We start from the raw sequence: 226298 nt of genomic DNA, 5'->3' as shown, positions 1-226298 counted from the left end.
TGAGGAAAAACTTCTGCATGGTGTTATACCTATAGAATAGGAAAAGTTAACACACAACTATTAATGAAATAGTACAGAATGACTGATAACATTGAAAATAATATGGCAAGGTTTGTGGAAATAGTAATGAATCTATGTTTTATGGAGCTTAGAAGAAATGGATTATATGGATCCTTTTCAATCAAGACTCAGGCCTGGTCATGAGGCAGAAATGGCATTGAAGGTGCTGGTGGATTATCTTCATTGGGAACTTGATATGGGGAGCACATCCCTCTTGGTCCTATTAGACATCTCAGTAGCATTTGATATCATCAACCATGATGTCCTTTTGGATCACCTGGAAGCAGTGGGAATTGGAGACATAATTTTACAATGATTCTACTTCTATCTGAATGGCTGGCTCCACTTGGTGGTTATGCAAGAGAAGTGCTCACGCCCTTGGGTTAATTAATTAAATAATTAATTAAATTTCAAGGCTGCCTGACTTTTTAATGACACTGGGCAGTTTACAATTACAAGAGATAAAATGACATACATCAGAAGAAAACACAACCTACCAGAAGGCTAACTCAATACCAAAAGAATCAAAATCATAGGGACTCCACAACTATCCTTCCTCCATTTTGGAGAACTCTCCCTCTGGAGATACATGAAACCCTTCTTCTCCTTGCATTTCAGAAGCAAATTAAAACAGTCCTTTTCCATTATGTCTTTGACCTGGGCTGATTGGGAGATGCCCTCTTAAATATAGAATGTTATATGCAATATACAGTGGTACCTCGGGATACAAACTTAATCCGTTCCGTGACTCTGGGCGTATCCCGAGTTGGTCGTAACCCGAAGGAAATTTCCCCATAAATGTAAATCCGGTTAATCCGTTCCGCCCTCCGAATTTGGTTGCACCCCGAAGCAAATTTTCCCATAAGGTTCAGTGTAATTACCATTAATCCATTCTGGCATCCGTGTCCACGGACCACGCGTTAGGGGCGGGAAAACGGCCGGGCGTGGCGCGGCGCGTGTGGCGCGAAAACGGCCTGGCGCGGCGCGGTGCGGTGGGAAGACGGCCGGGCGTGGCGTGGCGCGGCGTGAAAACGGCCGGGCGCAGCGCAGCGCAAAAACGGCCGGGCGCGGCGTGGCGTGGCGGAAAAATGGCCGCGGACCATGTGTCAGGGGCGGAAAAATGGCCGTACCCCGAGGCGGAGTTCGCACATCGAGGTAAATTTTTGCGGCCGGAGCTGGTCATAACCCGAAAAATTCGTTAGTAGAGGTGTTCGTATCCCGAGGTACCACTGTATTAGTTTTTATTTGTTATATTGTATTTTCAATTTTATTTTCAATTTTATTTTCTGATGTTGTACATCACCCAGAGTCCAACAGTATTGGGGAAGATTAAAATTCTGCCTCAAATTGCCTTCCTGTTAGAGATGGTATAATAAATATATAAATACATTTACTAAACTAGATGGTGGCTCTGAAATGCCCTTTCACTTCCATGAACAAAACCCAATTAGATGGGCAATGGAGTCTAAACTTCCAATACTGGCAATAAGATAGGGTTGTCCAGCAAACGTGAGGGTAGTAGGCCAGGTCACCAACAAGTTATGTGGCACATACAGTTCTCTCTTCAAGGTACCGTGCTGAGACAGAAATCACAGAAATCACAATGACCTCAGCAAAGGCTGCCTAAGGCTGTTGCTTCATTCTGCCTACCTCTTTTACACCTACCCACTGTAGCCAACAATGCTGTTGATTAGAGTTGTACTGATGTTAACTGCAAGAGAAATGATGCACTGTGTCTATAAAACTCTTCTCCCGTTGCTGCAGCTTCTGTGCTTTACTGCACTGAAACCGTGATCACAGCAACTGAATATGAGACTGTAAAAGCAATAGATCAGTTGTGTTGTCTCTGAAGGTTAGCAGAAGTATTAAAGTTTCACTATGTATCCTGTAGTACATTCCTGATTCTTTGTGTCAAACATGAGTTCTCCAGAGTTTTGCAAGTGTCATTCCTTCTTCCTTTCCCATGAGCCTTTTCTCACTTTTCTTTTTCCTCCTCCTTCTCCTCCTGCTAGTCATAGTAATATGTCCAGAAAGGGTTAAGGAGAGGGGAGTAAATAACATTGGGATGAACAGATAAAAAAAAAAAAATCCCCTTAAGCTAGAGTTTAATTCTTACGCAAGGAAAAACTTTCCAGGCTGGCTGGCAACTCTTACAATTTTATCTACTGAGTTATATATTAACTTTATTACTATTAACCACTATTTTCATTATTTCAAGTTGTTATCTGTACTGTTCTCCCTCAGTGCAAGCTTAGTACCTGATCGGGAATGATACTTTAATGTATGAGGTTGTCCCAGTGAAATAACATCTTGGTTCTGAATTGGAAATTTTCAGTCTGTAGCATGGGGTATCTTTTGAAAAAATTAAGAAGGATATAATATTATTTCTGCTGCATTAATTTAAGGGAAATCCAAAATTCAGATGCAATACCAATAATAATGTGGGCAATATTTAATATTAAATAATAATATTTATTTTTAGTACTTCTCTTGTTTTAACCATGATTTAAAGTTAAAAAGATGATTTCCAGTGAGATCAGGCTCACATGTTTCTTTCCCCCAACTTTTACATTTTAGATAATTGCTGGTTACCATGCACACTCTATACTATGTATTTGTTAAAAACAAATCAGTTTATAAATTATGGCTTGATGTTGGCTTGTTTCAGCATGCAATATTTAAGATTAACTCTCTTTATTGGGGTTTTGATGTCACAGCCAGTGATATTTGGTAAGGTAAAAAAAAAATGGTGGTCATAACTGTGGGATCAAAACCCTGCTTCTTTGTACATTGTGGTGCTGATGCACATACAAAAGGTGGGGGGTTGATCACAGGATTATGATGCCCATCTTGACTTTTTTGATGTCTCAACCATAGATGCTCCTGTTTGCAGGAACTGGAAGCAAACATTTATAAACTTCATCTCATAGCCATGCTGAGAGGAGAGAGAAGTAATTGAGCCTCACTCTTCTTTATCTTTATAGCAATAAGTCATGTTTAGTGTTATGTCCAATGCTGCCAAATTCATTTATATGTATCTACTTATCCAGGCTGATGTGCATTCAACTGAATTCAAGAACTGAAGAACAGGCATGATGAACAGAAAAGTTGAAAATGCTCCAAGATATCATGGTCTTCCATGTTAAGAATTTATGGGTTAGCATGCAGGGTGAACCTCATTTATATCTTTTGCAACTGGTTTTGGTTGGTGGATTTGGGGGTTTTATTAAAATTAGATCTGACAAGTCTGTCCATTACTGTTCTAGAGCAAGTAAGAGCCAAAGTAGAGTCTTTGTTTAACTGTGAAGATGACAAATCATCTTCCTTGGGCTTTTTCTTCTTCTTTTTAACAGCATTACTACATCTTATATGGAGCACTGTGGGTCGTCCCCCCCACCCCCCACCCCAATGCATTGTTTTAGAAGAAATCTTGGGTAGGCTGTGAGTCAGAATAGTTGAAGAAACTAGAGAGACTGTTAAATGTTTGTTCCCCTTTGGTCATATGTGCCCCCAGTCTTTTTAAAAGCCCCTCACAGAAAGAATATATGAGGAAGCTGAAGGATAGAATTAAACAGTTTTCTCTGCCTCAGTCCTTCTCTGTTCTGACACACAAGTAGATTTGCTGATTTCCGTCTCTTCTTTTATAGTAGGCTGGGCCAGACAAGAATGAATTAAAAAAGTTGGGACTCAGCTTACATGAGATAATCACAAGATGATGATGATGATGATGATGATGATGATGATGATGATGATGATGATGATTTATTTATAATAATAACTATCATATTCATATTATATGATTATGATTATGATTGTGATTCCACATGTGTCCTGAAATAAATATGGTCATAGGATTTGGGTACCTAAGTTATTTCAAAAGCAATATGTATATTTATAAAAATGAAAGATGACCCCTCCTTTCCAGTGTTATGCCATATTCATATATGTAAGCTGTGAGTCTGTCAAACCAGGGTGAATTCCATTTGACTCATTCCTTGTAATTTAAGCAATATCTCAGTGGCCAGCCTTAAAGATTCACTTTTTTGCTTGGATATTTGTTTTAAAAATACCCACTGTCATACTTCCAGCACTTCTGCAGAAGATTTGACCTGCCAGTAACATCATAGAACAGGCAGTACTACAGCAAAAATGAAGCAATAACTTGTTCTTGCAAACCTTCCAACTTGAAATTGCACCCTTTTAGAATAGTCAGGTCAGGAAGGAAAATATTTTTTTTACCTTTCTCATAACTGACCCCCCAAATGAGTGGACATAATGCTACCCTAGATATTACACATGGCCATGTCTCTGCAGTATACAGATGGGTGCCATCACATTCTTCATAGAGGGTAAAAATACCAGTGTCAAAAATCTTTCCTTGTTTTCTGTGTGAAATGGAGCTTTTACAGAAAAAATATTTTAAAAGAGCTATAGAGAGCAATCACACTTTAGATGGCTTTCAGGTCTGAGAGGGATACACTGAGAGAGTTTTAGGACACTGCTGCTCATGTAGTTTTCTACATTTGTACTTTGACCCAACAGTAACAAATCATGTGGCAGAAGTCCATATGGATGTGCGTGTCTGCATTTAACTTGGAAATTGCAGTTGATTGATCATTATATGTATTATTTAATTTTAATATAAAGTGATGCAATATTTCAGTTTTGAGACCACCCGGTTCCACAATTACTCTGGGCAGTTTAAGATTAAAAGAGAATTAAAAAGAAAACAACATACAGTATAGCAAAGAAAAGGGCATACAACTGACTGTGAAACCAACCCCATATCACAAAAATGTCAAAAGGATACTAAAAGCCAAAGGGGCTCAGCCATCATCCTAACCCAAGGCCTGGGAGAACAACCAGGTTTTTAACATTTTGCAAAAAATCAACAAAGTGGAAACAGTATGGATTTCTGGGAGCATATCATTTGAGAGCAGGAAGAATCAGGAACAAAAGGTACATTGACTTCCACTTCTTTCCTGGTAAGTAGATCAATCAGGCTTGTGCACCATCCCATCCATGAATTCCAGAGGTTATCTAGGTTGAAAAACTTCTATGTGGATGATGCCACATGAGCCCCATTATGTATCTTATCATACCTGTCAAGATGTCAGGACCAGAAATTGGGACATGATTTATTCAATGTTCTCCACACATTATAACATGCAAATGTGTCCTTATTTATTCAGTCCATCATCTCCTCTCCCTTCTCTGCCAGGATGTATTTTGGGTCCTAAACCATAAAGGGATAGATCAAGCAAAACATTAGTAGGAGGTAGAAGTAATGTTTGGTGGTCTTCCCATAAGACGAGCCAAGATGAGACAGGATACGAAGCTTTGTTTAGTATTGTAGGAATAATCTTCTCCTGTCCCCAAATCAAGAAGTATGATGCATAATGAGTTAAAGCAAAATGGCTTTAACTAGGGTAAGGGCTAGGGTAAGTCCTAAATCAGAGGGGGGTTCCCCCCCCCCAATATTTTCAGTATCTGCAAAGTTTACTTTCAGCTTGTAAATCCTAATTGAACCCTGAGATTTTTCAAAGGTGATTAGTTCTGAGAATCTGACATTTTGGTCAGAACTGTAATCCATCATCAATAAAAAGAGGGGGAAGGGGATTGGTGTTGTTTTTTCAAGCACCAGAATGCTGGATAATAGCTTGTAAGATGCACCTATCCTTTCTTTTCCATTGCAGTGAAAAATAATGAATGCAGAAAAGGCGTTCAGCTTCATAGTTTACTGAATTGGTCAGTTACAGCAAATAGCAAATTGTGCTGCGCTGAAAAACCTTGGAAAAGCGGTTCTCTGGTCACTGCTCTGACTGCAGGTAGGCTATATGGATTGGTTCAAGGATGCATCACTGCTTGAGACAATTCAGGTTTTTGACTTTCTTCACTTGTCTGATGTTTAACTGTACCCATATGTCTGTTTACATCATGAATATCAGGTCATAAAGTGCAATGTTGTATGACTGCATTGCTTACTGACAGCAATCCCAGCACTCCCCATTGCCATCATTAAGCGAGTCCCAGGTGGAGATCAGTGGCTGCTGCCAGGTGGGGGAGGCTGCATGGCTGGCTGGGGAGGTGCAGCACGAGTGCGCCTGGGCCAGGGGTGGCTGTTACTGGGTAAGGGAGAGCGCAAGCGACTTATTGGAGCAACCTGCAACCTTCTCTGCCAGCTTCCCCATCGACTTTGCTTGTGGGAAGCCAGCAGGGAAGGTCACAAATGGCAATCATGTGACCGCGGAATGCTGCAACCATGATAAGTGTGAGCCAGTTGTCAAGCACCCAGTTCATAATTACATGACAGCTAGAGTGCTCAGACGGCCAGAACTTCAAGGACCAGTCTTAAGTACCACTCATTCAGCACCATTGTAACTTCAGTTGCTGAACGAGAGGTCATTAAATGAGAACTACCTGAACTGATTTTTTAAGATTCTGATCTGTGTTGAGGCTATGGGCAGAATCAGGAATTAATGCAAGGGTAAAGCCAGGATGGACATTTGCAGGTCAAAATTAGACCAACCTTAGACCCAATGGATTCTGAGGAACCTTGAAGAATCTAGCATTATTCTGTATAAATTATACACATATAAACTCTATGCCAAGGGTTCTTAAAATAGATTTCAGTGGGTCAATGAACTTGGATGGGAAAAATTACAACTTTATATTCACTAATTTCTAATGGGCATTTAGCTTTTCAGTCAATATGGAGTGTAGGCAACAAAGTAATTTATGGCCTCTAGACTCCAAAATGCTTGTTAATTTCAGCATTTGAAATTATTTGACATTAAAAAAAATATTTTTATAATGTATTTGAGCATAATTGCTTTCCTTTTTAATACAATCTATATCTATGTATTTTACTTATGCATTTAAATAATCTTCTTTTTTTTCCTGAGAAGGCATCTGTGGGTTTCCTGTAGCCTTCATCAAACTTTCAAAGAAATCCATGGCACAAAATTGCTTAAGAACCTTTGTGTTACATAGACCTTCAATTGACCCTGTGAGGATTGACAGCAAGTTCAGCCTACATGCTGAATCACACATCAGAGGAAAGAAGGTCTGACTAGTGCAAGAAAAAGCCTACAACCAGTAGAAAGCCACTGACTACCCATCTTTCCAAGTGATTCTGGATGAGCTGCTTATCTCATTAACATCAAAAATCAATTTGAGCGAATTACAATGTAACCGTTTCTGAAAATAGTTTTAACTTGCTCTGCTGCATCATGAGCAAAAGAAAAGAAAGCCTGAAAGAATACCTTTCTTAAAAAAAAAGCTTCTGAAATTCATCTTACCATCATCCTAAATTAAGTGGATTATAGCATGGCCAGATGTTCCTTTAGAACGCATATATGCGATGTGAGAGTTGGGAAAAAAAATCTTTAAGTGAGGAAGTTGGAAGCTGGATTGAAGTTGTGACACACATAGTGTACCAGGAAAAACTGGTAGCTTTTGCACTATGAGGCAGAGATTTCTCAGAAGAAATACTCACTGATGGGGTCTGCGCTATTCAAGAGAAGTTTCTGAGGGGTATGATGAAAATGTCCCAATGAAAATGTCGAGCCTGCTGTATGGCTGCTGACAGATTACACATTGGAGTGGGGGTGGAATCTTTTAGAAAATTAAAATTCGTAGTATCATAATGTCTTTATACAAATCTGTAGTGCAACTATATGATTTTTTTTTATTGAATATGGATGGCTTTTTTGTTTGTATGTTGGTTTTTAACTTGTTTTTATTAGATTGTTTTTTACTTGTTGTGAGCATCCCAGAGTTGCTTAGATGAGATGAGTGGCCGTGCAAATCGAATTAGTAACCACCACCACCACCACCGCTCTTAGAATATTATACCCAGTTCTGGTCTCCATGCTTGTTATAGCACTAGAGAAGATGCAGAAAACAAGCAACAAAATCAACTCACATATGAAGAAAGCATACAGTCTTTGAGCTTTATATACAATAAAGTGTGCAAAATTATAATGTGAAGAAATAAAGAGTCAGTTTTCCCTGTCTTTCATAATACTACCTCACAATAGTCATTTTATGAAACTCAGTGCAGGAGGTCAGATAAAGGCAGGACTTTTTAACAAAGGGCATACTTAAGGTACAAAAGTGACAACCACAAGATAGCTTGGACATCTCTGAAAGGGTATTACACAAATTCATGGAGAATATCAGAAGCAGAGAATTCCCTCTTTCTTTCTCTCTTCTGCTGTTCTACTTTCTCATCAGATGATGACTTATACTCTGGCCTGCCCTTCGGTCTGTGCACTACAGGAAGAACAAAGTACTTCTTTTATTTTCTGTTTTCTCACAATCAGGACAGAAAAGTGAAAAACGCAGGCTTCCAGTTTCCTTAATAAACATGTTGTTTTGGACTTTAATTATATATCTCAAAAGCTCTTAATGGACTTGGTTCTGTTCTCAAAGTATACTCAGATCCTAGAAAATATGTTGAAGGATTCTTATGTTCTGATATTTTTGTATGATATAAGAAAATCAAATGCAAATTCTTAGCATTTCTGCTGGGATTCCTACTCTATGTTAAAAGCAGATTTCTTCTTATGCTAATATTTCTAACAATACAAATATAGGGAGTCCCCAGTTTAAGAACAAGTTCCATTCCAAAGGTCTGTCCTTAAGTCGAATTTGTATGTAAGCTGGAACAGTATTATTGTATAATACTGTATAAGTAGTATTGTGTAATGAACTCAAACTGTTTATTTAAACTTGAATCACTGTGTATTTAACTCAAATTTTGCTACAATAGGCTCCATATTTAACTATGAGTCATCCTTAAACCAGGTGTTCTTTTTTATATATATATAAGTATGTGTCTATACATCCCTCCCAAACACTTGTCCAATGCCCACAAGGAGACATGCAGGTGCATAAAATGATTAATTTTAATCCCTCATGTGTCCTACTCTTGCATTCAGCATGATTTTGTAACTTAACTTTCAAATGATTCAAACTAGTCTGCAGTGAACATTTTACTAATATTTAATTGAAAAAGTCACTTTTTATCTCCTCAAACTTTTCTTCAGGGGCTTAATTTTTAGTTGTTGCTTAGGCTGCGCCATAAATTTGCCTGGAAGCTCCAAAATGACTGGACTTGTGTGAGTTGAGAAGGTGTTTCAGGATTGTTACCTTTAATAATAATTTTGTGCTTCTCTGCTCCAACCAGTGGCCCATACAAGGCAGACCAACCAATGTCAAAGGGCAGAGCTTCAATGTTTTCATGATAAAACAGAAGTTATAAATATTCATATCAAGAAGAAAAAGTTGTGCTAGATTCAGTATACGTATATATTACTCAAATTAGAATTTATGTAACTTCAACTTTCACAAAGAAATGGGGAATGAAGATGAACATACCCTCCACACATCTCTTTTTGTATTCCTTACTTTTCTGTGCTAGCTTACTGCAGAAAATACATGCACATTCTTGCTTTGGCTGTGACTCAGAATGTAGAAAATGTTCACCGCTTTGTAAGATCTAGTGCTCGGCCCCAGAGTTCAGCAAGTTGAAGCATGGGTGGACAATCCTTAGGGTTGCAGGATCTATTTGGTGTTGACTGGAAGCAATCAGTCAAAGCCTGGTCTCAGATCTGAATGTTGTATTACTCCACACAAAATCCCACTCCTGTTTATCTCATTGATCAACTTCCTTCATTTCAGCAGTATATTTTGGGACAGGGAAAAGCCATTTTTGTTAATACTGGGCTATGCAAATCCTTGAAAGAGGTGCTCTGGATTGTATGTGAGGATGTTCGAGTACTGCTTTTTGAAGTTTTGAAGCAGAGGTATCATTTTCCATGTTCATGAGGCTGCTTCAGAAGTTGCTCCCACTTCCCATTTCCAGATATTCTGAAGCGTCTCTTTCCCCAAGTATCCCTTTCAAAGGGTTTGCACAGCCCAAAATATTTTTAAAGAAAGAGTCAGATATCTTTACTGATGTGCTGTCAGGATACTATCTCTTTCTGCCTGTTATAAACTAAAGGAACACCCATATAATTCATTCTAATTCTCCAAGATACTGATTCAAATTTCAGTTATGGAGGGAAAAGAGATTTCTCAGCTGGGGGAGATTCTTAGTATATTTTAAAAATCTCAGGATAGAACGAAAAACCATGTTGGATCAGGCCAAGAGCCTATCTAGACCAGAATTCTGTGCCACAGAAAGCATTCTCAAGGCTCACAAACATAGATAAAAAGATTGCAACCTTTTCCATAGTTATTTCCTGGCAACTGGAATTTAATGTATGCTGCCTGCGATTCAGGAGGTAAACAGTATAATTAAGATTTGTAACCATTGCCCAAAACTTCATGAATTTGTCCAATCCACTTTTAAAGCTACAGCATCTAACTTGGTGGCTATCATCACATCTAGGCAATTAATTTCACAGTTTAACTGTATGTTTTGCAAAGTACTTCCTTTTATCAATCTTGAATCTCTATGCCTTTACCTTCTAGTGCTAGTGAGTGTGGGGTTTGCTTCCTGTTTATATACAGTAGTTTGCTCTGCCAGTGTTGGTGGGGGTGTGATTTTCTCCTTGGTAGTTCCTTGATTAGAGTATTTTTTTTTCTGCTTGATTGTTTGTCTGGTGTTAATCCCTGCTTATCTCGGTATAAGCTGCTGGAGATGATGTGTTCTGGTCTTTTTGTCTGCTTCTTAGCTTTCTTATTGTCTCTCTTGAATGGCATGTAAATGTGGTTTATCTCTATTGATGGCTGTGTCTGAGTGTCAAACGTCCAGGAATTCCCTAGTATTTTTGGATTTCGCTTGGTCTAAGACACTGACAGTTTCCCAGTTGGAACTATGGTTGTGTCTGTCCATGTGTTGTGAGATTAAGGAGTTTTCTGACTGCTAGCTGGCATTCATGGATGCGCTCTGCTAGTCTTCTGCCTCTCTGACCTACATAGTGGCTGTTACAGTCCTTACACTGTATGTTGTAGATGACTCCTGTTTTTTCTCCTTGGGCTACTGGGTCATTTGGTTTATATAAGATGTTTTGGAGGGCTTTAGTTGGTTTGTCTGCTACAGTGATGCTATGTGGTTGTAATAGTCTGTTGGTTGTTTCTGAGATGTTTTCGATGTATGGCAGGGTTATCCTTTTCATAGCTTGTGTTGGTTGTGCTGTAATAGATTGAGTGGTCAGGCACTTTTTAATAAAGTTGCATGGGTATCCATTTTGTTGGAAGAGGTTGTATAGGCAATCTGTTTTCTTTTTCTGGTGTTCTGGGTTGCTGCAGTGCGTTTGTACTTGTCTGAATAATGTTCTTATACAGCTCCTCTTGTGGGAGGTTGGGTTGTTACTTTGGTAAGAGCACTAGGCTAGTGTGGGTTGTTTTTTGATAGACTTGCATTTCTAAATTGCCATCATTTCCTCTGCTGATAAGGATATCCAGGAGGGGTAGTGTGTTTTTGTTTTCTTCTTCCCTTGTAAATTTTATTCCTCTGAAGATGCTGTTGATACTTTCATGTGTTTTCCCTAGTTGTTCCTTTTTTATTATGATGAAGGTGTTGTCTACATACTGGATCCATACTCCCAACTTGGAATTGCAGGTAAAATTCACTCTCCTATTGTTCTTTTACTGGAAAGAAAGGTAAGGTTCAAACACCTACTATTAGTTAATCTTTGTACAACTAGAAGTCGTGATGATGTTAGCTAGAACGCCATGCAGGAATATCTGGCTAATGGCAGAATGTTGACCTCTTGTTTGAAAATGATATTTATTCTCTCTCTTTCGCTCTCTCTCTCAACACACACACACACACACTTGAATTTACTCAATTTTATTCTTTTTAGCCCTGAATTGAGAATCAGTTTAGTGGTCACATAAGGACAAAGAAAGGAATCATTCTTTTCAAAATCATTTGACATATTACATATATCTTGCATTTGAATTATCATCAGGAGAAACATCCAGGCAGCAGTTTCCAATGACAGAAAAGAAGAGAATTTATAGAGTGGGGTGACATATCTTTACTGAGATAATAGAAGCTCTGGCCTGCAAAGGGAAAGGAAATAATACGCTGATACTCAGAACTCACCAAGGAAATTTGGCTATCTAAGGTAAAGGACAAGATGATATCCCCACTCTTCATGCAATATCTGACAGGAAGGCAGAAGACCACACATCGCTGGAAAGGCTGTCATAGCCTGATTTCTTGATATTCAAAATCTGGTTTGATTATGCTGTTTTAATTTCCCTTAAAATCAAAACCCCAGCATTACACAGTCATTTTCTCCCAGTGCTCTTGTTATTTCCACATCTTAAATTAGCGCTTCCTATTTATTTAGCATCAAGTCAAGGATATCTGATCTTCCTGTGCCTTCATCTACCCTCTGAAAGAGAAATCAGGAAAACAAGTAAAGAGGTTCCTGGAAGAACCATTCTTGGCAGAGTTTGTTTCCCAAAGGATGTTGGGGTAATTAACATCTCCCATTGCTATGATTGCATGCTTCTTTGAAAGATCTTCAGTTGGAGGTATCATCCACATCTTCTCCTTGGTAGGAAGAACAATAGTAAATACCAACAATAGTTTTGCTTTTATTTGTTTTTCCATTTATTTTAACTCAGATGCACTGTACAGCACTGCCAATTTAATTCATTTGGAGTACGGAGCAGAAATGGATATTTCTAATGTACAGCCCAACACCACTCTTTCTATCGCTTCTGTTTCTTTTGAGCATTAATGAACAGTCAACTCTAATGTTGAATAATCATTTAAATAACATTTAGCTAACCTCAAACAGCAATGAATATCAACATTAATGTAATAGAAATGCACAATTTAATTTATCAGCAGCTGTTACATGAAATCTGATAACCTAATAATATATTTCCAAACTATGGCTAGGTGCTATACAATATACTATATGCATCTAAACTGTACTTATTCATCACTTTGAATTTAATAATCCTGGATCCCTGAATGAAGACCTTCTGGAACAGTTATATACAAAGGTAAAGTCTTGTATAGCATGTAAGTGTAAGTCTCCTAACCTGTGGATGTGTGTGTGATACAAATGCATACATATATACACAAACTTTCACAAGATAAAGAGCTCCTCTTATTGCTTTATTCTAGCTGTCACCCAAAATACCCAAGCTAGCATAATAATTAAGATTAATAAGTTTCTTTATTTCTTAAGCAGCCTTTTGCATCATAATGCAGGTTCCTTATTGTTGTTGTCTGCATGCTAACTCTATTTCAAAATGAAATGGAACTCCAGCAGGGAAGTACTGCTGCTGATTGCAACCGCTTGTGAGTCATGGCATTTAACATTTCCAGTATTGCTACATTATTTATTGCTTCATCTGTATTTCCATTCTTCTTCCACTACCTGACACTGCTGGTGTAGATGTCTTGGCAGAATGCGTGAAATTTTGTTATACTTTTTTGGAGTCAGAACTGGACTAGAGGTTAATAGGAGTCCTTCTGTCATCTAAACTTCAGTCTTTGAGCGGGCTGGGCAAGATCCCTTCCATCTCTTGTTCTTTCTCATCTGCTTTTAGCTTACTATACTTTTGCTACTGTATCTTTGCTGCCCATCCATTTGCCTCCTAATGCACACTAAATGAATACAGGTAGTCCTCAGCTTAAGACCACAATTGGGATTGGAAATTCCATCGCTAAGCAATGTGGTCATTAAGTGAGTTGTACCCGATTTTATGACCTTTTTTGCTGTGGTTGTTAAGTGAATCCGGCTTCCCCCACTGACTTTGCTTACTGGAAGCTCCCTGGGAAGATCACAAATGGTTATTATGTGACTTTGGGAAGCTGCAACCATCATAAATACATGCTGGTTGCAAAGCGCCCGAATTCTGACCACATGATTGTGAGGATGCTGCAACAGTCATAAGTGCAAGGACCAGTGGTAAGTCACTTTTTTCAGTGCCGTGGTGTAATGGAAGGAATAGGCGAGGAGGAGACTGGTATGAGAGATCAAGGCTATCAGGAGGGAGGGGGTGCATTCCAGAGGAAGGGGCAAGGCAAGCACTTTCTCAGCCTGCAGCAGGACCGTGAGGAGCAGAAGAGGCTGAGGCTAGCCCCTCCCTAGACTCTCATGGGATATATCCGCTAGTAGCTCTGGATAGGTTTAGTCTGGCAAGATTCTGTCTATAGTGTGTAAGCAATAAAGGAACTACACTGTACTGTACTGTATTGTTGTTGTTCTTGGGTTGAACCTGACACATGGTAACTTCAAACAGTCATTAAATGGATGGCCGTAAGTCGAGAACTACCTGTACTATCCCAACCAACTAGTTCTGGCTGCAGTCACATACATGCACTATGCAGTATTTTGATAATCTAGTGGCATACCCAGTTATTTGCTGCCTTGAAGTAAGCAATGAGGGGCATGAAGAGGTGAGAGACTCTCAATGCTTCAGCATTTCTAAAAACATAGAGTTGGAAGAGACTATTTAGACTATTGAGCCCAGTCTCCTACTGACCAAAAAAAGTTCAAATCAAAAATCACTGATAGATGGCTGTCCAACCTCTTTGAATGCATCCAACAAGAGACTCCATCACATCCTTAGGTTGATGACTAAGTCCACTCTCAAATTATTCTTACTGTTAAGATGTTTTTCCTAATATTCAGCTAGAATCTATATTTCTGTAATTTAAGACCCTTACTTGTGAGGATAAGAAAGATTACCATGATGGACATATGCAGGAATCATTACATAGGCAAAAGGGGCTGAAATATTTTTTAAGTCCAGAACAATGAGATAACATCTGGAAGCAGCTCAGACAGATGCCTCCCTAATTCACTGGTGTATAAGAAGGGGTGGAGCGATAGCACAATGAGACTTGCAAGATTGATGTCAGCCCTACCAGGTAGACCAGACCAGGAAATCAACTCCTCAGGAAAGCTAAAACTACTTTTATTGAGATTGGCTATAATAATAGAATCTTGCAAAAACCATATTCTGGGAAAGGGAAAGGCCAGAAAAAAGCAGTTACTTAAATTAATAACTCATAATTAAAATTAATTGCCTGTAAAATAAGTTCATAAAATTAACTGATTCCCCATCTACATATATCATCCATTCCCTGTCTCAAACACAAACCACTCACACCCAACAATACACCATTTCCCTCCCTCCTTCCAACAGCAGAAAAAGAACATCACAAGGATGGAGAGGGGTGAGGAAGAGGGATTGATACACTGGGTGGAGAAAGAAAGAAAAAGGAAGGAATTATTAGCCCACCAAATGAAGCTAACATTTGTAAGTGAGGGCAAAAAACGAAGCATGCACAATGATGCAGACTCCTCTTCTTATGTACCTGTAAGCAATGTTGTGACAATTACAAAAGGGCAGAACTTGTATCATGATGTCACAGCATGTTTAATCATTTTGGCATCATCATGGATAGGAACAGATGCATATGCAAACAATGTTCCTGTGTTCTTTTCTGTAATAGCAGAGAGACATTAAATGATAAATAATTGCTGTTTTTAGCCAAGGAGGCCTGCCAAATTGTCAAGCCAATTTGACAAATTGTTTCGATTTATTGAAGTAGGTTGTTTTCTCCTTGGATCTGATGAGACCCAGTTGCTGTTTATAGATAGGCTGTGTCTCATATCTTTTTCCATTATTACACAATATCTCTGATTTTAAAAGAAAAATTTAACACTTCTCCAAAGAACGGTTAATGTTGTGTTTGTGGTGTGTGCAATTTTTATATTAGTTTCAATAAGTTACTAAAAAACACAACCAGCATAACTAAACTGCTGAATACAAAATGTATGGGATTTTAGAAGAAGAGAAAAAAAGGAACACCCAGCAGAATAAAAAATAACAATAATTATGAAAAAGCAAATCATATAATAGTTTTTAGTCATTATTTATCAAACAGATGAATTTAATCATGCACATTCTCTGGCTAAATTCAGGGCATCTGTATGCTGCAATTCTATGAAAATATACAAAAGTGTAAAATAAGGAGAATTGATGCAAAATTCGACCTCCATGCTTTTGTTTTTTAGAAAGTCATTTGTTATCATAGTTGTGAATAAGACATAAATGCACTTGAAATGTACTGTATAAAAAAAGGAAAATATCATCAGAAAAGAAAACAAAAGATCTTGGATTGTATAAAAAGTTGCATATGATAATTTTTATATAGAGGTGATAAGGTAAAAGTAGTTCTTACATTTAAATAAAAATAGAATAAATCTCACCCAAAAAAGGAAGACTGTGTTCAGTGGCAGAGGCAGGCTATATGTGCCAGTTTCAGGTGGGGTCCTGCCTTGCTGGATCGTTTCAAAGCCCCTGTTCTCTTTTTTTACCTTCTTATAAAGCACCTTCAAAGAGTGGCTTGTCATAATTATGTAGGACATATGGCTATTGTGCAATAAGAGAAACAGTGCCTGCTGAAATCTGAGAAAACAAGCCTTTTGCAGAAGTTATGGAACCATCAAAGCAGGACAAATCCAGGGCCCTACTTAATAAACATAGCAAATTGATTTACACATTTTTGAAGCAGTACATAGTATCATCTGGAAAAAGGTCCCTCTGTGTGTGTGTGTGTGTGTGTGTGTGTGTGTGTTTAAAATTACCTAACTGGATAGATTCAGACTCTGTACTTTGCACATTCATCTGGCTGTTTTCTAGTGTCTAAAAAGAACTAAAGGAATGGTTGGGTGAGATGTTCAATCAATGGCTACCTCCTACAAGTACCCATCTTCTCACCACTGTCATCAAGGAGACATCTCTTTGGCTCTGCCTCTCAGTTCAGTTCTCATAGCTGCCCCCAAACAGAAGATAAGCTGGGCAGAAGTCATCTCTGCTCAAGGTCCTCTCACTATTCACTCAAAAAGACCAGGTAAAAAGGCACTGGCAGGAAGGAGAAAGCTCTGTGAGGGATTGTTGGGGTGGCCAGGATCCTCTTGCTGAGGGGCAGCATTTGATATTGGCCTGATGGTGGCAGCTTTTGATACTGATTTGTGTAGCACCTTGCCCCACCTTCCCTTTCCATATTTCCACCAAGTAGAATAACCTACGAAAACAAATAGATATAGAAATAAATAGAGGTGCAGTTAAGAGGCTTTATTGGTCTACTTTATACAGGTTAAATTCTTGCTGCAGGATTTTAATGTTATTTTTGGAAGGGATAGCACAAGAATACTGCTTCAAGCTAATTTATTTAGATCGTAATACCAATGATTTAAGGGCAGGACTTTGAGTTTTGTTTCAATACTCTAGTTTAAATCTTGGAACTGTTCTTCAAAGAATTCTAGCTGGCCTCATTTCTCTGTGACATGATCCAAAAGCAGGTCAGAATTTTGGTTGTACAATAAGTAGTTGTTGGGGATAATGTGTTAGACCGGAGGGCATGTCACTCTCTGTTGTTGCTTTAATGTGAAAAGAACACGTCTGTTTTCCTTGACTCATAGCAGTATTTTTCCACTCTCCTAAGCTTGTATTGTGACACAATTTTGCTCTACGTGCTTCCCAAAAAGGATGCTACTTTAAGGAAGGCTGAGATGTGTGGAAATTGATTCCATCACAAACTAGATGTAAAGCAAAGGTCAACTGTTTCTCCTCCCCAATAACTTAATGCAACACTTGTTATTATAATTTTTCTTTGCTGTACTTTTGCATGAAAATAATAGTACTTTTATCATGAAGATGGAGGCAGAGATCAGTCCAGCCTTTCTTAACTTGGTGCCTTCTTGGATATGTGGGACTACAATTCCCATCATGACCATTGAAATACATCATATCTAGATGGAACCAATGTGGGGACAACTGGATATATGGATTCATGTTGCTTTTCCCAACCTGTTGCCTCTAGCCAGGAGAGCTGGGAATTTGGGAATTGGTCCCAACACAACAGGCATGTGGTAGAAGGTAGCATTCAATGTTTTTTGTCAGCACTTGCTCTTTTATAAATCCAAGTGAGGCAGCCTCTGCCAACTGGCAGTTGACATTCATTTCAGTTCTGTGTAGGAAACTTCCATGATGAATGGTTTTCTGTTTCTACTTTTAGAAAGTGGAGGGAGGACATTTAGATTTTTTTATCTAGAACGGCACACATGAGGACCTGCCCCAGAACCTTGTTCAACAAAAGTCACCTAATGTAGCTTTCTTTGTTTGCAAGGATCATAACAGTGGTAACATCAACAATAACAAAAGACTTCCTGACATTTCTGATGCTAACCCAGTAATTTTCTTGGATATAAAATGCCACCTGCCTGTATTGTATATGGGCTTGTGATCCATTTTATGAAACTTTTTCTGTCTCTGTCTATCTTCTGCATAAGCTTATAAAAATGCTGAACAACCTTTAATTACAACTGGTAAGTTTAGATTCAAGGAACTACATGGTGACTTGGGTGATATGCAAGTTCTATTTTCTGAATATAGGAAAAATATCTATTGAGCAGGACAGTAGGGACTGTTTAGGTAAGCAGAAAATGAGCCTTAAAATGCATGTAACCCATTTACAATTATTAATAGTAAACTGAAATTTTCAGTGTTCAGAATAGGTTAGGCAGATAAGGTTGAACCCAGATTTACTTAAAGATGGACCATTAAATTTAATTGAAGTTAATTATGATTCTAAAGCTGTGGTTCTTAAACTGGGGTTACTTACTCCCTTGGGGGTAATTTGGCCATATCCTGGGGATAATGGACAATTTGTAATTGCTTGTTCTGAGTTGAGGATCCAGTTTGGGACTGCCGCTGCTAAGATGCTTATGCAAAACAACAGAGTCTGTTATTTTGTCGGGATAATGATATTATTTGAGACTGGGAAAAGGGGTAATTAGGTCAGATAGTTTAAGAACCACTGCTCCACAGTCTAAAACAGACAAATCTACTTCCAACCAATTTTCAGGGCAGCAGCATGTAAAGGCAAATAATAGCTTGCCTGAAGACAGAATGAAGGGATTGAAGAAAATGGTATCTATGAAGTTTCTTTTAAACTCCAAGTCTCTGGACTGACCAGTGAACAGGTGGGGAAGGAATCAGTTTGGACAAGCAGATAGTTGTTTGCTTGTTTGCTTGTTTGTTTTGCACTCCAGTCTCTACTGGCTAAACCCAATGTTGAGAGGACTGAATTGACTGGAAGTGCTTGCTCTATTTTTAATAAATCTAACTGTATTGTAGAGCAGTATACATTGGGAGCAATGTACTTATCATTAAACATTTATTTGTGCCACATTTAACAAATCCTTAGATCATTTTGATTATCTATCTATCTATCATCATCATCATCATCATCATCATCATCTATATCAATCTATCATCTATCTATCATCTCTTCAAACAATTAATTAGGAATCTGCCAGAAGAAGAATTACCATGATCTTTCATGCAGTGATGGCAAACCATATGCCAACTTTCTACTTGGTATTTTGAACCACAATTCTTATCATTTTCAACCAGCAAGACCCCAACAAAAGAGTTGTGATCCATATTCTGTAAACTCATCTTATAATAAATGTGCTAAGCATTAACACTTTATGTTTCTATAATAGGTTGTATAACTCCTTGAAAAGAGACAGCAGCTCAGGGAGCTCCCATGAAAGCTTGGGATCTGGATTCTGGGAAAGCACAGCGGGTGAGCAAACTGAGGGATAGGAAAATGTTAGCTACTAGGGGCATGCAAATCCTTTGAAAAATCACAAAACTCCTTCACAATTCAAAGGGCATGTACCAAGCACCTCTCTTCAACTACTTATCATAGAATCACAGAGGTGGAAGGGATTGTGAGAAGAAGTTCTGCCACTTACCTGTCATGAAACTTCTACCATTAGCTTTATTGGCCAACTGAAAAGTGCAGATTTACGTGGACATTCTTATTTTTACGCAAGTTGCACTTCATCCACCCAGGAAGAAAAGTATCCTGAAATAAGTTTGGAGCCTCCCCTTATGGACATTTCAAGATGGAGTAGCAGGAGGTGGGAGAAGTGAGCAGTGATGAGTAGCAAGCACATCATGAAGAGCAGTGATGAGTAGAAAGCACATCATGTACTTTCTGTAAAAAATCTACCCTGCTACTTTCTGCCATGCTGGCTAAGAATTCTGTGATTGATACTCCCCAGTATATCTAAAAAGTACCAGATTGGGGATCTGTTCTAATTTTATTAATATTAGAACAAGATTAGCATAAGAACATGAGAAGAACCCTACTGGGTTGAGCTACAGTACATGTTTCAATGATTTCAAGTATTAACAGAGTGGGAGAAAACTTATTCCTCTCCATGTTATCTATGCCATTAATAATTTGATATCATTTGATCACATCTCCTCTTACTGTTCTTCAGTCCAAACAAAGTTGCTCTAATTGCTGCAGTCTGCTGATAGGGGAGCTATCTCAGCCTACTAAACATTTTGGAGCCTTTTCCTGATCATTCACTGTCAATTCAGAATCCATTAATATATAAATGAAGTTTTGATTTTTGTGTATGTGTGCCAAAGTACATCATTTTACATTTGTTTATGTTGAAGTGAATTTATCATTTTGAAACAGTTACCAGTCTGGAGAGCTGCTCTTTATCATCTTTTTTTAAAAAATTCTACCAACCTTAACAATTTGATATAATCAACAAACATGGCCACCTCACTGCTCAGCCCTAACTTGAGATCATTGATATACAAGTTAAAAAACTCTCCTCCCAAGACAGATCCCTGGAAGATGTCACTGTGCACATCTTACCAGTGCAAGAATTGATGATATATTTCCTATCTTCTTATCCCATGGTAGCTCAGTTTACTCAGGAACTTTTGGTGATAAATTCTGTCAAAAGCTTTTGAAAGTCCAAGTATGCTATATCTGTTGGATAAATCTTGTCTAGAATGCTTTCTGACATCTTCAGATTTCCCTTTGTAGAGCCAAGGTGGTTCCTTTTTAAAAAGGCTTTTATTTCTAGGTATTTGCTTATTTTCTCTTTAATAACACTAACCATTTTCCCTGAAACAAATGTTAAGCTAATTGATCTAAGCCCTCAATCCCTTTTTAAAAATCACAATCGCTTTGGCAATTTTGTCCTCCTTGGGAACAGATGCCAGTGTTAAAAAGAAGTTGCATGTATTTGGAGAAATATCAGCCATTTCTTATTTAAGTTCGTTAAGAATTCTTGGATAACAGCTGGACCCAGGATTTACTTATTTTTTAGTTTCTCAATTTGGACTGATTATAACTATCTCTCATTAACTCTATCTCAGTTCATCCAGGCTTTCTCCTGAAAAAGCCAATTTGAGTAGGGGCATCTCTCCTATGTCTTCAGCAGTGAGGAAGAAGCAAAAAGAACCCAGATCACTCAGTTTCTCTACCACTGACATATTCTTCTTTAACTTACCTTTAGCATCCCATTGCCCCATCTTCCAACAGCCACTGTGATTGATTTGATAATCCAAATACCAATAGAAGATGTCATAAAGTCTAGTTTTGCCCACAGATGACAAAATCAGATGCACACTACGAACAGTGGCAGGTATAATAATGTCATCATCTGCATGTTTTACTGAGTGCTATCTCTTGATTAGTTCCTTCAGTTACAGGTGCTGAAGCAGGGAATCTGCTATCCCCACCCCAAAAGATAGATCATAAGTGACTACCTTGCATTCAACACTTTTTTTTCCTTGTTGTTTTTGTTTCCTAAGCACAGGACTGATTTCTCAGTCAAGATGTTGGGATAGGAGATAAAGGCTAAAGTCAGGAATAAAGTTAAGCAGAACAACTGCTGGGAGACATGTTTATTCAAAGAGATAAACTATGTTTTATTTATTTATTTAATTAATTCAATTTGGATACCACTCAACTCCAACTGACTCTGGGTCAGTTGATAAATAACACAATGATAAAATGATAAATGATAAAATGATAACACAAATGATAACATAAAAAATCAATGTAAACCAAAACATCTTGAACTGCACACAGAAGCAGACTGGCAACTAGTGCAGCTCACAGAGCAGAGGTGTCACATGGGCATACTGAGAAATGCCCATCACTGCCCATGTTGTCTCACTTATGTAGGTTGAATACGCAGCAGATGTGACTTTTCAGCCAGGATGAAAAACTTGTTCAGTGTCTCCATTCCACACATAAACATGCCCTGTTCTGCCATCCATGTGGCTATCCTAACTACTGTATTCTTGTTTGCATTGAAACTGATAATTCATATGAAAATTCATTGTCACATAGCAAGAAATGGACCTAAATGGACAGCCAAAGTGTTATAATAGTTGAGATGATGAACCAGAACTAGAGAACCCCAGGACAGTTCAGGTCTACTGTCAGCCATGGAAGCTCACTCAAACTTTGGATCAGTCCCTATCTCTTAGCCCAAATTATCTCACAGAATTCTTATGAGAGAAAACTAGCGGAGGAAGTATGTCCATCACCTTGAGCTCCTGGGGAAAGAAACAAATAAAAAAATAAGATTTAGACCAGTTTCCTTACAGTGAAAGCCAATTGGGCAGAATCTGTCAATGGCTAGATTTTATAGCATCATTCACTTCTAACTTAGGGTTAGTGTTCAGCCTAAACCTGATCCATACAAATATCATAAGTATCAACATATTATTCATACTGTCACATTTCTACCAGAAAATATGTAATATATATTGTTGTATGAAATTTCCCCAAATACATGCATTTGATAGACAACGTTTGCATACACACATACTCCTAATGTATGTTTTGTATGCAACTTTCCCCTCTGCTTTTCTTTGGACACACCTTCCCAAAATATACATTGTTTTACATAAATTTTGGGAGGAGGAGGATGTACATTAGCAAATCCATACTTCACCGCTTTTCCATAGCATGGTAGACTCAGATTTCTGATCCAAAGAAACATGTTGGATTTCTTTGATGTCTCTCATCTGTTCCCTGCTTTTAGAACAATGAATTGTTCTAAAGCCAGAGGTTTTTATTGTCAAGCTGAAAAGAAAAAATAACTAATTCCTAATCTGTAAGGTGATAAAATACATGGAGAGAAATTAAACTGACAGTTTAATTGTCTATGTTGAAAAGATGCAAAAGATGACAAAGGAGTTGAACTCTCAGCTCTTCTGAGAAAAATGAAGTTGCTGACTAAAAAGATTTTTGTAATAGCAGTTGGTTTCCACTCCAATTATTCAAATATCCCATCAGGATACCAGTAATTATTATGTTCCCTAAGATGAAACAAAGCTACACAATCTGCCTGTTGCTCCACTGCCTTAAACTAGAAATGGGAGCAAACATCAGAGTGTTACCAGTCACAATGAATCACCATAGTTTTATTTATATTGTTTTATTTAAATAGGTTTTATCCTACAGCTGACAAGATAATGCAAATTCAACAATGATTTATAAGGTTTTAAGGACATGGGAAATTCTGGCATCAAAATGATATCCCAGCAGCCTTCAGATAAGCTTGTGGATATCATAACCAGCTTTTTGTACCAATATTTGCAGGTTTGCAGAAATTGTTGGGCATGCTAGAGCCATTATGCAAAAAAAAAAAAAGTTCTGGTAGTGTGCCTGTTATGACTATTCCTAGGATAGCAGGCAAGGATAGCAGGCAAGGGTAGCAGTTACTCATGCCCTTGTTACCTTACAACTGGACTATTCTAACTCACTACTGCCTTTGAAGACTACTTGGAAACTTTAGCTGGTACAAAATGCACTGCTGATGTACTAACAGGAATGTCCCAATACTGTCCTATAGCACCAGTACTATAAGAGCTGCCAGTTTGGTTTGGTATGGTTGCCAGTTTGCTTCTGGGTACAATTCAAGGTGCTGCTAATAACCTATAAAGTTTTTCACGACTTGAGACCTGCTCCAAGTAGAACCTGCCAATTCATGGTGTGCTAGTAGAATGTGTGCTTAGAGTACCACTCCTTGCAAGCTGCAGTGGAAGGGGGCTCACATGTGAGCATACTTTACTGGGAATCCTTTCCTGTGGAAGAGTTACCTTCCAAAAATAAGATCAGCTGTTCATATTTAGAAAGCTTACGGTTTACACGGGCATTTGTGGATTGAGAAGATGATGAAATCTACATCTGGGATATGCAAGACTGCTGTTTGTTTTATTTATTTATTTTTTTTTATAAATTTTTTATTTTTTACAACAAACACAAACAAACAATAACATAAAAAACATAAAAAAAACCATCTTCCATTTTAAACCGTGTGTCAGCCAGTTACCAATCATTTGTGCCATCCTTTCATAGTCTTCACTCATCATTTATATAGAATCTCATGTCATCTATCTAACACATATTTATATATTTATCAATTATCAATTATTATTCATTTGTTACTAGTCTATAACACCAGCTTTCATAATAGGATTTATATCATTTTTATCCATTGATTTTATATATATATATATATATATATATATATATATATATATATAGTAATTTATATCAGTTTGTCAAGTTTCTATTATATAATTTGCTGATCTATTACATTACTATATCTTTTCATCCAACCATTGATAAAACAGATCCCATATCATATAGAATTGTTTATCTTCTTGCTCTCTAATTTCAAATGTTAATTTACTCATCTCTGCACATTCCATAATTTTCTTAATGACTTCCTCCTGCATAGGTACTTTTTCATTTTTCCAATTTTTAGCAAATACAATTCTAGCCGCTGTCAGAACATTTACAATCAAATATTTCAGTTCTTTACTATATGTTTCAGGTATAATTCCTAATAGGAATATCTCTGGTTTAAAGTCTATATGTTGTTTTATCATTTTTTCCAACCATGTGTGGATTTTAATCCAATATCTTTTAGCTTCTGGGCATGTCCACCACATATGGTAGTATGTACCGGGCTTCTGATGGCACTTCCAACATTTATCAGACTTGTTCTTGTACATTCTCGCAATCCTTGCTGGAGGTAAATGCCACCTATAAAACATCTTATACAAGTTTTCTTTATATGCAGTTGACATTGTCATTTTATAGTTTTGAGACCATAATTTTTGCCACTTCTCTAAATCAATTCCGTATCCAAAATTTTTCCCCCATGCGATCATTGTATCTTTAACCTGTTCTTCCTCCATCTTAAATTCTAGTAAATGTCCATAAAGATTTTAATCACCTTTTCATCAGTGCCCATCAAAATTTTGTCTAAAACAGTCAGCTCATCATAAATACCTTCTGCTTTAAAATCTTTATCGAATCTAGATTGTATTTGCAAATATGAGAACCAGTTCATTTTTATACCTTGTTCTTCCAACGCTTGCATAGTTTTAAGTTCACCCTTTTCATTCAATATCTCAGTATATCTAACTGTTTGTTCCTTTTTATATGTTATTGAATAAGAAAAGGCTTCAATAGTGGATATCCATCGTGGAACTTTTAAATAATATTGTCTTCTTGTCTTCTCCCAGTTTAAAAACAATGCCTCTCGAATATAGTGCCTTCTAAAATAGCCCTGTGTTTTCGTTCCCTTATACCATAAGAAAGCATGCCAGCCCAACAACAGGTCATGTCCCTCTAAGGTCAATAGTCTATTATTTCTTAAAGTTATCCAGTCCTTTACCCACATCAGATTTGTCGCCTGGTAGTATAATTCCCAGTTAGGCAAGGCAAACCCACCTCTTACTCTTGCATCTTGTAGTAATTTAAGCTTTATTCTTGCCTTTTTACCCTGCCAGATGTATTTCAATACAATTTTATTTAAATCATCAAAAAACTCTTTCCCTAAACGAATTGGAATTGTCTGGAATAGATATAAGATCCTAGGCAATATATTCATCTTAATAGTGGATATTCTCCCAATCATTGATAATTGTAAATTCTCCCATTTTGTCAGATCTATTGCAATCTGTCGTTTAAGTTTAACATAATTATCCTCCTTCAATGTACTACATCTTGGTGTAATATATATCCCTAGGTATTTAACCCTGTTTGTGACCTGTATTTCCAAGACTTCTTCCAATTCTTTCTTTTGCCTTGCTAACATATTCTTTGTTAATATCTTTGTTTTATCTTTGTTTATTTTTAATCCTGCTACTTTTCCATATTCTTCTATCTTTTCAATTAATTTAGGTGCTGTTTCCAGTGGGTCCTCTAGTATAAATACTAGGTCATCTGCGAAGGCTTGCAATTTGTACTCTTCCTTTTTGATCTTCATTCCTTTTATTTCTTTCTCTTCTCTTATATTCCTGTTCAACACTTCTAATGTTAAGACAAACAATAAGGGCGATAGTGGACAACCTTGTCTCGTCCCTTTTGTTATGTCTATCTGTTCTGTTAAATCTCCATTTATCATAATTTTTGCAGTCTGCTTATGATATATTGTTTCAATGGCTTGGGTAAATTTTCTACCAAAGCCCATTTGTTCCAATTGCAGTAGCATAAATCGCCAATTCACGTTGTCAAAGGCTTTTTGTGCATCTAAAAATATCAAGGCCATTTGCTTTTCAGGGTGTGCCTCATAGTATTCCAATGTGTCGAGAATTACTCTCATGTTGTCTTTAATTTGTCTCTTTGGCAAAAATCCGTTTTGATCAGCATGGATAAAGTTATTCAAATATCTTTTTAGTCTTTCTGCCAATATTGAAGCAAAAATTTTATAATCTGAATTTAATAAGGATATAGGTCTATAATTTTTAACCTGCTGTGGGTCAGTGTCCTCCTTTGGTATAAGTGTAATATATGCTTCGGTCCATGTTTGGGGTATCCTCTTCTTTGTCATAACCTCATTCATAACTTCCAATAGTTGAAGGCTCAATATGTCCTGGAAGGTTTTGTAAAATTCCACTGGCAGTCCATCTGGACCCGGGGCTTTCCCGACATTCTGCTTTTTTAGAGCTTCTGTTAATTCCATCATAGTTATATTCCCCTCTAACATTATTTCAATGTCTTTAGGTATCTGAGGCAATTTCGCTTTCTGTAAATATTGTCTTACTTCTTCTTCTTGTACATTCTCTTGATAATACAATTTTCCATAGTAGTCTTGTATAATTTTTTTCTTGTCCTCATTACCAAAGCAGATCTGTCCTTCTTCATTTATCAATTGATTAATCCTTTTTAATTCTCTCTCTTTTCTCAGTTTATAGGCTAGCCATCTACCTGGTTTATTTGCATCTTCAAAGTAATTCTGTTTAGCACTTCTAATTTTTTGTGCCAGTTCCTCCTTTTCCATTAATCCCATTTTATGTTTAATTAAATCCATTTTCGCTTTAATATCTTTTTTTTGCGGGGATTTCTGTAACTCTTCTTCCAATTTTTTATGATCATTCTCCAGTAGTTTAAAAGTCTTTTTCTGCGTTATGTTTCTTTTCCTTGTATAATCAATTATTAAACCTCTTGTATAAGCCTTCATTGTATCCCAAAGATTCTGTAATGATGTATCCTCTTTTTTATTTTCATTAAAAAAGAAGGTAAGTTCTTTCTCTATTTTTTGTTTGAAATCTTTTTCTTTTAGTATCCTATTATTTAAAGTCCATCTAAATCTCTTCCGTTGTCCTTTCCAAATAACTACCATTGGGTTGTGGTCGGCCCAAGTACTTGTTTGTATTTCAATTTCTCGAATGTTAGCAAATAAGTCCGCTGACATCCATATCATGTCAATTCTAGACCAAGATGTATGTCTGTCTGAATAAAAAGTATGTTGTTTATTTGCCGGATTTCTTTCTCTCCATGCATCTTTCAAGTCTATTTCTTCTATCATTCGAAGGAAGGATTTTGGCAATGTCTTCCTAGTTCTCTTTGTCAATTTCTGTGTTTTATAGTCCAATTGATCATTCATTATTCCATTAAAATCTCCCATCATACAGATGTTAACATAGTCCAATTCAGCTATTTTCATATGTAATTTCCTATAAAATTCTTCTTGATTGTCATTGGGAGCATAAATTGCAATTAAAAGAATTTTAACATTATTATCTATTATTTCAACCATCAAAATCCTTCCATCATCATCCGCATAGATTTGTTCTGCTGGCATTGTATCTCTAATATATAGGACCACTCCTCTTTTTTTACATTGTGTCAAGGAAGTAAATAATTTACCCAGTTTTTTTTGCTGCAACAAATATTCGTGTTGTTTTTTGATATGTACTTCTTGCAGACAAATTATATCAAACTTTAACTTCTCTAATTTATGAAATACTTTCCTTCTTTTAATAGCCAGATTAAGTCCATTTATATTGATCGTAATCAATTTTCTTTCCTCCATGTTAGGCTTTATACGAGGGTTTAATTGCTCTAGTAGATCTTACTTCTCGTTGTTCTCTGGGAACACCTTCTCCCCACTTTCTTCTTTTTCTTTTCCAGTTGCTGCTGCACCTTCTTCTTAAAACTCAATTAACGATTCTTCCTTTTGTGTGTCTTCTTCTTTTCCTTTAAAGAATTCTGAATAGAATAGCTCTGCTTTTTGGACTGTATCAACTCTTTGTCTTTGTTCCTGCCAAGTGAACTGAAGACCTTCTGGAATCAACCATCTGTAGTTTACTCCTCTTCTAAGTAGCTCTTTAGTCAGGAATGAATATTGCCTTCTTATATCTCTTACTTTTCTTGGCACCTGCTTCAGGACTACGATTTCTTTATCTTTGTACTTTAGTGTTTTCTCTCTTGCCACCTGGAGTATCTGTGCCTTAATAGTTTTTTTAGTAAATCTTATGTGTACTTCTCTTGGTAGTTTATTTCTCATTGCATATCTCGTATAGACACGAAAGATTTCATCCATCCCATCTGACATCTTCTCTGTGGTTATCTCCAATGCTTCTGCCAGTATTTCTGTCATTATTTCCGCAAGGTTTTCACCTTTTCCTTCCTCTATGTTTTGAAATCTCAAATAGTATTCTGATTTATCAATTTCCCATCCTAGCAAGTCACTCCTGGCTTTTTCGACTTCACTCAGTCGAGTATCGATATCTCCAATTTTCTTATCTCTTTGTATGTCTTCATCTTCAATTTTCTTAAATCTCTCCTCATATTTTGTCATCATCTGTTGTATACTTTCATCTGTCTTTTCAATTCTATGCTCAATATTCTCCGTCCTCTTTCCAATCTTCTGAATTTCTTGCAATTTCGTTCAATTCAGACAATGATACAATATGAAAAAGAGAAGGAAGTGACATTACAGGCAATTATGTTTGTTTTATTTTGTTTACTATTAATATTGATGCTGAATTGGCCATTGGCTAGACATACAAATATGTACTGTACACACACAGATACATACAGCACAGGGCCAGAAAAAGAAATTGGTGGGGCCCAAACAAAGTTAAATTTAAAATTAAAATGTAATTACAAGTATATTAAATTAACTATATACAATGAATATGATTGCTCCCTATATATTTCCTAGTTTTTTCCTTCAATAGGATTACAAATTATAATTTGCTACATGTTTGGAGGGCTCTGATGGCTACACCTTAGGGCTTTCTGGAACCACATGGTCTTGGGGCTTCAGGATGTACGCTGCTGCTATACTGCACAAAAGTCAGCCCAAGAATGGCTCACTGAAGACCACCAAGGAGATTCATAGCAAAATGAGATCTAAATCTGGAGGGTTTCCACTTTGCAATTTGGACTCATATCACATAATTCTATTTATTTTTTATTTATGTTATATTTCACATTTGTCACCGCCCACCTCACTGCAGAGTGACTCTGGGCGGTTTACAGCAAAAACAGAACAAACATGAATTAAAATAGATAAATATTAATTAAATAATTCAAATATGCTACAATAACAAACTTCCTATATAATACTTCCAAGAAGCTGGTGTTAATTAGATGTTAATAAACTCAGGAAGTGTCTTCAAGGCGCCAGCCATCCCCAGGGTCGGTTGTATCTTTCCTCATTGCATGCAAGTTGCAGAGCCAAGTCTTCAATTCCCTCTGGAAAATTGGGAGGATAGGGACCTGCCTCACCTCTGGGGGGAGAGTATTTCCTATGCCCATTGTTCCAAAATAAAGCCTACTGACTTCACTTGTTAAAGGAAATAGGTATGATAAGTATGAAGTAGAAGAATTGCTTACCACTTGGTGCCACTTAGTTTACAGTATGTGGCACCACTGAGATAAAAGCAGGGCAAGCTCTTCCTAACTCATACCATCCCCATATGCAAGAGACAAAGAAAGAGAAGCACAATATGTTTACATAGACTACTGTATATCCATTGATAGATTCAAGAATAAGGAATAAGGAGGGATAAATAGATAAGATTCATTGTATGTAATATCTGTTGATGTTTGGGGATTCTGAAGAGATCTGTGAAACAAGGTCTCTTTCTCTCTGCCCCACTACAGGTTTTATCTGAGCATCAGGGAGTGAGAGACATATTATTTATTATCTTGACAAATGAAAGGTTGTGGGTATTAATAATAAAATTACTGGTATTCATGTCTATTCACAAAATTAGTAATAGGGAAAATGTCTTTGATTGGCTTTTGCCAAAATATTAATAGGATTACATTGGCTTCAAAAAGATTTATGGCAATGAATGCTAGTTGGGTTTCAGGCTTGGGTATAGCACTGAAATGACACTAATCACATGTGTTGACTTATGGTAGGACTGGAATGGGGTTAGTGTGTCCATTTTGGCCTTTCTTGACCTTTTGGCCTGCCTTTGGTACCATTGAACATAGTATTCTTCTGGACCAGCTCAGGGAGGTGAGAGTGGGAGTCACAGTGATGTGGTAGTTTTCTTCAGCGTCAGTTCCAGCTGGTGTTGTTGAAGTCTAGTTCCAGGTCCTTGTTTTGTTCAACAGCTCTTCCCTCTTCTATTTAACATCTATATGATGCTGACTAGAGGAGGTCATCCAGCAACATGAGATTAGGTATCATCAGTGTACTGTACTGATATACTAACTGTATATCTCAATTGTGGGTCACCCAAGGAATAACATCAAGGTTCTGTCTCAGTGTCTGGAGGCTGTGGGGATCTGGATGGGGAAAAACAGGCTTAGGCTCAATCCTAGCAAAACTGAGTGGATGGGGGTCTTTGGGCCCCTGGAACTCGGTGATTTTCCAACTTTAGTTCTGGATCTAACAGTCAGAACTGGTTGCAGTCAGGAGGTCCTCCTGGCCATATGGCTCCTGCATGAAATGGCAGCCAAGGCCAGGAGTGCCTTTGCACAAATTCATCTTATGCAGCAATTGCACATGTTCCTGGATCAGAAGGTCCTGCTCAAGGTAACTCATCCCTTGGTGACTGCTTATTTGGATTTCTGCAGTGTGCTTTATATGGAAATGCCCTTGAAGACCACCTGGAAACTACCACAGGTCACCATGCAGCAACATGGATAGTTATAGGTACATCTAATACACCTGCTACTGCATTAGCTACATTGGTTATTGGTAGGCTTCTGGATGCAATTCAAAGCACTGATTGTCACCTACAAAGGCCTTCATGGCATATGGCCAGGATATTTGAGGGACTGCCTTTCTCTGATTGTCTCTGGCCCTCAAACAAGATCAGACAGAGTTTGCATGCTCCAGGTCCTGACTATTAAATTGTTCCTTTGGTGAGACCAGGAAATGTGCCTTTTCTATCACTGTGCCAATCCTATGAATAGCCTTCCCCAAGACCTAGATGTCTTTGACTCTTCTGGACTTTCAAAAAGCCCTGGAAACCTGATTTTTCTCTCAGACATTGGGCTAAGGGGCTACATGTCAATACAGGTAGTCCTCACTTAACAATTGTTCATTTAGCAACCGTTTGAAGTTATGATGATGCTAAAAAAAAGTGACTTATGACCAGTGCCCAAAGTTACAACCATCACAGCGCCCCCGCGGTCATGTGATTGCAGTCCAGGTACTTGGCAACCAACCCACGCTTACAACAGTTGTAGCATCCCGGGGTCACATGATTGCTGTTGCGACCTTCCCAACTGGCTTCTGGCAAACAAAATCAAAGGGGAACTATGTGATTCACTTAACAACCACCACAAAAAAGGTCGTAAAATCAGATCCAGTCATGTGATGATTCGCTTAACAACTGCACTGCTTACCAACCTAAATTCCAGTCCCAATTGTGGTCATTAAGCGAGGACTACCTGTATATGGAAATATATAAGAAGAGAATTTTGACCCTGTCATTATAGATATCTGTGTTCTTTTGTTCATTTTTCTTTTCTGTTTTTTTCTATTTGTATTACTTTAGCAGTTTTTATTGTTATTAATCACTTGTAAGTGGACAATCGTGTAAATCAAATAAATAAATAATAATTGCAGAACTTGCTTACAAAGATATGAAAAACCTGAAATCAATTATTTGCATCTATTTTTTCCAGCCCTTGTACCAAATATTCAAAGTAGCTTGCCATAAAAAAAACAAATAAAAACAAATGCCTTAAAAATACGGAGCACATGACAAATTATAAACTAAGACATATTATAAAAGATAACCACCGCACAAATTCATATTAGAGCAATATTCTGTAAAAAAGAGAAGCAGAGATAAAATCAAACCATCTCCAGCGCTTGACTAAAAAAGTTTATGAAGCTAGACAGAAGTCTGAGATTCTGGATTCCACAAGAGAAAAGGAATTGCCCTCAGTGTTTCCCACCAAATGTCTAATGCAGGGTTTCTCAACTTTGGCAGCTTTAAGATATATGGACCATCTCCCAGAATTCCCCAGCTAGCATACAAATCTGCGCATCTTAGAGTTGCCAAGGTTGAGAAACCCTGATCTAATGGCAGGAGGGACCCAAAATAGAGGTTTACAAGTTGCACAACGTTTCTCAACACCATCATTGGAGTGCGAGAGTGCTCTTGAACCATCTAGTGCTCCTCATTTCTCCATGTGGGGTACACGCCAAGCTAGATTGACCACAGCCTACTGAAAAGTAGCACTTTCTGTGCCAGAGTTAGTTATTATTGTCCAAGCCTTAAACACTCTGGCTTTTGTACTGTAGGAACATGCAAATTTTTAGAACATGCTAAGAGCCATACTTAAAAAAATTGGTTAAAGTCAGAACACAAACTAAATTTAGCTTTACTAAGATTTCATTATATTAAATCATGTAATCATTTCTCCTTTCTTACACATTAAAAGTTACAATTCAAATACAATACCAGTACAGATACAATACAAATAAATGTTTGAGTAGGCTCCTAGAACCAAATTCAAGACTTTTGCAGTCCCTGTTGTGTATCCCTATTATATTTGTTCATCTATTCTCCACAAGCTCTAACCTTCTTTTTCAGATACACATTGGATTAGGACATAGAATAGCATTCAGCTTCTGTAACTGCAGCCTCATAGAAGGTTTAGAGAAGACTCAGCCTTATTTGTCACAAAATATAGAACAAAACTGGGGCACTGATTTGCAAAAACATTGTGCATGGCAATATATATGTAGAGAGCAAATGTAATAATACCCATAATTTAACTGTAATAATAATCACAATAGTGTGGCCTGAATACCTGTCCAATCTGTTGTCCAGATATTAACTGTTAATGTACATGTTCAAGGCTCTCCTTTCATCAGGTTCTTTCACATTAAACATACTTAACAAAGGGAGAACTTTGAATAAAAAGCCACCTTCAAACAGAGGAGTCTCTGGCAGCTTTTCAGATAGAGAAGTGTGATCTTTAAAGGAGGACACATGTCATCCTAGTCAGGAAGCTAAACAATTATCTCTTAAAAAAAAAAAAAGATGTATTCAACTCCAACCAAGTACAGTATTATATCGCTAAATAACCTAAGCTAGAGCTACTAGATTCAGGGTGCAAAAGCTCAGGGGACCACTAGGTGGCACCAAATTTCCCTTATCTCTTTGCTGGCATCTAGATGTGGTCTGGAGATTTGCCCCTTCAGCCCTGGAAGCATTAGGCGAAGCTTGAGGAAACCACTGTCCACCTACTGCCTATGCCTTCCACCTGAAAATAAGGTGAACATACACAAACTTATCTTTGTGTATAACTGCACTGCATGTTATTGAAATACAGATAGAACTGCCTGCTTTAGTTCTTAGATGTAAAGTTTTTTTTATAGTTTGATATTGTACTTTATAGTGTTGCAGCTTGTTTTTGATATACAGTAACTTGTGCTCTTTCTTCTTCATGCTGTAGTTGTCGTTTCTACTTTATGCTTTGATCATTTATTATTCAGAAATCATAACTTTCTGAATAATAAAAGGTTGTTTATAAAATAAATGAAGCCATGTCCAGAAAGGTAGTATCAGCATCTCTGGAATCGTAGAACACAAACGTAGAACAGATTTCTCTTTCACTGTTTATTTAGGGTCATTCAGTAGGAGGTTGGGACACATCACAAAAGCTCAGCCAGAAACATTAGACATCTGCCAAGCTTCATGCGCATAAAAAGATCATTGCTTTGCATTACAGAAGAGATCAGTACCAAAGTATTATGTTTATTTATTTAAACCTGGTTGTTGGGCAATCATGCAAATTTGGTATGACTATGTCCATATTGTTCCTATGCAACCTCTCCAGTTGCACCAATCCCAGGATGTATCTTGGTACCCTGGCCAGCTGCAATAGATGAAATGCATGAATGATGCCTAGAGGAAGATGAAGAGTGAATCCAACCGAACCCAAATAAGTACCCATATTAGGGCTTATGCTGTGGTAATAAGGGCAGAGAAACAACTGTCAGCCTTGTGAGATAGACCAGTCAGAAACAGGGCCGGATGAGTTAATTCTACTCTATTGTAAGATTACATTAACAGATTCTTGCAAGTCTGAAAGTACATTTCTCTACCCACCCCCCCTGGCCCACTGCTGCCTCTTTATAGCCCAGTCCCTTCTGAACCGCTTGCCCTGCTCACATTCCTGCTGCAGGCTAAGCTGTATTTTGTCTGACTGTTCCCTTGGCTGCGTCTCTTTGCCCTGTCTCCCAAGGTCATTCCAACATGTCATTGCATCAACATTATTTCTCCACCCTCATCATGTCTGCCATTAGCCACTTGGCAGCCCTGCTTAAGGTGAACTGATCCCTACTGGGGAGAGATGGATCACAGAACTATCTATTATATTTGGCTTTATCTGTCAAATAGTAAGACTCAGCCACCTATATGTTAGATCCAGGGCCCTCTTGGATGCTTAAAGCCTCCCCTATGGTGATTTATGGTTGAGTCCATATGGTGGTGTCTGCTCCTCTATGGGAGGGGGTTGTTCCCTCAGCTTTGAAGGAGTCTGTGATGCACTGTCTTCTTAAGAGGCCATTACTGGATCTAACCATACTGGACAATTTCCATCCAGTTACTAACCTCCTCTCTCTGAGGAGGGTGGTAGAGAGGGTGGTCCAGCTTCAGCTTCAGAGGACTCTGGGGAAAGGCAATGTGCTAGATCCATTTCAGCTGGATTTCAGGTTGGATTTCAGTATGGAGATAATATTGGTTGTGCTTGTTGATGACCTATGGCAGAGTTGGGATGGGAGTGGTGCTTCTTGGTCTAAGCAGCTTTCGATACTGTTGGCCATGGTATCTGATTCAGCCAGCTTCAGGGAGTGACAGTGGGAAGCACTATTTTGAAATGGGTCTCCTCCTTTCCCTGTGGCTGGTTCCAATTAGTGTTGACAGACGGTGAAAGGTCAGGCCAACCAAGTGATGCTATCAAAGTCCTAACCCAGTACCTGGAGGGTATGCAGGCCTGGATGGGGAAGAACAGACTTGGGCTCAATCCCAAAAAGACAAAGTCACTTTGTTTGACCTCCTTGGCTCCAGGGAACTTCCATCTTTAATACTTAATGGAACTGGACTTCGCATGTGAGACTGGTATGCAACCTGGGAATGTTCTTGGACTCAGAGTTCCTGTTTGAAAAGCAGGTGGCAGCTGTGGCTAAGAGGGCCTTTGCACAAGTTCAACTTGTAGGCCAGTTGTGCCCATTCCTGGCTTGTGAAAATCTTTAGACAATCACTCATGTCTTGGTCACCTCTCTACTGGATTAATGTGATGCACTCTGCATGGAGTTGCTCTTAAAGATGCAGCACTGTGGGCAGTGATGGTTGAGTCACAGGATGCACACATGTCCCAACTGCTGCACAAGCTGAACTAGTTGCCAGCTGGCTTCAGGTACAATTCAGGATGCTGCATGGCACAGAGCCTGGTTACTTGAGGGACTGCCTGTCTCCATTTGTTTCTGCCTGTCCAGTCAAGTCAGCTATAGTGGGTACACTCCAGGTCCTGTCTATTAAGCCGTGTCATCTTATGGGACCTAGGAAGCAGGCCTTTTTGCTCCTAGGAAACTGTGGAAAGATCTCCCTGGAGATTTATACTGCTCCCACCTTTCTGGCTTTTCATAAACTGCTTAAAAACTGGTTGTTTCCCAGACCCTGAGCAAGGATGGGAATTGAGCCCTTTTGGTTGGTTATTGGTTGCTTGGCTTTTTGGGTTTTGGTTTCTAGTCGGCTGTCTTCTTTTTTTTTCTTGATATATTTTGTTTTATTTAAATTTTTATCTATAAACCACCCAGAGTTACAGTAGAGTTAGATGGCCTTGAAATTGAATGAATTAATGTCATGAGCATAGCAGGACCAGGACTTTCTGGCTTTGGTGGGAATTTGGGAAAATTTTCTTTGTTTCTTTACTTGAGCCTTTTCTAAAGTCATTTTTGTGTTTCTTACTCTTATAAGGAGGAAACTATGCCACCCACAAAAGTTGTCAGTGGGGATATATACCTTGGGGATGAGGGGAACATTTCAAATTGCCCATTTATTGGATTCAAATATGGATAAGTGTTAGTCCTAACACTAAACTTTAGGGGGGAAAAACTATACATTACACAGTGCACACCCAAAGACCATTTGCAAGAGTGCAGCAGATGACATCACAAGTGTCTCTAGGCCTTCATGAATTCTTGAGCCCCAGATCAGAGGCTGCTTCTACATACTTTGTACATAAATAGGAAAAAATCAAGAAAAACAGCTTAAGGAACAATCAGTTCATCTCAGGAATGTAATTATTGTTTGCTGATGCCAGGTGATGCTGAAGGACAGACAAAACATTCTTTAAAGAAGGGTCAGCTGTTATGATATGCATTCCTCAGTGCCTTCATGGCTTTTCCAGTTTTCCAGTTACAGGAACTGTTTATTTAAAAAAAAAAATCTTTTGCTTTCTTACTATTTCTCAAGGAAAGGCTGGAGGACACTCCTCTGCTAGACACATTCAATGATAGCTTACCGACACAGTCTAAACTAAAATTGGGAAAAAACTGTGCAATCCAAACATGAAAGGCCTGCACCTAAAGATGATTCAGGATGTCTAAAAAATTATTTTGATTGCTTTTTCTCTTCATGATATAAGAAATAAAATCCACTCAGAATAACTGGCAGATAGAACCTACTGTATATGTAATCTCAGCTCTGATTCATAAAAAAAGAAGTGGGTAGGATAAAGGACAAAAACATAAATTTGAGTTAACTTAAATTTGAGTTAAATTAATTTATCCAGCTAATATGATTCTTTCCCAGTTTTTCTCTTATGTCCCATTAAAACTATAATCTGGTAACAACTTTTAGAGAGCTGTGGGCCCCACCTTTGAAGAGCTGCCAGTGGTCAGAAATGTGGGTGAAAGGTTCAAATGCTTTGGGAGTTCATTAGATCTGGCACTGCCCACGAAATTACATGGTACCTATGCCCATGAGTAAGATTTCTCTTATCTTTGGCTAGGCCCATGCATTCTTGCCTGGAAGAGAAATGCCTGCCAACCGTTATCCATGTATTTTAGTCTTCAGAGCCACTTGCTGAAATATTCCATTCTATCTAATATAGAATACAGCAACATGGACTATATCTTAATGGAAGCAGAAGTAATGGGAACATATCTACCCTGTATTGTAGCAACTGCACTAGCTACTGATGAGTTTCTGATACAGTTCAAGAAACCACAGATGAATCCAGCATATTTAAGGAGTATCTGTCCACTATGGACATTCCTCTTTAGATATTTAGAGATTCCCATGCTTCATATTCCAACATCTCATAAAATCAGCTGGGATTGCAAGATTTGCTCCTTGTTTTAGGAGAGAGAACTGTTGATAGAAATGCCTAAAATACTTATGTGATCATTTTATACAAATATATTTCAGATCACCCAGGTGATTTGCAGATGGACAGGCCCACCAATATTCACACTTTTCAGCATGTTATTACATTCACAATCAAAACATACAAACAAAAATGCATATGTCGTTGGTAACTATAAATCAAAATATGTATTATAGGGGGAAAACTGTAAAATGGCATTTGCAATATGCCCATGGGGAAAGTACATAAGTACAAAAATGTGTAGATTAGAAGTGTACCTGAACCCATTTTCGAATATTTTTCTTCCGTGTTCATAAAAAGTAGAGCTGAATAGAACTTGTGATCAGCAAAATTATCATTTTGGCTTACTGAAAAAAGGCTATTATCCTACTGATAAATTATTTCAGAGGAAATTCTTGGTTTTACTTTCTTTTCTTTTAAACAAATGTCTCTCCCTGGGAGAATATTGGAAAGGTCATGGGGTAGAAAGCAGCAGATCCATAGCTTCATATTACACATTCCTTCCCCAGGCTCCACTTTGACTCTTCTTGATCCTAACATCGGTATTTCCAGGAGTGACTGGAAAGGACTTCCAGCATCAAATTTTCCTCTTCAAGGCTGCATCCCTAATTCTAGCTTTGGAATGGAAATTATGAATCCAACACATCCAGAGACATGGCGCTACAGCCTTACTAAGTGACCACAAAATGTTTGCTTGTTTGTTTATATCCCTTTATACGTCTGCCCATGTCACAACAGCAACTCTGGATGGCCAAAGTGGGATCAAAAACTTAAACAATATTAAATGTACATAATGGAAACTGAGGACAACAATTGTCATAAATAACACATGTGTCACATTAACACATCTGTGTGTTTATGATATATATATAATTGTCTTCTTCTTTTAGTCTGTTTAACCACAAACTACAACTCCATGCACCCAGGTTAGGAATTCCCTGCCCAGAGAAGGGTTCATAGATATTGCTCTTAGAACTCCACTGGAGCCATTAATTGGCTTATGGCTAACACTCCTGCTTGTTGCTTTTACTGTTCTAAGGGCAGCCAGACTTCAAAATCAGACAGACAAACAAGCAGACAAAACAATTCTAGATCAAGGTCCCAGGTAATACAAGTGGATTGAACTGCCTGTCTTTAGGGTAGGCTTCCCATTCATAAGGGATTTCACATGGCATAGAGTAGAACAGCTTTTTACCTTCTTTTGTTTTCGTTTATAGCTTCTGCAGACACGGTGCAAAGCTGATGTAACTAGGCGGCAGCACGTTTATTTACACGGTGGCGTCTGCCTCTGCAGGGAAGAAAGCAAGAAAAAATGGACATGTGGCCAACAGAGCTATGTGATAGGCAAAACCAGAACCATTTCTTTTTTCAATCTAGTTGTTGTTGTATCCTTTGTTAATGTGAGGTTACAAAGCCGTATAATTCTTGCCTGCTTTTAAAAATAAAAATGTTCTAAACCAAACAGAATATTGAGGTAGAAAAAAACTAAGCACTAGCAAAGAACCCATCATATTCTCAAGAGCCCGTCCAAGTAACTTGTTAATCTCTACATCAGAATTGCAGAGCATGTATCTACACACATTACTGAAGTATTTAAAGTATTTTGATAATTGTTTCTTGTCATGAACAATCTTGACACACATGTATAATGAATATTATTTAAACCCAGCAGCTCCCAGCCTTTTTCTTTGTATGAACGTGCTTATATGATATGGGATTTTGAGATCATGTTATGGACATTCTCACAGAAATAACCCCCATGGTGGGCATGACCACTCATAAAACACTGATTTACCAGAAGGCAAACTGGTGAGACTGCCTCCCATCACCGTGTCTGAACTCCCAAGATGCTCCCTACCATCTCAGCTTACCTCAGGCTTAGTATTGATGGAGCAGGTGATCACACAGCCAAATGAAGCACTGGGTTACAGCTTCCTACCATTTTTATTTGCCATGAATAGCTCCAGAGCCCAAGAAACCTTCTCAGAAAAAGAGATTATGAGTGAGACTCATGCTTTGCTTTGCAGCACATTAAACTTCCCATTTAATTTTTTAAAGTTAAAATATATATATTTTTTATCAAATCTGGTGAGAAAGCAGGCTAATAGGTTCAAAAATAGGTATCTGTGGGACAACTTTGGGGACCCAGATCTTAATGTAACACTGAATTTGATTTAAATAATACATTGCATACAAATAACACAAAATTATGTTATATTCAGAAAATAGAAGATGATTGTGGTAATAGAAAACAATCTCTGGATATGCTGGAGGGACAGTGGTTTCTCCATCAAAGTTGACACTAGAATCACAGCTGGTGTTTTGTTTTTGTTTGTTTTTGTTTTAAAAGAAACTGTAGAATAAGGACAACTGGCAAGGCATACAGTATTATTATATGTACTTATATTATAAGTTATTCTTTCCTATGGCAAGCTAGATTTTAATTTTGTGTAAATATGTTCAGGATCAGGGAAGCATAAACAAACCATATTTTATAAATGGTTGAGCACCTTCATTGTTGAAAAAATGTAGCAGCCATTCCGATCCTAAACAGATCAAAATTCAGAATTATCAATTCATCAAAATCAGGGTTGGATTGTGTTCAGTCTGCACACTGAGGGATTCGTGCATTACAATAAATTAAGAAGTACCAAGCTTTGGATGCAAGAGTGTACAGGTAGTCCTCACTTACCAACTGCCTCATTTAACAACTGTTCAAAGTTACGGTGGTGTTTAAAAAACAGCTTTATGACTTGTCCTTGCATTTACAACTGTTGCAGTGTCCCACAGTCACTTGATTGCCTTTCAGGTACTTTACAACCACCATGCATTTATGACTGTTGCGGCATTCCATAGTCATGTGATTGCCATTCTTGTGCTTCACAACCAGCTTCTGACAAGCAGAGTTAATGGAGAACACAGTAGTAAAATCGCAAGTCATGATCATGTGATGTCTCACTTAACAACCATGGTGATTAGCTTAATGACCAAATGGGAAGTGAAGTCGTAAGTCCGTTGTGGTCATGTGATTTTCTGCTTAGTGATCGCAGCGCTTAGCAAGGACTACCTCTAATGTGCCTAATTTCCCCATCCCAATATACATCTAGTGAAAATGACATGCCTTCTCTTAGAAAAACAGACAAAAATGAATGGATGAATTAATGTAGAAATTAGTCTCTTCTAGTTGTTACTAGCAGGTAAACGCGGACAAAATGTATTTTCTCTTCCTTAGTTGTAGTCAAAACATAGAGGTCCTTTTTTCTATTGATAAATTGTACTTTACAAGGTTGCTCAAGCCAACTCTTTGGTTTTGGGATGCTTGAAGCAAGCCAACAGGGGAAAGGCACACATGTCACATGTAGGCATGGCTAGAATTAGAAAAGATTTTTCTAAGATTATACCATAAGTATCCAATAGTCTTCTCCTTTCCGTGCTCTCCAGATATTGTTCCATGGATGGATGGACGGATGGATGGATGGATGATGATATTTTTATATCCTTGGGAGCTCAAGGTTGCATACTTAGCATTTCTTCCTCTATTCTTTCTTTACACAAAAACTCTGAAGTAGATTGGGGAAAGAGAGCATAACTAGCCCAAAATCAGCCACTGAAGTTCTGTAGCTAAGAGCAGATTTGAATGTGGATCTCCTCAGTGCTTTTCCAGCACCATAACCACTACACCACAATGCCTTGAATACAAATTTATCTAGTTTAACACTTTTGAACCAAAACATGAACCAATAACTGATTATTATTCTCCAATTTGCAATCTGCCAATGTATGCAAAATGACACATGTTCATGAAAATATTGTACAAAAATGCACTAAAAGGAGAAAATGTCTGTAAAAATGTTTGCCTTAGGTAAAATTACAAAGAAAAATGTACACAGTATACAGTATCTGAAATATGTGCATCATACAAATTTCAATGCGAACTTCAAAAACAAAATCTCACTTTCAGTAATCCAGATGTAAGATATTCACAAAAATGAGAAACAGAAAAATTGAAGTTTGTGGGACTGTCTCTCCCTGAGGGTATCTCCCTATCCAACTAGGTTAGATAAAGTGGGTGTGCTCAGGTCCCTTCCGTTAGATCTGATGGGACCTCGGAGGTGTCCCTTCTCGGTGGCTGCCCCAGCCTTCTGAACAGCCTCCCACCAGAGATCAGAGGGACCCCTACCCTTTTAGCCTTCCAGAAGACTGTGAAGACCTGGCTCTTCCCCCAAAATTGGGCTAGGGGGTTTTGCTGTGAGGATGTTTGGTCTGGTGCCTGGGGGGAAGGGTATGTTTTTAACTATGTTTTATGGATTGATGTGAGCCACCTAGGGTCATTGTATGAGGTAGGCGGCCATGTAAGTCCTGTAAATAAATAAATTGACAGGTTCACCCATTCCTGTTCCAGTTATTCCAATGCAACAACTCCCAGAATCCTAGCCAACATCCTATTTGGGAATTCAGGGAGTTGCGGTCCCAGCATACTTGGGAAAGGTTGGGAAAGCTGCCGCCTGGTTTTCATGCATCCTCATGCAACTGCAATGGGCAGCCCTTGCTTCGGGCAGTATTCTGCCTGCCTTACAGCTGCCACCAAAGGGAGAGAGCTTTATATTAACATCAGAGCCATTTTCAAGAGCTGCTCTGACACAGCAGCTTTATTTCTTTGCCTAGTGATGGTTTCAGTCCTGCAGGCCAGAGGAATCAGGTTCTAAGCAAACATCTCATTCCAGCTATCAACATCTCAAAGATTGCTTGACAAGCCTTCTTTCCCAGGAGGAGAAAAAAAAACACAATCAAAACCACACTGTTTGGCATTAATTATATTACTGACTTGGACATCCTCACTGAGTTCTATATTAGCCCTGCCAAAATTCTTTCATGAGATGAATGGCAGAAAGTTACCAGCAATTTCTTGGAAATGCAGATATATCACAATGATTTCCATTTGTTGGGTTTTTCTAATGCTTCTTATTTAAAATTAATGTTACTTTAAAACCCTCCAAAATCCACTTTTTCAATAATCTTCTTGCTCAAAGAAAACATTTCACTATGCAATCCTACATCTTTTGACTCTGAAAAGTAGGGCTGTAGTTCAGTGATGAAATATCTTCTCCAAGACTCTGGAAAGCATTTCCATGCAAAATAAGTAATACTGAGGTAGATGGACCAGTGACTGGATTTATTTTAAGAACAATATCCTCTCTTTATAGAAGTACTGTAAAGCCGTTGAATTCAATAAAGCTTATTTATTTATTTATTTATTTGTTTGTTTGTTTGTTTAATTGTTTATTTATTTATATCAATTTGTAAGGCTGCCCATCTCACTAATATGACTCTGGGCAGCTAACAAATGTTTAAAACTACAATATAAAAATACATATTGTGACAAACTAAAAACACAAATTGGCTACTGAAGAAACCACACACATGCAATGTGGGCTCAAGTCCTTTCCTGACCCCCATGCCTAGGAAAAATAGCCAGGTCTTCAGGGCTTTCCAAAATGTGAGCTAATAGCTATCGGCACGCAGCCTCCAAGGCAAATCCCAGGCTGAGGTATGAGCAAAAAAGGCAATTGAAAAGCAGACTGCCCATTGAATAGGTACTAGCTTGGGCTTGTCATGGGTTTCATTAAAGTCACTTTTCTGGGTGTTAGATACCATCTATGCAGCAATTCCAGTGAACTTTCTGTAATTTTAGCTGACACAGTTTTAAATGGGAGGGGGGATTGCCCATACAGAAATCCAAACATTATACAGATCAATATTTAAATCTGTTTGAATACAGATAGTCCCCAATTTAAGAGCATGTTCCATTCCCAAGGTCTGTCCTTAAATCGAATTTGTATGTAAGCTGGAACAGTATTATTGTATAATACTGTATAAATAGTATTGTGTAATCAACTCAAACCACTGTGTATTTAACTCAAATCATTGTGTATTTAACTCAGATTTTGCTACAATAGGCTCGGTACTTAACTATGAGTACTTAAACCAGGCATTCTTAACCCAGGGACTACCTGAACGTTAAAAATTATACCCCACAAATATTTTTTGAGTATCAGAACTGAATGTATGCAATTCTTCCATACAGTAATCAGCTCCTTGTTACAATAGGCTGCCCTTTTCAGAGTATACAAGGAGCTGTGTTGTTATTGCTAATGTTACATTATTTTCTTGCCATTACACTTTTAGATCAACAAACCTCTGTCAGTAAAACCTGATCTACTTTTGGCCAATCCCAACTTTAAATAGTACTAGAGACAAATAGGAGAGAAGAAATGTACTAATACTTGATGATAAATGAAAGAATCTCCATGCTCAGAAGCAGCATTTCTCTAAAGGTCAGTATAGAGGTAGCATGCAATTTTGGACAAATATTACTGTTATTTTTATTATTATTACTATATTTCAATGATATATAGAATAAGAGATGGGAAACATTACTACAAAATATAAAACAGTATATTAAAATAAGAAAATAATAGAAGAAAACGATGATGATGATGATGATGATGATGATGATGATGATGATGATGATGATGATAATACAACAGCAACTCGGTTTGTAGATAACAAGTGAAACCTTGAACACATGGAACAATTTCATTTAGTCTTTCCATTATACTGGCAAAAAGTCAGTTCATAGGCAAAGAGTGAATACATGTCTTCAGCCCAGGATTTTAAATGTGAAACAGCAGTATATTTCCACTGAAGCAGAACAATCTTTTTAGCTACATTCCATACATCCATAGTGGGAGTGGTGCAAGGAGGACAGATGATGACATGTGCATCAGATGCTAGGAGACAAGTATATAATGGCGGCTTTTGCATGATGATGTCATTGCATTCATGACATCATTCTGGCATCATAGAGGTTTGCTGCAGACAGTGCTGACTCTATCCTTGATAATTCCAAAGTTCTTTAAAAAATCAATAGTTGTCAGTATCACATTATTGCTCTTTCCCAAATTATATGAATATTAAATCAAAACAGGACAACCCTAGTAGCAGGCTGTTTTGCATGCGAACTTCATGGATGATCCAGCTGTCTAACGCGGAAAATAGGATGTTTTAGTCTCTTTTTGTAAATTGGCTACTGCAGCCTCTGGATTATGGAACTCTCCTCCTTGAGAAATCCCCCTCTTTTAAGCTTTCAATACGCTGCCAGGAGTTATTGTTTATTCCTCCAGACCTTTAATGTGATTTAATGTTTGTTTCTCTGCTATGGTATATTTTGCTTCTCAGCTACTTCTCCGCTATTGGATATTTATTTTATATTTCTTGCCTCTTTTGAGTTTTTTTATTAAGAGGAATAGGGAAGAAGATTTTAAATGAACAATGTGCTGAGTGCATAATCCAATCCTATTGTTAACAGTCAGAATTGCACTTTGCACTAAGCCAGGGTTCCTCAAACTCTGTTTTGCAGACCCCCAGGGTTCTGCAAGAACCTGATGGGGTTCCATGAGAGACTAAGGGCAAAAAAAAAAAAAAAGGTCACTCCAATACAACCAATTTTTAGAGTTTTGCCTCTTGATAACTAACAGCTTCAGTGGTCTGAAAAAAATTGAAAACCCCTGCACTAAGCCACAAGATGTTTAGCCACAGCTTACTGAATAAAGCACATGACTGCCTGGATTTGCACAATCTGCTAAACTGTAGTCCATAGTTTTTTTTAAAAAGTACCATGCCTAGATTCACATGGTATACTAAGATGAAATCAAGCAATCCAAATTATGATTTAGCACCAGTCTCAAAAATCACTAGGAGAATAAGCACTTCTTCCAGAATACTTTATTGATCTCAAAACTGCTGTCACCCATGGAAAAGCTGGATGATCTTTCATGGAAATGGGAAATTATTCCCTCCAATCAGTTGTGTACATGCATAGCGTTTTCCAGTTCCACTGCTAGGTATTTTTGCATAGTCCATAGTCCAAAAGAGCAAGTACTCAGTGGGAAAAGGAGGAGAACTAGAGTTTCTGGAGATATTGACTTGCCAGGTGCTTGGTTAGTATCACCTGGCTTTGGTTTACAGTGTCTATTACTGTACAGCTTACCTTGCATGTCCCCATCCACACACCCTGTAATAGGAAAGTTACACGTCACGGTTTCTTCCATTCAGGATATGGCTAATAGCTTGTTGTCCTTTCCAGGGATCAGAGTCCTGTTTCTCAGTCAGCTGCATCTGCAATTTCCATCTGTTGCATTTCCCAATGATTTTTTTTTATTAAATCAAATGTTAATTTAAAGAAAAAAGAAATCCTCAATTGTTATGTGGAGCACAATCATCTATGTGTTTTCATCTTCACTGCAGCCATTATGTTTCTCCTTTCAGGTTCCCACATTCATCCAGCCACTCACATACCAAGAAAGGAATGGAAGGTAATCACTCACTTGGCGCAGAGGTAAAGCTGATAGCTGCAGTCTTCCTGCACAGCACTACTTGTGAAAGAAGTGTCTCTGACAGTTCATAAAAATGGTGACATTCCTGGAAATTTTACCCATAGTGTACCAACTTTTAACTTTCTGAGAATGTGGAGGGCCCTTAGTGACTGTTCTCCTGAAATGACCTTAGAACAAAGCCACAATTCTTTGGATAGTTATTTAAATCAGTGCCAGTTTTTTTCTGACAATGCTTCTATGCTTTTGATACTGTACTTGCAAATGATGGATTTTAACTTGTGAAATATTTTCTACCATTGCCTCTCTCTGCCAAGAAAAAAAAAGTTAACATTTTCTTAATGCATTTAGTACATCCCATCCTGGCTTCCTTCTGTCATGGAAGTCAAGCTGATATGAATAAGAATTCCAGACTTCTCACAACCTATCCTCCGATTTCTATCTGTTTAATTTCAGCAAAGTAGCTGGGTTATTTATCCACAGATTATGCCATATATATGCCGTGTTAAGTTCCATTGTAGGACCAAAGAGAATCATCAGAACATAATTTGCTTGGGTTCATGCACTGGTCTCAGTCATAGTGTGGTTAGCTTGGTTTTGGCTTGTCATTTTGCATAAACCCAGCCAATTTGGGCTTTGTCAACAAAGCATGGTTAAACAAATGTGAAAGTTATGTCGCTCAGAGATAAGCCTCTTTGAACTCAAATAGACCTACTTCTAAATCAGGGGAAAGCTACCTGATGCCTTCACAAAGCTCCCATCAGCTCTAGTGAATATAGCCAATGGCAAAGGATTGTGGGGGTTGTAGTTAAAATCATTTGGAGGGCAGCCTAATGCTATTCAGGTCCAATGTGCATCAAATCATGCCGCATGACTTCTTCATATTAGGCTTCATTGTACTTTAGTTTCATAAATAAGTAAAATGAAAATACAGGACTCAAACCTGATCTAGCCTGAGCGTATGTTTGTGTGTATGCATGTGTGTGTACATAAGAGAAAGAGAGAGAATGTACTATGCATTTTCTATTTATCTCTATCAGTATCATCTCTCCAATGGAAAAGCTATTATTCAGCTGATTCCAACTGCTCTTTGCAATTACCCCTACATGAGGGACATACCCCACAAACCTACTTTTAATTGTTTCCCCTCAGGAGAATGCTGAAGAGAAATGTTGTAAAGGGGCTGGACCCTGCCTAGCTGGGTGGCTACTTGTCAGAAGGATAATTCTCTGGACACTGAACAGGACAGGACCAAATTTGGTGTGGGGGAAAGCAGCTTGCAACAAGAAAGATCAAGTAAAACAAATAAGCCAGTTCCAGTTGGGGTCAGCAGAGAAAAACATCCCCAATGCATTCCCCAGTGAAAGGAAGTTGGGCAGCAGCTTAGAATGCTGTTCCCGCCTCCATTCTAAGCCCCTCCCTCCCTGTCACATGACTCAGATCAGACCTATTATTGAGGGGTTAGAAAGAACCAGAGGTCATGTTCTGCATGTTTCCTAGCTTGTTTCACGTTTAACATGCTCACTCATCTTACATCTCTCCTCTGTGTTACTCCTGCCATTTAAAACTTGACAACAAATTGATGGCACATAATCAATCAATCAATCAATCAATCAATCAATCAATCACGGAATCTTAAAACCCTGCCAGAGTTTCTTCCTGGCCCCTCTTCTATCAAACTGAATCAAGGCTGGGTTATTTTGATTTCTTTCTTACACCTTCCACTTTCCTAGGACTGAGTTGTCATTTTTCTTGTAATGATTCATTCATTTCATCATGAAAGTTATCTCCATAATCCTGCACAATAAGATTGTCCATTATTCGTGCTTCATCTATTGCATTCTTAGGTAGGTAACTGCTATTCCCCATTAATGGAATTCAAGTAGTTGCTTAAAATTGTTCATAGGTGTTAGAATTGGTATTAGTGGAAGCCAGGAACACTTCACATGCAATTTACATTGCTCCCAGATCAGCTATGTCCCTGTCTATTCTCATGATCTGCACTCAACATTTTGTGACTCCACACCAGCTTATCTGAAACCAAAGCACAGTTGGTGCTATTTTATTTTATTTTATTTTATTTTATTTTATTTTTATCTTTTGTTTTTTTGCAATGTTGGAGCTTGTTGGATTTTCAATTAGCTTTGCTCCGGTTTATCACACAACCAACCTCCTGGATGCAGGGAAGGAATACAGACAACCTCATCAAATGAACCAGTATAAATCTTTCTAGTGAATTTCTAATCAATTTCATAATCTCTCTAAAAAGAAAAAAATCTTAGTTTGATTTTTCCTGCTTATATGAGAGCATTAAAATCTTTCATAATCCTCTGGACTTGGAAAAAACATTGCTATCTTCCTGCTTCTCCTCCACCCCAAGTACAGAGCATCAACATAGCAACCAGTAACCATGTTTAGAACTAATGTGGAAAATGCCTAGTTACAGAAATGATGTCTTCAGTATCACAGCTAGTAGAAGGAAAGAAGGAACAGTACCTTCACAACAGGGTGCTGTCTCTCTATTACAGTTGCTTTAGTCTTCTTTAAATGGTTAAACAAACACACACAACACGCACTGGAAAAGTGGAGGAAGGTGCTTTCAATTTCTTTTCTTTTGGGGGGGGTGTGGGGGGGGTATACTTTGTGTGGTGGTATCTGGCTGTTCTTGTTTGGCTTCAGAAGCTAAGCAGGACCAGATTCATTTTATCCTTAGATGGGAGACCACCAGGAAATCACCAGGACTAGACTGGGAAATTTAAAAAAACCCAGAAGATCGTCCCAGAAGGTAATGACTTACATATTGTTGCCAAAAAAACTATGCAAATATGTCTATGAAGTTACCAGGAGCCAAACTCAACTTTAGTGAGATTTTAAGGTAATTTGTGTGTAATAGGGTACTCAGGAAGTTGTAACCCCTCATGAAACAAACATTGTTTCAATCCATGTCAGCTGGAAAGAAAATTGATCATTTTGTGGTGTCCTCTGCCTGTTCTCAGCCTTTTAAGTTTGTTAGAAATTAAGATGATTGAAAGTTAATTTCAACCTGGTTGATGACAGAGCAGGTGATGGATTGACAATGTGGTTTCCATGTGCTTGGGTGTGTGGGAGAGAGAGTCATAGAAAACCAGAAGATCATAGAGTTGGAGAACCTTATGCTTAATCCTGTTCTCTGCTCAATTCAGAAAATAGTGCTAGGGCATTCCCAACAGATGGCTCACCAGCTTCTGCTTGGACCTCAGGTAAGAAAGTTCCTGCTGAATCACTAGATAATAGTCCTATTATTATCTAATTTCTCCCAATGTTTTGTGGTTGTATTCACTAAGAATTATGGCCTATTAGACTGAGTCCTGTTCTCTGGAGACCAGAGAACAAATAAGTGATCTTATATGACAAGATTTCAGGCATTTGAAGAGTATAATTACATTTTCCTTCAATTAGAACATCCTGTGAGGATGCTCTACTTTTTTTTTTTAATCATTATTGTTAGACGACCTTGTGGATTCATTATGGATGGAAAAGTAAAGTACAAAATATGAATAAATAATCTGATATTCTGTGAAACTGGAGAAGTAAACCTGGGCAGTGGGATATGGCTGTATTATTCCATTGCAGGTACTCATTTTTTCATCTTCAGTGATATTTTTTTCTTGGGCTGAAGTGGAAAATAACTATCCTTGGGAATGTGTATACAATCAGCAATACCCCAGTATCTTACTTACTTTATTACTCTGTTCTGGTGCATTATCATCTCATAAAGTGTGTGTATGAAAGTGAAGTCTAGCATTACCCTTCATTCCAATTAGTTACTCTCATGCTGTTTCCATCATGCATGGGAAAGACCAACCATGATGGCAATGGGTCTCTCTTTAAATGCAAGAATTCTTACTGAATAGTAATAAAGTTGCAGAAGAATGGGTGGAATGCCAACAGCAGACAAGAGACAGGGTGAGTGAAGAAGACATTGGAAACTTTTCTCAACCACTACTGGCCCTCCTTTGGTCAGAACCACAGCTAAGATCATTCTGGACCTGGACTCTGCTGAAGTGACAGATCATAGGAAAGGGGCAGGAAACTGGAGAAGGATTCAGGCCCCCACTTTACCCACCATCACTCTGCCCCCTGAGTTCTAGAAAGCCTGAACAGAACTTAAATTACTTCTACACATGGTGCTAAGAATGCCTTTTAATTTGGAATGTATTCTTGTGACTCTTATTCACTGCAGTATTGTAGGTGATGTCTTTTTTTACATATATAAGAAAAGCATCATTGCTTTCAGTGTGAAAATACTTGGTGAGCTCAAAATTGCAGTTCTTTTGCTTGCTCACCCAAATACTGTAACCAGTGTTTGACTGATGCAGGTTAATAAGAATGAAATGTGTCTTTTTACAGGATCAGGCAAGCTCATTCTTGGTCTAAGCATAAGCTACTTATGCAGCATCTGGAAGGCAACCCAAGTTATCTAATCTCTTGATGATATATATTAGGTCTCCCTTTCAACCAGCCATAGAAAAATAGAAAGAAAGATGCTTTGAGTCTTCTTGCCCAAAGTCCAGAAATACAGATCTTTAACAACCACCCATATATTCACAAAGCTGCTTTGTGGGGAATCTCTAGATCTCCAGAGTAGATTTTGAGGGCACACAAAGAAGAAAAAATCCTATTATAGGATGGAATTCTACTTGCTGTGGCCTTTGTTCATTATGGAAGAAGGATTAGCAGGGGATGTTTCAATTTCCACTTATTTTTCATGTTCTTTAGCCGAAAAACTTAATACACTGAAGTTTGTTTTATCTGTTTCAAAGAAACTGGCCAATTGCCAGCAAGGAATATTAGTTAGTGGGATTATTTTTAATGAAATAAACATTGCTGTACTTGGGGGCATATATGCTCTTTTATCATACGAGTAAGAAGAAAAGAAAGGACTTTTCAGTGGCCACATACCTAAACTGTAGAAATCCTTAGTTCCAGGTTCAATTTGGCATCCTTTTACATAGCACTTCAGCATATGGGAACAAACCTATTTATCCAAGCATTTGATTTATTACATGCATAAGTTTTTCATGCTCTGTATTTTATCTGCTGCATCTGCTTATTTTTGCCATGGTATTTTCTTTCTTTGTTTTGAAACTACATTATACGTTACAGTTAGATTTCATTATGCCTAGCTGTCATGAACAGTGCATGAGTTCTAAAACAGCAGACTACATTTCTGGTTTTGTTTATGATATAAATGTCCCTATTTGTTTGTTTGTTTGTTTAATTTATAAGTCACCCAACTCCATCCTGATTCTGGACAGTATAAAAAAATGCCAACACTACCAAACCAAACATACCACAAACGGCCCACCATCTACTCTAGCCCCAGGCCTGGGGGAAGAACTAGGTTTTAAGGGCCATGGTGAGCAGTGTATGAATCTCTGGGGGAAAATCATTTCTGGGGCAAGTGATGCAACAGAGGCGGCCTGCTTCCTGGATCCCATCAAGTGACACTCTCTAATTAACGGGACATAAGGCATGTCAGCTCTGCCCAGTTGTATAGGATGGGCAGAAGCTACAGAAGATAGAGTGTCCTTCAAATAACCAGGTCCCATGTCAGGAAGAACTTTATATAAGTCCTTTATATAAGTGATAATCAGTGCAGCTCATGAAGCAGTGGTGTTACATAGGCATACCAGGGCATTTCCATAATTGCTTGTGATGCTGTATTCTGGACCAGCTGCAGCTTATGAGTGGTCTTTAAGGGCAACCCTGTGTAGACTGCATTGCAATAGTCCAAACATCAGCTGACAAAAGCATGAATGACTGTCCTAAGGTCTTCTCAGTCCAGATATGGATGTAATTGGCACACTTAGAGGAATTTGTGCAAAGGCCTTCCTTGAGATAGCTGCTCTTTGAAGGGGAGCTGTGAATAGAAGGTCTACAAATTGTGCACCAGTCCCACCCCCATTCTACCAATACTGACTGAATCCGGTTACAGAGAAAGGGAGAGAACTACCACAGAAACATTGTGCTTCCCACTCCCAATCCCCATTGGTGATACAGAAGGATCATGGACAATAGAAACAAAAGCTGCTGAGAGATTAAGGAAAACCAGAGTTGTTCCGCTACCCCTATCCTGGTTTCTCCAGTGGTCATCAACAAGCATAACCAATGCCACCTCAGCACTATGTCCCATCAGGAACCTGACTACAAAGAGTCTAGATAACCTGTTTTCTACAGTGCCTGTAACGCTACCACTTGCTCAGCAACCTTCCGTAAAACAGGAAGGTTGGAGGGTGGATGAAAGTTGTCAGAAAGGTTGGGTCCAGTTTTATTTGTTTATATTCTTAATTGTTAGTTTAGATTATTTTGTTTCTCAGTATCTATACAATATTGACAGATGAATTGATATTTTTGTTTTGTTTGCACCATTATGTTGTCATAATTATTTATGTTTCTTTAGTAGAACAGAAAACATGATATATATTTAAGTATATATAATTATTTTAACAGAAAAAGTATCCATCCCTGATCTGTCTGATTCCATGGAAAGCACATAATTTTTGGCCAAAAGCAGAAATCAAAAGACATTTCAGTCTTCATTTTTCATGTACCAATATGGCTATGATTACTTTTTATGTACTTGGAATAATACCAGAGTTCACAACTCAGGATAGAGTCTGACTCTGAAAGAAGAGCATTTTCTTTAATTTAGGAAGAGGGATTATATAAACTGAGGGTGATTGATCTCCTCCAATCATTAAGTTATACTACCTAATTTGGCTCAAATATTTTTTCCCTAGTGAAATCCCAAAATTGTTGTCTGGCTTTATTTTTATAAAGGCTGTAAAGGCCTTTGATATCTGCCGTCTACTAGGTTAAAGCTATGGTTTATTGGACCACTGTTTACTGAATTAATCAAATTGGCTGGGTTTACACAGTACACCACACCACTGGCTAAATTCCCCATTCACTCACCACCTCAAATAAATCAACCTAGCAGATTGTGTGAACCTAGCCTCTAATTTTCAGTTTCAATTTTTCAGTTTCTAATTTTTGATCACCAGAATCATTGGTCTAAAAGCCAGAAATCCATACAGAGAATCCCTGCCCCCCCACCCCCCATAATAAAATTGCTGAATTGGCAGGCTAGCAGCATACTGGATTGCTTACGTGTGGTTTCACAAGATGCTTCATGAAGGGATAAAACATTCTGAAAACTTCATACTAGCAACGTATCGTATAGGTCTACCAGGTCAGCAGAAATGGTGCTACATTTCTTCATTGCTTCCAGCTCTGCTCAAAAACTGGCAGGCTTGGGACAAAAGGTTCACTGTGATGTGAAGCAAATGTTACTTTACCTTTCTTGACCAGCAAATAGAATAATATTTCTTTAAGGTTAGCTATTTTTTTTTCACCAGTGTTCTGAACTGGCTAATTCAAAAATTTCCCTCATGAATGTTAGTAGCTACGTACATTGTTTTCAGTCTAAACACGGAGAATACATGCTCCTCTTGAAGTCAGTCAGTCATGGCGATACATGAAGAATTATCATTACAATTCTTGCACCTGACAAGTCCATCAGCTACTTAGCTAGACTATCTTCGCTGAAATAAAATGAAAACTCTGATCCAAGGTGACTGGTAAAGTCTAAGGAACACGGAAGTGTCAGAATTCCCGAGTTTCTCTGTAGTGGGGAAGGAAGTAAGGGGGTGCTCTTACTAGAATTAGTAACTGTGAACAGCCTTTTCTCATTGTCATTCTGTTAACCAGTATATCCTGTTAATATTTGCTGCAGAGGCCTGTGACATTGTTCAAGGTCAGATAAGGAAGAAATACCCTTTCCTTCTAAATTTCTTCCTCCTAAGCTTGTTCTCAATTTATATCCTGGTAATCCAGTTTTTTAGTATGACTCTTTCCCTCCCATCATACTGATATTTCTGAGGTTTCATTCACTTTCCCCCACCTCTTTCAGATATGTCAGATTGCCATTTTCCCCCCACGCTTTCAGTCATTTGCCTTGAAATGTTTGCAGGTGTTCCAACACAAACACAGTGAAAGGTTATGCTGGCATAGCTTAGAGCGTGCATTGTTCTGTTCTCCTTTTTGAGTGTCAGTAAAGCAGAATGTTACCAGGAGCACAAAAGCTGGGGCAGAAGAATCTCAACTAGAAAAATAGTTGTAAGAGGTGTGCCCACTGTAAACTAGCACCAGACCCTTTGCTCAGTTTCAGGCACTCTGCTGGGGTTTGTGTGAAAAAGGGCAAATACCAAATATAAAGAAGAGAAGGTATTTGCATGAAGAAAGCATGTCATTCTCCTAGTCGTTAAAAACATCTCTTTCTCCGGTCTGTCACATCTGTTGCCTTCACCGAGGAGGCACCATAGTGATGCTTCCCTCCCACCAAAGTCTCCTCCTGGTTTGGATTTTGTTGTTCTCCTGAGTCAGCACTTTGGTTCTACAGTAAGAGACGACCTTCAGGAACCCGCCTTGCATCCATAACCAGGAACTAGACTGGCACAATTTCCTGTTCCTTTGCATGCAGCCAGGCTTCACTTCCACAGCTGCTGGAGAAAGACCCCTCTGCAGCAAGCAGAGGTGGCTGTAGCTCCAAGCAGCAGCAGTAGCAAGTTGACCCAGGGAAGGGCATTCCCAGGACGGAAGGCTGCAGGGATGCCGTTGCAGGGAGGCAGGCAAGCAGAACAGCTCCACCTTCTAGGGGGGTGAACAAGAACGGGAGGAAAGCACGGGGCACACGGTATGTTTGAAAGGATGAATTCTGGCTCCGGACATGAAGGTCAATCCTCATCTTGTCCACAGCCTGTTTTTGCAGACAAACGATCTCGGCACGGAAGATTCAATTACGGCCAGAGCTTAACTGCTACACTGCCTCTTGGCTGTGCCAGGCGCGCGAAGTCTCCCTTACGCACCACACTGATCACTATTTGTTAATGCCCTTTGGCAGTTCATGAATGTCAGCCTAACGCAACAACCGGGAAACATCGCAGACGCAACCAAACGGGCGAGGAGATGCTGCAAGCAGTTTCTCCCCGGCCACGTTTCCGATCCTCCCTGCGGCTGCTTTTGGAGGGGGCTCTCTTCGCCTCCCCTATTTCTCTCCTTCGGCTGTTTGTCTGGTTGCGCCCAGGTGTGCAGCGCGCGCCGGCCTCTCTCTGGGCGGGCAGCTCAGTTTCTTGGCCAAGCGGCGCGTCTTCGCAGGCAATGAGAGCTCCCTTTCTGGTCTCAGCCCCGGAGCCTGACCGCCAGGCCGCCGCCTCGGTGACTTGACTGGAAGCGGCCACCTTCTGCTTCCATTCCCTGCCTCCCGCCCGCCGCTTTGGGGCCGCCGAGTTCCCGTTTGGAGCTGTTAATCTGGAGAGATCAAACTCGCTTCGGTTCCGGACTCTGTCCTCCACTCACCCACCCCTTTATGCGCAGGACTCCCTCTGCCTCCCCCTCTGCTCTAAGAAGGAATTACAGGTGGATTTTCTCGTCTCTTCTGTCTTCTCTGCCTGCGCGCAACAGTGTGGTACGAAGCAGATGCCGAGGCGGCAAGGAGGAAGCCCGGCAGAAAAGGGGAAGAGGGTACCGGAGGAGAGGGAAGGGGGGAACCTGCCGCAGGGGCTGCCCCGCCAATCCACCCGGCCCCCTAGTCTCCCGCGGCTCGCGCCCTTGTTCTCTTCCCCTCCCTCCCCTCCTCCCCTCCCCTCGCCTCCCAAGCTTCGCTCCCTCGCCCGCCTGGCCACAATTCTTATTGGCTACCGGCATTTGGACAGGCGGAGCTCGCCCCAGGAGGTGGACAATATATCCAGCACGAGTGGGAGGGGACAGAGGTAATTTCTCTCCCTGGGCAGAGCCCCGTTTTCTTTTTCCCACCCCTTGGCTTCTACACACACAGACACGCTCGCTTGCTCGCTCTTCCTCTCTACTGCCTCCTCGCCACCCCCTTTCCTTGTTTTCCCTTTGGGGAGAGCGTCTACTCGACCAAGTGAGCCAGAGATACGAGTATACCTCTCTCTCTCTCTCCCTTCCTCACTTTCTCTCTCTCTCTCTCCTGACAAGGATTATTCTGAGGTTCGCGCCCCTGTCAGGGTGGGACGCTAGCCCGGCACACAAAAGACCGTCGCTTTTCCGCCCAGCGCCTGCCGGCAGTTCAGGGGCTGCGAACATCTCTACTCTGGATTAGTGGCGGGCACTGAGGATCTCGGAGGGGCAGCGGAATCCCCCCTCTTTCTCATCGTCTTTTCCCTGCGTAGTTCTTGCTAAGGCAACAGAGAGGAGATTCTGATTCATGGCTCGCGGGAAAGCCAAAGAAGGGGATGGCAACTGGAAGAAATTCATCTGGAACTCGGAGAAGAAGGAATTTCTAGGGAGGACCGGAGGCAGTTGGTGTGAGTATCTTCCTAGTCGGGGTTTGTCTCTATCATTTGTGGTGCGTTAAAACACAGACGCACAGGCTCGAGGCGATTTGCGTGTGCTTGTGTGTGCGTGTGCGTAGTGTTAATTGACTGCGTGGGAGGGGAAAGTCCTCCGTTTCGCGTGCCCGCATGTTTCGCAAGATCGTCGGTCTGAGCACCTGGCTCGCGGCAGCCGCTTTCCTTACCAGGCTGGCAGGGCAGGGATGCCGTCGCCGGGTGTAAATCTTGCGGATCACTTTTCTTCTTCGGGTGGCTGGCTCGCTTCCCCCGCTCCCCGCCCATCTCCCGTGCTGTCGGATTTAAAAATACACACCAAGCCTCCTCCTTGCCAGCTTTCAAAAATCAACCGTCCAGGACGCTTTGTATGGGAGGCGAGAGAGATGAGCAATGGTCTTGTGCCGCCAGCGAGACTTTCCAGTATGGCAGTGCCTTTCAGGAACTATGACAAACCAGGGAGGGCTGATGGTTATTTTTAAGCCGCAGATGTGTGAGTCAATGGCTGAGTTCATGGAACATGCCAACCGCCCCCCCCCAGGCAAACCAAGGCTAACTATGCTTAGCATGTTGTACAAACTGTTGTCTAAATCCTGCCATCATTTGCTGCTTGTGCATTGTGCATGTAAAAAGATCAGATTGATTTCTTTTTGCGGAATTGCCCCAGTGGCGTTGCTATGGCCGGCTTTCCCAGGGGAAACCTGCAACTCTGATTGCCTCTCCACTTTCCCCAGCCTGGGGCCCTCCAGATGTGATGCCCACATCCCCAGGCAGGTTGGACAGGGTGCTCAGGACTGACATTCAGAATATTTGGAGGGCCTTGGGATTGGGGGAGGCTGGCTGCTTTGTCACCTTGGCAGAGTGGACTTTCATCTCTGCGCTGCAGCCTGTTGCCACTGCACTAGAAAGAGCAGCCTCCTTTTCTTTTCCCTCCTCTCTTTCCCCGCCACCTGAAAGGTCACCCTGAAGGGCACTGATACACCCAAATGCATCGTGACTGCAGGCAGGGCAGGGCAGAGCGGGTGGGTGCCAGGAGAGAGGGGGCGCCCTGCTCCCCCTCCTCCCACTATGCTCCTTGTCAGCACAGCAGCCACTGCGGCTGCCTTTCCCTTGCTCAGGAAGGGCACCACACAGGGAGAAGGACATACCAGGGAAGGGGCCTGGTGTTTCCTTTTGCTCCTCTAAAATGGCCACCAGAAACCTTGGGAATTGGGCTTGGAGAAAAAGAGAAGGCTTGGACTGCTTTCTAGCCCATCAACTCCAAAGGGTTAATAATGCATCAGAGCTCAAGGTTAGTCAAGGTGATACCTTCTGAGCAAAGAGGTAATGGCAGATGTGTTTGGGATCCCTGGGGAAACAGAGTGACTGCCGTCAAGGAGAATCCTGAGTTGATCTAAAGGAGGACCTTTTGGATGGACCAACATCTCTTGGAAATCTGACTTGCTGGCTGTCCACACACCTTCACTGAGGGAGGGAGGCCTAAGGAGCTGCAGAGGTAGGAGAATGAGACAGAGAGAAAGGTCAGGTTGGAAGGCAAAAGGAAGTTTAGAAATAATAAAGTCCTTGAAGGCTGTCTCTTAGCAACTAAACCTAACTTGGATGAGATGGTTCAGAGCACGCGCAGGCAAAAACTATTTAATTTTCCACCTTTCCTCTCTACCACCCACTCCATTTGCTGCTTGGTTTAGACATCCTTGCCCCAACTCAACTCTAGGAGTGAGGCCCTATTCATGGGCTCATCACTGATTCCATGTTGCACAAGCCAGCTCAAATGCAAAAGTCACTGTAGATCTTCAGAAACTTACCATCCAATGGTTCCCCTACTCCTCTGTCACTTTGACAGATTGTAAAACAGTATTAACTTCAGAACACGTGCTACTGTCTTTTCTTGACTCCCCGGCTTTATTTTGAATAGGCTTTTTGTGCCAGCCAAGAAGCACTAAATGCAATTTATTTTCTCGTCCTTTCTGAGGGAAAAAGTGTGACAAATTCCATGTGGATTGTACAGAGCACATTCAGGGCCTCTTACATGAATGTGCTAGATATGACTGCCCTTGAAGGAAAGGATAGGTTGCCCTTGAATCTCATCCTACCACTGCTGGAGTTTGAATCTTAAATCTCTCTGTAGATCCCTGCAGAGTACTGTTTCTAGAACTTTCTATTCTCTTCTAAAGTTTTTGTGCAAATTAGAAATATCAACTATACTCAGAGCAACAAATAGTTCGAAGGAGGAAAAAAATGTTTGTAACGAATGAGACTGGCTCTATGAAATAAGAGCTTAGAGATAAGAGAGAAAAGAGTTAAGGTGCATTTCAAAATAATTCACATATTAGTCTAAGAGTTCTGGTTAGAGAGTTGCTTCCAGCTGCAGTTGTTGGCCCAATGCCATTGAATCTAACCAATGTCATCTTGGAAGTGGCATATTCAACGTTTTCAAGCTTAAATCCTTGAATCCGCATAGAGGGCAGATGCAAATGGCTTGGATTACGACTCTCATCATCCCAAGCCAACATAGTTATGGCATAGTTCTGACTAGGTTGATGAGGGTTGTAGTCCAATTAATCTGAGGGTACTGGGCTGTCATGTATTGAAACACCTTTAGAAACAAGATGGCCAATTACTGAGTGGACAGTAAAATGTCCCCTAAATCCCTTTCAGAATAGCTAGACCAATGGAGGATCTTGTCTCTGTACTAGATAGCACACTGTTCTGTTGCTTTAAAAATGCAAAGTCTCTATGCTCTTTCTTTTTAGAACAGATTTCTTCTGTAGCGTAGGGAAGTCTACTATTAAGATCCAGATCAGGAATGTCATTTAAATACATGTCCCTTCACTGCCCTTCCATATACACCACCCGTAGCACCCTGCTGTCAGCAGGTTTTCTCTAGTTCATTTCAACAGCACCTCCTATGACTGTACTCTGGAAAAAATGCTCAAATCTCTCTGACGTCACAGTTATTTGCCTACTGCTGCCTGGTTACTAAAGAGTGTGTTAAACCCAGGAGTGCCCAAACTATTGTGCTGCTAGTCTCTCTGGATAACTTTCATTTTTCCCTTCATTTGGTGGAAAAACACCTTATTTTAATAGGACTTATCTCTTGCCCTGACTTACTTGTAAAGGAGAAACTTTTCTGTATTTATGTTACTTATCTCTCCTCCCTTTACAGTCATTCCATACTAATGTTGGTTCCAAAGATCACTGCTTTTACAATATAATTTGTAGCTTAACCGCCCCTTTTCATTTTGAAGTTGGGTTGCTAGTAGGTTTGCACTAGGAGGCTTTAGTACAGCATGTAACATTGCTGCTAATCAGTTGAGATAATCCCTGTAAACTAAAAACTGATAAAACCAGATTTCAAAAACTGCAGTTCCTTGAAGCAGTACTACAAATAAAGTTTTACTCCTCTTCCTTGAAGAACAGCAACAACCCCCTTTCCTATTATTCTCTTACAATATTTGAGCATTAATCTGGCTGATTACAACTTGGTGTAGCCCAAATGGGTGACTAATATGAAATGGCTTTCTTAATAGATTATATAATCTATTATATAATTATAATTATATAATCTGAACCCTGGCAAGACTACGTGGCTTTGGGTTTTGGGGCTTACCAGTTCTAGGACTATGCCATCTTTGGTGCTGCATGGAGTGGCATTGTCTGTCTGGGGTGCAATCTGGGGGCCTTCCTGGACTCATGACTCCTGCTCGAAGAGCAGGTGGCAGTCATGGCTAGGAGGGCCTTTGCACAGCTTTGTATTGTGCGCTAGTTGTGCCCATTCCTAGATAAGGAGACTCTGCTCATCGTCACTCATGCCTTGGTCACCTCCTGATTGGAGTACTGTAATGCGCTCTATGTGGGGCTGCCCTTGAAGAGTATCCTGAAGTTTCAGCTGGTGCAGAATGCAGCAGTGTGGGCAGTTATATGTGCTTCCAGAACAGCATGTGTTACAGCTCTGCTCCACAAGCTGCATTAGTTGTCAGTTTGCTTCTGGGTCCAATTCAAGGTGCTGTTTTTAACCTTTAAAGCCCTTCATGGCATGGGACCAGAACAATCTCCCCCCGAAAGTGAGGTTAGCTCCATCCCTGCTAATTTTCAGGAAATCCCTCAAGACCTGGTTATGTCATCAGGCCTGGGGGGGTCCCAGGGGACCAGTGAAATTCTAGTTAGCTCCATTACTGTGGCTGATATTTACTCTCTCCTGTGCTGTGTGGTTTTATTTTTTAATAATGATTATTGTATATATTTTAACAATGACTGTTTTATATATTTATTGTTTTAATTGATTGTTGTATGCCACCTAGAGTCACATTTGGTGAGATGGGCGGCCATATAAATTTGATAAATAAAATAAATAAATATAAAAGCAAAGTATGAGGGAGCTGTTGAGAACTGAGTCTGCATAAGAGGATCTAAGTTCAAATAAATCTGGGGGAGAGACTTCAAAATCTTGGAAACATGGAGTTTAATCAAGATAACTATTATAGTGAGCTGGGTTTTTATGCAACTTCAGATATGGATATAATTCCAAAAGCATATTTGAAGGTTACTAGGTAAGAAACATCCACAATCATATGTGTAGATTCTAGATCCATCTGTAACAAAATGGGGTGTGAGTTGAATGTGATTAATGTCCATAGTTGTCTCCTATTCATTTATTTATTGGATTTATGTCCTGCCTTCTGTATAGAGGCTCAAGTGCTCTGTCCTTTTATGTTTCTCCACAACAGCAACCCCACGGGATAGGTTGGACTGAGAGAGAATTGCTGGCCCAAAGTCACTTAGTAAGCTTCCTGAATCTCTCCAATCCTGGTCCAACATCCTAACCACTACATCACCTTATTACCATATTTACGGTCTATATCCCTTATATCTCAGTGGTCCAGCTTTGGAGTATAAGCCAACTTATTGACACTGAGTTTGCTAGTAGGAGGAGTTATGTTGAAGCTGGAAATGGACTGCTCCTGAATCCCATTAAGGGCCCAGAGATTCAACTAGGTACGTTCTAATTCTAACAATATCAGCCAGTTTTCCCCAACATGATACTTTCTAGGTGTGTTGGATTATAATTATCACAACCTGCAGCAAGCAAGTCCATCCTAAGTAAATGTATTTAGGATTGCAGTGTTTATGAGAACTCACAACTTTAAAAAATTGCTCTGTTCTGATCTCTTATTTTAGATCCCATTGCTTGAGTTTACTATCCTTCCTTCATAGCAATTGGCTTTAATGTTGACTTTAATGTGACTTGTACTGGTAATCTTGAAAAACTGCTATGTATTCTGATGGCCTATTAACCCCTTGTCCTTAATAGCAGTATTTGTTCTCTCTTGTCACAGTTAAGATCTTCCTCTTCTACCTGATCTTCTATGGCTGCCTGGCAGGCATCTTCATTGGGACCATTCAAGTCTTGCTGCTCACTATCAGCGAATTCGAGCCCAAATATCAGGACCGAATAGCACCCCCAGGTAACTATGAGGATAGCTGGGTAGGCTAATTACATGCCCCATTGCAGTGGGATGGATATGGGCTTGCCTTTGGAGCTGTAGAGATATGGCAATCACCTTTTAACTGCCTCTTTCAATTTTTTTCTGTCATTCTTTACTGAGAGAGAGAGAAAAAAAATTCATCAGAACTGTTAAAACTGCTAAAACAATCATCCCCAAACTTGTGTTGTGTACACATATTGGACTACAATCCTATCATGATCATATTTGGTGGGAAAGCTGGGAGTTGAAGTCCAATATGTCTGAAGGTGAGGAGGGCTGGTTTAAGGTCAGGCAGGTCAGGCAAATTATTTAGCAAACCTGGAAATGTTACATTACCTTCTGCATCGTAAGGTAAGTTATCCTTCCAGTTCTACATTTTCATCTCTCATATTATTATCTAATTCACCCCCAGCCAATGTTTTAAACAGTTTTAAATTATGTTATCACAGTTAAGAAATATATGAATGACTTCCAACCTTCTTTTCAACGAATAATTGCAGCCCTGTCTCTCTTAAAAGTTATACAAGTCCCTTCAGCCCCTCATTTAATCCATATCTTTCTTAATCTTCAAATCCATAAATCTTCAATTCATTTCCATATAAGGTTTTCAGTCTTTCAGAAAAGTTTCTGTTGCTTTTTCTCTGCCCAAACAGGTCAATTTTGCCATTTCTGCAAATTGTGACATTTTCACAATCCATTCCTCTACTGTGGGAATTTCATTATTCTTCCATTGTTTTGCATGCAATAATCCTGGTGCAGTTACCATATACAAAACCAATCTACTGTAAGATTTCTTTCCTAGCATTTGCTTCCTTAATTCATGTGTGCTTTAAAAAAAAAAACAACTATGTTCCCTCTATAGACATCACCTTCCTGCTCCTCATTTCTGAAATCAGCTTCTATCCAGGCTTCCAACCATATTAAGCAGAGGAAGATAATTCCATTGCTTTATCTGTGGAAGGAAAAGGGCATATTTTCAAAAATCAGTAGTTACACAACTCTAAAGTGGCAGTGTTTTTCCTCACTGCAGCATCCTGCAAAGAACGAGAGATATCAAACTGCGCCTGTGTTTATAATTTGCCAGGTTCCTGTATTTTTCCATTTTAAACACTTTCCATTGGTGAAGTAAGATAGAAGATTGCCCAGAGGCTGGTCAGTTACTGTTATCTAGCTCTACAGGGCCTAGGTATTTTTACAATCAGGGAACATTTGTCTTTGTCTCTTCTCTGGAGCTACTTCTGTTCTGGTGTCCCCTAGATAGTATATCTAATTATATCTGTCTGAATTAGAATCTGTTTGGTGCAGCTCAGTTAATTTAAAAAACACATAATGTAAGCTTATGATTAGGAATCATCTTCCCATTATTTTCTTTTCATATTATTAATTTGTACAATGCCTACACGTCAGAAACTGGCAATGATGTCAGACCCACTCCATTCTTGCTGCACTACTCTGGTTCATGGAAGTTTTCCACCTGCTTGGTAAAGTGAAGGGGATGGCAACAAAGCCAGAGAGTGCCTGCAATGATTGACGTATCTACACATTTAGACAATGGATTTGGGCAGGGAGTTTCAACAGAAGCAAAAGAGGGGTTTATAATGTAGACAGCCAATTGAACAGTAACATTGGTTTGTAATGGCATATGCAGAGGTGAATGGCGGTTTAAATCAGTAGTGAGAAATGACTTTGCATGGCAATCTGTCTGTACTAAAATTCTCTTTTCCACATAACAGTTAAAGATGAAATGCTCTCAGCTCTTCCTTTCATCTGTCCCTCCTAGAATGTAAAGGACAAAGACAGGAAGACACAGAAAACAATTTACATAGGAACCTAGGTTGCAAGAAGGAAAGTGATGCCTTCACCCAACTTTTTAAAATTATTTATATCTTCTGGGTATAGTATAGATTTCTTCAGGAGTGGCTTGATCATAACTTAAAAAAAAAAAGTTGTGGACAAGATACTGCATTAAGAAAGGGCAGGGAGAAAAGAGAATAATAGATTGCTTGATATAAATAGTATCTATTCTAGAAAATACTGAGTGTAGGGTATTTATCAGATTTTAAGATGAAATTAAAACTTATAAATAACTGTAACTCTGGGATGGAATATCTAGCAGACCCTGGGAACACAGAGGAAGGAACTGGACCATTACAGAAAAGATTCATTAGTCCAGAGATGGGGAAAATTTGAGAAAGAGACTCAATAAATATGCTTTAATCATGCTACGTCTAAGTTCATGTGGAGATTTGCTCTGGCAGGCTTTTAAGAAGGATTCTCCTACATTTTTCTACTAGCAATAATGATCATTGTAGAAGTCCAAGTGGTTCTTGTTTCCAGAGTTTGCCAGCCTTAAAGGACTTGACAGGCTGACATAAAGTCCTCAAATTTTAAAGAAGTCAGAAAATAAATGAGGAAAGAAAGCTTTTTCATTGAATCCAATATAGGCATGCTTAGCATAGTCATGCCTCATCTTCCCCATTGATTTCAATGGGTTTCTCTCAAGTTTGACTAAATTCAGGTCAAGTCTATTGAGTTGAACAGTCCTAAGTGCAACAGCATTGCATGAAGGAAAAGCTGTTATGTCACTGGATTTGAAATCAGCCCTGATTCCAATTCAATATATGACTTGTTGCCATGTAACACATGGGGTTATTGTGTGAACCACCAGAGCTTCAATGGAAGTGGCTGCTTGAAACATCTGGATTTCAATGTAAGCTGCACAAACCGCCCAGAGTTGCTGTGAATTAGGTGGCATATAAATTTAATTAATAATAATAATAATAAATTAACATCTGGAAAGGTGTTTCAGGGGACTTCTGGGGAAGAAATGGTAAACTGAAGATGGCTCCACTAAAATCAGAGCCGATGACTGCAGCAGAATGAAGAGCCGGCAAATAGACTGACACTTTGTAATTCCTCTCTGGACAAGGAGAGAACTTGAGATCACCCACAAATGTTCCATACAGTTGCTCCTCACAAGGAGAACGCATCGCAGCTGTCTCTGGCAGGTTTAGAGCTCTGGGAGACAAGGGAATGCTCATCTTTTTTCTCAAAACGTGGTCAGTAACTTTAAAAAGGACACTGGGTTCACATACTTCCTTTTCTAATCACTTTCAGAAGTTGCTTGTTAACTGCTTTTCAGCTATTAGGAATCTTTGGATTGACATGCTTTACAGCACTGGATGAGTTTCCTTCAATCCTTAGTGAAAGAAGTTTTAAATAAAAGTTTAAGGATTTTTTTTAAAATTCTTTTGGCACAAACAGCAAAAGGGGATTAGAACTTTGATTCTGGAAAGTTACAAATGGACTAAGGGCCCAGTTGTATTTGAAATAAGATTTTGGAATTAATTATAAGAGTCCTACCTGTTGGAAAATGGTTTTGTTTTGCATTCTCTTTAACAAAAAAAAACATGGTAGGATGAGAATTTGAAGGTTGGACACTAGAGGGAACCAGAATGAACTAAAGTTTACAATTAAAGGAGAAGAACACTTAAATTTGACTTACTAGTACAGAATGGAGCAAAATATTTTAACATTAAACATATTGAAGGATATTTTTGACAATGGATCCAGCAGTTAATTTTAAGAGTGTCTGCCTCTATAGATAGACTGTGTTTAAAAGTTGTTATGGAAGAGGAACAAGTTTTACCAGGCAAGACTGAGACTGACCTGAAAGTGGATTTAAAAATGACAGGGTACAAGAATGATATGGAAAAAGATGCTGCACTGGACATACAAAAGAAGCCGGCTGATGTCTTAATAATTAAAAGGGATATACAAACAACAAACCAAAAAAGTCACCTGGATAACTTTCCTACATTGGATTTACAAAGGAGACTTCTTCAAACTTTGAAGAATTTTGTGAGAAAGGATAAAGAAAAAATTAAAAGAAATCAAGTTCTAGGACATTATTTGAAGGGATTAAAGATCAAGATTGTTAAAAGGAAGGAATATAATGTTGGTTCATTTGATCAAGGTTAAAATAGATATGTTGTTATCTGGTAACCCTTAATGGATTTTTGCTAATCAGGACTGAACAATGAGGCTTTAAGGATAAGAGATGGGATATGGGAAGAAGAGATTATTTGTTGTATTTTAAGAAAAGGTGATAAGTTACTAAAATTGTTTATACTTGTTATGAAGGGGGAAGTCTTCTCTTTTTTTCTCTACTATATTCTTATTTTTTCTTTCTTTTCTATTTTTCTTTCTCTTATTTTCTGCACTTTCTATTTTTTCTTTTTATTCTTTTATCTTTTTAGTTTATATTCGTTTTCATCTTTTTAATTGTAATTTTTAATAAAATTACTGTAAAAAAGGGGGGTGTTTCACAATGCACAAGAGCATGAATACACCACCTTTCAATCACTAGTTAAAGCAGTTAGATGTCTTTGTAGGATCATGCAACCGGCCTTGGGAGGCTTCTGCTAATATGTTATTCTGCAAACAGATGCAGCTGCTTTAATGAGTCACAGAGAGGTCATACATGTGTCAGTGATATCTGTAACAAACCAGGATGATTTTTAAAAAGTGATAATGTCATCAGGCTAATACTGCCACTATGTACGTGTGTCCTAATGTCTGACACAAGTATGTATGTTATGACATTTTTATGATAACATCACTAAGGATGCCCCCTATGGATAATCATGCTTGGTTTTCCATCCTCCTAGGAAAAAGAGAAAGATAAACAGGGGTGCTAGGGAAGGGGTAGCAAATAGCACATCGGTAAATTGGTGTGACATGTGGTTTTATCCCTATGGTAGCTATTTAATGAATACAACAGAAATTGTACTTGTTTTTATATTCTGTATAGTATATTCAAATTGTATTTTAAACTATTACTAATACTTCTCTTGACAATATATATAGTCATATATTATAGTCATTGACACTGTAAAGTTTACAATATCAATGCTCATGAAAGGAAATAATATTCAAGATAGAATTCAGTTTTCTTATAATATCAACACTCATGTTTATGAGTTCTAAGTTAAACTTACTCACCAAAATGATATATGACATAATTTTATTAACTTTCCTCAAGTTGGTATGGATAGTTAGTAACCCACCAATCTGGAGATGTGATTAGTTTGGACATAGGAGCTTGATTTTTCAGTAGTGTCTAAATTCTCCATTCACAGGGAGATCAGCCTTATCACATTCAGTGATTACAATGATTGTTGCGTTCCATCAGAGATGTGTCTGCTGCTTTATAAAATGTTCCAAGCACTCTAGAATTTCAAGTTTTCTTTTACCTGATGCTTTCTTCCTTCCTTCCTTCCTTCCTTCCTTCCTTCCTTCCTTCCTTCCTTCCTTCCTTCCTTCCTTCCTTCCTTCCTTCCTTCCTTCTTTTTTCTAATCTGTTTCAGATTTTGATGTGGAGCAAGTAAATAGACAGTCTGGTAAAATATTGTACTAAATAAAGGGGTTAGAGTTAATTCAGTCAGGACTAACTGGTTCCTTTGATATTTGTGGAATTAAGTATCATTCACTTTAGCCAAATTTGGGTCACTGCACACTAGTGATAGCCATACAATTAGTTTCCATGTTATCTGCAACTTTTCCCAACCATATGTTTCCATATGTTTTAGACTACAACTCCCATCAATGCCAGATGTTCAAGGATATAAATATTATTGACTTAATTGTTTGTTACTGTAATTTACTATTTTATGTTTTAAATATATTGTTTATTATGGATTTTTATATTAACATTTTCAGTAATGTTATCTAGACTCAGTATTATAATTTGTTGTTATAAACTGTTTTGGGAGGAATTTGTCTAGAAAAGTGGCCTAAAAATGAGAGAAAGGCAGAGCATGCTAAAATGTTGTTTGCCTTATGATTTTCATTAACTAATCTATTGTACTTATACAGGTACAGTTACCTAAAGCTTGTATCTACTCTCTTTACTTGGAATCAGTCAATTCGTGCTTTTAACCGTGGCATGTATTAATAGAATTACCCATTGGAAACTTTTCACTTGGCTTTATGTGTGACTTGTATGGTTCTTGAAACCACTGGAAAGACAAATACTCTAATCCAAAGATGAAACTCAGGGAGGACCCATCAGTTCCTTATTCTAATACATGCATATAAAAGTTGTCAAGTTAAACAGAGCCTTGAGAGAAGGAGGAGTCTTTTGTTAGTAGGACCAGCCTGCTGCCATCCCATCTGAGAAATTTTCTTTTATTAACTGGGCCTTCAAGGACAAAGTGTGCCTTACACACTCTGTTGTGTAAGCTGCCAGCTCCAGTCATATGGAAACTAATTTAGGCAAGACTCACATGAAATATGTGATAATGTGTTATTAATTTCCCTCTGAAATAGTCCTACAATTTGGAACAGTCAATATGTGGTCTCTGTGTGTAAATGTACTGTATATACTGATCTGCACTGATTTGAATGAGCTATTGGCACAATATTTATTTCCTGAATTCTTTCTCAGCATTAGGGCAACTTTCTCATCCTGTTTCCTGACCACATGCCCATACTGCATTGTTGGGTTCAGGTTACAGAGAAGGGCAGGGTTGCTAGAAGGAAGTATTCTTGTTTGCCCTTTAGTGAAAGCCAAGGGAGAATTATTTATTTTGTAGAGGTAACCATATAATGCAAACTTATGGAACTGTGGAGTCCTTGGGGTTCTCTGAGCTTGGTTGTTTTCTTGCACCGAAGATGTTACCTAGCCGGGTAATGAAACGTTTGCAAGAAAACAACCAAGCTCAGAGAACCCCAAGTACTCCACAGTTCAACCCTGAGCTACACATATCCTCTTCTATTAAAACTTATGGAAGGTAAGAAATGAAAAACAACTAAGTTGCTAAGTTTTATTGTAAGATCACCTGAGACAAATAAATTACATATGACTACTCTTCTATGTTTAGTAGTCAGGACTTTGTCAAGCACTCAATTTGTGCAAATACAATCCATTGTTAGCAAAGCATCAGTGCTATGGTAATGTGTGAATCATGGAATGAATATTTTTACATCAAAGACAGCTGCCCCAGTCTTGGCATAATATTAAATATGCTACATGTTGAGAACATGTAGAAAAAATGTAACAGTTGAGTGGCAGAGTTGGCAATAATATAGTCTTTTGGCTATCAGTACTGTAATCTCCCAGGTATAAGGACTGTCTATTTTTAGTGGGAAAAGCTGCTGTTTAATCACCCACCGGTGTACTTAGCTCAGTATTATGTAGACTACCTCGAGGTGACTGTCTATGCAGGTGTTTTTCCAGGGCTACCTAGAGATGCTGTGAATTGTATCTGGGATCTTTTGCAAAAGATATCCTTTATCATGTAGCTGTAGCCATGTGCTACATTTCATTAATTTAATTTAAATTTAATTTAATTACACACAGAAACTGGCCAGTACCAATAAGAGTTCTGAAAGATGAATGAGTTTTCTTAGACAGATACCCATCCGTCTTCCTTCCTTCCTTCCTTCCTTCCTTCCTTCCTTCCTTCCTTCCTTCCTTCCTTCCTTCCTTCTTTCTTCACGTATAAATATTCAGAAAGCTTGGGGATGATGGACAGAGAAGACAAAGGCATCCTCCTTCAAGCTTTTGACTCAAAATGATACAATTTGTAGCCTAACACATCTGGGGAACACATTTTAGAAATGGCTAGGATAAGACAACCCCTTCTATTCTGAAAATGGAACTGTCTTGAAACCACTTTTGTCCTCCATGTATGTCCCCCAATACTGATTGATAAAAACAACAATTTTATTGTAATTGTTACAATGTAATTGGCTTCAAAATTATGTTGTCTTCAATTCAGTGCACTGATTGCTGCCTGGAGGGGCTAGGGTTAATGAAATGCTTAATCTGATATTGTAATGCATGTTCTATTGTAAAATATCCATGGCAAGGTATGTATATACTTTGAAAGGAGGTACAGTTACAATTATAGGCAAGATGATTGGGGCAACTTTGGCGGGGGGAGGGTTGGTGGTTTGTTTGTTTGTTTTTTTGGTGCCTTTAGGTCAGTGCTGACTCCTAGCGACTGCCTGGACAAGTCCCTGCACTTTTCTTGGCAAGGTTTTCTGGAAGTGGTTTGCCATTGCCAACTTCTTAGCCTGAGAGAGAGTGACTGGCCCAAGGTCACCCAGCTGGCTTTGTGCCTAAGGCGGGGCTAGAACTCACAGTTTCCCAGTTTCTAGCCTGATGCCTTAACCACTACATTAAACTGGCTCTCAACTTTTGGTTTGGGAGAAAAAAATGCCTGTAGACCAGCTTTCTGAAAATTACATGATTAGTAAAAGTTGTAAAATATGAAAGCTTACCCTTCACAACGTTTAGAAAAGGTGCCTGGCTTCAACAAAGGTTTGTGAAAATCTACCTATCAAAGGTGCTTTGCAAAGCAATGCAGCCCCCCTCTCTTTGTGCAGACCTCAAAGTATGTAGCTGTTCGGTTTCATACTTGTCTGGCAATTCTAATAGCCAGAAAAGGCTTTTGCACATGTACAGAGGTTTCTTCTAACTCCTCTGTTCAGCTACTGGAATTACTGGTCAAGACCCCAAGTCCATGATAAGTGCCTTGTTGAGGAGGACTGTATTACGTATTCACCTCAGTAAGAACTGCATCATCTCCATGGTACAAATCACCTTATCAAGACAAAGACAAACCACTTTGTAAAGGTTTAGAAATGGCTGATTTTAGACCCTTCCTGCACAAGTTTTCAATATAGAATTGTACCCCTGTGTTGCTTGCTCACTCTGGGGTGGATGTCCCAACATGAAACAGAACTTCCACCTAACTAAATGTAATGTGTGGTAGAATCAATCAGAGCCGCAACATGAATTTAATCTCCCCTTAGCGTTAAACATGCATCAGGCATTTCAATTAAATTTTAATCAACTTTCTCAAAAACACTGTTGCAGTTGGAGTTAAAAACAACAACATTGTGTTCAGTTATTGTTGCTTCTAGACCCAGTTGCTTTCAATACTCTCTAATCTGTGTTGAGAAACAAAATGCAAGGTTTCAAAAAATCCAACAGTTTGATAGCTCAGTGTTATGTGTTCCACAACCAAGCCTCTTCAATTATCATTTGTATTCACACCAAGACAGAGCTGTGTTTGTAGGTCAAGGATGCTAATATGCACTGACCTGGGTAGATTTTTCTTCCCTTAAGGCAATAAATACAGATTTAGCTAAAGTGGCTAAATCTGTATTTATTGTATTATATTCTGAGAAAAAGAAGGAGAATATAAAGCAGCTTTCTCCAGTCTGGTGTCATTCATATATATCGCATATACAACTCTCATAACCTCCAGCCCTGGAAATAATGGGAGTTGTACTCCACACATGAGGAATTAGTAAAACAAGTATGAAAAGAGTAAGCAGGTTAGATTAATCCCTGAATGGAGCCATGTACGTGGTGTTTTTCCCCTTCCCAAATAGGAGCCACGAGTCCTAGACAATACAGAGTATCCAGTGGACTGACAGACTGGACAAACAATACTACATTTGTATCTGGCCACCATCCCAAACAATCCAAGAATAAAGATGAGGTTGTCTAGTTTCAGCCTCCCCCTCCCCTCCAGCTGTCCAGGTGCTTGGCATGCAAAATCCTGAGTTGCATCAGGTGCCCTCCTAGCTGGAACAAGGAATCAGTTCCGTTTAAAGAATGCCATTCAGAGCCACCCACTATGCCAGTAGCAATGCGCAAACTGTCCCCTGCTCCATCCCATACTTCCAAAGAAATTAGCAGTTAAAAGGAAAGTTATACACAGGGAGAAATAATATGTAAGAAAAGGTAGCCAGAGGATCCTTTTTCACTGTGTGCTGGAATTTCAGTTCAAACTAGTTTTCACTGCCTATTGGTGATGAACATTTTAGTTTTCTGAATAGACAGATATTTGGCTGGGACAGGATGGGAGCTATGTTGTGAGTGTACTGAAGTGCTAGGGGCTGAAATGTCATTGGCTTTTGTGCAATATGAGCAGGATTAGAAGGCAGTCAACTCAGTAATAAACTAAATCATTTTACTGGAAGTCCCTAGGATTGAATCAGAAGTCAGTGATGTGGGAAGCTGCTTGTAAAGCACTATTTCTATCCTATGTTCTACTATATAGCATTCAAATATGTTTATATCAAACTAAATGCGTTAGGGGAATGCATATAAAATTAATATGAATGTTTGTGCTTTTTCATGTGTTTTTTATGTGTTTTTTTTAAAAAAAACATAATAAAACTGAAGCTGATGTGGAAACAGAGCCTGATAGACATAAACTTAGGAAAGTGAGAAACTGGGAAACTGAAATTCATAATTGATTTATTCCTCCCATCACCCGTCTGAAGCTTCAGATATTAGCAAAGGCTGGCTGGCTAACTAAATTACTGGCACTGATTGTACTATCTGAAACTGTTTGGAGACAATGTGAGAAGTCAGTGATATACTAACCTTTCTCCAGCCTGTAAAATATGCTAATTGGAACCTAGAATGTTGTCGCTGTGGATTATAATTTGAACTACAACACTGTTTAGTGTTGTATCATCTACATCTCTTAGAGTATCTGTAGAGTGGTGGTTCACACATACAGGTAGTCCTCACTTAACGACTGCCCTGTTTAGCATCTGTTTGAAGTTGTGACAGTGCTAAAAAAGTAACTTTATGACCGGCCCTTGCATTTATGACCACCGCAGCACCCCTGCAGTCACATGATCGAGATTTGGGTGCTTTGCAACTGGAGGGCATTTACAACCATCATATTGTCCCACAGTCATGCAGTCATCATTTGAGAGCTTCACAGCCAGCTTCCAACAAGCAGAGTCAATGGAGAAGCCAGCAGTAAAACTGCAAGTTGCGGTCACATGATGTCTCGCTTAATGACAGATAGTTTTACAGATAATTTTTGTGTTACACCCTGTCAATTTGCACAACTTATATTATCCGTACTGAAGCCAATGAGAATTGAACTCCAAAGCAACTAATTGCCTACCTCTACATTCACCCATAAATAACTAACACTGAAGCCCCATCCAGAATACCTAATACTTAGTGCAATGGTCTGCAGGAGGAAAGACTTCATGTGTAAGGCTGCACGTGCATTGGCCAGGACCCTATATACTCACATGGGAACCAATATTTATGTAGCTGAACTCACAATTGTCTGTGGGAGAAAAATGTCATATTAATGCTAGCAAGGGGAGGACTTCTCCAGAATGCTAAAATGGTTAGCACTCTAGGTAGAAAAAGGACTTGAATGAATGACTTGACCAGGGTTTGAATACTTTCCTCGTCTGTACTGTTATTGTGAACACAGGTTTTCATATGGTTCTACTTACTCAAAAATAGGTTATTACTGAATGTTTGATGATCACAAGAGGTTCTCCACACATCTCACTAACAGGAGATTATGCTAATGTATCAGGTAAATGAACAGTCTTAGATACAGTTGGCACAGAATACTGGCCAGAATACTGGTGTATACCGGCACAGAAAAGTGCCAGAATATTGTATTTTTAATATATCTGAACAATTATCAAAGACATGGGAAGTAATCATATTAATTCATTCTGATTAATATAATTTAAATGCCATTACATTTAAATACAAATGAAAGTACATTTTGTTTCTGCCCTGGCTGTATTTCTCTACTCAGTTCTCTTCCAACTATTTTTTTTTTTTTTAAAATATGGCCCTGTGGAATGGCTTGGAGGCCTAAGTTCAAGTCCCCATTTAACCCAGCCATAAAACTTGCTGTGTGACTGAATCCCTCTCAGCCTCACAGAGTTGCTGCAATGATATGGTAGAATCCCATCTTGATATCCTTGGAATAAATGGTAGCTTTTAAACGGGGTTTAAACGGGGTTGAAAGCGCTGAACAACTTGGCAAACTACTTGGGAGGCAGCTATTTGTAGAGTGCTGATAATCAGGTCCAAGATAATGTGACACTTTTCCGTGACAAGCCACAAGTAGGAGGCTTGCAGCTTTTTAAGAAATTATCAATTAAACTCCAAGCAACATGTGAAGCTCAGTCCTTTCTAGCTACAGCCTCTCTTCCTCAAGGTCTTGCCCCTTCTCACAATTTCCCTTGTGCACCCATGCCTCAGCAGAGATCTCCCAGTCTCCCTAGAGTGCTGGTGCCCCCCAGATGTGTTAGGATTGCAACTCTACGGATTCTCGGCCAGCATGGCCTTCAACAGTCCTCAAATTTAGTGTGTGTGGGTGGTTGTATACAAACGCAGAGCTTTCTAGAACAGGTTTGCTGGTTAACTGCAATACCGAAAAGACATTAATGGGGCGGGAGGAGCAGCAGGAATCAGTAAATAAGGTAGGGGTTGTTGTAATTATTATTGGAACTGTGAGGAAAATAAGTTTTCAGATGGGAACACATAAATTCAATTGCAACGTAAGGAATTTGCAATAGCCTTGGAGTTGGCTTACACCAATTTTATCAGAGCATTCCCATGACAACTCATGATCCTGTCCTGGCATTTTGGCACTCTAAACTGCCCCCTCCCTTTGATTTGTTTCTTTTCTCTTAGAACAATAGTTTTCTTTGAAACTGATAGCAGAGGGAGAAAGTAATTCGAGATCTATTATTTACGTATGTATGCCTGCATCATCATATGAATATGTATGTATGCATCATTTTTCCCTTCCCCTTTTCTGAAATGTATAAATGTTAGTGCATCTATTTTGTTTGTAGGGGTGTCTCTCACTATCCCTTGGTAAGGTCCCCCTCCAGTAGTACTGTCTGATAAACACTGCAGTGAAGCTTTGATTATTTGCTTTTTGATCCTATGTTTTGATTCGATGTTAGTCTATTTTCCTCCATAATCCTTTTGATAATGCTTCCTTCCCCCCACTCAAACCCCAGTCTACTAGTTGCTGTTCTTCATGGTTTATTTGCAGACGTATTCAGTGTTCGAATGCATGTACAAAAGGCTGTGGGGTTTTTGGGGGGGGGGTCATTTTTGACATTGTGGTTTATATCAGATGCCTATATTCATAGAGAGACTTCAATTGTAAAAAAATAAGATTTAAAAAACTTCATATATAACTTTTTCCATGCATACAGCAACCTAGTCAAAATGCAAAGAATATTATGCCTCTTTTCAAATTTTCCTTTTGTATAAGGACATTTGCCTGAAGCATGACACACATTTCTGAATCATAGGCCATGTGGCTAAAGTCTGTGTCAGGACTTTGTAGCTAGGAACAAAAAAGCAGTTTTGCTAAGGGAGAAGAGCAGCAAGTAATTTTAAACACTGAATCGTCATGAACTTCCTGGTCATCAATCAGTTGATAGCACAGAGTTTTCACCTTTCTCTCCTGAGTTAGCACTGTTCTCGGAAATGCTTCATTGTCACAAGCCCTATTAGTTGGCTTATCTTCCTGTAAGTTAACTGCTATTTTCCTTTTCCTTCCAGGATTGACAAATGTTCCCCAAGTCCTTAAAATGGAGATTTCTTTCAACCCTTCTGATCCTAACTCATATAAGACATACACAGACCTACTTGAGAAATTCTTGAAGGATTATGAGAAAGAAAAACAGCAAGACATCCATTTTGAGAACTGTGGCAGTGAGTAGATTTGATTTTGTTGGCAAATATTTTAATTTATTTTTAATTTGATTCATCTGAAAGTTTGTTGATGGTCTTAAAGCTAGCAGTCTCTTGTATATCTAATATCCCAAGACTGACCTTGGACAGGCTTCTTTGTAAAGAGACAAGGTTCCTATAATCTTCAAGCTGCTTATTTCTACATGCAATCATTTTTAAACATACTCAGATTAAGAAAAATGTATGGTCAGGAGGATTGTATGTTTTGGTATCAGTGTGTGTTGGGATGTAATCACTGTAAAAAATTATCTTATACCAGTTAGAGGAACAGCAGTGATGCAAAACTGTAAAATACATATTACACTCTTATTCTGCTTAAAAATAAAGTGGAACAGGAAATTTGTTGCTCTCTGGATCTTAAGTTAATAAGCACTACATGTAAATTTTAAAAAATGTGGTGTTGACTAAAATGTATATAAGTAATATTGACCTCTTCTTCTGTCTTCCCTGATGCATACCATCAGCTGAACCTTCTCCTCCCAAAAACAGAGGACCCTTTGATGGCTCTCAAGGTGGCCTGCCATCTTGCAAGTTCTATCGCAGTTGGCTGGAAAATTGCTCTGGGATAGAAGATCCTACTTTTGGTTACCAAGATGGCAAGCCATGTGTCATCATCAAACTCAACAGAGTTCTGGGATTTGTACCTAAGGCAAGTATTGTTTTTCTTTTCATAAGGTATGAAATAAAAGTAGGCAACATGATTTCATAGGGAAATTTATTTATTTATTTATTTATTTATTTATTTGCTTATTTATTTATCAAATTTGTATGGCCGCCCATCTCACAAAAAAGTGACTCTGGGCAGCATACAACACTTAATTAAAAAACCAAGAAATATATTTAAAACATTCATTATTAAAAACTATAAAAAGCACACAAACAAGAAAGGATGATGTTAGCCGCAGTAAGGGAGCCATTGCAAGATCTCCCAGGTCCCCTGGGACCACAGGCCTGATGGCATAGCCAGGTCTTGAGCGACTTGCAGAGAAGGCCAGTCTCCTGGGACCCACCAAGTGTAATTCCCTGACAGACGGGACCCACAGCATGCCTTTTCTGCCAGATCTGATGGGACAGGGGGGAGTAATCAGGGAGAGGTGGTCCCTCAGATAATCCAGCCCCATGTCATGAAGGGCTTTAAAGGTGAAAACCAGCACCTTGAATTGGACCCGGAAGCAAATTGGCAACCAATGCAGCTCGTGGAGCAGGGGTGTAATGTGCACTGTTCTAGGGGCACACATAACTGCCCATGCTGCTGCATTTTGCAGTAGCTGAAGCTTCCAGATACTCTTCAAGGGCAACCCCATGTAGAGCGCATTACAGAAGTCCAAATGGGAGGTGACTAGGGTATGAGTGATAGTGAACAGAGCCCCCTGATCCATTAATGGGTGCAACTGGTGCACAATATGAAGCTGGGCAAAGGCCCTCCTAGCCACAATTGCCACCTGCTCTTTGAGCAGGAGTCATGAGTCCAGGATGGCCCCCAAGTTGCATACCGGGTCTGTCTGGGGCAGCGCCACCCCATCCAGCATCAAAGATGGCATAGTCCTAGAACCGCTAGGCCCCAAAACCCAAAGCCACTCAGTCTTGCCAGGGTTCAGTTGAAGCCTGTTCCCTATCCAGACCCTCACAGCCTCCAGGCACAGGGATAAGGTGTTCACAGCGTTGGTTAATTCGTCAGGGGCAGAGATATATAATTGGGTATTATCAATGTACTGATGATATCTCACCCCATAGCGATGGATGAGCTCAGCTAGCGGCCTCGTGTAGATGTTAAATAGGAGAGGGGAGAGTACCAAATCCTGTGGCACCCCACATAGTAGGGGCTCAGGGCAGGATCGTTCCTCCCCAACTACCACCAACTAGAAACTGCCCCGGAGAAAGGAGGTAAACAGCAAAGCACCATGCCATCTACTCGCAATCTTCTGAGCCAATCCAGAAGGATACCACGGTTGATGGTATCAAAAGCTGCCAAGAGGTCAAGTAGGGCAAGGATGGATGCAGAACCCTGATCCCACCCTCACCAGAGATCACCCAAAAGTGCAAAATGGTGTTTGTCTCAGCTTGGAGAAGCTTGCTTCTTTCTATCTCTCAATGGAGAACTGTTCATCTACTGGTCATCCAGTGAAGTGATAATACAGTCCTGGAAGAACGTAGAAATCTTGACAAATGAAATGGTGGTGATTGTATACGGTATTTTCAGTGATCATTCTAAATCCAAAAAAGCAGTGAAATACCTCTGGAAATAACTGCACCCATATTCTTGTTTGAATCTTTAAAACATTTCTACAAATTTTAATATGTGCTCTAATACAACCAAATATTCTGATACTCAGTTAAAACAAAATCAGCATATTCTGAGAAGGGAGGAATGATTTATTTCATCCTAAGGCCATGTAAGACACTGGGTTGTATCCAGACTTAGCCCTGGACTATTATTTTTATCATCTCCTACCGGAATGTTCTGCATGGGGTGATGAAAATTGTAATCCAGAATAGGAAAGAGGCAGAAATAAGATATTGAAAATATTTAGCAACTCCAGCTCTGGGTTTCTCTATTTCCCTCTTTTCCCAACTGAACCCTTCCCTCCAATGGTGCTTCCTGATGAGGCATTTTTATCTCATTGCTCTGTCTTGTCCTCTGAATTTTAAACCAGTTCTGGAGGTCTGCTTCTACCTGTAATGCTTTTAAATATTTCAACTGCTGCTTATCATATTTTTAATTCTTAAAAAAAAACCCTGTTAAGTTGGAGAAATATGTTGCATATAATGAGGTTTAATTAATGCTGCTGGGAGTATTATTATTATTATTATTATTATTATTATTATTATTATTATTATTATATTTGTATGCGGCCCATCTCCCCCCAATGGGTGACTCTGGGCAGCTCACAGTTAAAATCAGAAACCCCATCAACAATTAAAAATCCCCCATAAATAGTTAAAATAAATTAATCCATTAAAAATCAAATATTGATAACAGACTGTACATAAATATTAAAACATTCAAGATGATGGGGGCGGCAAGGTCAATCACCTCACAAGCCACCTCCACTGGTGCGAGTCCCCATCCGGCCCCCAGGCTTTCTGGCACAGCCAGAATTTCACTCCTTTCCTGAAGGCCATGAGAGTGGGGGCACACTGGACCTCGGGAGGCAGATTGTTCCATAGGGTGGGGGCCACAGCAGAAAAGGCCCTCTGCTTAGACCCCACCAGTCGAAATTTCTTGACCGGTGAGGTCTGCAACATGCCCCTTCTGCTGGACCGAGTGGGGCAGGCTGAAGTAACCGGGGCGAGACGGCTCCTCAGATAACCTGGTCCTGTGCCATGAAGGGCTTTAAAGGTGATGACCAATACCTTGAATTGGACCCAGAAGCAGACTGGCAACCAATGCAGCTCGCGTAACAGCGGTGTTATATGTGCCCTCCTAGGGGCATTCAGAATTGTCTGTGCCACCACATTCTGCACCAGCTGTAGCTTCTGGATACTCTTCGAGGGTAGCCCCATGTAGAGTGTGTTACTGTAATCCAACCAGGAGGTGACCAGGGCATGAGTGACTGTGCAGAGGGCCTCCTGACTGAGGAAGGGGTGTAACTGTAAAATATACTCGTCTTGGCTTTCACAGCTAGTATTTGTTGGGCAATACTGGGCTTCAAGGTTTAGTGACTGTGGTTTAGACAACAGATTTCCTAATGTTTCGCTGGCAACTGTGGCTGGTGTCTTCAGAGGCAAGGTGGTCTATGTAGCAGATGACAGTTACTGGTGAAACATTAGGAAATCTGTTGTCTAGACCATGGTCATTAAACCCTGAAGACCAACGCTGCCCAACTGCTGGGAGCCTTTCAGCTAAAACCACCCTTAGTCTTGAACACTTGATTTCTGATTTCTTCAAATGCCCTCTTAGCTCCCTACGCAACTTCTCTCAGATAGAAGTGAGAGCTGCCCACACAGAACAACAGAGAACATCAGGTTTGTCCACAAAATAGCAGTGATTAGGGAGCAGCAAATGCAGAAGTTGTAGTTTTGCTGAATGTAAGTTCACAATTTCATTAATGAATTACACTAATATTTTTTTTCTTGCCTTCACAGATCACATGTGTGTATGTGTGATATATTCATTTGTAAAATATATGTATATACACACAGACACACCTATCCCTATATACCTTTCTTTCTTCAGCCTCATATAGATATTCTTTTTTTCTTTTCTTTTCTTTCCTTTTCAAGGCTGCTCTGCTTCACTTCCAAACTGATAGGCAGTTAGTTAACCAACTGCTATTAGAGAATATAATATATGGGAAACAAACATATTGGAAATAGGAGTTATTTATTAGCAGCAGTTTGGAAGTTTGTTGAAATCTTTTTGAAATGTGTTTCTTTCCTCAGCTTCCACTAAATGACTCCCTCCCACCTGAGCTGAAGGCAAAATATAATCAGAATGTCATTCCCATTTATTGCACTGCTAAGGTAAAACAATTAATCCTGTTACTCGAATGTGTTGTCTGTAGGATCTGTCTTAAAGACTGTCTTGGAACTGTTAGTTCAATATACTACTACTAGCTAGGATCAGGCATTGGGATCCCATCTGCTATTAGTGCTTAAAAGACTGTGATAGCTCCTGACTTGTGCCTTAGCCCATGTCATGTACGTATTCTTAACTTTGGAACCCTTTTTGAGTTGGAACTGAGGTAAGAAAGAACTTCACATTTCACCTTCGTAGGCATTATGGTAATTGTCATATAAGAGCTGCAATCCAACACAACTGGAGGCTACCATGTTGACTGGTTCTAGGAGGTTCTCCTCTGGATGCATGCATCATCTAAGGCACAGAAGCCATAAAAAGACATTTTCTGTAGTGGCATCAGATACGAGAAATATTGTCTCTAGGAAGGTATACAGGTAGTCCTTGCTTAACAACCATTCATTCAACAACCATTTGAAGTTATAACAGCGCTGAACAAATGGTAGTAACAACTGGTCCTTGAAGTTATGGCCGTTGTAGTGCCCCTGAAGTCACATGATCAAATTTTGGGGGCTTGGCAGCCTGCCTGCATTTACAACCGCAGTGTGCGCTTCAACACACCCACCCACCTATCTTCCCCACTTCTCTGTCCTTTTGGCTGCCTTGCACTCTACCACCACTGCCTACCCCTACTGCCCCCAGTTGACCTTCTCCATCTTCTTCCTCCCACTGCCTTGTCAGTGCACCTTGTCAGCAGTGGGAGGAAGAAGATGGTGAAGGTCAGTTGGGGGTGGTGGGGGGCAGCAGGGGTAGGAGGCAGTGGCGGAGTGCAGGGTGGCCAAAAGGACAGAGCTGGGGAGGGGATAGGTGGGTGGGGGGAGTTGAAGCAAGGTTACCTAATGACAGTGAGGTCCTCACCTAATGACCACAATCTGGACTACTGGAATGGCCATCACTAAGCGGTGTGGTCACGTGATGTTTCACCTAAAAACTGCTTTGCTTAGTGACAGACATTCTGGTCCCAATTTAGGTCGTTAAGCGAGGACTACTTGTATGACATCTATTTTGCTACCTTTCTGAAACTGGATATCTTCTTTATCTCAGCCTTTTAATAGTTTGGTTGATGCAATCTTATTTAAAGATGATATCGTCTTTATTGATTGACTGCATCTTGGTTTAATGCAAAGTTATCCTGGTAAAAGAACTAGCATAAAATAAAAGTAAAATCCTCCATAAAGGCTTTTGGTGCACACCAGAGAGGAATTGCAAATTGGAAAAATAATCTCTACTCAAATCCTACTGAAATGAATGGAAGTTGCTGTGCAGAAATATTTGAGGGCTCTCCTCTTCATTCTGCATAAGGGTAACTCTCAACTGACTATCTTCTGTTGTTTGCTTTTGGAGTTACAAAGTAATGTCACTTTGCACCAAAATAAAAAAAGGCATTGTTTTTCTTCAAGAAGAATCTATGGAGAAAATTTTAATTTGTTTTCCTAAATAGAGGAATGGTATTAGAAGTGGCAACAACTTTTAAACCAAGATATATCACTTCTTCACTCCCATGACCAAAAAGACTCAAAAAGAAATGATTAAACAGTCTGACAATCTCCAACATGCAGAAAAGAATGGAGAAAAGTGGTGAAAGGAGGAGATTACAGACTGTTGGGTGGCCTAGAGAATTCACAAGGCAACCATGGAAACATCTACCAAAAAGCATGATCTTTTTGTGAATACTATTTATCAGGGACTTGCAATGCTCAGGTTTGATCCCAAAAAGATCTTTCAAAATACATAGGAGAGCAAAAGTAATACCTCTCTACAATATCTTAAAAGAGCTGTGCTACCTTGGGAGAAGGCACAACTGCTTTAAGATGTTGCAAACAGGTGCCAGATTTTTGCTTCTTTGTGCTCCAAAACTCCTTTTGGAGAGTGAAACCAAAGAACTCAGCCTTATTAGTTATGAATTCCTTTTGTAAGGTTAGAATGCTAACCCAACTGAAGCTCCATCACTGGCCATCAGTGTCTCTGTGACAAATCTAAATTAAAAAGCTTTACATTAATGAAAAATAGAACTATCAGTGGCTACTATCAGAATGGTTATCTACAACTTCCAGCATTAGATTTTACCTTGCCAATGAAAACTCTAGGGAACAATAGCAAGAGACAGCTGTTGCCAGCATGATGTACTTGTGGGTTTCCTATAAGCTTATGACTAGCCACTGGGAAGCAGAATGATGGCTAAGGCTTTGATCTATCTAGCAGTTTCTTCTTATGCTTACATTACAGGTTCATCTGTTTTAGTAGCAGTGTGCAGAATGTTTTGAACACTTTTGAAGTTGAAAGTTACAGATGGGAGTAAAAGCAACAGCCCTCCCCCATTGTTTATCCTAGAACATGGTTTTTAGAAACATGTTGCCTGTTAAGCTGGAAATTTCATTTAGTTAATGACTGCTAGATTTTGAAATTCTGCATAGTTCTTCAAATTCCTTTTGAAATTAAGCTACATTCTAATAACAAATTCACATTCACTGAATGGAGAAGGAGCAGGCTCTTACTTCTGGTTCTATGGATAGCCAGAGTGTTCAATTCAGTTTCTGCATAAACTGTCCCTTCCTTCAGATACTTTGAATTTCATTTCCTAGCTAGATTTGCCCCTTGGAGTTCAAGTCCAACAATTCTAGAAGGAATCAGATTGTGGGTGGCTAGGGAATATATGTTGATAGGGCTGTATCTGCACAATCAAAAACTAATGTTATATTTTATGAATATACATTCTAGGTTTAATGGTCTTACAGGAGACAAGCTATGTTGCAGTGGGAAGTTGCTGTATTAAGTTCTACACTGACTGTGGTTCTGGATTTATGCTCGTTAGTCTAAAAAATCTGGAACAACAGGGACTCTAATGGCACAAAAAGTTCTCCATATGTTGATTGCAGGCAGGCATTCAATTTGGTATGTGGGGTTTGAAGAAGGGAGGGAGAGGAGATGTTTTTCACCTTTTTGCATCACTCACATTATTGCAACGTGTGATAAGGATGTAAAATTTTTAGCTATTTGATACTTATATAACCATAATCTAAGGCAATTACAGTTGATGGAGACATGACTATTTTCATTGTCTGAACTCACTAAAGAATATTGGAAAGATGCATAACTGGAGTAACTTTTTGATGTTCACTATAATAGAAAACAATTCAAGGTGGCATACAGGACAAGAATGTTGTTTTTTTTAAAGTATGCTTCCTATGTTTCTTCAGAAAACAGATGAAATTAACAAAATTGGCCCTGTGGAATACTACGGCTTTGGTGGTTTTGGTGGCTTTCCTCTACAATACTACCCATATTATGGCAGGATTGTTCAGAAGGAATACCTTCAACCCCTTGTAGCAGTACAATTCACCAACCTGACTACTGATATGGAGCTGCGTATCGAGTGCAAGGCCTATGGTCAAAATATTGGCTACAGTGACAAAGATCGTTTCCAGGGACGTTTTGATATGAAAATTGAGATAAAAAGCAGCTGATCACAAGCAGAGTTTGGTTCTTCTTTTTTCCTCTTAGCCATTTAAAAAGTATAAAGAGAGACAAAAAACTACTAGTCTTGAACAAAACTCATACATATGGGACCTACACATAACCTATATGCTTTACACTAGCTTTCTGCATTTAAATAGATTAGAATGTAAACCTAAAAGTGTAGCAATAGTGACAAAGATATTTATTCTACTGTAAATGATGAAAAACAGAATTAATTGAGCCTTGGGACATGCCCATTTCTACTGTAAATTATGATTCCATAACTGACTTGTAGTAAGCAGTGTTTCTGCCCCCTAAGTATTGCTGCCATGTGAATTTTATTTAGTGTACAGTACTTTAGGTGCATTACTCTGGTCATTTTTCAAGCCATGTATTATTGTACCTGTTTTCTACTTTCCGTGAGCACAGATTTGCTGTACAAGGTGTAAATACTCAGTGGGATTAAAACTGGCACAGTACTTTTTAGTTTTTTCATTTTGTTTTCAAAAGGTAAAGGCCCATCTGTGATTATTCAATAGCACTCCATGAAGCCTACCCCAACCCCCATCCCTCAGTAGTCTACTAAACTTAGTGTGGTGGCAGGGAAAAATTACTTTAACTTTGAAACAAAGCTATGGAGAGTAGGTGATCACGTACTGTGCTTTGTAGCAATTGGTGTCTTTTTCTTTTCCCTTCATTCTACTATGTTTTGAGATTGTGTGAGAGACCTATGTCAGCCTACTACTCTCATCAGTGATAGAAATAATTATTTTGCTTTGTATATTTTCTTCTTTTCCTGTGAGAAGCATCACATGCTGTGGTGCTGTCTTTATTGAATGTTTTAACCATTTTCATGGTGGAAGAATTTTATATTTATGCAGTTGTACAATTTTTTTTCTGCAAGAAAAAGGTGTAATGTATAAAAATAAACCAAAGCCACATGTCTGAAAATAAATCTTTATTTTGAACTTTGAGAAGCAATGCAGTTACCCCATCAATTGGTGTTAAATGTTGTCTAAAGTGCAAAACTCTATGTTCTAATATATGTAATAGCCAGAAGTTCAGTGCTCTTGTTGGCCTTGTATTTCATTCAGGTTAAACACTGGACAATAAATGGATAAACATACATTTCCCATTCTGCAGTTTGTTCTTTCTAAGCAGTTTTGCTCCACAATGTTCTGTTAGTTGTCTAAGATACTGAAAAAGTATTGGATCTGCAAAAGAAACCAAAACAGTACAAGGTAATTTTAGAGTACATGACATGTTGATAGAATCATAATTTGGTTCTAGCAAGCTTCCATTCTGTCCATACCTAAGTTTGCTCAGGAAAAAACAGTGAACAGGAAGGACTGGCTGACAATGAACCCCTTTACAAGTTCTACCTGAACACTGCCGAACTTATAATTTTGATTCATAATAGTCTGGGAAAAATAGATTTTTTAAAAGTTTATTATATTGGATGGATTCACATATCATGCTAAGCTGCACATATGGGTGATGGTCTACACCAGAGCCACATCAGAACTTTTAAGAGCCAAGGAGGACTTTTTGGCAAGAAGCACACTGTTAGTACACATGTTTATGGGCAAAATTCCTACTTGTCCAATTGTCCCACACTTCCCAAGGCTGCCTCAGCAATCTCTGAGAATACCTCAGAATGGAGGCATCTGTTGGGATTGAGGCAAGGTTGTATAAGTATAGAGTGACCACTTGAAGAACCACAGCAACTGCTCTTGTTCTTGTACTCTCTGTGCATCACATCCACGGTTGAATAGCAGGTAGGGGCAGATACCCTATTACATGAAGTCAGAAAATGACACACTTTTCCCAAATGTATTCCTTCACAGCTCTGATATTTAACTGCAATGCTACATTGCAACATAGAAGACTATGACCAAGTATATGAGCTTTGCATAAATCATGCAAAACTACAGCCATCAAAAAGATCATTGAGGAGACTGCAGAGCAGGACCTGACCTGTGATGGAGGATCCTTTTTTTCAATATTTATTTAATTAATAACAAAAAAAGAAACAAAAGACCAAACCACAAAGATAATAATGATGGAGATACATTGTTAAAAAGAGAAGAAAAAAAAAAGCACATAAAAAGTGTTTTAACAAAAAAGTGAAAAAAACAACAAAGAAAAAACATGTTAATATGTCATTATAACTGTAAACGACAATTCTATATATAATGCAAATATTATTCAAGTATGTATATGTTTCTAATACATTCATATGACCATCGTGTTTTTTTTTATCCTACCGTATTTTGTATGGATGAGTCCCATATTTCATTATACTTGTCCACACAAAGTCTGTGTCTATAGGCAATCTGCTCATAAGGACAAGTGCAGTCAGGTCTTCAACCAATGAATAAATGGGGCCATACATTTATCTTTCCAATGCTGCAATATCAGTCTTTTGGTCATAGTAAGAGCATGGAGAATCCATTTACATTGTCTGGTTGTCAAGTCCATGTACTATGTATATAGTTCAAAAGAATATTATCCTCTGAAAATTTTAGCTTTTGTCACACAATCATATTTATATAGTCCACTACTTTATCCCAAAACTTGGTAAGTATAAGACATTGTAGAAACATATGTTTTAAAGAAGTATTATCCTTATTACATCTCCAACAAAATGCTGTTTTTGACAATCCTTTTCTATATAAATGTAATGGAGTCCAATAAATTCTAAATATTATTTTTGTTGCATAAGTCATAATTTAAGATCCATTGACACTCTTGCTACGGAAGTTAAAACACTCTCTCATTTTCTAGACAATATAGGAACCTTTAGTTCTTTATTCCACTCATTTCTTAACATCTGCATATCAAATTAATGTATTGATAACATATATAAAAACTAATAGATTTTTTTAGTTTTAAAGGATTTAACAAGTTGTTCTAATCTCTCAGGTATCTCAGAAGCTGGAAATGCTGCTGGCCAAACAATGTTGTTAACAAATGTTGTAACTGTAAATGTTCTGATGGAGGATCCTTAACTGACAATGAAATAGGCAAAGTGCATCAAGGCAGAGATCCAACTTGCAAATCTCTGATTGGAAGTCCCTTCGTTTGGAGAATAGTTGTTTTCTCTCCAAGAGGATGGCCATGACATTTACGAATATCCAAATCATGGAAACAATGCTACAGTGATGTAGCAAAATGTAGGCAATACTAAAGACAGACTGAGGTGAAATGCCATCACAATTTTTAGAAAAATGTAATTATTTTGTGCAAAACCTCTCTTGTCTTTATGTAGTAACAGGAAAGGAAAGTTAGGCATAAGGACAGAGATCACCACCCCCAAGGGCTGAAGTGATAACCAAAAAGCTAACTTTAAAAAAACAATAAATAGAGGTCTATAGTAGCTACAGGGTTAATAGCCTTGTTGGACAAAGAAGAACAAGCGCTGGGGTTAGGGCAGTAACAATTTCACTGGGTGCCACAAGTTCAAAAGCTTCTTAAGGAAGCATTTTATATAGGGACAAGAGAAAACACAGTAACATGCACATGCAATTCCAAAGCAGCAGCCAAACTCATTCACAACTAAGAGAAGGACTAAGGCTAACACACATTCCAATAGTAGTGAAAGAGGACAGGTAATAGGGTTCACATCCTGGTTAAAAATGATAACAGAGTATCTGTTCTGTTTCACCTTACAGCATGTGTACAGCTTGCCTGGTATTAGCATCTATTTCTTCTTTAGAGAAGCTGAAAATAGGTCTGGTTGAAGTATCTGACCTCAATTCCAAGAAAGTAGAAGTTGGTGAAATAGAAGGCAAGTAGGCTATCAGCCATTTTAGGCCATCATGGTTGATCAAAAACAGGCTTGATTCCCCAATCAAGGGGGATTTGGATACAGTACTCAGGTACAGCACAGTAATACTAACCATAAAGTATCCTGCTTAGGAATGGGAATGGAGGGAAGCATAAAGGGTTTGATCCAGAAAAGGAGGAAGACATTTCCCAGCTCTGTTGAAAAAGACATGACTACTACCCATTCTCCTATGATGCATAAAGTTCTATTGTCAAGGAACCCCACTGCATGAATAGGGACCAAATTACTGTGGGGAGCACCATCTACTTATGGGACATTGTAGAGGTGCAACTCAAGAGAGTCTGCAATATTGTTGTCCATTTTTGGAAATGGGGAGTTATTTGGTGGTACATATACTGGTTTTACAAGTACAGGTTTAAATTTATGAATCACCAAGAATGTGTCCGTCTTTGCTTGATCATGCAAAATGCTACCATACTGTTGGACAATTCAATTATTTAGTATTGATTTGAAAGTTCTGACAGACTTAACAAATGCTAAGTCCTCTAGAATGTTGATATGATTAATGCATTCCAAAAAGAAATCAAGAACCATTAATCTGAAATGTTGAATGGCATTCCAATCATCAAGGAAGTGATAGTAGGTGTGCAAAGTTTGTGTGTGAAAGGAAACCTTTGAAATAGATTTTGCAGGTTCTGTCAGGCTCCCCAAACCAGGACTCAGCAATAAATTTCAATCCCCTGACTTCACATGCCATAACTTGGCTCCTAAGCATGAATTCAGCAGAAATCTCTCAAACACATGACATAGTGTGACTAGGTAAGCACCTTCCTGCAAGCTATAACAAAGCCATATTGAACAGATGACTGCCATCAGATGAAAGTGCAGTTCTTTTTGTCACCCATGACAGTTTAGGCCTGTTGTTTCTTCCCACCTTTCCAGATTCTTGGCCTGAATGTTATTTGTGGCCTTGAAGCCAAGCATTTGTTGGTTACTGACATAACTGACATCTCTGCCTTAGGAATTGTTGGCCCTCACAAGTTCCCACCAACTGCTGAAGATGTGTGGGTAGAAAGGAGCCATCTCTGGAAAATAGGCATGTGGGATCTTGCATCTGACGTCAATGTAGCAAATCCAATAACTGCTGTACAAGAAGCTGTGGTCTTTAGACTGAGTGCCAGCAGCCAATCTGGACAGGTAGAACATTTTGTCACTAGGCAGAAATGTCCCATTTCAGATACAATCCAGGACTTCTCCGATAAAAAAGAATAGATTGTGTTTGATCCAAGTGTGACTTTTTCAAGTTGACGCTTTCAGAGCTGAAGCTGCTTGAAAAACGATGAATGGTTGTTTTCATGGCTCAGGGGTGTTTATAGAACTGTGCCACAATAAATTAATCTTGTCTATATGGGTAAAGTGACAGATTCTTTGGGGGAAAGTGATGCATAATACTGACAAAGGAAGGTTTGTCTCCCTTTATTGCAGGGAAGTATTTACTGTACAAAAATGATGTCTTTTCATACATAATTGAGGATATCGGCTTATTTTCTAAACCTCATCTCTCTCTAAATCTTATCTCCTATGCATCTTATTTCCTATTCATATTTTCCATAAGCTTCTTCTCCTCCTTCCCCCCTTTACAGGCAGGCTTAAATTGCCCACACCTGTGTTAATTATCAGGGCTTAGGGAGCCCTGTGCTTGGCCACTTGGGAGTGCAGAGAAACTAAGTCTCTCTTCTTCTCAGCCTGAGATCTAACCATCCTTTAAACACCCCAGCTTTGGCTGCCTTGGTGGCTGGCTGACATTTTCTAGGCTTTTTCAGCAAGTGTCTGTTGCCTCTGGCTTATACAGCCACTAGACGTTGATGTCTCTCAGTTTCTGGCTAAAAGGGGGAAAGTGCTGGCTGGCTGTGGATGGAGTTGTAGAAGTTGACATAGCTGCTGGGCATGGGTTCTCTGCTCAGTTTGTGGCTGTGCACGCTCCTGAACCTACTTCTTCCCCACCTCTGCACTGCATTTCTGCATGCTAGCTCTAGCCCCAATGATCCCCAAGTCATTGTCATAATTGTCTTTTGCTCAGCTCTCACCTGCAACTTTTGCTTGCAGCACTGTCTTTTGTCCTCTCTAATACAGTGTCGCCTCCAAATACTTCTTTTTGTAGCTGAAGCACAGGCTTGGTCCAGCTAATTCTAACTCAGCTGCCTCCAAGTCCCAGAGGAAAAGAAAAGAAAAAGGAAGGAAGGAAGGCCTTGCACTACCTGCTGTACAGTTCTTCTCCCAGAGATAGATATGAATTTGCCAAAGACAAACTGGCCACTACAGTGACATGCATATTGTGAAGAAACTGGGTATATGTTGGACATGCCAAAGGGAAAAGCACATTACTGATAAGCCTGGCCATTAATCACAATTTCATGATTGGATGCATGAAAATAAGCATCAGAAAGATAATTGCTCTAAACCAGTCCCTTCTGTGAGATAATGGCAAAATGTTGACAAATCTAACCATACATAATACCTTTGTTCTTATACAGGAATGCAAGCTTTATGGGTCTAGAACTAGGCGAATACCCTAACATTTCTTTTTGACTAGGAAGTACCTGGAATAAAAGACACAGGATGGAGGACCTATTGGGGAACTGGTTCAGCTCCTTCTTTTTACAGGAGCTGTACTACCTCAGTGCAGAGTAACAGGGAAGACCAAAGAAGTCCTAGAAGTGAATGTGCATGACATTTTATGAAATATCTTAGGTTAATGATAGTAAACAGTCAGAAACCTGGCAATGTTCTCCCAGGCACTAAGATGAGAATGCAAATTGAAGGCTAAGGAAGGTCCATTATGTAAAAAAGAATACCTTTGATTTCAATTTTTATTTTTCTTGCTGCTGAAGATAGGAATAGGGTAGTGCCTTGATCTGGAGTACCGACACTCCATTCTGTGGCAATGCCTCAAAAGCAGCAAGGAAGCTCTGGTGGTAGCCCATATAAAGTTCTGAAATCAAAGGAAAATGCTAAACTCTGAATTGGAGAGTCAGGACAGTGGTGATTATAGTGATGCAAACAATTTCAAGCATAAAATGAGCCTATCAGGTCTGGTGCTGATTTAAAATCTCCCTTCTGATTGCAACACTGCAGTTGTGACTCTGATAAATGGATCAGCTAAAGGGGTAACAGATGATATAGGCTGTCTCTATTGCTTGATTCCTAAGCTGTTCCAACTGAGAGGCTATAGACTTGAAGGCACTTGGCGACAGGTGACTGTTCACAATGGCAGTACTTCAAAGAATGGCTAATTTGCCCTTTGCTTTTTTTTTTTTTTTTAAATGAAGATAGGCTATACTTCCCTCCAGCGTCAAAGGAGTTTGTTCTGGAACAATGGAAGTCATAAGAGCAACTATAACCTTTATATTTCAAGAGACCTTTTTAAGTGACTTTGGTACTAAGGTAAATGGGATCAAGTGTAACAGACTGAAGGAGACTGAGAAAAACCCAGCTTGCATAGCTCCATCAAAGAAAAGCATTTTCACAGACCAGCTAGTCACTGGCATAAAGAAAACAACTTAGTTGTAAATCCAAAAATCTAAGTATGGTTGTACTTGAAAAGTCATAAATCGTGCTTTAGCCTTTTCTCTGGATTGCAAGGGGGTCAGGCATCAGCAGTGCCTGAGACAGTCTAAGGGTCAAAACTCCAACAAGCAGTCCAAGTGTGGCTGATTTCTATAGGGAATCAGTTGCATCTGTCAAGTCTAAATGGAGTCAGGAATCCAAATAAAAAGCACAAAGTGTGATTTCAAGGTAGGCTGTCACCAAAGTTATTCCAGCTGAGATTTTTGCCTTCTGAGGGGACCTTTAATATCCACTTAGGCAAAATTAAAACTGAGCAAACCTGATTTATTGGGGTTAGATTGTGCAAAGTTTCAGTTCCCATTAGAAGGTTTCCCCTGCAAGTAGCCATCCCCTTGTCACTTTTTGACTCTCCACACATTGCCACCAACATTCCTGAAAGCTGGAGAGCCTTACCTCAATTTCCAAGTCACAATTCCCTCTAGCAGGCTAGGGAGTAGCAGGGCCTACATCTGTCCTTTCTCTGCTGGTCCCAGGGCTCAGTTCCTTAGTTTCTGAGTATTTATTGACATGCTCATCTTCCAAGGAAGATGAAGTGCTCGGCTGAGCACTACCAAGCAGGAAACTGAAAAATTAGTTCCTATGAGGGTTTTGAGAACTGCTGACAGTATGAGCATTTATCCATTATAGCTCCCAAGCACACTAATTATAGGAAATGACCATCCATAAAAAGCCACTTAATACAGCATTTTGCAAATTTCCTAAAGTTATCTTTGATACCATGTTTATAAGTATTCCAAAAGAAAGGGCAGAGAAGGGGAAGAAAAAACAATATGGAGATGTAATAAAAATACTTTTGTAAAATAAGGGAAGATGAAGCCATAAATCAGAAAATTCACATTCTCACCAAAAAACAACAACAAAGAAACCCCACACACCATGAGGAAGACAGTGGCTATTGCTATTGCTACTGCTGCTACTGCACAATCAAACTGAAAGTGACAGGACAGGTAGGAAGCACATATAGGCACATGCTTGGAAGTTTTATGTTTAAAATTTTCCACAGCTCTACATGTAATCCTTGCCTAATGTCCACTCGTTCAGAGACTGCTTGAATTTATGTCAGTGCTGAATGAGTGGTACCTACAAACAGTCCTTGAAGTTCCAGCCATCACAGTGCCCCCGTGGTCATGTGATCGTGATCCAGATGCTCGGCAACTGGCCCTGATTTCCGACTGACGCAGCATCCTGTGGTCACGTGATCATGATTTGTGACCTTCCCTATCAGCTGCCCACAAGCAAAGACAATGGGGAAGCTGGCAGGAAGATGTTGGAAGCTGTGATCACACGAATTCCTCACTTAATGACCCGTGCAGCCCTTGATTAATGACAGGAACCTGGGACTGCCAGAACTGCTGTTGCTAAGTGGCACGGTCATGGGACATCATGCTTTACAACCACATCACTTAGTGAAGGAAATTTTGGTCCCAATTACTGTCATTAAGTGAGGACTACCTGTAAAAGTTTCTAATAGAGTTTTGTTCAGGTGCATCAACCTATGAAGAAGAAACTTAGATTTATAAACCATGTCCAGTTCCACACTGATTGCAAAATCACAAACAAGACCACCACATTATATATTAGCATCACACAAACACCATGTCATAACATGTTCAACATACAATGTCAAAATAGATCACGTTTTAGTGTAACATGTGAACTCAGCCACTAAATTTGAGTCAGGTACAGGTAGTCCTTGCTTTTTAATGAAGCATGCTGTTTGGAGAACAGCACGAGTGGCCTCGGGAAGATGGCCTGGTGTGTCCAGCAGCTGCCTCTCATAGGCCCAGGCGTGCCTCATCAGCAGCAAGAGGAAGACAGTAAAGGTCAGCTGGGGGCGGCAGGGTGGCAGGGCCAGCAAGCACAGGGCCTGCAGGGCAGCAGACCCAGTGAGGGCAGGGTGAGCGGACCACAGGGTGGAAGGCCGGCAGGGTGAGTGGAGCACAGGGTGGTAAGGCCAGAAAAGGTGGTGGAGTGCAAGGAGGCCAAAAGGGCAGAGATGGGGGGGGGGGGGAGATAGGCGGGAGTTCAAGAAGAGGCAAAGGAAGCAGTTCCTTACCTTACCAATGCTCGGGGCTGGGAGGGACCAAGCTGGGAGTGGCTTGGATCAGGGTGGGTCCTTGCCTAAGAACTGGTGGGATTTTAATGATGGCAATGGGAAGTGCCGGGATTGTTGTTCCTAACCAATGTGATCAAGTGATATCATGCTTTACAACTGCATTGCTTAGAGACAGAAATTCTGGTCCCAATTACAGTCGTAACTTGAGGACTACCTGTAACTGAGCTATGGGTTGATGTCTTCCTCTCACAATTTGCAGGTGGAAAAAGAGGAGGAAGAAAATGCATATCTATGAGATTTTCTGACATGAAGTTATGAACCACAATTCAAGAGCAAAAAAAAAAAAAAAAAAAGAGAGAGAGAGAGAGAGAGAAAGAAACCTGTACTACTGCTGCTGCTGCTGCTGCTACTAGCTGAGTACTTTAGGGCAGGGGCAAGGTTTGTGGTTTGATGATCCATTTGATCCTTGATGCTCTAGTACACCCTCTTACGTGCCTGGAGACTTCTCATTCCTACTACTGAGCAGAAATCCTAGCTTGCTGGTTTCTTCTTTAGCACATTTAAAATATTCAGCAAGCAGAAACAACTGGTTTCTATTTAACTCATAATCCTTTGCAAAGCCCAAAGGAAGAAGTGTAGGGACTAGGGAGAAAATACTCCTCAGAGAAAATTAAGTCACTACCTTCTTTAGGAACATAGCTATTATAATTTATTTCACATGCTTAAAACAAACCCAGGTCCTTTATGGTTTTCTTTTCCTAGCTAATAAATCTAGGTATTTGATACAGCAGTCTGAAATTGAAGGTTTTCTCCCATAAATATCTCCTAAAGCCTTTCATATACAATGCTATATTGATAGTATGTTATATTAGTCTACCATTAAGCTTTTGAACTACTCAAGTGTAGATAGATCGTAGGTATGCTTAACCAGGTTAAATCTTACTGCAATAGTAATTAATTACTAACTACTATGTAATTATCTCTGGCTCCACTGACTACAGGTAGTCCTCGGGTTAAGAATGCCCAGTTTATGGATGACCCATAGTTAAGAAGGGAGCCTACTGTAGCAAAATTTGAGTTAAATACACAATAATTTGAGTTAAATGCACAATGGTTCGAGTTCATTATACAATACTACTTCTACAGTATTATACAATAATACTGTTCTGGCTTACATACAAATTCAACTTAAGGACAGGACTTGGGAATGGAACTCATTCTTAAACTGGGGACTACCTGTATTAGGTCAGACACATACATTACAAAAATAACCTGGAGTTTCCAACTTTGAAAGGCAAATGCAAAGTTAGAATCTGACAGAAAGAGGTGCTTAATTTGCATGCTGACATTCTTCTACATTTGTCATTACTTGTAATGGGAGGAACAGAGGGGTGATATTAAGCATCCCCTTCCCTCTATTGATTCTTCCTCTACAAATGTTCCTTTGATAACACAAACACTCAGAGTTATATTGTTTCAGATGAATCTGTGAGGCCAGACTGATTTAAAAAGAGAGACAGAATAGTATCTGTTAACAAAATAGCAGATGTGATGAACTGGGTATCATGCCTAACTACTGTTTAGATATGGTAGCTCAACTTTCCTTTCATCATCATCCCCTTTTCTTCTTTCCCCCATTTCCCAGAACTATACATCATGCATCTGATGAGGTACACTGGTATCTACAAAGGGTTGATTAAAAAGAAATATTTAAAGTGCTTACACAACTCTTTTTGCTGCAAAAATACTAACACAGCCACCCTTCTGGAAACAAATCAAAGAAACTAGTTTTGTAGTTAAAACAACTTTGTAATTCCACAAAACAAAGTTCCCACCATGCAAGAATCCACTTTCTTCCAAAACCTGTAACAGAGACTTCTTTTTACTTGCTCTCCATATCAGATAGGGGTTTCTCTCCCTTCAACTCACCCAACAGAACACAGGTTGATTGGTGACACTGCTTTGCAGCATAAGGATTACTATAATTATCATACTCTTTGCCCTCTAGTCATTTGAAGACATTTACATACTTGTGCAATCCATAGTCCTAAGCATACTATTGTTGCAAATAATTATTTTCTGAACAGTATGGTATGTACTCTGAAAGCAGCAAGAGTCACATGCAAGCTTCAAAGAAAAGTAAACACTACAGAAAAGTAGAGACATCGTCTTAGTACAATATAGAGTTAATTTAGAAAACATTCTGTAATGAATAGTGGGAAAAATTAATTATTAGCAATTTTCCCCAAAGAATTTATAGACTTTTCTTAATAAAGTAAGTGGGGAACAGGGGACTGCCAAAACAATGGTATTTTATGTCCTTGAGAGGTGAAACAGGACCACTTGTCTCAATCTTCTAATCATGAAATCACGTTATCACATTTTGGTACATAGTCGATAGCTAATGACCGAAGGCAGCCATGTAACACAGCTTTCATCCAATGCAGGTTGACGGCCTCACTTTACGTGTTCTTACCTGCTTCTATAGACTATGAAATATCCTTCGCAAACCTGCTTGTCATCAGAAGTATAGACTTCTAGTATATACTCCCAACACATCTGGAAGTCTTCAAATTGAATTTAAAGCAATCACTCCCAATTTTCAAATACATGCAGCTTTTTAAAAAAATATATTGTGAGCTGTCTTGAGTTTTATACAAACACAAAGGCAGGATATAAATTTGATGAATAAATAAAAAATGGAGTTCTACTAAACTCTGACCTTTCATCAGCAATTTGCACTAGCCCAGAGATGGTACCTTTGGCCTCTGTGGCTCTTTTCAGGCTCCCCCAAGTCACAATCAATGACAATAATTGAAAACTGACAGCGTGGTTCCTACCATTTTGAGAAAGAGAATATACAAAAAGCCCAGAACTTGTGTCTGAAGGCTGTGAAGAACTTTGTTGTTGTTGTTCAGTCATTAAGTCGTGTCCGACTCTTTGTGACCCCATAAACCATATCGCGCCAAGCCTTCCTGTCCTTCACTGCCTCCCTGAGTTTGCTCAGTTTCATGCTCATTGCTTCAGTGATGCTATCTAACCACCTCATCCTCTGCCATCCCCTTCTCCTTTTGCCTTCAATCTTTCCCAGCATCAGGGTCTTTTCCAAAGACTCCTCTCTTCGCATTAGGTGACCAAAGTATCTGAGCTTGAGCTTTATTATCAATCCTTCCAATGAACAATCAGGGTTGATTTCCTTTAAGATTGACTGGTTTGACCTCCTAGCAGTCCAGGGGACTCTTAAGAGTCTTCTCCAACACCACAGTTCAAAGGCATCAATTCTTTGGCACTCAGCCTTCTTAATGGTCCAGCTCTCATAGCCATACATTACTATTGGAAAAACCATAGCTTTGATTATGCGGATCTTTGTCGGCAAGGTGACATCTCTGCTTTTTAATATGCTATCTAGGCTTGCCATAGCTTTCCTCCCAAGGAGCAAGCGTCTTTTAATTTCATGGCTGCAGTCTCCGTCTGTGGTGATCTTGGAGCCCAAATAAATAAAGTCTGTACTGCTTCCATTTTTACCCCTTCTATTTGCCAGGAATTGATGGGTCCAGATGACATGATCTTAGTTTTTTTAATGTTGAGTTTCAAGCCAGCTTTCGCACTCTCCTCTTTCACCCTCATCAAGAGGCTCTTTAGTTCTTCTTCACTTTCTGCCATTAGGGTAGTATTATCTGCATATCTGAGGTTATTCATGTTTCTCCCTGCAATCTTAATTCCGGCTTGTGATTCTTCCAGCCTGGCATTTCTCATGATGTACTCTGCATATAGGTTAAATAAGCAGGATGACAGTATACAGCCTTGTCATACTCCTTTCCCTATTTTGAACCAATTGGTTGTTCCATGACTGGTTCTAACTGTTGCTTCTTGGCCCGCATACAGATTTCTCAGGAGACAGGTAAGGTGGTCTGGTACCCCCATCTCTTTAAGAATTTGTCACAATTTGTTGTGAACCACACAATCAAAGGCTTTTGCATAGTCAATAAAGCAGAGGTAGATATTTTTCTGGAACTCTTGTACTTTCTCCACGATCCAGCGAATGTTGGCAATTTGATCTCTAGTTCCTCTGCCTCTTCAAAACCCAGCTTGTACATCCGGTAGTTCTCGGTTCACGTACTGCTGAAGCCTAGCTTGTAGGATTTTGAGCATAACCTTGCTAGCATGTGAAATGAGCACAACTGTGCAATAGTTTGAGCATTCTTTGGCATTGCCTTTCTTAAACTGACCTTTTCCAATCCCATGGCCACTGTTGCGCTTTCCAAACTTGCTGGCATATTGAGTGCAGCACTTTAACAGCATCATCTTTTAGTATTTTAAATAACTCAGCTGGAATACTGTCATCTCTGCTAGCTTTGTTGTTAGTAATGCTTCCTAAGGCCCACTTGACTTTGCTTTCTAGGATGTCCGGCTCAAGGTCAGTGATCACACCAGCATGGACATCAGGGACATTAAGATCTTTCTTGCCACCTCTTCTTAGTCTCTTCTGCTTCTGTTAGGTCCCTGCCTTTTTTGTCCTTTATCATGCCCATCTTTGCACTAAACGCTCCTTTAATATCTCCAATTTTCTTGAAGAGATCTCTAGTCTTCCCCATTCTATTGGTTTCCTTGATTTCTTTGCATTGTTCATTTAAGAAGGCCTTCTTATCTCTCCTTGTTATTCTCTGGAAATCTGCATTCAGTTGCTTATATCTTTCCCTTTCACCCTTGCTTTTCACATCCCTTCTTTCCACAGCTATTTGTAAAGCCTCATCAGACAGCCATTTTGCTTTCTTGCATTTCTTTTTCTTTGGGATGGTTTTAGTTGCTGCCTCCTGTACAATGTTACGGACCTCCGTCCATAGTTCTTCAGGCACTCTGTCTACCAAACCTAATCCCCTAAATCTATTCATCAACTTCACTGTGTACTCACAAGGAATATGATCTAAGTCATACCTGAGTGGTCTAGTGGTTTTCCCTACATTCTTCAATTTAAGCCTAAATTTTGCAGTAAGCAGCTCATCATCTGAGCCACCGTCACCTCCTGGTCTTGTTTTTGCTGTCTGTATAAAGCTTCTCCATCTTTGGCTGCAAAGTATATAATCAATCTGGTTTCGGTATTGACCATCTAGTGATGTCCATGTGTGGAGTCATCTCTTGTGTTGTTGGAAAAGAGTGTTTGCTATGACTAGCTTGTTCTCTTGACAGAACTCTATTAGCCTTTGCCCTGCTTCATTTTGTACTCCAAGGCCAAACTTGCCTGTTATTCCGATTATTCCTTGACTTCCTACTTTAGCATTCCAATCCCCTATGATGAAAAGGACATCTTTTTTTGGTGCTAGTTCTAGAAGGTGTTGTCGGTCTTCATAGAACCAGTCAACTTCAGCTTCTTCGGCATCAGTGGTTGGGGCACAGATTTAGATTACTGTGATGTTGAATGGTTTGCCTTGGATTCGCACAGAGATCATTCTGTCATTTTTGAGGTTGTACCCCATTACTGCCTTTCCCACTCTCTTACTGACCATGAGGGCTACTCCATTTCTTCTAAGGGTTTCTTGCCCACAGTAGTAGATATAATGGTCACCTGAATTAAGTTCACCCATTCCCATCCATTTTAATTCGCTGATTCCCAAGATGTCGACGTTCAATCTTGTCATCTCATGTTTGACCACATCCAGCTTGCCTTGGTTCATAGATCTTACATTCCAGGTTCCTATACAATATTGTTCTTTACAGCATCGGACCATCTTTTTGCTTCCAGATACATCCACAGCTGAATGTCCTTTCAGCTTTGGCCCAGCCGCTTCACTCTTTCTGGACCTACTTGGAATTGCCCTCCGCTCTTCCCCAGTAGCATACTGGACACCTTCCGACCTGAGGGGCTCATCTTCCGGCGTCATATCTTTTAGCCTTTTGACATTGTCCATGGGGTTTTCTCGGCAAGGATACTGGAGTGGGTTGCCATTTCCTTCTCCAGTGGACCACATTTTGTCAGAACTCTCTGTCATGACCTGTCCGTCTTGGGTGGCCATGCACGGTATAGCTCATGGCTTTACTGAGTTATGCAAGCCCCTTCGCCACGACAAGGCAGTGATCCATGAAGGGGTGTGAAGAACTAGATGGGCCAAAACAACTCAAAATAAATCTCAGTGTTATTGTTTATACAGAAACAGTTGACTCTGTGATGATCTCAGTGCATTTGATGGGGTCATCCTCTCCCTGAAGAAGCAGGCTTGTGGAAGTTCTCCTGGACTCACAGCTCACTGCTGGAACAACATGGGAAAAGCCAGGGCCTTTGCTCAGCATACCCTGATACACCAGTTGTGCCCCTACCTGGACTGAGAAACTCTGGTGACCCCAGTGTATGTTTTTATCATCATGTAGACTACTGTAATACATTCTACATGGGGCTGCCTTTAAACCAACCCAGAAAATGCAATTGCTACAAAATGAGGTTGTTAGATTGTTAACAGATGAGAACTGATACCCAAATTTAACAGCAATTCTCTAGTTGCTGCACTGGTTACTAACAAGCTTCTGATTTTTTTGAACTATAAAGCCCTATACCATTAGGGATACTGGCTCTTGAAATCATTCCAAGCCATATACACGTATAAGGAATGGATTCTTAAAGTCCTGTCCCTACAAGAAATCAAGGGACATGGGTCCAAAGGCAAATCTTTCATGATGGTCCCTACACTGTGAAATACCTTGTCCCCAGAGGTACACCTGGCATCCTACTTACTGAACTTGTGTGGTTGGGAAGACTGTCCTCTTTAGACAGGTGTTCGATTTTTCTATTACTTGATTTTTAGTATTGCTGTAGAGATTTTATGATGACAAGACTCCTGTTTCTTTTTTCAGTTGGATTGGATTCCAATGGCTTTTGGGGAGGGGGGTTGATTGTTTTAATCTTGTATTGTAAACTGCCTAGAGTCTTGAGAGTTGGGTGGCATATAAATATGAAATCTGTAGCATAAGCCCTAAGGTAAGTTTGTAAATCAAATTTAACTCTTGGTGACTATATGGACATACCTATGTTGTGTTCTTGGCAATAATACAAAAGTGGTTTTCCAAAAATATTTAAGATTTTTTAACTTCAACTTCCCAGTCTAGCCTACAGCCCTCAGATTTCTTGGTAGACTTCCATCCAAGATGCAATCTGTTTCATCCTGCTTAGCTTTTTGAATCAGCTAAGGTCAGCTAGGTTTTTCTACCTGTTCTGATAAAAACAGAAAATGTTTCAGCAATTTGGGGGAAAGCAAGAGCCTCAGTATATGCAGTGATAGTGCAAAGTGGAGAGAGTCATTCCATATACATTAGCAAAGGCTGAATTAATCACAGGAATTGTAACATTTACAGTAAGTCTAATTTAAATTTTTATCTCTTGTATGGTTTACAAAAACAAGGATTTTATTTACTTTAAGTTCCAACTACCAAGATTAGACATTATGATACAGTATACGAAATAACTGCATAAACAGACACCATCTCTGCCGACTTGGCTGCTTTTACATTTTTCTAAAAATCAAATGCAATTTTTTCTACTTGAACTACACAAAGCAGTTCACAATAATAAATCAAAATTGATATAAAAAAAAGATTGCATTATAATCACAACAACACAAACAGAAATGCAAAAAACAAATGCCATAATGAAATGGAAATCACAGAAGCAATTAGCAAAAACAATAAAATAGAATAGGAAAAAGTTTAATAATAGGGATATTGAGAAGGAGAGTTGGTCTGACACTGCCTTCATCAGCACCCAAAGCATTTTCTTTTCCCTCTGAACATTTAAAGCATCTGACATAGAATTATACCACCCAGTTTTAGCCCTTAATGAAAGGCTGTATTGCAACATCACCAGATGTCTAGGAAATACAATGGCCTTGTTATTAATTACTTAAAGGCCTCTGAAAGGGGAAATGTGGTACGAAGGAAGAGCCCATGACAGACCGGGCATTGCTTCACTTCAGATGATTGATTCTCTTGTTTTACGAATAAGAATGCACTGCTGAGAAAAGGAGAATAAATTCCAAATTACTAAAAGACTCAGTTGCATACTTGCTCAGAAGTTAATATGTAACAGCACCCTTCAGCTGCAATCCTAGACCCACTTACCTGGGCATAAGCCTCACTGAATTCACTGGAGCTTACATCTGAACAGACACACAGCACAGCACTAAGAGACCTTTGTTCAGGATATGACATAATGGAATGCTAGGCAAAGAAAGTGTAGGCTTTTAGCCAGTTGAAACTTTGTAGAGTTATTCATTTACATACTTTGCTATCTTTGCATCAAAGAAAATTTCAGGAAACAAAAATGATTTCAATGTTTCTTTTAATATAGTTGAATTTGCTGAATCTTCATTTTACATTAGAGTTTAGAATCATAATAAAATTATGTCTAGCAAAAGTTATGATTCTAGTTTAATCTGAAAAAGTCTTGCTATCTGTCTAATTGGTGCAGAGAGAGGGCTGGATCGAATATAATGCAAACAGATTTCTGCTCATGGAGCAAGGAAAGACTTTTGCTTCCTTTGCTCTCTTTCCCCCCTGGAGATCTGAACCTTTCCCCTTCAAATCTGTTCAAAATTAGAAATGTTGCTCAGAATCCTTTAAACAATTTCTGATAGCTCATTATGGAACATGATTTTCCCCTTCTGAAAAGTTGTTCCAACTTTTTTTTTTTGCAAGCTGCTTTTGAAATTCCCTTCAGTTTTAAAAGCAGTTGCCATTTTCCATGCCAGGCCGCTGTGAAAGTCTAAAAAAGCCTAAACAAGTTTTGGATTTACATGGAAAATTGTACAGTTCTTGGATTCCAACTATAATTTTCATTTAAATTTGCATTTAAAAGGCTTTTTCCCAAAAGATTTACAATTCCACTTTGCAAGCAAGACCACACACAATCATACCATGCTGGTATCTTGGGTTCAATTCCCTGCCTTTCCACTTAAAGTTCTTATACATGGTGACTTAGAAGTTTGCCCTGCAGACTTCAACAGAAGTTATCTTCAAATACGTATGTAGAGCAGGTATGAGGAACTTAACTTTCTTTCTTAACAGTAAATATAAGTGCCAATACCAAGCTAATGAAAGAATGCATGCAGGATGCCCTTCTACAACAAATATTGAAACTAAATGTTTCACCACTTTTCCAAAATAACACAAGGGACTACAGACATGTGACAAGGTTGACATTTTTTCTAACAAAGCTCCTTATTCTTCCACAAACATTACAGTTCCTAGAGGTCCACAACTGGGATTCTGGATTGTTAAACAGTTTTGAAACTAAATCATGTATACCAAAAGCTCCTTGGAGAAGAGTCATGTTTTATACTTTGTTCATGTTTGTCAAGAATCATATAGACAATTTTTAAAACAGGGCAAGAGGATGCCACAGATTCCTCCCCACTGACACCTGCATATCCCCCAGACTAACATGGAACTGAGAGCATAATTGGAAAATACCTTGAAGTGGAGAGCCACAGGGAAAACCCCAGATTGTGACAGGAAGCCAACTAGCTTGCTTGCATTGGTACAGACATTGGGAGAGTGGCAGCTTTTGGCAGGGGCCCAGAGAATCCTTGGTGTATTTTATATCCTAATAAATCCGAGGCTTACAAATCAGCTTCAAAATTTTATAAGATATCTCTATACAGGAATATTCAACTGTAAATCCCATTGATCCCATCAAAGCTTACACCCACAAAAACGGGGTAAGATTATACCTGAAACTGACCCCCCCAAAAAAGCTTATTGTTTAAAAAACTTAACATTAAACAAAATATATATTCTTGTCAAGAGAGTTGATCCAGTAAATGTATAAACTTAAAAATGTTTACTAAAAGTAAATAGTTAATACTAAAGAAATCAAAGAAACTAGGCCAAAGCACCATCAAATATTACTAATAAACACTGAAAAATTGTAAAGTATAAAAATTATGAAGCGTTCTCTTCTTCACACATGCATGCCTCAGATGCTAAATATCTATTCTAGTATTGCAAAAAATGAGCACTTTTCACAGTAACAATTAATTACGTTTTGGCATTTGTGCCTTTCAGCACATTTCCATTTGCGTTTTCTCTAATCTTCCTGCTTCTGTTCATGCTACAAAACACCAGACCCTCTGAGTGACTCTGACATTGAATGCACCGATTCCTCATTTTATTTTGAATGACTGAGCAGATGACAATAAGCTAATGTACTTGGAACTTCAGCCTGAGCTTCAGCCATAATTCAGGTGGACATCTGATGCTGTCTTGGACCAAGTTGTATTTAGCATTCATTCTGAGAAAGTATGTACAAAAATTGTGGTCGCCGTATCAAAGTAACAATGTTAATGATATCTGTCTTTTTTCCTGGAAGTGTATCATAAAACTAGAAGTGGCCATTTAGGCCATCGAATCCAAGCCCCTGCTCAGGGTAGGAATCTAAATTTAAAGCTTCTGCAAGAGAGGACTATTTAGTCATTATCTGAACACATCCAGTGAAGGTGAGTAACCCTCCCTGGGTTACTGGTTCTACTACCAACTAACCTTGCTGTTGGGACATTTTTTTTTCTTATATTTAATTCAAATCTTTTTTCCTGTAACTTCAGAATTCTGACTCTGTGGGCTGTAATAATACTTATTACAGTTTCATAACTCAAACCAATCAATCAGTTTATTACAGTCATAGACCAGTACAACTAAAAATGCACATAACATGTCTAATTAAAAATCTTAGATACAATATCAAGTAAAACCTATATCATAATTATAATTTGGCCACCTAAATGTCATTTATACATGCAGTCAAGCAGCCTATACTGTAGTGTAATTATTACTCTTTAAATTATGATATCCTACAATTATTGATCGGTAACTATAATAAAGGTGATGATAAAATAATATCTAAAATTGAAGTGTGTTGATTATATAAAACTATTTACAATAAGATATTCGTCAGATTCTGACAAATATTTAACGCTGCTGCACAGAATCTAGGTACCTGCGCTGTGACTGTAGTCTGTTCGTCTTTAAGCAGGATCTGTAGATAGTCGGTATCAGAGTGGCCTGGATACCTATTAATCATTGGATGAATAAATTTTGTTCAAATGTCTTTATAGAATGAGCATCGAAGAAGGACGTGGTGTGATGGACTGGAATGGAGGAAGGGGGGTGAAAACAGTGCTCTTGTCTCCAGAGCAACGCTCTGGAGATAAGCGGAGAAAGCTGGCGCATCCCTAAACATTCCAGAAGATAGTAGAGACTTGTCCCTGGGAACTACTGGTCAGTCTGAGAAGATTCTGTAAATAAGCGCTAGCTAATAAACCTTGCTGATTGAACCTGCACGGTCTCCAGGAGTTCCTTGGGCTAGGCCTGACACGTGGCCAGTGGTTTCTACCTCTCCAGAATCACAGGGATAGAGCCTTTTGGTCAATGGTATCTTTTTGTATATGCCATCCAGAACAGCTGAGGGGAGCGCATGGCGTCGTGCAAGCGAAAAGGCTTTCTGATGGTTCGCAGTCTCTAACTGGCTAAGATACAGTATCTGGCAGGGTTGACAATGTATCTAGTATAGTCTGGAGACAGGAATGATGGAACTTTCTCTAAGTCCGTTTGTCTCTCTATCTCCTCTACCCTTAATCTCAAATTTTGTTTTGCCTGTTCATAGTCCAAGTACTGAGTAGGAGAAAAACCTAGTTTTGCAAGGTTAGACTCTACAGCCTTGATCCATGAAGAGGAGAATTTGTCTTGAAGGATTAATGGTGCAAGGCCTTGAGGAAAAAAATTAAGCTTTAGCCAGAGGTATAAGAAAGCTGTAGAGATTCTTGATTCTACTTTTGTCAGCCCAGTCTCCAACCGTAGGTGTGCATTTGAAACACAATAGGGCATCTGGAGAATTGCTCTAATAAATTTTGACTGTATCCTTTCCAAGGGTGTAAAACAGGAAGCTGGGGGTCTGAGCTGGGTCCCATATAGAAGCTGTGCTAGTGGCTTGGCCTGAAAAAGCTTAATTGCAGCAGGAACATAATGTCCCCCCTGTGAGTGAAAGAATTTGAGAATGGCGTTGGCTGATCTTTGGCCAGTAGCAGCTGCATATTCACAATGCGCTTTCCTTGAACCGGAGGCATGTATGACCACACCTAGGTACTTAAAGGTGGTCACTTGTTCTATATTATGACCGTTAAGATACCATGAGCGAATTCTTGACCTTTTAGCAAAGGCCATAACCTTGGCATAACTCAAACATTACTACCCCTTTGGATATTCCAATTTTTAAATCATCAGTCATTTCTGGAATACTGCACTGAGGTTGAAGTGCAATTAATGATTTTTAATTGAAAATGTTATCCTAAAGATATTAAGATGCATATTAATGATAGCTTTTGATTCATTAAACTAAAGATAACGTAGAAATACCTGAAACATTATTAGTGTAATGCCACTAGAAAAAAAAGAAATAGAATAGCAATTCTACTTTTATGAATGAAAATGGGTTCAATTACAAGAGAGCCAATAATTCCTGCTCCTATTTCCTGGCTCAAATCAGTCATGTGAGAGTTATTTATTAACTTTGCTATGCTAAATGAAATCATTTGCAGAAGGAAAAAGCCAAAAGTTCAGGGTCAGACTATAATGAGCGACTCGCTGATGATGAATGTGTGTGTGTGTGTAGGATACATGCACTCACATAAACATACTCTTGAAGTATACTTTCTTTTTGTCTAGGCACCCACCATACTTGCATATTTTAACTGAGTTGCAAGATTGATCCAGAATGATGTTCAAAATAATTCTCCTGAACCTAGAACTACTTTGCTCAACTATGACACACAGTCCATATTTTCAGACCACAGTCCTCCACTTGCCCAGACCTGTCCATGTATCTTAATTTATTCTGAACCTGACTGCCCAGAGTGTTTCACTTGCACTGATTATCCAATGAGAAAATCTGAATGTCTAGTGAGGGCTATGGTAAATCCATTACCTGATACCATATATGCTGTGACAAAAACTGTAGCTTCCAACTTGCTGTCTTGCAATTTGAATTGCTAATTTTGAGGCCAGTGATTGTGGTGGTCCATTAAGAAATTCAGTACATTTGGAGAAGTTAACCCTAAATCTCCTGAGCCAAACACAATCACTTAATCACCTCTTATATACCTCTTGTACAAAACTGTTATGGCTTTCCTATTCTTGTTAAGAAAAAAACACTTCCATCAGTCTCCCCATCATTACTGAGAATAGCACAAGCTTGCCTAATCTTAGGCATTTAATAAATAAATAAAATTAATAATTAGTTTATCTTAATTAATTAAATTTAATTAATTTAATATTATAATTGATCAAATTACAATTAATTAAATTACAATTATAAATTAATATAATTATTAATTAACAAATTACACAATTTAATTAATTAATTTAATTAGACATACTTGACTTTCTAATGCATAATCACAAGCTGGAAGATGATAGCCAGTGCCACAATGTATTTTAACTATGCATGACCACTCCTGAAGTGTCTGGGTTTAACACAATCCAGTGATGTTTGCCTGAAGTCAAAGCCAGGGAAAAGCATTGCATATTTATTGCAGCAAAGGATCTCAGATAATGAGTTGCAATTGCCAAGAAATCTGAAGAGTATTCAATACATTTTTATGCAATGCTGATAAGTCACCTATTGCCACTGTTGGATGAGGTCCAATTGCAAGATGAGAAGTACAGTAAGTAGTATATAAAGCACCTTTTTGGTGTTAGCTGAATAAGGCAACATACATTACATCATGCTTAAAGCAGAATGCAAAGCAAAGAATTAGGAAGCTTGAAAAATCCACCTGTACCATGCTAACCACATTAGAAGTTATGGTAGCATATCAAGTCATGACATTTTCCTTGGGGATCAGTTATCCAGAAAACCGGCTGCATAATAAAATTTGGGGACATTTGGCCTATTTTAGACAGACAATAATGCTATGGTATAAATCCTACAATATCAACCAAAGTTAATTTATTTTAAGTTCTAATTAATGTAGCAATATTGTTATGTATATATACAGTATATGTGTGTGTGTGTGTGTACCTTTTGAATTAAGCAACATTATGCAAAGTGCGAAAAAAAAAGAAATAGGACAAGAAATCTGGCATGAGATAAGGAAAAAGAAAAGGAAATATAGCACTGTATGCCATGGTTATCATAAGATTGACCCATAGGTATCCATGGTTTTGGTTAATCAAGGCTTTCTTATAATGCTTTTCAGAAATATATAGAAGGTGTAGACTAGGTTACCAGCCTTAGTCATATACAGCATTTCCTGCTAATGATAAGGACAGCAGTAGTCATTTTTGAAATATTTTGGCCAGCATTTTGGTAGCACAAGTTTTACCTCATGAATAGTCACACTGTTCTATGCAAGATCTCTAATCTAGAGACTAACTTACAAGCCAATATACCGTTCTCTATATCCCACCAACTAGAAGGTACATGGAGCATACTGACACATTCTAGAGTAATAGGAACATGCAGTGTGCTGATACATTCAGGATAATTAACTATACATAATGCTAATTACAAGTAGAACTCCCTTTTCCAGCTAATTGTAATCTATACATGAAGAGAGGATTTTTTAAAAAAAAATGTTTATCGTGTTAAATATAAACTCAAACAATTTTCTATGTACATTTTAATTTTAAAAAACCCTGCAATCTAGTATAATTTAAAAAATGCACTTCTTAGCCTTACCTCCAAAAGACCATCCTCTGGTAAATCTGTACAATGAACAGCATTTTGGATCTTGTTTTTACCAAACAGAGCACGGAGGGTGCCAGGACGGAGATAACGGGCTATTTCCTGCATAAAATAGAAATTGTAAGATGTGAAAGAAAAGATTGCATACTTGAAGGAAAATAGAGATGATTTATCTAATAAATTATTTTTGTAGAAGGACTATTTCAAATATAAAGTTACCTCAAAAATAAAAGGATTCCATTTTGGTCTGAGCGTCATACAAGGAATTCAGTATAAAATTAGGAAGAAAAATAGTTTGGTACTAATAAGTAAGAAAGAATTAAAACTGGATGCCATCTGCTCAGTTGAACTCATGACACAATTGCTGAAAGATATTTCACATATGATTAATAATTACAGTTTGTTTGGCTAAACTTATCCAAAGACTCCAGTGTTAGTTGGCTGGGATTGCTGAAATGTACTGACACTGTGTCTTTAGAAAAGTCTGCAAGAAACCTCTAGGCTCTCCATTTTGCCAACCACAGCTGAATTTCTTAACAAGGATGAAGAAGGAAGCTACTTTTTAGAGATACTTTAGGCAATGCCTCCCCCAAGTTAGCTAGAAGGAATCATTCAAGGAGTCATTACAATTTTTTAAGCATCTGGAGATCATGGATTTTTAAAAATAATTTTGTAAATAGTCTATCTATTGAAAATACAGTTCAAGTATTCTGGTCTGTGATTGACTGAAATACAGTTCAAGTATATTTTTCATTTCCTGATGCATTTATCAGAGAGAAAGAAATAGACTTTCAGCTACAATGAAATTGGAAGTTTGCTTCAGATGTTACCTACTGAGTACTAGAACTCTATGCATACATATTCAGTCAAAAGTAACACTTAAGGCTGTGGGGCCATGAAAGAGGAACCGCCTCCAATACATTCACTAATTAAGAATCACATGCACAGAGACTTGTTTGGAACCTTACAGTGCTTATAGAAATATTTGGTGGGAGGCTGCTGAGACAGACAAATGACACAACTCTGAACATCCCCAAGGAATAAAGGATGGTCCAGAGAAGTAGATCTCAAGAGGGATCTTATCTTGAAGCTCTCGTCAAGAATGACTCCTGATCCTGAAGAGGAAAAACAATACAAAATGGGGAATGGATTTGTAGAAATGAAATTTGTAGAAATGGATTTGCAGAAAGTCACAGGTAGAGTATACCACCAAAGCCAGGATTAGGGACACACTAGGGCCTTTATCCCCTGCCTCCCTCCATTCTTTCTCTGACTGGAATCATGCAGGGCAAACTTCTTGGAAGGGTTTGAGTCAATGAAAAATTTCCTCAGAGCTGATAATGGTGCAGCAGATCTAAAGGTCCTCTGTGGATGAATGGGATTCTGACTAGCCTCTTGAAGAGACAAATTATCTGCTGTACAATTTCTGGGACACGGTCAAAAGCTTATGTAAGGAACCTACAATATTTTTGATTTTGCAATCTTTACAGCTTGTTCCAAACGAGTGGCTCATAAGTAGGAGATACAACTATGGCAAACCAGCTTCATAAATGCTAATTACAGTTTTCTGCACAACCTTTGCCAAGGCAAAAAAGGCACAGATTATGTTTACCCAAAGTGGGAAATTTGGTCCTTCACTGCTGACACTTGTGAAATTCATCTCTAAGGGCCATAAGGCCAGATGCCTGAAAGAGGAAAAACAAGTGGGAATGCGGTATATGCCAGACATAGGACCTACTGTACCAATCTTTCTACAGGCTCTAGAAGACTCCAAATGGGTGCTGGCACATAATTTTAGTATGAATAATAGATAACACAATGAAGAATTAATATTCATACATTTTAATTATAATATATAGTTTGCTAACCATTTGGTTTAGCTGGCCTGATAACCGAATAGCCCTAGAGTAACTTGAGGAATTTTTATGAAATCAACAACTTGATTTTTCTAGATAGATGCATTTATGTCATCTTTTCCCACACACTCTTAAACAGAGGCAAATCTCTCAACATTCCCCATCATGTGGCATTCTAGATGATACTAATGGATTCCAACATTTGGAAGTTAAAAATAGTAGATAAGAATCTCAAACTCTCCCTACCTCCACGAACATTTTTTTTTCCTGTTTTTGCCTTATGAAAAACTGCGGAGGACTCAAAAGCTATTGGATATTTCCTTTAGATGGATTTTGGAATTTGACTTACAGCTAACAGTGCTATTGTGGATTGATACTGAATATTAAACTTGCCAAAAATATATTTTTTGAGGCTTATGCTGAATAATCTCACTCTGGTATCTTACTTATATTTATTCAGTTGTAAATGGAAAGTAAGATGTATAGCAAAAAAAGCAGAATATCATCAGCAAAGCTCATAGCCATCAAATGAAAGCCAGTTAATCTGAGATCTTCTCACATTATAAGATCTGCAATATCATGCTGCATTTGAATTTTGTAAATACATGCTGAATCTGTCATAGTATACTCATAGTGTCCCTTCTAAACTTTTTAATAATCTAGTCCCTTCTTAATTAATACATTTAACAGAAAGAGAATAAAAGCATTTACAGTACGTTGTCATCTCTCTTCATTCTAGAAAATAAACCTATGCATATTGTCTAGATATAACTGCAATTCTAAATCCAAGTATTAAGTTCTATTTAGCATAAACACACTTATTATATACATAAAGTATGTATAAGGTTGGAGTTATGGAAGAAATGTTCATTGGAATTCAACTTTATACGCATTGGCTTCCTGCACCTATAAAATTACTACTGGAAATAAATGTAGAGACAGTTAGCAGAGGGATTCTGCATTTTTATCTCTTTTCTTGTCTAAAAGACTTGCTTGGTAATGATTCAAGATAAAATGCCCCTTATTCATTTCATTATCATCACCTATACTTTCTTCTCCTTCTCAGTTCTTCTGTATTGTCCAGGACAGTTCGCTTGCTTTTGTTCCAACAATGGAAGAAAACACAATGCAGTCTCTGAGCTGTAGTCAAACTAAATAACCCAGGCTTTGCTATTGCTATGTTATTTCATAAACAAAACCTTTTTTTTTTGTAAGCACCAGCCTCCAGGATAGTTTCAACCAAAGAAATATTCCTAACTTTAGTGTTTCTCACTACATGCATTCTTTCCGCTGTGCAAAGCTGCCTGCTAACCAATGCTTATCACATTATCATTTCTACACTTCCCAAGATTGAGGTATCAGAAATAAGACAAAAAATTCTCTTTCTCATGCTGATCGTTTTAAACACACACACACACTTTTTAAAATCCTTATCCCCACCTTGAAAAAAAAAGATTAATGACACATGTCTCTGAATAGTTCTGCAAGAAAACAAACTGATCAAAATTCTGCTCAGGTTGCCCTGCAGTAGGAAGGAGAAGACCAGTGAGTAAATTTTAAATTATTCATCTACCAAACATTCATTTAGTCACCTACATTTCTCCTTCGGTTGTTTGAGGCTTGTAAAAAAAGTATTTGTTTAATTAATGGTTCAAAGGACAATAAGAAAATTGCCAGAGAGTGAAATTCACAGTGCAGTTGCAGCCACAGCATTTTTTTTTAAAGGAATGCTTCTTTAGTGCAGAATACATAACAGATGCATCCACTTGCTTTTTAAAAAACCCTGGCAATGTAAGGTCACTGGAACCACACCCACTCTTAAAATAAAGTACATCACTAAGAGAAGAGTATCTAGTCACACAGATGACGAAAACAACAGATGCAAAACACTATGAACTATAGCAATAGTTTTTAAAGGGTTCCAATTTGGTATTTACAGTATTTTGGGGATTCAATTATTGGGAACTGTTTCAGGATTTAACTTACTCTATGGGGCCATACATTCTTTTATTTCTAAGGTGTCCACATAGCAAAACCTGATCAATTTCTTCTCATATGAAGCTGTACTTCAAGGAATATGGCTGTTGTTGTTCAGTCTTTCAAATACATTTCTGAGAAATTTATTGAATTAATTTACAGCCACTCTTCATTTAGTGACTACCTTGGTAATAAAGAGAAATTTTTAAAAAATCATTTTCTGACCAATGCATGCATTTATGACCAAATGTCATATGCCTGATAACAACACACACCAGAGTGAGATCTACATACAGTTGGCGTAGCTGTACGAGATAATTTTATCTGAATGAGACAGCAGCAACCAGTGATCTTCACAGCATCTCCCTCTGTCACGTGTTTGTTTAGTGACCATTTCGCTTAACAACTAAGTCACTAGAACGGAATATGGTCACTAAATGAGGAGCGGGTACAGTATATTCCCAAAAAATATCTGAATTATCAGGCAGGTAGTAAGATACTCATCATAAAGACTGACTTTACAGATCTGTTCCCCTCCTACTTGCATGAATCATGCTATGAATCTACATAGTTTATAGTAATATACATTTTATTTTATTTTTTGCAGGAAAGTTTCTCTTTTGATCACATTTTGGGATCACTTTTGAAACCTAGCAATGTTCTAAGTTAAAAAAAAATCATGCCTGAAGAAGAAAGAAAAATAAACTTTTATCTCATACATGTTGCTACTCATTCTTTTATTTACAGATGAAGCAATGAGAGGAGTTTCTGGGTCTTGATAAAATCCTCTTTTTCAAGGTATGTCCTATTGGGCAATTTAATTATTATCATCATAAATATCACAGCTTTATATAGAGAACAACATTCAGCCCACAAAGCAATCAAAACCAATAATTGCCTAATGCCATGTGAATTTCTGAAGGAGATAATAAGTCCCCAAATATATAAAAATACTTCTCTAAATAAAATCTTCCTCAACTGCTTTTAATGAAGCTTATATAACTGTAAGTTTGAAGAGTGGTAAAGCTTCTCCTAGCTCTACAAGCTATTGCCTGGTTTTTATGTTAAATGATACTATAATTTTGACAGCAAGTTTGACATATAGATTACAGAAAATATTGCTTTTGTACTTACAGTAGCGCTTAAAAGTTTGTGAACCCTTTTGAATTTTCAGTATTTCTGCATAATTATGATCTAAAATATGATTCGTACTCCACAAGTCCTAAAACTAGATAAAGAGAACCCAATTAAACAACTAAATCAAAAACATTATACTTGTTCATTGATTTATTGTGGAAAATCATCCAAAGCTACATATTTGTGTGCAGCAGAAGTATATGAACCTTTGCTTTCAGTAACTGGTGTGCTCCCCCTTGGAGAGCAATAACTGCAACTAAATGTTTCCGATATCTATTGATCAATCCTGCACATCGACTTGGAGGAATTTTAGTCCATTCCTCCTTACAGAACAGCTTCAACTCAGGGATATTGGTGGGCTTCCTCACATGAACTGCCCGCTTCAGGTCCTTCTGCAACATTTCTATAGGATTAAGGTCAGGACTCTGACATGGCCATTCCAAAACATTAACTTTCTTCTGCTTTAACCATTCTTTGGTTGTACAACTTGTGTGTTTGGGGTCATTGTCTTGCTCCATAACCCACTTTCTCTTAAGCTTCAATTCATGGAGATACCCTGACATTTACCTGTAGAACTGGCTGAAACAATTCAGAATTCATAGCTGAATTCTGTCCAGAGGCAGCAAGGGAGGCTCAAACCATGATACTGTCACCACCATGTTTCACAGATGGGATAAGGTTCTTGTGCTGGAATTTAGTGTTTGTCTTTCACCAAACATAATGCTTTTCATTCAAGCCAAAAAAAGTTCTATTTTGGTCTCATTGTCCACAGAACATTCTTCCAATAGTTTTCAGGCTTATCAATTCATTTGACTGATGCCAGCCCTTCAAGGTAGTCCAGACCAGGAAACCAAAATTATGAATGCTAATACGTTTATTATAAGGTTACAGTAACAGAATCTTGCAAGTCTGAATATGCCTCTCCCTTCCCTGCCTTTATATTCCAGGGAACTAGGGGGTCAATTCTGAAATCCTTACAGTACTCAAATTACATTCCTGCTTTGGACTCAAGATTTCGTTTATCAGACCGTTATCTTGGCTGCGGTTCTTCCTCCTGCCTCTCAAGGTTACTCTCACAGCCTATTACATCTTTATGCATAAATACTGAAAATTCAAAAGGGCTCACAAACTTTTAAGTATCACTGTAGAAGAATATTTATGTTAATACTATTAAATATTTTAAAGAGATTGATAATTTAAGAATTTTTTTATGGCAAAGACAAACTACCAGATTATCTTGAACAGAATTAAGACTTTTGTGTGATAATGGGGGCTTTAACTTTCCTGATTCTCAACTTTCTCACTGATACACACGTATATTTCCACTTCCATTTCTTTATGAACTCCAAGTGATCAAAATCATAAACTATTACAGGCACAATGAGAAAGCTATTATATATTTCTGATACCTGGCAGGGGCTTTGTTCTTTTTTCCTTTATTTTAGTAAAAATTCAGTGATATTTCTATCACTATAAGCTGCAACACATATTTGGAAGTTGTTAGGGTGAAAATACAATTTTATCCCCTATTTTCATGATAATATTTACATTGTGGGATAACCCCATTTTAAAAATTGTGTATAAATCCTTTTTCATGGAGTTCATGGGCAAACAGATTATCAGTACTTTAGATCAGCCTATTGTTAATTTACTTTATTTTTTAAAATTGGGGCACTGCAAGAAGAATTTGAATTGCTAAAAACTCCAGAATGGCAGTACAGCAAACTAGTTTTTGATCTCACAATTTGATTCAGGTATGTTAACACCTTCTAGAATGCCTGAATTATTATCAGTACTGTGATGTGATGCATGATTCCAAACGTTCAATGCTTTTATGTCAATTAAAATGTATTACTAAAGTGAATATTGATCATTTGCAAGAACTTTGGAATCCCACGTTAATAAATCAAAGGTTGAGAGTTTTAACAATATTATCTATGATTTTATGATATTAGAATGAAATTAATTCAACAAAAGATTTTTCATGTCTATTAGATACCTCAGAGAGTGTTAAGAAAAGACTGGTTATCAATATCATTATGGAAGTGCAACATGACAGAGATATAATATGGACTTGTCCTACTGTGCATTTATTTATTTGCTTCATATGATGCTTTCATTCAGAATACAAGGTAGTATTCATAGCAGTGCCTCCTAATTTTCCCCACATCAAGAAATCTATGAGGTAAGTTGGGTATTGTCCCATTTTGGCTTAGTATATATAAGTTTGCTAATATGGTTTTGGATAAAAGATGTTAATGTGATGTTGAATTATATGTCCCAAATCTAGAATTTATCAATTCATGAAGAACATGGGATTTAACAAACATAAAGTATAGCAAGTCTTTTTGTTACAGTGAAAGGATAGCATCACCCCAGCTTTACAATCTTGGACTTGGATGTGTTTGATTTCTGCTCATGAACTACCTCTATATAGGCATAATGGAATGACTAATCAGTATTACTCCATGTGGTCAAGGTTTAATGCTGCATTTTTTTTTTAAAAAAATGCTTTTTATATCCTGTTTCTTTTCTCCTTTGTTTTTGTTTCCTTTCTTTGCACTTTTTTTGTATCTTAAAGTATATGTGTGTGTGCATATCTCTATATCTCTATATCTCAACATAAATGCCAAATGGTTTTAATCTTGAAGACTCTTGGAAATCAAAATGATGCAGCTGATCTACTGTCATAAGTAAGAGCTTGCAACTGTGACCATAATAAAACAAGGGGGAAAAAACCTACTAGACACTTTGTTAATTAAATAAATGCAAAGAATTCTCCACATTTTAGGTCACTTAGGCAATAGAATTTCAAAGCAATCCTTTATGTTGCTCTTATTTCTGCCTTTTCTAAATTGAGGCAGAAATTGCCCCAAGGCTGATTATAATAGTCTTCCACGGTGTTCTCCATCCCCCAAAGAATAAGAAAAAGCTGATATATGTAGTGTACAAGTTCCTTTGTTCCTAACTTAGTACCTTATCACAAACAGAAAGCAGAATTTTGTAAGAAGCAATATTTCTCGGAATTTATAGAAAAAACTGTTTTGCTTGTTTGCTTTAAAAGGAATATGTAGATGGCAGCCAGAAATGAAAACAAATTTGATTAATAAATAAATCTCAGCAAAATATGCCTTCAGGAAAAATGGAAACCTGTGAGGCAATATCTGTGGATCTTATCAATCGGCTCTATGTACTTCACAACTCTGGGCAAAAAAAATCTTGGAAATACCGTATTGCAGCCTGCTCTACCTGGTGCCTTCCTGATATATTGGACTATAGCCAACAGCAATCTCAATGAGCTAAATTTTTAGCTATGTTTACCAAGAAATGAAAAGAATTGTAGTTTAATATGCAAGTGAGATGTCAGACAACTTGGGAAGCTTAGATAGTATCATTGTACACAAATATGAAATTAGTTTTCATAGTTTTAATAGAAGATTTTGTAGCCTATGTGGCTGCAGAGTACAACAATTAAATTGTCTATGACAATTGACAAAACTATACTTTCTAGTAGGTGTCCAAAATCTAGTATGTGTGTGTATATGTGATACTGATGATGTCTGACCCTTTAGACAATCCAATCACATCCTTTTCAACAGAGACAGACAGAATGACATACTAATTGCAGCCTCATATTGATCTGTTTTCTACGCTGGCCTACAATAGCCTTGTCACTGGATAAAAATCCTTTACTTCTTTTGCTTTGCATTACTTCATGCTATCTAAAAAGCTACCTAATTACTGTAGTTGTAATCACAAAAACTTCTTCCTTCAAATTTGCAAATATCTGCAACAAAGAACAGTTATTAAATTAAAGTTCTGAAACTCATATAAATAAGATAGTCAATAGAAAACAATTGTTTGTATTGTTATTAATGTAGCTATATTTTTAATAGTTGTATGATTTCTATAACTTGTTAATAAGAACTGTTTTAATTGTACTTGGCATAGACCTTTGAAGACAAATAATATACAAGCTTTAATATTCACAAGAAAGATCAGTTTCCTCATCCTTTTGGTACTTGAATACTGAGGTTGAAGTTGAGATATACTGTATTTTTCCATGTATAAGATGATACTTTTTTCTAAAATCATTACACTAAAAATTGAAGGTCGTCTTATGCAAGGCAGTAAGCCAAGGAGAGAACCGCGCGGTTGCGAAACTGCCCATACTTTGTCTCTGCAAACAGGCTTCCTCCAATCACGAGCCTTATGTAACTGATGTCAGCTGATGCTGAACAAAGCAATTGGAACACATCCCGTTGGAGGTGGAGAGCGTGTAGGCAGTGCGCAGATGCGACAGGGGCTGGTAACGTCAGAGCATTCTGAGCCCATAAAGATGTCGGAAAATAAAAAAATAAATAGGCGAATGTCTTACTCTGCGAAATTCAAACTGAATGTAATCAGTTATGCAAAAGAGCATGGAAACAGAGCTGCAGAGAGACAGTTTGGACCTCCTCCCACTGAGTGTATCATGTAAATGTTACCTAATTACTAAATAAAAATACGTTCTGCTTTATCTTTAAAATATTGATTTCTTAATTTTGGGTTGGAAAAGTGGGGGTCATCTTATACATGGGGGCATCTTATTCATGGAAAAATATGGTAAATACTAGCTAAAGGTCACTTAAGTAGTTCATAGCAGAACTGACATTAGAAACTTTTCTGCCGCAGCTCACCACATATCAGTAATTGATTTAAGGCTGCAATCCTATAATATTCAGTTACAGCCAGCAGCATCCACAACAAGCCACAACACTGTCAGAAGGATGACACATACATCATGATGTCATTGCATAAATTGCATAATTATGTAATGACATCATGACATCTGATGGAAATATGTACATTGTGAAATATGCGTGATAATACAGGTTCCCATGTATCATCATTTGCTTCCCCATGCCTCTCCCATGATTACAGTATAACCTTATGCATGTCTACTCAGATGGAAGTCCTACTAAATTTAATGGTATTTAAGCTGACATAAATGGGTTTAGGACTGCAGTCTAAACAGATACAGATGAGCTCACTTTTAAAAAATGACATGGTTGTTGCTTAAGCAATATGATTATATCATCTTGATTATTCCTAGCATTTTTAATATTCAACATTTTACCACTGATATTTAGTGTTTCAATACCTAAATCTTTAATTTATAATTTTGGAAGGCAAGTTATTTATTTCAGAAATTGCAAAACTGGACCAACAAATAGTTATTGGATAGGGAAGACATATAAATGCAACAAATACATAAAGCAAAATTATGAAAATCATCCATGGATTACATATCAAAAGGATTAGTTTCGGATTAGCACAGTTAGTCAGTGAAAACTGTAATTGTTGATACAAGCATGAACTACACAATCCTGCCTAGTCTAGAATAATGGTAAAAAATTCTAAAAATTAGCAGCAGCAGAAATATAAGGATACCTGCATGTTCTCTGGAAAACCAAAGGATTATAATTTTCTCATCTCAAGCTGTTGTCTCAATTTACATGCTCCACATGCATACATTTCACTTTATCAATAGCAAAATAAATCTGTCATGCTCATTTTTATAAATCAGCTTTCCTCCAAACTGGCACCGACCAGATATATAGAATAACAAATTCCATCATCCCTGTACATACATATATTTGATGGTGCCAGGCTGGAGGGAAGTCTCTCCTAAGTGCATTGAAAGTGTATACAAATTATAGCAGGCCATGCATAAAATATGCTTTCTGCTAAATATGTTTGTTCCCTATACCTGCAGCTATTTCCTTGAGGCAATTAAAAACTACAGTTCAGAAGTTATCATCAATTAGAATCTCCCTATTGAAACAACTATATAAAAGATTTCAGCTGTATACACAGCAGTCACTGGAATGCTTTCATAATTCTTCACAAAAGCTTCTTGGCCTTTGTACATAAATCAGAAATTCTTGTATCCTTGTAGGCCTGATTATCTGTTGAGTTTGCTACGGATGTCTCATAATCTTATTATACAATTCAACATGCTATGTCACAATTACATCAACTCCCAAGAGCACCTACCAAGTTTTTTAAAATGTTAAAGTCATGATTGCAAGGCCCTAATTTTGACTGGAAAAGCTGCATTAGGATACTTAATGCTAACATGTGCTTGAAACTAGGATGTGCAAGATATTTTGGGATGCAGGGGGCTGTTTTGTTTTGGATCTGGACCAAAATTTCTGTTCTGAGTAGAAGTAATTTGGGTGGGAACATTGAGAATAGTTATGGGTATTGATGGTGGTGGCGGAGACTAAGAGCAGGTAGGAAGGAAAGGAAGGGGAAAGTCTTGGGGGAACAGGGAGACATGCTGTGCTGGGAGCCTGTTCCCTACTGTTGAGACCATCACAGTAAGGAACGGGCACACTGGCCAGAACATTTGTGGTGACAATTGAGGATAGAGACAGAAGGAAGATTAGGGAGATGGGCCCCAGTGGGTCATGCCATGGTGGGAGTGGTTGAGGGGAGGACTGAAGAGAAGGGATGAAACACACGAATCAAGTTTTATTTGCCTCTTAAAATTCTTTGCAACTCCTCCAAATTTTGTTTTGTTCAAAACCCTGAACTACCAAAACATTCTAGATTTTATTTCTCCTAAAGTGCAACCAACATGATATTCCTGAACTTCTGGAATGCATTCTTTTCTGGATTCAAAACATAACATATATTTCATTTTGTTCACACCTCTACTACATACATATGCAATTTGCCATATTTGTTCCCTGCCCTTTAATAGCTTGGGAAGGAGGGGAAAATATAAGTACCTTTATTATGCCTGTATATATTTTTCAAATAGGAAGGGAAATTTTGACCCAACAAAAGGGATGAGTGAACTGCTCTGTACAATATTACAATCTAACTTAAACTGGACCTCCTCTCCAAGCTGCTTTAAAGGTGAAAATAAAGGGATATACTGTACATTCTCAGACCTCACTCATCAGTTCTATTTTGGTATGATGTAAATTACTCAGTCAGTTACTTACAGGATCAGAAGGCCCACAGTAGTCTCTGAACACTTTTTCAGGATCTACCTGCCGAATCTCCAGAGCTATACAAGGTCCTGAGCAGAGTTCTACAACCATCTCCTGTAACCAGAAAAACAACAGATGTTTAAATTGTTCTGAAGGCACATTACTGAAAATGTTATACCCCTTCTAACCATGTTTATTATTTTATAGAAAACCAAGTGATCAAAAAGCAGGAAAAATAAATAAAGAAATCTACAAAAATTCCTCTGGGACTAGACTTGGGGTTTTCATCCTAGATGATTTTGGGATAAATAAATGTTAGCCACAAGCAAAGTCCCTCCCCAATATCTGAGAAGTTGAATTTATTTTTATAAAAATGTATGAAGTGGTAAGAGTGATCTCTTTCAGCTTGTTTTATTTTTTGAACAGCGCAGCACATTATAAGCTGCACATCTTTTCATACTGTGCAGGAGAAGGCAATGGTAAACCACTCTAGTATTTTACCAAGAAAACCACACGGATAGGAAATATAAAATGATTGATGATATAGTGACAGATAATGAACCCATCAAGTAAATGGCACTCAACACACTATTGAGGAAGAGTTGAGGATCTTTTGGAGTACTAATGGTGTTTATGATGTGGCTAGATTATAGCAGGACCCCTAGTTGCTGAGGTTGCCATGCAGGAAAAGAAAATCCAAAGCTTTGGGAAAGCTCAACACAGTAAAAGATGAAAATGAATTGACTATACTGTACATTGTTATCTTAGGCATCAGCAAATTGAGAGGGACTGGAATTGGACACTTTCAGTCAGAAGATCACACTGTTTATTACTCAGGAGATACAAAACAAAGAAGGAACAGTGTTGCTTTCATAGTTAAGAAGGCTACAGCAAGAACAATACTTGGCTACAATGCAATAGGTGACCAAATATCATCAATTAGACTTCATTGACAATACTATGATTATCCAAGTCTATGCTCCAAATATGGATGCAGAAAAGGAGATGGATGACTTTTATGATCAAGTTCAATTTGAAATCGACAGAACATGCAAGATATGCTGCTTGTGACAGGAGCCTGGAATGCCAAAGTTGGAAATATTAAGGAGGAAAATATAGTTGGACTGTATGGCCTAGAAAATCAAAGTGAAGACAATGACTTATCAATTTCTGCCCATCCAATGTTTTCTTCATTGCTAACAAAGTCTCCAAACAACCAAAATGATGCCTATATACAGTACATGGACATCACCAGATGGAATACACATAAATCAAATGGACTATATTATTGGTACAAGGAGGTGGAACAGCTCAGTTATAACAGCAATGATGTGCCACTAGCTGACCATGGAATAGATCATGAACTACTCATGTGCAAGTTCCAAGGTAAGCTAAAGCAGCAGAAGAAAGCCAAACAATTTCCACAATATGATCTTGAGCATATACCCACTATTTTCAAGGAGAACATCAGAAATTGTTTTGAAGTTCTAAACCTTATTGATAAAGAACCAGGACAACTGTGGAACGAAAACTAAGAAGTTGTTCAGCATGAATGTGAAAAAAGACTGCCAAAGACCAAAAAGCAGAAGAAAGCAAGTGGATGTTAGAACAAATGGTATGTATAAATTGTCAAGAAAAGAACCAAAGCCAAAGTCAAGAAAGACAAAGATTTTAGGAAACAACAAAGAATTTCAGAACGGCGTTAGAAGAGACAAGAGACAGTATTACCTGCAGGGGGGTTATTTGCATTGGTTATCAATACTTCATTGTAGGACAGATTCCATCCAACATCCTTGAAAGAGGCTGTGATGCACCATGTCTTAATGAGGCTCTCCCTGGAGCCAACTGTTTTGGACTACTATAATTCAGTCTCCAATATTCTGTTTTTAGGGAAGACTGTTGAGCCAGTGGTAGAGATCAGCATAAAGCACCCTAGAAGGAGGTAATTATCTGGACCATTCTCAGTCATGATTCAGGCCTGAGTGTAGGATGGAAATAGCATTGGTTGTTCTGGTGAATACCTTTGTTAGGACCTGGAACTCCTGGTTCTTTTGGGCATGCAGCTGCCTTTCATACTATTGACTGTGGTATTCTTTTGGACCACCTGCAACGGTTGGGTATATTGGAGGGTTGGGTATATTGGAGACACTGTTTTATAGCACTGCCACTCTTTCCTCAATCCAGTTGGTTGTATAGGAGAGGAGGTCAGCTCAGTGGCTCTTCCTTTGTGGGTTGTCACATGAATTGTTCCTCCCCACTTACTTTTTTGTCATTTACACAAAAGCTACTGGGAGTTCAGAGTGCAGTATCACCAACATGCTGATCATACCCAGGTTTAAACACTATCCCAGGCAGCTCTAAATATACTGTGAATGTCTTGTCCCAGTGCCTGAGGGCTCTCTATCACCACCAATGTTGTATCTTGAGGGGGAAGCACTATTTCTAAAGAAGATCTACAACAACCTACAACCTTGACTCACAATTTCTGCTAGAGTAACAGGTAGAGACCACAGTTACGTGGGGCCTTTGCCTAGCTTCAGCAGGTATACCAGTTGCAGCCCTACCTGGAACAGAAGGACCTTGCCCCAATAACATGCTCTCATCACAACTTGACTACAGCATTTTACATGGGGCTGACTTTAAAAACCACTTGGGGCTGCAGCCAGTCTTTAACTCCTGCGTCTTAATTAGCACATCACCGGGAATATATAATATCGGTGCTAGGGGGTCAGGTTTCTGGCAGGCTTCTAGGTACAATTTAAAGTGCTGATTTTGACCTATAAATGTAATTTGGCATCTAGTTACTTCAAGGAAGTCATAATTGAACTAGATTTGTCATTGCTCTGTGATATTTCAGGAGAAAGAGCTGCCATTTCTAAGGCTAAAGCTAGGAGACTGTGTTTTTCAAGATTCATTCTCTGGAACACCTCACAATGGAAATTAGACTGGCACCCTTCCTGTTTTCATTTAGGAAGATGCTGAAAACTGACCTTTTTCTTAGAGTGGTTACACTATGAAATAACACAATTTATTGAGTTTATTGGTTCTTAATAGAGAAGGATTAATTCAAGTTGTTATATTTCATTATTAACTTATTAGCATTATTTTTATTGAATTTACCATGGGTATTTTAACTCTGGATGTTTTAAATGTTATGTGTATTTTGTTAACAGCTAAGAGTCATACTGAACTGTGGTAGTATAAAAATGGAAATATAAATAAATAAAACTGTTGTAAAGCAAAGTGTGTAAAGTGGCATTTCAGCAAATATTATGAAGTATGGCATTCCTGCAAATTCTGCAAGTGTAGCATACTAACAAAATTTGCATTTGAGGGTTTTTCCCCAATTGCGAAGTTATAATGCCATGCTATTAAACTGAAGTAAGATCTGGGAGGCAGAAGGCACACCAGGCAGTCCCTCCAATCGGAAAAAAGGTCCACAAAAAGGATTAACTTGCTAGATTGTGGATTTGATCCATTTTTAAAGTGAGGCAGAAAGACGCAAGGAAGGTTTGGCAGGAAGATGGACAAGGTGGCAAGGAAATGGACATTTTGGAAATTTGTCTTTATTTCAAAAATTAAGAAATCAATTTTGATATATTGTTCAAAAACAATGTAATGTTATCAATGGGGGTAATATTATTACCCTGGATACCAAAAAAAATAACCATCTGAAAGTACACACAGACAAGTTTTATATGTGTCACACTGTTGATTCAAAGCTAAAAATTATTTGTACAGTTTGTTTTTCCAATAAATTATTAATGGTTTACTTTTTGGCAAAAATTAAAACAATCCATAACTATGAGTAGTAATACTGACCACTACTATACCAAAAAAGTTGGAGGATAAGATAGTATCCAAAGCGCATCAAAAAGAAAAAAAAAAGGCTTTATACTATTTACTTACAGAATATTCAGCAACAACACCTTTGTAGACTGCATAGAATTCTTCTGTATTTGCACGGTCCATATAGAACTGCATACAAAATAGGAAGGAAAAGTCTAATTCTTGAGTTTCTATGGAGCAGAATTGTGAAGCTGGTATTATCTCACAAACATTTAAAAACTATCTAACAATTATAGTTGCCCTTTTTCTGTATAAGCACAATCCTGACAGGGATTGTGTGGTTTCTCAATTAATTACTCAGAGGCTATTTACTGTTTGGCAAATAAGCTGATAAGGCAACATGTGTGCGCACACTACTCATCAAAACCACACACAGGGTAAAAAGTCAAGCACACACAAAATTAAGTTACTCCAAAATAGTAATAATAAATTTAGGCACCACAAAATTCTGGGCTTGCAGCTCGCAAGCAGCCCTAATGCAGACTCAGCAGGAGTCCCTGGGGGAGGAATCTTTTGCCTGGGATAGCAGGCAGACAGTTCTTTCCCAGCCTTGCAGTTGCAGCCATCCTAGTCTGGAGTACAGACACACCAGTTACAAACCCAGAGCCTCCTGCACATGAAGAAGCGCCTCCCTCCACAAAAGGTTTACTTACTTTCCCTCCACCCTCCAAGAAAAGTTTTTGTCAAGTTTCAGATTGAACAAGGTCCATGATAGTTGTTAACTTTATAAATAATTCAGTTATTTATAATAAAGTTTAAGTAAGTTCACAATACATCCAGAGAAGAAAAGAACGGGGTGGAAGAAAGAGAGGCGGCGCTCTAAATGCTTTTTCTATAATGCTTTTGCTTCTTTTTACTTTTTTTTTAATTCCTTCATTCCAATGTCAAATCAATTTTAAATGCTTATAAAATATTGATTACAATTATCAGTTATCAGTGACTAGTGAGTTTTATTATAATATGTAAGCATTTATTTGTAGAGTCAGTATGGCGTAGTGGTTAAGGCATTAGGCCAGAAACCAGGAGACCATGAGTACTAGTCCTGCCTTAGGCACAAAGTCAGCTAGGTGACTTTGGGCCAGTCATCTCTCTCAGCCCTAGGAAAGAGGCAATGGCAAAGATGCTGCGGAACTGCAGGAGCCCAAATGTAACACTTGTCTGGAAAGCTTTAAAAGAGCCAGATGATTCCCTAGGAAAGTGTGGCTGTTCTTTGCCCTGCCATGTGATCCTGAGAAAAGATGTGGTTGCAAAGAAGAGCCACATTCATGCTTCAGAGCACCCTTCCAGAATTGAATCTGAAACACTGCACAGCCGTTTTATATATATAGTAAAAAAGAAAACCAGCCATCTTGCACAAAACAATATATTAATGACAATCACTGCAGAACAGCAGATAAGATCTCACTAAAAGCAGCTGTCCCTAAAATGCTAATAAGCATAACTAACATTAAAAGAATCATAACAAAGCCACCAGGCAAACTTCTCTAGGAAAGGTGTTCTACCAATAAGGCATCACTACTAAAAAGGTTCTTTCTCTTATATCTATACAATATCTCATTGATTGGGGGAACCTGGAGAAGGCTGCTAATGAAGGTTTTAGTGTCCAAGTATGCAAGTATAGGGTTCTTCAGCCTACATGCCCAGGTAAATCCTAGTAGTATTTCTATGTAGATATCCAAAACACAAAGGATAAACTAGAGCTGTGAGGAACCTCACATTATTCCATTGGGCAGAGCAGTTATTCTCAGCCCTAACTTCTGGAACTGGCCATTTAAAACATTAGCAGATCCACTGAAATGCAGTATCTCATATCCCCCTGACAACCTATTCATAAGAACCTGATGATTTATAACAAAAGCCAATAAGAGATCAAAGAGAAGCAACAAGTTCTCTCCCCGCCCCCCCCAACAAAAGTTATTTCACAGGTTGATCAAAGTCATTTTTATTCCAAACCAGGCCTGCAGTTGCCCTGAATAGATCAAGAAAACCAGTTTCACCTAAGAGTGTCTAAAACTGATCAATAACTACCTGCTCAAGTACTTTGTCTAAGAAAGTGAGGTTAACTACTGGCTAATTCCAATTATCATTTTCTGAATTAAGATTAACTTTCTTCAGAACCAATCTGATCATTGCCTCTTAAAAAGCTAACCATGATTAATTAGGGTTGGCTATGGGTCCCTTTGTGAGAAGTTATCTACTGGCTAATTCTGGCTGTCATGTTCTGGATCAAGATTAGCCTTCCTCAGAACCAACCTGATCACTGCCTCTTATAAAAGTTAACCTCAATTTAGGTTGGTTATCAATCCTTTTGTGAGAACTCGTTAACTCATGTGTTCTGAACTGCACTATTGTAGATTTGCATTATGTGAGTACGGACTGACACTAAGGCACCAAAAATGAATAGGTGGGAGAAAAACAGTAATTCAAATGTACCTGTTCTCTTCTGGAGGAGAAGTAGCCAGATGCTTCTCAACATATATTATTTACATCAAGACTCTATTGATTTGTATCCAACAAATTCAGTGGGTATCATTCCCAACCTTAAAGGTTTGTCTCCATAGCCAGTGGTGTTGGAAAAGCATAATGAAAGGCCACATGGAAGGTAGATCAGCATCTATAAACTGGGCTTCAAGTAAATTGCAATAGGTGAGCAAGCAGTTCTGATTTTGAAATGCTTAGCAGCAGCAACAAAAAATACTTTCTTCTGCCTAAATTAACTGCTGCAACAAACAAACTTGGGATTTGTGCATGAAAACAACAAATGTGAGCTCAGTTTAGCTTTGCTAGTTTGCTGACTCAGAATATGTTCAGAAACAACCTGATCCAATTTTAAGTAATCTCCATCTTTCTTTGGCTGACAATCTGGGAGTTCTAACAAAAAACAAAATAAATCCAGTGAACTTGAAGTCTGTCCACTTTTGGTATAACTGAACTGAAAAGGGCTGATTTCCTTTGTTTAACAAGATAACATTTTGAAAACCTGATACAAGACACCACTTTCAACTAAGCTGAAGGAAGCCATACATTTCTGGCTGCAGCTGTTTCAGCTGAAAAGAAACCATTGGAACCTGAGGAGACATGTTATTCCCAGGTGCACTGCATTAAGGTGTGGTTATAGAGAAGAAACAGAAGGTGGTAAATGTTGAATTTTCTCTCCACCTCCTAATTCCACAAGAGTTGAACAAAAAGAAAATAAGTTACCATCTGCAAGGCTGAGATGTCAAACCCTCCATTAAGAATTGCTTTTATAATCTTCCCAGTCAGACCTGCATTAAAAAAAAAAAAAGGTGGAGGAGGAATGGTCAGACATCCTAAGAGTAGTTTTTTAAGTATTAAATGCTTGAGAGTTGGGGATGCCTTTTTATCATAGTATATCATATAAGAAGAATTCTTTAAAAAATACCAATATATAGTTGGAGTAATAGGTATACATCTGACACCTGTACAAAGATAAATTTGATACCTATTCAGAAACTTCTAGAGCTGAGGTGCTCAACTGGGATTTCTTCTCTGCTTAAAGCAAAACAAAAATCTGTATGTGTAATTTACAGCAATTAGGAAGAACATGAATGATTTACACCTAAAGATATAGCACAAGCATGCTTGGGATAAAACTTGGCTTTGGTTGCAATTGTGGCATACTAGCCACAGTGTGCCAAATCTGGCAGGTATTGTTCTGTTAGCTGGGAATGCCACATGTGGCATAGGTACTACTTAGCACTCATCTACACAGCCACTCTTACTATGCTTCCCTCCTGTCCCAGAACCAGGAGGGACTCCTATCACTCTAATCTTGCTGCCACCATGATGTGCCCTTAATGGCATTCAAAACAGCCCCTGTCTTTCTGCTGCCCCTACAGTTGTGACATGCTATTGGTTTCTCCTGGCTGAAACTTGAACTTCTCCAACCATTGCCTCCATCAATCACCATAAACTATATGTCGCTGATGTGATGCTTGTACAGTCCAGGCACACTGTCCTATTACAAGTTTTTCCTTTCTTTCAAAGGACAGTTAGCCTACCAACCATTATGTAGCAGCAAAGAGTTCATCTCTCTGAACAAAGTGGTTGCACTGATCTGTGCTGCCCAGAATCAGCCACTGCATAAATGTTCTTGAGTTTGGTGTGTATGAGAGACCTGCTAAGCTGTGTGGGATTTTTAATACATCTACATAATTTTTCCAAAATGGTTATTGTTGTGTCAACTGGTTGACCTATCAATCACTAAATGGCAGCAAAGTGTTAAGAGGTTTTGAATCTTTTGGCTGCCATCTAGTAGTCATCCAGATTTGGGCTGAGATATGGGTGACTGGGTATGTGTTGGAAAAAGGGTTTTGTTGTGGCTGTGTAACTAGATAGGTTGATGTACCCTTCAAAACACAGTAAAAGGAGATCATGTTAGTCTATAGTGGCCAACAATCAGAAGTCTGGTAGCACCCTTTCTGACTAACAAATGTTATTAAAAGACATAAGCTTACATGACCTACAGCTCAGATTTATAGAGTGACTAGACCAGGGTTTCTCAGCCAGGGTTCCATGGAACCCTAGGGTTCTGCAAGAGGTCACTAGGGGTTTCCTGGGAGATAATGATTTATTTAATAAAGAATTTCAAGTTTGGGCAACATGTTCTCACAGTGATGAGCAGAGACTGAACAAAAATCTAGTTACAACTCTTTCTGAGTTCTCTGGTAGTGTGCTGTAGGAGTGTGTTTATTTGGTTGGTTCCATTCTTAATTTCTGACACAAGATAGGAAAGACCATTCATAACAAGTGAACATTATATTGCAGGAAGGGAGGAATATATTGCAGGAAGGGGAGGGAGAGAAGTGCATTTTTCAAGAAATTAATGGAATCCAACTTAGTCTGTGACGTCAGTCTCTCCCTCCTGCATCTTTTCCCTGCGGTTTTCCTGTAGTTATTTTATCCCATTATTTCAAATAAATTTCATACACGTTTATTCAGTCATGTCTGAGGGTCCAATGTAGTGATTTTTGAAGAGGAGGTGTGAGAGAGGAGGATTCCAGAACAGACAATACCAATGTTTAATGATGATAATGAAGAATTTAAATCTTCTCAAGCATTTCCCTGCAGTGGTACATCAACGGACTCAAAAAAAGTCCATTTTTACAATGAAAGCTATTTATCAATGGGTTTTACATGGACTGGTGATCCAAGTTGTCCTATTCCGTTGTGCCTCATCTGTGGCAAACAACTTACAAATGCAGCAATGGCTCCAGGAAATTAAAAAAGACACTTAACTACAAATCACAGCCATATGACAGATAAAGGTTCTGATTATTTTAAACGGCTATTGGAATCACAGAACAAACAGAGTAAAGCTTTTGTTAATAAAATGACAGTCATTAAAAAAGCACAAGAAGCAAGTTATTTAGTTGGAGAACTTATTACACAGCAAAGTAAAAGTCATGCTTTGGGTGAGAAAGTAATCATGCCAGCATGTAAAATAGTGGGAAAAATGCTAGGACCAAATGCAGTACAAAAATGGAAAAGGTTCCACTGTCAAACAGTACAGTAAGTCTCTTGTAAGAAAGGAAAATCCTGATGTTGTTACAACACACTGCTTTCTTCACAAAGAGGTGTTGGTGCCAAAAACTCTTGGAGATGAAATGAAAAAAGTTCTGGATGATGCTAAAAAATGGTTAATTTTATTAAACAAAGACCAGTTCACTCAAGAACGTTTAAAAAATTGTGTGAAAACCTGGGCAAAGAGCACATAAGTCTCCTGTTAGTCCAGAAATACGGTATCTCAGCAGAGAAAGAGTTCTCAATAGGGTGTTTGAGCTGAAGGCAGAATTGCAAGAGTATTTTTGAGAAAATAATATTCCACATTTTGCTGAGTGGTTTGAAGATGGAGAATGGTTGCAGAAACTAGCATACTTTCATCACATGAACCAGCTGAACAAATCTCTGCAAGGCACTAGAGAAAATATTTTGACTTCAAGTGGCAAGATTCTTGGATTTAAAAGAAAACTGAATATTTGGAAAAATCATGTTGCAAAAGGAAATACTGAAATGTTTCCACTGCTGCTTGGCTTGAGAGTGAGGAAGGATACAGAAAGTCTCAAATCTAGCTGAAAACCACCTGGAAGTACTGCAGAACAAAATTGATCAGTATTTTCCCTCCCTTTCAACACAAACGTATGACTGGGTGAAGGATCCTTTCTCTGCATCTGCTCCGCCTGAGAACTTCATTTTGAAGGAAGACGAAGAACTTTGTGGGTTACAGTCTGATCATACGCTCAAGATAAGATTCATTGATCTGCCCATGGACAAGTTCTGGATTTCTGTGAAAGGGTATCCTGCCATTCATAGGAAGACATTGAACATTTTGCTGCAGTTTTCAACTTTTTACATGTGTGAGCAAGCTTTTTCTTATTTAAGAAGCATCAAAAGCAAAGACAGAAATTGTCATTTCAGTTGAAGATGAAATCAGTGTGTGCTTATCTCAAGTTCAGCCCAGAACTGAGTATTGGGTTGTGCAATATGGAATGTGAAGGTTGTGTTTTATGTGTGTTACGTGTTTTATGGTTTTTATATTTTTAAAGCTGTACTGGGGTGGCATTAATTTCATTGTACAAGTTGTACAATGACAATAAAGATTTCTATTCTATTCTATTCTATTCTATTCTATTCTATTCTATTCTATTCTAAGTTTTTGACTTATAAGTTATCTTAAAGTAAGACAAGTGTTTGAAAGCATCCACTACTCTGATATGCTGTCTGATGTTAACTTTTGTACTGAAGGCTTATACTGATATATTCTGAGGGAGAAGCAACTGTCATATTCTAACCATTATCACTCTATCCCTTGAGGACCTACTAGAAGCAGTATCAAAACATGAAGGTCAAAGTGGTTTTGCATAGCATTCTCTTGCCAATATCTCTGCTGAACCTGCTAACCCAAATAATTCTCTATGTAGTTTATGCACTTTAATTGCAAGCAGGTCAGCTGGAAATCATCTGAGCCTAACTGCTAAACAATCTTTTTCAAAGAAATAAAAAAATAAAGAGTAGCAATAGGAAGAAAGGTCTTTATCTCTGAAATTACAAGTACTGGCATTCACAATAAAGAACCATCACTTGTTACAACCAGACTAAGATAGCTACCACTCTGGAAATAATTTGTATGGATACTGGCTAGATAAAAAGAGGACCAGCATGTACTTTTTACTGACTCTGCAAGGTATATAACTAACCTTCTTTAATTGCATGAGGTTTAATAACACAACAGGTACAATGTGTGTACTTTGCAGTGCCTGCAGGTCCACGACCTCCATTGGAAGGAAAGAATAATTCCAGTTCCTGAAAATAATAGGAATTAAATATATATTTAATAGTGTCTCAAAGCACTCAGGTTATAATTCTGATAGTCAGACTAACTGGTTTTCATTCCATTCATTTCTTCCATTCCTTATTTTTTTAATATATTTTTGAAAGTGCCTCATGTGACTGTTCTATCAAACAACAAAGAGAATAAACTCCAAACACAGACTAAGGTTCAAAACAATACTGGTTTTCAAGAAATTCTCAACTACCCCAAGAAAAAGATACAAAAAGCCTTTCTCAGGAAAAAAAAAACCCCTGAGAAATTGCAAGGCAAATTTCAGCACTCCGTTACTATGAACAGATGGAACTGGGGGGAAGAAAACCATAAAACACATCCTATGTCACCACAACATCTCCTTCAATATCCATGGTGTTATAACCATGAGATGAATTCATTATTTTATCACATCACCATTCAATCATTCCCAATAAGCTATGTAAAACTTGATTTCCCTACTAGTTGCTCATACCTTGGAAACAAAGAACTTTCTAACCTGAATGCCATGTGACTGCTGGCTGAGTTGAAAGAGTTTTATGCTATCAGAGTGAATCAGGTGGCCCAGAAGAAGCAAAAGAACAGTAAGCTGAACCAGGTAATTTAACAGCCTAGCAGATGAATAAAAGCCTCAAATCCAAGTCAGTAAAGACACAAAAATCCAAATCCCAAAGCAAGCTGAATAAATATATTAATAAGAGGGAGAGAGAGAGAGAGACTTTCAACTAGAGCAGGGTTCCTCAACCTTGGCAATTTTAAGACGGCTGGGGAATTCTGGGAGTTGAAGTCCACCCATCTTAAAGTTGCCAAGGTTGAGGAACCCTGAACTAGAGGAAAAGAGACAGAGAACAAACAGAACTAGTGACTTAAAGAAGAAAAAAAACAGCAGGCAGAATCAACAACATAAATAGAGAAAGAGAAGGAAGAAAAGAGCAAAAAAGCAACCAAATTACAAAAAAAAAGCTTGAAACCTCAGTTCCACATCCTATTTATCTGTTACTGCACAGATACTCTTTTGTTTGTTTCCCTATCTGCTTACTCTTAGAAAACAGAGGGCCTTCTTACAGGGCTGGCTGCTCACTGGGGAAGAAAACGTCAGCATCAACAACAGCAGAAGCTCTCTTCCTGATGAGGTGAGATCCTTCTCCTAGATTTTTTTTTTTTTTTGAAACTGCAGCCTGGATTGGGTGCTAGAATCTCTCTCCAACAGCTACAGAAAATCTTATGCCCATGGATTTCAAAAATTCAATCAGCAGAAATCATCTCTGTCTGAAATGCATGAAACTATGTGAACTGCTAGGTTGGAGAGTATATACATATTTTGAATCTATTCTCAAACCTGCATTTTTAATACATATTTAGAGATATTAATCTCCAGTTCTCTCTCCCTAAGTTTGTCTTCACAACCAACCAACTAATTGGTCTTCTACTTTACCAACACAGCTTCTGCAGACTATATATACTGCTCTTTCTAGAGGCCTCATTTTTCTCCCATGAGTAGTCTGTTCTCTCATGAACAGGACACTGAGACAAAATCTCAGGCTAGCAAGGGCATCTGTGAATTAGATCACCTGTTATTTCACCTAGATATGCCACTACCTGGATTCAGTCCTGACAGATGTTTAACTTATCTGCAATAGTAAGAACAATGCCTGCTGCCTAACAGTACAGTTGTCCCTAAGGCCATGTACAATGATCCTGGGTTGCTAAGTAACCTCAATATAAATATTTCCTTTTCTCCAAGCAAAACAAAACAAGGAGGAAGCTAGAGAAGATAAGAAAATTAGGGGAGGAAGGAGATCAGAAGCAAGGAAAAAAGCATTTCTTCCTGATCAGTTGCAAAGGTGGATGGTAAATTCAAGTGCCAAGGACTGGTCCTCCTTTTTTGCCATCATAATTTATAATCTCTTAAGAAGCTTAATATTTTTCAGTGGTATGAGCATGTGTTATACCATTTTACAGTTGTATAAAATTCAATAATGTGCAAATTAAAGAACTGATTCTTTAACTCCTCACATATCGATAATCCCACACTTAAATACATAATGCTACATTTAAATACTTTTAACGTTGCATAGCAGGGGACAAATCAGAGAGTAATTAAGACACTGCCAGCAGCACTATTCTAAGCTCCTCTAACCAATGTCAAGAAACATGTTTCCATAGAAAGAAAAGCAGGTATCAAAAAGTAAAATGCAAAAACAATATGTTGTCCAATCTGTTTTCTAATAGCTTGGGAAGATACATATGAAAGTTTGCCTTCAGATGAACCTCCAATTAATCTGTTTAAAATTATTTAATCCACCCCAATGTATAGTTCGGAAACAATCAAAAATTTCTAGGTGGCTATGCATTATCGATTATAGTTTCAACTATAACAAGATACATGAAAATGAAATATACATTATATCTTATTTTATCATGTAAGATTAACTACTTAATTTATTTAGAATATTATCATGCAACTACTCCCTTAACAGCTCAGGGTAGTATCTGATTGAAATCATACTACTACTATTCAACATGACAACAATGTGGGGGGGGAGGCTTTACAGTGAAAAAAATGTGATGAAGTGATAGAAACATAATTAGTTACACAATACAGTAGCTTTCCTGTACAGACTCTTCCAGAATCAGGAGATTCTCACTTCAGATAAGTGAAGAAGAGAACTGGACTGGAGAATAATCTGATTCCTAGAGGAGACCTTGATAACAAATCACTAAAACTTTTTCTAAAAATCAAACATTTTGTACCAATGCTAAGAAGTTTGTGCTGGTGATAAAATATGCCTTAGGATCTGCTATACAGAATAGAGTCTTAGCAGATTGCCTTGTTTGATCAAATAGAACTTGGGGTCAAAAGCAGTAACTTAAACTGGGTTCAGACAGAAAGAGGAAGGGAGTGTTCAGTCTACATATTTATCTGCATCATTTGGAATAGACTTAACTGAGAGGTATGAAAACATAATTCTTATGGTATGCTAACAGAAACCAAGTCATGTGCAGAAAGGCACAGCATATCAATTGTATATTTGAGAAACTTACACTAGCAGCAGAGGCAAGGGAATCAGGGCCATGAGCCACATTTCTTATGTTGTCAGTTCCAAAACATGCTCTAATGCTGCCTGGAGCATCAGTTCGGGCCACAACTGAGTTTGCAGGTCCTAATAATTGTTTCCATCTACTTATGGCATCATCTCCCAAAATTTCCATGGCAACAACAGGACCACTTGTAATAAACTCAAGAAGCTCACTGAAAGTAAAAAATAGAATAGTCAGGATTCATTGGAAACCAAATGCTCCATCAGGATTCTCCTGTCCTAAGCAGAACAATCCCAACAAAATTGGCTACACAGTACAAATATTAAGCTACTATAGTAAAAACAGTAACTTGCAGAAAAATCTGATTGGAAAGAATAATTTCACATTATTATTTCCAGAAGAATACTTTGTTCATTCTGTTATCTTTTGGCAACATCTGAAACTATTTTAATATTTAATATTTTAAAAGAGGCAGAACTGAAAAAACATGAAAATAGACTCACTGAATACTCAAGAACTCTGATCTCCTGTTTAATTGCAGATTAAGCAGTTACATAAATCCTAAACTCTTGGCTCCTTAAGAATTGGCAGCTTAGAGGCCAAATGAAGCTTGCCAAGTCTATCAAGCCAGGCATCTCTCTTTATGTAGAACTCCATCTATTATTCCTGTACATATATGGGCAACCATGTTCAATCACAAATGTGCATACCAAGAAAACAAAATACATGTCTAAGAGTGTATGTAAAACATTACAAAATAAAATTAGCACTCATCAGTACAGCTACCAGAACCAGCAAGTACATAATTAAATGTAAAGTCAGGGATGAGTATAGATCACTGAATTGCCTAACATTACTCTTATAATATAGGAACATGCACATCTGACTCCCATGCTCCACACAATATATTTTAAACAAAAGAGCAGTTTCCTTGCCCCTGTGAGCTGGAACACAGAGAGGCAGCTTGTGAAGTTGCAAGACTATCTTGCTCATTCCTGGTCTCTTGGAAAGGAGGAACTGATTATCTTTTGCAGTGATAAGAACAAGAACACCTTTTATATATATATACATACACACACATACACGCACACCAGGATATCATTTTTTGGCAGCAACCACCAAGGAAATTGCTATAAATAAACTATTGTCCTTCAACCCTTAATCTGTCTATGCTGACTAATAGTAGCTTTCCATTGGTTTACTAGATGTTCCAGAGATTGAATCATTGAATCTTTCGCATGATTTTGCAGAACATGCACTGTACTACAAAGTCAATTTGCTTGATGATAAGGAAAATGAAAAGGATAGAGTCCATTCTGATATAAAAACACATTGCAAAAAAAAAAAAACCCTTGAGCATGCAATACCACCACAATAAAATGTTGAATGAAATGTATGTATTAAGATCTGTATAAAAACTAACATAGACAGTTAGGACCATGTATACTCTTACAAGAAAGTTCCAAAGATGAGAAAGTGATGAAAACATATTTTAATATTGTTAGAATGTATTTAGTTTATTAGAATGCAAGTGTCAGAGCAGGTGGCAGGACCTAGCTGATCTTGAAAAACCTAAACAAAGTCAGACCTGATGAGCACTTGGATAGAAGACCACAGGGATATTTGAATGCTGAAATCAAAAATACAGTTTAGAAGGCAGAAATGGCAAATGACTTCTGTATTGTTACCAAGAAAACAACATGGATGTGTCCATGAAGTCACCAGGAGTTGATTCTGACTTGACTACAAACCTGATAGAATGCAAGTCAAGATTAACCAGCCACTTCCTTACCAGGAAAACAGGTGTCAAATTAAGAGAACTCAGGTTTTTCTATGCTTATCAAATACTAACTGCAGTATGTTCATGTAAATAACTCAAATGACGTGAATAGAAAGCAACATGGTAAGGCTTTTTATTTCAAGGAATGTAACATACAAATTAAACTACCCTGTACACCAAAGTATATACCCACTTGTAATAAGGTTTAGCTTGATGGCTTGCGTGTAAATCCATTGCTTCTCCCCTATAAAAGATATATTTAAGAAGTCTTAATTAATGTGTACATGATAATATCTCTAACACTTTTCTTAATAACAGATTGGATTCAAACTCTACAGGGAAGATTCCCTTTGTCTTTATCATTCATTCATTCATTCGTTTGTTTGTTCGTTCATTCATTCAATTTATATAGCCACCCACCAAACATGCAATTCAGAGAGGTGTACATAACTGAAAACAACAAATAAAATATAGTAAAACTTACTACAGTTAGTCTTCTACTTACGACGGCAATTGGGACCAGAATTTCCATCACTATGCAATGCAGTCGTAAAGCATGACTGCATTGCTTAGCAATGGCAATCCCTGCAGTCCTGGTTGCCATTGGTAACCAAATCTCATGGTTGTTAAGCAAGGCAACTTCCTGCCAGCTTCCCACAACCAAAGCCAATAGGGAAGCTGGCAAGAAGTTGCAAGTCCCAGACCAGCAGGCAGATAAGTGGCTGCTGCCGGGTGGTGGAGGGAGTGAGGAAGTGCATGGGGGTGCAGGGGAGGTGTGGCAAGTGTCAGGGAGGTTGTGAAGGGCGCAGGGGAGTGCACAAGAGGTGTGTGAGGATTGGGGAGAGGGCGCAAAGGTGTGAGGGGGTACACAAGAGGTGTGGGTCAGGGAAGGTGCGTGAAGGTGTGATGCAGGTCGGGGAGTGTAAGAGTGTGAGAGTCAGGGAAGGTGTGGCGCAGGCTGGGGAAGGTGCAAAAGGGTGCATGACAGGCATGGGTCGGGGAGGGGGCACGAGGGTGTGTGTGACAGGCGCAGCTTGGGTCGGGAAGGTTACACGGGAGTGTGGCATGGCTTGGGGAGGGTACGTGAGGATGCTGAGTGGCCGGCGTGGTGTGAGCACAGAGGGGCTGGGGGAGGGTGCACAGGTGGGAGAGACTTACCCCAGCGACTTGTGACCTTCCCTGCTGGCTTCCCCATTGATTTCTGGGGAAACTGGCAAGGAAGATTGCAAATGGCAATCACATGATCGCAGGGCACTGCAACCAGTCACAAGTGCGAACCTGTTGCCAAGCTCTCAGATTGCAATCACATGACTGTGGAGGTGCTGGAATGGCCAGAACTCTGAAGACCGGTTGTAACCACCATTCGTTCTGTGCCGTCATAACTTCAAATGATCGCTGAACAAATGGCTGTTAGGTTGAGGACTACGTACATACCAAAGGCAATTCAAGCAACCAGGGAAAATCAAGACAGGTTCACAAAACCTCCTGACCTAGTGCCTTACAGAAAATTATATCAAGCCAAGAAATCTGATTCAGTATTATTTAAATTGACTGGCAATGGTTTTTAAGATTTAGTCCCTGTCCTACCTAGAGACATCAGTGGATAAACTGGGATTTCTGAGATCAGACTATTTAGCCACAGTTCTCTTCCTGCTGATAAACCTTCTGCATTATTCAGAATCAGACACCCTCTAGAACATAAATATATTATTTGAGGCCTCAAGGTTGCATGTGCCCCCTTCACTTCTGGTGTGGTTTCCAGAGATCTCCAAAAGTACTTACAAAATTGTAATGTTTAATGTAGAAGAAAATAAAATGTATTAAATACATGCCCAGAGACCAATATTAACTGAATTTAATTTTAAGTCAACGTATTGTATTGTGTGCCAGGGCCTCATTCCAAAATGTGGCTGCCATTATGGAATAGAACCTGAGTTTGATTTCATTTAGCCTGAATTAAATTTAAATGCATTTAATATCACTGTCCAAGAATGCATCTGATCATTTTCCCTTCTTTCAATATTAAACATTATTAGTGAATTTAACCAAAGAGTTCACTAGTTATTTAAAGTCACAGTGTGAATCTTGGTGTACACCATTTCAAGCAGCACCACACACGTCCCTCCCTCTGAATATTTACTCTCACTGTTTCTTCCTTTTTTTTTTGCTTTATTCTTCTAGTGTAACACTCTCTTCCAGATTCATTTTCCTCAGACTCTGTCCGCTTTGTTATCTCTATTCCTAAGATATTCTGGATGCCATGCATCTATCCAAGATAGCTTTTCCCAAACTGTTGCCCTCTAGATATTTGGGGACTATAACTCCCAGATTTGTTACCATTACAATTCCCATAATTTTATTCCACAATGGCTAATGGACCTGGAGTCTCATGGTACTGCTTTTATCAAAGCAGATCTTATCTGCAGAAAGTGAATATAAACTTTACATAATTTTAATAAATGCTTATCTTAAAAGAATGAGTGTGTCCAGTATCTATGTGCCACAGTAGGAACTTCCCCTATCTGGAAATACAATAATACCCTACTGTATCAAAAACTAATCATATTGAATCTTATTTTAGCCTGGCTTCCAGGACAGCAACTGGAATGGGAAGCTGAGACTATGAGTGAGGACATACAATTTATCTAAGTAAGTGATAGTTTCAGTAGCTGTCCACACACAGAATTGCATATTTAACAGCACATGGACCACATCAGGACTATCACCTAAGGGAGAAGGCTAAAACTATACATTGCCCTTTATGAACAACTGATGCCACATCACATCTTTATTATGGTTATATTTAGTTAAAGAATGTGTGTGAGATCACTTCATAACACTCAGTATTTATCTTTATTCCTTCAATTCTTGGGCTACTGCATGGCCCAAGATGGAAACGTTGAATATGATGGTATCACAGTCATACTTTAATTACATATCAAGATATAGGTTGGCAACAGCTATCCATTTTGGGGTAGTTTTACAAAAGCTAAAGATTTTTCTTCATGAGTCAATAAAGATTTAAAATATAAACTATTTGGAAAAAAATGATTAGAACCTTACCTTGTAAGTTTCATCATTTTAGCTTTTGTTATTGTAAAACCAGAATTAATAATCATATCAATGACTTCTCCAAGTCTGAGTGCTGTATCTGGTTTTAATAATGCCAAGGTTCTATAACAGAGAAAAATAACAATAACTTGCAGTAAGATTTAAATGAGAAATTTAAAAAAAAATAGCTTATGCATATCTCTAATCAAAAGTACCCACACAGGGAAACATAACCGTGCCAGTCATCACTATGTAGTCATTCCTACCTGTCATATAAATAATGTAAATATTTGGATCAAACATTTTAGTAATACAAATGAGTGGTGAAGCAAAAAGTTGCATGGAGGCAAAAATGCAGAGGGCATTTCTTTAGACATTGCCCTCCTTTTGTCCTCTTTAGATTCTAGTTAAACAGAAACATTTGAGGGGGGGAAGGGATCTCGTGTTAGGCAAATAGGGACCCACTGATTTGTTAAGCAGCTATAGATTGGGAAGGACATGGAGAAATATGTTATGACCTTAATATACGACCCAAAGTAGGGCAGGGAGAGAGGGCAGCTTATTACACTTTTGCAATATTATTCAGTTTTAATATTCTCATACTGCAAAATGGGAAGATATTCTTACGGTGAGAGATGCTGGTTTTTCAAAAGCCTAAAGATAATCCGGGGTAAATCTTGTTACCCTGTCCCCTCCTTTATCCATGACCATGTTTCTTTGGTAACTGCAATATAATTGGAATACCGGGGGCAGGGGGGAGTGAAGGGAGAAAGATATTCCTTTAGTGTCTTTGTCAGAAACTCAGAAAGGCAAACAATTAGCTGAAATGTAATTATGGTAGCATCTGGAGTATGCCACTGTAGAGAGGCTACGCCTGAGCATTGATGTGAAAGGGGAAAAGAAGAGGAAGGTGTGTCCCTAACTAACATGTAATCACTGTGGGAAAGCAGCAGCATGTCTTCTCTTTGCTTTTCTAATATTTTCCTGAGGAAATCAAGTGGCTCAAGCACCATGGTCAGCTCCAAGGCAGATAAACAGCCATCTCAACAACCTCAAGTACAGGCTTGGTTTTAACAAATCTCCTGAGGATTTAGCTGGATGTTTGGTAACAATACAAGTTTCTAAAGATTTCTGTTAGTCAGAAGACACTCACAGTTGACCTGAGGACCAATCCCTTCTACCTCTCGTATCATAACTTGGCTAAACCACTGAGCAAGAACCATCCTGAGGTTAAATGGGGAAGGAGGAGTTTGCCTGAGGCTTTTGTTCTTTTGTTTTTCCCTGGGAACAGTAGCTGACTGTGAGGAATGAAGGAAAGAAAGGAATCTAAGCCACCACTCAAATTACAGGATGAAATCATCCAAGATGCAAGAAAGACTCTAATGTACACAAACTTTTAGATATATAGAGAAACTACATGGAGTGATGTTAAGGTTCAGTTTTATTTTATACGTGCTCAAAAGAAGTGACAGATGAATTTTTAGTTAATTTTTCTCAGAGGCTAAACTGCCATCTTAGATGAGCCTATCCATTGTTCCTTTGTTGTCCCTCTTTGTTTTTTAATCCTAACACATATTTTCTTTGCTAATGAAAGAAGAAGTCCCTACTTTTCTTTCTTTGCTATATTTTAAAAATCTCTAGATGCTAGTTGAAACACATATTTTTGGTACCAATTTGTGTTTTAGAGGATAATCTTGCATAATTTATTTGATGTCAGTAATGCCATATTGATCAACAGTATGTTGAGTATATCAACAGTATATCTTGATCAATAATAATGTTCCAATGCATCATGCGAATCACATGTGTACAGTATCTCTCCTTGTACTTCAACAGTTTATAATATCAGACAAATCTCTTGAAGACAAAGTTATTTGATGCTACCGTGGATTTTTTTTCTTTCTTATCTAATCTATGGACATTGCCAACAATGGAAATGAGCAAATGTCACCAAGAAAACTCTATGCCTAGTTTTATTCCTTTCTAAAAATATTTTCAACAGTACTGAAAAAACTAGTTTGCCACATATTCATTTCCAGTTCTTTCTAGGTACTCTTTCTGAAAGAACTTGGGACTATTACCATCAGCTGCCAGGAAACATTTGTAGGTGTCTCTAATATAAACTTTTCTTTTTTAAATTTAAATTTATTAATAATTAATGATTAATAATACAGCGGAGTATATACAAAAGCAATACACACATCACACACACACCTCTTATTTAATTGGATTAGAACTTGCAACTGGGTAGTAAAAAAATCACTATGGCTTTGTTGTACATAATCAGTAAGTTTAAACCAGATGAAGAAAAATAATCTTCTGTATTATTGTGATACTGCTATCTTTTTTAAAATTATTTTTTCTGTTACAGCAATTTTCCAGCTTATTTGCCATCTTATGGAACTGTTCAAATCCTTTCCTGTTTCACAGGATCTTGCTACTACCTGTCTGGCTATAACCGAGAAAAAAATTATTAATTCTTTATGTTTCAAAGTGTTGTTTGGATTATCATAAAAACTTAGTAAAGTCAACAAGCTCTAAAACAATGGCCTGAATTGTAAGAAATCTGAGTACTTTGAGCATTTTAATTGTAAGCCACTGAGAGTCAAACAGGACATGACTGTATAAAGTTAAAGCAGCACATAACTATATGAAAAGCAAGACGTAACTATAACAAAGAGCTCTCTTCCCTTTTTTTTATGTTCATATACTTGGTTCTACTTTTTCTGAGGACCAATTTAATATAGTACATTTCCCCATTTTTCCTTTCATCATCAGGAAAACCAATGCATCTTCACTCTTGTATATAATAAGATGACTCACTAATAGAAGATACAGTAAAAATATATTGATCAAATTAATTTACAAAACTGAAAATTCTTCAGAAGTTCAGAAACAGCAATTTCTCACCTTTCTTTGCAACTGCCCAACATGCGGGCAGTATATTGATCCCCATAGTCCACTAAATTGAGGTGGCGCGAGAAGACAGTAATTCTGTTGCCCACAAACAGATCTTTAAAATGCAGATCTTCATATTTAGTGCGATTCAAGAATCTGCAGCGATTCTTCACGTCATACTGAAGGATAAAGAGACAGCTGACTTAATGTTCTTATTTTGTTAATTTAAAAAATATAAAATTTTAATGAAATCCAGGCAAATGTTAGGATGTTGAATATCCGCCCTATCTTACTGCACGCATATAGGAAAAAATACAGAAAGAGTCATAGAAGGCAGGATGATATCCCCATGCAACCCTTTTTAAAATGCAAAAACCTTTCTGATTTCTGTTTACAATCACACAGAGGTTGTTATTTTAAAAAATCATGATTCCTAGTCACCTGCTTAACTAGCTGGATTTCATGTAGTTTGCCACATTTTAAGCCTGAACCTTTGTGATTCTGAACCTCTAATGACTAGAAAAAAATTAAATGCCTTCATGAGCTGAGCTAAATTATCTATTATAATCATGCTATAACAATGGAAAAGAATCAGTATGGTGTAGTGGTTAAAGTTGGACAGACACTAAAGAGACCCAAGTTCTAGTCTACCTGTCACAGAAGCTCACTGGATGATTTTTGGGCCCAGATTTTAAGCACTATATATGCCACTTGAGCTCCTATATAAAAGATGAGATAGAGATCTAACAAAAAATAAATAGGAAAATCCAATTCTATTTGTATTAAAGAATTCTAGATTTCTTATATTGAAGGTATTTTAGAGGTCATCTAGTCCAACCACCTACTCAGCACAGGATCCATTGGAGTACACCCAAGATATGATCACCCAGCCTCTGTTTGAAGGCCTCCAGGCAATAACTCACCACCTCCTGTGGGAGTTTGTTCTTCCTGACCTCTAGCCACAACCTACTTCCTTGTACAGGTAATCCTCCCCCAACAACCACAATTGGGATTGGAATCTCAGTTGTTGAGCAAAGCAGTCGTTAAGCAAGATGCCCAAATGACTGCTTCACTCAATGACTGAAATCCGGCCACTCCTGGTTATGGTCATTAAGCGATGTCCTGGGTTGTTAAATTGATGGAGCGAAAGGGCTGTCTGCTAAAGGATTTCAGCTCAGCGTGGAGCTGAAATCCTCCTGGCAGGCAGTTCTTTGAGAGCAAAAGGGCTGCCTGCCGGATGGTTTCAGCTCTGTGTGGAGCTGATATCCTCCCGACAGTCAGCCCTTTCACACTCAAACATTCCTAAAGCCTGCCAAAGGGTTTGCCCTCCCCTCCATGGATGGAAATTCTTCCTAGGGCTGGAGGAACAGAGCTCAAACCTCCCAGTGGTGGGCAGTTATGGAGCTCAAATCCTGAAGACTTGAGGTCCGTTCCTTCACACTGCTGTGAAGGAACAGAGCTTAAATCTTCAGGATTTGAATTCCATTCCTATACACCACCATGTCCCCTCTGCTTGCAATCTTCCCTGCTGGCTTCCAATGGAGAACCCAGCAGAGAAGATTGCAAATGGCGATCACATGATTGCGGAGTGCTTAGCAACCGGCTGTAAATGCAAGCCAGCTGCCAAGCTCCCAAAATGTGACATGACTATGGTGTGTGCACACAACATTTTACGATGGCCAGAAGTGCTTTACAGGCCATAAAGCACCCTTTCCGAGGCTGTAATAACTTCAAACCATCATTAAACTAATGGCTGTTAAACGAGGACTACCTGCACATTTAAGACACTGGTTCTGGTCCTGCCCTATGGGGCAATTCTATTCTATTTTTATGTGATAACTATTTGAGTATTGCTATCATGTCTCCTCTCAGTCATCTCTTCTTAGCCTAAGTTCTTCCTTAACCTCTACTTGCCTATCCTACTATGTAGTTCCCTCCTTTCCCTGCTAATGACTAGGTAGGGATTTATTTTCTTTCTAAGAAAAGATAGGTGCAAAATGGAAGTTAAAATGTTCTGCCTTCTCAGCATCTCCCGTTTCTAACATTGCACACACTGTGCAGTTCATAATGAAGTTTCCCTCACTGTCCATAGAGTTTTTCTCACTTACTTCCCTAGCCAATCTCCCAAGCAGAATTTCCCCATCTGTTGGCTTGGTCATGAGCTCCACTCTATCTGGATGAGAACTAGCTTGGACTGGGAGGAGAAGATGGTAAGGAGAGGAAAGTGTCTTCCCCAACAAATCTTCCTGTTTGCTCACATTCTGGAAAACGAATTTCTTATAAGACACTACTTCATAGAATGCTTCACAAATATTTGTCAGTTCTTTTGATAATTACTGCAATTGTTTCAATCCTTTTTCAATTACTAACACATCTGAAAAACTAATATTAATACAAACATGTATACATAATTCACCTGTTCACCTTGAATTATTTATCCATCTGATTACACAAAGAGACAGGTGCACAATAAAGTCAGTAAACAGTAATTATTCTAGTTTGTAAATACAGCTTGCTGATTTATTCCTTTTTCTTTTTCTTGCACTCTCTTTTATTAAATGAAGCCTACTGTATTAGAATTAAAGGACCCTCAGGCACATGCTTCCCCTTCATCTTATCTGCAGGGGGAAGGCTTGTCTTCCAATTTTCAGCTATGAACATAGAATTCAATCTGTAGATGTTTGATCAAATACAATGTCCACTAGGACATGCATATTTCAAAATTATTTTGAAAAATTCCTTCAGACCTAAGCACATCCTCACTCTGCTCTTCATTAAAAGCAGCCATTTTTTAAAGTCTTCCATGTGACCCTGAAAAAAGAAAGATGCCCTTGCTTTAAGTATCACATTAAAATAATGAATTAATTTCTTAAATCAGTGGCAACTTTCTTTCAGACTTATGAAGAAGTCTGAAAAGAATCTGGCAACTTCTGAATAGCAGAGAAAATGTTTATGTGAAGTCCAAAATGCTTCTTCTGAGTTTTTTTTTGAAGCGTGCACAGTCATACTAACTACAAGCTACAGTAAAGTGTCAAAGGTTGGTATCTAAGTAAAGACTCTAATCTATTATGAAATTCTATGGAAGTTTATAAATAAATAAATAAAAAGATAAGATAATAAAATAGTTGGCCATGTTCTGACAATGAATTATATACACACGCAATACTCACAGCAGTGTAAGTAAAGACAGGTTATTAGCATAACAGTTTTCATAGTTCTGGTGTTTCTTCTGATTTCCACTGTAATTGCACATTTTACTGACAATGCAACTTATACTATTAGGATTTATACTATTGCACAAAACCCAAGATGAGCAAATATCAGACAGATTGCCAGTAAAAAAAGAGACTCAAGTTCCCACATCATCCTAATGTAGTTTGTTGGGTTTTCAATTAGTAGATTGTGTCTATTCAATCACCGTGGTTGGTTAACCCTGGTTTACAGATTAGTGAAATTTGTCAACCCTCAGCTTTTGAACTGGCTTTATGCTGACTAAAAAGAAAAGATCAAGCAATATGACTCCATACCATCTACGTTCAAAACTGTTTAATGTTTAAAAATTATAATATATTCTGCATGAAAAAATAGCATTTTTGTAATGCAGAAAACTGGAGAAATATTATTAATGTATTCTTATTTTTTCTTTTCCCCCATTATTCTATTTTATTCCTTGTATTAATTTTAGCTGCTAGCTTGTATAATTTAGTTTAATATATCTGAATTTTTAAAATGTTATTTACAGGTTGTTTTTCTGTTTTGTTTTCTTCAAGAAAATAACTTAAAAAAAAAGTTTATGGCTAAGTATATTGTGAGAATTTAGACAACTATGGTTTATTTAATAATCCCTGGTTATATAAGTGATAGTGAGGGGTCAACATGGGGGGGGGGGTAACCTCCACGCAGGTTCATATGTAGAATTGAGGCCATATCAACACCATTTTGAAGAGGCATAAGCTCAACCACCCACCGTTGGGATAGCTGGTAAGGGCAGGGTTAACATGCTGAAACTCTTGCAAGAGGGCCCACAACCTGGGAAAACAGGATGTGCGAAATTTAGCTATTGTGATGGAATGGAATAATGAAGGCCACACTCAGGGAGGCAAGCATCCTCTTTCGTCTCCAGAAGGGCGAGGAAGAGATAAGAGGATGAGGCTGGCACCTCCCTGAGGAATTCACTCTGTTTTCATAGCTACTGTGGGAACAGAGTTTCAGTCTGGGAAGATTCTTGATAGAGGTTGTAGCTAATAAACATTGCTGAACTGAATCTGTATGGTCTCCTGGAGTTCCTTGGGCTAGGCCTGACAGCTATAAGCTTATCGCAGCTTGCACACATATAAAAGGGGGAAGGATATAGACAGTTGCAACAGTTTAACCGCAGACTGTAGGAACTATAGGAACACAGTGACCTTCAAGATGACATGTGAATAGGAGTCCCAAATATGGATAATTGTAAATAGGGGCAAGGGGCTTTGGAGTAGAGTAGTGGGAGATGTAAACAGGGGCGGAGATTCACGTGGGTAGTTTAGGTGCTTCGAATAGGGTATAAGCTCCATAGTGTTTGACCAATGGGGAACAGGGGGGTGGGGGAATTGGGAAGTATAAAAATTGTAACCAAACTGTGCTCAGGGCTCTGGCCGCCTTACAGGCTGGAGTCCTTTTGTTCTGGTACCTTAATAAAAGCAAACTTCCTTCTGCACCTCATGTTTGGATGTCTTTTGGCTTCAACACCAAGCTCAGACCCGTTTTGTGGCACAACAATAGCATTGTGCAATGGTAAACCAAGACTATCCATCCCACCTATTTTTAAGACCTTATACATATCTTTAAGCTAATAAGAGCTATGCAGGTCACATACACACACATACTACAATTCAATAATCAAATTTCTGATCAATAGCAAATTCAATAATATTTAACATGGGGAGAAAAAGAGACAAAAATTGGATAAGCAGTCTTTACATATTAAATCCTGTGTAACAGATAAGATTTAACCTAAGAAAGGAAATACATCATAGGATTTCATCTCCATGGTCACATTTCATCTCCATGGTCACAGAAAAGGCCTGGGAAAGACTGAAATAGAGGAAATGATTTCTGGAAACAAACCTAATGTCTAAGTGATTTTCTCATGCTTATCTCAAGCAAGGTTGTTTAACCTGCCCTTATTTGTTGGGAAGCTGCATATGTTCCCCAATGAATACTCCAACACTGAAGTCCCTAGAAAAACTCATATTTAATTTTTCACAATCAATTCTTTCTTTCTATAAAAATATGTTGCAATTATATGTACGTTTCTGAAAAGGGGAAATAATGCCATATTCTTCTCCCACACTATGCAGTTCTTAGGAAGTGAAAGCAATCCTTCTGTTTCTGGTGCTGTGTAACATGAAACCCATATTATTAAAGGTAATTTAGTGTTGCTTTCAAGCAAACAATTTATAAAGTATTTTTATACCAAACAATCTTACCATTTCAACTGATCCATCTTTTGGGTAATACAGAAGTTCATAACGCCGAAAAAGTGAAGCATTAGGATCATACCATTCTGCAATGAAAACATATCTTTCATCTTGGCTCTAGAAAAAAAAAGTCAAATGTATGAATTTTGTAACAATTTCAGAAATGACAATATGTTCAATATTTCTTCTAATAAAACCGGATGCAACAACACTGCTTAGTTATTTGGGGTAAAAGGCATCAAGATTTCTCAAAGATAATAATCTGGCACCAAAAGTTGGAATTTTAAATAAGGAATATTTGTTTTTTAAGTGTTTCTCCAAAAGTATGGATCATTTCACTTTTTTCATCAAGCAACTATTGTTGTTCAGTTAAAACTGTACATACTATTGATTATTTGGACATTATAGTATAAAATCAAGACAGATGCCTATAAATATACACATTTTATTATTTATAGACTCTGCCTTTTCAGACTTTTCTGAGATTTCTAGAAAACTATATTAAGTATTTCCATTAAGTTTAAGTATTACTTTTCATACAAAAATAGGTTTCTGGACTAACAGGGTTTGGACAACAACAATAAAAGTTTCCAGACAATATTTATGGGACTTAGTTGTGAAGATGTGCCCCACAAAGAGACATTTTCAGGCTTAGATATAATATCAATACAGGTGGTATTATTATTTATTAGATTATACAATAGCTGTACAACAATCTTCCCAATCCAGTGCTCTTCCCACATGTTGAAATAGAATTCCCAGACATCATGGCTGCGACTATGTGGGAATTGTAGTTCAAAACATCTGAAGGGCTCCAAGCTGGGGAAATTTTTTATCAGGATTAAAGACTGAAGTTTTGAAAAGTTATACAAATCCACAAATGCCAAATATATATATAATTTTTATTAAGAACTTGGATTATAATAGTAAAATCTAATACAAACTAAACTTAAAGAAAGAAAAGAGAATAGAGAGAAGGAGTAAAACATGCAAGGAAAAAAAGAAAACAAAAGAGAGAAGAACAAGAAAAATAAGAATATATGAGAATGATTTAGAAAAGGATGTTTCACTGAATCTACAAAAGAAACTGGCTGAAGTTTTAAAATTTAAAAGGGAAATACAAATGATAAACCAAGAGAGTGACCTGGATAACATTTTTCTGGATTTACAAAAGAGGCTTGTTAAAACCTTGAAGAACTCTGTGTGATGGGACAAAGAAGAAATGAAGAGAAATCAAATCCTACAACAATATTTGAATGAACCAAAGATTAAGACTATTAGAAGTAAAAGGAAGGAATATAAAGTTGGTTTATTTTGTCAAGGTTAAAAAAAATGTTGTTACTTCTGGCAACCCTTCATGGACTTTCTGCTGACATCAGGACTGAAAAGATAATGAATTTGTTTATAAATAAGAGATGGGATATGGGATGAAGATATTAATGTTTGTAACTTTAGAGAGGATGAAGAGTTACTAAATTTGTTTATACTTGTGATGCAAGTTGGAAGTAACTTCTTTATATATTTCTTTTCTCTTTCAAATGCCAAATATTTCTACTACTAGTCTGCCCTGCAAAAAAGTCAGCTAGCAGGTTGCATACCTATGCAGAATAGAGAAAAGGGATGTTTCCTCCTAAACAACCAGCAGGGAAATATGGACTTTGTCACTAATTGATTTAGCTAGTTATAAAAAAAGTTTTTGTTATTATTATTATAATCCCAAATCAATCCACTACAAGGATGAAGGCCTTTTCATTGAATGTTATGGATTGTAATCTACTACAATGGTTCAATGCAGGGTGGTAGATAGATGTTGTTTGAGTTCCCAGTTTAAACCTGAGAAAGAGTGACTGGCGAAAAGTCATCCAGCCAGCTTCCGTACCTAAGGAAAGACAAGTCTGGGTCTCCCTGCTTCTAGTCCAGCATCTTAACTACTGTGTGTCTGAGAGAGATTATTCATATTAATATAAATCCTGCAGTGGATTAATTTGAAATAATAATAATAAACTAAGATAGGAATTCCACAATCAGTGGACCAAAAATAAAATATAGTTCCTTAATTCTTTTTTTAAATCAGGATTTAGGAAGATGGGGAATTGTATACACCTCAGAGTTGGCTTTGACTGGAGTGGCTTAAAAGTCTTGTGAATATATAAATAAGGACTTTCACTCACCATCAGCAGAACAGCAAAGGAAAAACATATTATATTTCTTTCCCTTGCCAGCCCACATGAAATTACTGATTACCTATGTCTACTAAATGTGTGGTTAACAGAAGGCTTTGTTAGTTACTATATTTTAAGCTAAATTATTATATTTATAAGCTAAATTTTCTTACTAATTTCCCCATTAAACGTATTTTCATGATAAGGCTTCTCAGGATTTCTGCTTTAGCACTTCCCAGCTCAGCCAGTCTTTCATATGGCTTGCTATAAATGTCTCCTGTCATTTTGACTTTTCTACAAATCTCTCTCACACTGCACTGCACTACAACCTGTGAAATCATAGGCATAAAAATTGGACAGTGCTGCAAAAGACTACCAGGGAATATTAGCCCTTCCTACCTACTTTCACAAAACATTTTCAACTTCTGACATATGCCCCAGATATGTTTTCATATTAGTCTGAGTGCAATTTTGTATTTATAAGTCTCTTGTAGAGATATGCTATTTTGAGATTGTATTCACACTTCATGACCAAACCCTAAAAGTAAACACTTTCAACCTCTGCAATCAGTAAGAACTGTTACAATAGTTTAAACACTTCTTCAGAACTAATACTAGTAATACTGTACATTTAAATGGATCCTGCCTTGTCAGAAGGACTTACAATGTACAGAGCAAGTGCCAAGAATATGGACCTGATCACAGATTAAGGTAAAGACCCTTTAGAGTAAAGTATGTATTTATATATTAATCTTTATATTAACATGTAAATAAGTGTTTCTCACTTTTCCAAGGTGTAAGTAGGACTCAGGTTTGAAGTGACAGCACTAAATATTTAAGTTGTCTCTGTAATATATGCTTTATTTACAGATACACAAGCAGGGCAAAAGAGAGACTAACATACTTCCATAAGACAGGAAGTACATTCAAACTTCTATCAGGCCCCCAGTAAGCTATTCTTATGGTCAATTCCAAAGCTGTACCCAGTTTAGCAAATTGCACTTAAATTATCAGTGTGCTCTCTCCCATGTTCTCTCTTTCTCTCTGTCATTCACACACACACACACACACACACACACACACACACACACACTGAGGCCTGCAACATATAAATCCTAGAGAAAGCTCTTCTCTCTTTCCAAAGATGGGTCCCTGGCTATCAATCTAACATCTCAGAGACTGTAGGACTCTTAAGGTTCATTTGTTAGAATTCATGGGACTCATTAACAGTATCAAGTTATGTATTAATATATTTGATTTATATCCATCTTTTCTCCAAGAATTCAAGGTGGCTTACATGGAGATCTCCCTTCTTTTATCCCCACAACCGCAACCCTGTAAGGTAGTATGGGCTGAGAGAGAGTGAATTCCCATGGCTGCAGGAAGTGTTAAATCTGAGTCTCCTTGGCCCTAATCCAAACACCTTAAATACAAAGAAACAATTGTCAGCCAGTCATTTTCTAGAGCTGCAAAAGAACACACAGTATGTATTATTTGTGACTCACTGAAGACACAGCAGTTGCTGAGAAAGCTTTTCTTTCCAAGAAGTGACTTGTATACTTTTGCCACTGCTATAAAAATGGAGTAAGTCATTACCATCAAAGACCACAGAAACTGCATGAAAGATGTTACATCTATTTACCACTAAAGACAGGAATGAACAGATTCTCTTCTAATGCTGAAGGACTGCATCTTCCATTCAGCTCTTACCACTAGCTGTCAACATCATCTGAAGGCTCACACTTTTTCTAAGCAGTAGTTTAAAAAATACTTTCAAATGAGGCTCTTACTGTGCAATTACTTTCCTTCACTTACTGTATGGAATTATACCCAGTCCATTTATATCAGCCAATATTTTTTCATTGTAGACTAGGACTTTTTTTCTAAACATAAAAATCCAGTTAGGAGGAAAAACAAACAGGGCAGATTTTTCTACCCATTTAGATGGGAGAACATATAACTGAAGAAGAGTGTGAATTGGGAATCCTAGGGAAATTGAAGATCCTCCCCCTTTATCATTTTTTGTATATTTCTAGTTGCAGAACTATTGTATTCTGCAAAGCAAATATTTCCTTTGCTTTCAAATCCAGGCAATAAATAGAATGGTAAGTATTCCTGAATAGGATATAGCAGTAATGCTATAATATTCTTACTTATGTTCAAATTTCATTATATTGAAACAGAAACAATTCCAGATCATATATGAGCTGCCTATTTTTTTTTCAAGAATATGAGAAGCAAAGCTAATACTGTATACATTTTGTCAACTCCAATACATGCCTTCCTCCAATACAGAATATATGTAGCCCAGGGTTGAACATAAGAGATAAACCCCTTTCTCATACCATTTAAAAGACATAACCAAAAGTGAAGGAAGAAAACGAACAGCCCAGAGCATTTTCTCCCAGCACCCACCACCCAGATAAGCAAGAAACACCACCAAATAAAAAATCAGGGAAGAAACAAACCTCTAATCAAGGAATTTCAAAGAAGAAACTACACCCCAACCAAGACTGACAGGGCAAGCTACTATATATCAAAAATCAGCAAACTTCACTCTGCCATGCACTGATGATATTATCTAGCTTAGTAATGAAACGTCTGCATGACAATAACCAAGCTCAGAGAACATGCCTTCCTCTCCCCATTTTAAGAAAGAATATTAGGAAAGGATTAAAAAAAAAAACTCTTTCAAATACCTAGAGAAGATGGAACTAAGGATGTTGTTTCTGCAGCTTTCCAGAAAATGCGTGGAAGGTTGCAGCCTACTTGCTCTGTATGGTGATGGTGGTGGTAGAGTTAATTTCAAATATAGCTACAAAAACACAAGATATTACAATGGCACATGGAAGCATCTTTTCAAAATGTTGGGAAAAGAAAAGTGTGGAAATCTACAAGGGGGGCAGAACACTGCCCTCTCGGCTGCACCACTTTGCTTTGTGAAAAGCAAAGCAGCTGATATTCTCAAGCTCAATTCTCTTTATGGACTGGAATGATTTCAATGACAAAGAAAGCACACTTAAATTCTTTAAGGTAAAAATAATAAAAAATCCAAAGTACTTCACTTTATAAATGTATTCAATTTATCCTTGAATAATTGTTGATTTTAACTGTTTTTACCATATTTTAATTGTGAATTTTTTTTTTTTAATAAGTCTCCTTGACTGCTCCCTGGTTAGATAGGCAAGGTATACATTGAAATAACAAGGTATACATTGTTATCATAATCGGTATTAAGGTTACTGTTGCTATTATTACTGCTATTATTAGTTACTCTTATTGTTATTATTATTGTCATCATTACCCAGAAGTATCAATGTAGATACCTTCTGTAATGCTGCCGGGCTCTCTATCCCACCTGACTTTACATTTTTAAAAAAATTAGGTTGGCTTGTTGCAAGGCAAAGTATCAAACTCCAACATCATTACAAGATTTCCTAGAAAATAAAAATAATGAGCAGCAGCAGGGCCACTGGTTTTTTGTTTCTGGGGTTTTTTTTGGGGGGGGGGAAGTTTGAATACCTTCCTAGAAAAAGGCTATGGTAGTGAATGTGGCAGTGAACATCCTGTGGAGAAGGGGGAAAGGGATGATAAAAGTGCAGATACCTTTATCATCAATCAGTGCTTTGTAACTGGCTGTGACCCTCACTGGCAGCCATTCCATAAATGGAGAAGCCCATTCAAACAAGTATTTTGCAAAAGAGTCCACATTAGCAAAATTACAAATGTGCTCTCTGGCCACAAAATATTGGGAAACTCCATTTCTATAATTGAGTAGTTGGGAAAGAAAAAACAGGTTGCAAAGAGAATAAAATAACCTGATTTAAAAGTCGGGTTCTAATTCACATGAAAGCTTATGAACATTTACATCTGTCTATTCTTTCTCCCTGCAAACAACCATTTAACCAGTATCATCTATCCTCTAGTTGCCTTCGGGCTGTTCTACCAAATGATGATCATGTGTATGATGGTGACTTTCCCTTGATAAATGCCAAGAAATTTTAATTGCTCCAAAATACTGCTGTTAGACAAATACAGTGTAAGTCACACAAAACCTACAAAGACCTAAATCTACAGAGGACCTACATACATTACAGACTACTCCTTGTCATACTTTCTGTTCAATTTTCAATTCTGCTAAGTGAACTACAGTTGCACCAAATGATGTGATAAGATTTTTTCAATTGCTGTACTAAGCTTCTAGAACGCCCTACCAAGGGAAATCAGTCAAGCTTAATTTTCCTGTTTTTTTTTTAAATAGCTTTTTAAAATGTTGGCTGGGGTTATTCTGTACTGCTATGCCCTTTTGAAAAAGCTCCTGTTATACTGCTGACATTTTTGTTTGTTTCCATTGCTTTGATGTTCTCAGGTTGTTTTATAGTGAGGCTGTTTACTTAACAGCAGTTTTGAACTGTTAACAATAAGATAAATATCTTTAAATCCGATAGTTGTAAAATATACACATAAGCACAATTAGAACAACATAACTTTTACCTTCTCCCTGTCAGTCCTAAAAAAAATTGCCCATCCTTGCCATTCAGTCAATTATTTAAAAAGCAAAATGAAACTATCATCAAATTATGTGCCACATTAGAATTTTTTTAAAATAAAACTAAGATTTTAAAAAAAATGACTATGAGCCTTGAATAAGAGACATACAATCCTATGCATAAAAATAGTCCCACTTTATTAAATGGGGTTCACTCCTCAGTATGTTTAAAACTATACTCCTAAATTATATCTTTAAATACTAAATGCTGAGTGACTGTCAAAATCACATTATTATTTAGATTAAGATTTACACTATGAGTTAGTTATGGAGTCCTAGAAGAGAGTATATAATACGCTAATAAAAAAAACCCCATCTATAGAAAACATGTAAATAAGTAGTCACAGTGGTTAATCTTAACCAACTGTAGTTGTTAAAGAGAAACTCTCTTGGAATAAATATCTTTAGGAGAACTTCTAAAGTTCAAACTAGGCAGAGTTGGGGGTGGGGGAGGTCTGTGGAACTGAACAGAGACTCCTGCAGTGCAGTACCATTGCCAGAAAAGCTTTGTTTATGGTATAATTTGCCTTCATTTAGATGGCAGTAATACCTCAGTTTTTATTTCTTCTGCACATTTCAGCTCACAGTTAAGAGGATGTAATACATGGGTGCACAAATCAGCCACGTTCCAATACGAAAATGAGATTCAATTATTTAATCTGAATTTGTGATTCATAGGCAGCAAAATTTGAAGTAATTGGAACTTTCATAAAAGATTCAACCGTGGCCTGCAATGGGGAACCATCCAAACATCTGCAACTGGAGAGATCGTAGCTCCTTTAGAGGATATTAATCCTGCAAATGTTCAGCCAGATAGTGGCTAGGAGATACACACACATATAAATATATATAAAATATATTTTTTGAAAAATTTGCCCTAAACCTCTTTTAAGGCAGAGATAGCAAAGAGGGCCAGACAACACTGCAGCCTCCAAATTATCCAGTAGAGAGCTTAAATTGTGCCAAATGACTTCATAAAATCCTAGTCCAATTTAAATATTTTTCAAAACTGTTTAAAAATAAGCTTTTACTAAAAAAGTCAGAAGTCCACCATACTTTGACCACCATCTTTTTTAGGTTAGTAGGCTTGTTGGCATGGCTTACTTAGCCTCTTCAGGAAATAATGTGTCACGTGCTGCTTCAGCAACAATTTAAAAAACCTTGCATGTTATCACAATTGTGTAAATAATAAACTGTTATGAAAAGTAATTTGTAATACATACATGTTAGTTGAATAGCAAACACACTACATGGAAGAAAAATGTTTGAGACTATGCAAAGCCAGAAAGTCCATCAAATATAATTGAGTTTGAAGCTATCTGAAGGTACTTGATTCAATTTGAAAGGATGACTCAGTTGAACTTCCTTGAAATCAAATGATTCATTTGTAAGGCCCTAGTGTACATAACAATATATCACTTCATTTACATCCTATTTTTCACAATAAAATTGCATTCAAAGCAATGTACAATCAGAACATTGTTGTTGTTTTTTAATTCCCAGATTAGGCCAACTATGCCACATAGCCTTACAGATTAAAAACATATTCTTGAATTCAGATCACAAACAAACTGGGAACTGTTATTGTTGAATGTTCTGTGCTATGCTCACTTTAATTAACTATTATGTTTTTTCCACTTATATTCCATTCACTGTTCCAAGTACCTTATTGTCCATAGTTCCCTCATATTTTAAGGTACAGTTAAAAAATCAAGTAGGGGAAGAGGAATCTAAGACAGCCTTCCCTATTATATAAATGTTTTGGACAATCACTTATGTTGCAGCCAGCTTAAGTTACCATGTCAACTGCTCAAGTGAATCTTGTATACCAGATGTCCAAAAGGTTTTTGAAACAATAACTGGCAGAATCAAATACCACCATCTATCAGACTACATCAGTTTGCAAGAATAGATAATCCTAACTGATTATCAATTGGTAGTTTTGCAACTTAACATCTTATGTTACTTTTTGTGTATGTGTGTGCCTTAGAATCAGTTTTGAAAATTAAATGCCTACCTGGACTAATCCCTGCAGTTTTCTTGGCAAGGTTTTTCAGAAGTGGTTTGCCATTTCCTTCTTCCTAGGGCTGAGAGAAAGTGACTGGCCCAAGGTTAGCCAGCTGGCTCTGTGTTTAAGGTGGGACTAGAACTCATGGTCTCCCAGTTTCTAGCATGATGCCTTAACCACTACACCAAACTAGCTCTACTATGTTACATGTACTTTAATTTAAATCAAAACTGAAATGTTATTGGTTATGAAGTAAATTGCCTCCTCTCCTAGATTTTCTTTCCCTTCTTCTGCTTCCTTCCCCTTTCTTTTTCCATCTCTCTTCACACTCTACTCCTTTTCTAATGCTTTCTCAATGGGTCATATTTCAAATTCTGAAAGTATTAACATATTGGCTGTGTTGTTCTGTGATGCAATTCATTGGCTACGATGTACTACATTGGCTGGACTCACTCAACACTCCAAACTAGTCTAAAATGGGATTTTGTTTATGGTTTAGCCTGGCTAGGAATTCACCCATCATATTACTATACTGAATGAATGAGTAAATCAGATTTGTTATAGTCATTGACTAGTGATGCTTTACCATATTGGGTCAATCAGGCTGTTACACTAAGCAATGCATAATTTGGTTTACCTGTTTTGTCATAATACGTAATGTGAACACAGAACTATCATTTATTATCCTGGGTTTAGCTAGCTGTAATATTGTGATGGACTGGAATGGAGGAAGGGGGGTGAAAACGGTGCTCTCGTCTCCAGAGCAGTGCTCTGGAGATAAGCGGAGAAAGCTGGCGCATCCCTAAACATTCCAGAAGATAGTAGAGACTTGTGCCTGGGAACTGCTGGTCAGTCTGAGAAGATTTCTGTAAACAGGTGCTGGCAAATAAACCTTGCTGATTGAACCTGCATGGTCTCCAGGAGTTCTTTGGGCTAGCCCTGACTTCAATCTTCTCAAAGAGAAGCCATTATAACAGTTTATAGCACTCTTTGTAACTCAATGCAGCCAAAGTCCACATCGAAAGAAGTAAAACTTTATTTTATGATGTACTGTAATGATATTCTTGCTGTTAAGACTATCAGATAGATATCTCTCATTACAAAGTATGCTGTAAGCAGGAAGGGGGGCTGCCTCTTGAAGGCTGTGCGTACCAGGCAATGGATTCTCCAATGTATCCGCTAATGTACCCCAATTTCCTGTTTTGCAGGATACAAGCTAATGCCCTTTCTCTCTTCTAATATGCTCGCCTGGAAGAAATTACTTATGGTGCTCAAGTTTTGAGGTATGGAGGGCTGAGGGTCTCAGGCTTTACTCCTCAATAGCAGCACCCACACTATGGGACAGCCTCCTACAGGAAATCGGACTGGCCCCCATTTCTGTGACCTTCTACAAGCTTTTAAAAACTGAATTGTTCCAGACAGCCTATGGAGGATGAAATTGGCTTATATTGTTGCTACTGTTGTTGCTTTTCTTTTCTTTTACAATTTTAAAATTTATATTATGGATATTTATTTTACTGACGACATTGTGGCTATTGTTAATCACTGAGACTCTATGATTAGTGGTGGATATAAATCCAACAAACATTAGAGTCAAATTCTCAGAGCTTGCAAAAATGTAGTTTGCCATTTTATCCCTACTGATGAAGTAAAAGGTGAATTCACTTCTGTTGTAGCCTAGGGAGATTGTGTCCCAACCTCTATCCTGGAGATGACTGCCAGAGGTTTGCTGCTGGTGGTGTCATCTAGCACCTCATTCAACACTGGGGGGTGGGGGAGAAGGGCTTTTGGGGGCCATTGATCCTGTTGCCTCCTCTTCCTCCCTTCTTTGTCCGCTCTGGCAATGATAGTTTCTAGAATCATCTTCATGTGAACTCCCAAAATGGAGAGAATGGAAAGTCTCTACTTTTTCTATAAGGCAGAATGAAGAGAGAAAGTTTTCTTCCACAGGTTAGGAAACTCTGTCTTCTAGCTGGAAGAGGTGGAGTTAACCCTTTATTGCCAATTCTACCTCCAGTGACAGAAAAGGCTTCTATTAAGCCAAATGAAGACTACCACTATTCAGAAGCTGCACCCTGCAGGACCACTCTCCCCAAAATTAACTTCCATGAAGGAAGAGAAATACAAAGAGCACACAACAACAAAAACAAAGAATTCAGACTGTGTCAATTTACACACATTAGTAAATGCCAATTAATATTTTATCTTTTGCAATATAATAAAATGTTCAGAACCAGAAGGGGAATAATGGCATTAGGCTTTTGCTGCCTCTCTTCACATATTTCAGAAAGTAAAGGCTAATGAAAGAGAGCAGAAAGCAAGGTAAAGCTCAAATACTTTCTGTACCCAGCTTGTTATGATGCATTTTTCTCCACAAAAGAGTTCAGGTACCTACATGCTTCAGGAACCTAGATTAAAATAGTGGAATTGTATTTATCAGAAAGACCCAAGAAAGCAACAAAGTACACGTAGCATTGCAAAGTAAAGTCCTTGTGATATTACTGAGTCATTATAAAAGTAGTGACTTTGAATGCAAGCATTTTTTAAAAAATGAGGCCTCCATTCACAATGTGCAGAATTAGAAAAAATATATGAATTGAAGGATCAGAGCAGATAACAAAAAATTAGAAAACAAGCAGCTTTCAGAAGCAGCCAGAGTTTAACCTTTGCAAATTCCCAATGAGCTTTTTTTTAGATATGTGGAAAAGAGAAATTATTTCTGTAGCTATCTTCAAGGACTTAAGGGTTGAAACCCTTATGATGCTATCACCATTTTTAATATCAAACATTAAGCCAGAGATGAAAAGAAAAGATGTTAAGGCTTCATGAATACTATATATTGAACAGCCTTCTTCTTGGGACAGTCACTTTTTCTCACTCCTAGGAAGGAGGCCATGGCAAACCACTTCTGAAAAACCTTGCCAAGAAAACTGCAGGGACTTGTCCAGGCAATCTCCTGAAATTGGGCACAATTTAATGGATTAAAAAAAAAAAATTCACCTGAACTGTTTTTATTATGACTCCAAACATCATCCACCCCTTTTGCTGCCCTTCTTTAATATAACATGAGCCTGATGAAAAGTTCAACAAAACTTGCTATTTTTTTCATATATACATTGGTCATAATAAAAACTTATTTGTTTTGATATTTTCATGCCACCTTTCAACAGAGCAAGGTCTACTCAGAACATTTGAACAGCAGCATAAAATAAAGCAACTGCAGATTATCAACCACAAAAATATGAAACAAGTAATGACAGATTAAAAATCCAGCCCAGTGTAATTAATTAAAAACTCTTATGAACAAAGAGACCCGTAAGGTCTGGTTAGAAACAGGCAGATTTGAATGAAGTCAAGGAAACATATATGAGTGAGGCTTGAACTCAGTGTCCAAGTTCCCAGTTGGCACTCAGCCAACTATGCCACAATCATTTTCTACGTCTAATACCTTTCTGAACATAAGAAAAGTACTACAATTAGGTTCTCCTGGAACTGCAATAAGGGTGAAAAGTGACCTTCAGCCAGCTGATACCAGCGTACGTTAGTACCAAAGAATTTGAAAGGCGGTTCCAAAGAGCACATATTTTGCACTTACCTTGAACATTCTGAGAATATCATGGCCTATTAAAAATTTATTGCCTTGTTACAAAGAAAGAAAAGAGCTCAACCAATCCCCTTCTTACTCACTACTGGGAACATTCTGAACCAGCATTCATTGTGTACTACAGTTTAACCAAACAGGCTCCTGATCAGTCTGTCATTAAAATTAAATGCTTCTTTTTACTTTGGATTGTGTAAAATATTAACTCTTAGGCAATTCAACTAAACACAGATTTCAGTTACCACAATGTTCGATGGCATGCCCATAAAACTATTATCATAAAGACACATATCAAGTTAATATTGGACACAGGGGTATGGTGGTTTTTTTAAAACTTATCTTTAGTAAAGAGTTATGTAAAATGGGAGGGCAGGAAAATGGGAGGGCAGGAAAGAACAAAGGGGATTCCAACTGGCAATTCGAATTAGTTCTGGAACTAAGTATAGTATGAATGAAAATTTAGCAAACAATCTTAAATTGTGGGAGTTTGCAATCTTTTGGGATCGAGGGGCACAATTGAAGTTTTATGAGCATATTGTGGTCCCACTTGAAAATGACTACAGTTGGGAGTGCTCACTAATTAACAAAATGGCTACATTACGGGCATGTGTTTTCAAAAAATATTTATTTTCCAGAAAGCGGACTGGTGAGATTATTTTCTGCCATCTCCTCTAGTTCCTACCTTACTCCTGTCTTTTTGCTGTGTCTCTTCCACTACAGCTTATCTTTGCCTTTTTCTGGGAGCTATTTCCAAACAAAGCCCTGGGTTGCAGCCTTCCCATTTCTTTTTCCTAAGAATTGCTGCAAAACCTATATAAGGCAAAGAAGAATTCTGAGAAGTAAGTATGAACTATAAGCAAGCAATTTTTCATTTACTGGTTTTTAAAAATATGAAATTAAAATCAGATTCTATAGGAAGCCTGGCAGGCACAAGAGGAAAGATGTTGGACATATTGATGACCACAGGCACCACACATTTGATATTCCAGTTGTAGCCTACTATGGTTTACATTAGTTGTAAGTTTGTGAGTCACAGAAGTGACTCATCATTAGCTTACCTGATTCTTTTAATTATCAAATCAAATAAAAATTTATTACAGCCCTTTGGTCAGAGAACACTACAGTAAAAATACATAAACATTTAATTATTAATACTAAAAAGTAGACATAAAATACAATAATAATACATTAAAATAAATTAATATAGTAACAATAATACAGATAATAGCGGCAATTACTAAAATTTGTACTAATCTTCAGTTGTAGGTAGATGGTGGCACAAAATTGGGCAACTTGGAAAGATATGTCAGGGTTCTGGTCAGATAGAAGAAGTGACAGCTACGCACTGTACTCTCTACCAGGGTAGTTCTTTAAAATGGGATAGATATACAGTATGTCTTCTGAGATTCTGTGTAAAGAGAGCAACAAAGGGGCATGTGGTTTAGGGATTCCACAGAGCCATCCCCACCTTGGCATACATGTTCCTGAAGAGGAAAGTTTTTATACCGCCCCACAGGATTGTGGAGGGTAGTGCATCCTACCTGACCAAGGTGAAGGCCTGAAGAAATTTCAGAATTAGAATTGAGGAAACATAACATGCCCATTTAAGAAAAATCCATGAACTGTAGGGTTGGATACAAAGCTCAGACTGGTTTGAAAATCAGTATCAGTTGTATCACTGAGTTAGTGGTCTGTCCCTACTGTTGAGGGTTCTATTATTATTATTATTATTATTATTATTATTATTATTATTATTATTATTATTTTATTCACAATACTATATTTATAACAATAATATCACAGTACACTTAGGGAGAAATCTGTTAAGACTCACTGAAATTACAGTCGCATAGCATGTCGGCTGCCCTAATTTTTAACATAATTATTTTTACAACACAGTTTCAAGATCTCTAGGAGCAGAGGTATTTACAAATGGTTCAAGTTAATATCCTTGTCTGAAGAAACCCTAATTAAATGCTGGCAAAATACCCACTTTTTAAAAGAAAACAGTAGAGACATATCTTTGGCAAGTAAATAGCTCCACCTAGTGTTCCAAAAAGGATTATTCTATATTCAGTGCTGATACATCTAGAGGAATATGGCATTACTTAACAATCTGCTGCCCCTTTACTTGGGAAGAAGTCCCACTTCATTTAGTGAGACTTACAGCTGGTATGCTGTGTATGGCATTTCACTGTAAAATCTGAACCCACAACCTTTGGACATGTTACTCTCTTGGCCATATATTTTCAAACTGAAGTGTTTACTTAAAATATTGAGTGATGATGGAAAAAATTAGTTGAATTATTTCTAGTTTTTTCTACAGTCATCCTCTGAAAAATGCTTAAGGAGAAGCCAATCTATTTTTAACTACAGAGAATAAAAGCATTATCAGCTGTTTCTTCATTGATGATACCCTTTTATTGATGGGTACCCTTTTGTTTAAATTATTCCTTTGCAGTTAAACATAATTATAAATAAAATTATTCCTTTATGCAGTTAAACATAATCTTTTCTTGGGGAGTTATGGACCACATCCAAGGCTGTTTACATCATGGAAATTTAAATAGAGATGTTAAGCAGTTTACAATCAATAGAGCTATACTTTAAAACACCTTTGGGGGGGAAAAAAGAGAGAAAGTCTGAAGAATGTTCATTACCCACTTTTATATACTAATTTATTTTATGCATGATTCAGATTTAAACTGCCCCAATAGAAAACTCACAAAAACCAAAAAGAATTGAGAGAATAGTTTTAAATTAGTCAGCTAGCAATACTTTACAACAGGTGATTTCAAATGCGGAGGGGCTGTGACCCACTAATATAATGAATTTGTGTGAATAAAACTGACAGACTGCACACTGCACTTTGACAGGGCTGCCATTATCTTTGTTCATCCAGGCAGAAAATGAGCACGGTCTGGCAGCAATCTGCAGAAAGCTAGCTCAGGAGCCTACCACTTAAAAGAAGAGAAAGGGAGGCATGTTCAAGTGGCTCAAGCAAACTTGGGGATGCAGAGTTGTTTAAACAAACGATCTTGGGCTACCAAAGGCCCCAGAAAGGTGAGTTTGACTAAACTGGCAAGGAACAAGTGTCTCTCTTAATAGTCAAGGACTATTTGTACTAATCTTCAGTTGTAGGTAGCAAGGGGAAGAGGTCCCCTGATTAAGCAGTGGAGCTATAAGATCGCTAGCTAGAGAAAAGCACTGGCGGTCCTTTGGCCAGCAGTTTTTTAAGAATGTTATGAGGGTGGGGGGGTGTTCAAGAGTGGGCTGGCTGATTTTTCCACAGAGGGAGCAGCCTTCCCACCTAGGGACATTCTAGAGCCCGGCAGTGCACAGCCCTTCCAATCCAGAAGATCTGGACAGTCACTCCCATAGATGCCAGATGGGAATTCCTAGGAGTCCATTTTTTCCTGCCCCAAAGGATGGCCATTCCCACCTCCATGACACTGCCATTCCATTTAACCTTGCAAAGAAGGTTTGGCAGCTGGAGCCCAAATAGCCAACCAGCTGCTCCAAAGAGCCTTCCAACACAATGCAACATGGTATAGACCTGGTTGGAAGCGTCATTCTCACTGTAGCAGCAGTCCAACTTCTCAGGGTAGGGAGCCCTGGAAAGCCTCAGTGGAACTCAGAAACAGATTGGCACTGGTGCAGAAATCATTGCATGTGCACAGAATCTGTTAAAGGAGAGCTCCTATTCCTGGATTGTAGCCTACAGACTAGTCTAGAATCAGTAACTCAGTGAGGCCTGTTCACATTCAGGTAGAACCAGGATAACTGTACCCCCCCCCCATCGCGAATGTTGCTGGACTCCAATTCCATCACCTATGACCACTGACTTGGGGCAGATAAAAGTACAGCATCATTTGGAGACTGCACATTGTCTGCCTCTTCTATAAATGATGTTTTAGTATTATATACTTGAGCCTTGGGTTCCCATATTATTCTCCTGATCCCCATTCTCAGACACTGCCAGAAAAAGAAAACTGCAAGCTTTCTTATCTAATTTTAAACTAATCCTTCTGGACTTCTAGCTCCTGCTCAATGAGCAGACAGCAGCTGTGGAAAGGAAGGCCTAACAACTCCACCTGGTGTGCCAGTTGTGCCCTTTCCTAGACTTGGAGGCCCTTCAATCACTCATGTACTAGTCACCTCATACCTCAACTATTGCAATGTGCTCTACATGGAGTGCCCTTGAAGACCACTTGAAAACTTCAAATGGTCCAGAATACAGCAGCATGGGCAGTGATGGACATGTCTGTTGAGCTGTACTGGTTACCAGTATGCTTCTGGGGGCAATTCAAGGTGCTATTTATGATTTATAAAGCCCTATATGGTATAGGGCCTTGTTATCTGAGGGACCACCTATCTTATGTGGTGTCTGTTCAGCTGGAACAAGCTGAGAAGGCTGGTTCACTCTGGGTCCCTCCAATTAAACAGTGTCAACTATCAGGACCCAGGAAGCATGCCTACCTTCTAGAAAGAAGTTTCCCCCAGATATCCATGTGGCTCCCACTCTGGTGGCATTCCAGAGATCCTCAAAGAAATGACTGTTCTCCCAGGCCTTGGGGTAGGGTGGCAGGGGTTCCTGTTGGATACATTTGTAAGTGTGGGTGTTGTTAGCTGATCCTGCCATCTTATTCTTTATTTTTCTTATAATATTATTTATCTTGTACTTTCTACCTATTTGGTTTTATTGCCACCCAGTCAGAATGGAGTTGGGTGGTGCCTAAACTGAATGAATGAATGAATGAATGAATAATCCCTTTTCAAAAAATCTTTTTTAATAATAATTTTATTAGAATTTACATGTACAAAGATAAAAGACTAATACAAACTAAAGAAAATACAAAAAGTAAAGAAAAGAGAAAGAGTAATGTAAAGAGATAGAAAAAAGAAAAGGAAAAAGAAAAGAAAAAAAGGATACATAAAAGATGACTCCCTCCTCCCTCTGGACAAGTGTAAACAATTTCAGCAATTTATTTCAGTAATAAAAAGAAAGAAGATCTCTTCTTCCCATAATTAATCCATTATCAATAATCAAGGTATAAAAACTCATCATTCAATCCTAATAATTGAAAATCTATTAAGAGCTTATTAAAATAATAACATGTGTATTTTAACCTTAATTTTAAAAAATCCATTTTATAATCCAATTTATCACTTTCTCTAAGTAGTAAAGCAAAAGAAATCTCTCCCCACTAATAAACAGAACCGTAAAACCTTGTCATTCAGTCCTGGTAAAAAAGTAATCCAACTGATAGCTACTAGAAACCACAACATATATTTTAACCATAGTCAAATAAGTTCACTTTGTAAATGTTGTTTACTTTTAAAAAGCTGGATCTTTAATCCTGTCAAATAGAGTCCCACAACATGAATTTTTTTCATTTTCTCTTTTGTCTCCTTTCAGGAACAACTTCAGTAGTTTCTCTTTCTCCTCTCAGAAACAGCTACATTGGTTTAACACATTATTTTCATAAATCCAAAATAAGAAGGCTTTCCAAGTCACTCTTCTGATTTACTATTTGTATGTCCCCTTTAATTATTGTAACATCAGCTGGTTTCATTTGTAAATCCATTTGGGCATCTTTTTCCATATCACTCTTATACTCTGGCATTTTAAAATCCATTTTCAGATCCACAGCATCTTTTTCCATATCACTTTATAATCCAGCATTTTAATTCATATTTAAATCAGCCTCAATCTCTTTTTGTCCTATAAAATCTGTTGTTCTTCTATATCCTCTGTTATAGTATCAGACAATCTTGTAAGTAATTTCTGAGTACATTGTTCCCAAACAGTCTTTATTTCTTCTATAGTCAAATAATATTGCTCCATTGTATTAATAGGTCTCTTCTCCTTTAATTGTAATTGTTTATTCTCTCTGGTTTCCCTCTAGACAACTTTCCCTCTTATCATGTTTATTTTTCAGTCAACAAAACTTTCACACCAGAGGATTTCTTACATACAATTAATTTCAGAAACTTCATATATTCTTTCATAAATTTTAAACACCCCACAGGAAACATTCTTTCAAGTCCTCTTCAAAATCCACATTCTAGTCTCCCTTTTGCTGTTTCCAAAAAGTAAATCTTTTCTTTTTAATCGTTACAGAAAATTTAAAGTCAAATAATTCTGATACAAAGAAATTATCTAAAAAGTTTAAATCGAAACAAGGACAGCTGAAGAAAAAAAGCAAAAATATAAAGAACTATAAAACAAGTAAACTGACTGGAAAGCTAAAATTTAATAGACTGTTTAATATTATGGATGCACATAACAAAAAGGAAAAGACATTATAAAATAAGAAATCAAAGAGGACTTCAAACATAGACTCTGAAAATAATAACAGTATAAGCTCTATCTTAATGACAGCTGATCCTAGTGAGAAGAACAGAAAGTCAACTGCTTGTCAAACTCAGCTGTGGATGTGAATAATCTTTATGCCCTTTAGAGCAGAAGATTCAGCTATGGTTAACTCCAAATGTGGTAAATGCAAGAACGTCATTACTAAGTTACTTAATATATCCTGGAATCCTAAACCTGTACCTAATAAATTGGCTTTTATAAATTATCCTAAACCTAAAGGAATGTTATCTCAATTAGAATGGAAATTATACTTTGTTCAATTGAGCCAACATTTAATTCCATCAATCACTACAAATATGATTAGTAACACTGAGTACTTATTTTCTGTCTATCTTAAAGCAAGAGCAATTGTTACGTTCAAAACAACAGAAACAGCAGATGATATATTCGATCTTAAGGATTCTATTAATAAAAAATCTATCATAGTATCTCATTTTTACAAAATACAACCCTGTAAACTTAAAGACCAGCTAGTCAAACCATCAGGGAAAATAACTAATCAAGCAATGAAATGTAACAATTTAATGTTCGCCCCAATATGGAAGCAAAAGGCACAAGAGAAACAAAGAGATTGCAGAATAAACCTAACACTGGGTTTGCTTCAATTAGGTAACAAATGAGATACTTGGAGGCCGATGAAGTCGGTGGTAGCCCAGTCAATCCAGTGGTCTTTAGAAGGGACCCTAGGTCCACCCAAAACTCACCAGTGAGTAATTCTAGAAGCAGGAGTCACTGTGCTATTTTCAATAAAGAAGGATTACTAAATTGCATTGACATTGATGACTACTTTCAGAATTTAACCCTAAGCACTCAACTCTGACAATAATTTCCTGGAATATTGCTGGTTAGTTCAACAAATGTAATGATATTTCTTTTACTCAATATTTAAGCAATATTGATATTATTCCACTATAGGAAACTTGGGTTCACAATTATCTTTAACTCCAGGGCTTTACTCCATTTATTGTAAAGGCTTCTAGAACTTCCAAGAAAGGATGCAGGCTTAGCAATCTTTGTCTCAAGGGCTTTAAAGGCAGAGACAACCTTAGTAGGGCACTATGAACAATATGCTATTACAATACATTTAAAATTAAAACATTTTGATTTAATAATCATAAATAATTAACTTCCACCAGCTAAAACACAATTCCGAACTAAACATATTTGGACAGAATTGGAACAATGTATATACAATCTACTTTTAAAATTCCCTCATACACATTTTGTGATTCTGGGCAATTTAAATGCCAGAATTGGCCCTAATAATGAAGCATTGGTAGCCAAGTTTCCTCACTTATCTGTCAAACGTTGGGAAAGTGGATTGCATGACAGACAATCTAAAGATCAGAACTTTAACTACGCAGGACCTTGTTTAGCCAGTCTTTGCAATGAGTTAAATTTAATAATTTTAAACAGTTCAATGACAGACAATTATCCTGGTGAATTCACGTTTACTTGTGGTGGGGAGTAAGTGTGATAGATTATTGTTTGACATTGACCAATTTATTTCCCTTGGTCAGATTGTTTAATGTTGGCTGCATATCAGATAGTGAACATCAACCTATAGATTTAAGTTTGTTAACCTATGATAAGCAGTTAATCTAACCCAATATTATTCCCCAGAGGTTCTTCAGGAAGGCAATTTCTACTGCAGGATTTCTTGGGGAGAACATCTAAATAATTATTTAGCTACAGTTTTAAACTCCACTCAAGCTTTAGATTTTAGATCATGTATAATAAAAGATGGGAGTTCTTTTAATATTTTAACAAACCTAATCAGTATAAGTCTAGTATCTGGAGCATCCGCTACATCAAATCAAAGAAATACTCGGCTGAATACCACTTCTAGTTGGCTTGATGCAGACTATGTCGCAGCTAAGAAAAAATTAAGAGCTCTATATTTAGCATACATAAAGTCTAATTTACAACATCCCCCTTTAAAATATTATGAGTTGAAGAAAAATTATAAGATACTATTACGTCAGAAGAAACAGCAGAGAGATATTCCTGGTCATTATTAATAAATGCTTCTCTGTATAAAGACTCCAAAATCTTTTGGAAATTAATTTCCAAGGCTTCCACTGTTCCCTCTGTTCCAGACTGTTGTATACCATCTAAAACCTGGGGAAAATATTTTAAATCAATGTTTATGGAGCAGGTGCAACCTGTCACAAATATAGCAAATAACATTAAAGTTACTTACCCTTCCACAGTGGGAACCAGTGCTAGAGGAAGAGATTACTGTCCTTATATCAAAAGTAAAATCTGGCAAGGCTCCTGGTCAGGATAATATACCTATTGAACTCCTCAAACAAAATCTACATTGGTGGGGACCCTTATTAGCAGCCCTATTCACTGCAACAGATAGCTCTGGTTTAATCCCCTTGGGCTGAAATATGGCTATAGTAGTCTCCCTATATAAGAAGGGAGATATAAAAACCCCTGCCAATTATAAGGGGAAGTTATCCTGGGAAAACTTTATGCAAGACATTTAAATGAAAAATCAATTTCTTACCTTGAGGAGCATTCTGTTTTAACAAATGCTCAGGCTGCTTTTAGAAAAGGCAGGTCAACAATTGATCAGTGTTTTGTATTAGCCTATCTGGCAAGAAAATACTCCATTTTCCTGAAAGGTAAAATTTTTACTGCTTTTGTAGATTTTAAAGCTGCTTTTGACTCTGTTAACAGAACCAAACTTTAGGCTAAGTTAGAAAATTTGGTTCCTGACAGGCGTCTTACATACCTAATGCAGGTACTATATCAAGATAGTATAATGCAAGTTAGATGCAACAGAAAAGGTTCACTTACAGATGATATTACAAAGAAGAAGGGAGTGAGACAAGGCCCCTACACTATTTAACATCTATCTCAATGATCTGGAGACCACATTACTTTAGGTTGAGGCCATTGTCCATCATTAGCTGAAAGGAAAATTTGTGCTTTGTTATATGCAGATGATACTGTTCCTCTTTCACATACCAGATTGGGCCTGAAACACCTACTTGAGGCACTAGTTAAGTATTGCCAAGAAAATCAATTACAAATTAACTATAATAAAACTTAAACTTTGGTTTTTGAAAAAAAAGTTGAAAAGTATATCTGGAAAATTCAAGTTCATATAATAACACAAGGAGAGAATTTTAGTTATCTGGGCATTTTATTTAACCATGCTCTAACCTGGCAACATCATTGTAAGGCAATACTTCTAAAAGCCAAATCTACTATGATGGCCTTGCTTCAATATTTTTACTCAAAAGGAGGAAGATTTGTTCCCGCAGCAATAAAAGTTTTCAATGCCAAAATTGCATCACAAATTCTATATGGAGCTCCAATCTGGATCACATCTGCCAATAATAACATAGCACAATTGCAGGCAAAAATTTTAAGATCGCTTTTAAGTGTACCAAGCTGTGTTCCAAATTCTGTTATTCTCTTGGAAACCGGGCAATGCCCTTTGAAAACAAAGGCCTGGTTAAACACTATTAAGCTTTGGTTGCAAATATATATTTTTAAAAATAAGGAAGGACTGCTTCAGGAAATTCCAAATGAATCTTTTGTAGATATGTGGTTTAAACAAGTGACTCAAAAGATAAGTCAGATTGGCATTGTTCCTGATTATTTATTTTCCAGGAGTATGTCATCAGCATTTCATTGTATCAAACAAAGATTATGGGATAGTACAGGAATTAATGGCCAAAGTGTTGTGTTTACCTGTAACTTTTGGCATTAATTACAGATATATTTTTCAACTCCCTAAATATTTGGATAGCTTATATTTAAGTAAATACAGAATAGCTTTCTCAAAAGCCAGGTTAAATGTATTGCCATCAAATGTGCTATATTTTTTTATTTCAAAAAATTCCCACCTCTCAAAGATTTTGTCCCTGTAATGATACTGATCCTGAAATATTTTATTGTACTGTGAATTTTATAAGAGTCTTCAGCACAAAGTTATCTGGCCTATTTTAAAATCTAAACCAGGAAGGGATACTTCTGAGTATGTAAAAATTTTACTTGAAGATGAAAATCCTGAGATCACAGCGGCAACAGCCAGATTTTTAACTATGGCTATAAAAATAAGGTTTTTAGTAACAAATCAGTGAGTTGGGCCTTTACGTGTATCATGTAATATTTATAAAATATTTTATTTATTAAATTGTTTTATTCAATGTCAAGTCTACATTATATTTGTAACTTGTTTTCGGGCCTTTTGGCTGTAAAATAAATAAATAAATAAATAAAAAGTTAGATTGCCTATTTCCAAAATCCACATTCTAGTCTCCCTTTTGCTGTTTCCAAAAAGTAATTTTTTTTTTAATCCTTACACTTACACAGAGCCTCTTTCATCCAGGGTTGAAGGAGATCCTCCCAGCGTAATAAAACTTGCCCTTCGGATGATTCTTAGCTTCTAAGAAATCAGTAAAAAGCAGCTTCCTAAAGTAATTGAGAGAGGAAGTAGATGAACCCAGTGTCTCTTTGAAAGGTGCTGAACTGCAACTTAGGCACAATGTTTTTCCCCCAGCTCCCAGAACTCTCAGAGCCACTGGAGATCGCTATTTTATTATCTCTTCGCAGGGAGATTCTGTATGGAGCAAACTTGTGGGCAATCCTTGCCCTCTCCTTAATCCAGAGAGGGGTTCCGAGGAGCTGATCCACTCACCGGCTCCTCTTTTCACCACGGTCGTCAGCTCCACAAAAGCGGAGCTGTCTTCAGTCCTCCACTGCTGTCCCCGGAAGCCCCCTTTTTAAAAAATTTCAACTCAATGGAATGTTGGGAAGAAATTATGTCACTGTGGCTAAGACTCTGTTTATCTTTCAGCAGAATAATTCTCCAAAACCAGAACAGAATGGGATCATATATGGGGAAGAAACTGGCAACGGAAAGGCTGAATACAAAATCTGGCCAGATAAGGCCAGGGGCTGTGGAGAAAAATGTTCCAGGAAAAAAAAAAACCTTAATTCCAATGGCAGGGCAGTTGAGTAGAAGCATGAAATATTGCTGACTCCTCCACTCTAATTCCTGCTCCACTCTCCTTCCTAATCACATGATGCAGCCCACCCTGTGCTATCCTATGCATACAATAAACAAAAACATACAGATACACCAAAAGGGAGAGCAGAAATATACTGTAATTTGCTGAGTTGGGGAATGGTGAGTTGCAAAATATTGGTCAGAACATCTGTGTACATCTGTATCAAGCAAACAGTAGCAACTTCTCTTTTGCATCAAGAGGCAGTTAAAAAGACTATCAGAGGGATCAAAGAGGGTCCACTTTGATGCATTTACTGAAAAGTGAGGTGCTAAAGTATACATACCCAGCTTTTAAGATGCTGTAACCTAACCTCTGTTCCTTTCAATAAATCTAAAGAATGAGATTGTGGGAAACCAGTTTCTTAGTTGGAAGCAACTGTCATGGGACTGACTTACACAGAGAAAGTACATATCCTCCCTTCCTGATAAGTCCACAGAGATACATGGAGGAAACACATAAGAACCTGCCCTGATTAGACCTCAGAAACTCACACATATACAGGCAACAAGAATGCACATAACCCGATAAGCCCCTGGGGAGGATTATATTTTCTACACAGAAGAAAATATAGAAGCTCCTATGATCACTGGTAGTACAGGAACTGGAAAGAATGCAAGCAGCTATCTCTGCCTGCTTTCCCAATCTTGTTTATTAAGTCCAAACTTATGAAATCAAGTATTGTTTGTTAAGAAGTTAGGAATATAAATTCACTTCCTAATCCTTTATTTGTTGCCCTCTTTGCATTTTTAGGTTCCCAAATCTTAATTTTTATTCATTCAGACTAGAACTTTTTATAAGTACAGCAACATTAGAGTACAATGTAGCATTACATGCATAGTTTTTTTGACATATATGTATGGAACAGTAAATTATCCCATCCATAAAGAGAGTTTACACTGGGCATAAAGCTGCAAAGAGGGATAATATGGTATCAGAAGCAGAACACTGCATGTTTAGGCATTCTGTCAGCTTCCGACTAGATTCAAAACCTGTATTAAAAGTTCAGGAATTCAGCATCTCTATAAACCTTTAGAGGACATATCTAGCATAAGATAAAATGTTTATGTTTTCCATACATTGTTGTTTCGCTTGCTTGTTTTACAAACAATCCATTATATAATTATAACCCAGATTCAATTACATTTCTTCACAGCAGCCTTATTGCAGCAGGTCATATCATTACTTACCTGCCATTACCTGCCTATACAAAGTTTTATATTTTTGTTTTCCCCCTCTTTGGGCTGAATCACACACCTTTTTTGAAATCTTTTCTTTTTAAACAATGTGAAAGGCTACTTTTCCCTACTGTTCTTTCCACAAATGTGTCGGGGATCAGCGTAGACACTGCGTTGTGATGCTCCATGAGCATTGCAAAATAACTAGTCCACAGTCTGTTTGTAGAAACCTGTACACAGATTTTTACTGCACAATCTATACAGAACTTACAATACACCAACCTACCAACCACAACTCCAACTACCAGCCACACCATAGCCCATGGTACACCTTACTATATACTGTGATTTGTATTGTGTCATATAGCCATACCCTTCAGGTGTGAGCTTTGAGCTCACATGAATCACACACCTTTTTTGAAATCTTTTCTTTTTGAACAATGTGAAAGGCTACTTTTCCCTACTGTTCTTTCCACAAATGTTGCAATGTTGGGAATTTCAGACAGAGCTATTACTGTGGTAAGAGAAATGTTTTAAAGATTTTAGGTAAAATGAGTGAATAAAATATATAGAAAAGAGGCTATGGGTGGCGAAAGGACATGAAAGGAAGGAGAAAAAAGTAAATTGTTATCACTGTTGGGCCAAGAAAGGATTCCAGGGGGAAAAAAGGAGCTTTTCACAAAGGATTAAATAAATTAACTGAGTAGAATTTTGGAGGTTTAAGTAATGACATACAAAGCAGCTGAGAGGAATTAAGTAAAAGATCATTAATAGCTGAGAGTAATGGGAAAAATAATGTATGATGCCTTATTTATGCATAGCAAATATAAACCCCACTGCCTTAAACAAAATTCTTCCATATGTAGTAATATGCATAAAATTGCAGTTTTAAACAGAGTCTTAAATAGCCAGATTCAAACTCCCATTATTCAGAAATAAATCAATAGTTTTATAGCTGTATGGTTTTACTTCCATAACATCTGTTTCACAGTTCAATTTCTGAGACAGACTGTATAGTGCCTTTGCTTCTATATCTGCATATAAAGAAATACTACAAACAAGTGCATGTACAGCAACTCTACTAAGTACATGAACAGTCCATGCAGCCTGAGTTCACTCACTGAGGTAAATCACTGTTTGTTCAAAACTCCAAAATTGGCTGTGTTTGCCTGACCCACACAAACTACATAATGGCTTAGCATACTGTGTGAACCAGGGCATAAATTCTGGCTAAATCCAGCCTGAAATTCTCACTGTCTTATTGCCTTTTCCATCTTGCCTTCCTCTTCCTGCATGTAGAGGACTTCATGTTTCTCCAAGTTAATAGGCATTCTCTCCCTAAATCTAAAGAAAACCTCAGCTTATTAGGATACTATGAAGAGAATCTGAAACAGTTTGGTAACTATAACAGTCATCCCAATGTGGGTTCTTTCACACATTTACCAATGAAACTCTGATCCTCCTTGATCACTGGGCATGCTAGCTGGAGATAACAGTGAAAAGGATGGAAAAGATGTCAAACTAAGAGTGAAAGAGTTAATTTGAAATACCATTTAATGATAAATAACACTGAATGGTTGTAGCCTACCACTTTCTCAGCCTAGCCTACCTCTCAAGATTACAGTGAAGATAAAATATGTAAAACTATATATGCCACATTTGGCTTCCTGGAAGAAAGGTGGGATATAGCTGCAGTCTCGTTATGGAAGCCACTGTACATTTCCCCTCATTTTTCCTTTATTATACAGGATAATCCTTTATTTCAGAAAGTTGTCCTTTAGATTTATTTAATTTAAATATTTATTTTCTTGCTTTTGCTCTTGAATTTTCTTCTGTAAAGCCAAGTTATAAACAATATTTTTTTACCCTTAGGAATCTCTTTCAGATTTGCCCCTTTTCCATATTTGTCCTTTATTTTTTCCAAGAAAATCTGGTCCCTGTAACATTAATAAAGCCCTAATAACCATCATCCCATTGAGCTACAGGATTGCTATTAGCTCAAGTTTCAACATTTCTTCAAACGGGGATGCTTCGGAAGGGTCGCTGCCTCCCCTAAGCGACTTTTCACGCCCTGCCATCACAGGAACCCCCTCCCCCGCGGCGATCTCCTTCCTCAGCGCGCACATCCTATCTCCGCTCACCATGGTCCAGCCGCCTCTGCCTTCCCGACCGCGATCGCCACCTCAGCCGTTACAGCTCCCTCAAAACCGGAGAAAGAAAACCCGACTAGCGACACGCTCTACACACAAGCCGCTTCTTAGCAACCGAGGCCACGCCTTCTCTTGCTCCACGGCTTAAAAGTCCAGTAAAAAGAGCGCCTTGGGTCTCTATTGGTTGGGAGCAGTGTCGCTCAGTCTCGTGGCGGTAGTAAAAGACCAGGGCTGTTCTATACGCTAGAAAAAGAGACCGGAACTCATGAAATTCCCGCGGGCCTGCGCAGGGCTGAATGTGGGAAAGGGCACGTCATTATTACATTGCTGTACAGGAACGTAGAGATAGGAATTTAAAAGTTACAACGTTCAATAACTTTTGAGTGAAAGTTTTGGGTTTTTTTACTTCCACCGCTACTGTAGCCGCAAATATTCTTCATTATCATGATCATATCTATATTATAGATTGTAAGGAGGCCTGTGGCTAACATACATTAATCCTGCAACATTTCCCAAAATAGAGATGAAAAAGAGTTTGGTGATAGTTCCGTTCAAAAATAGCCCAATAAAAAAATTACTAAGCAAAGATCGAACTATTTAAATTGCATCCTCCGTGCCCAAATCTTGTTACTTTGTAGTGACGAAACCTCATGCAGTTCTTCATGGGCCTGTGCGCAGCTTTTAGAAACTGAAATCTCTTTTTTCCCATTTGAAAGAAGGTCTGACAGAAAAAGTAGGAATGCCTCATTGTGTTGCAGCATTTACCTGAAGAGCGAGGGTCGCGCTGCTAGCCAAGTGGCAAATACGCTGTACAAATTGGAAATTAAGTAATCATATGATTATCTAGTCTAATGTAATTTTATGAACGTTGCCAGTGAGTTGAGGGTCTCCCAACGAAGGCGAACAAAAATTTGAAACTGAGGCCAGAAGTTGCTCAACCTGTGTGGATCTATTATTATACCTCTATAGACGGAAGGGAGTCGATCGGAAGTTATTCCTTCCCGAAGGGAGAAAGAACGAGCGATGAGAAGCGGCGGTGAGGGGTCCTCCGTGTGAAGGAGGAAACCCCACAGCTGGTAAGTTTTTCACTTTAAACGAATTTGTACAGCAATTCACTGATCCGTAAACCTAGGCGTCACTCAGTCGTCCAAACCACCATCGCCTTGTTTCCGGGTTAGCGTGTTGTGGGAATGAAGCCGTCCGGGGATTGCCTGAAGCGAGTAATTCAGCTGTATTTCTGTAAATAAATGTTACGGAGAAGCGGGTCGTGTTGACATCATACCAGGTCCCCCGACGCTGTGTAGCCAGCCGTGCCGGAGGCCCGTCAGCATTGAGTCGGTGTGAAATTGAAGAGCCCATTAAATTGAATCGGAGAACAGCCTTAGGAAGACAGGAGGCTTTCTGGGTAGTTAATGGATATTCATTTATTTGTGTGGTTTTTGAGTGTTGTGTGCAGCCGAATCCCCGCCCCCCCCCCGACTCGCGGCTGCTTACAGCAAAAACCATCCCATGAATGTGTATGGTTTTTAATTGTCCACGGTAGGATATAACCACATGGAGCAATTGTTCCACCACTGAAAATACAGAAGAGAGGGAAAATAATTATCGACGGCAACATCTCACTCCCCCCAAAAAACTGGAATTGCACCGTCGCAGTCAGCGTCTCCGAAGGGGCCGGTCTACCTTCTTGGGGGAACATCTTTCAGCCTTCGTGCTATAACCAGGAGCGGCGCTTCCAGGCCTCAGCCCCCTCTCCCCCGAAAATATAGGAGAGTGAAAATATAATTTTTAACAGAATTTTAACAGAATTTAATATAATTTTTCAACAGAAGAGAGTATTTGTAGTTTAGGGTTGAACTGTGGGACTCTTGGTGCTTTCTAAGCTTGGTTGTTTGCTTGCAGATGTTTCATTGCCCAACTAGGTAACATCATCAGTGTGAGCGAGTGTGGAGTTTGCTGCCTGTTTATATGTGGTAGCTTTAGGCAACTGGTAGGGCAAGCTAAAGATAGTCCTGGGCTTACATACATTCGTTCAGCAACCATTCAAAGTTATGGTGGTGCTGAAAAAATGGACTTACAACCAGTCCTCAAAGTTCCACCCGTCGTAGCATTCCTGATCATGAGGTGCTGATCATTATGACATCTCAGCAAGCCACATCACATGATTACCATTTGTGATTTTCCCTGCCCTCTTCCCACAAGCAAAGCCAATTGGGAAGCCAGCAGGGAAGGTCGCAAGTCAGTCCAGTAAGTCGCTCTACCCACTTTTTCTCCTGGGGAGCCTGCTACAGAGTATAAGATCCCAGGGATCTTGTACTCCCTAGCACCCCCACCTGCTCACACTCTGTAGCATGCACCTGCCTGCAGCACCCCCTGCCCTCCCACGGCCTCTGCCACCCCACCTGAGGCCTCCACGAAAAGGACAACTCCTAGGTTGGTACAATGAGCTATGGAAAATTGTAACTCTTTCCTACCCTTTAGGAGTTATCTGAATTTGTGTAGCCCAGATCTGGTAACCCTAATTTGGATTTGTGCAAACTGTAGTTTACAATCCAAAATGGTGGGGTTTACACAATATGCTAAACCCAAGCCAAACCACATTATAGTTAGCATGTTATTTGACAAATCAATGTGTGGAGTAAGCTCTTTCAGTAAGTCAGAAAAATAATGTTTTTGCCTCTTGATTTGTGTAGTATATACTGTATCCTTATTTCTGTCATCTTGGTGCACAGACTTGCTCCTGATGGTCTGGAATTTGTTAAGTTTTAGTGATGTTTTAAAATACAGATATGAGAATCACTTTCAAGAGTCGGCTTTCTAACAGTGAAGCCCTGTTGCGAAAACGAACCTTTAAAGTTGTTCTCAGCCCAAACTGTCACAGCTGACCAAAGAGATTTGCTGCCTGATGTCTCCACATCCAAACAGCATCTCTCTCCCAGTTTGTAAATAACTATTGGTTTTCTGTCTTGTCATGAATCCCCAAATCAGCTGCCTGTAGTAATCACTTCATTTTGCCTTATGCTTGGGATAGCTCTTAAATTGTATGAGTGATTATATTCCAGAGGGAAAAAGAAGTAGAATTCCATCCTAATTGTACCTTGGATATTCAGGGCATCCAAGTTCCATTGGAGTAGTTGCCTACATGAGAAAAGAACTGCATTCTTAGCCAGCTTCCTGTTTCAAAAACATAGGCATTTTTTTTTCAGCTTTTGCATCTCTAATGTCAGGCTAGGCCAGAACTGTTGCTTTGATGTGTAGAAAAATAACCCATGTAAGGCAAAAGTAACAGTATACATTGAGAACAGAAGCTTAACCAAATTTAAGCACGTATGGCTCACTTATATATCATGTGTCACCGAATAATGCAAACTCAGGCACAGAGTACATTTTTTAAATGGGAAACAATTGATGGAAGAACCAGAAATAATCTCAACATTTATAAACACGTTGATGCAAATCTCAGCTGGAGTGCAGTGGGAGGGAATTTGAAACTAAATAGTTTTGTATTACTGTTTTTATTGATTTTTTTTCCCGTGTTCTTTTTTAGTGTTTTCTTCTTATGTAATTGTGTGAATTTATTCTTGAAATGATAAATAATGGTGATATTAATATCATATTCAATGTTTTAGAGATTTCTAGTTGTTGTTTTTAATGATACAATGAACCTGGTTCTATTCAATTAATTAACTTCAAATTTCATGACAATTGTAAACTTCCTGTTTATTTATTGATATTTTATTCTTTTATTCACCAATATAAGAGAATATATGTAGCTCGGGGTTGAAGTGTGGAGTCCTTGGGGTTCTCTGAGTTTGCTTGTTTCTCTTTTTCTTCTTCTTTTTTAGTTATTCTTTTTTTAAAAAATGTTTTAATAAATTAAAGGGGGGGAAAATGACCTAAGTATAGTGTTTTCTCTTATCTATATGTTTTAATTTATTAAGGCTTTTTCAATTATACAATACAAACTACCTGTTGTCTTTAATGTTGCCGAATGATGTATAAATATAATTATTATTATTTCCCCATGTTTCCTTAACAATCTACTGAGGTACATAAAATCACCCTGCTGGCCTATAACTTATAGTTCATTCCATTTATTTTTTTAGATCTTACCTACTTGGTCTTTAATGCATTATTTTTTAGATCCAAACTCTTCATTTCATATGCAATCTAACACTAGAAATCATTAGCGTTCTCAGCCATCATCCATAAATGGGTTAAACGTCCAAGGGAACATCATATATCCTTGTCTTATTCTCTGCTCAACCATCAGTTGAACAATTTGCTAAACATTCCAATTATTTATTCCATTTATTGTCATGCATTTTTACTTCCATCATATATCACTCTTACTGCATTCAGTAACACATTTTCCACTTCACATTTGAGCAAAAGGTTTCACAATACAAGTCTAGTTATTTTACTGTACATTTTCTTAAAACCAAGAAATGTACAACAATAAATTTTCTCATAGTCATATAATACTGACTTGCTTTAGAGCAAATATCTGGTCTGTGTCCCCCCTCCAGCATAAACCATTTTCCACATTGTTTTCACAGTTGTTTAGTTGTCTTTTTTGTTGTTTTCAAGGTAATCATATAAATCTATTAGAAATATATATATACCTGAGTAATATTTGTATTAGATAAGCATATATAGAATTGAGATTGTTTATTATTATAACAATATATTAACACTTCTTTTCTCTTTGTTGCATTTTTTCACTTTTTTGTTAAATCACTTTTATGTATTTTTTTCTTCTTTTTGTAATCAATTTTTTTAATAAATTAAAAAAACACACAAACAGCCCAACAAAATAAATAAGTGTAGGGTACAGTTAAGAATTATTCCAATAAAATGAAATAGTTCCTCTTTTTGTCTTTCATAGTTTTATTGTATTAACTGTTTTTTATTACATTAAAATTACATTAAAAATAAGATTAGCTTAATTTTTCATATAAGGCACCATGAAAATATTTTTACAAATACTTTAAATAATGATCAACTATCCTAAATAGGATGTATTCAGTCACTTCCAATACATCAGGTTTTGGGCTTGAACCTTTTCTACTATTTTTGTGAGAAGCTCTATTATGGGGTTGAATTAGTACGTTGCCATGTGTTCTGTATAATGATTTTATATTCTATTTAAGGGAATTGGCAGCTATAATATTTATTTTTGTTTGTTTCTTTTAGGCTTTAGCATTTTTCTTGTATGCAATCCCATCAATAAAATGGCAACTCTAAAGAATACAGAAAACAGTAAGTATTCAGCCTTCTTAGAAATTAAATACTGAATTTGGAGATATATTCTGCAGATATTTACAAAGAAAAGGGTTTTAATACATGTTTTATTTTTAAAAATCTAGATAAGAGCTTTTGTGAAAGAACCTGAATGTTGGTTATTTAGCAAAATAGAAACTGGTACATGCTTTTTCATAGTACTAAACTTTTATTTATGAATATTTTAAATATAGTTACATTTAAATTAGTATTACATCTAAATCTGCAGTTAGCTTTCTTTATACAGGTAGTCCTCGGGTTACGACCACTCATTCTGCAACCATTCAAAGTTATGAGGGAGACTTAAGACCAGTCCTTGGAGTTCCAGCTGTTGGGGCATCCCCACAATCACATGATAGCAGTCCAGGCACTTGGTGCCAGTGTGTGATTATGACATTTTAGCGAGCTGCAGTCACGTGATTACAATTTCTGACATTCCCTGCTGTCTTCTCAAAAGCAAATTCAATGGAGCAGCCCCTATGGCACCCACTGGCCTGTTTGCCTGGGACTCCCACCTCTTCCCACTTAATGACCCATGCGGCCCTGGAGATTGCTGGGATTGCTGTCACTAAGCAATGCAATCTCATGATGTCACACTTTACAATTGCATCACTTAGGGATGGAAATTCCAGTCCCAATCACCATCGTAACCCAAGGACTACCTGTAGTTTGGATTCCTTAATTTGGCTAGGAGAGTTTCAAATGCAATCTGAGACTGATCCTTCCAAGGTTCTATAGTGGGTTTTTTTGACACAGTGCTGCCAAATATTCCCATGTTATGGGAAATGGCAAGCTTTGGATGTAATCTAATAATATTAGATTATATTAATAATGGGTTTTTTTAATTTAAAGATATTTTATGCTATTTTTTGTCTCAACTTGAAGCTTCAGCTGAATATACTGCCTCACCTATTCGTGGACCTGGTGATGGCATGGAAACAGAGCAACCTCCAAAATCTGTTGAAGTAATCCCCACCACAACGAGCCATGCCCATCGAAGCCCACACAAGAAACTTCTTCCGTCACTGAGTCCTGGAGTTCTTCAGCTGGGGAAAGTATATGGTGACAAGGCTGTGGAAATTGAAGCTGTACGAATAGTGGTGCCTAAAGCTGCTATAAACCACGTGATACCTGTTAAAAATGCTAAAGCATCCAAATCTGCAGGTCACCAAAAAGAAACCCTCAGTCTGTCAGATGGAATATCATCAGATACTAAGAAAGAACTGCTGGAGCTAAGAAGTGAAATCGGGAAACTTAAGAATTCAGAAAAGAGATTGTTACAGGATAAGGAAGGCCTTTCCAATCAACTCCATGTACAAACAGAGGTAAGAAAACAGACTTGGCTGAATTACTTTTAAAGGCTACTTTGTACCATGCGTTTGGAAGAAATAACTGCAATGTATGCAAATAATAATTATTCAGAGATAACAATGCAGCTTCAACCCCATTTAATAGTTTATGCTCAGTTTGTTTTTTTCTGGTTTTGGTTCATTTTTACTCAAAAATTAAATTGTACTTAATGACATTATTTCATAGTAAGGCTATTTAGGATTGTATTCTACATTACTGGATTACTCTAAGCGATAAAATAAAAGTATTCAATATAAAGTGAAGTAAACAGAGAAATAGACCCTCTACCTGAAAATGCATAGACTGTGTGTAGCTACTGCATTTGAATATGCCATTATTCCATAAGACTGTGAGCCCTCAATCCCCTAGAGAAAGCCAACTTGCATCAGAGTAAAATTATAATTTGGATTTTGATACCATTTTGGAGGAGCTTCTTGGAGTTCTTGAAAGCTACTGTGGGATAGAACTGTTCTCAGATTATGAAAGCTAAGAACATGAAAACTATTATTTTCAGCCTGTTAAAGCTGCATTCTATGAAATCCTGTCTTTTTTTCCCCTTCTTTTTATTAAGACATAAGTAAATCTGTTGTTTATGCAGCCAGTCTACAGGAACACAAACATTAACAGCTTCTTTGGAGTCTGTTCATCATATTTTGAAATGCACAGCAGTCAACTTTTAATATATGCTGTAATTAATTACTGCATCTATCTACCGAGACAGAACAAGGCCAGCATGCATCTTTCTTTATACCCAGTACTTTAACAACAGTAGGTTAATCAACTCAATGCATATTGAAATCATTTCTTATCTTAGGTCAATCGGGAGTTGAAAAAGTTACTTGTTGCTTCTGTTGGAGATGACCTGCAATATCATTTTGAGCGTATGGCGCGTGAAAAAAATCAACTGATTCTTGAAAATGAAACCCTTGGGCGGAATGTGTCTCAGCTGTCTGAGCAGTTAGAACGGATGTCTATACAATGTGATGTTTGGCGGAGCAAATTCCTAGCCAGCAGGTACTGTTAATAATGCTGCTTTTTAAAGGTCATCTTGATAAGTAAATGTACATCTACTAAGCAACCATAAGCACAGAAATACCTTTTCTCCATCAGAGTTGTTGATTCAGGATACCAGGATTTAAAGTTTAACAGACATGCTTGCTCTAGATGGGGTCATGCTTCCCCTTAAAAATCAGGTTTCCAGCTTGGGAATGCTTCTGAATCCAGCTTTGACAAAAGGTGCACATCAGTAGCAGGGAAAACTTTTATCAGCCTTGGTTGATAAACCAGTTGTGCCTATTCCTGGAGGAGAGAGACCTGACATTGGTAACATCTGGGTAGATAACCTTGAGGCTGGATTACTACATTGCTGTTTGTGGAGTGCTTCTTGAAGACAATGACAGTTGGCCCAGAATGAAGCAGCATGATTGGTCCTTCCAGGAGGTGTCACAACACACCTTTGTTTAAGTAGTAGTGCAAACCTGAGTAGTTTTCTGACCCTCACTCTGAGATACAAAACTGAGTAGTTTTCTGACCCTCACTCTGGATCCAAATTACTCTTACATGCTCATATTCTAACGTTTTAATGGGGCACCTCTGTAGCTTACTCCAGTATGCTTTTCAGCAGCTAATTCATGGTTAGTGTAAACTGAAACACTGTACCTGAGGCTTCAAATGTTTCATTTCCTCAAGCCTTTTACAGTTTGCAATAATTTTTTAGAGATTTTAATCAAGATTTAATAATTTTGATATTTATGAATATTTGTATGCCATCTAGAGAATACCAAATGAAGATTTGGTAGTATATCTCTTTAAAAAAAACCTTTATAAGTAATCTACTTACCAGTTTAGAAGTTTGCCCAGCAAATATCCATTTACTTCATTGATATTTTACACATTGCTAAATTACTGCAAAAGAAAGGGCAGTTGGTTTTAGTACAAGTTGTGAATTGGGAAAGCTACTATGATGTAACTGATACCTTGTCTGAACTGGTTTAAAGTAATGATTCAAATCTCAGTTTAGCAAACAAGCTAACTGCATGGTATTGGAATGCCATCCTTCAGAGTAATATATCTTACAGGATTATTTCAGTCATAATATTACAATAGCTACTCCTTCTGGAGAAAAAGTACAAAAACCTTGTACTTCATATCAAATGTGTTTGGTCAAGATGTATTATCCCTTTTAATCCAAATTATTTATATGTCAGTTCAGATTGCAGCATGAAAATGCAACCATTGAATTAACTGCTGTTGTATAGTAGGAGCCACAATATTAAGTAGATGAATCTGCTTTATCTGACAAGGACATATCTGAAATTTCTTCTGCAGAGTCATGTCTGATGAGTTGACTAACTCCAGAGCAGTTCTCCAGCGTCAGGCCAGAGATGCACAAAGCGCAATTCAGGATCTCTTAAGTGAACGTGATCAGTTTCGCCAAGAAATGATTGCTGCACAAAAGTATGAATATATGTGTTGTTTTCAATCTCTGAAAGCCATTGCTTCAAATCCCACTTTAGCCATTTTACTTAGCACCTCTGAATCATTGATATTTAGAAATAACAGCAGACTCTTATACCTGTATGTTTATTGTTGCATAAGTCTTAATCAATTATAGCCTGCTTTATTTACAGATTTACTTCTAATTCACAATGTAATCAGAGTTCTCTGGGCAAAATATGGGCAAATATTACCAGGGTCAAAATACTTTTTGAACAGTGAAAACAATAACATGCAATTAGGAAATAATTGCATCAAAATGATCAAATATATGAAGAGCTGTTCTCCATTGACAGCTCTTATATATACACATGTGTACATATTGTATGTACAGGTGAAACTCGAAAAATTAGAATATTGTGCAAATGTTCATTTATGTCAGTAAGGCAACTCAAAAGGTGAAACCAATATATGAGATAGACGCATTACATGCAAAGCGAGATACGTCAAGCCTTACTTTGGTATAATTGTGATGATTATGGCGTACAGCTTATGAAAACCCCAAATTCACAATCTCAGAAAATTAGAATAGTGTGAAAAGGTTCAATATTCTAGGCTCAAAGTGTCCCACTCTAATCAGCTAATGAATCCATAACACCTGCAAAAGGTTCCTGAGCCTTTAAATGGTCTCTCAGGCTGGTTCAGTAGGAATCACAATCATGGGAAAGACTGCTGACCTGACAATTGTGGAGAAAACCATCATTGACACCCTTCATAAGAAGGGAAAGCCCCAAAAGGTAATTGCAAAAGAAGTTGGATGTTCCCAAAGTGCTGTATCAAAGCACATCAATAGAAGGTTATGTGGAAGGGAAAAGTGTGGTAGAAAAAGGTGCACAAGCAGCAGGGATGACCGCAGCCTGGAGAGGATTGTCAGGAAAAGGCCATTCAAAAGTGTTGGGGACTTTCACAAGGAGTGGACTGAGGCTGGAGTTAGTGCATCAAGATCCACCACACACAGACAGATCCTGGACATGGGCTTCAAATGTCGTATTCCTCTTGTCAAGCCGCTCCTGAACAACAAACGTCAGAAGCGTCTTATCTGGGCTACAGAAAAAAAGAACTGGTCTGTTGCCCAGTGGTCCAAAGTCCTCTTTTCTGATGAGAGAAACTTTTGCATCTCATTTGGGAACCAAGGACCCAGAGTCTGGAGGAAAAATGGAGAGGCACACAATGCACGATGCTTGAAGTCCAGTATGAAGTTTCCACAGTCTGTGTTGATTTGGGGAGCCATGTCATCTGCTGGTGTTGGTCCACTGTGCTTCATTAAGTCCAGGGTCAATGCAGCCATCTACCAGGAGATTTTGGAGCACTTCATGCTTCCTTCCGCAGACGAGCTTTATGGGGATGCTGACTTCATTTTCCAGCAGGATTTTGCACCTGCCCACTCTGCCAAAAGTACCAAAACCTGGTTCAATGACCATGGGATTACTGTGCTTGATTGGCCAGCAAACTCGCCTGACGTGAACCCCATAGAGAATCTATGGGGCATTGCCAAGAGAAAGATGAGGGACATGAGACCGAACAATGCAGCGGAGCTGAAGGCCGCTATTGAAGCATCCTGGTCTTCCATAACACCTCAGCAGTGCCACAGGCTGATAGCATCCATGCCACACCGCATTGCGGCAGTCATTGCTGCAAAAGGGGCCCAAACCAAGTACTGAGTACATATGCATGCTTATACTTTGCAGAGGTCCTATATTGTTCTATTTCCAATCCTTGTGTTATTGATGTCATGTAATATTCTAATTTTCTGAGATTGTGAATTTGGGGTTTTCATAAGCTGTACACCATAATCATCACAATTATACCAAAGTAAGGCTTGACATATCTTGCTTTGCATGTAATGCGTCTATCTCATATATTGGTTTCACCTTTTGAGTTGCCTTACTGACATAAATGAACATTTGCACGATATTCTAATTTTTCAAGTTTCACCTATATGTATGCATTATATAGAGAGAATGAGAGATGAATACAGAAAAAAATTGAAAACAATGAGCGTTGCCCTAAAATGACAAAACTCATTCTCTGTGGCAATTGATTGACAGAGTCTACCATACCTAGTTATTAGGTGCTTGCCTAGCAAGCTTAAGTTTTTGTTCTATGGTCTGCTTATCTTACATTTTGTTGTCAGAATTATCCATAAGTAAGAAACTTTATTCTATGTGGATGACAGGAATTGGTAATAGGTAATAGGTCTGTCCATATTCCCTGGGTGAAATTTCTATCCCACATGGCTGATGTGAACTGAAGGGCTACCTATGCAAAGGGAAATCAACATCTTTTTTTCCCCAATTATTTTTACCTCTTTTGGAATAATCTACAGTTGGTCTGAGTTTTTTCTGCCCTTCCTATTGTGGTCTCCCCTGTTACACAAGTACCATAAAGGTTTGATAATTCATCTTCACACTATTTTTTCTATCGAAAATCTTAACCAGAAGCTACATAGACTATCTCCTTGCATCACCAGCAAAACTGTAAATAGCAATTTTTGTTCTTGAATAATTTAACACCCCTTTCTTTTTATCCTTCCTTCTTCTTGACTGTTCATCCTGTTATTTATGTAGCCACCAAATCTTCTCATGGTCTATAATATTTGTAATTGAAACTGATTTATTTCCAATGCAGATTATTAGAGGAGCTCCTGGTTTCTCTACAGTGGGGAAGGCAGCAGACATACTATCCTAGTGCGCATCCTCATAGTACGGCAGAATTAGCTGCTGTAAATCATAAACTTGCTAGAGCAGTAACTTCACATCTACTTGGAAACTCCAATAGCGCTAACAGTCCAAAAAATGGCTCTTCATCCACAGAACGCTGCAACACCCCTGCTGAGAAAATGGCTGAAATGGTAAAAATATTTTATACAGTAGCGTGACTTTCTGTTGGGCATTAAGTTTACTTTCTAGAAACATGAAGCAGTTTATTTTTATTGTATTATAACAAATGTTATGATTTAATGAGCCTTGAACTCTGGCCTATTAGCATTCTCATACTTTGAATATAAAAATGTATTTCTCAACTTATTAGGACCATCTGTTTACTGAATAATGGACAATGGTCCCTGTACAGCCAGTTAAGCTAAAGGAGGTGCATCTGAGCCTGAGCCTGGGAGTGGGCAGGTTAAAATTGTTGGTTTTTTATCTGTCTCCCACAGATGTAATCATATTTATTTATGCACCTTAACTTTTGTTGTAAAATACTGTATATGTTTTTGTTTACACCAAGCTTGCTTTATTACATGTAGAGTCCCTGTTGAACTCAATGTAGTTTTCAGTCAATGGATAGATTCTACTCTCTATTTGTTAAGTACTTTTCAGAATATATTCTACTATATTGCATGGCAATATAAATATGTTTTCTACTATTTGTTTGCAAGACAAGATACAAATCCAGAGGTGATTAGAGTAAGTTGGCAGTTGATCCCTGGAGCTACACCTCTTTTGTGGCCCACTTCTTTCTATTGCTGATAGAAAGACCTGAGGAAGTTTTTCCTTGAACATAGTCTGAACCATGGCCTAGATTGGAGGCTAATAGAAAATCTGAGCTGGAATTTATTGTTCAACGTGTGCTGGGCAGACAAGATTAGATTCCTGCTTGTTCTCCAGATTACAGTAGTAAAAGGAACACAATTATGCCTTTTGTGTCAGATCCAATCATTTCCAACTAATGGTATCTGAATTATAATAATCTTTGCATTTCCCATATTATTGTTCAGTTAATACAGAAGAGTGTGTGCAAAGTTCAATTGGTGTAAATTGTGGCAGCTAGGTGATGATATGTGAAACTAGAATAATATGCTAATTGCTTTCTGGTCACAATTCAAAGAGCTGGTTTTAATTTTTAAGATAATAAACAGCTTTAAGAAGCAAACTCTTTATCCTGTACAGAATAAAATAATCTTGTAGAGATGCCACTGTGATTCTAAAAAGTCATTTGGAAATACAGGTAGTCCCCAGTTTAAGAACAAGTTCCATTCCCAAGGTCTGTCCTTAGATCAAATTTGTATGTAAGCTGGAACAATATTATTGTATAATACTGTATAAGTAATATTGTGTAATGAACTTGAACCATTGTGTATTTAACTCGAATCACTATGTATTTAACTCAAATTTTGCTTCAGTAGGCTCCATTCTTAACTATGGGTCATCTGTAACTTGGGGACTACTGCAAGAGACCTTTCTCTTGCATGGGAATTGAACTTGGCCACCTTAACTTTAGAAAATGAACTACCCCTTTATCCAGATATTTCAGATTGTTTTAAATATGTTTTAAATATTTTTACTAATGGAAACCACTGTGGTTTTCTTTTGGATGGAAAGGCACAGCATGGATTGATTGATTGCTTGCTTGATTGAAAGACACTGTTCCAAAACATTCATTGCTATTATTGTTTTCCAGGTATTAAGAATGCTGGATTCTGGTACATGTACAGAGGTATCAGAACTTCCTTTTTCCGAGGCTTCAACAGCATCTTTTCTTTCCCCAAAGAAAAATATTGGACGGTTTCACCCCTACACTAGATATGAGAACATAACTTTCAACTGTTGTGATCACTGCCAGGGAGAATTACTTGTTCTTTAAAAAAAATTCTGTTTAATAGCAATGGCTTTTGATTCTGAAAAAGCATACAATCTCTGTGTGCATTTATTTTCTGTACTTTTATCCAGTGAGGATTGGATGTTTGTGCTAGAAATATATTTTTCGTAAAGCTTTCAGGGCTTTAATATTCTGCTCTCAAATTCTTCTTTGTGGCAAATTGGATTTCTAATGCAATGTAAATTGTTCTTCAAGGCCAATTAAGAATGTATTAGAACAATATGTTCCATACTGTACACAGATCTTTGATAGAATTTGCATACCAATTTTTCTTCTTTAAGGAAAAACCTGGGAGTATTACAAGTGTCCCATGAATGTCAAAATATTCACTTCCCTGAAAATATGCAGATGCTGATTTCTATTATGTGAACTATTTTATTTTAGAATTATGGTGGGGGTAGTGCACAAGTATTTTCTACAGTTTATTTCCAGTGTTATAGTAGCTGTTACATGGGCAGGTGAAAATGCATACTTTAAGGAAAACTCAAAATGTTTATTTAGGTGGAAACTGTGCTTAAAGATCTCAAGTGCTGGAGTTGACTTGCTGAAATTAAATGAATTCTAAAGTGCAATAGGTATTTATATACAAGTCACACAAAATTTATGTCAAAGAGTAGCAACAGCATTTATGTGCAAACTACTGGAGAGGTGCTTCTCAGTTCACCTTTTCTACAGAAAGGGCTTTTAACAAACTTGAAATGAGTATTCCTGAGGGATTTTGTGACAAGCTTTTAGTGGTGCTATTAAATGTGGTTGGACCACTCTTCTACTTTTATCTCTTTTCTCTCATTTTTAAATTTGGTAATAGTAAGAAGATGCTGTCATCAATTTTTTTTAAAAAAAGCTTTGTTTGTAAATCTGTCTTGAGGATGGAGTGGGTTGGGGCTATAATTTACAATTTCTCAATAAGACAGCAAATAACCTATTTTTTTACAAAAGGACTTCCAAATAATGCTGTGACACAGTATCTATGAAAACCTTAAGCCTATTTTTGTTTCAGCCAGTATCTAGAAGAATGTTGTTGTATATGATTATTCTATTCTGTTCTTGAAAAACAAGTCCTGCAACACCTGTCTGACTCATTAACCCAACCATGTTATATAAACCTCTTACCACACACACACACATGAATGAAAGAATAGTACAAAAATAGGTTCTCTGTTATACAGTGGTACCTCTAGTTACGAACGCTCCTCCTTACAAATTTTTCAAGATACGACCAGCTCCGGCCCCAGAAATTTACCTCTACTTGCGAACTCCGCCTCTACTTACGAACTGGATCCGTGGCCATTTTCCCTGCTGCCACATGGTCGCAGCTTCCTGTGGGCGAGATCACGGTAGCAAGGAGACATTCGGTGAGGCTTGTGGTGTGTTTTGTGGCGTTTGGAAGGTTTTTGTGCCGTTTGGAAGCTTTTTGAGGTTTAAAAATAAAATGCATATGTTTCAGAACTGTTTAGCCGTATTTACATTGAACCTTATGGGGAAATTTGCCTTGTGGTGTGACCAAATTTGGAGGGCAGAACGGATTAACCGTATTTACATTGAACCTTATGGGAAACTTTACCTCGACTTGAGACCAACTTGAGTTGCAACCAGAGTCACGGAACGGATTAAGTTCGTAACTAGAGGTACCACTGTATATCTATAACTATATATGTTGGTGTATGTGAGAGAGAGTGAGTGAAAGGAAACAATATAAAAATAGGTGCTATCTTACATATATCTGAATGAGAGAGAGAACAGCATAAAAAATATATGCTATATGATAGCAATGTCCCATTTCAACTTCTTCCCCAAATTTATATTGGGGAAGAAGTTGAAACAACAGATTTATTTTCTAACACTTTTATTTTACAATGTGGATATGCTGATAAATTTCAAAGCAGTGCAAATATTGTGATTTCTGCTTCAAAATAAGTAGAAAGTGCTTCTGAAAAATGGAGGCTATTTGAATGTCATTGGTAACTACTGCTGAATGTGTGATAAGCCCATTCTTCCCCATAAAACAGAAAAATAGAAGTTTCATTAAATAAAACTTTAAAATAGCTTAGCTGCCTGAGTGAACAGTAAACATTGGTACATACATAAATAAAGTGCTCTATTGTTTTGGCATCAGCTGTGACTGTTGTAGAGTTTTTAATCAAATGCTGGGTATGAAAATGATAACTCTGAAGATAAACTATTTTTTAAAAAATACACTCTGGTTACAGGAGGAGTATTTATTGTTTTCCATATGTTTTATAGAACTGAGAAGGCCATCCCAATCTATTCACAAATAGATAATTATTCCAAGTTTAAGATAGGGAAAAATTACTAAGACAGAGAAAATTAAGCCATTATTGAAGGACTACTAAACATTCCAGAAGAGAAACTACCTCCAACAGGCAATCTCAAGCTATACAAGATATTCTGGAAGACAGGCACCCAGTGTCTCTAAATCTCAGCTGTACTGATCTGTAAAGCGAAGGGACTTTGGTTCAGAAATTGAACACAGAATATTTTCTATTTGTTTTGCTCTTCTGGCTTCCTGCCTAAACTGTTTTGATCGTTCTCTAGCAACTAGTTGCTCTTCTCGCTTCTCACGTCTCTTCCTCCTTAGCCATCTAGAGAGAAACGAAATAGTGTTTAAAACTTATTAACTGACATCACTTTTTGCTGTTTGTTTGGGTAGTAGAAACAGATAATTTATCCTTAACAAAATGATACATTCTGGAACAGAATGCATCATTAAAAGGTTTATTAGACAATCGCCTGTGATTGGGATTATACAAGTAATCCTCAATTTATGACCACAATTGGGACTGGAATTTCCATCGCTAAGTGATGTGATTGTAAAGTGAGATGTCACGTGATTGCATTGCTTAGCAATGGGAATCCCAGCAATCCCTGTTGCCATCGTAACTCCAAGATGTTAAGCAGGAAGAGGTGGAATCCCAGGTAAGGAGAATGGGGTGCCATGGGGGAGGCCTGGGAGGACCAGCACAGCCACACCCTAGTCGGGGAGGGGGGTGCTGCGGTGTAGTGCAAGCTCAGGAAGCCCAGGGAAAGAATATGTTGTGGCTTAGGGGCTTCCTGGTGCACAGCGATTCTGGGGCTGCAAAAAGCTGCAGAGTCACAGAGCAAAGACCAGCCCCAGCCCCGCCACATGCCGCAAAGGGACTTCTGCAAAGCCACCACACCCTGGAAAGCCCCAGCTGCCCCAGTTCCAGCTGCCCTCACCTCCCCGTACTCCAAGGCCCCTGCCGCCCTGTGCTCCGCTACCCCAACCGACCTTCACCATCTTCTTCCTCCTGCTGCTGGCCCAGGATCCAGGCACTGGGTGAGGGTGCAGCCCTGGGATGCCCCTCCCTGGAAAGCCTGGCCCTTGGAAATTCCTCCTGCAAAGCCTCACAAATGGCCAGCAACTTCCAACGTAAGCTGCAGAGTGTGCAGCAAAAAGGCCTCCTGCAAAGCTTCACCTGGAAGCACCTCCTGCAAAACCTTGTCCCTGGAAGCACGCTTCCGGGGGCAAGGCTTTGCAAGAGCACCTCACCCAGTGCCTGGATCCCAGTCCAGCAGCAGGAGGAAAACAGTGAAGGTCGGGGGGGGCAGCAGTGGTGTGGAGAAGCAAGGGTATGTGACAGAGTGTAGGGCACCCAAGAGGGCAAAGATGGGGAAGATAGGAGGGCCGGGGGAGCTGAAGCGCCCTTGCAGTTTAAGTGCAGGTTAGCTGCCAAGCGCCTGAATTTTGATCATATGACCATGGAGGCGCTGCAATGGCTTAATTTCAGGGACCAGAAATCCATTTTTTCAGCACTGTCATAATTCAAAGTTATGACTAAATGGTCATAAGTTGAGGACCTGTAGTTTGTAATGTTGAAACCAGTAAGTATTTTGAATCTTTTGATGTGAGTGAACTTGTTGCTCATTAATATTATGATATATATTATCATGCTCTATCTTACATAGAAATATAGTAAGCATAAGAGTTTTGGTAAAAGATTAAACTGCTGAAGTAAAGCATCTGAAACTCTTTTCATCAAGCAATAACCAGGTTTCAATATTGTTACTGGCCAGGGTGTAAGGTTATTTGGTGTTGAATCAAATCCCTCATTTAATCACCACCTTCACTTTAAAGCAGATCAGTTGTAGAAACAACACATTTGAACATTTAATATTTTAATGTAATATAAGAGAAAAGGAAGAGATGACTAATCTTTAGTCACATAATACTAACATACACATAATACATGATAGTGTGTTAAAGAAAAATATAGTTTCTAAAACTGATCTAACTTTTCATGCTATAGTATTATTTCATGTAGTGTGGATGTGTTTTTCTCTTGCTTGACCCAAAATGTAGTAAGAAAAATACACAGTTTCAGGAGAACACATCCTGAAGAGAGAATACGATGGGGACCAAAATTCATCTGTTTCCTGGAGGAAAAAAAATCCAAATTTTGTTAAACTAATGATATTGCATTGGTTCCTAAAATGAAAAGCAAAACTACTTACTGTTTATAAGCTTTGTCGTTTTCAGTGGTTCTTGGAAGGAAGAACATGCCTTCTTCTTGCTCTTTCAGGGTTTGTATCTGTTTTTCTTTAATCTGTTCCTGCTGCTTTCTTTTAAGCCACGATTTGAAAGCTTCTTCTGGATTTCTACTCTCCTATTTAAAAATTTTTTTTAAATTATTTGTTTTCAAAATTAGGAAAATATATACTGATTCTTATATCAGAAAAGTGGGAAAGGGAAGAGATTAGGTCATAAGCACAACCTGAAAATAATTCAGACTAACAATCCCATCTCAGTTGTTATTCCATATTCAGTACAAGTAATACATTGGGTAGAAAACAAGCCATCTGCATGTGTTCAGAGGCATCTTAACTTAATTCTTGTAATTAGCAGTATTATTTTTTAAATTGTTTTGATTAAGTAATTGATGCACCTACAGTGGTGCTTAAATGTCTGTGGACCTTTTTTGAATTTTCAATATTTCTACATAAATTTGACCTAAAACATGATCTGTTCTAGATCATGGATTCTAGATCCATTCAAGTTCTAAAACTAGATAAAGAGAAACCAATTAAACAAATGAGTCAAGAACATTATACTTATTCATTGATTTATTGAGGAAAATGATCCAAAGCTACATATTTGTGTGGCAAAAGTATGTGAACGTTTACTTTTAGTAACTGGTGTGCCCCCTTGGGCAGCAATAACTGCGACTAAACGTTTCCGATATCTGTCAGTCAATCCTGCACATCGGCTTGAAGGAGTTTTCGCCCATTCCTTTTTACAGAACAGCTTCAGCTTGGATGTTGATGGGCTTCTTCATGCTAACTGCCCCCTTCAGGTCCTTCCACAATATTTCTATAGGATTAAGGTCAGGACTTTGATTTGGCCATTCCAAAACATTAACTTCCTTCTGCATTAACCATTCTTTGGTTGTACAACTTGTGTATTTGGGGTCATTATCTTGCTGCATTACCCACTTTATCTTGAGCTTCTGTTCACAGACAGTACCCTGACATTTTCCTGTAGAATTTGCTGGTACAATTCAGAATTTATAGTTCCATCAATGTTGGCAAGCCATCCTGGTCCAAAGGCAGCAAAACAGACCCAAACCATGATACAGTCACCACCATGTTTCACAGATGGGATAAGGCCTAACATGGTCTTTCGCAAACTGTAGAGGGGTAGCAATGTTCTTTTTGGAGAGCACAGGTAGTCCTCATTTAATGACCATTTGTTTAGCAACTGTTCAAAGTTACAACAGCACTAAAGAAGTGATTTATGACTGGTGACCGAAATTACGACCGTTGCAATGCCCCCACGGTCACGTGATCACAATCCAGGCACTTGGCAACCAACTCGCACTTACGACAGTTGCAGCATCCTGGGATCACATGATCACAATTTGCAATCTTCCCAGCCAGCTTCTGGCAAGCAAAATCAATGGGGAGCCACTTAACAACCTAAATTCCAGTCCCAATTGACATTAAGCAAGGACTACCTGTACTGGCTTTCTTCTTGCAATCCTGCCATGTAAACCATTGTTCTCCTGATGGTGGTCTCATGTACAATGATATTTGCCAATGCAAGTAAGGTCTTTAGTTTCTTAGCCATTACCCTGGGCTTCTTTGAGACCTGGATTATTACATGCCTTGCTCTTGGTGTGATCTTGATTGGTCAACCATTTCTGACCTGAGTGTGGTGGAGTCCAAATTCTGGAAATAGTTTTGTAACCTTTTCCAGCCTGGTGAGCATCAACAACTGCTTTTCGGAAGTCCTCAGAAATCTCCTTTGTTCAAGCCCTGACACACTCCCACATACATATGTTATGAAGATCAGACTTTGATAGTGAATACCCAGCATTTTGTTCTTTAAATAAGGTGTGACCTCCCACACTTACACCTGATTATCATCCCATTGATTGAAACACCTGACTCTAACTTCCCCTTCAAATGAACTGAAAATCCTAGGGATTCACATAGTTTTGCCACACACAAATGTATAGCTTTTGATAATTTTCCTCAACAAATCAATGAACAAGTATAATGTTTTTGACTAATTTGTTTAATTGGGTTCTGTTTATCTATTTTTAGGACTTGTATGAAGAACAAATCACATTTTAGGTCATATTTATGTAGAAATATTGAAAATTCAGAAGAGTTCACAAATTTTTAAGTACTTTATATAACCCAGTTTATATAACCCAATGTTATTTTCAAAACATTAGCATGAAGCATTTTATTTATTCATCTATAAAATCTAACATTCCATTCTTTTATAATGAAGTGGCAAACTCTAGGCATTTTCTGGCAGATAAGCCAAGGAATATGCATCTAGACAATGAAATTTTGCAGCTGTTGCTTAGGATAAATTTGGGGGGAAGTGGGGAGATATGCACACAAACAATACATTGCAACAAAAGGAACTTCAGTGACGTTTAACAGCATGCCAATTTGGCTTCTAAATAGCTGTTCGTTATATTATCTGTAAGTGATCCTAGATTTGTCCTTAACATACAAATACTTGCATCTGGAAATAAAAGGCTGAATTCTATCCATCCTCATCAAGAAAACTTAAGTTTAAACTTTTAAAACTGAACCAACCACAGAAGAACAATGGAAACGTCATCTTACTCTGCTGTTTAAGTTCTCCATTTCTTTTGCACGCTGGACTCTTTTCTCCTGCTGCATTTGTTCTTTTTTCTTTTGCAGCCAAGCCTGGAAGACTCGGTCATTCTCTCTCTTTTTGTAGTCCTCCAGCATCCTTTTCTGTATTTCTTCCTTGCATTAAAACATTAACAAATAATGACAATTTTTGAAAAATCCCATTCAAAATTCAAAAGATTATAAACCATCATAATGGAAGCTGTAAAAGAAGTTGGTCAAATAGTTGCTTTCAATCACAGAGTTTCATATTTTGATTTTGATCCAGCCTAGGCAAAAAGGATGTGATTTCCAGCTGTTCTTCCACAAGATATCCCCCATCCCAATGTTCTCTGAAAGGTTGAGGGACACTGAAAATAAAGGAAGAGAGGCAACAAAGGTTGTAAGGAGTAGGAATTGCCAAAAATCACATGCTTTCTCATTCTAAGATTCTCCACAGGATCAGGAGACAAAGGGATGCTGATTAGATGTGATCCAATTTTTTGTCCAGACATAGTGTCATGATGGGAAACAACAGTAGAATCTCAAAAGTAGTGACAATTGCAGTGAAGCCTCATGTTACTTGGTGTTTCATTACAAAGAACTTCCCTCCTCCCCCAAACTATTTCTGCTTTTGTAACTACAACACTGCATTTGGGGGGGAGATGGGCAGCATAAATAAATAAAATAAACACAGATCAAAGATTGTGTTCATACAATACTTGAATCAAACAACCAAATCATAGCATACATGGTTGCATAAATCCAGTTCATGTTGTTAATTTATGGTTCAGTGTATTGTGCAAATCAAGGTAATTGAGGTAAACTAAGTAAATCATCATTGCATAACGTGAACAAAGCCAACAAGGGCAGGTGACCTCTGGACACAGCTCTAAAAAGGGAATTGTATTAGCAATGTTTTAAAAGATGAAACAGACATACTAAGTTTAAGATATGGACCAGTAGGATTTATTTTAAAGTTTATTATCAAGTCACTCCTGTAAGAGGTAAGAGGTTTTTAAAAAGGATATTTCAAACAAAAATGACTGCTTAAAAGAGCATACAGCTAAACAGAATCCCCATATACAAAACCTATACTCTGAATATTATTTGCAGAATGAATAGATATGAAGGATGTTCTCTGCCTTCATATCATGGTCGTAGATTTTTCAGAAATAATCACATCATTAACATTCTCACCTCTTTTCTTGTTTTCTCTCTTCTTTGCTCTACTTGTTTTTGGAGCTCTTTTTGCCTGGGTGATAAGCAGTATGTAGAACTTCTTATACCAATGCTCACTTTTGCTGACTGGACCCTGCGTGGGCTTTTTCCCTTTTCTATATTCCCTGTAATATTGATGGCGGAGCTTGGTCGAATAGGTGGCGGTTGAGGGATAAAAATAAATCGTTCTCTGGAAGGAGAACAAGATGTTACAGGGGTTTGCAGGAAGGACTCCTCTTTTGTTATACTGATTGCGCCAAAAGCACTAGCGTATGAAGTCTTAGGAGAAATATGTTGAGTTTCAATGTCAGTGAAAGAAACACTTAGTGGGGGAAAGAAGCCTTGACTTTCAATGTCACGGATACTCAAGAGTTCAAACTTCCCATCTCTTTCTACTAGGATCTTGCCATCCTTGTGCTCATCATCTGTACCACCGTTAATAGAAAGAGATATATCTTCCTGTCCTGTTTCATTAGAAATGCGCAACTGAGACAGCCTACCTGCAATGTTTTGTTCTCTGTAAGGATCATTTTTATCTGCTTCTGTATTTTGCAGAGATGGTACTTCTAGTTCTACTAGATTATCCTTGAATTTTAGTTTTCTTTCTTTTGTTTCATCCAAAGGCTCCTGACACAACAGAAGCCTGTTGGCTTCTTCAATTTTTTCTAAGATATAACGCTTTATATCTTCATCATCTTCCTCCTTGTCTTCTAGCCTTGATTCCTGACCGGAGCTTTCACTATCTGTATCAGATGCCGGTTCCAACACCTTAGGATCAAATTCAAGTAGAGAATGTATTTCATTTTGTGGTGCATCATTTAGAGCTTCCTCAGGCTCAGGAGGCTCTTGTGAAGAATTTCGTTCCTCATCCTTCAGTATTTCTTCAGGTTCAAGAGAATCTTGTGAAGGATTTATTCTATCCTCTAAGTCTTTGTCAGTGTTAGTTTCAAAATCCTCTTCATTGTCATCATGATTCTATGAAAAAAATGTAATACCTATTTATATAAAATGTAGGAGGCAATATACACAGGCTTGGTTCACGTACTATTTAAGGCATGATTTGTTTAACCATGATTTATTGGATAACAATTTATTGTATTCTTACACTATGCTAAGCTGGGAATACATAATTTTTTGACTGAGTACTACACTAAGGTTTTGAATGATAGTCTGTGCACCGCACTCCAAAATATAGGACAAAAACTAAAATTGATTTTATTTCATTTATATTTAATTGAAATCAAATATAGTTAACAGAATTTTCTCTAGTTATACATTTAATGATTCTCCCTTTGTCACATTAAAAAATTATATAATCTAGCAACAATTTTTGGTGGACACACAAACGCTTTAAGGGACTTCATGCAATCCTGGGGCTTCAGATTGTGCACCACTGAACTAAGTTGTAAGCCAGTTTATAAATTAGAGTGGTTAGATTCATACAATACACCAAAAGTAAGCAAAACACTTTACGACTGAATATGATGGGCGAATCAAGCCACAGAACAGCTTACTGCCACTTGGCATTTAATCATAAAAAACTTGAATTTCATCCTACGTTTAGCAGTTTTTCTAATCAATCTACTGTATATTACATATATTTGTTTTATACTGGTACAAGATTATGTTTTATTCTCTTAATACCTGTATATCATCAGAGATTTCTTTTTCTTCTTCATTAATTAGCCACTCAAGGTCTTTCTCAAAATCATCCTCATAATCACCACCTTCTGTGGTATCTCCTGTATCTGTAGATTCACTGGATTCTTTTTTGTCACTCATTGTGGATGTTCCTTAAAATAAAACTATAAAATTGGAAAACATAAAATTACAAATAGCATCTATCAATTTATAATGTAATGCAATAAATAATAATGGCAATAAATGTAACTCAGCAAAGTCCCTGCTCCTAATTATCTCAAAACACTAACACATTATTTCTACAAGTGTATGTTAAGGCAACAGGAAATTAAAAAATAGAAGCCATAAAATATAAAATAAAATAAATAAAGCTAAATTAAACATCAGTTATAAGCAATTAAATTATAACAAGTTTCACAAGTACCTTTACAAAAGTCCATGGCAAGAGAATTGTTTAGCAATATAATATAGCAGCAGAAATGCAAGGGCATTAAAAAGTACTATATTTACCTGAAATGAAGACAATCCTGAATTTAAGACATCTCCCAAAGGAAGAACAGGCAGATAATGATAAAGAAACAGACAAAAACATCCCAGCCTAGCCTATAGCTATGGGATTTCCCAGTGGTTTCCCATTCAACTGCTATAGTAAACTGTTCTGAGAGTTGGCTTTTTGAGATCAATAGGCTAGACCTATTGTGATCTACTTTTGAAAAGACTACATTATTGCAGAGCAGCTTTTTGAACTAGATCCTATAACAACAGGGAATCAGTGAAGATTACAATACTGGCATGACACCCACTTCTGGTACAGTAACATCCTCTTCTAATCAGTACCTTCCTAACATATTTTATCACAAGTATTCAGAGGAGAAATTCAAATACTTTGAATATGTGGACAAATATAGTTGATCTGAGTGTGCATGATACCACCCAGCAGTCATTTTCAGAGGCACTTTAGCCAATCACTAGCCAGCTGGTAACCTTGGGCCAGTCACTTTCTCTCAGCCCTAGAAAGGAGGCAATGTCAAACCACTTCTGAAAAACTGAAAAGGGACTTGTCCAGGCAGTCTCCAAGAATCGGACATGATTGAACAATTCAACTACATGGATTTTTGTTGTATTAGACAAGAGCATTAGATGTGCATCCAGCTTGAAATGAAATATTGTAAGCCTCAGGCAAAGTGTTTCTGTTTACACTTACCATGAATTAGCTGCTGAAAACCATATTAGTGGAGTCAGCTGCAGAAGTGCCCCATTAAAAACATGGGTCTTTAAGAGTAAGTTGGATCCAAGTCCTATCCAGTTCATTCATCTTATACATGATAAACTTTCAGCAGTCTATTTAGGTTCTCCTCACATCTGATTGCATATAATATCTTGGTTTCTCCTTCACTATATTGTATATGCTTATTTGATAATGCTATGTCCAATTATCTTATTTAAACATTTATATGATAGGCTGTCAAATGAATAACAGAAATGAATGTATAAAGAATCTCTACAAGAATATATAAAAAATAAAAGGCAATCATTAAAATCATTTATCTAAAAATAAAACAGTTCAATGCATCTGCAAAAATTGCTGAATAAATTTATTTATTTGGCCACCTGTCTCATAACAGTAACTCTTGGTGGTGTTTAAGGATTAAAACAACAACAGCTTATAACCTGACGCCTGAAGTTAAAATAATAAACCTCAAACCATACAAACCACATCATCACCAGCAGAACTTGCTTAACCTCCTGGCCCAACTATCTGGGGAAACAACCAGGTCTTCAAAGCCTCATAAAAGACTAACAGAGTCAGGGCCATCCCAATTTCTGGAGGGATGCTATCCCACAGGGTAGGCGCTGCCACAGAGTAGACATGTCTCCTGGGTCCAACAAGAAGTAACTGTTTGATGGAAAGGAGCCAGAGCATGCTCTCTCTGATAGATCTCATTGGCTGAGTAGAAACAGTATGTACACAAACAGTCTACTCAAACATCTTTTATCATCATGATTCAGGTCTGATGCAGTGTCTGAAGTTTTTAAATTTGTAATATTATTGGAAAACGTTTTGGAAGTTCCTAAACCTACAATTATTTTTAACTGAAAAGTTGTATTGTACTAAGATAAATACAGAAAATCTGCAAGATATTTGGGACATTGAATTGGGATATCAGTGGGTTAGTCTTAAAAATATTAAATACCTATAGCATGATCTCAGGTTGCAATTAATTCAACAAACGATATTTTTGTGTTTGCTGGACACCCCCAAAGGTGAATAAGAAGGTTTCAACCACTATATGTTGGAAGTGTAATATGTAGAAATTGACTTATGTTTGGGAAGTTCTATGTTAACACTGTTCTGATTTAATATTAATAAGGTTGTAACCAGGGTTTTGGAAAAAGAAATAGGCTTAAAGATGTGAATGTGATTAAATTATATCCCCCAAATTTGGAGCTATCAAAGTTTGAAGTACTTTGGACATACCATGCATGTTTTACCCCAATGGAAGGATTCTAATGTATCTAGTTTAAAACCCTGGATTGAAGACATCTGTACATTTTCTACAGTTGAACTTTTTTTTTTATTATTGATGTCTTGGATAATCTAATCAATTTGATTCCATTTGGTCAAGTTTAATTTGTTATGTAATACTTGAGTCCCATTGTACAAAAAATATTATTTTCCTTTTTTGTTGTTGTTCATTTAATTTTGGCTTTGGTTATTGCTCTCTTTTTTGTTATACATTAAAAACAATAAAACATTTAAAAATGTAACTGAGGATCAATACAATTAACACTATATAAACAACACTCAAGAATAACACCACAACAAAAAGTTTAGAGAACTAATGTTGAATAGGGATTAAGGTTCTGGACTAGGCTTGGGAAAAGGTTTGATTGACTCTCAATCAAACCTTTCTTACAGGGTGATTGTTCTAGTCACTAGAATCTAGTGATATAATGAAAGAAGATTCCTATTAAGGCAGCTTGAGCTCCTGGAGAAAAGGTAGAATATAACAAATAAATAACACTAACTCTTATCTTCAGTTGTCCCTCACCAAATTGTTGAAAGCTGATGCAAGGATTTTGACAATTAACTTGCTCATTTGAACATTATATGGATTTATTACTGTACTAACAAAGAAAGATGTAACTTTTTCCCCACTATGTTTATCGTGAAAATCTCTATCCAAACAATAATTCTGTACAAGGAATAAGACTACCAGGACCATAGTGTTCATGTCTGATATTCTATCCACCATTTCTGAGCAATACCAACAGTTTTATTTGTATGACTCTTATGGAAACGTCCCCATTTCTAATTTACTCTTCTGTACTCATTATAACTTAAGTGGGATAACATGATAGGAACTTACAAGGATATATCAGAAATGGCTAGAACATTTGAAAAAAGAAACATTACATAGACGTTCTGGAAATAAGACAGGAAATACTACCTAAATTCCTGTTTGTGCTAATCATAAACTCCATTCAGAACTGCTTCACTTTTACTTCAATTATGATGAAAAAGGATTGACTGTACATCAACATTCTATTGTCAATTATCCAAACTGGCTAGGCAATGCCTTTCCCTAACCAGGTAACAAATACATAGCTGTATTATTAACAGTATTTAGGTGCACAAATGTCACATTAATCCGATCACCAAAATTAGCAGCACTATGCTATGCACATCTATTCAGAGGTTCAACAGAAATTCCAAAGTAAGTATATACAGGATTGTAATCTTGCTCAAACAGTACAGCTTTATTTCTACTATTCTTAGATTTCACAGAACTCTAAGATAGTACAGATAGTCCCCAGTTTAAGAATGAGTTCCGTTCCCAAGGACTGTCCTTAAATCGAATTTGTATGTAAGCTAGAAGAGTATTATGGTATAATACTGTATAAGTAGTATGGTATAATACTGTATAAGTAGTTACTGTAATTAACTCAAACCATTGTGTATTTAACTCAAATCAGTGTGTATTTAGCTCAAATTTTGCTACAATAGGCTCCGTTCATAACTCTGGATCGTCTGTAACCCTGGCGTTCTTAACCTGGGGACTACCTGTATAATGAAGTGAGTGAAATATCTATTTATTTGAGGAATGCACGGTCCTCAAATGTCAGTCAATTTATATTTGGGATCACTTTTAAATGGGGTATGGGGAGGGAACATCATCCTGATCAACTGGAAGAAAGGAATAATTACAATATTGGAAGACAGCTAATAGATCCAATATAATGTTACATAACCCTCCTTTTCTATTCCTCTAAGATTGCATAAAAGGCATTAAGCACACATGGCCATTTTAGAATACTATTTTTGTCAACACAGTGCAAGTGATAGCTAACTAACTTGACAACCTATATATACGGTTAATTCTTGTGTAGCAACCACAATTGGGACCGGCAACTCAGTCCTTAAATGAAACTGCAACTGTGCTTATGGTCTTACTTCAGCTTTCCTTTGGTTTACAGACCTGCAAAGATCATAAATGCAAGGATTGATCATAAAGTTAGTTTTTTATCACCGTCATAACTGCAAACGGTTGCTAAATGAGGCAGTCACTAAATGAGGTCTAACTGTACACAGATTAGATAGATGGGATCAAGTCAAGTTCTAGTCTTGTTGACTATATGGACAAATATTCTTGATTTTCCCTTAGTTATACCTTATAGCTCTTCCAATAACATTCTAATAATTTTTTTGATTCTCACTATCCACTTTTTCTGCAGTCTTCTATTTTCCTCACTTTATACACAAGTACTTTGATCAGTCCTAAACATCAAAGAGTCTTCTAGCACCTTAAATACTAATTAAGGTTTTATCACATTGACTTCCATGTGTAGTCCACTTAATCAGATGCACTGAGTACAGTATACTCTTGAGAAATGCATGTTTTATATACATGCGCGTGCACACACACATATACACACATGCACACAGTATTTGTTTGCAGGGTGAATATGGTAAAACAAAAGGTGAGAGACATAATTAATTACCCATAGTGATTAATTAATTGACAATTAATTGAAAGATATTCTAGCATGTAGCAGCATATTTACTATAAAACTGACTTTTGTGTTAGTATGGGAGGACTGCAACCTAAGTCTTCTATTAAGAAGGAAAATAAAAGCAAAATAAAATTGAAGGACTTGCCTGACTAGATAAAAAAGTGTCTGTTCTTTCATTCTTAAAGAATAAGAGCCCAGGGAGAAGTCATGAGATCACCAGTATTGTAATTATCACCACTCCTTTTTATCAACACTACCCATTGCTCTTGGGCATCAAGCAACACATTTATGGTAATGATTCCGGCAGTATAACGACATTTTTCCAGTGCATGCTTGCCAGGTACGTTAAGGCAAACGATAAAGCTTTCCTGGAGACCGAACCAATTCTGGGATTCAGTCATACAGCCCAAAGCAACGCAATATGCGAGGCCTGCAGCGTCTGTCCGGACTGGGGATAACTGGCAGATTAAGGCTTGATGCTGCTTAGACTCGCTAAGCATCTGAGAGGAGGAGACCAAGCAATAATCCAATCCTTTAACCTGTCGCCATGGCAACCGCCACCTCCTCTGGTCCTCGCCGAAATAACGGCATGCCTCTGGTCCTGAGACGACGATCAAGCTGCCGGAACTACCGAGAGAGCGACACATACTGCGCGCCTATCCCGCCCGCCCGCTCTTTAGCACCGACTTCAGAATTGTCACCCTCCGAAAAAAAACTTATATTCATACAAGTTCATTAAGTAACTAAATAAACCTTGCTGTCTTTTTTGGTCAGGGAACAGTACGCCGACTCCAATCGAGTCAGTAACTTTCTACCCTTCGCTTCCCAACGAGCCAGGTTTCGTCGGGCTTTTTCTTCACATGTAAGAGCCTGCCCTGGTACCGTGCACTGCCCGTCATAACCGCCCCTCAGGCCCTTTCACTCTCTAAGCGCCGGCTCTCCAAACCCTGTCGCAGCTTCCCTCTCATCTCCACCTGCGAACGGCGCTGAGCAGCGACCCGCCCTCCATGGCGTCGTCATGGTAACTGCGGCACCCACCGGCGTCCGGCCATGTCTCCGAGGTTTCCCCCACCACTCACCAAGTAGAGAAGGACGGCGGCTGTAAAGGATCAAACGGGGCATTTCTGCCGCGCACCACGCTTCCCGTCTCCATAGAAACCGGAGGCAGGGTAATCTCGCGATAGAACAAATGACGGCGTCCACGCAGGCCTGGTGTTGTTACGGAAATAGTTGAAGTGACGTGTAGGCGGGAAATTTATTATTAGACATACGTAGTTTAAATTTGCACTTGTTCGAAGAAAGAGTTAATAAGCTTATGGCGGGGGGAAAGGGGGTACAGATTAGGTTGTAACTTGACAAGATAACATTTTACTTGTGTGTGTCTTGAGTGAGTGTCTTGAGTGTGTCCCCCTTGAGTGCACCCGTCGGATTGTTTGCATACATCTTTTAGTTGATGAGTTCTGGGCAACAGTATGTTGGCTTGCAAGGTCGTAGCTAGATTAGAGATCCTGGCTGGCATATAATAGCGTGAACATGCTTGGTTCTGCTTGTGCCATACTGGCCAAGATGTGCCAAAACTGATTGTTACGATCCTTAAATCTAGCAGGCATGGCTGCATTTGATGCATCTGCAGCTAAGATTGGTAACCTAGTCCAACCTCCTCTTACTAATAAAAATATTTTGTCAAAGCCTCAGTTGACCATGGTAGGCAGCTGTCAATATTTATGGGCCTGTCTGGTGACAACCATAGTACAAGGAAGATTTCAGTTTGGAATATTAGAGTAAAAGGGGCGGGGGGGAGGGAAGGAAGGTAGTCAATCCATCTGTGAAAATTAGGACTCTTCTGTACTGCAGCCTTAAACTGCTGACCTGTTCCTAAATTGACTGGAAATAGAGCCAACTTAAGAGATCCCTTTCCAGATTTCAACCCCTTCCTCCACTGTGGCCAATCAAAGCCTCATGTTCTGTCTAGACCAGTGTTGTCCAAACTTGGCCACTTTAAGATGAGTGGACTTCAACTCCCAGCCACCCATGCTGGCTGAGGAATTCTGGGAGTTGAAGTCCACTCATCTTAAAGTGGCCAAGTTTGGACAACACTGGTCTTAACCATGTTTACCACAGCCTCCAACTGGCAGATTCCCTTGCTTCTTTATTAATGACTAGAAGGAAGGGGGGTATTTCAGCTACAATGCATAGTAGCCAGTTGGAATAGAGATGTTTGCCTATGAAATGAAGCACCTGCTGCAGGCGATCCAGACAGTACCACTTGTGCCAACATAGGTCAGAAAAGTCTGCTTTTGATGCATAGCAGAAAAAGATGAGTTGCCTTTCTGGTGGGCTGGGGAAGGTAGAGAATGCTGTTGTGCACTCCTGCCTTGAGAAATGGTCAGTGGCCTGTACTTGCATTGGGGCAGGCTGATCATTTAAATCAGTCTTATGAGAAAGGATGTAAGAGATTTAAATAAAACTGCTCTGATCTGGAGTGGAACTGATCAATATATGCTAGGAAGTAAAAGACTAAAATGCATATTAAAAAGTATGAATTAGTGTTATCTAGACCACATAGCTGCATATGAAAGTTGGAGTTCATATATCAGTAATAGTTGCATGCTATAGTCTAATACATGATGATAATTAAAGAACCAGATACAAGTTTTGAGGAAAACTGCAACATTCTGAATGAGTAAAAGATGTGGATGATTTTTAAATGATATATATATTAGAATGATTGTTGCAAAAATGAATAATGAAAAACAAACTTGTAAGATTATAAAATATGTTTATTTGTTTAAAAATAGTTTTACAGTTTGATGAAAATAAGTTTTCCTACCTACATATTTGTATTTGCCATTCATGCTATTTTTCCTTTGAGAAACCTTTCTAGACTTTAAAATACTCTACCCTAGTATCATTACATTAATACACACAAAAAAAAACCTGGAATCATTTCCAAAGTTAAATTGAGTGGACTGGATTAGTGTGGCACAATTGTGTATATGTGTGTGGGGGGGGGGGGAGAGGAAGAGAGAGAGAACGAAAACAGTCCTTAAACAAGGAAGGTATCTTCATCCACTAACAGTATCCTTCACATAAATTAGGTTTCATAGTTATCCAACTTCCAGAGTTATCAAGAGGAGAAACACAAAGGCTGAAGTACATACAATTTTAACTGAATGGAGTTAAATTGTGTATGTTGGTTATATAAACAGCTGAAGGGAAGATTGAGCTGTATGAAGGGAATATACAAGATTCTCTCTAGATGCCAACAAAACTTGGCCCTCCAAAGGCGTTCCTTGAAATTTAAATAAAATTACACTTTCCTTTGGGACCATAGAAGGTGAGACTTAAATTTCTCCTTCCCCCCTTCATAATCCCAAAACTGTCCTACATTTAGTTGCATCTAGGTAATTGCCAATGGTCACATTTAGCTCAGAATTTATATCTACATGTTTCATGTAGATAGATACAGGTTTCCAATTTTTCCTCCTAAAAGTAGTTTCATGTTTCATTTTAATACATGTCTAGAAAGTATTCACAAGATCTAAAACTTATTTACTCCTCTGATAATGGTAATAGTGCCTTTATGTGATCTGAAAGGAAGGGGTCTCATGAAAACATCTAGGATAAATTAAATTATCAACTAGTACCAGGTAGTCCAAAATCTGCTGAACTTTTTGATAAGATGGGCTTCCAAAGTAGAATTTGTCACAAAAAATAAAGAGCGTTGCATGACATTGTGGTAGGTTTAACCTTTAACCAAGAATGGGTAATTCAGTTAGTGTTTTACTGAATCTTTCAGTTGTTCGCCAGTTTTTATGCTCATACTTTGGGAACTGTAATACTCCAAGTATTGCATCAGAATTTGATATGGTAAAGATAGCACTGGATGAGAAAGTATTACATGCTCAATATAATATTATATTATGATAAAGACTCCAATGAGCTCAACTATTGATTTCATGGACATGTCCATGTAGTTTTGGCAACAATGTAGAAATATAGTAGCTTGTTGCTGCTTTCTGGGATGTTTGCCTAGGCTACAGTTTTGGGATTTTCCAGTACCTCCTATCCAATACTGGACCTTTTTCAAGATCAGCCTAGGTCAGTTAGTTGCTACCACCTAAACAGTCCCACTACAAATAGAATTTATAAATATGGCCCTTCTCACGTATTATGACTTTCTGATAGGAAAACACTTCCTTACTGAAAATGATTCACATGGAACAACTAGACATATATACAGGTAGTCCTTGCTTAATGACAGTAATTGGGACTGGAATTTCTGTCACTAAGCAATGCAGTTGTAAAGTGCAACATCATGTGATTGTATTGCTTGACAATGGCAATCCCAACAATCTCCTTTGCTGTTGTTAAGCGAGGATCATAGGTCACTGAGTGAGGACCTCCTTGCGACTTCCTGCTGGCTTCCCACAAGCAAAGTCAACTGGGAAGCCAGCAGGAAGTCGCAAGTCTCAGGCAGCTTGCAAGCAGGCTGGCAGGCAGGTAAGTGGCACAGCATGAGTGCAGTGGGGCCATGGGTGGCTGCTGCGGGGTGAAAGATGGTGTGCAGGCTCCTCAGAAGAAAAAGCCACAGGAGGGCAGGCAACTTACAAGAGGGACTTGCAACCTTCACTGCCAGCTTTCCTATTGACTTTGCTTGTGGGAAGCCAGCAGAGAAGGTTGCAAATGGGACGCTGCAACCATTGTTAAGTGCAAGCCAGTTGCCAAGCGCCTGGATCACAATCACGTGACTGCGGGGGTGCTGGGATGGTCAGAACTTTGAGGACCAGTCATAAACACCACTCATTCAGCATCGTTGTAACTTCAAATGGTTGCTGAACAAGATGTCATTAACCAAGGACTACCTGAATTCTGCTATATTTATATAAAAGGCACTATTAGTTTTAATTGGTAAGTACACACTGCTGAATAAGATGTAACTTTTCACACAGAACATGTAGCTTTCTCATCACATGGCCAGGGCTAGTATTTTTAACAACAGCACCCTGAAGCTAATCCTGCTATTTATGGGTTTATTCAATGTTATGATTTGCTATTCATTCATAGGAAATGAATATAGACAAAGTAACTGGACAGGAAAGGAATAGAAAACAAGTATCTCAGCAGCCCTCTTTCTTTTTCCCAAAATAAAAAAAAATATATAAATGAAATAGTGCTTTAAAAATCTTTCTTCCCTTAAGTTAAAAGGATAATTAGAACTGTCTGAGTTCTTCAGCACTTTTCCTACTAGTTATGAAATATCTACAGTCTACTCAGGAAGTCCCAGAAGGCTCAAGGAATCACCCCAAATGTTCCCAGAAGATCTTAATAAATACAGATTATGGATTTATTAAGTCACAGAAAACAATCAAAATAATGATCTCCTACCCAGTGCTGTCACATCCACTTGTTCCACAATTCAAAAATGCAATCATTATTGGCAGAAACAGCAATCAAGGCCATTTCTATTATTTGAACAGATAATGCAGAATGATATAGCTGCCATTTCTTTTTCTAAGACATTGTGAAAGTCTGTATCAACATTATAAATACAGGAATTTAAGTGTTTCTTTGGAGAAGCTGAAAAGCCTAATATGACCAATAGAATTATCCAAGTGACAACCCATATTTGAACCATGGGAGGTTTACTGCTTCTGCTATCCATTGCCTCATAACATCTGTGAATTAAGATATACCACTGACATTTCATGAAGTCAGCAAATCAAATCTATTTAGACACAATCAATAGGGGCAGCAAAAGAGAACTAAAATGTTTTAAATATACCAAAATCACACTATAGTGTGAAAAATGTTTTGAGTACATATACAGAAAGGTCTAGTTGTTATTCATGAATGTGCATCTACCAAACCTGTGCAGTATCCTGCAATTAGTTTCAAAGGATGCTGCTGACTGCAATTCTATCGCAGTGCCTCACAGTTCTAGGCTCCTAAAAGCCAACATACTAAGAGCAGTGAAAGCACAGACTAGGCTACACTTTAAAAAAACCATCACTTTCCAATTTTATTTATTAAATTTCTGTCTATTTATTAAATCTCCCCCAGAGGGTGACTCTGGGTGTCTCACAATTAAAATCAAACCTCAAAACAGTTAAAAATATAAATATCCACATGAAATTAGCTAAAAAATCAAACTATATAAAAAGACTATATACATAAAAAGACTAAAACAATCAAGATGAAGGGGGTGGGGAGAATTAATTACTCCATGAGCCAATTCCAACACTGCAGGACTCCTGGTCAAGTAATGAGCAATTAGTTTTATGGTTTGTCTGGCTAAAGAAAAAACAGGAAGATTTGTCCCCATGTAGACTTTGTCCTTGAAAGCCATATTGAAGCTGTTTTGCTAAATACAGCATTCTTACTTATATAAGACAGATGTATTCTGTTTCTAACATATGCTACTAATATAGTACAAATATAATCAAATACAATTCAGGTAACAGTTTTAAAGTAACAACAGTTGAATAAATATGAACCATCATATTTAAAAATAGATTTCCCCACCAGATATCAAATTAGTTCATGCATTATAAACACTATCTGTAACAGTGTCATTTCTTCTTCTTTCCTTTCTCCAGAAATTCTTGATAATACTGTACATGCCACTTATCAGGAACAATACTGATATGGCAGCAAAATAGCCAGCATAGATCATGAACTACAAAAACAAAAGAAGATTTAGTAAATGGAAAAATTAATGTTCACTGACTTTTCTCATAGAAGGCACAATTGTGAGACAAGTTAAAGCAACTTAATTTGCTGTGGATAGAAGTAATTAATTTAGTCTTTTTTTTAACACAACTGGGGGAAGGCACCATTTAGATCTTCTCTCTCAGGGATCATTATCATTATTTATTAGATTTATTATAGCAGCCTGACTCCAGAAGACTCTGGGCAGCTTACAACATTCAAAAACAATTAAAAGCATAACAGAGCATAACAGCCCAGAGGGGGAAAAAAGCAATCAAAACCACAATAGGGGCTCTGCTAACCCCAAGCCTGGGAACAGAGCCAGGTCCTAAGAGCTTCCAGAACTCTAAGAGAGGAGGTGCCTTACATATCTCTGGGGGGATGCTATTCCAGAGGACGGGGGCTATGACAGAGAAGGTATGCTTTCTCAGTCCCACAAGATGGCAACATTTAATTGAGGTGATCTGGAGCACACCCACTTCAGGTGGACAGAAATGATTGGGGATAGGTGATCCCGTAGATAACCAGATAACCCTATGCCATGAAGGGCTTTATAGGTGATGACCAGTATCTTGAATTGCTCCTGGAAGCCAAATGGCAGCCAATGCAGCTCACGCAGCAGCAATAACACATGGGCATAACATGAAGTGCCTGTTACTGCTTGCACTACTACATTTTAGACCAGCTATAACTTCCGGATGGTCTTCAAGGGCAGCCCCAATAGAGGCATTGCAATAGACCAGTTGTGAGGTGACTAGGGCATAACTGTCTGAAGCAACTCCTGGTCAAGTAATGGGCAAACTACCGCACAAGACAAACCTGTACAAAGGCCCTCCTGGCCACAGCTGCCACCTGCTCATTAAGCAGTAGTTATGAGTCAAAGGACATTCAAGTTGTGCACCAGTCTCAATGGGGAAGCGCAACCCCATCTAAGAAAATTTCACTGACATCGGAGACCCAAACTGCCATAGCCATTCAGTCTTGTCAGGACTGAACTAAAATCTGTTCCTCCCCATGTAGACATGAGATACATGGGTTACAATTTGTGATGATAGAGGGCAAATTAGATTGTATTTTGTTTATCCACTGCATATTTTGTTAGTGTATTTCTAGGAATGTTAAATGGAAGCCAAAGCCAAGAGGCAATTCAAATTTAAACAAAACATAGTCACTGGCATTACTGCATCTGTTGAACATCCTGGCAGTTCAATATGTCTAAAAATAGAAAAATTCTGATGTGTATTAGGAATGTAAAAAAAATAAATCTCCCAACATATACAGTTGTGAACCTTTTGGAATTTCATGGTGTTCTGCATTAATTTGTCATAAAATGTGATCTGACCGTCATCTAAGTCAAGAGTATGGACAAATATGTGCCTAAAATAATAACACAAAAACAATTCTGATCCTTCATGTCTTTATTGAGAACAACCATAAAAACCTCATAGTGCTAGTGGAAAAAGTATGTGAACCGTTGAGTTGACTTCAAAAAAGCTAATTGGAGTCAGGTGTTAGCATACCTGGAGTCTTGTTAAGAAAATGAGTTTGGAGGTGTGGACTAGAGCTACGTAGACCATTCAAACTTTTTGAGTTTGCTCCGCACAAGAAGAATACGCTTATGTGAGCCATGCCTCGCCAAAAAGAGCTTTCAGAGGATCTATGATCAAGAATTGTTGATTTACATAAAGCTGGAAAGGGTTACAAAGTGATTTCAAAGACCTTAGAAATTCACCAGTCTACAGTTAGGCAAACAATGTACAAATGGAGACACTTTGGGACTGTGGCTACTCTACCAAGAAGTTGGCGCCCAGTCAAAATGACCCCAAGAGCACAACGAAGACTCATCAATGAGGTAAAGAAACAACCCCGAGTGACAGCCAAAGATTTGAAGGGATCATTGGACCTGGCTAACTTCTGTGTTCATGAGTCTACAGTACGTAAAACATTGAACAAGCAGGGTGTCTATGGCAGGACACCACGAAGGAAGCCGCTGCTTACTACAAAGAACATTGCTGCACGCCTGAAGTTTGCGAAAGAGCACACTGACACTCCACAGCGGCATTGGCAAAATGTTTTGTGGACTGATGAAACAAAGACTGAACTATTTGGAAAGAACACGCAGCACTACATCTGGTGTAAAAAGGGCACTGCATATCATCATGAAAACATCATCCCAACCATAAAGTATGGTGGAGGAAACATCATGATTTGGGCCTGCTTTGCTGCATCAGGGCTTGGTCAGCTTGCAGTCATTGAGGAGAACATGAATTCTGAAGTGTATCAAAAAATTATTCAGGATAATGTGAGATGTCTGTACATCAGCTGAAACTCTGTAGAAGTTGGGTGATGCAACAGGACAATGACCCAAAACACCGGAGCAAGTCCACAACAGAATCGCTTCAGAAAAACAAAATCCCCCTTTTGGAGTAGCCAAGTCACAGCCCAGACCTCAACCCAATAGAGATGCTATGGAATGACTTGAAGAGAGCCATACACGAGACATCCAAAGAATATGACAGAGCTAAAGCAGTTCTGCCAGGAAGAATGGACTAAAATCCCTCCTGAACAATGTGCAGGTTTGATCCACAGCTACAGGAAGCGCCTGGTTGTGGTTATTGCTGCCAAGTGGCGGGGGGGGGGGGGTAGGTCCAACCAGTTATTGGTTCCAAGGGTTCACTTACTTTTTCCACTAGCATTTTGAATGTTGAATGAGTATGTTCAATAAAGACATGAAGGATCAGAATTGTTTTTGTGTTATTATTTTAGGCACATTATATTTGTCAATACTCTTGACTTAGATGACGGTCAGATCACATTTTATGACAAATTAATGTAGAAAACCATGAAATTCCAAAAGGTTCACATACTTTTTCTTGCAACTGTAGAAGGCAATGTACTATTTACCCTCCAAAAGACTAATCAGGCCTCTCATACCTTGAAGATACTCAAAAGTAGCCTTCCTAAATGGTGCTATATGGATGTTGGAGAATACATGCTGCATGGAGCTTATGAGAACTGAAGTCTAACATCTCTGCAAGGTAACAGGTTGTGGAAAGCTGTATATTCTCTTCCCACCCAATCAAAATTAATGAATAAATCTTACCTGTGTGATTATATCAAGGCCAAGACCTTTTGCATCAACAACTATCAATGTGAGCACCGTCTGCAATGCCAGTGCAATAAAAGTATTGACACCAAATACAAGGGCATAGCGCTCTACACTTAGATTTGTAGCAATCTGGAACCTTCACAAGAAGAAAAGAAAAATGGAATTTAAAGACAACATATTTCACTCATTGGCTGCAGGGCTAATTATCAAGATGTAACCATATTAGCTATGTATATTTTTTAGTGTTTGAGTTCCGTATATTTCACACATAGACCTTTCTGAATCTTAAAAACAAAGAGAGAATATGAGTTAGGAGACTGTTCTCTTCCTTCCTCCTATGGCTTATCTCCCTATAACCTTTCCACCCAAAAATTCTGAAAGGTATCAAACCCCAATTTGAGAAAAAGGAAAAAGATAAGGAGGACTATGGAAAAGTAACCTGCAGGCAAAAAAGAGTTTAAGCTCACCTGTGTTTTCACTTTATTTTTTTAAAAATGAGACCGTTCAAACTTGTTTTTACTCAAAGAGGTGGTTCCATTTTTAAAAATACAGTCAATTCTCATCATTCACAGTAATTACAGTCTATACAGTCGCTGCAAATACTGAATTAGCAAATACTGAACCACTGCTCCTAGGGGAAATACAGGACACCTACTTTCAGGATGAGAGCTGAAACAAGAAGGCAGAACATTGCCTTGCTTAAGCTCAGCTGGGAACATGTGTGATTTTGAGGTTACAAATAAATTTTAGCAAGTAGACAAATTTGCAAATATGGACTTAATGAATACTGAGGATCAACTGTACAAAACTATATTTAATTTGTCCTTAAATATTTTCATAGGCCAGGAGTGGGGGACCCCCATCCCTATTCTTTTCCCAGAAGGCTCAGCTGATATAAGGTGTTGGGGTTTAGGAAACAGAGAGCCCCTTCCTCAAAGCTCCACTCCTGGGACTGAAGCTGCACCTTCTCTACTATTTCCTCTGGGCAAAGGGTGGTGAAAAATATTTTTTTTCCTGCTTTATGCAAGAAGAAAACTCTCCTATTTCCTCCTACACAGGACATTTTTAAGACAAGTGGATCAAGTTTGGGAAGTGAGATAGGTTGTCCACAAACACCACAGTTTGTTCCTGTTGTTATATACGGTATAATGAACTTAATTCACTAATCCACAAACTAAAATAACATTTCCCTTCCAAATAGCAAAGGGAAATTCAAAGCAATTGAACTGCTTTCACTAACTTAGTGCCCTCTAAGTAAAAAGGGAGGATATAAAGCAAATAATAACTATAGCAGAAATTTAGTTTGGGGTAGACTGATGAGGTACGTGAATATTAACAGCCAAGAATTTAAAGAAGACAATGACTTTCAAAACGATATAACATTTATAAATAATGGAGGAAAAGAGTTAGGATGTATAACTAAGTAAGGGAATGATCTTAAATCTGAACACAGCTGGAAAAAACCAAATAGCCAGGGGTGAAAATAAAATCCAGCAACGCAGCAATCATTGCAGCATTAAATGCTTTTCTGGAGTGAAGAAATACCTTCCCTGGAAGTTTGAGGATCCAAAGGTCATTTGTGTCTATCACAATCAACCCATGACATGAATTACAAAAAGCACCACATATAACCACCCACTTTCCTTTTTCATAAACTGATATTCAGTTTCAACCTTCAGATATGCAGCACTCCCCATATCTATCTTGACATTTAAAACAGTTCCTCATACCCTAATTAAGGAATCACCAAGAAGACAAACAATCAAGCAGAAACAATACCCTAATCAAGAAACTACCAAGGAGAAAAACCACATGCCCACCAACACTGGCAGGGCAAGCTACTGTATATAAACAGGAAGCAAACCCCACACTCACTAGCACTGATGATGTTACCTAGTCAGATAATGAAACGTCTGCAATTAAACAACCAAGCTCAGAGAGCGCCAAGGACTCCATAGTTCAACCCTGAGCTACATATATTCTCTTCTATTAGTTCCCCATCTGCTACTCATACAAGATTAGTATACCAGTCCAGCATCTGCTTAGGTTAGAGGTCCCAGAAATGCTGTTCTTCCCAGGCAACATGTTTACAAGTTTATAGTAAGATGCAGATACATTCCCTTACATTCCCAACTTCCAGCCCCATTTTAACTAAACAAATTTACTGTTCTTTGTTGTATTTTTCTAATATCAGTTGCAATTCAACAGGTTCAGCGCAGATTTCCAACCTATCAATGTTTTTAACTCATGGCTATTTTATGGCTTTACTGTGACAGGACTGAAGCTTTCAGACAAACACAGAGAATTTACTCCCAAGGCTAAGTTTAGTTATGACAACATTCCCCAATGTGGTACATTCCATATGTATCAGGATAGCACTCTCATTAGATCATTTAGAATTTCTGGGATTTGCAGTCTCACCAGATATGGATGGTATCTAACTGAGGACTGACAAGATAGAACACTTATAAACTGACAAAGTCTGCAAGCAGGTACTTACGTTGCAATTGTAATGAGTAGCATATAGACAATTCGAAATGCCATGTAGGAAGCATAGCAGACCCAGATGTTATGAACAGTGTCCATGATATACACAACTGCAGCAATGAAGAAGGAGAAAATAGCTAAGACTATTTCACCCCAAGTAACGAAAGATATTTTTATGTGTCCCACAGCAAACACAGCCACAGCACCTATAAATGCAAAACCCAAACAAGTTAGAGAGCAAAAATACTTATGTCCAGCATATATTTTGAATACTTTTTCAAAGGAATATTCTAATCAAATCAGAAAATAGAAGTCAGTAATAGCTTTGCTAAATATTTGCTACTTGACTTTCACATTAGCAGAAAGAAGGAAACTAGCATTTTTTGTGAAAAACTATGTAATTTCAATGTGCAATTGAAATGCAACTTCTGCCTTGGGCAGGTTACTGGTCCCTTAATAACAAGCCAGATTCCAAAACAGTTCCTCTAATTTCCAAATGTGTCCACAGGATTAGCAGTCTTGGTTCTTTGACTGCAAGTTCCAACTGACACAATTAGTAGGATTAGTTCTTTCATATGGAAAATTCAGCCTAATGCAATACCTCACAATCTTCTGCAGACTAACAACCAATCACTTGAGAGACAGACAAATCAATGTAAAAAAGGCTCTCTTAAAGTAAAGAATCTGAGGATTACAAGTTTACTATACAGTTTGAATGTACTCTCATTATTGGCCTGTCTAGGACCTGTACTCCAGAAGATTCTGGAGTAATCTTTCAAGCTTTTACTAATGTATGATGATGGGCATGAGAGGTGAGAATAATACAGGTGGAATTGGTCTATGTAGGATATTTTGCAATCTAGCAGTTGAAATCATTCAAAATATTGTACAGTAAAGATATTTAGCCATAACTATATTGTTTCAGTTGCCATTGCACTGAAAATGTACACACATGAATATGACCAAACTTTTGAGTATATATATTTGGGTATCTTCTCCAGGAGGCTCTCTAAAAACTATTATCTCCCCCTAGTATTTCAAAACATATTCCTAGGTTGGTAATAAAAACTGAGTAATCATAAATACATCACATGAACTCACCTAACAGCAATGTACCAGAGCGCTGCTTAGTCAAAATGGCCTTTCCACAAATTAGGAAATACTAGTTTTGACAATTGCAAAATACAATAATATGCATCATCCATCAGAAGAAAACCAAGTTAAGAAACAGCTTACCCAACAATGTGGAAATGGCTTCCACAGCACCATTATAGATCTCAGAAGTCTGAGAAGGCAGCACAATTTCCCACATGCCTTGAGTATAGTTTATGACCTGGAAATAGCCACATGTTGACAGGGCCCACCATACAGACCAACACAGCAGAGGCCAGGAAGAGTAACATTGTAAGAAGTCCTGCCAGAGTTCTTTGATTACCTTCATAATGTCCACCTTTTGTTCCTGTATAGATTAAACAAAAACATTCAACTAAAATATACCAGAATTGTCCCTTACATTTACCATGGTTCAACTGGAATAGTACAGATCCAGATAGGCTCAAGATTATTATATTTCAGGAGAAAGCACAACAAATATCACAGTGAGTTCTCATTTCTCCTTAGGTGCAGAGGAAGTGCTAGAGCTTTCTATAGTTCTGTATTCCTACTCAAGGACAATGATTCATTCATATTTGGCAAGTATGAATGCTTGCTATCTGTGAATGCTTGTCCACAGAGCAAATCACTTTCTCTTCATAGTTCTGCTTCTTGCAGAATGCTATTAACTCTTGTGTGCTGATTTCCATTACTAAATAAAATATTATGAAGTAACATTAAATGTCTGCAACACACAGCTTCATATTTCAGTGAAATCTGGAAAGATCTGGTATCTCCAGGTCCAGGGACAATATTCTACTAACTAATAATCCTGCACAGGGTGAATTGTAAAAAGAATAGACATATTGCTTCCCTCACCCAATACGTCTTCCCATTGCCTGGGATTTTTTCACTAGATTAAATTGAGGTACAGTGACATTTATGCAATAATTTGCTATTACACTGGAGGGTATTTCAAGCAATCATTCCAAAGTTGGTATTCAGTTCATGCATAAAGTTTTTTTTTCTTTCAGTATCTGACAGGCTCCCATTTGTTGCCAAGGCTTTCAGAAGCACACAACTAACTGGTGTGGGTCTTCCGGGCTGTGTGGCCGTGTTCTTGAAATTTTGTTTCCTAACGTTTCGCCAGCACCTGTGACCGGCATCTTCAGAGTGCAGGAGCACAGACAGCAGTTCTCTCTGTGCCCAGAGTGATGTGACCCTTTTCGTGGGTATTTATAGAGAATTTATTTATAGAGACCCCCACAAAAAGGGTCACATCACTCTGGGCACAGAGAGAACTGCTCCTGTCTGTGCTCCTGCACTCTGAAGATGCCGGTCACAGGTGCTGGCGAAACATTAGGAAACAAAATTTCAAGAACACGGCCACACAGCCCGGAAGACCCACACCAGCCATCGTATGCTGGCCGTGAAAGCCTTCGACAATACACACAACTATTTTCATTTCATAAAAATTCAAGCAAGTTCAAACTTTCTTTTGCATAGCTCTGCAAAAGCTGTCTTTCCTTTTACCACCTTAAAAACAAAGAAAGCGATGGGCAGATTTTAATAAATCTGTTGAATAATTCCGTATAACTTAAAAGTCTGAATAACATGTGGGTGGCTGAGCCATGCTTGACAATAATGGAGATGGTGCGCAAGCAAACTAACACCAGCTGTTGCAGAAGTAATAGGCTATCTATTTTAGCTGTAACTACTTACCACATGCAAATAATAGGTATCTTTGCTCCAGCTCAGTGAGAGCAAACATTTACAATATAGTTGGATAACAAAGTTAATTTGATAACAAAGTTAATGGCACTCTAAATACGGTAGCTTTGAACAAGAGAGTTTGGTATTCATATCACTGATCTCTACCACACTAATGACCTTGTTGCTATGTGAATGGTAATTCTCTGTGCCTTAATTACTCTCCATAAATGAAAAACAATCATAGGCTATCTCAAACAATCGCCATGACTACCATCAAGATAAGAATTCCAAGTGTTCTTTGTACACTCAGTACTATGGGGATTAATACTGTAGTAGAGTAAAGAAAAGAGACATGTAGAGCATTTTTCACAAAAGCTTTCAGTACAGTGGTCCTCATTTAACGACCATTTGCTCAGCAACTGTTCAAATTTGTGAGAGTGCTGAATGAGTAGTACTTACAACTGGTCCTTGATGTTCCAGCCATTGCTGCACCCCCACAGTCACAAGATTGCTATTCGGGCATTCGGCAACTGGCCCAGATTTCCAACCATCACAGCACCCTGTGGTCATGTGATCGCAATTTGCAACCTTCCCTGCCAGCTTCCCACAAGCAAAATCAATGAGGAAGCCAGCAAAAAGTCATAAGTTGCAATCACATGAAGTCCTCACTTAATGACCCATATGGTCCTCACTTAACAACAGTAACCAAGGACTGCTGGAACTGCCATTGCTAAGCAGCGTGGTCACATGATGTCACACTTTATGACTGCATCGCTTAAGAATGGAAATTCTGGTCCCAACTGCTGTTGTAACCCAAGGACTACCTGTAGTGTGGATAGAGCTTGCCAAAAAAAAGAGAGGCAAACTTATCTGTATATTAGATCAAAGTCTCTGAATATACATACAGACAGCATTGCCATCACTGTCAGTTGCCTATGCGTGATTGTAATATTAAAGCAATGAAAAATTTTAGTGAATCTATGAAGAGTCAAAATTTTGCATCCACAATTGAATCAGGCAAGTGTTCACCCAACATTTGCCTATCCTCATCTACTCAAATATATTTAAAATTGGTTTAGATACACAAGCCAAATAAACAAACACAAAGCAAAGAGACCACAAACTAAATAGCACTGGGTATAAAGTATTTTGTATCACACTTTATATGGCTAGAAACTTCTACATTATTTTCTAATGTAGAAACTTCAACATTATTTTCCAATAATTATTTCACATCCATAGCAGAAATAACAGAGCAGCGTGTGATTAAGAAATCCAAGAGATTTGTCACACTCTGGTGCAAGGAGTGGCTTTCTTCACCAAAGAATTGTTCTGAATATCAAACAAGTAGGAAAGTGAAAAGCCTTTCTACCTCTGCTCTAACCATACCAGCTAAGCTTATGCAAGGGGTAAGATATCCCCTTTTTCACTGCAACTAATTCTTAACATTTTGCTCATGTTTTTCATCAAATGACGTCTAGATTCAAAGACTGCACTCAGCTAGGATCTCAAACTACTCAGAGGCAGTTGAAAAGCTAGTGGCAGGCCAGTGAGGATGCCTGTTCTCCCGTCTCTTCACTATCAGTTTGAGCTTCCTCAATCTTCAGTTTGGAGTTGAGGATAAGAAGCTGCTGCACTCTCCACAGAGTATTTCCTGAAGACTCTTCCTCACTCATCACTCAGGAGCCATACCTCGATGGGGGGCTCCAGCACTGACCTAACCCCTTCCTGGCACCAAATTCTGTCTCCCTCCCAAACAGGTTGGTCTCAATTTCTGCTTGAGGTTAGCTACTTTCTACTCATGTTAGCCCTTTAAGGTAGATGAGGTTAACTTTTACACTCAAATCACCATGCTTCTCCATCAATCATAACTGAAGTATGCCAAGTGGCAATTTCTTTTTTTTCTCTGTGTGACAAAATGTGCCTTTCCATTAAAAGTAATCTGATGTTCAGCTAAATCTGAGGGAATTATAGCCTTCTGTGAAAGGGTGATACATGCCAATGTGAACACAATTCTTTTTTAATTTGAGAATTGCCATCTTTATTTCTTGGCAGAATTGGAAATTAACTTCTGGGATAATTGCCTCTTCTGAGAGTATCGCTCCTATCAAGTTTCAGAGGATTAGGTTCAAGAGTTTTATACTGTTATTCAACAAAAGGAAACTAAATATTGGTGTTCTGGTTAATGAAAAATGCTGCCAAATAATCAACCCAAGTAAAATGGAAAAAAGTAGCCTAGTTTTACAGTAAAGTGTTTTTTTTTAATTTAGTAATTTTAAGTTTAGTGACATACCATTATATTCTTCATCTGCAACCCAAGAGATTTTTTTTTAATCAATGTACAAAAAGGTTCCAGTGTTGCAGCTTTTGTAACAATTGGAGATTCCTACAATAAGCCATTAAAGTTTGCTTGATTTTGTCCTAGCAAGATTATGAACCCATCCAGTGTAATTTTTTCAACAAATCATGGTTGAAATAAGCCATGGTTTAGCAGAATGTGAGATTTCAGCTACCTAGACAGGATGAAATATCTATTAGCACAAAGAAACTCATTTGAAAACTTACAGAAACAGAGAGCCTTCTTAACAAGCTATGGTGGAAATATTTCAGATAAGTGATTGAGATATTTGGGGATGTAGAATTTCTGACAGTGACCACAGTATGTAGCAGATGGGAATGTAGCAATATATTCCAGTCTGCTAAAATGCCTGTTTAGGGTTCACTACATTTTGCAAATCTTCTTGAAGTTTCTCCATGAAACAGAATCTCTATTCTTACCAAACTAAATTGTTTACTCTCTATTCTTGGATTTATAGTTGACATTTTCCTAAAGACTAGCCACAGCTTTCCTTAACTCTTCTTGGAAGATTCTATTCTTATATAGCTAAGAGCCTGTCTTCCAAAGTAAAGTGACATCACTATTTTTTGCAAAAATTACTTTCCCCCCAAATAACCAGATTTTTTTTTGTACATATTGACATTTTTGGTTGGTTTATATTCTAAAATGTCTTTGTTTTGGCAGGCAATAGGATCCCACCAACATAACTACGCTTAAGACCCCATCACCAGAATTTGAAATGATCAAACAGAAACAACAAAGGTAGAATAGGCTTTTGATCATTGCCAATTAACCCAACTGAAGATATGTGCTCAGTGGCAGACCATATTTTCCACATACACCTCACCATAAAAGCAGTACTGCTTACCTGCTCCTCTGCAGGACGCTCTTCTATATTTAAGGGAACCTTCGATTCAACATCTTCCCACCCAGGAACCCTCTTTAACGCAGGACCATGTTGGATAATTGTTCCATTTTTATAATTTAAAACCTTCATCTCCTTACTGACCTGGAAGCTTGAGTGATGGTGAAAAAAAAAGCTTGTCTGTGGCATGGGCAGAAACCAAGCTATTGCAAAGGCAATAGATACAGAAATTAGTGACACCACATTCAAACTGAACAGGGACCATCCTGCAGCAGACACCAGGATTTGCCCACTGACAGAGCCCACGGTATAACCCACAAGGGCAGCACTTCGACAGTAGCTTGTGACTTTCTGGTACAAGTTCAAGTCCACAACACTATAAATGTAAGAGTAATAAGCAATTTCTGTTGCAGTCACTAATCCATAGAAGAATTCTAGGAACTGAATAGCTAGAATTCCTTTGGAATAAAGAAGCATAAACCACGTCACTATAAGGCTTAGTCCTTGCAGAAGGATGACAGGCTTGTATCTGAGATAATCTGTGGCCAGGAAGACAGGGAACAGCAGCACTAAATACGAGTATGTCCATACTGGATAAATTTCATTGAAGACCTACAAAAAAAAAGAGGATATTAACTTTATAAAATGGAAAATTCACAATATGGGAACAAGTATCTGAGCAACAATACTTGAGTATATCCTAACAATATTTGAAAACTGATTTTATTTTAAAACATTTCCCTTTCTACAATAAAATCCATAATGTTTTAACAGAGAAATGTGCAACTTGGCATTTGTGAAGGCCAAGTAAGCCATACTAGAAGTGTGTTCCAAAAAGTGGGTGGAGCCAGGGCCAAGAAGTGATCAGAACTGAATAAAACCTACATTCAATCTAAATTAATTAAAATTAATTACAGGTAAGAGGTTACAGTACTTCTTGGTCACTGAAGATGAAGCTGACTGGACATGGATAACTCTACCTCTTTTGGTCAGAAGACACAGCTAAAACTTCTCCATGTAGAGAAAACAGACTTAGCTTTGCTTTCTGGTAAAGGAGAGTCAGTCCAATCAGCACCATCTGAATACCAGGTAGAGAAAAGATTTCTCCCATTTCCTAAAACATTAGGATAGATGCCTCTTGGCAAAGGACACTTATCAACCAACCTGGATTTATAGGAGAAAATTATATTCTAGTTCCCAACATTGTTCTTTGATTTCAGAAGAATGGAGTTCAAAAAGATGAATACAAAAAGATAAGAAAAAGTTAGTCATGGGTTATCTTCCACCCATTTCTGTTGTTAGAATTAATACCTCAAGCTATAGCTTCTTGAACACAATAGGTGTAAGCTACACAGATATCCATTGGGGGATTTTGCATATTTATTAAGAGAACAAATCACTGATGCTGGGAAAATGGAATGGAAGAGCAGGCCAAGCATGAGATATTTGAGAAACACTGTCAAACATGGCTGTACTAGTTGGTTATTCAACCTATGAATCTATAGTATAGCTTAGTCACAATGTATGAATGAGGATGGTGGTGTGAGTTTGTCATGTTGCCCAATTTATCTACACTTGGCAAAAACCAAAAACATCAAGGAAAAAAACCCAGTTAAGTTGTTTTGTAATCTGCAGCCATCCAGATAACATAATTTGCAAAAGCTGCATGCACTGTAATTGCATAAAGTCAAAACTGTTCAAAAATATCATAATCAGTATTCATGAAATAGAGTTATCCACCTTAAAAATGGTTTGTGCCATGCTTCACAAATTCTACATCAGATGCTTCTTTGATGGCCAGATATCCCACTGAAAATCTTCCTCTACACATTCTTAAATCCTTGTCTATCTAGACCCTGTCTAGGTCTATTCAGAAGTAAAACTAATGGAGTTCAATAATCCTATTCCAAGGGAAGTGCCTAGTAACAATTTTGCTTGCATAATCAGAAATACTGGAAATTATTCGGAAGCATAGCAGAGTTAATTAGAACATTTCCCAACAGTGTGTAAAGCTTAGAAAAATGGTTAATATCTTCTCTTGCCATTCTACATAAGTTTTCCATGAAGTTTAAGCTTTTCTTCTCATGTCATCAGAACAAGATATAAAGAAAAGTTCAGCATGTTAAGCAAATTATACTTTAAACATTGTTTAGTTTGCATAGTCGCCAGACTACTTACACAATTTGGGGGTTTTAGGACAACATTTAAATTTGACCCTACAATACCAAACAACTCTATGTCAACAGAAATTCCTATGACTCATTCTGAACATTTGCCTTTCAAAATGAGATCTGCAATGAAATGTTACAATGACCTGTTCAGTGTTTCACCTACCTGACCCATCTATATCTTCCACGAAACAGTCAACAATCCAAGGTTACTGGCTGTGCTTAGGTCTGCTGTTGCAGGGGCAAACTAACATTTTTTACTTCTGCAAATCTTAGAGTTCCCACAAGCTCTTCCCTTATGCATAGATGGTGGTATTTTAATCATTTAAGGATTGGAAGGATGAACTTACTACTGGAAAAATGCTACCTGAAACAGTTGGCACATTTCACTTCAGGAAACAGTTGCAATGATGATTCTTGCATGTACTTTACTCAGTGACATTATTCAGAGACAAGCTCAAGTGCTACAGTCTCCAAACATTCAAAGCATATGCCAAACCTCTATATAAGCTCCCCACACCAGCCAATATGTGTAAGCTATGCTTTATGGGTCTGCACTGAGTGTGCTGAACACTTTATAAATTTATTAAAAACAAAGGCCAATAGCTGTGAACAAGAAGAATACAGAGGATGCTTGCTTTGCTATGTATAACATTTATATCCAAAACAGATGAGTTTCTCTTTATATTGTGTTCCAAATGAGAGCCAGCATTTGGCCTAAGGTCACTCAGTGATCTCTGTACCCAAGATAGACATGCTTTAAAGTTAGGTGTCTCTAAACTAAGCTAAACATCCTCACCGGCACACTACAGTAGCTCTAGCAGATTATTTTCAGAAAGCTACAGTTCAGGACTATGGATTTTAACTCAAGGTTAAATTGATGGATTAGGAACAGGGAAACCTGTGCTCTGCCTTAGGCATGAAAGTCAGCTGAGTCATATCAGATGAGTCAAGGCTTCTAAGTCATAGGTCCCATTCAGATACTGCACTAAGGTTGGATAGTTTACAAACATCAGTCTTTTGGTTCACAAAACCAAGAATTTTCTTTAAACCCTGTCAGTGCTCACTGCCATAACACCACAAGAAACAATCCTGTATGTTCAGGAACTGTGGACAAAGATCACAGATATAACTGTTGCTATTTATCCTATGCCACATTCCTCTCCAGCCCATTACACTATTTTCCCACGACTCCACAGAGCACATAATTCTGATTTCACAGGCTGGAGCACTTCATTCAATCCCAAAAGTTGAGCGTAAATCTTTAAACCATAAATTGTTGGCTACACAACCTCCAAACTTAAAAAAAAAAACCACTCGAGAAAAGTTCCCTGCACGTGTTGCAGAATACTCTTCCTATTAATGAGCGTCGAAACCAGAGATAACAAAGGCGACGCGCCGTCCTAGTCCTACAGATTAAGCAATCGAGAAAACCGAATGAGAGAAGACATCTCACCTGGGTCTCGGTGAGGTTCTTGTCCGGTCCCAACAAATAAGGCGTGAGAAAAGGTTCCGACGGTCGCAAGTTGGCAAAGAAACCGTAGCCACACAGCACAGTCGTAGGAAGAACCCAGCCAAAACGCCGCGGAGCCCGCCCCGCGCGGCCAGGGAACAACCGGGACGAGAGTCCGTCCAAGATACCCGGCGCTTCCATCTGACGAGCCCTACAACGGGGCAACTCAAGGTTCCGCTTTCAGCGGCAGCCTTCCAGCGACGGCCGCCTCACCTCCGAGCGGGCAGAAATGAGACCGGCAACCCACGCGCCCAAAGGCACCTTGGCCCTTGCGCAGTAAACAACCCCGCCTCCTTGCTTTCGTTTGCATCTGCGATTGGCTGGAAGAGAAAGAAGCACGTCCGAATGAATGGGAAGGAGAGATTACTAGATGTGTAGAGCGACCAATTGGATTGCTGATCCAGGCCACACCGCCGCTGGTTTTTGCTTTGATTCGTCGTAGCTTCCCTTTCGTGTCTCTTCTCCTTTTGACTGGCGCGGCCGCGGTTTAAAGAAAGGCTGGAGAAGAGAGTTTCTTCGGAAAGGAACATATCACGTGTGCATCATCAGTCGGACATCAAGCGGGGATGTGAAAACGTGCTCTGCCGCTGTTCTAGGAGCGTTTATTACGATTATTACTTCTAGCTTCCCGTCTCAGTTCTCGGCCATCCTTCCTTCTCCTTTCTCAAAGTCTAAGTTCTGGTATTGGGCAGAGAGGTGCCAAGCGATCTTGCACGAACTTTAACGAACATATAAAAGTAGTATTAATAACAGTCCTAGTCCTGGGATCACTAGTGGAGATGAGGACAGGTAGAATAAATCAAAACTCCTGGTGCAGAGGAGATATGATTCTTTAAGAATTCCAGTATCTTGAATGTATCAGTGTACTGTATACATGTGCCTCCTAGTTGATGGGATATCCTATGAGAAGCAGTACATTGGCTTATGGTATATCAATCAAGTAATGACAAAACTGACCAATACTGACCTTACCACTAGTAGGGAAGGCTGCATGTGGCATTATTATTATAACTGAGGTTGCTACTTTAATCTACTTTTGCCCTCTGACTAAGAATACTTTGTAAAATCTTGATTGACCAAAACTAT

At 38.1% G+C, this 226298-nt stretch overlaps 5 protein-coding genes and 1 long non-coding RNA gene across 13 annotated transcripts; 3 read left to right on the top strand and 3 right to left on the bottom strand.

Annotated features, from left to right (window-relative positions):
* Positions 1–56229: 56229 nt before the first annotated feature.
* Positions 56230–84978, top strand: ATP1B1 (ATPase Na+/K+ transporting subunit beta 1). Its single transcript, XM_015888234.3, has 6 exons — positions 56230–56789; positions 62147–62275; positions 75684–75836; positions 76340–76524; positions 80259–80339; positions 83592–84978. Exons 1-6 carry the CDS (start codon positions 56690–56692, stop codon positions 83856–83858), a joined length of 915 nt encoding a protein of 304 aa, XP_015743720.1. The 5' UTR covers positions 56230–56689; the 3' UTR covers positions 83859–84978.
* NME7 (NME/NM23 family member 7) lies at positions 84792–174710 on the bottom strand. Of its 3 annotated transcripts, XM_088140774.1 has the most exons (13): positions 174468–174707; positions 170450–170552; positions 147429–147536; positions 141973–142139; positions 139075–139185; positions 136205–136255; positions 134235–134442; positions 131065–131170; positions 127049–127113; positions 123908–123976; positions 120011–120112; positions 108037–108144; positions 84792–85064 (listed from the first exon to the last, which is right to left on the bottom strand). In XM_088140774.1, exons 3-13 carry the CDS (start codon positions 147429–147431, stop codon positions 85032–85034), a joined length of 1023 nt encoding a protein of 340 aa, XP_087996900.1. In that variant the 5' UTR covers positions 147432–147536; positions 170450–170552; positions 174468–174707; the 3' UTR covers positions 84792–85031. The 3 variants fall into 3 exon arrangements, with proteins under 3 accessions (XP_087996900.1, XP_007429186.1, XP_087996901.1); XM_007429124.3 differs by lacking the exon at positions 170450–170552; XM_088140775.1 differs by lacking the exons at positions 127049–127113; positions 131065–131170; positions 170450–170552 and having other exon boundaries at positions 174468–174710.
* On the top strand, positions 150206–171451 carry LOC112540728 (uncharacterized). Its single transcript, XR_003084811.2, has 4 exons — positions 150206–150292; positions 160460–160578; positions 162642–162802; positions 170941–171451. It is a non-coding gene; the product is annotated as an uncharacterized LOC112540728 (long non-coding RNA).
* A 736-nt stretch (positions 174711–175446) lies between the features above and the next one.
* BLZF1 (basic leucine zipper nuclear factor 1) lies at positions 175447–190304 on the top strand. Its single transcript, XM_007429127.4, has 7 exons — positions 175447–175552; positions 179673–179738; positions 180645–181084; positions 181924–182123; positions 183438–183566; positions 186234–186456; positions 188007–190304. Exons 2-7 carry the CDS (start codon positions 179711–179713, stop codon positions 188187–188189), a joined length of 1203 nt encoding a protein of 400 aa, XP_007429189.1. The 5' UTR covers positions 175447–175552; positions 179673–179710; the 3' UTR covers positions 188190–190304.
* A 66-nt stretch (positions 190305–190370) lies between these two features.
* CCDC181 (coiled-coil domain containing 181) lies at positions 190371–204362 on the bottom strand. Of its 5 annotated transcripts, none has more exons than XM_025167239.2 (6): positions 204296–204362; positions 198204–198364; positions 196539–197534; positions 195330–195476; positions 192699–192850; positions 190371–190807 (listed from the first exon to the last, which is right to left on the bottom strand). In XM_025167239.2, the coding sequence occupies exons 2-6, from the start codon at positions 198339–198341 to the stop codon at positions 190645–190647; spliced, it is 1596 nt and encodes a 531-aa protein (XP_025023007.1). In that variant the 5' UTR covers positions 198342–198364; positions 204296–204362; the 3' UTR covers positions 190371–190644. The 5 variants fall into 5 exon arrangements, with proteins under 5 accessions (XP_025023007.1, XP_015743721.1, XP_007429190.1 ...); XM_015888235.3 differs by having other exon boundaries at positions 204255–204309; XM_007429128.4 differs by having other exon boundaries at positions 204191–204296.
* A 1638-nt stretch (positions 204363–206000) lies between these two features.
* SLC19A2 (solute carrier family 19 member 2) lies at positions 206001–225464 on the bottom strand. Of its 2 annotated transcripts, none has more exons than XM_007429131.4 (6): positions 225156–225464; positions 221535–222143; positions 216760–216982; positions 215537–215729; positions 213031–213172; positions 206001–209895 (listed from the first exon to the last, which is right to left on the bottom strand). In XM_007429131.4, the coding sequence occupies exons 1-6, from the start codon at positions 225351–225353 to the stop codon at positions 209758–209760; spliced, it is 1503 nt and encodes a 500-aa protein (XP_007429193.1). In that variant the 5' UTR covers positions 225354–225464; the 3' UTR covers positions 206001–209757. The 2 variants fall into 2 exon arrangements, with proteins under 2 accessions (XP_007429193.1, XP_025023011.1); XM_025167243.2 differs by having other exon boundaries at positions 221676–222143.
* Positions 225465–226298: the final 834 nt, after the last annotated feature.

The sequence above is a fragment of the Python bivittatus genome, unplaced genomic scaffold, assembly GCF_059951505.1.
Source record: "Python bivittatus isolate LINGU-HERP-01145 unplaced genomic scaffold, Pbiv_v1 ctg000340_np1212, whole genome shotgun sequence".
NCBI classification, from domain to species: domain Eukaryota; kingdom Metazoa; phylum Chordata; class Lepidosauria; order Squamata; family Pythonidae; genus Python; species Python bivittatus.
Note: the sequence above shows the minus strand (reverse complement) of the source record. Positions and strands in the feature narration are given on the sequence as shown.

What these genes read in the sequence shown, in the direction of transcription:
- ATP1B1 (XM_015888234.3), top strand. Translation starts at nt 56,690, where the DNA reads ATGGCTCGCGGGAAAGCCAAAGAAGGGGATGGCAACTGGAAGAAATTC. An exon ending in GGACCGAATAGCACCCCCAG is followed by an intron (nt 62,276 to 75,683) that starts GTAACTATGAGG and finishes TTTTCCTTCCAG; the next exon opens with GATTGACAAATGTTCCCCAA. An exon ending in TTCTGGGATTTGTACCTAAG is followed by an intron (nt 76,525 to 80,258) that starts GCAAGTATTGTT and finishes TTCTTTCCTCAG; the next exon opens with CTTCCACTAAATGACTCCCT.
- NME7 (XM_007429124.3), bottom strand. An exon ending in ACATCTCAGCCTTGCAGATG is followed by an intron (nt 123,977 to 127,048) that starts GTAACTTATTTT and finishes TTTTGTATGCAG; the next exon opens with TTCTATATGGACCGTGCAAA. An exon ending in CAGAGGATGGTCTTTTGGAG is followed by an intron (nt 85,065 to 108,036) that starts GTAAGGCTAAGA and finishes TTTCTTTTGCAG; the next exon opens with ATCCAATACTTTTTCAGTAT.
- BLZF1 (XM_007429127.4), top strand. Translation starts at nt 179,711, where the DNA reads ATGGCAACTCTAAAGAATACAGAAAACA. An exon ending in AGCAAATTCCTAGCCAGCAG is followed by an intron (nt 182,124 to 183,437) that starts GTACTGTTAATA and finishes TTTCTTCTGCAG; the next exon opens with AGTCATGTCTGATGAGTTGA. An exon ending in CTGAGAAAATGGCTGAAATG is followed by an intron (nt 186,457 to 188,006) that starts GTAAAAATATTT and finishes ATTGTTTTCCAG; the next exon opens with GTATTAAGAATGCTGGATTC.
- CCDC181 (XM_025167239.2), bottom strand. Translation starts at nt 198,341, where the DNA reads ATGAGTGACAAAAAAGAATCCAGTGAATCTACAGATACAGGAGATACC. An exon ending in AAATCTCTGATGATATACAG is followed by an intron (nt 197,535 to 198,203) that starts GTATTAAGAGAA and finishes TTTTTTTCATAG; the next exon opens with AATCATGATGACAATGAAGA. An exon ending in AACGACAAAGCTTATAAACA is followed by an intron (nt 190,808 to 192,698) that starts GTAAGTAGTTTT and finishes GTTTCTCTCTAG; the next exon opens with ATGGCTAAGGAGGAAGAGAC.
- SLC19A2 (XM_007429131.4), bottom strand. Translation starts at nt 225,353, where the DNA reads ATGGAAGCGCCGGGTATCTTGGACGGACTCTCGTCCCGGTTGTTCCCT. An exon ending in AGCGTCCTGCAGAGGAGCAG is followed by an intron (nt 216,983 to 221,534) that starts GTAAGCAGTACT and finishes TAATCTATACAG; the next exon opens with GAACAAAAGGTGGACATTAT. An exon ending in AGCCATTTCCACATTGTTGG is followed by an intron (nt 215,730 to 216,759) that starts GTAAGCTGTTTC and finishes TTGCATTTATAG; the next exon opens with GTGCTGTGGCTGTGTTTGCT.